The sequence below is a fragment of the Podarcis erhardii genome (assembly GCF_964252035.2).
Source record: "Podarcis erhardii genome assembly, chromosome: 5".
Taxonomy (NCBI): Eukaryota; Metazoa; Chordata; class Lepidosauria; order Squamata; family Lacertidae; genus Podarcis; species Podarcis erhardii.
The window spans coordinates 59,188,349-59,475,518 of record NC_138509.1 but is presented as its reverse complement, the minus strand read 5'-3'; the positions used below and the strand labels follow the sequence as shown (position 1 = coordinate 59,475,518).

The 287,170-nt window shown below is 45.5% G+C and overlaps 6 protein-coding genes and 1 long non-coding RNA gene across 14 annotated transcripts; 5 read left to right on the top strand and 2 right to left on the bottom strand.

Annotated features, from left to right (window-relative positions):
* Window positions 1–24,187: 24,187 nt before the first annotated feature.
* On the top strand, window positions 24,188–37,357 carry GOT1 (glutamic-oxaloacetic transaminase 1). Its single transcript, XM_081863825.1, has 9 exons — window positions 24,188–24,430; window positions 27,923–28,104; window positions 28,439–28,562; window positions 29,394–29,506; window positions 30,437–30,541; window positions 31,237–31,387; window positions 31,676–31,841; window positions 32,349–32,491; window positions 36,373–37,357. The coding sequence occupies exons 1-9, from the start codon at window positions 24,307–24,309 to the stop codon at window positions 36,510–36,512; spliced, it is 1,248 nt and encodes a 415-aa protein (XP_081719951.1). The 5' UTR covers window positions 24,188–24,306; the 3' UTR covers window positions 36,513–37,357.
* A 1,923-nt stretch (window positions 37,358–39,280) lies between these two features.
* On the bottom strand, window positions 39,281–58,027 carry CNNM1 (cyclin and CBS domain divalent metal cation transport mediator 1). Of its 2 annotated transcripts, XM_081863479.1 has the most exons (13): window positions 55,809–58,027; window positions 52,396–52,539; window positions 51,408–51,548; window positions 50,828–50,997; window positions 49,557–49,656; window positions 48,017–48,064; window positions 46,702–46,764; window positions 43,758–43,924; window positions 42,560–42,728; window positions 42,130–42,246; window positions 41,918–42,034; window positions 41,540–41,648; window positions 39,281–39,933 (listed from the first exon to the last, which is right to left on the bottom strand). In XM_081863479.1, exons 1-12 carry the CDS (start codon window positions 57,784–57,786, stop codon window positions 41,569–41,571), a joined length of 3,294 nt encoding a protein of 1,097 aa, XP_081719605.1. In that variant the 5' UTR covers window positions 57,787–58,027; the 3' UTR covers window positions 39,281–39,933; window positions 41,540–41,568. The 2 variants fall into 2 exon arrangements, with proteins under 2 accessions (XP_081719605.1, XP_081719606.1); XM_081863480.1 differs by lacking the exon at window positions 46,702–46,764 and having other exon boundaries at window positions 55,809–58,026.
* Window positions 58,028–68,983: 10,956 nt separating this feature from the next.
* Window positions 68,984–84,698, bottom strand: LOC309342698. Its single transcript, XR_014156990.1, has 4 exons — window positions 84,604–84,698; window positions 76,192–76,343; window positions 70,664–70,733; window positions 68,984–69,838 (listed from the first exon to the last, which is right to left on the bottom strand). It is a non-coding gene; the product is annotated as an uncharacterized lncRNA (long non-coding RNA).
* A 68-nt stretch (window positions 84,699–84,766) lies between these two features.
* HPSE2 (heparanase 2 (inactive)) lies at window positions 84,767–206,687 on the top strand. The gene is made up of 12 exons (XM_081863488.1): window positions 84,767–85,470; window positions 86,375–86,532; window positions 102,944–103,105; window positions 166,878–167,051; window positions 167,868–168,039; window positions 183,100–183,147; window positions 189,293–189,386; window positions 191,559–191,665; window positions 195,708–195,822; window positions 201,858–202,003; window positions 204,371–204,517; window positions 205,559–206,687. Exons 1-12 carry the CDS (start codon window positions 84,866–84,868, stop codon window positions 205,722–205,724), a joined length of 2,094 nt encoding a protein of 697 aa, XP_081719614.1. The 5' UTR covers window positions 84,767–84,865; the 3' UTR covers window positions 205,725–206,687.
* Window positions 206,688–212,333: 5,646 nt separating this feature from the next.
* HPS1 (HPS1 biogenesis of lysosomal organelles complex 3 subunit 1) lies at window positions 212,334–231,821 on the top strand. 4 transcript variants are annotated; one of them, XM_081863483.1, is made up of 19 exons: window positions 212,334–212,655; window positions 213,866–213,982; window positions 214,435–214,572; window positions 215,342–215,484; window positions 216,925–217,033; window positions 219,302–219,462; window positions 219,706–219,820; window positions 221,242–221,334; window positions 221,636–221,705; window positions 222,109–222,176; window positions 223,656–223,823; window positions 223,901–224,080; window positions 224,336–224,403; window positions 226,233–226,358; window positions 226,952–227,022; window positions 227,705–227,844; window positions 228,047–228,160; window positions 228,520–228,602; window positions 229,967–231,821. In XM_081863483.1, exons 2-19 carry the CDS (start codon window positions 213,866–213,868, stop codon window positions 230,127–230,129), a joined length of 2,127 nt encoding a protein of 708 aa, XP_081719609.1. In that variant the 5' UTR covers window positions 212,334–212,655; the 3' UTR covers window positions 230,130–231,821. The 4 variants fall into 4 exon arrangements, with proteins under 4 accessions (XP_081719609.1, XP_081719611.1, XP_081719610.1 ...); XM_081863484.1 differs by having other exon boundaries at window positions 212,336–212,655; window positions 219,706–219,808; XM_081863485.1 differs by lacking the exons at window positions 221,636–221,705; window positions 222,109–222,176 and having other exon boundaries at window positions 212,335–212,655.
* Window positions 231,822–233,572: 1,751 nt separating this feature from the next.
* Window positions 233,573–253,628, top strand: PYROXD2 (pyridine nucleotide-disulphide oxidoreductase domain 2). 3 transcript variants are annotated; one of them, XM_081863489.1, is made up of 16 exons: window positions 233,780–233,964; window positions 236,642–236,661; window positions 236,883–236,976; window positions 237,071–237,144; window positions 239,355–239,510; window positions 240,220–240,373; window positions 241,360–241,421; window positions 241,553–241,650; window positions 242,862–243,003; window positions 243,767–243,901; window positions 245,581–245,653; window positions 247,677–247,833; window positions 249,408–249,562; window positions 250,047–250,153; window positions 250,410–250,530; window positions 251,666–253,628. In XM_081863489.1, exons 1-16 carry the CDS (start codon window positions 233,823–233,825, stop codon window positions 251,734–251,736), a joined length of 1,761 nt encoding a protein of 586 aa, XP_081719615.1. In that variant the 5' UTR covers window positions 233,780–233,822; the 3' UTR covers window positions 251,737–253,628. The 3 variants fall into 3 exon arrangements, with proteins under 3 accessions (XP_081719616.1, XP_081719615.1, XP_081719617.1); XM_081863491.1 differs by lacking the exon at window positions 239,355–239,510; XM_081863490.1 differs by lacking the exons at window positions 239,355–239,510; window positions 240,220–240,373 and having other exon boundaries at window positions 233,573–233,964.
* A 446-nt stretch (window positions 253,629–254,074) lies between these two features.
* LOXL4 (lysyl oxidase like 4) lies at window positions 254,075–279,987 on the top strand. 2 transcript variants are annotated; one of them, XM_081863482.1, is made up of 15 exons: window positions 254,075–255,793; window positions 266,748–267,032; window positions 268,653–268,813; window positions 269,164–269,369; window positions 272,205–272,243; window positions 272,637–272,853; window positions 273,397–273,580; window positions 274,078–274,232; window positions 274,564–274,731; window positions 274,970–275,132; window positions 275,935–276,178; window positions 276,703–276,818; window positions 277,658–277,794; window positions 277,913–278,024; window positions 279,016–279,987. In XM_081863482.1, the coding sequence occupies exons 2-15, from the start codon at window positions 266,774–266,776 to the stop codon at window positions 279,084–279,086; spliced, it is 2,232 nt and encodes a 743-aa protein (XP_081719608.1). In that variant the 5' UTR covers window positions 254,075–255,793; window positions 266,748–266,773; the 3' UTR covers window positions 279,087–279,987. The 2 variants fall into 2 exon arrangements, with proteins under 2 accessions (XP_081719608.1, XP_081719607.1); XM_081863481.1 differs by lacking the exon at window positions 254,075–255,793 and adding an exon at window positions 264,150–265,515.
* Window positions 279,988–287,170: the final 7,183 nt, after the last annotated feature.

The following is a 287,170-nucleotide window of genomic DNA, read 5'->3' as shown; positions in this document are numbered from 1 at the left end:
ACCTCCTAAATCCGGCCCGCAGACGGTCCAGGAATCAGTGTGTTTTTACATGAGTAGAATGTGTGCTTTTATTTAAAATGCATCTCTGGGTTATTTGTGGGGCATAGGAATTCATTCTTTTTTTCCAGTATAGAGTCTGGCCCCCCCACAAGGTATGAGGGACAGTGGACCAGCCCCCTGCTGAAAAAGTTTGCTGACCCCTGGCCTAAACTGTAAAATAAGCTGCTGAGAACAGGGCTGTGGAACCTTAGGTCTGATGTCTGGCCCTCAGGACTCTCTCAAAGCCACACTCTCTCCCCAGGCTGCACTCCTGCTCTGCAGCCTCCTTGAGTGCCTTTGCCTGGCTGGAATGTCCTTGGACAGTGACAATGGTTTCCTGAACAATGGATGGAGAAGTGTGTGTGTGTATGTGTGTGTGTGTGTGTGTTTGTATGAGATGTTCAGATGCTCTCTCCCTCCTTGTTGGCACCATCTTTTGGAGAAGGATGTGCTGAAGGCCACATTTGTCTCAGTTTTTATAAGGATAGTAAACTGTTCCTTCAGATATTTTAGGATTAGTGAAAATATATCATTTACACTGGGCTTTAAGGAATGACCACTTATTCATGCCATCAGCAGCAGTCACAGTCTTAACAATGTGCGAAGTCAGGCCTTACTCTGGCTGGGTACATACCATACTTTTAAAGCACATTTAAGACATTCCTCAAAAAACTCTGGTAACTGTAGTTATTTAAAGAGCTGCTGGGAATTGTAACTCTATGAGAGGTAAACTGTAGCGCTCAGAATCCTTTGGGGGAAAGAATGTGTTTTGAATGTACTTTAAAGGTATATTGTGTAGGCAGCCTTTAACATTCCCATCTGGCTGGTTTTAAACAAATTCAGTCATGTTGTTTTTAACAAAAACAACTTGTTTCAAATACTTTGACTTTGGAAAATATGAAACTCACATCAGAGAGTGTTTTTCTTCTTCTTTTGCTAATGAATTGTAGAACTTTTCACCAGGTATACTGCTTTGCTGTATGATACAATGAAGAGTAAACAAGCAAAGCAAACAAACGCCAGCCCTGATAGTGTATTCAGTTCAAATTCTCATTGTATTTGGGATTTTCTGCTTCTTGGCATCTTTCTGTTACTCTAGCCACTGGAGAGACATACATTTAATGTACCAAATGACTAGGGCTATAGAAAGCCCCTTGGCACCGTATTACTTCCTCATTGTGTACTGCTAATGTGCCCTTCACAGCCATTAGTTGGAGGTCTTCTTCATAATTACATTGACACTTGTTTCTTTATCTTGTTCTCCTCTGGAATTTCATGCTTGTACATCTAAGAGGCAATTTCATTGCCTATCTCTCTGTGTTGTTAATGGAGATTATATTGCCACGCTTGCCTGAATATTTATAGCTACAAGGTGGTCAATTTGTTACACAGAATGTGGGTAATGACCAACGTTGTGTTAGAGTCTGCAGAAGATCCTTATTTATCCTGAATACTTGATTTAGTTAATAAAAAACATCAAATCACAGACTGAGAAGAGAACAGAGGGCATCTAAACTAGTGTAGTAATCAGAATGTCAAATAAATGATTGGAAAGGCCCAGGTTTAATTCCCTACTCACCGATTAAGCTCTCATTGGTGACTTTGCTGCTTCAAACTCCTTAGATGAAGGGCAGGATAGACACAGAACTAATCCACTTGGGCTAGATCAGTCCCTTCCTAAGGCAGGGTTCTTTATTCCTCATTGCCCAGTGCAGAAAGAGGGATGTGGACCAAAGAGTTCCAGAGGACTTGTGCATCATCCATGTTTTAGGAAAAGATGACTCCCTGGTCCTACCTACAGTTCTCTGAAAGATTCACATTCAGAAAAAAGGTAAGAATATTTTGCTTTTCTGATGCTTCTCCTTCAGAGAACTGAGGATGTGTTTTGAAGCAAGCTTCTCAATTTTCTGGCTACTTACTTAGGATACCCCTTTCTTTCTTAATGCATTGTCATCACCCAGGAAGACATACAACAATAAAAAGAAAAGAAAATTTAATAAAATTTTAAAAGCATAAAAATGAAAGGTGTGCGGTTGACTTAGCTTGAAGCTGGACATCTTCTACACATGTAGGGTTTCTCACATGAGAATGTGAACCCTAACTGGTCAGGGTTTCTGTCTCAATGGAGAAAACCCTACACATATTGAAGTGGCCTTGTTCTGATCAAGCCTATGTTGCATTGACTGTGGAGCATTGCTGGCATGTGCGTCATCTTCTTCATCATCATCACCATCATCAAAGAGGTGGGGCTAACTCCAAACGTTCCCACTGACTCCTTTACATGTTTAGAAAAGGACATCTGGAGAGGGCTAGTTTCAAAGTAGTTCTTCCAAACAGTTGTGACAAATGGTGGCAATCCAAGAATTAACAGAAATATGCTGTGCTTTACATGCAATGAGATAGCCCCTTCTGCTCTCAGCAAGTCTATTATTATGGAGAATAACAATAGATCTTAAAACATGTTTTGAATTATCTCCAAGTGCTAAGGTCGTTATGTTCCCATATTCTTCTCCCTACAAAATTTGCACATGGATTGCAGCTCTAACAGCTCAGCATGGTGGAACTATCATGTTTCCTCCTTGCAATCTCATAAAAACAGCCTGTGTAGGGTACAGTGATACCTCGGGTTACAAACACTTTGGGTTACAGACTCCGCTAACCCAGAGGTAGTACCTCGGGTTAAGAACTTTACCTCAGGATGAGAACAGGTTAAGAATGGACCTCCGGAATGACTTAAGTTTGTAACCAGAGGTACCACTGTATAATGGTTGGTCGGGGGAGAGCTTCAGAAGCACCTATGCATGGTCCCTGAAGGGAAGGTGTTCTTGGAAGCAGCGGCTCAGTTTCTAGCTAATGAGTCAAGCATCTTCCAGAATGTGTTCTTCAGAATCCATGTGTGATGCAGAGCAGTCAGGGGTGTATGTGTGCACTGGGCTGCCTCCCAGACAGCTGGTGGGTCCCCTTCCCTCAATAATCTTGACATTATCTCCCAAACAGTTGTTGCTTGTTTTCTTTGGCCTGGTCTGTTATTTACAGTCCCCATCCTGCTTATGGTTCATGGTTTCATTTTTCTTCTGGTGTTTACTGAGATCTTTCCCGAGTATTTGTGACGTGATTTTATTAGGGGACATGGGAGAGATGTCAGACACTCACCATCTGGCTCATCCTCTCCCACTAGGATCTCAGGCAAAGCTTGTGAAGGATTCACAGTCCTACACCCATCAGTTAGGCTCATGGCTACCATGCCTATTGTTACATGTGCCCCACTTTCCCATCTGGTGAGAAGTTCTAGGGGCAGGGCTACTGGGGTAATTTCCCATTGGATGGAAGACAGCATTGGAGAATTAAGATGTGCTTGTAATCAGTGCTAATCTTCTAAAAGAAGAGGTGCCAGAGCTCGCAATGAACTTTTTTGTTCTCTTAGAATGACAATGGCATCCACCTGAGAGATGCCAGAGCTGAGCTATGGCTGAAAAAAGCCCTGCTTGTAACAATTGCTTTGTTTAGAAACCAACAAGCATAAGTGAAGGCAAAGAGGGGCTCCTTCAAGGCAGAAGCTTCTACTCTCCATAAGTTCCCCAGAGAGACCTTCAGCTGACTCTCATCTTCCAAATTGTCAACCTCTTTTTGTTTCACACAAACGCAGTAGGCTATGTGTCCTACTTTATAGAGGGCTGTCCTCTATTTGAAGGCATCTTCTATTTGAAAGTCTGTCTAGGTCCAAATTTGGGGTGAAGATAAAGAACCCTAAGAAGGGAGGACAGGGTTTTTGGAGTTGCCCAGAAATACTTAGCACTTGGGCAGCAGACTGAGCAGGAACATAGCTTAAAAAATAAATAATTTAAAGCTTACGGTAATTGTGACATGCACCTTCCCATTCTCCAATGCTGTGATATTGTAAAACCATGATTCTAGGGTGTTTCAGAAGACAATTTCTCCGAAACATGAATTGGCCTAAACAAATCCTTAACTTGCAAAAGTTCCTTCCTTTTCCAATTTGACTATCATAATTATAGCTTTGTTAATCATTTAGTTCTACATCTTTGAGGATAACCTAGTCAAAGATAAGCACTTTCTAATCCCATGTATTTAAATGCGAGGGATTTTAGCCTGTGCTTTTTATTCACTCATCCAAACCAATGGGAGTCAGAAAAGTGCTTAACTACCACATTTTAAAATCCTGTGAATATGGCTGAAGGACTGGAAGGCAAGCTACAGTCTGCAATGTGTAAAACACTCTGCCAAATATTGTGCTTATAGGTTTTATACATTTCTATTGATGGTGTCAATAATTTTCGGTCTTTAAAGTATTTTGTGCATTCTCCCCTCTGCTGAGAAACCTCATCGCACACACCTGGTCCACTCAAACAATCAGGTTTCTTTTTATTAAGGAAAGGAACTCTTCACATGTTCTGAGGCTCTCAGCTCGTGCTGGGAATTAAAAAATAATAATCCAGACATAGCAAACCTCCTGACTAGAGATGAATGTCAAGGATCAGTGGGGCATCTAGGCAGTGCATGGCAGGTGTTTGTGGAGATAACTAGTCCTTGGCTTTTGGGAACATGGACTGCACTTTCCTGCCAGCAAAGCATTGCTGTGTTTGTGGGAATGTGGCAGCCTCGGAGGGAGGGACATGTCAGTGCTTTTGTATTCCAGCAGGAGTTTATCTCATGGGATCTCACCAGGTTTCCTGGGTCATGCTACACCTCTTTGTTTTCTGAAAACACAGGAACAGGCTTCTCCAGAGCCAAGCGGCACTCAGACTTGTCAACCTCCATGCAGTGGCAACAGCACACAATGCAGTCCCACCCCCCACCCATAAGGGAATATGAGACTGGGCTGGGGGGAGAGGGGAGGGAGGCTGAAATTCATCTGTTTCCTTCATGCATTTCCAGTTCCACACCAGCACTGTCTCAATTGCAGGGTTCCTTCACTTTTCAGCAGGCAGTATTTCTTCATATTGGGTAGTCAGAGTGCCCCCCCCACCAGCACTGCCCAGGAGAATAATTTTAGGCAGGGCCTGCATCAAGGAGTGGAATTGCTGGACACATCAGAAAGTGCTCATTTGGGGGGGGGGCACTGCCAGTCCCCAGAGCCTCTTGGCTCTGCTGTGCCCATATCCTTGCTTCTATTGCTGGTTCACTTGCCTTTCCTAGTGAGCAGTAAGAGGAGTGAGGAGGGAGAACAGGAACCTCCCATTGGTGGTGCCAGTTGGGCCAGAGAGAGAGAGAGGGAAGGAAGGGAATGTGCTGTGACAGCAGTGGCAAGGAAGAGCAGGTGAGGGGTGCCTACTGAGAGCATCTTGCCAAAGGACCTCCTGGAACTGGCAGTAGCTATAGGATGAGGAATCTTCACTTGCAGATGGCTTCCCATTGCTCCTAAGATCACTAAGTGTGTTCTCTTTGTGGCAAAGTAGGCTGCAGAATATCTCCAGATGAAATAGAGCTCAGCAGGAATCCATTGATCTGGAGCTATGATGCGTTTCCCCGATCCTTTAATGCAAAGCTAGGGGTCATCCAAACTAGCGTGGTGCCAGCTTTGTGCCAGGACCAGAATAAGCAAAATACATTTTATTTCATTCTAAATTAATTTTTGTTTATAAATGTATTTATAAACCACCAACACATAAAAAACATCGTTGTGATGTGCAATGGAATCATTCTAGCATCAAATGCTTTCCACCATTCCAGTTCCTATTAAGGGAATGAAGCCACAGGTTGCCTCTAGACCTCAATATATACCTTGTGTCCAGGCCAAGAAATGGGAATATTCAAAGTCTGTGGAGGGCCCCATCCCTTAGTCTCAGAGTGATTGCTGTTTCCCCAGATGCCTCTGCATGTCAAAACCCTTTGTATGTCCTGCTCCAACATTTCTGGTAAATAATTGGTGACGCCATGTCATGAGGCCTGTGAATGACCCCAGCGTGGCTTGTGAGCCTAGGATGGACATGGCCACCCACGGCCCGACCCCCTAGAAGGGCAAGGCTACTTTTGTTTGAATTCCTGGATGACTAAATGCTTGGGCTGATTCTGCCCAAACAAGGGGATGTGGGTATTTTATTTTTAATACTATATAAACCATGTGCAGTCTTAGTTTCAGTAAGGTCTCGACATCTCTTTTCCCAGCACCAGCTCTGGAATCCTCAGCTGAGCTTCTGAAAGAACCCCCAGTTTTCTCCTGGACCCTTCAGAGATTCCCCCCCCCCCCGTCCATATATTGGTCTCTCTAATGTTTGCAGGTTTCATGCCAGAGAACCGCACTGAAGCTTTGAAACTACCAAGGATGTCGAACAAGAGGCAGCTGCAGCTTCTTCCGCCAGTTCCTTCCCTGGTCGTTTTTTCTGCTCCCTCTCTTGCCTGCTCTATCTATAAGGATTTGGGTGTGCTATTCAGGGATCATCCACAGACGATGTCAGACCTCACATGGGAGACTGGGCAGCAAGGTTGTGACAAAGGAGGAACTGGCTATTGGATAAAGTGGGGGGTAATTTTCAGCAACTGCTATTGTCTGTGCATCCAAGGCAGTGCTTGGTTATAATGCTCACCTTAGGATCAGATTAATATTTTTAGGAATGCATAGGGTGCCTCCAGTCTGTCAGTATTTTGCGGCAGAGATTCCAGCATATACAAGGAAATTTAGAAATGCACAATTAAAGTGGATTAAAGCACCTGTAGCTTTAGTGCATCAAAACTCTACCTCACCCACACTAGAGATGTGAGGAAATGGAAACACTGGGGGAAACCAATTTGGTTCCAATTTTTCCTTATTTGTCTCAAAAAGATGAGGAAAACACCCCCAGAAAAATTGAGAAAACATGTAACCCCCACCCTGTCTTCTGACCCTTGATTCCAGGTGCATGGGAAAGAAAATTGTTTGCAATAGATCCTGACCTTTCTCTTTGCCCTTAAGTCAACATTGCTTGTTCTTTTCCATCAGGAGATTCCAGGAAGACGTCAGCTTCATAGAAGCATAAGAAAAGCCCTGCTTCGTCAGACTAAAGGCCCATCTAGTCCAGCAACCAGTTCTCACTGTGGCCAATCAGATGCCATGGGGAAACTTGCATGCAGGACATGAGTGTAACAGCACTTTCCTCACTTCTGATTCACAGCCATTTTATTTACCAGTATCTATCACATCAGATCAAGTTTAACTCTGCAGTGCTGGAAAAAATACCATTAACATTGGGTGATCTTCTGAGTACTCCATTCAAGTGGATTCAGCTTTCAGTATGGAAAAGCCAAAGAGCCAGTTGGTTAGGTTCCTGCAGTGGCTGAAACAGAGATAGAGAAAAAACACACAAGATTGCTTATTGTTTCAGCTCTAGTCACTGCCTCCAAGTCTTGCAGCTTCTGTAAACCCTTTGAGCTATCATCACCCTCAAGCGATGACAGACAAATCCTGGGATCCATTGCAGCCTTGGCCTGGAAACTCCTGATTCTTCCTTATCCGCCAGTTTTCTTCATTGGCTTGTTATATGCTCATATTTCCAGTCACTGTCTATCCCCCTGCTGATACACTCAGCTATCTAATCATCTCAATTCTCTGCTTGTCTGTTTTTCCTCCTCCTGTTTCTTATGTGTTAACTGTAGACACAGTCCAGTCACTAGCAGAAGACAAAAAAGTTTGAATAAAGCTTCTCACTTATGAATCAAGTTTGAACATTCTTTTGAACCTTTCAAATACAGCATTCAAATAGAAACCAATGAAATCATGGGCAAAGCAGAAGGGTTTTAAAATAATTTTTAAAACTTGGAATTTTTTTGTCTGGCAATTTATAACTTAAGGTTTGTTTGTTTTTAACTAGAGGATGTAGTTTTTAATGTAACTTTGGGGTTTTTTTTAAACCCCTGCTAATTTTATTTACAAATTTTATGGTCAACTTGTTTTTAATGCTTGGTTTTCTCAGTATATTTTAATGAATGTCTTATGTTGTTTTATGTAAATTAATTGGCAGTTTCTGTGGAATAAGCATTATATAACTCTAGTTAGTTAGATAGAGGAAGAAGTAAATGATAAAATGAAGGGAGGCTCTGAACTGCAAATTTGAATATCACACATACTTACTTATTTTATTATTGATAAATTTACATACTGCCCTTCCTCCTGAAGGAGCCCAGGTTTGCAAATCCAAAGCAATGCATTCGAAAAAGTGTTAAAACATTATTTTTAAAAAATATTCTAGTAGTTTTTACATGTAACATATTTGTGAATTAACAACAACAACTTAAGAAATGATGGCCTATATCTGTCATCTGACACAGGCGTTTCACTTAGTTTAAGAGTGGGGCTGGCCATGGGTTCATATTGGGGGAATAATTTCCACCGATATAAGTGGTGTATGCAGCCACTACTGAAATCTTTTGCCATTGCACGCAAAACCACAAGGCTGCTGCATTCCCAGATCAGGGGGTTCTTTTATCCTGAATGATCATTTTCCACAGAAGTGGCTTCCATCTCTCCCCACCCTTCCCTTTTCACAGAGAAAGTACTTGCAGGCAGAGGAATGTAAACACATTGGAGCTTTGCTCTCTTTGAGTCTCTGGTTCTTGTCCTGGAGCAGGCATATACAAATGAGGAATCCTGGACAATGGAGCTCTCGCTCCTCCATTTCTATCCCAAGCATGGCCTGCCTTGGCCTGCCTTTGGACTGCTAGTTCTGAGGAAAGACAGCTGTGGAGATTGGCCTAGTCTGCTAAGGGCATCCTTCTGCAAATGCTTGCTGCCACCTTGTTAGAGGTGCTCGTGCTCACCTTGTTAGAAACCTACCTAGCCATTTCCTACTTCAAACACAATAACCCTTGAGGATGGGGAAGGTCTCTTCCCCAATAAACTCATCAGGAGTGAGGGACCCGTAGCCTTCTTCTATGTCTTGAGTTTCCAAGAAGGAGAGCTAAAATAGCTTATGGCACAGGCCTCCATTGGCATAAGAACTTAAGAGCTCCAATCTGAGTGGGCATCTGTTTGGTTCAAAGTTTGGTCTTCATTGAGCATTGGAGTCCTACTGCAGCCACAGTATAAAGAGAATGCCACCATGGCATCAAAGTTATGGAAAAGGAACCAGGAATAACTTTGAGAGATGCATTCTTGCAGAACAAATCAGTTGAGGTAAGTTTGAAGGAGTTGGGTATGTTTAACGTGGAGAAGAGTCAGTTATGAGTCAATATGATGGCCATCTTCAAATATCTGAAAGGATGAAGATGGTGAAGCAAATTTGTTTTCTGCTGCTCAGGTGTGAGTAGGGCCTGAACCAATGGGTTCAAATTAGAAGAGAGGGGATTTTGACTAAACGATAAGAATAATGTCCTGATGATACAACACGTGTGGTAGTCCAACAGATTGTTTCAGAAGGCAGTGGACTATCATTTACTAGGCTGCATACACACTATACCTTTAAAGCACATTTAAAGCACATTTCCCACCTCAAAGAATTATGAGTACTGTAGTTTATTCCTCACAGCAACCCTTAACAAACCACAGGGCCCAGAATTATTTGCGCGGGGTGGGTTGGGGGATGACAGCTGGGAGTCAGAAACATCTACTGCAAATCATGCAGCCATCTACCAGTAGATCCCAGTGTATCTTCTGCCCACCACTGAATTAATGGTATTAACATCAGAACAGTTTTTATCATACTCATTATGATAAAACAGGAAACAATTATGATGTAAGTAACTATTTACACAGCAGACATAACTCTCCATGCATCTGAGTTATTTGCTTATTTATATAGAGCTCATGACAAATGAGAATGTCACGTATGCTCAAAAATTGAGGCAGCTCTGTGCTTTGTAACATATTTATGGCCAACTTGGATGGCAGGACATGCATCTTGTTTGCTGTGCTCGTCTGACACGGCGCGCACAGTTTGATCCATCTTTTAGATTTAGGGGAGCTAGTCTCAAACGTTTGTTGGGGGAGACCTAGGTTTTTTTGGGGGGGAGTTATTTGTCCTGTCTTCACGCTTTTTATGATGGAGGACCGCTGTAGTCACTCCCATCGACACGTTCTCAAGATGGAGGGTGAGGGAACAGCTGCAGTCGCCTGCGGTTCCTGCACAATGTTTGCCATCTTGCCAAAGGTTGCAGGCAGCTTTACCTGCAGCAATTGCATGTTGATTGCCCTCTTAGAAGACAAAGTCCAGCAACTGGAGGAACGTGTAGCTACACTCCAAAGAATTAGAAAGCTGGAGCTCTTCTTGGAAGCAACAGAGCACACCGTCTCCACCAAGAAGGAGACAGGGGACTCCCCTGAAAAGGAGGCTAGTTCACCAACACGGGAGCCAGATATATGGAGAAACGTGACTCAAAGAAGTAGGAGGCCCAGGGTTCGCTCTGATTGTTTAGAAATACACAATCGCTTTGAGGTCCTCTCCCCTAGCATGGAAGACGAAGAGCAGACTCCATTTGAGGATCTCTCCCTCATTACAGTCGATCAGGTATATGAAGATGAGCAGCAAAGTCAGTCCTCAGGGAATGTGCAGGCGACCTTGGAATGGACAGCTCATGGAAGAACCCTGACCAGACCTAAGAGGAGGCGTGTAGTGGTGATAGGGGATTCCCTACTGAGGGGAACAGAAGCAGCGATCTGTGGGCCTGACAAGATGTCTCGGGAAGTGTGCTGTCTCCCCGAGGCTAAGATCCAAGATGTAACTGAACGACTGCAAGGAATCATAAAACCCACTGACAAATACCCCTTCCTCTTGGTTGATGTGGGAACCAATGACACTGCAAGCAATAGCCTCCAGAAGATCAAAAGAGACTTTGAGGCTCTGGGCAGGAAATTGAAGCAATTAAATGCACAAATTGTCATCTCATCTGTCCTCCCAGCTGAACGATGTGGCCCAGGGAGAGAGGGAAAAATAGTGGAAGTGAACAGCTGGCTTCGCAAATGGTGTAAACAGGAACGGTTTGGATTCTTAGATCACGGACTGCAGTTTCTTGAAGATGGACTTCTGGCAAGCAATGGGCTGCACCTCACAACGGTTGGGAGGAATGTTTTTGCCAAAAATCTCAGAAACCTCATCAGGAGGGCTTTAAACTGACTAACATGGGGGAGTTACAGATAGGTAGCCGTGTTGGTCTGCCATAGTTAAAACAAAATAAAAAAATTCCTTCCAGTAGCACCTTAAAGACCAACTAAGTTAGTTCTTGGTATGAGCTTTCGTGTGCATGCACACTTCTTCAGATACCTGAAGAAGAAGTGTATCTGAAGAAGTGTGCATGCACACGAAAGCTCATACCAAGAACTAACTTAGTTGGTCTTTAAGGTGCTACTGGAAGGAATTTTTTTATTTTGTTTTAACATGGGGGAGGGAGACAGTGCTCCTGAAGGTAGGAGTCTATCAATAGATGAAGATGATCATCCAAATGTCATAGACCAAATGGAGCAAACAGCACACAAACCTAGTGGTGGGAGGAAAAAAATCCTTAAATAAGAGACACGGGGGAATGATTAATGGACTTCAATGTCTGTACACTAATGCGCAAAGCATGGGTAATAAACAAGATGAGCTTGAGCTCTTGGTACAGCAAACTAAATATGACATCATAGGCATCACTGAAACCTGGTGGGATAAGTCCCACGATTGGAATGTAATAATGGAGGGATACAATCTATTTCAGAGAAACAGACCAGACAAGAAAGGAGGAGGAGTGGCGTTATATGTCAGGGATGTGTATACCTGTGAAGAGATCCAAGATTTAGAACCTCAAAGCCAAAGTGAGAGCATTTGGGTCAAAATTAAGGGAGAGAAGAATAACAGTGACCTCATTGTGGGAGTTTACTATAGATCCCCAAGCTAAACGGAGGACATAGATGATGCCTTCCTGGAACAGATGGCCAAGCATGCAAAAGGAAGGGAGATAGTAGTAATGGGGGACTTCAATTACCCGGATATTTGTTGGATGTCAAACTCAGCCAAGAGCATAAGGTCAAACAGATTCCTCACTGGCCTTGCAGACAACTTCATTGTCCAGAAAGTGGGAGAAGCAACAAGAGGAACAGCCATTTTAGATCTGGTCCTAACCAATGTTGATGACCTGGTTAGTGGGGTAGAAGTGGAAGGATCATTAGGCGCGAGTGATCATGCTCTTCTGAAGTTTACTATACAGTGGAAAGAAGCAGCCAAGCATACTAGGGCTCAATTTCTTGACTTTAAGAAAGCCGACTTCATAAAACTTAGGGAAGTGCTGGGTGAGATCCCATGGACAGTAATACTAAAAGGAAAGGGAGTTCATGATGGCTGGGAGTTTGTTAAGAGGGAGATAGTAAAAGTACAACTTCAGGCAATACCAATGAGACGGAAACATGGAAGGTGCCTAAAGAAGCCAGGGTGGCTATCTAAAGAACTTTTAACTGAGTTAAGATTAAAAAATTGATGTGTACAAAAAATGGAAAAGGGGGGAAATCACCAAAGAGGAATTCAAACAAATAGCCAGCACGTGTAGACACAAAGTCAGAAAAGCTAAAGCACAGAATGAACTCAGGCTTGCTAGAGAGGTTAACAGCAACAACAAAAAAAAGGCTTTTATGGGTATGTTCGTAGCAAAAGGAAGAACAAAGAAACAGTGGGGTCACTCAGAGGAGAAGATGGTGAAATGCAAACAGGGGACACAGAAAGGGCTGAACTCCTCAATGCCTTCTTTGCCTCAGTCTTCTTCGATAAAGAAAAAAATGCCCGACCTGAAGAATTTGGAGCAAATGATTCAGCAGAGGAAACACAGCCCAGAATAACTAAGGAGATAGTACAAGAATACTTGGCTAGTTTAGATGTATTCAAGTCTCTAGGGCCAGATGAACTGCATCCAAGAGTATTAAAAGAACTGGCAGATGTGATCTCAGAACCACTGGCAGTCATCTTTGAGAATTCCTGGAGAACAGGCGAAGTCCCGGCAGACTGGAGGAGGGCAAATGTTGTCCCTATTTTCAAAAAGGGGAAAAGAGAGGACCCAAATAATTACCGCCCAGTCAGTCTGACATCAATACCAGGGAAGATTCTGGAGCAGATCATTAAGCAAACAGTCTGTGAGCACCTAGAAAGGAATGCTGTGATCACCACTAGTCAGCATGGATTTCTGAAAAATAAGTCATGTCAGACTAACCTGATCTCGTTTTTTGACAGAATTACAACCCTAGTAGATGAAGGGAACACAGTGGATGTAGCCTACCTTGATTTCAGCAAGGCATTTGACAAGGTGCCCCATGATATTCTTGTAAAGAAGCTGGTAAAATGCGGTCTTGACTATGCTACCACTCAGTGGATTTGTAACTGGCTGACTGACCAAACCCAAAGGGTGCTCATCAATGGTTCCTCTTCATCCTGGAGAAGAGTGACTAGTGGGGTGCCACAGGGTTCTGTCTTGGGCCCGGTCTTATTCAACATCTTTATCAACGACTTGGATGATGGACTCAAGGGCATCCTGATCAAATTTGCAGATGACACCAAACTGGGAGGGGTGGCTAACACCCCAGAGGACAGGATCACACTTCAAAACGACCTTGACAGATTAGAGAACTGAGCCAAAACAAACAAGATTAATTTTACCAGGGAGAAATGTAAAGTATTGCACTTGGGCAAAAAAAATGAGAGGCACAAATACAAGATGGGTGACACCTGGCTTGAGAGCAGTACATGTGAAAAGGATCTAGGAGTCTTGGTTGACCACAAACTTGACATGAGCCAACAGTGTGACGCGGCAGCTAAAAAAGCCAATGCAATTCTGGGCTGCATCAATAGGAGTATAGCATCTAGATCAAGGGAAGTAATAGTGCCACTGTATTCTGCTCTGGTCAGACCTCACCTGGAGTACTGTGTCCAGTTCTGGGCACCACAGTTCAAGAAGGATACTGACAAACTGGAACGTGTCCAGAGGAGGGCAACCAAAATGGTCAAAGGCCTGGAAACGATGCCTTATGAGGAACGGCTAAGGGAGCTGGGCATGTTTAGCCTGGAGAAGAGGAGGTTAAGGGGTGATATGATAGCCATGTTCAAATATATAAAAGGATGTCACATAGAGGAGGGAGAAAGGTTGTTTTCAGCTGCTCCAGAGAAGCGGACATGGAGCAATGGATCCAAACTACAAGAAAGAAGATTCCACCTAAACATTAGGAAGAACTTCCTGACAGTAAGAGCTGTTCGACAGTGGAATTTGCTGCCAAGGAGTGTGGTGGAGTCTCCTTCTTTGGAGGTCTTTAAGCAGAGGCTTGACAACCATATGTCAGGAGTGCTCTGATGGCGTTTCCTGCTTGGCAGGGGGTTGGACTCGATGGCCCTTGTGGTCTCTTCCAACTCTATGATTCTATGATTCTATGAAAGCTGCCAAGTAAGTGACTTGTCTGAGACCATAAAATGAGTTCTTGCTGGAGAATTCTTAAAGTGTGCCACTATTCAGCTGCTTGAGAGCGGCACTTTTGCTCCTCATTTTAACTCTCCCCTCTTTGATCTAATATATAATCCCTCCTTAAGCACACACAAAAATCATGGTTATCCTTGTGCACAAGTAATTTTGTTGCTAAAAGTCTGGGTTAACAAGTGTGGGGTGAAATACATCAAGGTTAGCTAGCATGCTAGTTGTCAGCTGGCTTGCAGCAAGTGACCCGCAGGGGTGACACAGCTGAGAACTTCCCACATGCAGCTGATATTTTGCTCACGTGGTGGCAATGTTCAAAAGCACAGCCATCTCAGTGCAGTGGTGTAGTGTGGGTTGCCAGTACCCCAGGCCATGCAAAGGGGGTGGGAGGGAGGGAAATGGAAAGAGTATGCACGCTCATTCAACTGCCTATTGGCGTCTGCATCACCCAGCAGATCACAGCAGCACAGGTAAGAAGAGTTGTTCCCTTGATTGGAGAGATCATTTCCTGGTTGAAGTGCAGAAGCTGTTTTCAATGGAGCCCCACAATGGAAGCATGCAACTGTATTGAGACAGCACTAGGAGTTGATTAACAACTTTCGATGATCACTGGGAAAAAGCTCGGCAACTGTGTCTGGATTTATACTTCTTGAAATATGACAACCCTAGATTTGAACCTGGGACCTTCTACATGCCAGGCAGGTGCTCTACCACTGAGCTCTGACCGTAACCCAGATACCAGATACAAATTCTTCATGATGTGGCCTTCTACCCAAACAGGTGTCAAAGCCTCACCGTTCATGGACTCATTTGGGTGGCATTGCAGAGTCAGTTCCCCCAGCTGCAAAAACATGTAAGTTTCCTACTCTGCAGGTTGGAAGAAACAGGCCACAATGCACCTGGAAACCTAAAAGGTTCCATACGAATGCTTTGCCAGGGCCCAAGGCAGAGGCCTTTTGCTTGCTCTCTTACGTAGACATACCAGGGATTGAACCCGAGATCTCCTTGGTATTCCCCCTCCCTGTTAACCATTGTGATCAGTGGTGTAGTGGTAATAAAATGGCGTGCAGGAGCTCATCATGGTAGCCCCCATAGCCCCACCCCCAAAATGCAGGGACATACACACATAGGTATGTATATGTGTGTGCCCACATGACGTTATTTTCTGACTTTATACTGATATGGCACAAACAATAGTAAAACTCAAAAGCCTCATTGTCACCCCATTCACTTGCCAGTGCAAGGGCAGTCCATCAATTACTCTGGCACTCCAGCAAAGGACATCATGACTCCTACACAGAAGAAGTTCCAGAACTGTCCTCCCCTGTTTCCCTCCTCCAATACAGCACATTATGTGGTGCTCGGTCATGGGGACACATCGAAGAAGAGTTACATCTTTTGGTATCCCAATTATGCCATAATTATTGTAAAAAATGGTACATGGAGGAGGTGCACAAGAATGCCCCCCGTTCTATGTTATCTAGGAACTCATTGTGTTTCCAAAGGCCTTCTTTACCATCCCTTCACAGTACTTTTCCTTTCAGTATAGCATCTCTGATCCCCGTCTCATGCAAAAGTTGAGGCTTTCAAGACAATCTTGGGTTAGCGGGTGTGCGTGTGGCAACCAAGGGTTAATGCTGCAGATCTGGACATGTTGTTAGGGATCAGCTAATCTGGGGAATCACAGCAGAAAAAGCTTCCTGACCTGACCTTGGGGTCTGAGAATGAAGACAGCCCACTCTTCTTAGTCTGGACCCATCTGCCAGAAAACAGCTGTGGTCAGAGGAATGCTAATGTCACCCAGATTCTGAAGAAACGCAGCTACCTCAGAGCTGTCAAGGGAGGATAATGACTACAAGTAATGTAACCCCAGGACAGGAAACAACTGAAAAAGGTTGGGGCAGAGAGGACAGGGCAACACTACCCTGGCAAAATTATAGAGCTCCAGGGCCGGCTCTACCATTTGGCAGAGTTAAGCAACCACCACCTCAGGCTGCAGGTGCTCAGTTGACAGCCACAAGGCTTCTCCCAGGCCTCCTAATCTGGCCTGCTTTGCTGTAGGGTGCAGCGGAGGATGCTATCCTGTCACTAGTGTTAAGAGTCAACTGATGGTCCAGTTGGTTTCTCTGTGTGGTTGGGAGGTGCTGCCATTTTGTCATTTTCTGGCCCTTCAGGCAACAAAATATATTGGGCTGCCCCTGCTTCCTTTAAAGTTCCTCGGGAAGGACCAGGAGATTGACTCACTGGGTCCAAAGAAAGCACAGTTGCCAATTCCTGATCTGGAAGCACCACCTATTGCGGAGACTGTGAGCTGCTATTCAGAAAAAGTGGCCCTTGCCCTGATGTGACACTGGTTCAATCTCCCATCTTTGTTTGTGGCTTGTGTAGCAGGCTGGACTTTAGTCTATTCCCCACCTGTTGTGAACAAGGACTATTTGGAGCATCAGTATGGGAATCCTAATTCTGAACATTTCACTGCTAAGGTGCTGCTGAAGCTGTCTCCCAGTTACAAAAAGTGTCTGCAGCTTTTGATTTAAGAGCTAACTTTAAGCGCCTTTAAAGGACATAACATCTGCCAAGAACCTGGGGATCTGTAGTTTCCCCTTCACAGATCTATAATTTTCAGCATCCTTAACTGACTACAGTTCCCAGTATTTTTTTGGGGGGGGGAAGGAGCCATGTATTTTAAATGTGCATTGGATATGCTTTAAATCTGTGGTGTGGATCTGCCTGTGGTCTGCTTGGAAGCGACAACTTGGGAGATTGGCTCGATGGATGCTACCTGGAATCATTTGCAGTGGCAACAAGAATCTGCATGGATGGCTTTTCTATAAAACTTCAGGTCAGGCTAATGGTACAGGTAAATAATAATGCTGTCATTGCAATTTAACCTGAAGATGGAAATGGTGTGCTTTGTGGGAGGTGGAGTTAGCCATGATACCTATGCTCTGCTTCCACAATTGTTTCTGAATGACAGTCACTGGAAACCCCAGGAGGAAATAGCACTTTTGTGCTCAGGTCCTCTTTGCAGGTTTCCCACAGGCATCTGCCTGGCCACTGTGAGAGCAGGATACTGGACTTAGATGGGCCATTGGCCTGATCCAGCAGGCCCTTCATATATCCTTGCAGGTTTGACCAACTGCGACAAACCAGAAACTGCTTTGCATCTACACCCAGTTCTCCTCTCCTGGGCCCCCTCTCCACTCTGTGGGGAGTCTCTCTCCACAGCCTCCATGGTGGATGTGAAAACATAAACATGGATTCCCTGCCAGGGCATTGCTGCAGGGTGGGGCTCTGTAAGTGTGTGGGGTGGGGGGAGGGTCTCCCTCTCTCTCGGCTCAGGTATATGAATGCTCACGTTGACTGGCAGGTCATTTCTCTGTGTCAATCATAGTCAAGAGATTATGGGGCAGAGGTGCCTCCGGGCCTCTTTCTATGTTTTCTCTTTTTACAAACTTTTCCATGGCAGCCTTTGTGTACCTGTGCAAGATTAAAGTACAGTGGGTGGGGAGCTTGAGGGGTAGGGAATGATAGTTCTTGGAGCAAACTGCCACATGCATCATTACCGGAGGGCCTAAATGCCTCTAGTTTGGGGGGGACCTGCGTATGCGTTTCCTCCAGTACAGTGGTACCTCAGGTTACATACGCTTCAGGTTACAGACTCCGTTAACACAGAAATAGTACCTCAGGTTAAGAACTTTGCTTCAAGATGAGAACAGAAATTGTGCTCCGGCGGTGCGGCAGCAGCAGGAGGCCCCATTAGCTAAAGTGGTGCTTCAGGTTAAGAACAGTTTCAGGTTAAGTACGGACCTCCGGAACGAATTAAATACTTAACCCAAGGTACCACTGTATTAATATCCTAGCAACTACACTTGGTTCTAAAGTGAGGAACTGCTAAAATGGTTGTTGTTGTTGTTGGTAATTAATTTACATGGTGAGATGGGCTCAAAACCTGAGAGGAAATATTCCATTTGAGATTTGGATAAATTTATGGATGAAAGCATATACATTTTATTTGAATATGCCAGTTAAGAGAGAATTGTTATAAGCTACGGAGTAGGTGGTATATTATAAAATACATGATATCAATCAGAATCACCTGTATAAGTGTTGGAAATGTCAGAAAAAGGAACGAGGTTCCCCCTCCCCCAACGTGTGGTGGAATTGTGAGGAGGCTTTTTTTTTCAAGGCGGGGAGGAGAAAAAGTAATACTGAAGAAGGATTGCTAGAGCCATTGTTATTTTTACTGAATGAAGCAAGAACATGAGGAACTGGCTTCTCATATGCTGGCAGCAGCCAGCATCTTATATGCAAAGAAATGGAGATTAATAACAATACCATCTATTAGTGAGTGGATTGAGTAAGTGTGGGAGTTTGCTATAATAGCTAAACTAACATATTACATCACTGAAAGAACAAAAACAAAGACAGGATATTTCATGGCTCATAAGATTAAGCTTATTGAATATTGCAAGCAATATTGGTTACCACCCAAAGTTCATTATGGGTTTACAATATTCAGTTAGCTCAAGGAAGCATATTTATAAGGTACTGAAATAAATTGGGTGCCTATTGTTATAAGAAGGTAATATAATTCGTTTCTGCAACAGTCTTGGCAAAGGCTAGCAATTTAAAGACTTATATCAGTCTACACAAAATATGGATCTAGGGATCTCCCTTGCAAATGATCTGTAGAGCTTGGTGATTCTCTCCTGGTATGCAGAAAAGAGAACAATAGATTGACTGCGGGGCAGAATCCCAACATTTTTCTTTCCTGTATCTTGAGGGTATCACTAAGAGTAGTGGGGACCCCCAAGTTTTAAACAACCACAACCAGAGGAGGTATCTTCCTCACCTTATTTATTATTACATTCAGGGCTTTTCCCCAATATAATTCCAGGTCCTAGTCCAACACTAATCACGACACCATGCTGGCCTTCCTGACAAAGGAACTTCCCAAATTTTACATAATTTCATTGTGAGGTTCCATGATGTGTTGATTAAGCAGCAGAGGATATGAATAGAAGGGTAAAGAAACTTCCTAAGCTACATTTTCATTTAGCATGATTTGGTGTGTTAGGATTTTCCTTCAACTTGCAAAAGAAGTAGCAAGGAGACTAAGTTATGGTTTCCAGTCTGTCAAAAAAATATTTGGAGACAAAAATATGGGCAAAGAGGATGGATGTTATAAAAGAGCTTGGTCTTACAAAGCTGTAATCTCTTGTTGAGAGGTTTTTTTTCTTTTCTTTTTAAAGAACCAACGGCCAGTCCATAATTGGGATTATCTCTCTGGGAATGGGAGATTGAATTTTAATCACAGAAGCTTGTGTTACGTTCTGTGTATCGAGTCTCTGAGAAAACTCCCAGGAACAGAAGATATAATCTTAATTTGGAGTCATCTGAAACTATTTTTAGATGCATATTTGTTTTATAGAAACATGCACAACTTTGTGGAAAGAAGAGTTTTGTAAGAATCCAAGTTTGATTCTCTTTCTACTAAGCCATGGTTATAGGGGTGGAGGTAAAACCAGTCAATGGAAATACTTCTATCCGTTAAAAAATTAGTAGACGTCATTATTATTTCCATGAAAAACCACTTCCACAAGTAATAGATAATTAGGCACTTACAATTTGGAGTCTTAAATATTTACACAATTTTAAATATTCTGTTAACACTTTAAACCTTTAAACTTTAAACCACAGGCTCAAACTTTTTTTTTTACAACATCCTTTCCCTCTTCTTCAAACCTAGTTTTAGACTGATGTGTCAAGGTACCAGCTTCTTAAATTCTTCATGTAATTCTTAGGGTTCCTTAAAGATGCCGCAAACTTAATAATTTATATTTGGTCCATTCCCTTCCCTGTTTATTGCAGGATCTGTGCTCCTCATGTGTGCAAACTTTTTGTAGCAGGATTTTTTTAAAAAATTAAACTTTTATTAAGAATAATGTGCCAACATATTAGATTTTAGGTCACAAAGAACCACAATACTAATGTAAAATCTAATGTGTTGGCAGACCCTGGAATTGGTGGCTCAGTCTTTCAGAAGCAGCAATGAGCATGACTTTACTAACTCAATTAGCAGGATACTACTTTTAACATAGAAAAGGTATACTACTGGATTACTTCATTCCTTTTTTTTCATTTAACAAAATTTATGTACTGCTTGATTGTCACAAAACTTCTCAGCAGTTTACAATAAATATTAAACTTCTCAATAAACACACTTAAAAGCAAATAACTGGGAGATGGGTATGTTTAGCTTACATAAGAGGAAACTAAGAGGAGATAGAATGGCCATCTTCAAATATCTAAAGAGCTGTCACATGGAAGATGGAGCAAGCTTCTTTTCTCCAGCTCCAGAGGGTAGGACCCAGACCAGTGACTTAAAATTACAAGGAAGGAGATTCTGACTAAACACCAGAAAGAACTTTGACAGTAGAGCGGAGTCTCTCGGAAGGCGGTGGACTCTCCTTCCTTGGATATTTTTAATAAGAGTTTGGATGCTGTCCATGGATGCTTTAGCTGAGATTCCTGCACAGCAGTGGGTAGGGCTAGATGAGCTCAGGGTACCTTACAACTCTACCATTCTATGGTCATCTAATTAAAACAGTTAAAACTAGCAGTAAACTAAATCAGATTAAAACATATCAACATCTACTTATCTGGATAGGCTTGCCTAAACAAAAATGTTTTAATCTGGCACTGAAAAGAACACACTGAAGGGGCCTGTATGATGCCAATAGGCAGGGGGTTAACAAAGGGGAGGTGTTCCATTTTAAACTGAAATATTTCATGTATCACTCTCAAAATGATCTTCCCCAAAAGTTAGTAGATATAACTGAATTTCAGGGCTGTATGGATAATGTGGCAAGTGCTTAGTATAGACCTGAGCAAACAAAAAGGGCATCAAATTCACAGTAACTGACACCATCCCCACTAAACAAAAACAAAATACCATTGTGCATAGACATGGTTTAATGATTGTGTCCTGGAATACTGATAGTTGGAATTCACTTTGCTTTGGAAAGGAATTTTTTTTTCTACTTTTAAAGGAGTAGGGGATAATCTGCTTCCAGGAAATGCGGATTAGTGTTCCAGATCTAGTTAAGATATGCATGTTGTTGATTAGATCAAGCCTGGGGATAACAAGCAACAAAAGTAGCAGATAGAGGCCAACTTGCTGAAAGTTTTACTTCCAACTCCAAAAGGAAGCTAGAATCTGAATTAGTAAAGCTTTCTAACTGCCTCTTTCTTCTGATAGACTGAGTATGGCATGAAAAATCTAATTGTTTAATTTTGGTTAGTATTTATAATGCACATGAGCATTATCTGGCTCTCATTTAGCAAGAATTGAGAACTGCTATAGAAATAAAATCACTATTTAATAACAACATAGAAATAAATTGAAATAAAAAGGGGTTATTATACAGCATTTGCTTTGAATGTTGTAGCAGTCCTGATGCAGTAAAGATGGTACAGCAGCTCCCCCCAGTGACCTTAAAGAGATAACTAACTCTATATGAACAGAACCCTGGTTCTGCATCATGTTGTTTATAGGTGAGTTCTATAGTTAGAAAAAGTGGACATTTGCTTATTTACCCAGTAGTCCTAGATGTAACCTGAAAAGCACCTAGTATAGTATAATCCATTTTGCAGTGCAATCCTATACGTGTCTATTCAGAAGTCTAGGTTAAGAGGCTGTAATATTGCACCCTAAATTTACTATCACTTGCTACACTTTAAGGCTTATAAATGCAGACTTTGTGGCTTCAATACCTTTTCCTTCCCCATCCTGCTTTGCCTAACATCCAGCTGAATGAAGAGTCCACCCAAATATTTATTACGGTTGTATTGTATCTACTAGACTACGGTTATATTGTATCTACAAGACTAAGATTGAGAGGAGGGATGCCACATCTTTTGATGATATCAGGTGCTTAATAATTGTTAAATAATAAATAAGCAAACAAACAAGCAATATATGTATTTATTTTTATCCCATAAATATTGCTTTCTGAGAAACAAATATTTTACTTATTGACATAATTTGTATCCTGCTCTTCAGACAAAAAGGGCTCCCAGGGAAGCTTACGATTCACTACTGACAAAACAATCCCTGCCCTCAGGTTTATAATCGAAAAAGCTGCAACAGAAAAGGAAAATGGATTGGGAAGGAGGGAATGTGCACACTCAGGTACATGATCATAGTTAAAATAATTGTGTTGTACATTCAAATGGTGAGAGAAACATATTGGAATATGGTGTGTGAGAGTGCTGCACAATTGTCAGTCACAGGTGCACACAGAATAGCCCCCAAAGGCCTTAAGATACAACTGCTAAAGAAGTTTTAAAAGATAAATGTGGTAGATTGAGTTTCCTTTCCTTGCAGGTAGCAGTTGTTGACACTAGACATGTACTCTTCATGGTGTTCTTTTTGGTGCCTGCTGAAAACAGTTCAGCTTCACCATCAGCGTGATGAAGACCAACATCCCGGGTTAGGACATCTCCAGCACTCCACACATCAACATTGGTGACCACATGCTTGAGGTGGTAGATTGTTTTGTCTACCTGGGCTCCATCATAACCAGCAACCTTTCCACCAACGCTGTTAGACTAGCATATTGGTAAGGCAGCTATGGCTCTTCTCTCCAAGAGTATGGAGCAATGTGATGCTAATGGCTGATACCAAGATGAACGTCTACCAAGCTTGTGTGTTGAGCACACTGCTTTATGGAAGTGAGTCATGGGCAACTTACACCCGCTAGGAGAGACACCCCAATGCTTTCCATATGTGCTGCGTCAGGAAGATTTTGGGCATCACATGGCAGGGCAGAGTCTCAAAGAAAGATGTGCTCTCTCAAGTCCACCTTCCCAACATGTTTGTGCTTCTTCTAGCTCAGCGACGTCTGTGCTGGATTGGTAATGTCGATAGAATGGAAGATGGCAGGATCCCCAAGGATGTGCTGTATGGGCCTGTTGGCAGACCAACTCTGTTAGAAAGATTTCTGCAAAAGTGACTGGGAGGCTGGCAACATTAACCCCACTGTGTGGGAATCCCTTGCAGACAACTGGAGTGTCTGGAAATGGCCATGTCGTGTATTCACACAGCAGTGACCAGAGGAGAAATGACCGCTCCTCTGGGAGGAGCACAGAGAGAAGAAACACCATGGTACACCTGCATCAGCACAAGCTGCAACAAAACATGTCTCTCCTCTATTGGTCTCTACAGCCACAGCAGGTGCTGTAACTTTCCAATGGGTTCAACTCCTCTCGGGAAGGTGAGGTTTGTAACTGCTTTTAATTGATAACCCGCTTAGGGCTTTTATTACAATAATACTAGTTTGTTTAATTAATAAAACAAGCGCCTCCTCCTCGGCCCACATAATCTCCTCTCCCAAGAGTAAACACAGTTGACCCTCCACTATTTTGGAAGGTTTCCAGGTGTTTTTTGCAAATTCCAGAATCTCCCTGCCCCGCTCCGCTCCAAACCAAACCCCGCGCTCCCGCCTTTCCTAGCTGCAGAGCATCTGCCCGCAGCTGGGCCTTATAAGAACCCGACCTATCCCGTTTCTACAACAGGCTTTGTGACTCCTTCTCCTACCGCGGAGGGATTGGTTATTCGTAGCTTTGTCCCGCCTCTGGAAGGCAGTGGTTGGCTACCCTTCAGGGGCTTCCCTCGTATGCGGTATTCCATTAGCCGGCAATCTCAAAATTCGTGCGATTGGCTGTCCCGCCTCGCCCCCCTCGAAAGCGGCTCTCCAATTGGCGGGAGGGCGCGCCTCCCTGCTATTGGGGAGCGGGGATTCGCTCTCCCCATCTCTCGGTCTCTCTGCCTCCGTCTGCGGTGAAGGTGACACTCTCCGTCTCCTCCAGGCAGCGGCGTTCGGGGGGTTCCAGCTTTGATAGTGTCCCGCAATGTCTCCCGGAGGGAAATCCGTGTTCACCAGCGTCCCGCAGGCCCCGCCCGTGGCTGTGTTCCAGCTCACGGCGGATTTCCGCGCCGATGGGGACCCGCGCAAGGTCAACCTGGGAGTGGGAGGTAAGAGAGCAGGGCGGGAGGAGGGAAGCACGCGTGGATGCGGCTACTGGGAGGAAACGGGTGGTTGAACTTGGAGGGTGGGGGGGTCAAGGACCTAAATCTGATCCCAGGGAGCCCTGGGGAGACGGGAGCTGTCATTCTCTGAGGCAGGGTGCCCATCACCGACCTGTCCTTTTTAAGAGGGGTCCTCCTGAGCCTTTGAGCAGCTGTGAGACAGACAGAAATCCATCAGGTGATGGCCTCTTTAGAATGGCAGCTCCGTGCCAGGGAACCTTTGCACTTGTTGAATTTCTGCCTACCACCCATCTGTCATAGAAGCACAGAAGAGCTCTGTCTGAAAATAAATCGATGGGAATCTGACAAGGATGCAAGAATCTGACAATGGGGGGCAGCGATGAAAACAATTTGTTATTTGTATGAATGTTTCACAATCAACTGATTCAGGCATATTTTCTATACTTTCAAAATCCTGCATAAAGTCTAGACTCCAGAGAATCTAGCTTCTGTTGATCTGTTGTTGTTTGATTCATTTTGTTCCTTGCCTAATACCAATGGTCTCTATGTGACTCTCTACAATTTAAAAACATGCAAAATTGTAAAGCAGTATAACATTGCAACAATATTATCAGCAGCACAAAACTGCAATGATTAAGTGCATAGCAACCATAAAACAGCATTGGCCATCAAATGGTAAGAGCACTAGTGGAAGGGACCATTACTGAAAAAGCCCTTATGCTTTCAGTTGAACATGCATTGGTGTATGTTTACAATTTTAATTACATTGATGATCTGAACTACTTGGGACCATCTGTGCAACCTCTGGAAAAATTCCTTACTTCTCTTGATGGCTTTCAGGCTTAGCAGGGAAAAATACGCGTCAGAATACCGTACTTTCCAATTCTGTAGATAAAAAATGGCTAACACTCAATGATCCCTGATCTGCCTTGAACACAGTTGAAATCTAAGGTGCTTCTAGACTATCACTATTTTCAAGAAATATTTGATCAGATATTGGCAAATTGAGATTGCACATTTATAGATTGATTGGGAGGTTTTGTGCCACAAACTTGCTCCCCCAAAATATTAGACTGTTTGCGATAAGGAGTGTGCTGGGGGAAAGCACTGGAAAGTGCAGAATAACACTGGCTTTTGATGCAGCGTCAACTAATCTTGTCTTCTAATCTCTCTGCAACCAAATCCGGATAAATCAGGTTGTCTGGAAGCACCCCTAAAGATAATCACCCTGGTAGGTTGTGGGGCTGAGAGCCTCTAGGTAAAGGTAAAGGTACCCCTGCCCGTTCGGGCCAGTCTTGACAGACTCTAGGGTTGTGCGCTCATCTCACTCTAGAGGCCGGGAGCCAGCACTGTCCGCAGACACTTCCAGGTCATGTGGCCAGCGTGACAAGCTGCATCTGGCGAGCCAGCGCAGCAACACGGAACGCTGTTTACCTTCCCGCTTGGTAAGCGGTCCTTATTTATCTACTTGCACCCGGAGGTGCTTTCGAACTGCTAGGTTGGCAGGCGCTGGGACCGAACGACGGGAGTGCACCCCACCGCGGGGATTTGAACCGCCGACCATGCAATCGGCAGGTCCTAGGTGCTGAGGTTTTACCCACAGCGCCACCCGCGTCCCTATATGAGAGCCTCTAGTCTCTTGCAATTTGCACCCTTTCTTATTCTCATGCCTTTGCCATTGGATTCATGAAGGAACATCTGAGAAAGTTCAGCAGGAAACTACATGTAATGATTGGGTTGCGGTTATAGGGTTCTGCACATATAATCTGCTTTGCCTGAATGGAAGATTTGTACGCTTTTATCTGCAGGCAGACAGAATAATGCTCTGTATCCTTAAATACTGCTTATACTTTATGGCATGTAATTTCTCACAGCCAAGTTCAGTTTACAGAAATTGTATTTGTACTTCATCTCACCTGCAGATCTTTGGCTGTACCATTTATAAATATTAACATGGGGTTCTATGGTTGATCACAGCAGATCTGCAGAATACAGAAGGATGGTGCCAAAATTGATGCTTTTGATAGGTGTTAAAGACTCATATGGATATGGGCACTGTTTTGCTGTTGATATTTTGATCTGAGAGAGCCATTCAGAAAGAGGTAGAGCTACTAGCAAAGGGGCTGTGTATTACAAGGATCAGTGCCTAAATGGGGGACTTCTACCAGTACTGGAAATGTTGAAGCAATATTGCTAATGAAGCTATGTACCCTGGTTTATAGTCAAAAGTCCAATAATGACAGATGGAAACAAATTGAAGCCGTGAAGAGAAAAACAAGGAAATGGGTCAGGCTGATTGTGGAGAGAAAAGGAATTGTTGTCTCTTTCTTAATCTAATGTTATCAGATCCAGGACTTTTTTGGATCTTTACCCCTTTTTTTTACCTGCACTGTCCCTCCTGCATTCATTTCCCCCTTTCTTCTTTCATCTCTATTCTGCGTCCTGTGACAATCTCGGTGTATCCTTTATTTTGGGCTTCTTTCCTCAGTACTTTCTACAGTTGCTACTGATTGGCTTCCCTCAGGTAGGGGGCTGTGATGCTGCCTAGACTTTTGGCACCTGATGTTCTTATGACTGGGCTACAGCTGCCAGGAGATCTGGGCCGGTGCCCATGTTCTGCTTGGGTGAACCACACGACCTTGAGCAAGTTAATGCCGAGGCCTTGCAGGAACTGGAAAAGGGACTCTGCCCTTAAGCAGCAGAGACCAGGCTGAGTGTAGTGTTTAGTTAGCTGCCAGTCCTGCAGTTTCTAAAGCATTACACTTTGCTCCCAAGTTGTAAAATCTATGGTTGCCTGGTTCCCCTTTGCCCCAAAGTCCCTGCACCTCCTGCAGGTGAATAGCTCAAAGCTTGACCCTCAGCAAACTAATTAGAAGCCAGCTTGCCAGTTCCCTCTTTGCCGGTATCCTCTGGAATACTTGTCGGTTGTTGTTTGTGGTCTCTCTTACCTGTGCTCTGCAGCTCATGCTCAGGATTTGAAGTCTACTCTCTTTAATGGGCCATGCTAGCCCTTTTGCTGCCTTCAGGCATACTCTTCGTGTTCTTGGCCTGAAGATCCCATTAAGCTCTCGACGTACCTAAGCCTCCAATCTTGCTAGGTGCAGTGACCAAACTGTCATATTTGATAGTCTTTTCAATTGGAATAAAGTGCTTGGATTTGAATATGTAAGCAAAGGGGTTGTGGGAATGGCGCTTGCATTGGAGACCTCCTGTGTGAGATAGGCATCCCTTTGCAAAAGGATAAAGTGAAAATTGGCAAGCAAGACTGGAAGGAGTAAGAGAGAGAACAAGCTGTCTGCAGTAAGCCTTTTTGGTCCATCCTTTTATTTTGTACCATACCTCTCCTCTGAGAGACTCAAGGCACGGCACATGTCTCTCCCAGACCCCTTCCATCTTCTCAACAACCCTGAGAGGTAGGGTTAGGCTAAGAGATGTGTGTCTGTATTTAGAACAATTCCCTTCCTTTCCACCTTGCAGCCTATCGCACAGACGAGGGGCAGCCATGGGTCCTGCCAGTGGTTCGGAAAGTGGAGCAGATGATTAACAAGGACCTCAGCTTGAACCACGAGTACCTGCCCATCCTGGGCCTGCCAGAATTTCGTTCCAATTCCTCACGAATTGCCCTAGGAGACGACAGCCCAGCCATCAAGGAGAACAGGGTGAGCCTGAAGAGGAAACTCCTATTATGAACTTCATCCGTCCAAGTTAAGCCTTATTGAACACAGAAGAGCTTGATGGCATGGAAGAGGTAGGGTGGGAATAGGTTGGCACTGGGGCATATAATCTCTTTCTCTCACTCACTCGCTCACTCGCTCACACACACATATGTAGAAACTGGGATTTGATTGGAACAGAGGAATTTGGGGACAGGTAAGGATCTCGGTATAGTTCAATGAAGCTATTATAGGAAACTGGATTCTTGCTTATAGGATGTCCAGGCATCTTGCTGAAAAGAGCACCTGCCTTCTAATTATTGCTTTCTCTTTGTTCCAGGTCGGGGGTGTCCAGTCCTTGGGGGGCACAGGGGCTCTCCGTATTGGAGCAGAGTTCTTGAGACGCTGGTACAATGGAACCAACAACACCGCAACCCCTGTCTACATCTCTTCTCCTTCCTGGGGTGAGTGCCAAGGCCTGGCTGGCACTTTTGGCATGGTTTGGGGTAGAGAGAGAGGGGAAGCTGGGCTCCCCATTGTTTGCAAGCCCTCCTCAGTAGACATGTGTTACACATTCATGTTCTAGGAGTCTTGTGAAGTTTTAGACAGTTGCAATAGCACATCTTAGTAGATTTACCCAGGAACTCACATAGGCCTTAAAATGAGGGTGTTTATTGATACACACACATAGAATCAAAATATTCAGCACTTCTCTTATGGTAGTAGGGAAAGCCCAACACTCACTCTCTCTCCACACACACTCACACACTCCTTTGGTTTGGAAGAATTGGCTAAATAATTGTAACCATGACTAAACTAATACACACAATACAGAAGGAGAAGAAAGCACACAGGGCACCAGAGAAGGAGGGGGAGGAACGGGGAAGGGGGAGGCATCAAGCAGTTTTGACAGAAATACAGTGCTGCTTGAAGCCTGCTAGTCTGTTTTCCGCCCCCTCGGCTCACACTGCAGACTAGGCCTGAGTCATGTGCAAGTGGATTAGGGAGGACCTGAGGGTGGCTTCTAAAACACAGCGCCCCTGCCCCTTGCATGAAGGTAAGAAGCCAAACACAGATCTAGAAACACAGTATTTCCCTCTCTCAAGGTAGGAAGGGGGAGCAGATGTGGAGGCTACAATTTATAGGGTGAAGGACAGGATAGGTGAGATACTTTTCCTAGCCCTGGTGGGCAATTCTGAAGAAACAGATCTGGGGCATTTTAAAAATAATCCCTTCTAATCCTGAACAGCTTGAGCTTTGGCTGAATGATGAATGCTTCTCTTCTTTCCCCCCAGAGAACCACAACTCTGTTTTCACGGATGCTGGGTTCAAGGACATCCGAACCTATCGCTACTGGGATGCTGCAAACAGGGGCCTGGACATCCAGGGATTCCTGGAGGACTTGGAGGTGAGTCAGATGTCCTTATGGATTGGGTGTAACATAACTTAGAAGGAAATCTGATTAGGGACTGTGTAGATGTTCTACGGGAGCAACATTTGTAGCCTATTGTAATATTGGATTTAACATCTGGCTAGCCAAACGTTTGCTAGGATGGTCTGTGTCTCTTGACTGCAAGACAGCACCGTGCAGGAATCCCATCTTCTCACTCAGTGGGATTCAGAGAGGTGTGGGTGGATCTCCCTGTGTGGATCTGATGCTTTCTCTACCACATCTGTTCATGCCTTCTGAACAGTCATTCCAAATAGGGGGCAGCTGGAAGGGGAAATCTGGAGAGCTTGGAAACCTTGATGTGTGTGGAGTGCTTTGAATCACAGTCCATGCTAGTCTTGTAAAAGTGTATGTGTGTCATTGTAAGTGGCTTTATTCTATGTGAGGGTGCCTTGTCTTGTTAGTATCTATTTTATGTACATAGAATATCAGAACTTTATACACATATAATATCTTCAACATTTCTTCACTATCTGATTGAAACCTGTAAAGCTCCTAAGTCTAATCCATAATGCATATATATAGAATAGGTCAGTCGGTAGAGCATGAGATTCTTAATCTCAGGGTCATGGGTTTCAGCCCCACGTTGGGCTAAAGAGTCCTGCCTTGAAGGGGGTTGGACTAGATGACCCTTGTGGTTCCTTCCAATTCTACAATTCTGTGTTCATCTGGAAAGCAGCATCTTCTATCTGGCTCTTTATTGTACAGTCCCATCAGTGAGTCTCAAACATAAATGGCTAGTGCCACTTGATGTTTAGGGTAATTTTTAATGTTTGATGTTTTATCGTGTTTTTGCTATTCTGCTGGGGCAACCCAGTCAGATGGGCAGCATACAAACAAATAATAATAATGATAAAAGACTGGGTTTTATTCTCTCTCTCTCCTCAGAAAGCTCCGGAGTTCTCCATCTTCGTCATCCATGCTTGTGCTCATAACCCAACTGGCACAGACCCCACACAGGAGCAATGGAAACAAATTGCTGCTGTTATGAAGGTATTAGCAATTCTGCAACAAGGTACTCCCAGAGTCTGTGCCCAAAGCCATATTTCTGGACGTTTTTGAATTAATTTATTAGTACTGTTACATTTTTATCCTGCTCTCCTACCAGGAAGCTCAGCTAAATGGTATATAGTCCCCCCCCAAACCAGTTTTAATTTTACAACCACCTAATGAGATTGGGGATACCGAGAGACAGTGATTGATTCAAGGCCACCCAGTGAGTTTTGCAGCTGAGAGGGGATTTGTATCTATAGCTCTCCAGACCTTATTGACACCCTAACCAGTAGACACCACCAGAAAACAACTTTTTAATTTTTAAAATAAATTTAAGTAAGTTTCTTTATAGCCACAAATACACTAGGTTCCATATTGCTGAGTGAAGGAGTGTGTGGAACCAGTGGTTTTGGTTTCTTCTGTTAAGTGTTTTAATACCTCACTTTAATCCTATTCCCAGGGCAGGTTAGAAAAAGAAGAAAACAATTAAAATGTAAATGCAAAAATGAAAAGCTTGGGAAGCACCAAAAGGGCAATAAAGTAGGTGCTGGGGAAACCTCTCTGGGGAGAGAGAGTTCCATCACTAAGAAGGCTCAGTCTTTGGCAGCCATGTGCTTTCAGGGAGGGCAGTTGAGGACGCCCTGAAGTAAGTGCCAAAGACCAATCTTCTCCCCTTAATTATTCATTCCTTGCAGCGCCGGTTCCTGTTCCCCTTCTTTGACTCTGCCTACCAAGGCTTTGCCTCGGGTTCTCTGGACAAAGATGCCTGGGCTGTCCGCTACTTCGTTTCTGAAGGCTTCGAACTCTTCTGTGCTCAATCCTTCTCCAAAAACTTTGGCCTGTACAGTGCGTATAATTCTTTTAACTTCCCTGCTTCTGAGATTTTGCTCTGCTCTAATGTTAAGCTGCTTTTTTATTTTGGCCTGTAAAAGAACAATTATTGCATTGTATGGTTTTGCAGTTTCATGCCACTATGGGAACCTGTTTTGGGGTTTGTTTGTTTTTTGAGAACTACAGGGTGGGATATAACTAAGTAGAGATTCAAATAAAGGGTAGTAAGAATTTCCTTTCGCCCTGTAGGCTGTTGCACTGGGCCTAAGGCTTATGGCTTGACTTTCCTTTCTTTTCCCTCAGATGAGCGTGTGGGGAACCTGACTGTTGTTGCGAAGGATGCTGATAACGTGCAGCGCACCTTGTCTCAGATGGAGAAGATTGTCCGCACCACCTGGTCAAACCCCCCCTCACAGGGCGCACGTATTGTGGCTACGACACTCACGACTCCAGAGCTTTTTGATGAGTGGTAAGGAACAGCAGGGGATGGCGGATGGCGCTGTGGGTTAAACCACAGAGCCTAGGATGTGCCGATCAGAAGGTCGGCGGTTCGAATCCCTGTGACGGGGTGAGCTCCCATTGCTCGGTCTCTGCTCCTGCCAACCTAGCAGTTCGAAAGCACGTCAAAGTGCAAGTAGATAAATAGGTACCGCTCCAGCGGGAAGGTAAATGGCGTTTCCATGCGCTGCTCTGGTTCGCTGGAAGCGGCTTAGTCATGCTGGCCACATGACCCGGAAGCTGTACGCCGGCTCCCACGGCCAGTAAAGTGAGATGAGCGCTGCACCCCAGTTGGCCACGGCTGGACCTAATGGTCAGGGGTCCCCTTTACCCCAGGAACAGCAAAAAGTGGAGGGGTTAAGTTGATCCCTGCCATGAGGGGATCATGGGCCCTGTTTGCTGCCCAACACTTCCCCATTCCTGCCATTTAAAAAAACAACTGGTGCTGGATTGAACTAATGCTTTTCCCTTGTGACAGGAAAGGGAATGTGAAGACCATGGCAGATCGAGTCTTGCTGATGCGGGCAGAGCTCAGATCTCGTCTCGAGAAGCTGAAGACACCGGGCACCTGGAATCACATCACGGAGCAGATCGGCATGTTTAGCTTCACTGGCCTCAATCGTGAGTACAGCTTTGGGCAGTGGACATCGGAAGAGCCTGAGCAGGAAGGAGGGGGTGTGGTACAGGGAATGAAGCAGCTTTCCTGACTTTGTTTGTGGTGATCTAGCAACAATGGTTCTGGCTTCAATAGTACCTCTTTGCCCTCCACTGCAAGTCCAAGCAACCATCTTTACACAGCTCTCCCTATGAATAATAATAATAATAATAATAATAATAATAATAATTTATTATTTGTACCCCGCCCATCTGGCAGGGTTTCCCCAGCCACTCCGGGCGGCTTCCACAGAAACCAAAAAACACTAAAATATCACACATTAAAAACTTCCCTGAACAGGGCTGCCTTAAGATGTCTTCTGAATGTCAGGTAGTTATTTATCGCTTTGACATCTGATGGGAGGGCGTTCCACAGGGTGGGCGCCACTACCGAGAAGGCCCTCTGCCTGCTTCCCTGTAGCTTTGCTTCTCGCAATGAGGGAACTGCCAGAAGGCCCTCGGCGCTGGACCTCAGCGTCCGGGCAGAACGATGGGGGTGGAGACACTCCTTTAGGTATACTGGGCCAAGGCTGTTTAGGGCTTTAAAGGTCAACACCAGCACTTTGAATTGTGCTCAGAAACGTACTGGGAGCCAATGTAGGTCTTTCAAGACCAGTGTTATGTGGTCTCGGCGGCCGCCCCCAGTCACCAGTCTAGCTGCCGCATTCTGGATTAGTTGTAGTTTCTGAGTCACCTTCAAAGGTAGCCCCACATAGAGCGCATTGCAGTAGTCCAAGCGGGAGATAACCAGAGCATGCACCACTCTGGTGAGACAGTCAGCGGGCAGGTAGTGTCTCAGCCTGTGTACCAGGTGGAGTTGGTAGACAGCTGCCCTGGATACAGAATTGACCTGCGCCTCCAAGGACAGCTGTGAGTCCAAAATGACTCCCAGGCTGCGCACCTGGTCCTTCAGGGGCACAGTTACCCCATTCAGGACCAGGGAGTCCTCCACACCAGCCCGCCCCCTGTCCCCCCAAAACAGTACTTCTGTCTTGTCAGGATTCAACTTCAATCCATTAGCCACCATCCATCCTCCAACCGCCTCCAGGCACTCACACAGGACCTTCACCGCCTGCAATGGTTCTGATTTGAAAGAGAGGTAGAGCTGGGTATCATCTGCATATTTGGACACCCAGTCCAAACCCCCTGATGATCTCTCCCAGCAGCTTCATATAGATGTTAAAAAGCATGGGGGAAAGGACGGAACCCTGAGGCACCCCACAAGTGAGGGCCCAGGGGTCTGAACACTCATCCCCCCACCACTTTCTAAACACGGCCCAGGAGGAAGGAGCGAAACCACTGTATAACAGTGCCCCCAGCTCCCAGCCCCTCTAGACGGTCCAGAAGGATGTTATGGTCGATTGTATCAAAGGCTGCTGAGAGATCCAGCAGAACTAGGAAACAACTCTCACCTTTGTCCCTAGCTCGCCAGAGATCATCAACCAGTGCGACCAAGGCAGTTTCAGTCCCATGATGAGGCCTGAATCCCGATTGGAAGGGATGCAAATGGTCCGCATCCTCCAGGCGTGCCTGGAGTTGTTCAGCAACCACGCGCTCAATCACCTTGCCCAAGAATGGAAGATTTGAGACTGGGCGATAGTTGGCCCTACTGGCCAGGTCTAAAGATGGTTTTTTAAGAAGCGGTTTAATAACCGCCTCTTTCAGCGGATCTGGGAATGTTCACTCACAGAGGGAAGCATTCACCACCCCGCAGAGCCCATCGCCCAGTCCTTCCCGGCTTGCTTTTATTAGCCAAGATGGGCAAGGATCAAGGAGACAGGTGGTTGGTTTCACGCGTCCAAGCAGCCTGTCCACATCCTCGGGGGTAACAGATTGAAATTGATTCCATGCAACTTGACCAGACAGGGCTCCAGCACTCTCCCGCCCTAGCCCTGCTCCCACGGTGGTGTCTAGCTCCTTCCGAATATGAGTGATTTTATCTGCAAAAAACTTTGCAAAATCGTTGCAGGAGATCTTGGGGTGTTTACAAGGCCCCGGTGGTAAAGGTGGTTTCGTTAAATTGCGGACCACCTGAAAGAGCCTCCTGCTACTATTTTCTGCAGATGCAATAGAGGCGGTGAAGAAAGTCTTCTTTGCCGTCGCTATCGCCACTTGGTAGGCTCAGCGTTGAGCTCTAACCTGTGTCCGGTCAGATTCGGAGTGAGTTTTCTGCCACCGACGCTCTAGCCGTCTCAGCGATTGTTTCATTGCCCTCAGCTCTGAAGAAAACCACGGGGCTGTCCAGGCTCCATGCAATCGGAGAGGGCGCTTCGGAGCCAGACGGTCGATAGCCCTGATTAACTCCACATTCCAGTGGGCCACCAGGGAATCAGCTGAAAGGTCATCAACATGTGATAATAAAGCATCCCCTACCACTCTCTGGAAACCATTTGGATCCATTAAGTGGCAGGGGTGGACCATCTGAATTGGTCCCACCTCCCTGCAGAGGGGAAGGGTCGCGGAGAAGTCCAGTTGCACCAGGAAGTGATCTGACCATGGCACTTCTTTTGTTTCACTTTTACTTAGTGTCACGTCACTAGAGGTGAATACCAGGTTTAAGGCATGTCCATGACTATGAGTTCGGCCCAACTTATTCAGGGACAGCCCCATGGAGGCCATGCTTTCCATGAAGTCCCGAGCGGCCCCTTGTAAGGTTGTGTCGGCATGGATGTTAAAACCCCCTAGGACAACCAAACTAGGTGTCTCCAGGAGAACATCCGCCACGACCTGAAGCAGCTCGGACAGGGAATCCTTGGTGCAGTGGGGAGGTCGGTACACCAAAAGGAATCCTGTACTGCCCCTATTGCCCAACTTCCAGAAAACTAGGTCTTCCCAATAGGACGCCTGATGCAAGCTAATGATTTCCTAAAAATCACTGCAACCCCCCCCTCCCCGCCCACATGACCTGGGTTGCTGTGCGTAAGAGAAACCTGGTGGGCAAGCAGCGGCAAGGACAGGCCCATCTGCTTCCTCCAACCAGGTCTCTGTCACACATGCCAGGTCAAATCCTCCATCCACAATCAGGTCGTGGATGGCAGTGGTTTTATTCATCATTGACCTGGCATTATACAGCAACACCTTCAGGTCATGTGGGTTTCCCCTGTTGATTCCAATATCCATCCGGTCAAGGCCAGACCCGGAAGGCAGGGATAGTCTTCAAACAATGACTAAACCTGCCTCCTCGGTAATGACATAGTCTGGTCTTAGCGTAACTCCTCCTCCTGCCCATGATCACTGAGCTCGGATGTCCCAGTGCTTCCCCTCCTGTGGAACTTGTCCCGTGTTGGCTGGGGCCCCACTCCCAGGCAGCCCTGATCCCGCCCCTTAAAAACAAAACACAAACTATACAGAACCAATAAAACAACAAAAAACAAAACAAAACAATTATACTAAAATTAATCCCCAACCAAATATCCATAACCAACAAAGGAAAAAAAGGAAAAAAATAAAAATTTAAATTGCCACCGACTGCTTGAGGGCATTTTAAAACACATTAACCACTTGGAACAGGGAAGCAATGGCAGAACAACTTCCCACACTTCCCCAAAGATTTGTTCCAAATAAGGGCCTGGGCCACGCCCCCTGGGCCAGTTGGAAAAGGCCCTGGAAGGGAGCAGGCCCTGCAGTCCTCCCCACAGCCGATGGTCCGAGGCCTATGAAGAGATCTACCTGTGCATTTCCTTTATCAATCACTTCACAGGATCTCTTCACATTGCATCCACTTTCTGATTGCTTACCAGCGTTGTTTCCTGCTGTGACTTTGGCTACAGCCAGCAAACCTTAGTAAAGGCTGCTCTGGGTACCTGATGAGATGCCTGACACAATTTTCCCTCTTGCTTTTTCTCCAGCTAAGCAAGTACAATTCATGATCAAGGAGAAACACATCTACCTGATGGCCAGCGGCCGCATAAACATGTGTGGCCTGACCACGAAGAACCTGGATTACGTTGCCAGCTCCATCCACGAGGCCGTCACCACAATCCAGTAAATCGGTTGCGTGTAACTTTCCCCCTACGTTTTGGGTTGTTTTAAAACCAACAGCAGCCTTTGGAAAGTGGGAGTTTTAGGCAAAGAAATAGAACACCTCTTGCCTCTTGCCACTTTTCTGGTTAAAATTCTACCACTCTCTGAAGCTGCTACCAGCCCCCTCCCCACTGCCTCAGTGTGGGAGAACAGAGTGCCCATTTCTTCCTTTGGCTAGAGAGAATGGAGTAGAAAAGTGGCTGTGGAGTGAGAAAGGGTTAAGCTGCTCCCCCCCCCAAGCATCCCTAAGTTTTTGAAAAACCCAAAACAGTGGAAGAAAGAAACACACAACTGCATGTAACATCTAGTTTGGCCCTATGAAACAAGAAAAACTGAATCCCTCCATACTGTAACACGTAGTTTGTCTGCTCCACCAACGGAGCTAATCTCCCATACCTCTTTGCTCAATATGGATTGAGAACAGCACTTTTGTCTGCATAGCTTCTTCCTGTCTTTTAAATGGCCCTCGGTTTGTGTATGTGAGCAGGTGGCAGTGGGAATTTTCCTTCTTGGGGTCCACTTGGTATTAACAGCACCTAACTCTGGAATCCAAGCACATGGCCTTGTCTGCATCTCCGTTTGCACTTTATGTAACCAATCCTCTCTGGCCCATGCCTGCTCCAGTAGAAGGGTTGGGCATTGTGGGATATGTACCAAAAACGACTGGTCTCCTCGTATGAGCTGCGCAGGTTACTTCAGGGAGCGAGGCTGGTGCTGCTTCCCTGGTTTCCAGCCTTGCACAAGCAAAGATTGTAATCTTAAGAACCACCTTTTCTGTCTGTACAACCAATAAAACATCTCTTCATGCCATACCTGTCTTTTGGCCAACTTGGGGCTGCTGTGGAGAAAGGAACAGAGCTGTTTGTTGTGTAGAAAACTATATTTGATCCTCGACCTCCATTGGAGCAACCCATTACTGTATCCAGGCACCTATTCTTACCCTCCACTTGACCTGAAATGACCTTTCCCTGCCTCAGTCTCTCCAGTCGTCAGATTAAGAGGTGAGTCTCTTGTGGTAGCTCCGAAACTAGATACTCTGCCTGGAAACCTTGATGAATGGACTATCAGGAGTGTAGTTTGCTAGAAGGGAAGGGTGATGTTACTGCTGACGTAGTGGGTGAGGGTGATGCTCAGAGTCCACAAACTCCTGATCCTTGTCTACAGCACCTGAAGCTTCTTTCTGCCATACAAACTGAGGCATGGGATGATCTGCAAAGAGAGCTGGTGCCACTGCTGCCTTTGCTTCTGCAAAACTGAGTGAAGAGGCAGGCTTTGAACCTTGAGACATGGAATGTTTGTGTGTGTGCAGCTCTCTGCTGCTCTAGAGGAGCACACTATCTTTGCCCATTGTTCCAAAAGTTCCTAAATTTGATCCTTCTACTTTGAAAAATCTTTCAACGGCTCTTTTTCAGTGGGAAGAACATAATGATCATATTTGCTTTTCCATCTTTGTATGGCTGCAACCATCCCTCTGTTCCTACCAAAGCCACACTTTTTTCCTGGTCCGCCAAGTTAGCCCCACTCTATACCAGAACTGGGTTTGAGTCCCACCTTGGACAGAAGGTTCCTGTATTGCAGGGGGTTGGACTAGATGGCCCCTATGGTCCCTTCCAACTCTATAATTCTACAGTCCTACAAAATAATAGCTACAATAAAGGATATATTCCAGCTTGAGAAAATGAGAGGAGAGCAGAACATCTTGGTACCTTGACTGCAAAAGTTGGCATTAACCAAATTGAGTATGAAATGATGTAGGATGAGAATTTACCTGCACTCTAGGGGTGAAAAGCCTTTTCCTGCCTGAGAGCAGCATTCCCTTCTGGGCAATAGTGGGGATGGGTGGCACATGTCAGTGGTGGGCAGAGTCGGAGGTAAAAGCAAGCAGAGTAGCTAAGGTGAATCCTGCAGCAAGCAGGCTGCTCCCTTTTACCTGCTGCAATAGGCTACTTACACACACACACACCCTCTAAGCAAGCAATAGGCATTATCAGAGTTGAGGAACACATTTCAGCTAGGCAAAAGGCACTGAAGGAGGGTACAAAGCAGGGCTGGTAAGAGATATGGCTGAGGACAGGACAGGGTGTGACCTGGGGAGAATCCCAAGGACTAGAGCCCACAACTGGCCCCTGGGATTGAGGTTCACAAAGTGCTGCTTTGCAAAGAGTTAATGGAACTGAGCATTTTAATGTATTGACCTAGAGATAAAGCAAAGGAAACTCTGGTATTCTTCAGAGCAGAAATTTAACAGATAGTGTACAAGCTTTAGAGGAAGACAAAGGGTGTCCCTTGGGATTATGATAAGCAAGGAGAAGTAGGGCAGTTATTTAAGAGAATGAAGCAATGCTTTCCTGGCTACAGCAAAGGCAGTGCAGGCCTGTTTTCCATGCTTTTGCCCGAGACCTGGAGTTAGCATGAAAAGCCATTTCTCACTTGGAAACAAAAGGCTATGAGGAGGAGCTAGGGAATTGTCACCCCAGATGCCTGGACACAGGGAAAAAAAGGCAAATCGTTCCAAACCTGTGTGGTGCCAGCCACGCTTCTTCGCCAGTTAAATACTGCACTTACAAAACCTGCTTGAAAATGGCTCCTGCTAGACTCAGGTCTCTAGCTTGACCACTAAACATCAGGAATGTTAAGACCAGGGCTTTTGGTGCCCCCTCACACCAGAACCTTTAATGTACGTTTGCCCCTTTCTCAAAGACATACTCAAAAGCTACACATGAAAGGGGTTGATTTAATGTAAAACAAGAACATTTTATTTCTCCCTGACAGATGCTTGATGTCAAAACTTTTTTTTTTGTCTGAGCCTGGAGGACAAGATTGCTCAGTGTGCACAGGTGACAGGTGAGCAGTGCGCTGACCTGCCCTTCAGACTGCCAGCCCAAAGCCAGCTGGTGCTGGTTACAAACAGCAACGGGTCTGGAACAACAGATCTGGGATAATGACCAGACAGACATGAATACAAGAGGGAGCAGATGGTACGATGCTGTTGGCTGCACAAACATGCACTGGGGCCCCCTGTGCTGGACCATGCATAAGGAAGGGTAGGCACTTCCAGCAGGAAGGGGGATTGACCGTGTGGCACCCCCTCCCTCTGGGCATTACCCCATGAAAGTAAGATTTGAGATGGTGAGGACGTTGCCCTGCTAGGACGACCCACAGGGAGCCACACGCACCACCACTTCGCGGTCACCTTCTCGTTTCCACCTCTTTTGCTGGGCCTTCCTTGCTCAGCTTTCTCCGCGTTTTGGCGCCACCTCTCAAGCTTAAAGGGCTGCCATCTGAACCGCAAGCCCTGGAGGTAGGGGATAGTTGATGTGAGACAGAGAAGCAGGTGCCATCACGCACACATGGATCTTGTCACAGTCGGCTGTCATGCTGCAGACCTGAGAGAGGAGGAAATACAACAACAGCTTTTCAGCACAGTAAACTAGAGGCAGGGAACCTCTTTGCCCCGCCACAGTGTTTCATGCAGCCCCTTGTATTTATGTGATAATTCAGGGCCAGGCCCCCTACACACAGCACTTGGAAAAAAGCACAGGGCCATTGCGCACAGAGCCAAGTGTGCCCTAAGCACATTCCTCTCAAGTGCCTGTTGGTTTTGAAGTAAAATGTGGCCACTCCAAAAACAACATGGCGGCTTACAGGTTCTTGAGAATGATATAAAGGTCTGTAGAACTATAAAAGCTGGTGAATGGGAAGTACATTAAAAACCATCACCACCACCCAAGAATGACTTGGCAGGAACCCACGAGCTTGCAGAATGCTGATGGTAGCTGAGCCTAAAAAGGAGAGATTGGAGAAAGGAAATTTCTAAAGCGCTAAAGAAGGGTGAAGGCTAATCATGAATCACCTTTTAATGAGAGCACCTCAAGACGTGGAATGTTCATGTGTGAATTGGGGATGGGGCAGAAAAGAAATGGAGGAAAGGGGGAAATTATTCACTTGCTCAAACACCTGACAGCTCATATGGAAGGGAAGGGGGAGGAAATGCCTTCACCACCTCCAGAATTGAGTGCCTCCCATAAAACAAAAACAGGTTCCCAAACTTATTTATCCCACAGACTGCTACAAAATTGCTAAAGGTCTTGAAAAACCTGGTTTTTCTACTTGTTGCAATAAGTGTAATATGATATGTTAGATGATGTACAATTTAAAACTGCATTTTCACTGCTGCTTTTTTACGGTTTCAGAATGTACAAAATAAAATACAATATAAACAGTAAAAGCAGCAATGAAAAATCAATCAAAAGCAATAGGAATATTTAACGTGATAGATATGCCGTCTCCCATCTTCAACCACAATCTACAGATGTTGTGGACTACCTTATTGAAACTTGTAGACCACACTTTGGAATCTCCGGCTTTAAAGGACTCAATTCTGGAGCTGGCAGCTGCTAGAGCAATATAGGACAGCAGGGAGAAGGCTGACCAGTGATTATGGGTGCTCATATAAAATATAATCATTAAAATATAATAACTCCTCTTTCAGATATCTGGAGCCATGAACAAGACAATTCCCCTTTAGGGGTTGGGGAAACACATTTTGTGGTTGGTCCACTTATTCTTAATGTGATACTATCATAAAGCCAATTTCTCCCTCTCAAGAATACATGGAACCGAATGAACACTAACACTGGTTTTGCACAGCACAGCACAGCACAGAATTGCACAATTAACATACTTCTTTAAAACACCACCAAAGTACACATTCATGAAATGAGACATGCTATTTAAAAAAACCAAACCAAAACAAAAAAACACCACCGCACAATAGAGCTTCAGTACTGGGATTGCACAGCAAAGGGGTGAAGGACCACTGCAGAAATAGAAAAATCCCATATACCAATAAGTTAACAGAATGGTATTTGTGTGTGTGTGTGCGCGCACACACACACACGTGCAGAGACTTGTGTGCCTAGCTCACAGCTGATGTACATAGCTTCATGAGAGACCAGCAGTGCCAAGAACACAGCAACACATGCCACTCACCTGTGGGCGGGGCAAGGCCATGTTGCCACTCATGTGATGAGAGGTGTGAAGTTGGAATTATCATCTGCACTCTTTTCACTATCTGCTGACGGTTTTCTCCTCCTCCCACCTGCAATGTCAAGGAGCACACTGTTGCAGACCAGCGCCCAGCTTTAAATGGCAATGTTAATGGGAGGGTACAAGACTATTCAGGCCTAACACATCGCGCGCAACCTCACAGGCTCAGGGAATTTCAAGCAGATTGGTGGCTGGTGAATCTACACTCTCTCAGTAGCTTCCTCCCTAGGAGCTGCATCCAACCATTCCTCCCCAGTGGTGAGCCAGTCTACACTCAAGTGGTCCCCATTTACCCCCTCCAGGGTCTTTGATGTGACTTACTTAGGGTCCGGAGTAACTTCTTTCCCAGGGGCTCCTCTGGGCCACTTGGGGATATGCTCATCTCCATTTCTCTGTTTGAAGTTTCAGGTTCCAGCCTGAAAAGGCAGCCCTCGTTTTCTGTAAGGCAACAATATCCAAGATAAGGTATAACAACACTCTTCTCTCCCTGTTCCTGACCCACCTAAATGCCACCGTGCTCCCAACATACTTACTCTGCTGCGTGCCGGTCTCTAGGCAGCCTGCCACCTCCTCCTGGATGTGAGGGATTCCCTCCATGTGCAGGAACACGGAGTCTGTCGGGCTCTTAAGATGCAGGTCTGAGTGGCTAACTGCAGGGTTCAGAAGGAGAAACCACCACAGCAAGTGTGTCAGGACATGTGTACATTTTAAGTGTGGGATACTTGGTGGCAACAATTCAGTGAAGGATGACCAGGGATAAAGTCAAAGGTGGGCTGTTATCAGTTAATGTAGCTTTCTCCCATTTGACCTGGTTTTAATTCACATTGAGCCTTTGCTCTAGGATGGGCGCACAAGCAATTTACACATGCAAAATTTGTCAAAATCGGCAGTGAATGTGATCCACCACGGTGTTCATTACTGTACACCATCGCAAGGTCAGAACATGCCTCAAGCTGTACCTACTTCTCTCGTGCAGGAGGATGGCAGGGTCGTCCTTGGGGGTCTGTGGAGTGCCTCTGACGGTGGGTGCCTTTGTGGAATCGGCATCATTGAAAACCTCCATGTCAGGGGTCTGGGGTGAGCTATCCATGTGGCTGGCAGCCAGCGCATTCTGGTACTGCTGCCGTGTGATCTGGGCATGGGAGAGAGCGACCCATATTCAGATGACTCGTTTTTGTTCATCATCTCCAAAATCCACCTTACATCTTCTGCTACAACCCACGTCCACATCCCTTTGCAACTCAACTACTGGAAGTTCTTCCATTTCACTGCAACATCTCCTCCACCTTCGCTATCTTTAAAACTGTGCCACCTTCATGCCCTGCTAGTGGCTTTCCCATTGGCACCTGGTAGGAAACGGGGTGTTGGGACTAGGCAGATCTTTGGTCTGGTCCAGCAGCATCCATCCTCAGGGAAAGACAGCTGTGTCTCAGCAACCAAAGGATTACAAGGATGCCCAAACCTGCCTCAAAACAAATGGGTCTACAGAAGCCCAGAGCCTTGGAGGTTCTGTGTGATGTGCTATTCGTCAATCCTCTCCCTTCCATCTTTGTTTCTTTATCAAACCTTTATCAGCCTTGTTTAAAGGTAAGGGGACCCCTGACCATTAGGTCCAGTCGTCGGCAAACCAGAGCAGCGCACAGAAATGCCGTTTACCTCCTCACTGGAGCGATACCTATTTATCTACTTGCACTTTGACATGCTTTCAAACTGCTAGGTTGGCAGGAGCAGGGTCCGAGCAACGGGAGCTCACCCCGTTGTGGGGATTCGAACTGCCGACCTTCTGATTGGCAAGTCCTAGGCTCTGTGGTTTAACACAATGCCACCTGCATCCCTTATCAGCCTTGTTTAGGGAACCTTTTAATATTTGATGAATTATTGTATTTTAATATTTTGCTGGAAGCTGCCCAGATGGGTGGAATAAATTATTGTTGTTGTTGTTGTTGTTGTTGTTGTTATTGCTCTGCCTTTTCATTTCCGTCCACCTAATTCAAGACTGAAATCTCACCAGGCATCAGCTCTCTGTTCTGCACGCTGTCGATGCTGCTTGACTGTTCAATTGATGAACAGCTTTCACATACAGGATAGCCTTGTACCACAAAATGCCCAAAGAAGCGGCAAGGAGTCTGCACTTGCTCCAGTCGCCCAGCCCAGCAGATACCTTGACAAACTGCACATCACAGAGGATGTGCACCGAGTAATCTGGCGTGTAGATGTTGTTGCTGCTGCTGTAGAGCTGGGTACTGCTGCCTCCATAGTCATTGCGCTCTCGGATAGGGGACTCGCCTGAGCGGTTTAATCCACTGCAGCGGGATGGTGACTGGTTCACTAGAGACAAAGAGGAAGCAGTGAGCAAAACTATTATCCCTCACAGCGAAGAGGCAATGGCTAATGTGCAGGCTCTCGGGGAAGCATTTCTCAAGTCCCTCCTCAAGTCTGGCATGTAAATTTGGCCACAATCACCTCCAGCCATGAAATCCAGAGTAGTCTCAGTCCAAAAGATTTTGCTGGTGGAGGACACAATGTACCCTCTCTGTTTCCATACAGCTGTCAACTAGGCTGACAGCTGAATCTTCAAACCGTGGTGATGTGATCAGGGTCCTCTCTTTGCCCTGAAGCAGCAGGCTTCATGAAGTACATGCAGACGGGAATGGCTGGGCAACTTAGGAGGAACAGCTCTCCACTCCATTCTGCTACCCGAAGTAACTGCCTCACTTTGCCTAACGATAGGGCTGGCCTGACCAGGGTAGCTTCTGGGGTTAATGTCACAGACTTGCTCAAGGAGAAAGAATGCTGAGCTGGGATGGGACATGGCAGATAATAAATACAACAGGCAGCAGGGTTGGAGAGAGCAGCTTGCTTACTGAAGGATTTTGCCCCCACCCACCTCTGCTTTAAACCAACATCTGCTCTTTCAAAAAAGCCCACAGCACGCAAGCCCACACCATGCTTCTCAAGCTGATTTGCTGCAAGACTATGCAGAGAGGATATTAGCAAGAGGAAAATTTGAGGGATTATTCACATGATGTGGATTCAGGTCACCACTGTAGCTCTGCCTGCTTCAAAAATAAGCAGGCTTGATGGGGAATACAGCAAGAAGAGATTGAAGTAAAAACTGGAGAAACTGCTGGCTCTCTCTTGCTTGACAAGGAACAGAAATGGCTCAGGTTTTCCAAATGAGCCTGAGAGCATGTAACAGTGTTGCTTCCTACCGAGTCACTGAATGGATGGCTTTTATAGATAACATAAACACAACACTTTGCAGATTTGAGTGGCACCTTTGTCTGCAGCAGTTTGGGCAGCATTGAGCAGTTCTGAGAACAAGAAGTGGGTTGTTGATCTGCTTAATTTCTTCTCCTGGTAGAAATTCGGGCACCTCAGTGGAAGTTCTGCCTGTTTTAGCAGGCACCCATCAACATGTTGAGGTGTGTGATCCCCACATGCTAAGAGAAGTGACTTTAACCAGGGCTCGTCAGCCTGGAACAGGAACCTGCTAGTACTGTTCATGGGAGACCTTTTCCTACTCCATGCAGAAACCTTCCCTCCATACTGCTTTATGGTGCTCAAGGGGCTGGTTTAGGCATTGGTGATCAGCTGCCAAACTGAACAACTTATTACAATGTATTAAGGGGGGAGGTTTCTGAAAGCTGAAAAGTCAGCATCCTCTCTCCTCTTCCACTCACTCCTCAGACTTCCCTGTGCAGTACAGGGAGGAGAGCTCACCATGAATTTCTCCCTGTTTATGAATGGCAATGGAACCCACCTGAGAGGTGCCAGAGCTCCGGCTGAAAAAAAGCAATGCCTACACCCTATTTAAGATTGTGTTTCTCCTGCCTATGAAGAGCACCAGCTTAAAACCTATTAACACAGCACCTATAGAATTGGATTTTACTTCAATATCCTTTGTTACTATTATTTTCCTCTTCAACACTGTCAACACCACACTTTCCTGTTTTATTACTGACAAAGCTAGTTAACACTATATTCTTTCATTTTCTCCACTAGCTAAGATTCATATTTTTAGCTTCGTGTTTTCTGGAGCGTTACCTCCTCCCTGTCTTTTGACCATTCTGTCTTGCAACATTTCATGTCAAGTTCTCCACTTTACTAATTCCCTTGATCCCAATCTTTCTTGTCTCTTTGACTTCCTTTCCCTTCCCTTCCCTTCCCTTCCTTGCAAGCCATAGCACATCAAACACCTTGTAGGATACCTACTGCAGTAAGAAGAGATTTGTGGCCCTTAATGAGTATTTATGGCAAGAGCTTTCAGAGACTAGAGTCTACATCATCAGATGCAGAAATGTCTCTAACAGTGACTTAAAAAAAGACACCTTTCTGCTTCCACAAAATTTCCCTATAACAGCTCCCTGCAATCCCAATTTCCTAATATTTTAACTGCTGTTTGTGTAAGATTTACACAGGAAATGCATGTTTACCATTTTCACATGCAATCCATGCTTTTCCCCTCTTCTTTGACTGGCACTTTCTTAGCTCATTTCCCCCATATAAGAAGGTCTCTCTTAATTCGGGCACCATGCACATTACTTGAAATTCTATTGTCGAAAAGTGAAAGCATGCACAGCTCAGCTGCAATAGTGAGAACACAATCCATCTAGTAAGGAGGTATGTCCCTAGACCCTAATTTTAGAACTGGCCAATTGAGCTTGGAATCTGTAGAAACATATACAGCACATTTCTGCATATGCACACATTTGTATATGGATTTGTATGCACATATTCTGTATATGCACACATGCATACTTATATGCAATGTTTATTGTTTGCAGCTCCTCTATGTGTATGATAAATTATGGGAAAGTGGCTATCCCTGGTGTTTTGATGTAGATCTCCGCTCAGCACAGGCAAATAGGTAAGAGTTGTGGAGAAGCACAGCACATGCAAAAATATGAAGTGTTCATTTCTGCATGCATGCAGAGTATATGCCGATATGTGGAATTAGAGGAAGGGCTCGCATTTAAGCACAGAATCATGAGGTTGCAGGATAGTGTAGTGTGTATTCTTCCATACTCCAATGTGCAGGGCTGGAAAAAGGATCAGCAGGCAGCAGCATGGGAACTCTTGCTGGGTGCTATGTATACAGTTACCTGGGGAGCCAGCCAGAGATTCCCCTCTGCTGAAGGCGAAGGTACGAGACACAGACACAGGCACTAGATGGGGGGCCAGAATCAGGAGACAAAAACCAGGGGGCAGGGGAAGGAGCAAGGGAAAGGGTTTAGAAGGAACAGAAAAGAACTAGGCTGGATAGACAACAGTATTACAGCTCGGAAAGTTGCAAACTGCTTACAGATACAGAGTGGAGCTGTCTTTCCTGCAGCTATTTATAAAGTGAACAGGTAGAAAGGTCTGGCGGGCAAACTGCCAGATCTAGATCAGGGCCTAAGTATCTGTAGTATTGTAGGGTTATATTATGGAGAACCCTCTCCGGACTGGGGGGGGGGGGATATCCAGAACAAGGAACCTGAAGAGATTTCACTCCATATGCTACCAACATTATTTCACAGACACAATGCCTCATCCAACATCATAATTAGGGCCCAGCCACACTTTTGTTTGCTCTGCGATTTCAAATCATAGGTGCCAGAGGGGTTTTGTTTGTTTGCTGAATCTGCAGATTGACATTTGTTCCAATTCTGGGTAAAGCTGGTGGGACCAGAAAAAGAAGAAGCAACAACCCTCTTGGACCCATGATTTGAAATCATGGGACAAATAGAAAAAGAGGTTTTAATAAATACGTCATGAGCATTTCTTATAGAACCATGATGCAACTCTGCCAATCACCACTGGGCGGCACCAAATTATACATTATGGTATGGATTGTTTCTGGGCATTCAAAAGAGATTATGGACCCAAGGTTAGGGGCCATAACTATTATTCCTACAGATTTTTCTTATTTGCATGGAGCATTACTGTCTTGAGAGAGAAGGTGGGTGTTCTGCATGCGAGCAGGGATATTTGTTATGCACACACAATGCATGCATACTTGATCAAGTTACCACACATATTAAGTATGTGCAGGATCAGCTCCAGCTTTTTCTGAATCCAGAACAGGAGAGATGTGGGCAGGAGAGGCTTAGGGCTCCTCCGCTCCGTTGCCTCTTGATTGGCTGTAGAGGCAGAGGAAGAGAATGAAGCGATAGGAAGGTGGGGTGAAGAGCTGGATTTAGGACCCTAGTAAATAATGACCAGCAGAGTCTCTGGGTGCAGCTTGGGAAAACGAGGACTGCCTGTTCTGGGCTGGGAAGGGGGATGGTGACAAGGGGCAGGGGATGTGAGAGGGAGGTGTGGTAGAAAGTCCAGTCTTCTATCCAGACTGGGTGTTTCAGGGGATGTCTTGCCTGAGCAGTCCCGCTCCACATTATCCACATCAGCATAAGAGTAGGTCAGGGAGAAAATACGTACACAAGAAAGACGACCCGGCCAGGCTGCTCATTTTGCGCACGTCGTTATCTGAAAATACAGGAGGCAGATGGAAGGTGAGTCTCAAGTCAGAGCTTTGTAGTACCAGCCCTACACAGTACAGGGAAGAGACCCTTTCTCTGAAGGGTATGGATGTTAGGATATCGATGTTCCGTTTCACCTAAGAGGAACAGATATGTGGATTGTTGTATGTCACATGTCTGTTTACATTCCAGCACAGCCTGCTGGGAACTTTTGTGTATAGCTTTTGCTTAGTGCCTCCTGCTCTTAGATATGAAGGAGAGCAGACATGTTTTCTTTGTCTTGATCTATGCTGAATAAACTGCTTGTAAATATGCTTTACATATGCCTCTGTCCGCCTTTCTGTTGCGAAGAGTTAATTACTCTGCTGATTAGAGCGTGCTCCAGCTTCTGAAGAGTTCTGAAGCTGCGGGTTGCTGATTTATGCTGTGCCAAGGACTGGAGATCGCCCGGCTACCGGCTGGTGGGCTGGAGCCAGCTGGGGGCCTGCAAATTGCCCCCGTTTCCTTGGACGCATCCCAACAATGGAAAGCCATACCAGCTGCAGCCTGCCTGGACTGGCCAGAGATTGGCAGTCCCTGCTACAGCGATGCTTTTAATGTATCTCACAAAGTCTGCCAGCTTAGAAGGATAAGAAAGCACCCCTCTCACAGACACTGCTCCTTCTGACTTTCCATTAATGTTTCCTATACTGCAGTTCCAAAAATGTTATGAGGGGATGGGCTTGTTCTTCCACATCTACATGAGAAGCCATATAGATTGCTGCCAACCATGTGAACAGGAAGCTGAGTGGTCCAGAAGCTCAGTGACTTCCACTTCACCACTGACCATTTCCCTCTGGCAAGGCTGTTCAAATTGTACATGCTCAGGTGGCTGCAGCACAGAATTAAAGGGCAACACAGAATTAGAGTTCATGAGTACCTGAAGTCAAAACACTGTACTTGGAAAGAGCGTTTAGGCCTTATGGAGAAGAGCATTCAACCGTGTGGGCTTAGCGGCTCCAAAAAGCTCAGGGCAAGGGCCAGAAATGAAAGGCTGCCAAGTTTGGCAGGGGTGGGGGAACTGCCTTTCAGCAGTGGGCAGAGCAACGAACCTAAATTTCACCCTTGTGCAGTAGGCTAGTTTCTGCACACATTCCTCCACCTCTCTCTCTCCTCCATCTGGGGAAGCAAGAGGCATTATCAGAGTTCAAGGAAGTACTGCAGCCAAGAAGGGACCCTCAAGGAGGGTGCTATCTGGGGAAGAATCCTAACAGGCCAGATAGACAGGCTGGGATGACTCTGGCTGGCCCCCAGGCTTGTTTAGCACAGTTACCAAGACTTCTCCATTACTTCTGCTCTACTTTCAGACCTTTGCATTCCCCCTCTTCCTTTGTTCGCTTTCTGCCCTACTACAATTTGCTAATTCTGCATTTCTGTGAAAAGCCAAATGCTGCCATCAGCAAAAGCCCCTTCGTTGGAGCTTCCCTCAACTCATTCTGTGGCTGGCTCTGGATTTTTACCTGAGCAGACAACAGCCATGATAGCTGGGACTCCGTAGTACGTGAAGGCTCCATTTTCAAAACGCAGGCCTTCCTTCCCCACTTCCACCTCCACCTTCCCCTGAAGAAGCATAAAACAATGGAAAGGCACTTCAACCCTTGTCCTCACAATCTTTGGTCATTCATTTAAAAAAAGAGAGGAAGAAAAACAAAGCCAGTGCATCTTAGAAAACTGCTTTGAACCAAAACAAAGGCTGTTTTGGATACATGTGGGTGTACCTTCATAAAAGTAGATAGCAGAAGGTGTGAGCCAAGGCTGTTGGGGCATCAATAGGAAAAAACACAGGATAATGAGAGACACATAAAAGCTGGGAGTGAGGGCCCCTGGACAAACTAGGAGAGTCCATACCTGATAGGTTTGGAGTGATTGTCTGATAGGAGTCTGAAGCATCAACAGAAGGGACACAGGAAGAATGATTCCAGGGTTGGGGGTTAAGGATAAAAGCCAGCCTTGGGCAGGGAGAAAAGTATACTGGAGTATCTAGTGGTTGGCTGCCATAAGCCTAGCTCAAGCTAACAGGATGTTTGTCGTCCCCCCCCCAAATATTGATTTGTAAACAACATTATTAAAACAGAGAGAAGAGGTAAGTATTACCTGTTGGCGAGGCTCTGGCATGCTGGTTTTCTACCCACCTTACAAACATCACTAAACTTGCCACCATAAACTTGCCATAGATGAGGCTGAATATGCAGATGAAAGTGTGGGGAAGGGTTGTGGCTCAGTGGTAGAGCCATTTGCTTTGGACACAGAAGGTCTCTGGTTCAATCTTGGCATATCCAGGTAGGGCTGGGACAGACTCCTGCTTTAAACCCTGGAGAGTCACTGCCAGCCAGTGTAATACTGATCTAGATGACTCAGTGTAACTGTAAGACCATGGGCGTAGCAAGGGGTGCTGGGGAGCTGCCCCCAATCAAGTAAATAAATAAAAATACTTAACTGACCAATTGCATTGCAGATAACTCAGCTCTGCCCCCCCCCAATAAATCCTGCTACACCCATGTGTAAGAGGACTTCCTATGGGTGGTTCGCCGGTAGCAAATTTAGAGCATCGTCAACTTTAGTGCAAAAGAACTGGAATCCAACACCTTATTCCTTGATCTAGGCTGCAGCACTTTTAAAATCCAGCTGGGGAAGTAAGGCCTTGTAGATCCAAGGGTGGGTGTAGCTGTGCTATACTTAGCAGTCACTTCACCCTCCGGGACTACGGATTCTCAAGGAATGTTTGACCAACCTGTAGGATGAGCACAAAGTAGTCAACTGGCCGATTGCGCTGGAAGAGGTAATGTTCTGGGGCTCGCCTGTTCTTGTGGTCAAACTTCATCTCTTGAATGACGTTTGGGTGTTTGAGCAGCCGCAGGAGGATCTTCTCTGAGAGATAGGGGGGCTTGAAGGGCTCGACCTCTGCAAGGGAAAAATGGGAAAGGAAAGCATTTTGAGGTTAGTGAGATAGGGCTTTACGCCTTCTATGATCTGCCAATGACAACCCAAAATGGTGACCAAGGGTGCCATGGAAACTCAAGAAGAGAGAGGGAATTCTCCAGTTCAGGTGGTGCAAGTTTGGCTTAGTTTTATCAGGGAGGCTGCTAGCCATGGCAAAATTTGTGCCCTGCACCCATCAACTTCTCTGTCCAGATTAAAAAAAAGGGAGCTCAAATAATTTCCACTGTACCATAAAGCAGGTTGAATCTTGAACTGGGAAAGCTGAAGAGTATAGCTCCTTGAGGTATGCAGGCATCATGGTTGCTGACAGCACTGGCTCAAGGCAAGGACTGGACCCTCATCATTAAAGGTGCTTTGGAAGGGCTGGGTACCTGTGGCCATGAAGCGGTGGGTGGCCAGGAGCAGCTGCGGAGAGATCTTCACCTTCATCTCACTATCCGAAAGTCGGAAAATGGAGAAGTCATGAGGTTTCCGACCCCGGTGGGGGGCCCGTTCCTTCTTCCGATTGTCAGCTGAAAGTCAGGATAGCAAAAACAGAGTTATGGCACTGCTAATCTACAAATGGTGCCCTGTCTCCATCTCTTCTTCCCCTGAACCTGGAAGCAAAACAAAATGATTTATGGGACTCTAGATAGACAGCTAGAAGATTTCAAGTGTATGCAACTCCTCTTCCCTTTCCTCAACTCTTTTATTCGTTGAGTACATGATGGGGTGGTTAGAAGTTCTGAAACTGGAACCTCCTGTCTGCAAACTCAAAGAGTTCCAAAGACTGGTGACGTTTGTGGATTTCTTGAGCCATCTTTATTATTTTTATATGGCAATGACCAGTAAAATGCAGGCACCCATTTGCCCTGCTCTGCACACTGAGGAGTTCCCACTACATAAGATGTTCCGTTCCAACGTTTCTTATCTCAAGTGCAACACAGAGCGGTTATTTTATAATATGTGACAAGATGCACATCATGAAAGCACAGAAGTGCAGAAACTAGTTGTGGTGAGATGAAGACATTTTGTACAACCTCAGGAGCTATCTGTTAATTTCTCTGTGCCTCAGAGCTGAATCATGACATTGAAACAAAGTCTGAAGACATGGCTTCTTTGACTACCTACAGCTCTTTCCCAGTGTTTCATTACTTAAGCCATTAGTAGACCACCCTTTAAGCCAAACAGTTCTGATGCAGGAACATTGCCTCAGACCTTTGGGGGAAGCAGCAGTTCCACTTTCTGTCAAGCAGCGAGATCAGTAATTCATAAAATCACAATGAGAAAATTAAAACTGGTTCTGACTGAAGTTGCTTCTTTCTAGATGCTTGTTTGAGGGTTAGGGGAGTAGTCACCTCTGTGCTTCCAAATACTCACTGTAGAGGTCTGTCTCATCCAGAATCTCAGATTTGATGATCTCTTCAATAACATCTTCAAGCGTGACGATTCCCATCACTTCATAGAAGGGGTCTCCTTCCCCTTCATTATTCACCCGCTGCACAATTGCCAGGTGTGATTTACCTGCAATGAGAGAATGAACACAAGCAGGCTGAGCAGTAGTTCAAGTGAACTGCCCCACTGCACCCAACAAAAAGGAGTTAGAATATTTGAGGGCCCGTTGACTCAAGTGCTCAGTTGGGTAGCAATCCTCTCCTGAAATGAGTATGCAAAGCAAAAGCACTCCATTTTATCCCATCCGTGCCAAGGACAGGTAAGCAATGTATGTCTAGGGAATACATCTTATTTGCTGTGAAATGAAAGGGCTGTGACCTGAATGGGAAGGTGTCATGATAGTTGGTACAGGTGAGAGGTCCATAATGGTGTGAAGGAAAAGAGTAATGTCAAGGAAACACTGATTCTGTGACAATACAAAACATACAATCAGGTGCCCTTCAGCAATGAGCCAACCCGATGCCCCATCCTATTTTTACACTGAAATCAAGATTAAAGTATTACAGAAAAGGCCATTAATTCAAGAACTCTTCAATAAACAACCAAGGGACTATTATGGGTGCCCAGGAAGATGCTTTGGGAGCTGACTAGGGTTCCTACTTCGGAAGGCGTGTGAAACAGTTAATCATATGATTTTTATTTTACTGTGATTAAAAACAAACCCTGACGTTCCATTTTTAACAGGGCCTGAGCACTGAAACAAAGAACATAGGCTTAAGAGTTCAATGATCATGGAAGAAACACGACAGGTTCCAGACTTACCTCTCATTTTCTACATGACTCTCTTCCCCCAGAGCATTGCACCTAACTCTGAGAAAATGCTGGCAGCTGCTCTTTTCCATGCATGCTGCTTTACGAACATTTCAAAACATCTAAATGGGGAATAATTTGCTAGGAAGTAGCACTACTGAGAGGAAAGCAAGCTGAACATGACTCAGCAAGATTGTGCTCAGCTTCATCAAAAGGAACAATGAAGACAGGCCATGAGATGTCATATTTAGCATTGGCTGCATCTCAGCTTCCATACTGTGGGTAGTTCTGAAAGCTGCTTTCAAATATTTCTCAGCAAAGTGGAGGTGAATGAGAGCCAAGATGCATAGATCTAATAAATGCTTAGCCTTGGTCTCTTTGCTGTTAAGCAGTGCAGACCCATTATCTGTTAAGACTGGGTCCTACCCACCCTGATGCTTTCTGATCACCAACATGACAGCATTCAAAGGTGCAGCTTCCACTGTGTGCCTATTCGTTTTAATACTAACTTAAGTGTGAGGATTCCTTTGAGTTCATCCCATCTGCTCACACAACTGGGTACATTTCAATGTATGTATGTACTAACCACCTCATCAGTTTTTGAGAGAAGCAGTTATTGCTGTTTGCTCCAAGCCTTCTGAACTTCTTCAACTGTACTGCAGAGGCAACATCTAAAAAAATGCTATTTAAAAAACAAAACAAAAAAACCATACAGGGCAAAATTCCCACAATTTCAGCTGCTGCAGCTTTGGCACCAGATATCACAAGGTTCACAATAAAATTGTGAATGTTGGTGACCCTGAACAACATCAATGGGTATTAATGATTTCCATATGGCCAGAGCAAAGCTGAACAGCATCAGGGGAGCCTGTACTGCACACCTGGAGATTAAATAAGCCAAATTCAAGACCAAACATAAAATTCCCTGCTTTTCAAAAGGGCAGCTGCTTTAGATTGACTGTGTCTGGCACAACCACTGGACAAATCTTAAACACCACTGGACAAATCTTAAACAAGGTATTACTCTGGTTCAGTGTGCTCACATATCCCTAACAATTAAGGTGCACAATGCTAACTGATGAGAGGTATTGAACACAAAATAAGTTGTCTGATACGATGTTTATATAGCAAAACTATACCCTTTGTTCTCTCTTCCTAACAGCAGCACTGCACACCCATGGCACAATCAACCATGTTAAGAAGCAAAAGCAAGGGAATATGGGCTCTATGTCTGGAAAAGTTATCAGGAAGATAAGTTATAGTTTTGGGCACTGACAGGCATCCGCAATCCCAGTTAAGTCCAGTGGTATTTGGCCCATTTTTTTCATTTAGCTGGACAATCTATACTTGGGATGGGAAATCTGTGGTCCTCCAGATGTTGTTGGACTACAGTTCCCATGATCCTTGACCACTGGCTGCCCTTGCTGGGGCTGATGGGAACTGGAGTCCAACAGCATTTGGAGCGCCACATTGGATTACTGGCTGTATTGTTCCCTACTGTTTCTTGCACCTTTTTCTGTTCTGTTTTCCCTCTAACCTGGTATCTAGCAAGCTGCAGATTCCTACTGTAGCTTTCCCCTCAGAGATACAATTTTCAGAACCATCCCTTAGCCAAATATAGTTCCCAGGATTCTTTGACGGAAGTCATGTCCTTGAAATGTGCACCAAATATTCCTTAAACACCTGGTGTGGCTCTGCATATGATATGAGAGGTGCTGTTCTCTGTGATATTTTAAATTGGTGTTAAGAGAAGCCAGGGCTGGGTTATTTGCTTTGCAGCTATCTTGCAACTGCAGGCATGCGCACAGATGACATGGGAGGGGCTATTTTCAGTAGACTCTCTGTTGAGAACAGGCCCATAATTCAGTAGTAGAGCACATTCTTTTCAAAGCAGAAGGTCTCAGGGTTAAGTTTATATTTCTAGATAGGATTAGTAAAGAACCCTATCCAAGATCCTGGGGAACCGCTACCAGTACCAACCTAGATGGACCCAAAGTCTGACTTGGTAGCTTCATATGCCCACAGCAAGTATATCTTGCTGTATTCCTAACACTCAGCTGGAATAGGTAGATTATAGCACAGTCATCTTCCTTACAAGAGTTGCTGAAGGCAAAGAACTGGCAGACCAGGTTCAGGCTGCTGTGAAAGGAGGGCTAAATGGCAAATGCATGAATCACTCAGCTAAGAGCAGAATATTCAGTACATGAGTTTATGCACACTGGGTGCAGGGGTTTGGGGGGGGGGCTTAGGCCTACACAGCAATGCATTCCCTCTCAAGCAGCTCCAGGAGAGCATTGCTTACTCAGTTAAGGTCTAGGGAATATTAGGATTGCATGAGCCATGCAAGACAAGAACACAGAAACAGACACACACACACACACACACACACACACACACACACCCTTGCACCTCTCCCAGGAGTCCAGCCACATTACCTAGGCAGGACAAGACTAAGCTAAGACAAGAGGGCAGGCCAGTGCAGGAGGGGGCAATGTGGATCCCAGGGTACCTCGCAAGCAGGGCACGCAGGGAGCAGAGAGGCATGTGATGCTGGCGGGAGGCGAGCGGCTGGGGCCCCGGGCCCTCACCCGTCTTGAACTCCTTGAGCAGCGCATCTAGGCGGGTGTCATGGAAGACACAGTGCAGCGGGCGGCGGTAGAAGCGGGTGACCGTCTGCAGCGGGGTGCAGTCATCGGGATCCACGAAGGCCAAGTCCTTGACGAACAGCAAGTCGACAATGTTGTCGCGCCGCTCGCCTTCGTAGACCGGGATGCGCGTGTAGCCTGAGCGCAGGATCTCGGAAATGGTGGCAAAGTCCAGAATGGCATCCGAGTGCAACATAAAGCAGTCACTGAGGGGCGTCAGGATGTCCTCCACCACCTTGGTGCGCAGCTCCAGGGCCCCTTGCACCATGGCCAGCTCCTCGCTCACCAGGTCATGGGGCTCCGCGGCGCGCAGGGTCTCCAGCAGGCGCTCCCGAGTGGAGAAGATGCTCAGCTCCTGGCGCAAGGCCCAGTCCAGAAGGCGGCTGAGCGGGTAGCAGATCGGGAAGGTGGCGGCCATGAGCAGGCGGGTGAGGAAGAGCGTGTGCGCCGCGATGGCGAGCCCGTGGCGGGAACACACCGAGTAGGGCAACACCTCCCCGCCCAGGAAAACGACCCCGGTGCAGATGAGCACCGGCAGCCAGGGTACGCCTTGGCTCGCCTCGGGCAAGGGGCTGTGCACGGCCTGCAGCGAGGCGCACAACCAGCCCGCCAGCGCGGCGTTGGCGCCGGCCTGGCCGAGCAGCAGCGTGCACAGGAGGTAAGTGCCGCTCCCGCCGCGGCCGCGCGCCGCCTCCACCTTGCGCGCCTGCTCGCGCTCGGCCGCCGAGCCGCTGTTGCGCAGCACGCGCAGCTCCATCGGGTCGAGCGACAGCACCGCCAAGCGGAGGCCGCTGAAGAGCGCCGAGAGAGCCAGCAGCACCAGCGCGCCCAGCACCCGCAGCCACCCCTCGGCGGGCAGCGGCACCAAGCCCGCCGACAAGCCCGCGGCCGGCGCCTGCACTTGCAGCGCGAAGCCGCCTCGCGCGCCGTGCAGCTGCCACGCGCGCCCGTCCCAGGCGCACAGCGAGAAGCGGCGCCCCTCCGGCCCGGCGCCGGACTCGCCCTTGCGCGGCTCCCGGACCCTCACCTCGGCCAAAGCCGAGCCGGCCGAGCCTCCGGGGAGCAAAGGGCCCAGCACCTCCACATCCGAGGCCCAGGCGCTGCGCTCCGGGCAGCGCTCCGCCTTGGTCGGCTGCTCCACGAAGACCAGCCGTCGCTCGCTCTCCTGCCGCCGGCCGCCGTCGCTGGCGTTGCCTTCGGCCGCCGGCTGGAAATAGACGCGCAGCAAGAAGCGGGAGCCCTCCACGGCCCGCAGCGCTCCCCCTTCGAGCCACACGCGCCCCGGCGCCGTGCTCTCCGGCCGCAGCCCCAGCAGCCACGCCGCTCCGCCAGGGGGCCGCGGCGACAGCGAGAAGAAGAGCAGCAGCACCGCGCCTCGGCTCCGGCCCCAGCAGCAGGCGCTGCGGCGCTCCAGCCCGGGCCCCAAGCGGCTCCAAGCCTGGCCCACCATCCTCAGCATCCCGGGCGCGCGGCTCCGAGCAGGGCTCCGAAGGGCAGCCACCGGCCGCACGTGATACTGCAGCGGCGGCGCGGGGGGGGGGGGGAGCGGCTGGCGGGCCACGTGGGCGTGGGGCGGGCCGGCCAGCCCCTCGGGGTGTCTCATTGGCCGAGCGGCGCCCGGCTGGCCCGCCCACGGCCCCCCGCGCTGTCCGGGGCCGAGAGCGTGCGCGGGCGAGGCGGGAGGCGTGCAGATTGCTCGGCGCCCTCCGGATTCAGGCGGATGCAAATAGTTGACCTCGAGTCGGAGTTCGAAATTCCGTCCATCATCCGTTGGCCTGGTCCCTTGTGACATCGCGGGGCAGGGGAGGGCGTTGTCCAAGGAGTTCATTCGACCGTCTAAGAAGGCGTCTTGGTGTACAGCAAAAGTACGGGTGCCGTGGCTCTCTGCTGCTTCCATTGCTGCTACTCTTCGTGACCCCATGGACCAGAGCACGCCAGGCACTCCTGTCTTCCACTGCCTCCCGCAGTTTGGTCAAACTCATGTTTGTAGCTTCGAGAACACTATCCAACCATCTCGTCCTCTGTCGTCCCCTTCTCCTTGTGCCCTCCATCTTTCCCAGCATCAGGGTCTTTTCCAGGGAGTCTTCTCTTCTCATGAGGTGGCCAAAGTATTGGAGCCTCGGCTTCACGATCTGTCCTTCCAGTGAGCACTCAGGGCTGATTTCCTTAAGAATGGAGAGGTTTGATCTTCCTGCAGGCCATGGGACTCTCAAGAGTCTCCTCCAGCACCATAATTCAAAAGCATCAATTCTTCGGCGATCAGCCTTCTTTATGGTCCAGCTCTCACTTCCATACATAACTACTGGGAAAACCATAGCTTTAACTGTACCAAACTAGGTAGACCAATGGTGTGACTTGCTCTATTCCTGTGCTTTTCTGTTAATAAGGCAAATACTACAAAGAGGCTATAAACGCTCAGACATGATGAAGCACATCCAAAGTCCTACTTCACAATCTGCTTGTGCCATTTGGATGCCAGGACATTACAGGCACCTTCAGCCACTCTCTCTCTCTAATTGTCCCTTTCTTTTTGGAAACTGCGAGCTCATTTTCTCTAGTGAACTCATTTTTGCCATCTTGGGATGGAAGAAAGGGTGGGATACAGATGTAAGGAAATAGATAAATAGTGCTAAAGTGACACCTTATATAATTACATGTTTTTACTTGTAGAAGGTGTGCCATTTCCCCTAGCAGCTAAGGAAAAGGGGACATTGCTTGAAATGATACTGCCAGTAAAGTGCCAAGAGAAAATTGTATTACTAGCTCACCCTTAGGAAAGATATATATTTGGCAAAGCCCTTTGTGAAGTTATTCTGTCTTGCTAACAAAAATTCACATTTGTGAAAAACATGTTAGTTTAGATGATTCACTATAGCCTCAATCCTTTGCTGGTATTATGAAATCAGCTTAATCTCTAATCTGGTTAGACTAAATCTGTCCCCGTCTTTCTAAATCTCCAGGATTTAATATAAGTGTTTAGAAGTAAGTTTCACTGAAATTAATAGGAATACTTCCAAGTTAAGATGCTTAAGATCAGGGTAAAATTAATTATTTTTCCTAGGAAGAAAACCCTTTATTTTTCATAATATACTACATAATTGTAAATACAAAAACAAAGAAATACCTCAACGTATTGCAATACCATCTTGTTAGACCATTTTATTATTATTAGTGGAGGGGAATGGCATTCTGTCCTGTTTAGGGCTGCATCTTTATGTAGCCACTACTTAGGGCAGAGCAGGGAAACATGACAAGCTATGTCTAAACAAAATAAAAAAGTTCCTTCCAGTAGCACCTTAAGGTAAAGATAAAGGGACCCCTGACCATTAGGTCCAGTCGTGGCCAACTCTGGGGTTGTGGCGCTCATCTCGCTTTACTGGCCGAGGGAGCCGGCGTACAGCTTCCGGGTCATGTGGCCAGCATGACCAAGCCGCTTCTGGCGAACCAGAGCAGCGCACGGAAATGTCATTTACCTTCCCGCCGGAGCAGTACCTATTTATCTACTTGCACTTTGATGTGCTTTCGAACTGCTAGGTGGGCAGGAGCAGGGACCAAACAACAGGAGCTCACAAGTTTGTTACTGGTATGAGCTTTTGTGTGCATGCACACTTCATTTTTTATTTTTTTTTGACTACGGCAGACTAATACGGCTACCTATCTGTAACTAAAGCTATGTCTACTTAACAAGCTAATTAGACAGTGCACCTGACACAGTGGGGAGTGAAAAGTTCAGACAAGACCAGAGCCAATGCATACATCCACATACTGCAGTTGTTTACCTGGGCCGGGGCACAATCTTTGGTGTTCCCAATGCAGTTACACAAATCAGTGAATTTGTATTGCTGATTACTTTAGTTTTTACAGAATCCATGGAACAAGGAGAGACATTAGGGGTTGTATTCAGTGTAGTGTCAAGCAGATCACTGGTCAGTGCAAGGATTTCTCCTTGAGCAATGGAATTATCTTCCCCTCTCCTTCCCCTGTACCTCCCTCAGTCTGTTCTGGGATTTCCCCCCAACCCTCCAGAGCAGATTATGGAATGGTGCGGGATGTGCACGAGGGAGGGGGTGGAATTCTCCTTGCACTATTCCTAATTCTTGTGCTAGCTCAAAAAAAATATGTAATTGAATGCCACCCTAAGTTATCTAATTGGACCTCTTTCCTTAAGATAAGATAATGCTATTTATTTTTAGGATACCTGATGAATTACAAGGCACCACTGCAGTTTGCCAGAATCTTTGGAAATGAGTGACACGCGACTTGCCTTCAGGTCGGCTCAGTGGTATAGTGGAGCAGGGATGAGCAGAGTGAAGCACCACTGCTAATTTCACTGCTGTGACAATAATACCATCTCCTGGAGTGCCATTTGCTACTTCTGCACATAGGGACACAGGTGGCGCTCTGGTCTAAACCACTGAGCCTCTTGGGCTTGCCGATCGGAAGGTTGGCAGTTCAAATCCGTGCAATGGTGGTGAGCTCCCATTGCTCTGCCCCAGCTTCTGCCAACCTAGCAGTACAAAAGCACACTAGCGCAAGTAGATAGATAGGTACCACTGTGGTGGGATGGTAAACGGCGTTTTTGTGCTCTCTGGCTTCTGCCCCAGAAGCGGTTTAGTCATGCTGGTCACATGACCTGGAAAGCTGTCTGTGGACAGACGCTGGCTCTCTCAGCCTGCAGCAAGATGAGTGCTGCACCCCATAATTGCTCTTGACTGGACTTAACCAACCAGGGGTCATTTACCTTTGCCTTTACCTGACCTATGTAGCTGATAAGTTTTTATTGGAGGGAAACCCATCAGGTAAGCTAAGCAGAGGTTGCATGCATGACAATGGATTAAATCGTTTCTGTTTTGTCCCTTTGTTAGGACCAACCAAAATGTCACAAATTAGGGAGCAAGCTTTTTGAATCTGCCAGAACTCGTCATGAGGATGTATGTTAGGCAAAGTATTTTGGGGGTGGGAGGTGGAGAAAAAAAACTTTTTTGGTCCAAAAATAATTTTTGCTGCATAGTTTACAGCAACACCACTGGTTTTGTTATTGGAATGTATTGCTGAATGTACAAGATGCAGCTTTACATCCAATATAATGGCAGCTGTCCTAGAGTTTATTGATGTTGCATTCCTTTTTTAAAAAAATTGGGCTGTGCTTTAACATTTGCCCCTTCCCTTCTTTGAGCCTTTATTCTGGCCTCCCTTTCCCACTCTGTATATAGAAAATAGCTGGAATAACCATAAGGTGGCTCCCTTTCTCCATAACACAGACTCTGCAGGTCTGGTGGTTTTCAAAGGGTGGGCTGTGAAGTTCTTTAGGGAGGCTGACTAGCAACTGTTGTGATGCCTGTGTTACCATGTCGAAGAGAATAATTTTCCATTGTGGCTGAGTCTTTACAGGAAAAATCAATAAAAATAAGAGTGTCTGCGGAACCCAAAAGCTGTGGTTGATCCTTGCCTGCATTCATCTCTCTCTCTGTATAAGGAAAGTAATGTTTTTCATAGCAGCAATATATATAAATAATGAAGATTCAGGGGGTTTTAATGGCAGATTTTCCAACTGCACAAATTCCCCATCAGACAACCCACACTTGGGGAAAAGAAGAAGCTGAACCAACACAGAGTGTGCAGTAGCTGTGGTTTTCCCAAAGGAATCAGTACTTATCTACTGAAAAGTGACAATTCGTTTTATGAAACTGCCCACAAAAGGAGCACTTTAAAGGTATTTACAAGGAGGCAATGAAGTATGAGGGCAGAGAAGAGGAGATTCTGGCAAAAAAAGAAAATAGTGTTTTAATATGGGACTCAGGAAAGTCTATGGAGCATGCCCACTAAGTTATATCCCTTCTTCTCAGGGACTTGAGATGGAGAAAATGATCTTGATTAGAGCTTGTCACTCACAGCCTTAGTTTGTCCTGACAACCAGCACAGCTTAAGTTTTCATTGTCTTAATACCCTTCATAGCTGAAGAGACTTTGTAATTAACCATTCTCTTTGCAGAATGCAATGCAGTGCAAGTACTAATGAAATATCAACTGCTCACAATTGCATGTCAGTCCACAGCGTCAATGTGATCAAGGTTCTTGTTGAGGTATCAAAATACTGCCAGCTCTGTGACAGCAGTATTTCCAGCCTTGTATAACAAAATAAGATGGGAAATAGTCCTTCCACTAGATGAGATCTCTCCTCTACATGGGATAAACAACTGACGCCCTCTCTTTCTTTGGCATGTGTTTGCTTTTTCTTTTAAAAACTGTAGATGACTCAGAGGAGTGCAAGAAGCACTCACAGAAGAGTGCATAGAAGGGTGAGCAGTTTGCAAGATCTACTTTATCTTTTGCTAGAACCCCAAGTTCCATCAAAGCCAGGTGGAAAAGTGTAGGTGAGGGGAACACAAGCTTAGGATAGATAATGGGATGCCTCAGAGCACAAGCTCAGCAGGATAAACTGAGCTCCTGCTCGTTTTAAAAAGTCTACTGCTATTTTCTTCCCAAACTCTTAGTTTTGCCAACCTAATTTAGGAGAAAACAACCCTAACCCTTTTTAAAATTAAAACAATAAGCAATTGGGGGTCACAAACCCTTACTGCAAATTACCCAGCGTTTTAGCAGATCTCAATCTAACTTCTGCTTGCCCCTAGTGTAAGGATTATTTTAGGGACTGGGAGCAGTTATGGACCACAGGTATAAGGATATATACCAAAATAATAAGGATTATTTTGCTGACTGGGAGCAGTTATGGACCACAGGTATTAAATTTACGGCATGCAGTGCCCTGAAAGAGAACATAATGAAAATGATCTATAGGTGGTACATGACCCCAGTCAAGCTTGCAAAGATATATCATTTGCCCAATAACAATTGTTGGAAGTGTAATGAATGTGAAGGAACTTTTTATCACCTTTGGTGGACCTGCCCAAAGATTAAGGCCTACTGGGAAATGATCTATAACGAAATTAAGAAAATCCTTAAGTGGACATTTGTAAAGAAACCGGAGGCTTTTCTCCTGGGCATGGTCGGCCAATTGGTACCAAAGAAAGATAGGATCTTTTTTATGTATGCAACAACAGCAGCAAGAATCCTTTTGGCGAAGTATTGGAAGACTAAAGAATTACCTACTCTGGAAGAATGGCAGACCAAGGTGACTGAATTTATGGGACTGGCAGAGATGACCGGCAGAATCCGTGACCAGAGGAAAGAGACAGTGGAGGAGGACTGGAAAAAATTTAAAATCTATCTTAAAAATTGTTGTAAAATTTCGGAATGTTAAGATGTCAAGGGATTGGATACAAAGAATTACAGCTATAAATTGAAGTTTATAAAATAGAATTTTTTTTTTTAAAGAGAATTAAATATAAAAATGGGATGAAGAATTGCTAAAAATTTTAAAATATGGATGCAGTGAAGGGGAGGTTCGGGGAAGTCGTGTTATGTTTATTTGTTTTTTGTTTATGTTGTAAAATCAATAAAAATTATTTAAAAAAAAAAAAAAAAAAAAACAGAAATCCCCAGAAAGGGAAGCTTCCTGCATGCACATTCCAAATTTTTGTTGTTGTTGTTGTTTGGACTGAGCTGCAGTGCAGTTTATCTGGAAGTCCTCTGGGCAGTGCCTTACAAGTTGTGGGGCAGATCTGGGACAGTGGCCAAGGGCAGTCTGTTCTCATAGGGAAGTTAAGGAGAGGAAATTGTGGGGTTTCATTTAGTTCTACAATTTAAATATATAATCAGTGACAGATGGTAATGCTAACTGCAGAAGGGGCTATTGTACAATTTAACATTTTGCACATACCAAAAAGTAAATAGCCTGAACAACAAGTTAAACAGATCACCTTTCCACTGTGCCCACAGCCCAGGATACAAACTTTTCCAGACATGTTGCCCTTGCCTCGGGATATCAACAGCCAAGAAAGATGACCAATAGAGAGCAGCATCTAATGTGTACAGTTAATTAGATTTCCATCTATATTCTTTTGTGCTGGAAGGGATTGTGGTGGTGAAACCTTTACATCTGGGGCAGAGGTACAGAGTATGGGCCATGTTGCACGTACAGCACTTTGCAGTAACAGCTATGTTCCATGTGTATTGTGCACTATCTCAGCTTCTCTCCCATCAAGCAGCTTTAGACAGCTCCATTTGTACAGCTCTCCATGCTCTATTTTTCATTTTTATTTATTAAATTTACATACTGCCCTTCATCCAAAGATCACAGGGTTGTTTACAGTACAAAACACAAAAATAAATAACATAATAACTAACAAAACTATAACTAACACATCCAGTTTAAAAGGTCATAGATGGTTTAATTAGCCAAAGGCCTGCACTCCCACCCTCCTGTGGACAGACACAGGAGCTCTCAAGACCTAGGAAGGCAGGTGTGGTGATGCATCTCCTTTCAAGGAGAGACATGCACAGAAAATAGTTATTGGCAACTGCTGCTACCTGCCTTGACAATCTGTGGATCCATGGCAGTGACTGTGATTGGTCACAACAGTGACTTTAGGTTCTAATTCAGATTAATATTGTTAGGAATGCATAGGGTGCCTCCAGGCTGTCAGAATTTTCCAGGAGCGATTCACACACATACCAGAAATTTAGGTATGTGCACTTAAAGTACATTAAATGCTCTGTTGCCCTAGCACAACAAATCCACTTAAAAATAAAAGGAAAAACTTAACTAACTTCTGGCAGATAGTAGTGATGAGGAGATGCCCTGAAAAGTGTGGGATGATTTCCTTGCTTAATAAAATCCTTAATAAAAAGACATATAATCACCCTGCAAGCAAACCAGGATGAATGCTCATTGTCACATAACCTCCCACTAAACCAATTCAAAATAATCTAACCTTTGCATCGGCTTTGTGCAAGGAAATCAGGATGAATGCTCAATAAACAGGTTGCCTGGAAGAGTCATAGTAATAACACTGGAGCCATTTGAAGTGATGTGTTGGGGTTTCTGTGTGTGGTTTGTAAGAACTCAAATATAAGGACAGCCACCAAACTACTAAAGAGCTAACTTAAACTCACTGGGTGATACGTAAGCAAGTCACATTCAGAAAAGATACACTGAAATCAATGGAATTAAGTTTTACTTTCTGTCCTCAGAGGATGATTGAAAACAGTGCTCTGGCTTTAATTCAGCAATACATTGCAGTATGGTACTGCCTCTGCAGGCTTAAACCAATTAAATTAGTAATAGAGTGATGTTACGTTGCTCACAGAAGTCTTCCCTAACTGGAAAACTAAAGAAACTATGGAAGAGTATCAATAAATGTCTAGAACTAAACACGCTACATGAAAGTGTGTCCTGCTGAAAACAATGGAACTTATATCCAAATAACATATTTAAGATCCCAGTGCTGAAAACATTCAATCTGTCTTACTTTTCCTTTGACTTTTGCCATCTGAATTTCTTTACTATTCTCAGCTAAAAAGCTTTTTCCTTGCTTTGCAGGAATGGTTGCATCATTTTTCATACATCCTCTGGGATTACTACTCTGCTGTACTGGAGAAGAACACATATCAGATAGATTGTGCAAAAAGCAAAACAAAACCCCATACACTATGCATTAATAAATGCACAGCAAACATATGTGAAGAAGTGTGAATTCCTGTAATGCAATGACTTCATAATATTTTTCTGCTGAACAAAGTTGTATATTATATAGTGTGTGTCAGACTTATGATCTATAAAAACTTATTTATGGCACAATCCTACGCTACCTTACCTTGAAGTAAGTCCTACTGATCTTGGTGGGACTTACTTCTGAGTAAATGTGAATGTCGGTTTGCTGATTAAAAATGTAAATAAATCTACTCCTATAATCTATGGTGCCTTAGAGCTTGCCCTAGAGCTACAGAATGGGCAAATTAAGTTCTTGTCCCCCGAAAGGGGCTTAATCTTTCCCATACAAGAATTCAAGTAAATTGCCCACTGCAGACTTGACTGTTACTTATACAACATATTCCTATGCATGTTTACTCGTCAGTTCCACTATGTTCAGTACTGCTAACTCCCAGCTAAGCATGCATAGGATTGCAAAAGGGGTCTCTGTGACAATATTTGTAAGTTTCCATAGGTCATTTTGCACTTTGGCATCACTGCTTCAGTCCAGGCACATGAAATCACTGATCAACAACTGCTATTCATGATGGAGGAGAGGAGAGGATAGCTTCTACCTTCAATAATCTCATTAGTGAACAGCAGTGACGGATATGTGAACTCATGTGATCACAATCCTGAATGCTTACTAGTGTTAACACACCATATCAGGTCAATTCCTGGAGGTAAACTACACCCTGTGGTTTTAATGAGGTTTATGATCCGACAGAGAATCTTTCCCATGGTGCATAATTTTGTCATTATGCGTATGTGTTCATGTTCACTTCCACAATCTTTTTGCATGGACAGGGGACTTCTGGTGATGGATCAAGAATCTCCATCTTATGCTTGGGTCAGTTGTAAGCAATGCTCATCTCTTGCTCCAAGAGAACAAGAGCACAATCCCACCCAAATTGCCTGGGATTTTGGGGAGGGAGAGAGTGGTGCCGGTGCCTCCCCCTTCCCCCCCTTTTAACTGTTCGTTTGGGATTTCTGGCTTACTGTAGATGCCAGTTTCTTCATGAGATCTGTGCCCAAACCCATTTGGCTTACTAGCTTGGCTCTGCCATGCCTTCGCCTTTCTGCTTTCTCTCCTTCCACATCTAACACTCTAAGTATCTGGCATTCATCTGTCACTGGGGACTTGTTTTTGCCACATTGTGTAAACACACACACACACACACACACACACACACAGCCCTGCCAATGTTGCTAAACAGACTTACCTCTTCTCCTGGTGCTATTGCCATGGTATTCCTCCATATGGAACGATTCCATTTGCTTGCCAAACTCACTGGGCTGGGGGCTTGAAGTTTCTCAAGCTCTGATACCTTCCAGATCTTTTGGAAACAACATGCTATCTTTGCTGTGCTGCATTCAAGAAACCCGCCACCATATTTGTTTCCTTTTAAGGCACTGAGAGCAAAGAATATAAGGAAAGTGCTGATTGCTGAATATGATATTCAAATTAGAGAAAGTAACAAATATAAGCTTGAAGGGCCAGTTAGATCCTGTGGCTTAGAATGAGAGATTCTCCCTACGCAACAATGCACAAGTAACATTGCAAATAACAGTCACATCCTTGCTATATATGTGCCCCAAACAATTTATCCACTGGACGAATCCTTCCTGCAAAACTAAAGGATCACCATGGAAAAGCAGAGTCAGGAATTCTTACAGTAACCACTGCCATGTCTTTGTGTCTTGGTTGTCACTACGGTTGCATTTTTTATTTTTGCCACCAGCTTCTGTCCTGTACTTTGACCACAGCTTAATGTGCAGACATTGGCAGGTGATCATGCATATCTTGGTGCTCTAAGATGCTTCTTCTTCCTTTTCTTGCATATCAAGTTGCTGTCAAAGTCTGCACAGGAGCAGGCCAGGCTGCTTTTTCTGGCTAGTTGGTATTGCTAGTATCCACTTTTAATTGTTATTTCCTTTTGTTTCATTGTGTGTGCTCTAGCTAGCTTTCCCAACTTAGCTGTACTGGACAGACTTTCCCCAGCAAATAAATTGCAGACACAGCCTAACTTGCTAAATCCTTCACTCTCTCCATATCCCAAGCCATCTGGATGTGATCTACAGCGGTGATTTCAGCACCTGGCTATTACAGCGATGGGGCTGTAGAAATAGTTTAGATAACTCCACTGTTGCAATCTCTGAAGTATTAGAGACGGTGAGGGCATTCTGCTTTCTGCACAATTATCTGCAGTGATAACAGCAACAAACCTCTCCTGAAAGTAGAGATATTCTCTGGGCACTGGCAAAAGCTCTGCAATGGTTCTATCCATATTCCTGTTAAACAAAAAGTCCCGCTGATTTTAATGTGGCTGGATAATGCCTTTTGCTTTTAATGCTGTAACAAAGAAGGTGTTCGTCCTCCCTTTTGGAAGATAATCCCATAAGTGGATAAGTAATGCTGCCATTTGTGCCTTATTTGTACCTTAAATTGGCAGGAAGCAGTGATAGCAGCATAATATGAAACCCAGAGGAATGTAACATCGGCAAACAATACCCAGATGTTCACAAGCTAACACTGCATAACCCAAGTACATTTATGGAATGTGCACCAGCAAAATAACGCTTACACTATCCTATGCATTTTGATTATGAGGCAAATTCAGCTGTGTCCAATTGATTTTAAGCCCTTGCATGGTTACAAACCCTTGCACACCTCCTGAGAAGTTCTATTGAACTCAGTAGGACTGCTTGCCTCTGTTGTGAGTGAGAACCTAGTCAGACCTATATATCAAAGAGGCCCAATGTGCTGTGAATGTGCTTTGAGCACACTTTGAAATGTGTGTGTGATTGCAGCACAGCAGGCAGTTGGACTTGCATGTGGATAGAGTGGCCAAGTGTCATACTAAAACATGGATAGTCCTCTATTTTTAAGTCTGATTTAAAGAGAAAAGAACGATTAAGAAAGGAGAGCAGGGCCTTTGGGAGTCAACAGGCTGCAGACTGAGCAAGCACAAAGAGATCACCACTGGTGGCGAGTTGCCTTTCTACTTAATTTATAATATCTGTTACTAAACTGGCAGGTAGGCTTAATATCAATTAGCATATGCAAATTCCAGGGCCCTCCTTTGGGGGAGAGGGGCGATGCCTAAATGGTCACTGTATGTATGTGAGAGAAGATCTGGCTGGTCACTACAATTCTGTGATTCTATGACTGGGCAGAGGAGAAAGGTTGGTGAGAACTACATCTTCTCTGATCCTGAGGATGATGTGGGGCTGAGGGGGATGCGGCCCTCTCGCAGACACCGCCCTCGCTTGACTGGGACTTGATGGGACCCAAGTTCTCTTACCCTTCTGGTGAAATAAGCACCCGCTTATTTCCTTATTGCGCAGATCTGAAGGAAGAGTGGGAGAGCTGCGTCGCTTCCTCGCTTGCCGGGAGCTCCATGCAAAGGAAATGGGTTTAAAGTACAAAAAGTGGTTTTTAATTAAATATGAGGGAGAGCTTCTTGATAGTATGAGCTGTTCAGCTGTGGAACAGACTGCCTCAGAAAGTGGTGGACTCTCCTTTGTCAAAAGGTTTTAAGCAGAGGCTGGATAGCTACCTATCAGGGATGCTGTAGCAACATATCTCCTATGTCAGCAGGGGATTGAGCTTGTTGATCTTTGAGGTTCCTTCCAGCTATATGGCTCGTAAGATAACCCCATGCAATATCACATGCAGTCTTACATCCAGTTTATGTGGGACCTGATTGCATTGGAGTGGTATGAAAAATTAAAAACAACAACAGCACACAAGTGAAATGGGTATTCCTTGAACTGTGCCATCAAGCAGCTACCTGAATGTTCAGATTAGCCCTGTTACCTAGTATGTTTGCGTGGGATTGTAACCTTATTAGCTAACCCTGCTCTGGATAAAGCTATGTTTGCATCCAGCCCTTTGCATTCCCCTCTATCATTCCGTTACTCTCAAAGGATGCTTTTATGATTAAAAACAGCAAGCTTAGGAGAAGGGAGGGGGTGTTATTTACAAGCCTAACAAAAATCAGTGAGCTAAATATTTACAGGAGAAAATAGTTTAAAAGGAGCCAGGCTTTCAGAAGTAATTATGATAATGTTCCAAAGAAACAACCCATTCACACCAAGTGGGTGCCTGAGTCACAGCTGGTGCAAGCTGATAAAGCTCTTGGCTGGGGCCTGTAAATTGTGAATGCCCCCCCCCCCAAATAAGTCCTTCAAGAGATCTTCTCCTCACAGATTCTGGTTGAGAAGAAGGTTCTCTCTAGTTCCTTTGAAATTCCAACATAAAATGTTGCCTCAAAGGAAAAAAAGCCTCTTACTTTTTGAGCAGGTGGGTACAGAAAACAGTCCTTGAATTTCTTTATTTATTACTTATTCCAAGGCAGCCAACAGCTGTAAAGTGCAAACTACAAAATATTAAGAACATAAAAACAAAGCAGTTGAATATACAATAAAAACAATAAAACTGATAAAAAACAGCAGCCAGTTGAACAAATTGCAACCTATTTGCAGTAGTCACAAGGAGTCAGAATATCATCAGGCCAAAGGCCCTTCTCAATAAAAAGGATTTTTGCTTAACCAGCAGAATTCTCATTTTATCTTACTCTTGTTCTTAAAGGGGATTCTTCAGGAGTTTAATCTTATTCATTCCAAAGAATAATTTCCTCAGATCTGTTTGTTTAGTCCGCAGTGGACCATCTACAGTTCTCAGTTCTTCATCTTCGCAATCCAACATGAAGTCATTTAAGAAACCAAAAGCAGCCCCTTGACTTGTTGCTGGTGATTGCCAAAGGGTCATTTTGTGGCAGTTGGAAGTACCGTAATTCTGTGGAAATTGACTTGACTGGAACAGCCAAAGTGGTGTAGTGGTTGGAGCATTGAGCTAGGTGTGGAAAGACCCTGATTCAAGTCTCCACACAACCATCAACTACCATATTGGCCTAAATATAAGCCTCACTTTTTTCCAAATTCCAACTGTGAAAAGTTAAAGTGTGGCTTAAATTCGTGACCTTACAAAAATAGGCTTTTATGATATCGCTGCTGAAACAGACATACGGTAAAACGGAATGGGTGTGAGTGCCTGTGGAATTTTAAGGGAGCAGCTTATATTCAGGTATTGTCTTTTTTTCTCCCCCCGCCTTGAATTTTAAAGGTACATCTTATATTCAGGTGTGACTTATATTTGGGCCAATACTGTGCTTTGAACCAGTCTGCTTTTCAGTCTAACTCACCTTGCAGGGTTGTTTTGAAGATAAAGTAAGAGCGTGTTGGTGGGAGAACCATGTGTGCAGCCTTGAGTTCCTAGGAGAAAAAGTGGAGTAAATAATAATAATAATAAATTAATTAATTAATAGTAAGTGTCCTGTTCTTAGAAATTAATACTGTGTGTTCTAGAATGAGAACAGCTGTCTCTAAAATATGGGAGTTTGCGGGGGGGGGGGATCCATCTGAGGGCCTCATTCCATTGTGGAAAAACGTTTCGGGGCCACGCCAGTGATGGGTGAGGCCAGAGAGGAAGAAAAACTTTTCTCTTTCAATGTCATGCATACAAATTTTATAAGTTTTTATAATTTCATCTCTTTCTCTCCCTTTTTTTCTAAACTCCCAAATGCTGCATCTTTTCCTCATGGGAGAGTCCTTGATCTTTTTTGTTGCCCTTCTCTGGCACTGTTCCAACTTTACGATACGTACACAATACTCTAAATGAGATTGCACCATAGATTTTTATAACTACATTATATCAGCAATTTTATTTTCAGTTCCTTTCTTAATGATCCCTAGCTTGGAATTGCTTGTTCCACAGCTGCTGCACAACTGGGTTGATGTCTTCATCAAGCTATCTGCTATGAACCCAGGGTCTTGTTCCTGGTCATTTAGCACCAGACCCCATGAACATATATGTGAAATTAAGATTTGTTTGCTCTGACATGCATCACTTTACAGTTGTTTACACTGAATTGCAGTTGCCATTCCACTTAGTTTGGTAAGGTCCTTTTAGAGCACTTTACAATCTCTTTTTCTTTTAATGCAGGGGTGAAACTAGGCTTTATTTCACCAGGGTCAAAGACACAGGCTGGGAACCTCTATAACCCCCTCCCCCAAGGACAGGACTAGTCCTTCCAGAAGCCATGCAGGCTTTGCTGCAGCAAGGCTTGTTCTTCTATATGCTTGGCTATTTTATCTTTTTTGGGGGGACATACATTAAGCTAGGGACGCAGGTGGGACTGTGGTCTAAACCACTGAGCCTAGCACTTGCTGATTGGAAGGTCAGCAGTTCGAATCCCTGAGATGGGGCGAGCTCCCGTTGTTTGGTCTCAGCTCCTGCCCACCTGGCAGTTCAAAAGCACATCAAGTGCAAGTAGATAAATAGGCACCGCTCTGGGGGGAAGGTATATGGCGTTTCCATGCGCTGCTCTGGTTCGCCAGAAGCGGCTTAGTCATGCTGGCCACATGACCAGGAAGCTGTCTGCGGACAAACGCCGGCTCCCTCAGCCTATAGAGTAAGATGAGCACCGCAACCTCAAAGTTGTCTGCGACTGGACCTAATGGTCAGGGGTACCTTTACCTTTTTACATTAAACTAATTAGTCTGCGACTTCCACAATGCCAGTGATTGGTTCATTTTTATTTTGTCTAGAACTTTGTCTCTCTTCACCACTGTCTGCTTCGGTTTCTCAGACTCCCTTCCTCCAAAAGTAAATTCAAAAGTTAGTACTCTGCTCTACATTGTCCATTGTGAATATAGGTGCTCCCTTTCAATTCTATGATTCTATGAAATAATTAATTCAGCTTCCCCCCTCCCCAATCTCCTTATCCTTCTTTAGCACATTTTTGACTCCCTTGTCATCCAAGGGTTCAGCCACCTCCCTAGGTAGTCTGCTGCTATTAATGGATGTAAAGACCTACTTGTTGGTCTAATATGTGTGTGTGTGTTTGCAACATGCTTCTCCAATTCTTTTTTAGCATATATTATTCTCTGCTTACACTAATATATTTTTTGCCAAATTTTGTGTTCCTTCTTGTTCTCTTTGTATGGACAAGACTTTGATTTTATTTATTTTTTTTAAAAAAAGAAAGTCTTTTTGCCTCTGAGAGCTTCTTAACTTTGCTAATTAACCACTTTGTCATCCTCCTGGCCATTGTGAGACCTTTATTCATCTGCAATGTACAGATTAGGGCCCGGTTAACCTGTTTGACATTCTAGCACCAGTCAAACTAACCTTAATCATTATTGTCAGAAAAAAGAAATCAGTTGTACACCCAGGTACAAACAAGAACAGCTGACATGTTAGAACAGTTCCCTCCCAAGAGCTGTGCTGCTGCCACTTACCCAGATGGTGCAGGGAGCAGCAAGGGCATACTAATGGAAGTACCAGATTGCCTCCAATGGTGCACCTAGGCTGCCCTAAGCTCACCACCATCTGGCCCCAACTCCACACCATGGCACTGCCCTGTCACATGACTGCTACTGAGTTCAGATGTTCTCATCTGTTCTGCAACCTGTTAAGGGACCATCTGAATGGAGCTCATGGACCACTAGTAGTCAAAGGGCTACAGCTTGAGTATCACAGCAGGTAGGTAGGTAGGTAGGCAGGTAGGAGCTTGGGAGGTAGGCAAGCTAGGTAGGACAGCTTGCCTTAGAACTCTTGGGCAGCTATACAGCTATACTTTCTCCCCTGGAGGACAGCAAGAAAGAGCTGCATCTGTATCAGAGCCCATCTATTACCTTCCATCATCAGTTCAAAACAAGAAAGCAAGCACAACTCAGGAAGAAGTGGAAAAATGCCTTGATCATCAGTGATTCCTGAGTCACACGCATTTCAACTTAAATTCTTGGTAGGGGTTCCTTTTCTGCCTGGAAGATGAATACTTCTCTTTGTCAGTGCATTCTGCCAACATAGGCAGAATCTGCTCCAAATTATGTACCTCTTCTTCACTGCGAACCACTTACATCCTTATTCAGCAAGCTCTCTGTTGGTTGCTGCTGAAGACCCAGGCTGCCATGTTTTCCCCAATATCCTCACCTTCCTAGCTTTCTGTCCTCATAGAAGTATCCCTCTTTTGACAAAACATTGGCATAATTTGAAATAGTACATTTGAAATAGCTGAGTCCCTGCCAAGAGTAAGCCAAATAAGCTGTTACTACTACAGTATAGCTATAACCCTCACCTTACTCTGGATGTGCCCACTTGACTGCTTCAATCTGCAGAAGTGGCACTTTTACAAGGGTTGCAAAATATCTGTTCCACTCTTGTGAGAAATTGATTTGTTTTTACTGTGACATCGCCTGATCTATAGATATTAGGTAGGCATCTTCGCTGTTCTGTTTTTGACTACTGCTAAAAACTTTTCTGTTTTGGCAAACCTTCCCAGACATGTAATTTGATTAGGTGCATTTATTTTTCAGTTTCAATTAGATGCATTTGCCCCCAATGGATTTATCTCTATTTTGATCATTATGTTTACTGTTTCAAAGTCTGATTTTATTACAGTGTTAATGAATACTATATGTAAGCCACTTACGGATTATTATTATTTGATTAAGTGGTATATAAATCTTGTTAAAGAAATAAAATAAATACCACCTGATCATTACACATAATAGTCCCTTTCATTCCACTGTGCATCAGTGTCAGCAGAGCTGATGGCCACAAAAAAGAGATACCTCTTTTTCTATGGTATCTTTTGCTCTGTGATGCCGAGCCATGAGCTTCTTTGTGTTACCTATCTCCTAGTTTGTTGCATCCTGAGTAAGGCTGTTGTCAGGCAAAGCAGCGTCAGAGCTTTGCCAGGAAGGTCTGCTAGCGCTGAGGGTTCCTCTTCTTCCGTTGGAGCCTTGGGAACCAGGTTCCATGCAAAGGTTTTCTCTAACTCCAGTACAAACACACACAAATACACACCAACTGCTGCAGTTAATTTAAATTTCCTTCCCAGAAGAGGCCAGTGCAAGGCTGGGTTCTCTGAGATTCTGCACGATCTGACACCACATCTCAGCCTGGCCCTGCCCTCCTCCCCCTTCACCCGGCCTGGCTTTCATACAACGAGGAAAAGAAATAGGGGAAGACACTTTCCCCCCAACATTCTCTATTTATCTTAAATGAGGCAAAAAGGGCTTCATCAGTCTGTTTGAAACAATATCTGAAGCAGAGCTGGGCTGTGAGGGAGCGTCACTTCATCAAAGGCTGGGCTGGATACTCCACTGGGGAAGAAGCCCACAGGCCTGGTGGTTACTTTAAGTTTATAATGTGCAGGATTTACTTACATCATCTGCTTTCTGTAAATCTGCCCCCCCCCAAAGCAACACTTTGCTCCAGCCTCACCCAGTCATGTCTGAGCACCCAATTCCAGAGTCTCTGAATTAACTTGTACTTCACAGTAAGGCTAGACTGGGGTGAAGGGGGAAATCTATGGTGGGAAATTATAATCAGACAAACTTGCAATTTCAGGGACAAATCGTGTAATCATATTGGGCACGATTCCAGCAAAGCTATGGACTTTGAAGGTTCATTTATTTCAACATGAGAGATCTAATAATGCAATTCCATACATACTTACCTAGGAGGAAGTCCAACTGAATTCAGTGAGCCTAACTTCTGAGTAGACATGTCTAGGGTTCCACTGTGGCTGTTCTAAATGTTGACTAGATCTAGATAGTGTCTTTCATTTTGTATATCAGTTTGCTTAGAACTTGGGTTTCTTGAAGTCAGGCCCATACCTCACAAGGTAAGAGAGTATGATGGGATAGAGTAATTGTACTTACTTTCCTTAGTTCATCATATTACATGCTTCATCTCAGTCAATAATCTTAGTGAAAAGCCTGTTTAAAAACAAACCCCCATGTGCTGCGTTTAGGCAATATTTTAACATAAGTAGTGCAGTAAAAATCAGAAATACGTGATTTCCATACTTGCTTAAAAAAAGAGAAAAGACTGCAATCATTAGCAAATTTGAGGAAATAAGCCCCATTCAGTTGAAACTTGCTCAATAGGCATGTTTATAGGATTGAGCTGCAAAAGTGTGTGATCCATGGAGCCCAACTAGGAAGTAAATAGGACTCCTATTAAATATAAGTAAACTTATTTCGAAGTAAGCAGGCATATAATTGGGGTATGTATATTTTTCCTGAAAATTCAAAGGGCTCTGAAATCAGTGGTGTATACTTCCAAGTAGATAGCTACCTTTAGGATCAGACTATAATACACCAGCCTCATTTATTTTAGTGGGACTTCTTTAGGTGAATGTGTTTAGAGGTGTGTATAGGAAGCAAAAGGAGAGACATTCAGAATCTACCTTATGCCTCTTGGGGGAAGGGAGAAAGGAGGACTGTACAAATGTTAACCTGCATCCAAGAATTGCCATAAACCCATCAAATAATTGTAAATCTTGGGCACAATCCATTGAAAATAAAGCATTGTTTTGAGTCCCTTGGGAGAAAATTGCATACCCCCATATAAATAAATGGGACACAAAAGTGTTTTGCTTTGACTGAATCATGCCCCAAGGTTTCAACAGATTAATCAGTCCACTGTTTTGTTTTTGTTTAAACCCAGCAACTCAGCAGAGAGAGAACATATTGGGGGCATTTTAATTAATATAATCGTTCAGGGCATGTAAAATTACACCGAAATAACTGGTAGAAAATAACAATTGACAGTTTCAGTCAGGAGCTAATGACAGGTTTACTATGCATTATTCACAACGATGATGACGTGCACATTAATGATGATGAGGGTGATAATCATAAATAAAACATTTTGTACCCTTAAATCCTGTGCCATCCCTTTCTGGATTGATTCCTATAGGCCACGGGTGGAGGGTGAGGAGATAGTGGGGTCTCCCAACGTGATGCGGGAAGCAGAAAGAGTGGTAAGATAGAAAGCCCCGCCGCGCTCTTCTTGCCAAGCTGCTTTTCCTTTAGTTAAAACAAGAAAGGGGAGGGGGGGGTAAAAAGAGAAGACGTGGGCCTCCGGCGCTTAGTGGTGCGCATCCTTTCCACAAGAGAAAGAACTGCGGAGAACTGCTCATTCCTTAACCTATTTAAGCCATTTCTATCCGGCCTTTCCCTCGCAAGCCTTTCAAATCGTCTTACAATCCAGAAAGAAGGGCAAAATCCAAAACGGGGGCAAATCCAAAACAAGGGCGAAGAAATTAAACGAATCAGTCAATCTTTTTAGCTTTCAGATTTACGTTTTACAAGACTTTCGATGGGGTGCGGGGAGGAGAATCCCAAGATCTTTACCTGGAGGATTTAGGTTGCAGTAAGAACCCCGCTGCCCTATGGGATTCAGTGGGACTTAATTCTGCGTGGACATGGTTAGGATGGCGCTGCTAGTGGGTTTCCGAATTCTACAGCGGGACCCTGGGAAGAGACTAGAAGGCCAGATCAAAATAGATAAGGTGGAAAAGGTAATCTGCATAACAAATAAGGGATTCCCCACCCCACCCCCAAGCAAAAACTCCCTCCGTTACGCAGCTAAATCCCAGCCACGCTGGATTTCCAAAATCCTTGCAACATAACCGATGATTTGCAATAACATTGCTTTTGAATGAATGAAGGGAGTACAAACGAAATCCCACTTTCTTTGGAAACGAGCCCGGCAGTGGGAATTCCCGGGGAAGTTGTAGGACTCCTTTGACGCCACTGCACTGGGTGGAGGAAGCGCCTTGCCATCCCTCGTTCCCCTTTGAGTCTCTGGGCCGCTTGTCAGCGGGTAACGTAGTCGATGCCATCGGGGATCGGGCGCTGTTTTGCGGATAGAGGAGCCAAGGAGACCCGAGAGGTGCATTTGTTTGGGGGCGTGCCTCCCTCACCCAGTTTGCTCGGCCATCGGAGTGGGGAGAAGCCCACAAGTTCCCGTCGGGGTTCCAAGGGCGACTCCGCCGCCGCGAACCGGTCTTCAGGTCTTCCTGCACACCTTGATCCTTCCACGTCTCTACAACCCCCTTCCCCAGTTTCAAGGCGGATTGTGTGGCTGAATGTGTGATGCCCTGGCTCAGCCGAAGTGATGCCTCCACCCCACTCCACCCCACACAGCACCCGGCTTAATTCTACCGAATTCAAGCAGGGAAAGACGTTGCTTCTCGGGGAAGATACGCATATGTTCTGGCCGGCTGGATTCCGGCAGCGGACCAGCCACTTCTTCCCTTCCTTTCTGGAGCCATTGGCTAAAAATGCTCTTCGACGGAGCATCCAAAGTACGCGATAGGCGCTTTTGAAGGACACCAGCTCCTCCGGTTCGCTCTACCAGCGGCAAATGACCGGGAGGTTCCGTCTGAGTCCCAGGAGGTGTCTTCGGGTTCCCATCCCCGCCACTCTCAGGCTTGGCCCCCCCGATGGCTTACCGTGTCCCCCTTGCTCGGCTTCCCCAGGCCCGTTGTTCTCTGTCCTGCATGACTCTTTCCCGCAATATCCGCCGGCAAGTTTTTGCGCGCCCTCCTCCAATTCGAAGCGTGAAATCGGGCCGTCGGATTCGAGGCGCGCGTTAATTGTTTCTGCTGAACGGTACGCCTGATTCTCTCTGCAAAGTCAATCCCGTTGGAAATGGGATTTCATGCTGTTTTCCTGGCCCGGTAATTGATCTCCCGAGCGCTGCTAAGTGGAGAGATTTCAGACAAATCGAGCTGTCTAAAGTTGCTAAAGTCGATTCGATTTGAGTCCCACGAGGGTCTCTGCGGCGGAAGGGGGGTGGGCAGACGGGAGAAGGGGCAAGAGACCTATAGAGTTCGGGTCAAACGCCGGTATTTCGCCCCCCCCCAGTGATACCCAAACTCTTGTTCAGTTTCCCAAGATTCCCCCATAAAAACCCGACGGTATAGGCAACACGTCCAAGTTAACGGAGGGAGCAGTAGGTGAGGGTTAGAAAAGACATTTCTAAGTCTGGGCTTTTGCAGGCAGAAGGGAAAAAGCAGTCGTTTAGGGAGGACTCCAACTCCCATCTGCCCCAGCCAGCACGACCTGCGGAGCTTTGGTCCAGCAACGACCACAGGCTTTTAGATCATTCCCGTTGGGAAAGGCTTCCCCTTTGATCTTGACGGGCGTGAAAAGAGGCTATCCGGTATTTGTACCATTCTCAAACGCAGGACGGTGATCGTTTGGGAGGCAGTGTTATACAGTGGTTAGAGTGCTAGCTAGGACCTGGGAGACCTGGGTTCAAACCCCCATTTGGTCATGGGTCAGTCACTGCCTTTCTTCCTAACCTACCTCACAGGGTTGTTGTGGGGATTAAATGAGGAGGGGGAGAAGAACCATGTACGCCGCCTTGAGCTCCATGGAGAAGAAAAGGGGGTATAAATGCAATAAAATGAAGTTTTACTGAAGGAATGTGCCAAGGGGGGTTGTTACCCTGTCGCGCATTCGTTCACTCCCTTGCATAAAGGACAGCAGGCTACCTTCCAGGAATCCGGTGCCCTGTGGCTATACAACGGGGACGGATTTCCCCTGGTAGTTCCTGAGAATGTAAACGCAGCGGGATGGGGCTAGTTCACACACGGTAGTGCCTATTCCTCCTTTTCACATCGCACCAAACGCGGCGTTTTACCGCGGAGTCTTTAACGCGTCATCGCCTAGACGGGGCCAGCCTCAGGCAGCTGAAACTGGGTGTCATGGAAGGGCAGCAAATTTAACTGACTTAAGGATAATTGTATCTCTGCTGCCAGGGAAACGGAAAGGTACTATATTTCTGTCCAGGATGCCCCAATTACTTAGCTGGCCTGGCTGTACGTGTGTGCTATTTTGCTGTTTGGCGTAGGGCAGCGAGGTGTCTTCTTGTGCCGTCCTTGTGAACAGAGAAATCAAGAGATGGCGCTTCCTGGAACTGAGCAAGGAATCAGCTGGACTTACCCATGGAATCCAGGCACCTGCTCTTTGGGGATTTTCTTTTTCGACCGATCTAAATTGTGCCCCCACCTTTTAAAAATGTGACTGGCCAAGGCCAGAGTGTCTTCGTTAGAGCAGCATTGTCTGAGGGGTCTTCCCTTTCCTTCCTAGCCCTGCAGAAGGGGCGCTCCGAAGGATGCACCGGAATGCTAAGTATTCCAAGTTTATGCCCTAAATGGCAACGCATCAGGCTTTCAGCCGCCAGGAGGCGCTCGTTGAACATCATCAATGTCTTGGTTGCAGTCTGCTTGGTACTAAAAGACCTTCCGAAAGCCAGAGGCTCCGTGCAGTGCGCCCCCTGCCGGCTAGTTCTCTTGGCAATGTCTGCTTTCGGCGAGGATTCCATTAAGGATGGATGGGGCGAGGGCACCGCTGCGAGTGTGACAAAGGGGGGTATTTGGGAGAAAGAACTTCGCTCCTTGCTATCCTTTCCTTTCACCTCGAACAATGGCTGAGGAGATTCCGCTTAGATACATCAGCCTGCCCGCTGGCAACCCTTGCTGCCCAGTCCCACACCCAGTGGGGATTTTGCCTGACTATAAACTCGGTGGAAATGCCCTTATGCGGGATCTCATGATTCCAGCGAGGGGTTAGGCTGGGAATTCAGGATTCTGCTTTCCAGGGTTTTCCTGGAGACTCCAGCCTCATTTGCAAAGCAGCCAACGTCAGCACTTCGTCCCTCTGCTAAACATCTGTCCATGCGAAAATACGTTTTTAAAAAACAAAACAAAACCCAGGTTTCCAGACACCCACTCCACCCTCGATATTTATGTCTGCAACATCTCATTTGGAAATGCCATCGGCTCAGTTTGCAACATCCCATTATAGGGGGTTAAATCCCGACTTCCCAATTTGCAGTTTATTATTATTTTTATATATTCCTCTACTTAGAGGTTTTGGCCTTGGAGCATGTGTTACCAGTTAGAGAAATATCAAAATAATGAATGACAAATTCCGAATTCTGAGGCCATGAATCACAAACTGGAGAGTCCAGACTGAGTAAACGGGGGCCAGGGAGATTCCTCACGGATCACCCAAGCAAATACATTTCATTTAGGAATTATAAAACTTCAGTCCTATACCTGCCGTCCCATTGAGCTCAATGGGACTTCTGATTAGATACGTCTAGACTAGCATTGCACTGTAATTATTCCCCCTCCCATAACAGTGTCATAAAAATGGATAAGAGAGACTTTGTTCATCCTCAAGCTGTTCAAAAGCACCCAGTTAACTCCGTTCCTCATGAAAAGCAAAAGCAAAAAATGAATTTAAAAAAATCAAACAAACAAAACCTTAGGAAAGCACCTAAAAATCATTACACGAATGGAGCACGAATTTTTCTGGAATCCCCAGCTGGATAAAATATAGGAAGCCAAGACTGGTCAGGCATGAACGGTGAATTCACCAGGAGCTTTTTAAAAACAAAAATATGTATTCATTAATGGCCTGAAAAAGGAAGTAAGAATGTGACAAGATTTGCAGGTTATCAGGTCATTTAAAGCAGCTAAAGCAGCTAAATCTAAAGCAGACTGAGGCGGTGGTCTTATCTGGTACCTGGAAGTAAGTCCCGTTGACATCAGTGGTGCTTACTTCTGAGTAGACACGCGTGGGCTTGCACTGCAAAGACCAGTCGCCCTCGGTGCTAAGGAACGCAAGCAACGAAACAGCAGATGGGATTTAATACTACTTGGGAGGAGGAGAGATGGCCAAAGAACATAATAAAATCTAAAAATGAAGGCAAGGCGTCCTTGATTTCAGTAGGTTTTACACAAGGTCTTGAGGGTTCGGGAAGCAATAGCACTTATGCAGAGCCAGTTTCATACACCCTGTGAGTATTTCATCCAGCATTTCATCCCAGTCCTAAAAAAAACATATTGTTTTTCTTCCTGTGGAAAATGTGCTTAGGATCGCAGTCCCCTCCACTGTGTTGGGAGGTAAGTGGAACGCAGCGCCTAGCGCACCTTTGTTCCCCAACAAGTGTAATGGGAACCTGACTGAGGTGGCAGATGAGAGCCCCGCTGAAAACAGTGGCACTTCCTTCTGAATAAACACGCGGCCACAATCGCCCCTTGAAACCACAACAGCCAGGAGCCACCAATCTGGGGAGATTCGTCGAAATGTCGGTCCAAGAGACTGTAGCTCCGCAGCCAAAATAATAAACATCACGTTAGACTTCCGAGCGCGGGTAGTGCGTTAAGTCTACTGCAGCGGAAACAACAAAGAGCCCTGTCCTTTCCTTGAAGAGGACAAGACTTGAGAGTGGCATTTGCTTTCCTGCGCGTCACTTCGTCGGATGCACGACGGCCGGGTTATCTAATGTACAATGGGTCTTTCTTAGTGCAGAAGAGCAAAGGGGCCGTTGAAAAGAAGTTCACCTTCATACCATTACGCCTCGAGCCCTGAATAGTATATTTCTGCTCTCCCAGTTGTTTTTAAGGCGGTAAAGAGAAGCTCAATCAGAATTATTTGGTCACAAGCAAATGTTTAAATACTTCATCTTTGAAAAAAAAGAAGAGAACAAAGGAAGGATGTGTCTGAACCGCACAAAACCAGGAATACCTGAAAAGAAACTGCCCCATTTATATCCGAAGGCATCAAGCTTGAAACAGATCTGATCGTTGCTTCTCGCAAGGCCCAGTTTTAGACTATGGAAACTTGAGATATTAGGCACCCCTTACCTTAAACATTAGAGTCTCTCAAGGGAACGTTTGCTGATAATTCCTATGTTAAATGTATGTATTTATATTACAGGGCATCAGGCTTACAGGACGTAAAACAGTGGTTCAGGCTGCGTACAGGCCATATATTAAAAACCCATTCTGCAAGAGTCCTGGGGATCCTGTAGTTTATCCCCACCCCACCCACAGAGCTACAGTTCCCAGCACCCTTGGCAAACTACACTTCGCATGGTTCTTTAAAAGAGAGTTTCCCAGGTGAGCCGTGCCTTGAAAGGAACCACTTTTTAATTTTTCTTTGGGTCTGATGCCCTTTAATATGAATATATGCGTAGCATTTCTGATATTGCTTACATTTACAGAGGCCAGACGTGATGGGAATACCCCCCTCCTCTCACCGCCCCCTCCTTTGAAAGCGCTTCCTGGCGCATCTGGCTCTGGACACTGTCAAAGACAGGCTACTGGGCTCGATGACCCCCTCAGGCTACTGTTGTGAATTTGGAAAGTTCTTCAGTAGTGTCAACTTGAGCATAAATACTCGTGAACGAGGAGAGGAAATTGTCCATGTCCACCGTTATTTTCTTGCAAACCAAGGGCCCAGCCTAATCCCCCCCTCCACCGCCCCAAGATCTAATCTATTTCTCCGGTAGTCTTTTGTCAGCGCCAGGACTAAGTTCTTCCATCTTCGTGATTCCAAACAGCAATTTTACGCAGCACCTCTACCATCCTGAACATTTTAAAGCTCAAAGCCGTTTCCCCCAACCCCAAGTCCAACTGGGCATCTCCGAAGGCAGAGTTGCACCCACAGCTCTCACATCCCGAGAGCATGTTCGCACAAGCAGGACTTGGATCATTTGGAGACATTCTGATTTCATGAGAAGGTCGCTCTCCTGAGATCAAGGACAAGTTGTCCATCAGTGGATATTTCTGCGGTGGGATAAAGGCGGTACAAAAACCGCGCGCGGGTTTGCTCAAAAGCCTTATGGGGCCTCGATCTTACACACACTTGGGAGTGTAAGCCTCAAGCGGCTCACTTCTAAATTAGGAGGTGCAGAATCCGGCACGGCTGGGGTGAGATCCGAAACTCCAGGAGATTTCATTCACAACTATTGAATCTTAGGACTTAAATAAAAACCCTCTGCAGTGTAAAACAACTATTATTTCCAGCGTGCACACACAACGACAGTGCTCCTAGTGAAACTTGTTCTCGAACACCGGGAAAGTGCAAAGAGCCAGTTGGACACACCATCTGGGAGCTCTTCGCATACCAAGGAAACCCAGAGGAGGACTGAGGCTAACCCTCCCCTATAAATGTTTAAAACTAGGCTTGGAGATCGCTCGGTCTCCATAGCAGGGCTCCAATCTATCGAGGTCCGCAAGGCTGACTACAGAAGAAATGTGACGGACTTCACCGAGAAACAGCAACACCCGGGAGGCAATAATTCGAGCTGTTCTCCTTGCCAAACCGACCTGGCCTTTTGCACTCCCACTAAGACAACTGAAGAGTTGGAGGGCGGATGGGCTGTGTGTGTTTGTGTTCTGCATCCCTTTTGTTTTACCCGGGTTTTCCTTTCCAGGAAAGGAACGAGACTCAGACATAAAGAAGGATTGCATTGCTTAAATGGGTTACTCTGCTTAAAATATATATTCCCGCACTCTGGGACTAAGCAGTTCCAAGCCGGGACAAATCCTGTGGCGCGCGGTCCCGGGCGACCGGGATCAGCTCTTGGCCAAATGCTCGAGCAATATGCATTTCTATGGCAGTAAAGTCATAGAAATGCATATTGGACTCGGTTTCCACCGCAGCGTGAAGCACGAGATCGCAGTCCTGCAACCTCGGGCACGTTTACTCGCAAGTCACTTCCGCGGTGTTGAACTGGTGGCTTTCGCGCAGAAACAGGGCGCGAAAACAGCCCAAGTGAAGACGCCGCGCGTAGTTTGAGAGAGAGGGGGGAGAGAAAGACCCTTCAGTCAAATAGGGGTTTCAGCTGCATTATTAAATGGCCCTGTGACCCCCCCTCTTAGGCCCCCACCCCGCAAATGCAAAAAACTCCGATTCAAAGGGAAGTGCCTCCCGCCTGCCCTCTGGCTCATCCCTAAGCAAACGGATGGAGAACCTGCCTCTCTCCCTCCCACAGTCCATCGCCCATTAGCCCCGGCCAGCGTGTCTAGCGGTAAGGAGCGGCGGGAGTTGGAGACCTACAACATGTGGAGGGTCGCAGGATCCCCGGTCCGTTGCGGGGTGGGTGGGGGACATGCCCTTGGCTGGGGTAAGGCCCCTCCACCGAAAACGTAGCAGAAGGGAGCGAGATCTCCTCTCCCGTCGGGGAGATGCCGCGTTACCCATAGATAAAAACCAGCCTCCCGGGAACGACTCACCCGCGCTGCGTCCGGGCTCAGATTCTTTTCCCTTTTTCTCCTCCCGGGAGCGCCGGGACTTCCTCCTTTCGTCCACGCCAGTCTCAGCACCGAAGGCAGAGGCTGGCAGTGGGGTAGGGCGGGGTGGGGTGGAGCTGCAGGGCACCCCTGCTCCCCTCCAGCCCCCAGATTTTTGACTGTCCAGAGCCAAAGGCCGGCGGAAAAGATTGTGTGAACGGAGAAACAGACCCCTGCTTACCTACCCATCTCTCGGGCTACTCTTGCGCGAGGTTTCAGCGTCGGGGCTGGGGAGAGACGAGGCAACCACGGTCAGGGGGTTCCCGTTATTCGCCTCCGGCTGGAGCTGCTCTTGCCCAGCCACCTTTTGGTAGCGAAATTGTTAGCAACGTCGGCGGCGACGGCAGGCCTCCTACCCGGCAGTTGGAGAGAAGGAAACCCGGTGCGCGCGCGGAGGGGGGGGGGAGACCAATCCCCTCCCCATCTCCCCCTTCCCCCTCCCTCCGGATGCGCGCAGGCCCCCTCCGGGAGCCGGCCTGGCCCCTCGGGGAACCCGTGCCGAGAGGGTTAACCCCGGAGCGACTCCCCTTTACCTTTGCGAGAGCGAAAATGTCCGCAGGCGGCGGCTCTTCCAGGGGCGGCGCTGGCGAACAAGGCGTCTTGGCACCGGCCCCGGGGAAGGCTGGTCAGGGGCGTGAGCTCCCCTCTCCCACCAGCACCAAAACATTGGGGGGCAGGGGGAAAAAGGCAGCTTCGCCCCCACGCTTTGCACTCCGGACAATTAGCCGCCCGCGACTGGCTGTGCCCGGCGCGGGACTTAATTCGGGGAGCCCCCCTCGGCCTCGGCCCAGCATGCCCTGCCCCAGCGCTGGCCCTCCCGGCTTCCTGGCCCTCTTGGCCCCTGGACTAGCGCTGCTGGCTCACCTCTCGCTCCCCTCGCAGGCCGGGGTGAGGCGCCTTCCCGCCGGGACTGGCCCGCAGGGCGCCCCGGGCCGGACGCTCATCCTCCTGGACGTGAGCGCCAGGAGCCCCCTCCGCGTCACCAGCGAGAACTTCCTCTCGCTGCAGCTGGATCCCTCCATCCTCCACGACGGCTGGCTGGACTTCCTCAGGTAAGGAGGGGCGGCAGCGGCTCCCCGGCCTTCCCCACCCCACGGGCTCGCTCCCCTCCTGCCAGCCCGCCTCGGCGCCCCCCTTCGCCCTGCCGCGCACTACCCCAGCGCGCCCTTTGCGCTCCGCGCGTCCCTCCTCCACGGCCTCGCCGAGCCGCGGCTGGGACGCGAGGAGGAGGCCGGGCCATGGTTCCTATTAAGATGCACATGTTTGCAATGGAGAAAGCATCTCGGAAAGGCTGGCTGGAGGGGGGGGGGGAGAGAGAAATGCTGCCGCTTGCCTTAGCCCCACCGCCGGCGCCCGGTTCTGGAGCGGGTTTCAGCCCCGAAAGGGCGAATCTGAAGCTGATAACCGTCGATGTCCCAGGGGGCGGTCACTCCTGGGCTTCTTGGGTCAGGAGAACCGCTCCCCTACGCGATCAACGGGGCCCTGATGGGAAAGAGTCCAAAGGAATCCCTCCAGAGCCCGCGCCGATGCCCAAGACGGGGCGGGCTTCCCCTCCAGCCGGTCCGCAGGAAAGGGAGAGGGGCGTCCCAGGGTCGCGTCGCTGCCAGTCGGGGGAGCGCAAGCTCCAGGTATCCTTTCTCAGCCGCATCTCTCCCGGCTGCCTCCGGAGGGCTGGAGAAGATGCCCCGTCGTCCCTCTGGGCGGTCTTCCGTGGGGCGAAGGGTGGCTTTCCGGCCCCTTGGCGACGGAAGCCGGTGCGGGAGCGCAGCCCTTCTTTGCTTCTCCGGGCAGCCTCCTCTTTCCCTTCGGGCCTTTGACGGCCTGACGGGCTAGCGGCGCCCTCGGTGTGCACCGGGGGAGGCGCGATGGCGGCGCTCCGAGCGCGGCTTGCCTCTCCGGTCGGGCCCTGGGCTGCGCAGGATCCGTCCTCTCTCACGCAGCTCCTTGTCCGCGCAGCTCCCGGCGTCTGGTGACCCTGGCCCGTGGCCTGGCGCCCGCCTTCCTCCGCTTCGCCGGCAAGAGGACGGACTTCTTGCAGTTCCAGAACGTGAAGAACCCGGCCAAGAGCCGAGGCGGACCCGGACCCGACTACTACCTCAAGAACTACGAGGACGGTGAGGCTGCGGAAGCACAGGCAGGGGCCGCGGCGGGGAGAGAGGGGCGAGGCGGCGATCCCGCTATTCCCTGGACGGGACGGACATGGGGGGATGCGATCCCAGAGACGGAGGAAGGATGCTCATTCTGCAGACCCCGGCAAACCCTTCCATTATCAGTGATTGGGCCATGGGGAGGAGAGGCAGGCTCTTCTTATGGGGGAAAGGAGGCTTATCACGGCGAGCTAGTGATAACGATAAGGAGATGGCCCCTAGTGAACTGGGGCCAAAGTAAGCTCTCTGCTTAATAGGGTCTTTTTGCTGCCAGCAGTGGCTGAGCCCATGCAGGTGACTTTAAAACAACTCACACATTTACACCTGACTTGTGATTAAAAGCCCTCCTGTGCTGCTTGGCAGGATGGTAAAGATGCCTAAGGCTCCCAATCAGGGCGGCAGCGAGGGTCAGATAATTTGGTCCCTGGTATCTTATGCAAGGAACAGTTCAGGTGGTGATGGGCTGCTACCCCAGACCCAAACAATACCTTCCTTGCAGTTGTGCACCTGCTTCTGTGCCAGCATGTTTGGATTGTGGCTCCAGAGAGTGTTGAGGACATCAAGGCATATATGCTGGGATGGTTGCATGACACAGCCTGGCGTTTCTGATGGTGCATTGGGAGGGCTTATGCCAGGCAGACATCATTAACCCTTTTGCTCTGTTTGTATTTTGCAAGAGAGCTAAAAGTGGTTGCTAAACTGTGTCCACGGGTTGTATTTGGATTTGGATTTGGATTTGATATCCTGCCTTTCACTCCCTTTAAGGAGTCTCAAAGCGGCTAACATTCTCCTTTCCCTTCCTCCCCCACAACAAACACTCTGTGAGGTGAGTGGGGCTGAGAGACTTCAAAGAAGTGTGACTGGCCCAAGGTCACCCAGCAGCTGCATGTGGAGGAGCGGAGACGCGAACCCGGTTCCCCAGATTAGGAGACTACCGCTCTTAACCACTACACCACACCGGCTCTAAGCTTTACTCATAATAGACTCCTTGAAACTGATGGACATCAATTAACACATGACTAACGTAGGTGTGTTAATTTTAATGGGTCTACTCTTTGTAAAGGTTAGTTTAATGTCACCCTATAGGTCTATGTGTGAGAAAAGCAATTTGGTCTTCAACTGGTGGTTCAGGACCCACATTAGGTTGCATCCTGATTTATGGTAAATATGTGATTTTTTGGGTGTGTGTTTTTTAAGGGTAACCAAATTCATGTTTGGGTAAAAGATGGGCTGAGGGTCTGAAAAAGTTGAAGACTAGGGGGAAAGGCAGAGGAGAAGATTCCACCTGTAAGAATGCAGGAGTAGCTTTGCTGAATCAGACCAGACAGCCAGCTAATCCCCACACTCTCCACAGCAGTAGTTGCAAGGCAACTAGGAGAAAACCACCCCCTCTTGTTTACCTGGTATTTGGAGATACATTGCCTATAAAGAGGAATGTTTGGTTTTTAAGCTAGCATGGCCAATGAAATCATCTTTACCCATGAACTGGCTTAATTCACTTTTAACAGTGGACTCCTACCTATATTTACCCAGAAGTCCCACTTGGTTCCGTGGTGCTTACTCTCAGATAAGCGGGTCTAGGACTGCAGCCTAAAGTGGTTGCTATCAATTATGCTATCAATTATGCCGTTTGCCTGTCCTCTGCTTATTGCCAGTTGTTACACCAGGCACAACTGGTGGGCAAAACTAAAAGCAAAATACATGGAAGTACAAATTACGCTTTGTGAGTGTGTGATTTAGGCAGAAATCCAGAATATGCAAATATCAAGATAAAAAATGGACAGTAATAATCTAAACAAAAACCTCATGGTTACCGTGCAACAAAGGTTGGTCATACAAAGTGAAGACATGGTGTCTCAAAATCTACCAGAATCCACAACCCTCCAAAATCTACCCCTCGGACGGGGTGGGGCAAACTCTCCACAGGGATTTCTTTATATTTAGACCATTTCATAATTAATTGTATATTTAACTTTTCTTCTACTGTGGGATTGTGGCTGGATCAATCTTTGACAAAACACTTTGAGTTTAAGAGATTTAACATACAAAGAAGTAAACAGTGCATCTTTCCCCAGGAACACAAGCAATTTCAATGGATTAGTCAGCTTGTTGAGAGAGACATAGAATAGTGTAGGACACAGTAAGCCAAGGAAACAAGGGTAGATGGAGATGCTTCCTTGCCTGATCCTTCCCTGCCATCCATAGGATAGTTGGTGCTGTGATTTGTGCACTGACTTCTCCCACCTTTATCCACTGGCTAAGATTACGATATTCCCTCATCCTTCATTTTTATCTTGGAGATTCCAGGGTACTTTACCTTGGTGGCACCCGCGCAAAGGAGTAGAGAGCAAAAAAATATTGGGGAGAGTGTGGAAGGGGCAAAGTGCATTTTGGGATGGGGAGAGCTTTGTCCCACATTCTATATTTCTTAAAGAAAAAATATGGTATATTTCATATACATTCAGGTTGCCATCAACGTCTTTTCTCTGATGTGAGCCTGTTGATTTTGATGGAGTTTAGTTTTCCTGTAAGCATGCTTGGGGACTGCAGCCTTATTTTAATTTCTAGTGTATGATTCAGTTACAATTTGTATGTAAAAAGTGCATTTTCTTCAAGCAGCTGTTGGGCTCTACCAATGAGGTGGTGTGAGGCTAAGCTGCTTGTTTCTCCTCCCTACTTCTGGTGATACTCATAGTACTTAAAGGCAGAAAATCTGAACTGCGCACATATCCTACTTTTAAAGGACATTATTTCACCCAAAGTGTCCTGGGAACTTTAGTTTACCCTACACAGAGCAATGGTTCCCAGCATCCTTAACAAAGTTCCCAGGATTCTTTGTGGGAGATAATGCGCTTTAAATGTATGATGAATATGCATCCTTGGTTTTTAACGCCTGGTGGTTTTCAAGAACCTACAACAGTTCTATCACACCAGTCTGGGCAAATGGAATGCATGCCAGCATTTCTGGTGAAGCTGAGTATTTCCGGTGAAGCTGAGCAACACAGTAAGGGGCAGGTTTGGGCCTGTCTGATGCTAGAAAGGCCTGGCTCCATGTTACAGGGTCCATGTCTTTCTCTTAGCAGGAGCCTGCCCATGGCTTCCTTCCCCACCCATTCCTTTGCCACTTCTTGAACTCAATAATTCAAGCTGTGTGTGTGTGTGAGTGTGTGTGTGTGAGAGAGAGAGAGAGAGAGAGAGAGATCATCTGCCACCACTGCCAACTTAGAAGTGGTATATGAATACTAAGGGCTATGCATTAGATCAGTAATTCTTACAGAAACCATATACAGCAGACACACAACTACAGCAGCTCCTGCTCCTTTTGTTAGCTGAACTGAATTTATAACTGGATCAGAAATGAAGGAGAACATTCATACAACACCTCTAGACACCTCCTTTTACAGCACACATTTTCTCTCCTTCACTTACTCAGCTCAGGGTGCTTCTGCTCCACTTCCTGACAATTTGGGAAAAATATCAGTCTGTACTTCTTTCTCCCTGTTTCAGGGGTGATCCTTGGGAGTGAGGAAAGACACAGGGCATTTTCTTAACAGTAATAAACTTCTTGCTCAATACTTTAGCATCTGCTTAGAGTCAAGACTTCATGTCTGTAGCTGAAATAAATGCTGGTAAACACATAGGGTTGAAAAGGTTTTCCATGAATGCCCAGTTTTCTCAGTTAACCTTTGGCTTGTTAGAAGCAGCTTTTCTAGCAAAGTATATTTGCTTATTATCATATAACCATGGATCTTGCACTCAAATTTTCCACCCCATTTGTAAACTGAGCTGAAATCCCATAATGTTTGTAAAGTTTGACTTGCTGCCACAAAAAAAGACTACACTGGAGTAGTGCCTCAATGGTAATATAAGGTCCGCCCTCACACATTTTTCTAGTGCTGCAATCCTGTAAAGACTTATGGTAATTTAGGAACAAGCCCCAAGAAGAACACAGTTGTACAGGATTGGACTGCAAAGTCCAAGTGGTTGAGTTTATTATTTCACAAGCCTAAATAGTTATATGAACGTTATGTCCCTTTTCTAAATACTGATTTCAAATTAACTTCTTCCTTCTAAGCAATATATGTAGAATGGCCATTTTTCTTGGGATTTATTATTTTCAGCAGGCCTGAAAGCTGCAATGACTAATTGCTAATTAAGCAATTAAATCAGAACCACTCCCCATCAAAGGGAATTCCTGGCAGCTGAAGACTTTGATGTAAACCATCCATGTGCCCTTCTTGACTTAGGAATGTCGTAATGATCACCCTAACAGTAAATTAATAGTATGTAATATTTGGATAGGAGTATTATCTTGAAATACATTCAAAAGTCCATGTGCCTGTAATATTTATTTACATACATTGCTCTGGGAATTAACTTTCTTGCTTATTTTTGAAAAACAGTAATTAGTTTTAATATTTCTATTCATCAAAGGTTTTAAGCCTCTCTTCTTGCCTAGACAGATGACCTGGTTGAAGATTCTGCAACTTCCCAGATGTTTTGGCCTCTGTTTTCCTCACTGCTAGCCAGCAGATCCAGTGATAAGGGATTATGCTAGCTGCAATTCAGAATATCTGAAAGGCACCAGGCTGAGGAAGGCTGGTCTAGACTTCTGTTGCATAAGTACTGAGATTTGGTGTGTGGACATTTTTGCTCACACTCTTCATTGCTGTGATACACTGGCTTTCACTGTACAAGACGACATGCTAAGCACTCTGGATTAATTAGTGAAGGGAAATGCAATCTCTGGGTGTGAACTCACAGTTTATTAAAAATTGGAGGTATCAAGGGGACATATTGACATATTCAGGTTATAACTACTCAGTTTAAAGCCACAATCCTATGCAAACTTAGGAAATGTAAGAAGCTACCTTAGTTTACGTCAGACCATTAGTTCACCTAGCTGATAATTTCTGGTCCCCAACCTTTTTTGAGCTCTGGGGCACATTTGCAAAATCTAAGCAACTATTGCAGACACTGCAAAATGACTGTTTCACAGAAGAACTGCAGATGCTTAGAACACACCCAACCCTGACCAAAAACCCGGCATAACACCTACAAGCTCCAAAACAAAGAAGACAGACAAAAAAAAGCAGCTAAGCCCCACAAACACTGACAAGAAAAAGGCAAAAAACCAACCAATCCAACTCTCAATTAAAAGAACTACACAAATTAGAACCTTGGAGAGGCAGGGAAACCTTGGTGCATGCCCAAGTGAGTGTCTGAGGATGCCACGGTGCCCACAAGAACCTCATAGGGGACCCCAGACCCACAACGATTAGCAGTGGCTCTGCATCATTTCAGGCAGGAATCTGTCCCAGCCCTATTTGGAGATGCTGGGGAATTTAACTGTTTTCCTTTCCCACTGAGCTATGGCCTCTTCCTTACATGGGAATAAGCTTAATTCAGTAATAGTGGTATTTACTTCCAAGTAAACATCTACAGAAGGGATGGGACCCCTGATTGGCCCCACATTGGGCAAAAAGATTCCTGCATTTCAGGAAGTTAGACAAGGTGACCCTTGTGGTCCCTTCCAGCTCTATGATTCTACTTTATAATGTGATCATGAGACATCCAGAAAGTATAAAACAATGCAGCTACATAAGAACATGAATCATTCCCCAAATATAATATGGATTGTCCTTGAATCTTCCTGCCACATTTGCCATCCTCCCCTGCAACTCCACTGTGGCCTGTCACACCCTTTGAGAACCACTGCCTTAAAGGAACAACATAATCCACACTTGCCGATTCTCAGTATAAACCAAAAAATGCATCACTAGAATCTAAATTTAGAGATGCAAATGTATATCATTTTAAGTTCATAGACTTTTAGGATGAGTGTCCTTTTAACAGAGACTATGCAAGAGTTGGTTTGTGAACTGCACCTTTCGTATTAAGATGATAACCTCTGGTCTGGAGAAAAACAAATGAGGAATCAGACTTTAAATTCCAAAGGAAAGTAACAAGATCCACGTGCGTGCACACACACCCCTTTCAGCCTTTCTTTGGCTGCATGACCCAGGAGGCTGTTAGCTGAAGATTTTCCATTACTGAGGAAGCCAATTAATCCCAGACAGACCTCAGCGGGTAGGTCGGCAACAGAGAGGATGTCTCATAGAGATCTTGTCTGCCTGGACAAGAGGCTTCCAGCCCCAGTTCCTTTCTTTCCTCCTATGGCTTCTTTTTGATGCAGATACCTCAGTCAGAAGGGGTGATACTAACCTGAGATTCTCTTTCCAGGCATGGATAAAGTGCCCCCACCCCCCCGCATCCTGCTTCACATATACGTACTTCTGCCGGCTCCCTCTCTCCTTCCCACCCAAACTTGCTTTGCTGAGGCCACTACGGTTTAAAAGCTAAAGGAGAAACTTCTCATCGGTAGCATAAAACTTCTCTGACCAAGAGCTGTGGTTGGTTCACACTAAACATTTGCAGAAATAAGTGTTCACTCAGCCCAAAGGTCAATATTTCAACAAGTTGTGGTAGGGAACTTACACTTATTAAATGTCTTCGCCCAGGTTTCTTTGCTGTTGAGTGACTGCGGCCTTTTGTTTCTTCCATTTTTCCCTCCTGGCAATAAAGTTGAAATGTAGCAGCCCTTCAAAATGAAGTTTCTCATAGAAGTTGTAACCACAGGTCTTAACTTTTCATCACTTAAATGTGGAACAGAACCATTGCAAATGGGGGAAGGAGGGAGGGGACACATGTGGTGTGTATCAGAGATCAGTGTAAATCAGAAAGGTGTGGTGAGGGGGATTTCCTGCCCACAGGCCCAGTGTTCTTACTGGCTCCCCTGCACAGGCTCTTGGAATTGCAGACAGGACCTTCTTCCCACAGAGTGTTACAGAGAACCATTCTTTTTTGTGGGCGAGGGGAGGCAAAGATCCTTGCAACACCCTCAAGACAAATTGGCTGGCCATGGCATGGATGCATGTGATGAGGCGATCCATATTTGCAACAACATCTAACCTAATGTACAGACTATGTTCTGCAAACGTGGGTCTGTTGCTGGCTGCTCTGGAAACGCCTTCTGCTTCCCTTCAGATAATAGTGAAAATGTATGAAGGGGAAATGCACACCTTCCCTTCTGTACAATGCTTTGCATTGTCCTGACCACTATTGCAAATCCTGCTGCACCTTCAGATCAATCATTGTTAAACTATGTCAAGTACCATATTTTTCTTGAGTAGGAATAGTTTTGTTGGCTTGCTTTCTTGGAGCACTGCCTGCCATTATGGAATTAACTTTTGTTTCCCAATTTTCAGGCAACAGGTGTAAAAATAACAAAAAGCCTTGTGGCTCAATGTAGATGAACAAATGTCACGTTTAAGGTGCCAGAAGGCTCTTTGGGCTCTTTTAGATGAACTGTTTATTGAGCATTCATTCCAATCTGCTTGTGTGGAGGTTATATGATGCTGTGCCAAGGGATTGCACACGACATGTGATGCTAATTATTTCCCCCCAAGAGTTAAATGATAACTAATCAGAGGCAGCTACAGGAGAGCTATGAGATTCAGGTGAGGGTCAGATGCCTTGTCAATCCCAGCAGGTATATAAGAGGAGACTGCCCAAGCCACAGAATGCATGTGCAGAGTGCTGGAGATCCAGAATGCATGTGCAGACTGCTGGAGATCCAGACACAGGAAAAGGAATGTCCAGCTTTTGTGGCCATTTATAATCTTGTCTTTCCCCCCCAAACAACCATCTCTTGCCCATTCTGCCAGTTCCTGAGGCTTGTTTGGTGGCAACATGGGGGAGAGACTTCTCAGTGGTGGTGCCCTGGTTTGGAACATCCTCCCTACAGAGATATGACTGCCACTGATGCTGATCTTTTGGCACCAGCTAAAGACTTGGCTGTTTGCCCAGGCCTTCATTGGAGTTAAATGTCAGACTGATGGTTGTGATTATTCTGATTATGATTTATTGGCCTGGGCAGGCCGTGTCGGCCTTTAATATATCTGCTGGGATTGACAAGGCATCTGACCCTCAGCTGAATCTCATAGCTCTCCTGTAGCTGCCTCTGATTAGTTATCATTTAACTCTTGGGGGCAAATAATTAGCATCACACGTCAAGTGCATGGAAGTTGCCGAACCTGTTAACCAACTAGAAGGATTACTGTTAATAGCACCAGTTTTTCTATAACTTGATATCGCTAGATAGTTTTGATGAACTGCAAAAGCATTTTTAGTTTGCTTTCTGTTGCCTAATAACTTCTGCTACCTAATAACTTTTCTTTATTAGTGCCACTTGGTTTTGTACGATTCCATGCAAATGAAGGAAAACAACTTTTCTGCTTGTATATGTTGATAATATAATTTTGGTTACTGAGGACAAACAAGAATGTTCAAAAACAAGATTGGGTGCAGGCCTGGCCAGGACATAGGTGTCCTGACTGTGACAAAGGTGACCTGTGTGCTTGCTTGCTTGCTTGCTTGCTTGATTAACAGCTGTTGGGAACTTCAAGGTCCCTTCTCTCCCTTCTTATGGTCTTTGTACTGGACCTGGAGACTCCAATAGAGAGCATTCCATGTCAATAAGGAGGGCAAGTGGGCACTCTACCAAATGACAGGACAGGAGTTATACGGAGCAGGGTCTTTTCACTGGTGGTGCCCATTGTATGCCTCGCTTTTCCCAGACCTGCTCTCTTTTGGCCTGTATTTTGGAGCTTTATAATTTAGGAAGCCTTTGGAAGAAATGGTTGACAAGTCTTATCAGTTGCTGACGTATGAGCGGATTTTATTTGCTGCTATTCTGTGCTTCTGGTGCACCAGGGTTTACAACAGCGTAATAGAGTTAGCCAGGATGCCAGAAGGGATACAATTTATGAGCTTTCTCCATTATCTGCACAGCAGGGGGTGTTCAGTCAATAGTGCAAAGGCTGAGCTGAAGCATTCCCTGTTGGATACCTGCTTTCAGCAGTAGGGGTCGCTGTTTGGTAGTACCCAACTGGTTAGCTGTCAGATTCTAGAGCTCCCTATTGGTGGCTCTTAGGTAATTCACAAAATACAGAGTCCATTCATAAAACACAGTGTTCATTCATAAAGCAGTAACTTAAATCGCCATTGCTACATATTGGGTGTATATTTCAGCAGTTGAACATACAAGTTTATGACCATGCTGTAGTGTAGTGCTTATATGACTGTGAATAAAAGGTGGCTGGGGTCATTGTCTTGGGGTTTGGGGGGGAAGAGGTTACAAAACTGAATTTCAATAAGTGCCCCCCTTTATTTCCATTACAAGTCCTTAAGTCTGTACTCTGAATGGTGACACCAGGGACCTAGAAGGTGCCGGGCTTGTCAGTCCAACCCATGCACAGTCTCATCAGTGCTGACCCTAAGGCAATTGGAGCAATTGAGCCAAATTGGGCCCCACGGGCTGCTCCTAAGGGGAGGGGGCCCCTGCACCAGGGCAATCTAGATGGATTTTATTTATATCTATAAGATTTTGCAGACTTTGGCTGTGAACTGGGGCCCTACAAAAAAAAGATTCAAGTTGTGCCCCACTGCTTAAAATTGGGCCCCACTGGCTAGCCCTGAGTCTAATAGTTGCTGGGCCTGTGTTGCCCTGTCCTTGCATGAAGTTCTTGGGTTTACAATTTTAGGAGAGGGGAGACTGCGGCACTGGGGAGCGGGCAGGCTGGTGAAGCCCCCTAGACTTAGAAGCCTGAGTTGCACTGCCCTTGCATCTCGCATGAAGTCTTGGGTTTACAATTTTGGGAGAGGGGAGACTGCACTGGGGAGCGGGAGGGCTGGCGAGGCCCCCTAGATTTAGAGACCCTAGGCTTCAGCCTACTTAGCCTTTACATAAATCCGGCACTGATAGGTACCTAGTTTGTTGAGCTTTTGCTGGACAGTTCTTACATTAGTGAACTTGTGCTACCTTCAGAAATTGAATAGTGCAACTAACTAGGCAAAAAAGAACGGAGGAAAGACACAATAAATTGTAGTGTAAAAAGAAGGTCAAGTGCTGCCTTTCACATCAACTGCTTGTGATAATTCTTGGTTTTGCAATAAGCAAACTGTGCCTACTTTGGTTTCTTATATGTTGGTTATTTTTAGTTTAGCTTAAGTTGCCCTATTAGCATGTCAGAAGAAATGGCTGAACTAAGAAATCCTTAAATAATGAAGAAGCCCAACATTGTATGTGCTTTAAAGGCAATTTAGTGGTGAGTATAGTAGAGAGATTATAGTTTTAGGACCAAGATAAATTTGACTTAGTCTGGTCCATAAAACCTTCTTGTCATTGCATGATTAATTCAACTTTCTGAGCCTTTGAGCCTGCTCAGGAACAGACACATTTACCAGAACAAATACGGATCCCTGCCCCCATGGCTCCACCCAATTAACAGCTTTTCATTATGGTAGTTAGCATAAATCCCCTTGGGGTAAAATACTCACCTTATCTGATTTTATGCCAAGGCCCAGACACCCTAGTCACCAATACTTCTAAAAACTTGGCCAGAGAGCTGAGAGAAATCACAGAAGCCATTTTAATGACCATGACCTTTTTAACTAGCTATTTTCAAAGCTTTATAGCTTTCCATTTACTGGCTCTCTTGTCTGATGACCAAGAGACAGTGGGTTTGATCCCTACAGGATGTCTCACTTTCCAGTGTCGCCCTGCCTCACTTATTTCCATACGTGTTGGGGTTTGTTTGTTTTTTGTCGAACAGAAGGTACAATTAAAGTTTCTTTTAAAATTCATTTGGGATTAGTCTGAAAAGTTTAAACAAAGCCCCCCTCAATGTAATTTTTGGGCAATTGCTTTGTGGTGGGCATTCTAGCTCTTGGGAAATATTCACTCAGGTCTTTAGGCATCCCAAAGGAATGCAGGGCTCCACCCACAGAGGAAAGCCTTTTTTGTGGACTCACATGCTCCCTCTGTCTCATACTGGCTGGATGTTTGTCTGCCCCTTGATACCAGTTTAGAGAAGGCTGATGGATGGGGTGTGAGATGTACTAATCTCTGCTGGAATTTCTCCTCCCACTGCAGAGGGGGTCTCCCTCTGGGAAATTATTTGGGATGCTTTGAACCCAGAGTGCAGAGCACACTCTTCTGCCATGCCTGAAATGGGCCAGAACTTCCAAACTCCCCTGGTCTGTGTCTTATTGTGAAGGCAGGAGCTTTCTAACCCACCCTGGGCTGATATGCCGAGATAACATAGGGTAGCTGGAGCATGCTGCCTACAGAAGGCCTCATTGTGCCTCTGCACTACGGTGTGAGGAGTCCTTTACTTTGCTTTTCCAGTCCCCCAAACTCTGGATTTTGTGTCCTGCAGTCAGCCGCAGCTCACCCACCTGCCACTTGGGTGTGCTCCCTTCATACTGCATCCATCTGTGAGTCTGCTGTATCAAGGACTGCACACAGGATGGTTGCACATAGTCATGATTCAACGTTCACAGCAAGGACCTGGTGATCCATAGCTGTATTGCAACCAAGTCCAAGAGTTCTAGGCAGAGCTCAACCCACCAACCCAACCCCCATCTTTCATATGAGATCTTGGGCTACTTCTTTGTCAGTATTTGTACACTTAGGTGGGAGTAAGTCCCACTGACAACAGTGAGACTTATTCCCAAGTAAACATGCACACATTTGGGCTAAAGGGCAAACCAGCTAAGAGTCTGGTTTCCTGGAAGAACAGTTAGGTAGTTTTAACTCGTTAAAATGATGGGATGAGAGCAGACAAAGTGGGTGAGATTTTTGTGTCCTTTTCCTTATCCAGCTTCATATTCTGTTCCCCCCTATATTTCTTGTTCCTAGTTCCTTCCTTCTACCATCTCAGCTGGCTTTTACCTTCCTTGGGAGGAATTGTGAGCTATAAATCCAATAAATAAAAATAATAACTTTTCCCCTCTTTTGGCAGTCATAATTATAATTGCTCAGAATGGGGGGTGGGGTAAGGGTGGTGAAGAAGCCCCAACAATAATGAATTGGGATATCAAATGTTGGGAAATCAGGAAAGTTAACTTATTGGATTAAAGACAGGAAAAAACCTAGGAGGTGTTGGCAGGATGGATTATTTTGATAAGAAAAAAACTATTATAGGAACAATACAGTTTTACAGCATATTGGTGTTTATTTATGGATATGGAAAATTTCAGTAACATAAGCAGATTGTTGTATTCAGACTAATGATTAACTATTAAGTTAAATAATTTAGAAATTTATATTATTTGGAATTTATGAACATTGTATTTATATGATTGAAAATTGAATTGTAAGTAAGTAAGTAAGTACGTAAGTGAAATTGCTCCTGAAGGGATGTGGTGACAGCATCAGCATTGCTTGATTTGCTTGGTGCCACCACCAGTCCAGTATATTGAGTAGTGGCACCTACAGAGCTCCCTGCAGGCTGGTTCCAGCCCATGGGCCACTGGTTCCTATCCCTGGCTTAAACAAATCACAGATCCTTGAATTCAAACATCATGGAAGATTGGGGTCAGTTTAAAACCAGAAGTGGATGTTTCCTGTCTCCTTCTCTGATGCCTGAAAAGGTAAGGGGCACCAGCCTGAGACTTGTTGCAGCTCGTTCACATAATAGGAAACTGTGGCTTCCCATAGTGTCTGAGCCAGCATGATGTAGTGGTTAAGAGCGGTAGTCTCGTAATCTGGGGACCCGGGTTCGCGTCTCCGCTCCTCCACATGCAGCTGCTGGGTGACCTTGGGCTACTCATACTTTTCTGAAGTCTCTCAGCCTCACTCACCTCACAGAGTGTTTGTTGTGGGGGAGGAAGGGAAAGAAGAAGAGTTTGGATTTGATATCCCGATTTATCACTACCCGAAGGAGTCTCAAAGTGTTCTAGCATTCTCCAAAGGAGATAGTTAGCCACTTTGAGATTCCTTAAGGGGAGATATCAAGTCCAAACTCTTCTTCTGAACTTGGCTACCAAATGAGCTGAGTTGAGATTTGAACCAAGGATTTCCTGGCTCCCTGGTTATATGCTTAGTTACTGCAGCATTCCAATTGTCTTCCCTGAAATGGGTCCACCATTAGAATTGAATATAACTTTTATTTTAAAAGAAAGTATAGACTGGACTCAATTAAGTTAGGCACACCTTTCTCAACCTTGGGTCCCCAGATATTGTTGGACCACAACACCCATCATTCTTAGCTAGCAGGGCAAGTGGTGAGGGACAGTGGAATTAGTAGTTCAACAACATCTGGGGACCCAAGGTTGAGAAAGACTGGGTTAGACAGTGCTCATGAGTCCTAATTTTGTGAAACGGGAATGATAATCAGCCTATTTTACAGGTTTTCTACTGGGCATGCTGAAGGTAAACAAGGAGCAGGAACAGCCTCTTGAAATGGAGCAACAAATGGTGCCCTCTATAAGTCAATGAGCAGAGTACCAAAAGCTAGACAAGTTATTTTGGCACCCGAGGCAGAAATTCTCACAGGTGTCTCTTCCCATCCCTGGTAGTAATGTGTTATCTATCTATCTATCTATCTATCTATCTATCTATCTATCTATCTATCTGTCTATCTGTCTATCTGTCTATCTGTCTATCTGTCTATCTGTCTATCTGTCTATCTATCTATCAATCATCATCTATCTATCATTCATCTATCTATCTATCTATCTATCTATCTATCTATCTATCTATCTATCATCTATCATCTATCTATCTATCTATCATCTATCTATCATTCATCTATCTATCTATCTATCTATCTATCTATCTATCTATCATCTATCTATCTATCATCTATCTATCTATCTATCTATCTATCTATCTATCTATCATCTATCATCTATCATCTATCATCTATCTATCATCTATCTATCATCTATCTATCTGTCTGTCTATATCTGTCTATCTATCTATCTGTCTATATCTATCTATCTATCTGTCTATCTATCTATCTGTCTATCTATCTATCTATCTATCTATCATCTATCATCTATCTATCTATCTATCTATCTATCTATCTATCTATCCATCTATCATCTATCTGTATCTATATCTATATCTATATCTATATCTATATCTATATCTATATCTATATCTATATCTATATCTATATCTATATCTATATCATCTATATCTATCTATATCTAATCACTCTCTCTCATCTATCTCAATTCGGTGGCCTTTCATGACACCCATAATCAGATACTTGAAGTGGACACTTCAGTCTGGCTCAGCTACACACTTATCTTGCATGATTTATAGATACAGTGGTACTTAATTCATTCTGGAGGTCCTTTTGTAACCTGAAACCGTTCTTAATATGAGGTGTGCTTTCGCTAATGGCGTCTTCCACTGCCACTGTGCCGCTGGTGTGTGACTTCCACTCATATCCCTGGGCAAAGTTTGCAACCACAGGAGCATCTACTTCCGGGTTAGTAGAGCTCGTAACCCGAAGCATTTGTAAGGAGGATGGTACGTAACATGAGGTTCCGCTGTACACTAGAATATGTGTGCTGTTCTATATGCCCTGGTCATATCTGTTTATTTACATGAAACTTAAAGGATTAAATGATACTGGGTGAGGCAAGGAGGAAGGGAGAGAAATATCTCAGCTAGTTGCCTAGCAGCTAGACCACATGATTTTTGTTCCCTCTCTTCTCTTAACTTCATGACCAGATGAATAAGGAGTGTGTGTGTAAAAGTGTTGTCCTTCATGCATAATGGGAAGTGTGCTGGTTTTGGGTTCATGCATGCAGAATGAGGGCTGGCATAAAACATAATTTTAATCTGCAGAGTCAGTCAAGTTTGTACAGCTGTTTCAGGGCCACCTCTATTTCAGCAGCTTGATGTCACCTTATGAAGGCATGCCCAGAAATTATCAATTTTTAAGAAAGGGCTGACCATGGTGCACCAAATAAGGGAATGTTTTTAAATCGCCATCTATCACTGCAGGGAGGAGGTCCTCTCACTCACTTACTGGTGGTGGGTAGCCCCCTGCCTGCCATTAAATTCTCTTCCTGAGCAGGCTAGCTGGTAGCATTGAGAGGTTCATCAGCGACTGTTAATTATTCCAGGAAGAATGTAAAAATATGGCTGTTGACAAAACTTTAGCTGCACATAGAAACCTTGCCTTCAGATAGCCTCCAGTCTGTTACTATTGTTCTGAGCATGGAACTGAGACAGCACTGATTGGCATTTGGTCATAAATTCTTGCAGCTTGACAGGCACTCTTTTATTCCATTAATTTGTGGTCTTTTACAAGTATTGATCATGAAGTGTTTGTGACATGATGACTATATAACCTAATGGGAAGTTGTGAGACCACTCTTGAGTGATTCCACTTAGTCCTGCAAGGTCTCTGGAATGCTGATGAGAAGCTGCTCATCTACTCACTGATACCTTTCCTGTGATGTCCTGCAGGGGTCATCCTGTTCTATTTCCCACTTATCAAGACAGGTAGCCATATTAGTCTGCTGCAGCAGAACCAACAGAATCCTGTGGCACTCTGCAGCCTAAGAAATTATCATGGCCTAAGCTTTCAGGTACTAAGGCCCACTTCCTCACTTGGTAGATACACACACAGAGACACACACAGACCTGAATAGAGGGGGAAATATTTTAATACTAGAACCAAAATGCAAAAGGTATCAATAGGTCTTTTACATTTCTAGGCAGAGTCAAATGTATACACGCTAACAACAAAGTGACCCATTTATAACAGTACATCTCATGTTAACATGCTTTTCATTATTATGCTGATGGAACACCTAAATGCCCCATCTCATCTGAGCCCAAATTCGCTAATAAACTCTCAGTAGTTTTATGCTGCAGGCAGTTGTATCTGAAGTGCCTTGGCAAATCTCTCTCTCTCTTCACACACACACACACACACACACACACACACACACACACACACACAGCCCTTTTAAAATGTCAGATTTCTAGCCATTTATACTCTTACATAACTCTTACATTACTCTGGTTTTTGTTTAGCAGCAGCAGCAGCAGCAGCAGCAGCAGCAGCAGCAGCAGCAAGACTCTGTTGGTTGGCTATAGCATGAATCCCACTGGGAGATGTATACATGACTAAGCCCCTGTTGGTATGACTGATGTTGTGAGGTTCTGCCATGGTGCAAAAACATGAGGTTGTCAATGGCCATGTGCTGCTGTGTTTGGCTTGGTGACTCAGAACTTGTGCAAGCTTGGTCCAAGCAAAACTTCTCATTAGAAAGAAGGCATGAATGGTGAATGAAAATGCTGGCCGTCAGGGGTCTGAAGCTGACAGAGTCATGAGATGCTGAGGAAGATTGACTGGAAGGAAGCACAGACCTGCAAGGGGCAGGTGGGAATGCATTGCCCTTCAGGCGAGTTTGTCTGGTTTCAACTTAAAGAGTAGAGACTTTTGCTAAGGACTGAAAGCTGGGAGTTTTTTGTTGAGCCTTTTGTTCTTTTATTCCACAGACATCATTCGCAGTGATATTGCCTTGGATAAACAGAAAGGCTGCAAGATTGCCCAGCACCCAGACATCATGTTGGAGCTACAGAGGGAAAAGGCAGCTCAGATGCACCTCGTTCTCCTCAAGGAGCAGTTTTCCAACACTTACACCAATCTCACGCTAACAGGTAAGGTTGCAAGGCCATCATGAGCCAAGGAACTGCCCTCATTGCTGAGACTCTGGTAGGACAAATTGCTGCTTGTTTCATGGTGAGAAGAGAAAGCAGGTGGCTCCTGAGCCATGGCAGCTCACAGTCGGCAGGAAATGTTACACAAATTAAAATGTAATCTAGAGTGTGTCTCCTCACTTTGCTGGCAACTTGGATGCTGCCAGTTTCAGAATGCAAGAGAAAGCGACAATCTGACCGTGTTACACATAAACCAAAATCTGTGCCCAATAAGATAGAACTCACAGAAGGGGAATAAATACTAGGAAAACCCACAGTGTGTTCATTCTTCTGTTTGATGGTCTCATGTAACAGCAATAATGGGTTGGGTTGCTTAACAGCTTCTTGGGACACAGACAGACTCCTGGATTTGATTTAAGCAGCAAGAGGTGATCTGTGGCTTTGAGCAGCGTTTTGATGCAGCCAGAACAACAACAAAAATGATTAGCACATGCCCTTTAAAATGAAATGAAAAATAGCTGTTCCATGAGTATTTATTTATTTAAAAATATGTGTATATAGCCTACCCTTTATCAGAACTGATACCAGGGCAGCAGGGTATGACATCAAACAACTGAATTTATACATAAACAATAGACAAGCCCATAAAAAATACATACACATGGGGCAACTATGAAAGGGCAGTATAGGCTAAAACAACCATTCCCTTACAAACATTTAAAATTCCTGAGTGAACAGGTAAGTTTTAATATGGTGCAGAAATGATATCAATGTCTGTGCCAGTTGGGTATGTAATGGGAGGACACTCCACAAATGGGGAACCACCAAGGAGAGGCTTGCCTTCAGGTATTTGGGTCCCAAACCATTTAGGGTTTTAAAGGTGAATTGGACTTGGTAGTGAGTAGGAAGATATATCATTGTTAATCTGGCAGCACCTCTCTCTATGTCATATTCCTGACTCATCTTAGGTTTCTGCTGGGACTGGAGTGCCTCAATTTAAATATCTCTTATTACACATCCTAGGCATAAACCAGGGACAGTCATCTTCTCTGGAAGGGCCACTCTATTCTTCAGATAGTGATCTGGGGACCAGAAAGGTATTTGACTTGGATTTGACCTTTCTACATTCAAAGCCAAAGAGAGACATATCATTCAGAGAACAAACTAACACATTCTCTGTATGAACAAAAAACTAAAGGCAAGCTTTTTACCGCACACACATTGATTAAAATATGATCAAGTTACTAGTAGGGATGGGAGAGAAATCTTAATGAGAAGTTACCTAATTTGTACTTCCCTAAATAATACTTGAACTTATGAACCAACTGTCCACTGGAATTTTCGCTTTGCCAAATTTTGCAATGAAGTTCTCCATTCGTATGGTGTGTATTAAAATATGCACATTAGGGGGAGGTATGTCTAGAAATGGATGTCAGTGAAAATGTGAGCTTCTCATATGCACAGTTTTGTGTGTACTTTTGTGTAACAGACATAGTTTTGCAACCAATTTTCTCTAATATGCTGCATTTTTATGTGTTAGAGAAAACTGGTTGCAAAACTATGTCTGTTATGCAAAATTACACACAAAACTGTGCATAGGAAAAGTTCACATTAACATGTTGATCCTTTTTTTGTGAGAACATTTTTTTTTAAACTGTAAGCTGATATGTAAATGCCAAGAGGTGAACGTGAGACTGGAAAAACAAGAGACCAAAATTGACAGTTTTGCCCATCTCTAGGTGCCAGTAGCTGGGTGCAACCAGCCTTCAGACGAGCATTTGGCCACCTGTGAAGTAAGCTCCCCTTTATTTGAAAAAAATAATAATCTGATGGGGGGCTGCAGTTTTTATGAGAGATGTAGCCCTGGGATGCTGTTCTTCAAGAGGCAACAGCTACTCCTGCCTTCCTCTAAGATGCACTTGGTTGAGAGGAGCGTTAGCAGGCCTAGCAGAAATTGTCTGACGACTTTCACCCCGGGCCTCTGCCCTAACAAGCAACACAAGTCTTTTTGTAGCTCTTTAGCACTCCTCAAAATAGCCGTGCAAGGATTTCAAGCTTCTTCCCCTCTCCCTGCCCTCACTTGCTTTAGTAGAAGGGATGCAGCAATTACTAAATTTGGTGTCCTTGAAACCAAAGCAGCACATGCACTTTGTGTGAACCCAGTAAATATTAAAGAGCAAATATAAAAGAGATAATGGTCCAGATGGAGCCGAGTGGCTGTTTCTATTACGGGTGTTGTTTGAATTATCCATGAAATGGGTCCTGGAATGACTGACAGGCTGTGAGGTAGTGGGGAGAGCTGCGGGGCACTCGTAAATGTCCTGCCTGGCTAGTGGGAGGACAGGAGAGAAGGATCTAGTTCTCCCACCTCTGGCCAGTGGGTGGCAGCGGAAAGCCCCACCAAGAAGTGCCCAGGTTTTCACCAGAAACGAGGCCCAGGTTTAAAAAGAATCCCTAGTTCCCAAGGTTTTTGGATGGGTGCTGAGTTTGTGTGACATGAACATCTATGTCAGCCTTTTGAACATGACAGCTCCCCACGCTTTGTGGGGAGAAAACAGGAGGCATCCAGGGCTGGAGGCTTTCCCAGTCTCTTGAGAAGACACCTAGCTGTGACAGATCCCCAGACTTGTGCCTGCATGATGTTTGGGCAGGATCCCTTCAAGCCATTTATCATTTTGTGTAACATAATCCCCTCAGCTGTTTATTCCCACTTGAGCTCTTGGAATCTCCCCTGACAACTTGCTTACTCTCCAGTAAACAAACTTCCCCCAGAAGGGAGGGTCTTCCCCTCCTGTGCTAGTCTGCACGGCAGTTTCAAAGAGGCCTAGGGCATTGCTTGCATTTTTGCCTGGGACCTAGCGCCCGAGGGGGCAGCCGGTTATTGCAGTCTCTTGGCCTTTTAAAGTGTGTTTATGTTGGGAGGATAGAAGATTTCGGCTCCAGGTGCCTCTGTGAGGCAAAACGTCTTTCAAGTGGCAGGGCTGCACGCAGCCTCCTTGGGTGAAATCGATGTAGCCTGATAATTGTTAGGAGGTTTAATCTCTCATTTCATAAATGTAACTTAGCTCTGTGTTCTCAGTGGGTAGAACATAATATTTACATATAGCTAGACAGAGCCATGTAAATATTTCTCTTTCCTATGATGGATTCTATCATTTTGGTTGTGTGTATGGGATGGGATGAGATGACTGGCTGAGGGGGCAATTGCACCTGCTCCTTCAGGATCAGAGGACAAATACTTGCAGGAGAAAAATGCACCAGGCAGGGGTTTTCTGGGGTGGAGTGAGGTGTAGGGAGTAAACTGTCCAAGTGTCAAGGGGCCCCTCCAGCATGGTGTGTTCTTCTTCACACAAAAATATTGCCTTATTGGTGGGTTTATTCTGCTTTAGTATGTTCTGTGAATTCCCATAAGTGCTACCACATTATTGCTGCCCAGAGCGACTATAGTGCAACAAAAGTGGGACAAAAATAAACCAGAACACTTGTGGTATAAAAAGTTACAGGGTTTTGGCAGGAAATTACAGGATGGCCACTGACCAGGAGCGAAGCGGTATCACCTCTCCAAAACATTCGCAGGTGCAAACAGTATTGAAAGTGGGGCCACGTGTGGCCACCCCAATAGCATCATGATCACAAATAATCATGAATGCACAATAAAAAGGATGCCTGGAGGAGCCCCAGACCATTCACGGGATCACCACTTTCTTTATCAAGCCTTGTTTTGCCACCAGATGAACGTAGACTACACAGCTGCCTCTGAGAATGAAGCTCAACCTCTTGCACAAATGGCATCTTCCTGCTATTCCAGGGAAAATAACAAGCTACGGTAGTTAAAATGTGTTTTGTTATCCTTTCCCACTACCCTGCCTTGCCATATGGCTAAACAGAAGAGCAAAGATAAGATGTAGATATCTGTGAAATGGCTGTGTTCGTACCTATGCTAAAGGCTTTGGATCAGTTTCTGACAGAAAATCAGCCTTCAGTGTGCAGCCTTTATGTGACTGTTCTAGCCCTATGGCTTGATCACCTTTCAGCATATGACAGACTGCTTTTCCCACACTCCATTTTCCTTATCATACACCAACAGCAAGAATGATATGGCCACGAAATAGAGTAATTTAGATTCTCATCTTGCTGTGTGGCCCAGTGTAATGTGTTTTGAACCTGCCACAGGCCTAGGAATGATTGTGGGCCATGTGAATTGGCCCTCACTTCTCTCCCAAGTTAGGTGTCCCAGTGCTGGTCCTCTGCCAATTTCTGAAACCTGGCTGTTTGGACAGTGTCCTATTTGGAATGCAGCAGAGCCAGTTTTGCTTGTGAGTGGGTGTCTGAGAAAGCCATTCTGGGATGAAAACATCACCTCAGCTGGGATCTGGCAGAGGCCATTGGTCTCTTTGATTGGTGGAAGCTGTGGTTTTTTTTTTTCCTTTTTCTTCCCCCCGTTCACACTTATATTTATTTTCAGTGCTTATATCCCCCACTTCAAACAAATTTTCAAGTGCACTAGTAACATATTTCAAGTTTATCAAATACTGTAAATTGAGTATGAAACTTGCCGCCACCAATGGCAGAACCATGTGTGCTTACCCTACAGTTGTGACCAAGGGTGAGGAAGAGCAGGTGGAACAATGAAATATGACTCAACGTAGCACCACAGGGCAGGGAAATTTCCTTCTACTTCAAGGGTGTGGAAGCTTTTTCAGCCTGAGGGCCGCATTCCTTTCATAGAGAAACTTCTGGGGGCCACCTGCCCTTGGTGTGTGAGGCAAAGGAGGCATGCAACAGTCAGAGGTTGTGCTAAAATGTACATCCTTTCTGTGGCTGGCTGTGGAAAGATTAGCATTGACCCTGCTTTTGCTTTCCATAGGGGGTGTTGCAATCACTTCCAGAATTTTATTAATTGGGACTGCAAAGTTTCATCTGTAGATTAGTTACTGATTAATTGTGAATTAATTGGTGGTGGGGAATCTTGTGCCAGTTTTGGTTAAGTTTTGTTCATTTTTTAGGCTATTTTATTTCTGGTATGTTACCATAATAGGGAATGTACAAGAAAATATTAAAGGTGCCTGTTCTAACAAAGGATGGCAACATTTGCTTTTTATACTATGAGTTATGTCAACATACATCACTATGTCAAAGAAGTGACATGCCTATTATTTAGATTTAATCAATTAATGGATTAGTCAGCAAAAGCATCTGAATAAGCAGCTCAGAATTGTTTTGTGGCCCCAGCATTTATCATGCTTGAAGGGACAAATTACTTCTTGGGGCCTAGACTGTGGATATGAAACACTCCCCCAGCACATGACTCTTGGCCCCATGTGTGCAGACATCCGGCTCTGTGCCTGGATTGGAAGCCTCATGCTGATTTAACTAATCACTTCCTTGAGAAGGGCAAAATGAGCATTTCTCTGCTCGTCTTGAAGGCAAGAGCCTAGGAGACCCTGCAGGGCTTCTGTTGGGGCTGCCCCGAGGAGGAATTTACTGCCAGAAAGGACATGACCTGACTGCAGGCTCATTAATGGCAGCCAGATGTGGTGCTGCTGCTGCTGCTGCTACCACCCCAACATCCTGCAACTAGGAGTGCCTGCTGTGGTGAGTGAAAACACGGCTGACCTGTCAGGCCTCAGGCTGGCCATGTACTCTGCAAAGCCCTTGCCTAACACTAAGCATGGGAGAAGAATTCAGTGTGCATTTAAAGCCAGATTTATCAAAACATAGCCATCCTTGAAAATGTGTGCTTGACTGAATGCTGTGATGCAGTTCTCCAACTAACCAACTAAGTATTGCTTACAGAAATGCATACAGTATATTAGGCAAAAATGTCAATGAAAATGAATATATAAGTGAAAATAATATACCAAAATGCATTGTATTGTGAGAAGTTGCTTGCATAAATTAGTCAAAATTGTGTGCAAAAATGTGTTCGCTAGGAGAAATTTGCACAAAAGTGCGGAAGAATTCTCATGTGGGTTTTTTAAGAGAAATTTTTCAAATTGCTGCAGAAATGTGGAGAACTGAATTTAAGACTGAAAAAATGAGAAACTGAAGGAACCAACCGAGATCTTTCTATTACTACGTAACACTTGCTGTCACTGCAAATATCTCATAGTCTTACGGCTTTCCCTGTGAGAAAAAGCTTTTATATGGAATTATCCTCCATGCATGCAGTGTGGCCCGGCTCTTAAGTGCTGCTTTTCCATGGTTCATACTGGGAAGAGGATAGATGGGGAGCCAACACAAAGGACGTTATTCCTGTTCTACAGTGGAACCTCAGGTTGCAGATGTAATCCGTGACGGAGGCACGTCTGAAACCCAAAGCGTTCGCATCCTGAAGCGCTGGTGTGATTTGGCGCTTCTGCGCATGTGTGAGCCGCGAAACCTGGAAGTAACCCGTTCCGGTACTTCTGGGTTTCCCACAGTCCGCAACCTGAAAACATGTAACCTGAAGCAGCTGTAACATGAGGTATGACTGTATCTTCATTTACTGCAGCAGACTCTAGTGCCACTGTCTGTAAACATAGTCACGTTGACTAACAGACAGAGAGCTTGCCCCTGCTTATGTAAGTATACTTTCACCAAATGTCTTGCAAACATCAGCATAGTTGCACATGCCAACCATGCCTAGCTCTGCTGAAGGGGAAAATAATATTGAAATGTCAAATGGAAATAAATCCAGTTTTGCCAAAGCTTCCATTCACAAGAGACCAGATTTTAATTAGTGCCTTCCAACTTCCTTTAGAAAGTTATTTGACTTCAATTAGCTGAACTGGCACATTGTTAGGGAGCAGGACAGACTGGATAGCTGAGCTTTGTGACAGGCATAGCACTGGCCTAAATTTTTCCAGTGTTCAGTAAAGCACTGTGCAATCTCTGTAGAAGCACTTCACTTATTTTAAAAAGGCACCTTCAGCCATCTAACTATAAAATGGGCTAAGATGAATAGAAATAATAGCCAGTGAGATATTCACATTCCTAATTTCTTATGTATCAGGGAACATCCCCTGGGTTAGAGGGTATACGGAGATTCTGTCCTGACATCAGATTGACTTATATGTATACAGTGGTACCTCGGGTTACATACGCTTCAGGTTACATATGCTTCAGGTTACAGACTCCGCTAACCCAGAAATAGTGCTTCAGGTTAAGAACTTTGCTTCAGGATGAGAACTGAAATCGTACTCCAGCAGCGCGGCAGCAGCAGGAGGCCCCATTAGCTAAAGTGGTGCTTCAGGTTAAGAACAGTTTCAGGTTAAGAACAGACCTCCGGAACGAATTAAGTACTTAACCCGAGGTACCACTGTACTTTGGTTTGACAATCATTTTTATTGCATTTTGTTATTTATTTGAACTTATTACATATTTAAACATATACAAGACTAAAGAAAAAAGTATACATTTTAACATTTACTGATAATCAATTTACTGATATACAGTGGTACCTCGGGTTAAGTACTTAATTCATTCTGGAGGTCTGTTCTTAACCTGAAACTGTTCTTAACCTGAAGCACCACTTTAGCTAATGGGGCCTCCCGCTGCTGCCACACCGCCAGAGCACAATTTCTGTTCTCATCCTGAAGCAAAGTTCTTAACCTGAGGTACTATTTCTGGGTTAGCGGAGTCTGTAACCTGAAGCGTATGTAACCTGAGGTACCACTGTACTTGGAATGTATTTTTCTTGAAGTTTTTTTCCTTTTCATGTAGGCTACTTATATTTGCATTTTAAAGTGTTTGTTTTAGGCAGAAAATGATTTAACCACCACTACCCTCATGTTCCTTGAGCTGAAAAACAAAGGGTATGATCACATGTTTTAATTATTGTCTGTAAGCAGCCCTGACTCATGTTAGTAAAGTGGGTTGTACTCGTAAATAAACAAACAAATAAAACAAAACTCTGCCTTCTCTGCTGGACGTGGGAGTCTGGATCTAGGCATATGCCAGCTCTAATTTCTTCATGGTATTTGCAATGGCTGAAGGCATCTTTGCATACCCCATCCTGATTCTGCTCAACAACACCCCCATATTAGTGATTATGAAATGGTTTTATTTTGCATTATGAAAATGCTCAAGATTTGCAGAACCTCCAGGAAATACAAGATGTGTCAGATCTGTTGGGCAGGTACTCAGAATACTTCCCTTTTTGCTTAGCCCTAGTAGGAATGCTCACTCAGAATAAACCCCATTGAGATCAGTAGACCATATTTCCTAGACAGCATGTCTGAAAAACCTTGTAGTTAAAACTTTACCCTCAAAGGGCTATCACCCACAGAGCTCTCTTAGCCAATTTTAAGGTAGGATTTTGTTCAAGGGGTGAGATAGTTAACTGCTATACAACAGCTCTGTGCAATGGTATATGTAAGCTGCTGGAGTTCCTGTGAGGAAGGAGAGTGGGAAGGAATGCTGTGGTCATGGTGCTGATGGGGTCATTGCTCATTCTTTCATCCGGGTCTTGAGGGACATGTTTCTGATGACAGATCAATTCTTCATTGTCGGGATTCCTGCACAGTTTAGAAGGAAAAGCAAAGGAAGAAGGAACAGTGGGTGAGTTTGCATCTGGATTATCATTCAAGTGGCCACAGGGGTTACTATAACTGGTGGGGGCGCTACCTGCTGCTAGGAATACAGTCTGACTCCAGTGCTTTGCTTGACTCCAAACCACTTCCCCATCTGTCTAGCCATTCCTTGTCTACAGCTCCTCTTGCTCTCCTGTTTTGGCCAGTTCCAAATGAGATCCTGACTTAGTGGCTGCTAAGGGCTACAGCCCATTTTATTTTATTTATGTTCCCCCACCCCTTTCTTCTCTGATGAACTCAAGATGGCATAGGATTTGCAGGGGGTTGTGATCCAGAAGCTCTGGTTGCACAGTGAATTTCAAAAAAATAGACAACCATATGTAATTATAGCCTTGACATTTTTTAGAAATTCATCTTTTAGCCAGGACAAGACTCATAGTCCTGATGGTCTAACTTCCTATTGCATGTGCACCTATTTGTGTGCATTATTGTTTCAATAATGTGCTGAGGAGCACAGGGGCTTTGCAATTATGGAAGCTTAAGTAGGTCACACTAATTGGGACAGATCAATATGACTTTTTATAGACTAGAGCTGTGGTTGGTATTTGGCATACTCAACTTCTGATTGGTCTCTATGGTAGGGACAAATTAATAATAATATATATGTGGTTGTGATCTTGTAAGTAACATTTGCATGAATTCTGGATGCTACCACCACTGCTTTCATGATATTTTAGTGCTGCATGAAATGCTTTTTCCTACCAATGAACTACAGGCTGTGACTGGCAATTCACACTGGACAGAAGAGTAGTTGAGTAACATTTAGGGAGAAATGGGCTTAAGAGGTAGGTCACCTTTGCTCCTTCCAGCACAGCTGGGTCATCACACCAGGAACTGCAGCTATTGAATTACCCAGAAGAAATAGAACGGGTGGGGAGACTCCTTTTCGGAGTGAAATGCAAACCCATTGGCAAGGAAGCAAGAGGAGCAGCTTTGAAGGGAGAAGTTAAAGCAGATTCCAACAATCCTCCATTAAGTAATTAAGGAGCACGGGGGAAGGATCCGTCTGAGATGCTCAGTTACCCCTTTTCTTCCTTCTGCTGGGCACTCCCTAAACCGGATCACCTGGGGAAGCTCCTTTAAGGAGCTCCAGATGGGCTGTGTGTGTGTGTAAAACGCTGCCTCCAGCTGTGGCCAATCACTCCTAGCCAGCCAATCTGCCTTTCTGCTGGAGCCCGCGGCAGCCACACTGCCCATTCGTCACGCTTCTCCGATTGCAGCGCTCTGGATAGCTTCTCCGGGCCTTGTCTGGCTCTTCCTCTCTTGTTTTATCATCCACCCCCTCCATGAGCTAATGTAGTAACATCTCTTCATTGGCTATAAATTCAGGGAAGAGCCATAGATAAAATATGGCTCTGCACAGGAAGATGGGGAAACATCTGGTTTTTAGCCCTTAGATTCAGTCTTCACTTGTCTCCTATGACAATGTCACTGTTTGTGCATGTGTGAAAAAGAGAGCTGATACATCTGAGCCAGCCCAACTGGATAATTTGGAAGAAACAAATGGCGGGTGGGGGAGCAGAGTTAAATGTTTTCATTAGGATATGCAAAGAATCACGTTGAGTCCAAAACTTTTCCTAACAAGGGAACTGTACAAGCAGCCTCCATGGCTAGTTTGAGAGGCTGGGTGGTCCAGGCCTCTTCCTTCTCCTTGAAGGGCTGCTGGATCTCTGAACATTCAGTGAGGAAACAGCTGATTAGATGCCTCAAAAGCAGCAATGATGCGAGAGCCCTGGGAGAATTCTAGAAGAACATCAATAGTTTATTTAATGTTGGACTCTTCAGGCAGTGTTCCACTGTGTTTCAGTGTGACAATGAGGCACTGGGTTTAAAAAGAATGAGGGTGTATGTGAGAGAGAGCGATTAGCTTAATGAGCAGAGAGTGGCCGAGTAGGTATCCAGAAAACTATTGAGCTTCCACAGTTTTTCCGATCAGAAGGATGTGAATCCTTGTGGAAATTCTATGTTTTTTCACATTCACCTCTTTCTGATTTGAGCCCTAATACCATGAATCCAAATTTGGCTGCATTTTGTGCTATATCTGCTTGCCTGATAATTTGGGGAGTGGAAGGAGGAAAAGAGTTTTTCCGCTGGGTGAACTGTTCTTATTGTGTCTAAAGGGCTAAGTAGTACAGATGCTCAGTCTGCATATTCTTTGTTATTCAAAACAAGTGTCAAAGTTCTTTGGCCTTAAATAGCAAAGGCAGAAGCAAGAGACCTTTCTAAGTCTGTTTTAAAACAAAATTCACATGTGGGTTGGAACAAGAACTCACCCTTTCCAGATGTTTGGTAGTTGGTGGTTTGTTTTTTTTTTTTTACTGACAAGGAAATCAACAAATTGCCTTCAGTCATTCTTTAGACTCCACCCAGGTCTAGATTCTGTCCAGGACATATTTTAGCACCTCCTAGAAAGAATACTGCCTCCTCCCTCCATAAGCTATAGGTAATGAAAGAACCCTATCCGCGCTTTCCTGCAGGATCATAACCAGTTGCCAAGGGAAGGCAGCTTCCAATACCAGGCCTTACTCTGCTTTATGTATATGGAGATAAGTGGAAAATGAAAAGTTGGAGAGAAGTAAAAGCAATTGGGGCGATCAATGAAGCACAAAAAGACCCATATCTGACCCACCTTTTATGGCAGTAATATGCCAGACCAGACTGAGTTTCTGCAACTCGCCTTGGAATGTATTGTTGGAATATACTACAAGGAAGTGTCTTCCCAAAAAAGGCAGCAAGTTGAAGTTCACCAACCTGTCACCCTTGATTTGGCACCCCTGCAGCCTTGTGCTGCCTTCCCAAAGGCAGGTGGGGAGGTGGACAGCTTTGGGAAGGAGGCATGAGGGCTCTGGCAGAGTCCTGGAGCCCTCCCACTTCCTTCTCAGATCTGGGAAAGCGCTAACTAGGTTTTGGAGAAGATGAAGGACCCTTGCTTATCGGGCTTGGAGACAGTACCCCTTTGGCTAAGGGCCCAGTGCATGTGCACTGCTCACACAGCCCTAAATCCACCCTTGCAGATGCCCAGGACTGGAACAAATCTATCTGCTTTCCTCTTGACAGTCATAGAAACTGTAGAGACTTGAGTACACTTGCTCTTGAATCCTAGTAAACAGAATATCAATGTGGCTTCTATTTTATAGCTGTCTACCTGTTCCTATCAGAAATTATCAGTTGATGAGAGTTATCTGAATTATCCAAGGAGGCTCAAGTCCTCATAGCAAAGCTCTTCTGGATTAAGAAATCTCTTCCTTTGCCAACTGAAGCATGATCTGCCTTTATCTGTTGTCTCCAGATACTCTAAGATATTCCAAATATTTAAATAACCCAAGAGCATCTGCTGAGTACAGCGGCTCATAAGGCTGTAGCATACGTCAAAATGCTCTTAAGAGCCACTGTGCTAATAGGAAGGCTGGGTAATCTTGATCCCTAAGTATACATGCATGGCTGCTTGCCTCACTTTTTACCTCTGTTGGTGAACTTGCTTGCTCTGCTGGGGGGCAGGGTGGCAGAAAGAAAGGAAAGATTTGGCTGTGTAGGGGTTAGATTAAATATTGTGGCCTTCAGTGTTCTGACACCTTACCTAACAAAGATCGAGTTGTGGGATGAACCCCCCCCTCCAACTAACTGCAACCTGGCTTGCATTCAAGGATTGCTGAGGAAAGGCTGCAGCTGACATCATGAGCACATTTTACTTCCTTTTAAGAGCTTCTTTCTCCAATTGTCAGCCATTGTAGATGGAATTGCTCGATGATTTAATTGCATGATCACATCTAGGAGTGTTTGGTCTTGGTGTCCAACAGTTCATTTATGTTTGTCCCAACTCTGAATTCCCAGCCCTAGAAGTATTGCAGAGAAAAGAGTCTCCATTTGATGGAATGCCATGGACACAAACTTTAGAAAACGAGCCTCCTGAGCCATCTTGAAGGTGTCTGGCACCAGGACAAGTCATTAGTCAATCCTGAAATAATCATCAAGCAGAGGAACAGCTTATTTTATATACTGTTTCTTAGAGTTAAACACTTCCCCATATTCCAGCACTGATTGGAGCCTTGAATTCTTTCCAAGTGTTCAACCTGTAAAGATATTTGAGAACCCCGGGACCTAGTAGTAGCTTTCCAAAAAATGATAGATTTCACTTGAATTTTCACAAATGGAAAACCACAACTCCCCCATAGCTGCAAAGAAGCAGCTGTCACACCAGGTACACTGTATGAGAAAACACTTTTTGAAAGCTTCAGGGATTTCCTATTATCTGGAAGTCTGTAGTGCTCTTAAAATTTGTGAAGAAAATGTTCTCCCCCCTCCTTTTACAGGCACATTTGCCTGGGATAATCAGCTGCACCTGTTTGGAAGCTGCTCTTCATGTTTTCCCCCTCATTTACAAGTTGCACGTGTTTTTGTTAATTTTTCCCAGTAACTCGTAAGTGTCAACAAGCTTACGTTGCAATTCTGGAGCAAGCTGGACATTGTTTTGCTCATGCCATTGTGTTGTGAAACATTGTGAAAGTGTTGGATAAGGCTGAAGTCGTCTGCAGAGAATACAGATTTCTGGGAGGTTTATCTCCCAGCACTACCCGAGTCCAGGGTCCAGGAGGCAATGGGGTTAAATTCTATTGCAGTGGAGTTAACTGCTCTGTATTTAAAATGATGGTAATAGGATAATCTTCATCTGCTTTTATTGGCCAATTCACTGCCAAAAAAAATGTGAGAGTTTCTCTCTACTGGAAAATGGTTCCTATTTATAGGAGAAGAAGCTTGTGATGTCCTAGGCTCAGTATGTTCCATTCTCCCAGATCCTGTTTCTGATCTGGGTTTAATAGTGTGTGACATGGCCAGATAGGAACCGTATGGTGCAAGGCCCTGGCTTGGCCTGGGGCCTGTGTGTTTAATTCACCCCTACTGCCTAGTGTGGGAGCAAGGGGAGTTTGGCTGTGCATCTTCTCAAATGTTTCTGTCATATCACCTCTCCTTTTCCAAGGCAGGCTTGACAGTGGGCCTTTTGCACATGTTGGGAGATTTCTACCCCCTTCCTGTTGGTATAGGCCCCCACAGTCCTGGAAACACAGCTTCTAGGGAGTTTCTCTGATCCCATCTGTGGTTGGACTAAAAGATAATCTGTAAACTCAAACCTGTAACAAAGGTTCTCCAAGTTGACCTTGTATCCGGAACTGTTGCCATCCATGTAAGGAGTTTGCCTATTCTGCTGTGTCTTTGGCCTCAGGCAGTTCCCCAGCCTACATTCTTTTCCCTTCTCCTTGGCCTCTCAGATTTTTTTTTCTTTTAATTTTATGGCTGTTGCCTATCTGGGGACCACACAGCCCGCATTGTCCAGCTTTGGTACACAGCCAAATAGTTGACTGGCAGCAAGTTCGCTACACTACATCTGGTGGTTTCCCAGCAATGGAATCTTCTCCCAGGGCTGCTTCATATATTACTTTTATCAACACAGATGCTAATCCCAGTCTAGGGCAGGTTTCATGCAGCATGAATGCTCTGCCCACTAGCTGGCCCTTCCTAGTCTCAGAAAGGAAATGTACATTTCATTTCCCTTCTCAGTTCGCCCAAGCACACACTGTTCTTAGAAAAGGAGCAGGGCCTCTTACAGGCCCCTGGATGCAAGGCTGCAGAAAAGACAGTCCTTTGGGTAAACCGGGCCAGCCCTACCTTTAAGCAGAGTGAGGCAACTGCCTTGGGTGGCAGATGCTCAGGGGCAGCAGTAGCAGCTCCTGGTTGTTCCAAGCCCCAGCCATTCCCCTCTGTGGTTACATGGCCTCTCCTGCCTCCCCAAATCTGTTCTAGTGCCTCAGGTGTGGTGGAGCATGCTATCCCATCACCAGGGTTGAAGTAAGATTCAACTGCCAGTCTAGTCATACTCTGTACATGAAATTGGGAGGGGGTCCAATCTTGTAATTTACCTCAGGCCACATAATATCTTGGGCCAATCCTGACTGTGGGCTCACTGTGACTCTAAAATCCTCAGCACAGTGTCACCATTTATTTGAGGGCAGGCACTTACAAGAAAGCCAGTGATGATAACCACACAGTGGCTTTGTCCAGAAATGTGAGATCCATCAGTAGCGAGGGCTGTGGGGTTTGTAATTTCTCTATCTGTTAGGACTCTTCTCCACCCCTGCTTCATTTCCAAAGCCTAGCAGTTGGAGTTGGAGTTGGAGTTAAATGCACAAGAGAATTGGGAAGGTGTATGTTATGCCACTAAGTCCAAGTCCTGACCTAAGTCAAGGGGCCCTCAAACCAAAGCACCCCAAATACAGTCTGTGCTTTCCCCCAAAACAAATGTGTAGGGCCAGCAATTCTACAACTTGTTCATCTGACAAATTGTTCTCATGAATTGTAAGTTTTTCGGAGGCTTATTCTCTATCTTTTATTGTTCAGACCTACAAAGCTCAGTCATTTTTTATGAGGTCATAGAAAAGTTTGGAGTAAACAGAGAGATTTTGAGTTGTCCCTAGTCTCCCTTTGATGAAATCTCAGTGTAGGAAACGCGCCCCCCCTTAAGTATGGAGAGCAGTATATTTCCCTATACTATGAATACATGAATTGAACTGCCTCTATAAACATGAGCATCAACATACTCTCAGCACGAAAACCCCAGCACTTCATACATTACAACATATATACATGGTTTGCTACATGGAGATGAATCTCTGTGTAGGAAATTGTAACATATGAAGCAGCCTTCAGCATATGGCAAAAATGGCCCAACTCCAAAGATATCCATTTCTGCTTCCATATTCCTTCCTCCAGAATAACCCTCTCCCCGTGTAGACTTAACCATTTACTTTCCATGTAAATTATGGAAACAGTTTGAGGAGATTGGTGTTGATGCAAGGATGTTGAGCAGGAGAAATTTTGCCTGTTCAAGTGTTTCTTTCTTTTCCCTGCATCTTTCCTGCTAAGGCAAAGTTGCCTTCCCTGCTTAGCTGAACTCTACCCCACTGAAGAATATTGCCCCATTGCTAGAGTCAGCTCTACTCTGCAGGAAGTCCAGGGCACTCTTCTTGCCCCTGCTATTTGCTCAGATATGCAACTCTAATGCCCTTATCACCTATCTGAAAAGGATTAACTTCTTTCCTTGCACATTGAAAGCACATTTATCTCTGTTCTTAGTGCAGGTCTCTATGAAACTCTCGCGAAATTCAAGGTCAAAGAAAAGCACCTGCACTTTGCACTGCAACCTCTGCTCTCTTTGTTTAATTATTCTATGTGTGTCCCAGGATTGATTCCACTGCCCTGGGCAGATCATGAATGCCTTTATCTTTCCATGTTGTTCATCTAGCTCTCCTTACTGCATTAATGTTTTATAAATTCTTCTGCATTCCAAATGTCTCACATGCTCATGCCTCCCTATTCTTTTCTGATCTCTCTCTCTCTCACTCTCTCAATATAGACAACAGCAGCACTAAGACCGTAGAATTTGAAGAAAGCATGATCTAGGATCTTAGACATTTTCCAAACATTACACTTCATGGAAATATTTTCTTCTGTGAGAAGCAGAAATGAAACAGCTGTCTCCTGCTCCTGCTAGGCTTGTTCCTGTGCAGGCTCCCTCTGAATTTATGCTGCAATCCTGTTGGGCAAGGGACCAGTGGCCACTTTCATGGTTGTAAGACTATGTGCCAAGCCCTGGTGTTTACATGCTTAAGTGAGATCTGGGTGGGCTTGATCAATACAGCCATTGAGCTAAAGAGGTAGCCACCACATTCAGACCCTTCATTCCAAAGCTCACAACTGACAGATCTCAGACTAAAATGCATTCTCGGTGTAATTTGTAAAACCAACAAATCTCAAACCCAGAAGTCTTAAGTCTGATTGTGGGGTGAAGTATCTTCTTTTGACTGGAAAATGCCTCCAAGTTAACACCAGCTCTAACTTTCTTGCTTCTGCTTTATTGTACGCCAAAGGCCTTGACCCTTTCTGCATTGCTTCTCTGTAAGCCTTATAGGCTGGTGCGTACAAGATGAGATACTTAGGCAACAGCTAAAATTAATGAACAGGTCTATTTATATGAGTGTCCATCAGAACCCTCTGTTTCCATTCTCTTCCAAGTTCATTTCTAAACTTGCCCAGTAAATGTCATCCTGTAACTGTCCTCCTGCAACTGTTAACCTTTCAGGAGTATTTTGTTTTCACATAGGTGTGATATTTTATCACCCCAGGTACAGAAAATTGTGATTCCTTTTTTCTCCAGTGCAGTGTCTCAGGGCCCCTAGTGTTGGTACTCCTGCTTCTATGATATTTTTTGCATCATTTGGCCATTATTCTCAATGCCATAGTTCTTCATTAACCACCCAACATAAAGCTGGGACCAAATTAATCTGTAACTTTTTTATGAGGCATCCAAAAACTATCTTTCTGAAGAAAGAAGACTGAACACAATCTTACCAGCACATCTGGAAGCTTTGATCCTAGCTACTGCGTAAAGCTGGTTGCATCACAGATCTGAAAGCTTTGCTGCCTGTGCAGATACTTTCTGTAGTGACACAGTGTGATGATAACCTTAGTATATCTATGACATGACATACTATGTCATCAGAAACTGAGGAGCCAAAGAAACCCACCAGATTCTAATAAGTTTCTTTCTGGAACTGTGGCATTTGGAATTTCAAATGGATTCAGGAAGGATGGGTGAGAGAGCATGGAGGGCAAAATTTCAGAAGATACCTGGATAGAAAACCAGTGACTCCCATAATGTTTCCAGAGAAAACTGGGGGGATTCTATCGACTTCAAGACTGTCTCTTTTGGCATTGCCCCCAAATATACAAACCTGTCTTTACATCAATAGGGACTAGAAAATTTCATTTAAAAAGCAATCAAAATAAAGTGATTTCCAACACCAAATTCTGCATTCCTGCGGCACTGTAATTTGTTAATGAGTTCATGCTGAGCTAGTTGTGTGACCGCCAACCGCTGTTTCCTGTTCACATTTTGACCTGAGCAAACATGCCTACATGCTAAATTGAGCCAAATGGAATTTTGGTGCTTTGTCACAACCATAATTTTGCAGGTGGGTTTCACTGCAAAAAAAGAGGGGGGGGGGGCAATCTGACTTGAAGTCAGCTTAGCACATGTTGGGTAGCCACATTCATCTGGCAGATATGTGCACTTATAGCATTCCCACTTCATTCCCCCAAATCTTATGGAAAATAGGTTTATCTGTATACACATATTAGAACTTGTACCATGGGGAATAGCAAAGTAGGACATAAGACTAGATGATGTCCAGGGTCAAATGAAATCTACAACTATGCTAACTTTAGCTCCCATAGTTAGTAACTACAGCCCACTTTACAGAGGTGCCTTGTGAATCATTTGCATTCATTTAAGGCAGATGTGGCTGGTAAGTTGCATGTTAAATTTAACACCAGCTTAGCAGTAATCAACAGGGCAGTTTACAATTAATGTAGCAGCCTTGCAGTTCCCAGCAGGGCTTTTTTTCAGGTGGGCACCCTTGCCATTCTAAGAGAACAAGGGAGAAGTTCATGGTGAGCTCCAGCACCACTTTTTCTAGAAAAATAGCGCTAGTTCCCAGTATCTTCCTTCTCAACAGACAGTTGTATAATGTTGTGTAGAAAACATTAGGCTACCATAATAGCAAAAAAAACCCAAAAACGTTATGCATAAATATCTGTCTGTTTGAAATCTTACTCTTGGTTAAAAAAACTATTTCAGACATCCAATTAATATCAAGAGCATGAATTTTGTTTTGGCTGTTTTTGCATAAAGAAAGAGGCATGTGCAAAATTGGACTGGGAGCAAAATTGCAGTATCTGTCCTTCCTGAAGGGTCTTGTTTGTCTTGGAGTCTACACAAAGTTGGAGTATGCTCTGTCATGGTGCCAAACAATTTGGCAAAGACTATGAACAGAGTTTCATTCAGTATGGATTCTTCCAATGTCCGGTGTTGTATGTCCTATCCCTGCATGCTCTCACAGACACGCACACACACATGTTGCATTCCTGATATATGCACCACTTATCTCTTGGACTTATGATAGTTTTGTGGCTTGTATAATTATATAGGGCCATGTGTATGTGGTTGGCTCACCTACTCCAAAGGCCCCGTGGTAACAATTAATAACGGAAGGGCGAACACGGTAAAACATAAATCTTCTCTTAACTACTAAGAACATTTAACCTTTTATTGAAAAAGAAGAAAAAACCCCAGAAAGCCAAACCTTGGCCTGTCATTTCCATAAGTGTGTGGCTAGGGAAGGATAATAATTCCCAATTCAATAGTTAGCAGTGATTTATTTAGGCCTAAAAAGAATACAAGAGCTGCTACACTGTGTTTAGGCTATATTTCCACACATCTCAATGGAGGGGGGGTAGAGAAAGAAAAGAAAAGAAAAGAAGAGGAGCTTGTACGTTAAAAGCCAGAACTAGCTGGGACTCCATATATTTACAGATCTTGTATCTCTGCGCAGACCAACTTACTGAATTTCATTTTCCTCCTTTCCTTCCTCCTTGTCTTTCTGGAAAAAAGATTGTGGCTCTGAGCACTGTAGTGTGCAGTGTTTCTTCTTCCTGTAAGGAAATTCTGCAGGATGTACCACACATTGTCTGCAATGTAAGAAGGGGAAGCCATGGGCCAAACAGTGCAGGAGATCCATGGTCAAATGTCTGATCTTCTTTTCCCCTTAAAAGCAACATCATAGATCTGAATCTGACTACTACCCCACTCCAGTGTAATAAGAAGTACTGGAGAAAAATGCAGCAATTAGCAGATGTGTGTATATGATGTGAGGTTTATGTCAGATAAGAAATAGCACAGGTACTGGGACTCCAAATTTGGCAGCCTGGAATCTTACTCTTTTTTGGATAAAGAAGGGCAGCTAGATCATCAGATCAATGGCACCAAATGCAGAGGTGCTGGAACTGACCTAGACCAGGCCCGAGACAGAGCCCAAGTCTGTTGGATTGGGGCATTTGAGCCAGGAAATCCCTGACTTGGGCTCTTTGGATTCTGTCCTCTTAAAGCTTGTACCCTCTGACAAATTAACACATACACCAAGGACTCACAATGCCGGGTTATCCCCTCAGCATAGACTAAAAGCCTGGAAGGAATTGTCAGAGAGGAGGAGGAGGGCTAGGCTCCAAGCCAGATGTTTTAAAACATTCCAATCCTCAAGCAAGGCGCTGAGCCTGGGAAGGGTGATCTGGCTGTGGAGTCACAAAAAGCTTCAGTACAGTCCTTCCGCCCAAAGAATCCTGGGAACTGTAGCTTTCCTCTCACAGAGCTACCATTTTCAGCATCCTTAACAAATGACAGTCCTCAGGATTCTTTGCTTTAAAGTTTTTGCTTTAGAGTCATGTGCTTTAAATTTGTGCCGAATATGCTTTAAATGTAGAGTATAGATCTTGGTCACTTGGAGCTTTCCATGGTGCTGCAGCCACTGACCCACCTTGCTGCCTTGTCCCATTGTGTCCTGTAGGCCTCTTGTCCAGCTCTGGACAGCACAGTAGGGGGTTAGGGCCACAATCACTGCTCTGATCTAATTTGGATCCTCTGCCAGAGCCAGCTTTCAAGTCGAAACCAGTATGTCATGAGATCCACTTATGGATCTTCAATTTAACATACAGATTGGCTTTTCTTGAGCAGGAAACTCTTTCTTTCTCTAGCTTTCCCCATCTCTTCCCCTATAACTGGCCAGCCGTTCTCCAGGAGCAGGAAAAAGCTTTCATGCCAATGGCCATAGGTATATACACCACACCTTGTTTTCCTCCAGCAGTTGCTGTAAGTTGTCAGTCTTGTCTAGACTGCCACTGCCTTAGGCTATTTGTCAGGAAATTCCCACTTGTGTTGTGTGTTTGTATGTATGAATGAGGAGGAGTAATGCATTTAGCACATAGGGCCACCACAGAGGCCAGACTTCTGATGGTCACGTAAGTAAGGTTCGTTGCAGGACATAGGAATTCTGTATCAGGAATGAGGAACCTGTGGCCTTCCAGATGTTACTAGACTGCAACTCCCATCACCCCACACTACTGATTGAGCTGGCTGGGGCCGATGGGAATTGGATTACAACAACATCTCAGAGGGCCACAGGTTCCGTACCACTTTTTCTACATGTGTGATGTGGAGCAATGTATTAATTTGCCTTTCCTGCTTCCTTAAGAAAAGACAAAGTAGGAAAGGGAGAGCTGGCTGTGCATTATGCTCACAATGTAAAAAGTTACATAGGATACATAGGAGCAAGCATCTTCACCACAGGGTTTCAGGCAGGGGGTCTCGCCCAGCTGTACTTGGAGATGGCAGGGATTGAACCTGGGACCTTCTGAATGGAAGGCAGATGCTCTAACACAAAGCCATCCCTCACATTGCCACATCAAGTATGTCGCCTGTTGACAATTCTGCAGGTGGAGATAGGCAGAGGAAGCAAGATGTAATCATGCACAAACACACAAGGAACAAGGGATGGCTCTTCTTCCATTGTTCCTCTCGTAGCATCTAAATTTCTCTAGGAGTTGGGGGTAGGGAAATTAACAGCTGTGCGAAGATATAAAAGGGGAGAAAAAGGGCGGGAGGGAGAATGGCTGCCAGTGGCTCTTGTGTTAACCTACAATCTGCTCCCCACTCCCTCTGGGGAGCTTTCAGAACTCTCAACATACTCTTTGTGGTGAGTGTAATGTGTAGCCAGTCTCTGAACTCAGTTCTGTGTATTGGACTGAAGGCTTTTCTTCCAGCCGTTCTAGAATTCTAAAACTCCCAATAGGTGAAACAGTCTCCTTTCTGTGAATTACTTGAATGGCCCCTACTGCTGGTGGAGACACATCTTGAAGTAATATGCATCTCTTGATGACACCTCCTCAGCACTTAGTAAATCTGACCTCCCCTTTCATCTGTCATTACACCGGAGCACATGGCTCAGCAAGCGGTTAACACATTGCCTCCAAACTTTACATTTCTGAGAGAGGAACATGTGCTCCTTGAAAGTGACTGGTGGTATTAAGTGTTTAAACCCATTTCCTGTTACCTTAAGGTCAGGAGGTCAGACAACAGGAAGTCTTCTTCTACTTCCATCCTGCCAGGCTGCCATTCCACTGCCTTGCAGAAGTCTCTGTGCTACTGGCACTATCTTGTTTGGAAGTAAGCCTTCATTCATCTTTGCATATTACAATCACTGCATTAGAATGTGTTTTGGAAAGAAGTTCTCAGATTTCCTTCTACTTAATAGAACAGACATTTCCATTATGCATTTAAGTATCCAAATGTTTTAATACATATTAGCCAAAAGAATAGATTTTCTGCATGTTTAGAGACTCAGTTTTATTAATTTCTGGATTCAGAGAACAGCTTTCAGAGGACATGCTGAAGCTGGAAATTTAACAATGAAACAAATTTCCTACTATAGATTTTACTTAGAATCCTAGTGGAATTATTTGTCGACCATTTTCCCTGACCATTTTTAGCTTCTCCAGGTCCTCATTTAAACCAGACTAATAATTTGGTCCTTAATTTGGCACCTGTAGCTCATTGAAAGTTGTGGGCTGCATTTGGAAGCTTTATTGCTGGGTAACACAATATGCTTTTAGGATCTAAATAGCACCATTAACAGAAAATTGGCTTCTGCTCAGAGTAAAAGTATTTATTAGATTTATTTGCTTAATGTTTATTGGAAAAACGGTTGCCCAACAGCCACAGGGAATGCATTTCCTCTGAGGTCCCAAGACAGGGTTTGGAAATTCTTCCTTACTATTTCCAGGAAGAGTTGAAGGGGTTGGTTAAGAGTAGCTCTCTTTAGGTTATGAGTGGGCATAGCCCAAGGAGATAGCTGTGGGGAGAATGAGTATATTTTGTGGAGGATTCTGCCTCTCTGGACCTCATGAGACATTTGTGGTGTATATGTGTACCTGCTGCTGCCAAGATCATCCCATCTTTTTGCCTCCTCAATAATGCTTAGTAAAAGAGAGCTGACAACCAGTGTTCCAGCTGAGATGGTTTCTTCTTCGCCTAAGTGCCACCACAAAGCTACTCAGGAACTGTCTTGCTCTGTAGTTTTCCAAAAGATTCCCCCGCCCCCTCATAGCTTGTCTTGACTGTTTTCTTATATTGCTTTCATGCTTATTGTTTTAATATTTCCATCTAATCTTTTTAAATATTTGTCTAGCAAGTGGTATGTAATTAACATGCGTACATTAAAAAATAAATAAAAATTGTACCAGTCCTTGCTACAATTTATTGGCTAAGCTCTAGCTTGCAGGGGTTAGGAAGGCACTGAATGGGATGACATTCCAGCAACCCAGTTTATTGGGTTTTGGTCTGAGCAATCCCAGTTTTACTCTGAGCAGTAGCCAATTTGCTGCTAATGGTGGTATTCAGATCCTAAAAGCATATTGTGTTACAGAGCAATAAAGACAGCCTACTACTGTCAGAGAGCTAGAGGTGCCAGAACTGACACAGCCACACCTTCACATTTATGAAGACTATAGCACGGGTCTTCACCCCTACATATGTCCATTGTCCCCTGTCATATTGTGCAATCACCTTATGTAGCCAAAATAGCACCATCAGTGCAGAAGAGGCAGGCATCAGCAGGTTTGCGGAAAAATGTGTGTGTGTGTGTGTGTGTGTGTGTGTGTGTGTGTGCGCGTGTGCACACCCACCCACCCACACCCACACCCTTCTGAAAGAACTCTTAAGGGGAAGGACCCCAAAACAGTCCAATGAGAACTGAGCATACTAAGTAGGTACAGAAAGACTCTCCTCCCTGGAAGAGAGGGGAGTGGTTGTGGGCGGGAGACCGAGCTCCGCCCCTGGTAGGGGGCCTTAGTCCCCTCCCCTCCTTACCTGGCTGGCACCCACGCCCACCGGAGGCAGCCAACCAGGTGTCTCCGGGGGGCGTGTGTAGCAGCTTAATGCTGTGGCGCCAGCTCCGCCTCCTCCTCAATCGTCGTCGTCCCTCAGCGAGTCACCCACCCTCCACTCCCATTTAGCTCAGGGTCTAGGTTTTTGGCCTTGCTATGGACCTTAGGTTGGTCGCCCCGGTTGTCTGGGGGGCCTGGTACGAATTTTTCCATTTGGCATTAGGCTTTTTGGTTTTTTCGCCTACCTCGTAGCAATCGTCACAACTTTTGTGGTATTGGTGGGTAGGTTAGGCATTGGATTCATGTGTTGTGCTGTGTCAAGGGCTAGGTGTGGCCATCGCCTATGCTATCTACCGTGGGTTATTCCGTTAAAGGAATCTGGCGGTTGTGTATTCCGTCCGATGCCTGCTTGGCGGGAGGCCATGGCACGACCCTCGGTGACATCAGGGGGTGAGCCTATAGTTGGATTAGCATCAACAGGCTCCACCTACTGTTGAATAAACCCACCTCCTATAGTCATCCAATACCTAAGCCTAGTTGTGGCCTTTCCTTGCCCATTAACCTTATATCACGTGTCCTTGTGTATTTATCTCACATAGCGGGGGTCGGGCCCTCAATCCACAATATTGTTGTTCAGGGGAGGAATGGAATCGAATGGAGTGGCTGGAACTTTGAGTAGTCCACACTTCAAGAGCTTCTTGCAGGTTCCAATATTTTGTCTTGGCAAAGTGCGAGTGCTTTCCAGTTAATTATTTGAGTGATTTTTTTGTGATAAGCAGTTGCATTAGAGTGTCACATGCCTCTACAGGATTTTGTTTGTACTGTGATTACATGAAGCAACACAAAGCTCCCAGCCTCCATGCCTATCTTTTTGCAAATCTTGGATAGTAAAAGAAATATTTGGAGTGAATACACATGAGAGTGTAGAGCAGCTGCAAAGCTGTTCCTTTGTTCTTCCCTAATATTAGCTTATCACTTTATGAACCTTCCTTCCTAATTTTATTTAATTTCTTCTAAAAATATATATTTAGGGGCTGTGATCTGAATCTTTCCTGCACTGAATGGAGGCAGGTTTATTTTTTAAAAAGGAGATAAAATGCAGGATGTCTATTTGTTACATTTATATACAGTGTGTCTGCCAAGACACCCAGAGTGGTTTACAATTTAAAATATATTTAGATCCAAGAAGTTCAATACATAGTGGAAAGTGAAGGGGACCTCAGTTCCAGATATATCTCTTCCACCGCACACTTACGACTGGTTTGATACTTAATAAGCAGTGAATTCAGGAGGACCACCCTTGATTTGACCAAAACTTTTTAGCAAATTTCTCGAGTCCAAAATACAGCAAAAGTTGCCTTTGTCACCAGTATGATTCTGCATGACTTTACTGCAGTTCCTTCTATGCTAGATGACTGTACATTAATAGAATTGTGCATGGAACCTCAAGAGAGATTGCTATATTTAGCCATTTATGGGAGTGCTGTATACATGACACACACACAATTCTGGGGGAGATGGGCTTTCTGCCCAAGTGGCCAAATGTGATTGGGAAAGGCTCAAGTTCCCTACAAATGACAGTGGGTTGGAAAGAAGACAAAGAAAGACGCTCTATCTTTTATTGAGCTGGCAAAGTACTAGGGATGCTTTATCAAAGACTTAAGTGCTGCGATATCCCCTATCACTAATGCATGAAAAAAGCATTCGCATGACAGGTTCTTTGGGGCTGAAAAGTGCCAGATGGGATTTGGAGCCATTAAGCAAATACTGTCCCAAGTTCAAGTGCTTGCAAACTCTGATTTGGATAAACCTCTTGTGGCGAGGACATATAATTCAGATGCAAGCTTCGAACCTATTCTTCTGCCTCAAGTGGTAGTTGGCTACAGACATCCTTATCTAACCAATAACCAGCTGTCTCGAGAGTGTAGCCTTGCCTTGCAGTTATACAAGAATGTACGTTTGGGCTGTTAAAGACCATGGAACTTTACTTGCCCAGTAAGAATCTGAGAGTTTGTTTGAGCTGTTTCTCTGTTTGTTGTGACTAATCTTTCCGAAAAATGTGTGAATTTGCCCACCAGTAGAGATGGGATAAAAATTCGCTTTTAAAGGTGAACCTACCTAGCAGATTTGCACTTTCTGAAAAAAAAATACAGGAACCAAAACAGCCATCCTTTGCCATGTGCACTTCTCCAAATTTTGCAGTGCAGTCAAATAATGTGTACAGAAATGCATAAACTGGAGGGAAAGTGTGCATAAAGATAGATATATTTGTGAAAATAACATACAACAGTGTATTACATGGGAGTAGGCAGGATTTTTGTTGGGGGTTAGGCCTTTTGTTGGGGGGGGGTGGAGAACCTCCGTTAGCTATGTATTTATATTGATTTTTGTTAATTTAGGAGAACAGCTGCCCCCCCCCATGGCTGTGCCCATGGTGTATTATATTAGGGAAACTGCTCTGCAAAAATGTGTATATTAGGGAAACTGCATGCAAATATATGTATATTAGGAGAAAATCATACTGAAATGCTGATGAATTTTCATGAGAACTTTAAATAAACACAAAAAACCCAAGCAAAGTGATGTGGAACTGTGCAGCCTAAATTTAAGATTGGAAAAATGAGAAAGTGCAGTAAGGGAGGATTCAATTCCCCTCACTTGAAATACACACACACACACACACACACACACACACACACACACAGAATCTCTCATCCACATCCCCTGGTTTATAACTGAACAGGTGTCCTGGCCCGCCACAGCCAAGGAAGGCACACTTCTGATAGTTAACTCTTTATTGACAGGAGGAACACTTGCAGCAGCTTCCAGAGTGCTCCAGATACACATGCACACATTTTTCTGAGCCTCTAGGCAGCTGTCCACAGGTCTAGGCTGTGTGGAGCAGTTGCAGCAACAGGGAGACCCTGAACCCCTGCTGGCTTATATACCTTCCCATGGTGGGGTGTGCGCCTGTAATCTGAGTCTTCTCCTGCATGTTGTTCAATTATTGTTTGGAAATTTTATGGTAGTCAGCACCATACATGATTGGGGATGTGTTTAATAATGTTATTATTCATTTTTATTTGCTGCCCTTTATATTCCTGAATCTCAGGTCTGGTAGCAGTTTTCTAGCAAGGCCTAAATATAAAATAGTAACACTTTCAGTTGTAATGATTTGAAGACACCAGGATGGTGCAGGTGGTCACTAATAGGCCTCTACTGTGCTCATAAATAATTGTCACCATCTTTCCATCATGTATAGAAGTGGAAGATTCAAGTATTAGAACAAGAATCATGCATCTTGTCTTGACACTTTTTCAGACATGCACACTATGACTTTAAAAGTCATTGAAAAGAGCCAAGAAATATAGGACAGCAATCTGATAAGGGAATGGTGAGCAGGATCTACCTTCTTTTAGAGAGGATGGTGGTAGCTCTGGCCTATAAATAAGCTTGTCCTCTGTTTTGCACCAGATTGTTTAGGTGAAATGGAAGCAGATTTTAATGCATTTTTTGTCACCATACATATGTGGGTCACAGATTTGACAGGCTTCTCTAGAACTGAGTGTATGCAAGAGAGAGGGCATCACCATGTTTCCTGAGATGAGAAAGAAGCTCAGGAATCTCTGTTAAAATATATTTAGCCATGTTAAGTCTTGTAAGAGACACCCCTTTCACCCATCACATCTTCTTGCTACTAGTATGCAGTCCATTTGTCCTGAACATGCTGCATGCTTGTTTAGCTCATTGACCTGTTGGTAGGCTTTCTGGCTCTGGTGACTGCATGCTGGGCACTGTGCCAAGAGGTAGGCAGCCTCATTTTGCAAGTGAAGTTACCTGCCTTACATAAGGTCATTTGTGCTAGAGCAATTGTGACTAACCAGTCCATTTGGCCATGTGGCACCGGGAAACAAAGGGACCAAAACAATGTGCCTGTCTGTGCTGCCTGCAACCATTAGATTTTTTTTCTGCAGACCCTTTAATTCCTGGCCCTAAGCTGTCTGAACTTAATGAACTTAGTTCTCAAAAATGCAGCTTTCCCACACTGTTCCTTATAGCAGAAAGGAAGAATTGCATTACCAGAAGGAGGAATGTAACTGATAGACCTTTGCAAGAGAGCTATCCCTTTACCATCTGAGTGGATTCAACAAGGCAACTCTCAAATCCAAATATGATGCCAAGGCCTAGGAGAAGAATCTCATGTTCCTCACACTCACAGGCTGTTTTGGCACTTCTAGTCTGTGCAGTATTACTTCTCTTGCTGTGTTCTTTTAAGTGCAGCATAAAAACACACCAATTTTTCTCATATGCACATGGGATGGAGAAGAGAAGAGGGTCTCCTCTTGGGCTTTTCTCAGATCTTTTCCCTCTGTAACTGTTTACAGGTCCATGCACAAGATTGTCTGTTTTAATGTTTTAACATTCTAGTTTTAAGGGCTCTCTGTGTCCAATTATACAGTAGCATATCTCTGGAATATTAACACATTAAAAGCAATATACTTCCAGCAAGGAAATCTGATCTTAATTGGCCCCGGAATATTGTATTTTCCAAAGTGAACTGTGAACCGTTCAGTGTGGAGTTCCCCCCCCCCTCAAGACTAAGGAAAACATTAGATTCTCTGTGAATAAACTGCTCAGAGGAACAAGGATTTGACTCTTGGCATTTACCTGTCAATCTTCCATTTTCCAGCCTTTTACCCAGAAATGAGCACAGGAACTAATTGACTCCTGTCCCTTTCTGTCTCCTTTTCCCCTCCTATTTAACATGGTGACTCAAGTTAAAGCAAAGATAAAATTCCTGGGGAAGCTGGCATTAATCAAAGCTTGGGTTAAATTAAATTAAAGGCTTTTTATTGAACTCAGCAGTATTAGTTATTAAAACCAGAAGGCCCTTCCCAGCCAATGTAAAAAAAGCAAACAATGACTCACACTGTGGCACAGAGTTTATTGGGGAATTAAAAGGCTCGTTTTCTCTTATTCTGCTGAACGAGACTTCAGACAGTTCCATGTAAACAACAGCAGAGATGGAAAACCTGGCAGCCAATTTCCCTCCGGCGCCCTTTCACCATTCCTGGGCAGTGGGATTGGCACTGGTGGAGCGGGCAAGGTGGCGGAGATAAGCTAGTTTTAGTTTTGGTAGTCTTCTTTCTCTGCCTGAAGTTATTATTGCTATGGTAGTTCAGGAAACTATTTTGTTGAACAAGCAAAGTTTGAGGAGGGATTGTTTTTCTCTTGTGGTTTCAAAACCATTAGGACTGCTCTCTCCCTCATGTTTTCCCAGGCCGCCTCTGCAGGCAGGTGAATGAAAAGCATTCGTTTTGTTTCCAGTGAAAGACAGGGTTCTCACCATTTATCATGAACCTTATACATTAGACCAGAGTAAACCCGAGAGAATTAAAGTGTATTGGATAGCCCTGCTGGTGGTCCCAGAAGTTTGGGTAGCTTGACCCCAGGCTACAAACTCAGGGTGTAACTATAGCTAGCAAAAAAAGAAAGAAAATAACCAACTCATTTCTGATTACAGGCAGAATTTAGAGCTGATCTAACAGGAAAAGGTGGAAACCTGGTTGTACTTGAGTAAAACAATTAATTGTGCTGCCAAAGAACCCTGCAGAACACCAAGCATATGTCTACTTATGAATTGGGGGTACAGTTTTGAGGATCAAATCAGCCACTCACCTGTTACTTCATAGCACTAATTTCCTGCGCCGGCAGGTGTATCGTATTTTATTCCCAGGGCAGAACTTGTATGTCAAGAGGCAACCCAGGATTATCAACTCTGAGTTTGTCTGAGAACACTTTAATTCTGGGTTTGGTGATGGGCATAAGCAGGAGAGAACATCAGCAGGTGAGAAATGCCTGTGAATTCTACCCTGTGGCTCACCCAAGACTTTTTAAAACTGACTTTTCCTCAACTGGACTCCGACTGGAAGTTTCCAAGCACAATTCAAAGTGCTGTTTTGAACTAAACGGCTTGGTAGCTGGGGATCTGGAGGCCTCTCTTCTCCCATATGAATCTGCTTCAACATTAAGATCCTCCTCAGAGGCCTTCTGTAGGTCCCCCTGTCACTGGAATTAGGGCAGATGATGACTGGAGAAATAAGGCCTTTTCAGTTGTGGTGCCCCATCGTAGAACTTCCTACTGAGAGAGATTTGACTGGTGCTATCTGATATCTTTTCAACTGAGACATTTTTTGTTTGTCTAGACTTTTTGATTTCTCTGTTTTGTCATGATCTCCTATCCCCTCCCTTCATGTGCTGTTTTAGATCATTTTTGTTTTGTTTTAATGAAGCTTAAGTTGAGGACACTTTGAGGGTTAGCATTTCCCCCTGCTTTGACTGGTCCCTGAGGTGCACTCCTTGCCTGGTCTCCTTTTGTATTCTTAATCCTTTTCCTTTCTCCCTCTTCCCTGCTGCTCCCACTCCACTTGGCCTGCTAGTCTTCTCCTGTACTTGAGCCTGGAAAAGGAAGAGCCATTGAAATAATGAGATATAGCACATTATTTACCTCTCTTTGCAATTCTTTCCAGACCATGTGCTGGATTTGCAAGCACTGATAGCCATTAATTGTTTTCTTGGGTTTTGCCAGATGGTGAAGGGGCGCAGAATGAACTTATACCATTTTCACAAATCCTATGTGATGGGCTTGTCAAGTTGGGAGAGCAGTATGTCTGTTAGGACGGTGGATTGTCTGTACAGGAGAGTACAGCAGCTGTAGGAGTTGCTCCTCTGGCTACTGTTAGCACTTTCTATTCTGCATGCGGTCTTTGGGCTCCCCTCAGGCTTGCAGCCTGTGCTGCTGGTTTTGTGATCAAACACTTTTGCCACACTGTATAGCCTTCCCTTTGATTTGCCTGTCAAACAACTGGAGTGCACTTTTGAACTAGCAATGGGGACCCATGCCTTTCTTGCAACAACAAGCAATCAATTTCCTGTGAGTTTTCAACCCTTGTGGCAGTTCCATTTCTCTCTTTCCCACCTGTTGACTTGTAAACACACCCATCACTCAGTCCTGAGTCGTTCTGGAGTTTCCAGGAAAGCAAACATTTAATGAAATGGCAAAGGCATGGAATATATCCAATGCTCTGTTGCACCAAAGGCATTGAAGGCCTGGAACACAGTTGCAGTTTGAAGAGAAAGGCCGTCATAGTTCAGTTCTACACTGAACCTTGCAGAGAATTGCCACAATTGCCTACAACTTGCCAATCAACCAATAAAATAAAAATAAAATTTAAAAATGGAATGCTATTCTTAGCAGTAACATAACACTGCCCTGGATCCAAAGGTAAGTCTAACCTTTTAAAAATATTTGAGAGGATATTCAAGTAGATGTGGTATACAAGAAGTTTCAAAAAGCTTTTCATAAATGTCCTTGCTAAAAACTCCCAAGTTATCCATAGGATAAAAGGGAGACATCCTTTTATGGATTACTCTTATGGTAAATGGCTAAAGAACAGTGAAAAGAGAGTAGGAAGAAATGAACAGTACTCACAATGGGCAGATATAAACAGTGGGTTCTCCCAAGGATTGGCACTGAGACCAGTGCTTTTAAACTTAAGTTTAAGTTTTGGAGTGGTCACACTGCTTGATTTCTCAATGCTTATGTAACTTCCTTATGAAATCCTGTAACTTTTCATAACACAAATGTTCTGAGGGGTTCTGTTTTTGTTGCATTATAGCCCATACAGACAGTAGCAGCAGTGGGCAAGCATTGCAGAACAACTCATAAAGCAGAATAAATATACAACTGATGTGTTGTATTGTGTCAAGAACATTGTGCAGAACACACCCACAATAAAACACCAGGCTGGAGGGGCTCATATGTGTTGAAGGAGTTTGACCTAGTGGTGACTGACCAAGAAAGAGTTATTGTAGTCATGGTGGACAGCTCAAAGAAAATGTCAACCCAGTGTGAGGCAGCTGTGAAAAAGGCAATATCTGTGTTGGGGATCATTGGGAAGGCAATAGAAAGTAAAAATTTCAATATTGAAATGTCTTTATAGTTCCATATAGTTTTGGTGAATGCATCTGAAAAAGGATGCTGTAGAACCTGAAAAGTTTCAGAAAAGGGCAACCAAAATTATCAGGGGGCATGTGTAACTCTCCTATAAGAAAAAGCACATTTAGGGCATTTTAGTTCAGGAAAAGTAAGCAGGGGCATGAAAAAGTTGGCGTGGAGAAAGTGGATAGAGAGAAGTTTTTTTCCTGTTCTCTCATAATGCTAGAACCCAGCATCATCCAATGAAGCTGAGTGGTGGAAGAATAAGGACATACAATAGGAAAGACATCTTCATAGAGTGCATAGTTTAACAATGGCAACCATTACCATAAAATGCAGCGATGGCCACCAACTTAGGCAAACTGGTGCAATTCACATCCCATGGTAGTCAATGACAAAGGTCCTATTCATTTTAGTGGACCTGGAATCTACTTATAAACCTGGTAAAAAACTGTATCATGCACTGCAAGAAGCATCTGTAGAAAAAGAAGTAACTGTAGTCAAGCATGCACTGTTTTATCTGACACAGTGGAAAAAAAGAAAAATCTGTAGGGTCACTAGTCACTCTGACTGAGGGGATGGTAATCTATCCCTGAACCATGAAGATAAAATGTTGTTTATTTATTTAAAATAAAATATTTGTATACAATCTCTCATTTAAATGATACCAAGGTGGTATACAGTAAGTAAGAAAACCACCACAATAAAAACAACAAAGTTATAAAATCCAGTAAAAGCAACATATAGAAATTGCAGTAGCCAGCAGAATAAGAAATCAGGAAGATAAAATATACAAAGAAGATTGGAAAATATTTATAGATTATATAAGAAACCAGTATACATAGATGAAAAGTTTAGCAGGTTTTGTGTAAAGTTCATCTGCTTAAGCTAAAACAAGAGGTTAAGAGAGGTAACAAGATGGGTTTGGAAATCTCAGAAGATCCAGATAGGAAGGCTAACAAAAAGAACCCTGAAAAGAGAGGAAAGGAAGTCCATTCACATTTTCTTCTTTGGTTTTTACACACACACACAACCAAAGTTTTCGTAAATGTTAAAATGTATACTTTTTTCTTTAGTCTTGTATATGTTTAAATATGTAATAAATTCAAATAAATAACAGAATGCAATAAAAATGATTGTCAAACCAAAGTACAGTGGTACCTCGGGTTAAGTACTTAATTCGTTCCGGAGGTCTGTTCTTAACCTGAAACTGTTCTTAATCTGAAGCACCACTTTAGCTAATGGGGCCTCCTGCTGCCGCCACACCGCCAGAGCATGATTTCTGTTCTCATTCTGAAGCAAAGTTCTTAACCTGAGGTAATATTTCTGGATTAGCGGAGTCTGTAACCTGAAGCGTATGTAACCTGAGGTACCACTGTAATAACAATAACAATAATATGCAGTAGCCAGGAATTGTTAAATTGGTGTGTGAGGGCCCAGGAATTGACTCTCTCTATATAGTGGAACCTCGGTTGTCGAATGCTTTGGAAGTCAAATGTTTCAACTTTTGAACGCCAACAACCCGGAGTGAATGCTTCCGTTTTCGACTTCCGAGGCACATTTCTCCATTTTTTCAATGGATTTTGCCAACCAGCAATTGCACCTCCGTTGTTGAAAGTTTTGGAAGTCAAACAGTTTTCCGGAATGGATTCCGTTCGACAACCGAGGTTCCACTGTATCAGTTTTTAACCCTCTTTTCCACCATGGCCATCCTATCTGATGTCACAGTTCCATGTGAAACTATTTCTAATGCTTCAGAGTTATACTTTTATAGCACTCTTGCCACCTTGCACTTAAACATTTCAATTTGCATTTTACAAGACCATTTTCACATGACACTACAGAACATTTCAATTCGGATTTCACAAGACCATTTTCACAAGACACTCTCTTCTACGGCTGTTGGTGCCATTAGTGAATGTACGTACTAAATGTAACAGTGGATAAGAACTACAATCAGGCTTGACCCCCAAAGTGAGCAAGGTAGCAATAAAACTAGATATATGTGGATCTGATCCTTTAATATTGGAGTAGAAAACAGAATGTAGTGAGTCAACAGATAGAATGTGGTGCCTATATAATTTATTCTTACAGAATGAGGAGATAGTCATAATGTGTCAGAAGGATCAGAGCATTTTTTTATATATAAATACAGCACCAGACATGAGTTGGTTAACCATCTGGGAAGCATTAAAAATGATACGGGTTTTTGTCAGATGTTTTTTTGGTTGCACAGAGGTTCAAAACTAGGATGTCAACTTTCTCCATTTTTCCATTTTATCAACAGGAGCCTTTTAACCATTGCTATTGGAGACAACATTAATACTGAACAGACAAAAGTGGGCAGGGGTGACTTTAAAAAACTAAATCTGCTGATGATATTACTTTATTTGAGAAATAGAAATTCTTTCTTTCTTGATGTTCCTTATGCCTGGATTCCTTCCTTCACTGAACACGTACATGAAGGATGACGGGAGCTGTAATAATCTGAGGGACCATAATATGAGCAGAAGTAGTAAGGATGACATTTCAAAAATCTGCTTTATCTCCGGGAGAGAGGCAATAGTTAGATATTAGAATTAACCAAGAACTAGATAAACATATTCAGAAAAAGCACAATACTGAAAATATGGAAGATTAAAGTAGATTTGTTCAGGTGACCTATGAATTGAACTGAATTTTGCATTGTCAAAATGAGCAAAATACCTAGGATAGTAATTTTGCTGTTGAACACTCAGATTTTGACATCATGGCAAAAAAGTGGAATTAAATTATAGCACAACTCTATGAACATCTACAGTGGTATCTCAGGTTAAGTACTTAATTCGTTCCGGAGGTCCGTTCTTAACCTGAAACTGTTCTTAACCTGAAGCACCACTTTAGCTAATGGGGCCTCCTGCTGCTGCTGCGCCGCCAGAGCACAATTTCTGTTCTCATCCTGAAGCAAAGTTCTTAACCCAAGGTACTATTTCTTGGTTAGCGGAGTCTGTAACCTGAAGCGTATGTAACCTGAGGTACCACTGTACTCAGAACTGAATTTCAACTGAATTCAGTGCACACCTTACTCCTAGGTTTGTGTATATAGGGACTGCAGGTGATTTACCCGACAGTAAGCTCCACTGAACTCAATGGAACTTAATTCTGAGTAGACATGTATAGCATTGTGCTGTTTTGTTTGGGCAAGAAAACATTCCAGGATAATAGTTAGCACTCTTTAAAATAAAAATGAATGTGCATGCCATTAAAATATACAATATGGGTGTGGGTGTGTGTATTCAGATCTGATTCATGGATTTAGGTTACATAGTGTAAGTTTATGATTTGTCCTTAATGGCAATATGCTTTTGTTTTAGGAAATATTCAGATATGGGCAAAATATTATATCCCATTAGACCTGCTAGTACAGGTCAGTAGTATTAAACTGTACACTAAATTGAACAGCTTTTTAGGTTAGTATTTAACTAGTTAATGGAAACCACAGGAGGGGAGAGTGCTTTGGTACTCAGGGTCTGCTTTCCTGCAGGCATCTTGTTTTGCCGCTGGCCTTTAGCCTGATCCAATAGGCTCTTATTATATTTTAGTCGTAATCGGAATATACTCATGGAAATTCATGGACTAACCTCTGTCCATTGATTTCAATGGTTCTAATCTATCATGAAGTTTGATAAAACTTACTTATGTTTCTGTATATTATTAAGAAACATTCATTTCTAGTAGTAACTCAAAAGGTATGCAATGTATAATTACTACAGATGACTCTAGGATCTGATTATCGCAACATATACCTTGATTAGTATTGTGTATGAACATGGGGGGAAGGTTTTGAATTTAAAATCTAGTACTGATAACACTTTACTCTGTTCAGATTATGCAGATTATATACACTAAGGGTACCACATTTTATGGAGATGGAGATGGCTGTGAGCTAATCTTGCTCATATTTTATGGAACTATCAAAATATTTTTTTCCATATTGGAAACCAATCTTAGAACATGTTATTTATTTTAAGCAATTCTTATCATATGCTTCAATCCAAGAATCCCCAGAGCATTTTGCAGTAAAAACCTGAAAACTATAACCAAAAAAGTTAACACGGCTTAGGAAAATTTAGAGGGTTTCACCAGGTGTGTCCAAAAGGTAGCAGAATAGATGTCAGGTGAATTTCCATAAGGAGGGAATTCCAAAGCTGGGGTAGACCCTATCTCCCCACTCAGTAGTTATCAGAAGACCATTGAAACTAATCTTAATACATGGGTAGACTTGTGGGAGAGAACACAATCTTCATGTTACCTGGTTTCTGCTTATTCAAGGTTACTAGAGTAATAATCAGATATTACATACTAATAAACTTGATTCCAGTGTTATTTGGATATGTAAAACACATATTGTTTTGGATGATTGGAGAAAACTGTACAGTTTTTGACATTAGGCAGAATGTTAGTCATTTAGATATGAGGTGTAAGGGGACAATATAGTTCTACCATCTACAGTAGAGCGTGGATGAGAGATCCATGAGCAGTAGAAATATTCCTAATTTTTTAAACTGGCAACATATGAAATAATATGCAGCCATAACTCTAGTCATCTGATGATTAGGGAGTTAAATAGTTTATTATGGGGTTGAACAAGACTCCATCCTTAAAATTTTCTATGTGGTTCCTTTCCAATTCTGTTCTATGCTGTTCCAGCAATAAACAACCTGTTTTGTTAGACTGTAAATAAAGTGAGTGGAAGTTTTATTTTTATACAGAAAAGGTGTTCCTATATAAAAGTAGTAGTAAGAAATTCCAGCAATCTTATTGGAAAGTTGAAGAATTTGATCCAGAGAATGAGAATTTGGCAGCAATACGTTGAAAGATTAGGCCACTGTTTTAATGATCAGGACAAACAGAAGCCAGTCTTCTTCTGTAAAACATGCTCCCTCTTGAGAAGTTTGTTGCAATCTCAGAAGCCAGAAGACAAAGTCTGGCAGATCTGCAGAAGATTGTAAGAGAACATTATACCCCACAGTCTAACATTACTGTAGAATGTTTTAAATTCCATTATAGGATAAGAAGGGAAGGGAAGTATGTATCTGAATATGTGGCGAATATGTGGCTGAACTCAAAAAGTTAGTTGCACGCTGCTCACTTGGCAATGTCCTGGAGGATATGTTGAGAGAGGGGTTTGTTTGTGGAGTGAACAACGATAAAATTCAAAGGCAGTTTGCTGGCAAAAGGAAACCTCACTTGGTCCAAATTGGCAACAGCGGTGAGGAACTTAAAGGATTTACACCTACACTCTAAAAAAACCCAGATGGAATACATGAACAGCGTACAAACCTCACAATAGCTGTAACCCCTTCTAGACAAAACAGCTTTGTCATGCTTATCCATGGTCTGGTAACCTCAAAATTAGACTACTGTAATGAGGTGTGCATGGGGCTGCCTTTGAAGATTATCCAAAATAGTGAAGTTCATTCAGAATATAACTGCAAGATTGCTAATGGGGATTGGACACTGGGAATGTATCCCTTCAGTTTACTTTGATCATTGCCAGAAGCTCTGCTCAGGTTGCCCCACTGAATGAAGTTGTAGTGGATGGTGATCAGGTGACTGGGATGAGGGCCTTCTTGGTGGCAGGACCCCATCTATGGAATGGTCTCTTCAGAGAGGCTTGCCTGAAATCAAGATGTGTACAATGTCCATAGCATTCCCCTGATCCACCAAGCTTTGTAACTCTATAAAAAAAGAAAGAAACCAGAAATGAGATTGTCTGGCGTGACTTGTTTTTGAGAAATCACATCACCCTTTTCTTTTTTTTTTTTTAATTTTTATTAAGTTTTGCATAAGTATATTTCACAAACATACAAAAGACAAAAGTAAATAAAACAAACATAAAAAAGAAAAAAGACATACAATACATACTACCCAAACAACACAACTTAACATTAATTTTACAACAACATTGATCGACTTCCCTTTATCTCGATTTCGGATAATGTTATCTTAGTTGTCTATCTGCTGTATCTATTCCAAAATGACATTTGTAACGTAGTAAGCGTTATTTCATGCCTACTGTGATTTTTTTTTTTTTGATACATATATATTTCTGATTAACATTTTGATGTACCCCTTATCTCTATTTCCATATATGTTCTAAATTTATCCCATTCATTACTAAATTTTGTACGTTTTTGATTTCTTATTTTTTGTGTCAATTTTGCCAGTTCTAAATAATCCAATAATTTAAATTGCCACTCCTTTAATGTTGGGATTTTTGGTGTTTTCCAGCACTGTGCTATGAGGGTTCTAGCGGCAGCTGTTGCGTATTGGAAAAAGGTCCTATCTTCTTCTTTGATATCCTTGCCAATTATCCCCAGCAGGAAGGCTTCAGGCTTTTTGACAAACGTATATTTGAGAATTTTTTTTAATTCATTATAAATAGATTCCCAAAATTTTTTGAGAATCTCGCACGTCCACCACATGTGGAAGAATTCGCCCTCCTTGTTCTTGCATTTCCAACACAATTTATCACCTGTTCTATAAATTTTATGTAATTTTATCGGCGTTATGTACCATCTGTACATCATCTTGTACATGTTTTCTTTGAGTGTCGTGCATGCTGAATAATTCATATCTTTGCGCCATAAAGCTTCCCATTTATCAAATTCTATGTTATACCCTAGATCTACCGCCCACTTCACCATCACCTCCTTTACTTCCTCGTCCTTGGTGTCCCACTCAAGCAACTGGTTGTACATTTTTGATAGTAATTTTGTTTTACTTTCTATTATTTCAATCTGGAATCTGGATTTTTTCTCACTTATTCCAATCTTTTTGTCTTCCGTCCATATTGAATTTATTTGATGATATTGAATCCAACCAGTCAACTTATTTTTTATTTCTTCATATGGTCTAATCCTCCACCCGGATTCTGTTTTGGTTAGTAGGTCCTCATATGTCCACCGTTCCCCCTCAAGATTTGATTTTTTAATTGTTAAAATATCAATTGGAGATAGCCACCAGGGTGTTTTCTGCTCCAGCAATTTTTTATTCCTTTCCCAGACTTCCAGTAGTGGCCCTCTGAAGATATGGTTAGAAAAACCTTTATGGACCCTTCCCTTGTCTCGCCATAAATAGGCATGCCATCCAAATCTTAAATTGAACCCCTCTAGGTCTAACAACTCTTTATTTTTGATAACGATCCAATCTTTTACCCAACAAAGGCATGCGGCCTCATAATATAACCTCAGATTTGGAACCGCAAACCCCCCCCTATCTCTTAGATCTGTAAGCAATTTGAATTTAATTCTGGGTCTTTTCCCCCGCCAAATAAATTTGGATAGTAATCTGTGCCATTCTTTAAATATTGCAATTCCCCTAATTATTGGAATGTTCTGGAATAGGAAGAGTAATTTAGGTAGTAAACTCATTTTAATCGCCGCCATTCTGCCCATCCACGAAAGATGTAGTCTGTTCCATGTATCTAAGTCCTTCGTTATTTCTTTCCATGTTTTCTTATAATTGTTTTCCATCAAATTTATATTTTTCATAGTTATCCAAATTCCAAGGTATTTAACTTTTTTGACTATTTTAATTCCAGTTTGTATCTCAAGCTCATTTTTGGTGTCTTCTTTCATATTTTTTGTCATTATTTTTGTTTTTTCCTTGTTCAGTTTAAATCCCGATAGTTTTCCAAATTCTTCCAGTAATTTTATAGCTTTACCGATGCTCTCCTTTGGTTCTTCCAATGACAACATGAGATCGTCTGCATATGTTTTCAATTTGTATTCTTGCACGCCAATTTTTATGCCACGGATCTCTGGGGTATTCCTTATCTTATTTGTTATTGTCTCTAAAACCATAATAAACAACAGCGGTGATAGAGGGCACCCCTGTCGGGTACCTTTTGTTATTTCAAACTGTTCTGTCAGGTTATTATTTATTATTAATCTAGCTCTTTGTTGTGTATATATTGCTTTAACTCCTTCTAGGAATGTGCCCTCTATCCCTGTTTTTTCCAAGCATTTTATTAGGAAACCCCAAGAGACATTGTCGAAAGCCTTCTCGGCATCAACGAACAGTAAGGCAGCAGGAATTTCATTATGAACTTCTAGGTATTCAATAATATCTATTGTGTGTCTGATGTTGTCTTTTATTTGTCTATTAGGAAGAAAGCCGGCCTGATCACAATGAATAAGGTTAATTAAACATTTTTTAAGTCTGTGGGCCATTATGTCTGCAAAAATTTTGTAATCGTTATTCAATAGAGAAATCGGTCTGTAATTCTTAATGTTAAGTTTATCTGAATCTGGTTTCGGGATCAGCGTAATGTAGGCTTCTTTCCAGGATGTTGGCATTTTTCCTCCTCTTAATATCTCATTCATAACGTCACATAGCACTGGTGTTATGTATTCCTCTAAGACTTTGTAATATTTAGCTGATAACCCATCTGGACCTGGGGCTTTTCCAATTTTCATTCTTTTAATCGCTTCTCGAATTTCCTCTATTTTTATGGGTCTGTTTAAAGCGGTTCTTTCTTCTTCTGTTATTTTTTTAGGGCTATTTTCTTCTAGATATTTTATAATGTTCGTTAAATCTTCTTCTTCTCTTTTGTATAAGTTCTCATAAAATTTAAAAAAGTTCTTTTTTATTACAATAGGATCTTCCAGAACTTGCTCTTCTACTTTTATTTTGTTTATGATACTACTTTTTCTTCTTTTTCTCAGTTGCCACGCCAAAAGTTTTCCAATTTTATTTGCCGATTCGAAAAACTTTTGTTTCATTAACTTTATTCCCCATTCAACCTCTTGGCTTATTAATGTTGAATATTGTGTTTGAAGCATTTTGTATTGTTGCTTATGGCTGTCATCTTTTGGATTTTTTATCATATTTTTCTCACATTCTTTCAGTTGAAGGATTAACTCTTCTTTCTTCCTTTCCTTAGCCTTCTTTCTTTGAGAATTTTGTTGTATCAGGAGACCTCTTAACACTGCCTTACTAGCGTCCCATACTGTATCTATTCCAATCTCTTTAGTAATATTTAAGGCAAAATAATCTTTTATAGTGGTTTTTGCTTTTTCGATCACTTCTTCTTTTTCAAATAAGTAATCGTTCATTCTCCATCTGTATAAACCTTGGGTCTTCCATTTTAATTGTAGTGTTATTGGGCTGTGATCCGATAAGGTTCTGGGTAAAATTTCACATCTCTCCGTTCTTGTTATTAATTCTCTCGAGATCCATATTTGATCCAGTCTGCTCCAGCTCTGGTGTGGTTCAGAGAAATGCGTAAATTGTTTCGTTGTGGGGTTTCTATATCTCCACATATCTATTAAGTCCAGATTTTCTTCCAGATCACTGAAAGATTTTGGTAATTTCCCTTGGTTTAAATTTTTTTTCCTTGTATTTCTATCTAGTTCTGGTGTCGGTACCGCATTTAAATCTCCAAGTAGAACTAATTTGTTGTTATCTAGATCTAATAGAAGTTGTTCCAATTTTTCAAAAAACTCCATTCTATTTGAGTTTGGGGCGTAAACTGTTACCACATTTATTTTCTCTCCCTGGTAATTAATTTGGATCCCTAGGATTCTTCCTTCCTCATCCTTACATATTTGTTTGGGTTCTAATTTCTCTTTCGCATAGATTACTACTCCTCTCTTTTTCTTAGAGTCTGAATTGATAAATTCTATTCCCAACCTTTTATTTATTAAAATATGCTTGTGTTTTTTGGCAACATGGGTTTCTTGGCAACAAATGACATCAATGTTTTTTTTCTTTATAATCCTTTCAAATTTATTTCTCTTGGACTTGTCGTTAAAGCCGTTCACATTCCATGAAAAAAATTTAAGAGACATTTCGGGTTATTACTGAGTTCACTTTATCCTTATTTCTGCTTTATAATCTGGTATTATTCTTTCTTTTAGATTCTCTGCTTTCTCCTTCTTCTTCTTCCTCCGACCCTGAGTCCTTCGTCTCCCTCCCCGCCCCCCCGTCCCCAGCCCCGTGTCCCCCCGCCCCCCCCGCAACCAAATCACCTGCTCGCTGTCCTACCTCCTCTCTACCTAAATCTTTTTCGTATCTTCTCAGGAACTTTTCTGCTTCAAGTGTATCTGTCAACTTGAATTTTTTGTTCTTGTAATAAAACGAAACCCCTTCTGGAAATTCCCATTTGTATTGGATTGCGTTTCTTTTCAACACTCTTGTCAACTGCGTGTATCCTTCCCTTTTACGGAGAATCCTAACTGGAATTTCTTTGAAAATAATGATTGGGCGGTCTCCAATCACTAACTTTCTTTTAAAGCTCGTTCTTAGTATTGTATTCTTCATTTCCATAGTATTGAAAATTACTAAGCAATCTCCAGGGGTTTTTTTTTATTTGTTTTGTTGTAATTTCCCTCTTATTCTGAACGCATTCTCTATAGTATATGCTACTTGTTCTTCTCCCATCTGTAACCATTTTGCAAGTTCTTTGACTATTCTTTCCCTTATGTTCTCGTTTGCTTCTTCTACTATCCCTCTGAATTTTAAATTAAGATTTTTTTGACGTAGTTCTGTCATAGCTAAATTGTCCCACAGTTGATCTTGTGTTTTATTTAGATTTTTTATTTCATCCTTTAACCTTTCAGTTTCTTTCTTTTGGTCCCTCAAGTCTTTCTGTGTTCTTTTATTTGATTCTTCAAATATTTTTGATTTGACTGTCAAGTCTTGTATCTTTTTGGTAAGTTCCCCTACAGCGCTTTCTATTTTGTTATCTATTTGCTCCTGTAGTTCTCCTAATTTGCTTTCCATATGTATTTCCCTTTGCTTAAATTCTTCTTTAATTTTTAACCATAGAATATCTAGATCTTTGACCTCCTCCTGCTTGGATACCTTCCTTTCCCCCGGGGTCCCTCCGGTTTTTTTTGCATCTTTCCCCGACATCCTATGGGTTATTTTTCTCTCCCCAAAGGGGCTCACAATCTTATTTATCTTGTTGTTTGTTTGTTTATTTTTGTTTGTTTGTTTTTTGTCTTTGAACCTCTTTCGGTTCTCCCCTTTCAGTACCTTTCGTTTTCTTAATTCAATCTACCTATTTCCCCTATTCCCTTCGATTACGTTTTCAAGAACCTTTTGTTATTAGATACTCAAAATTAAATTAGTATGTTAGTATAATTGTTTTAAAGACAAAGAGGGTTAACCAAATTAGAAGGATGCAGGCAAAAGTCAAATATAGTGTCCTTCTTTTATAATCCAGGGGGATTGAGTAGTTTTCCTGTACTCCAGAAATTTCAGCCACTTGACTGGCTTAATCCACTTTTCAGAGGCTGTTTGAGTTTTAAACTCTGGTGACTTTGGGTCCAGATCCCAGTGACTTTCTATCCACAGTTTCTTATCCTCTAACGTGACGGGATTTATCTGACCACTAACCAAACATCCGATTCAAATGTTTTTCAGGTGGTTCAAAAAGTTCAGAGTCTTTCCGTGGCCAAAAATGTAAGAAATGAGGTTGAGAATGGGTTAAATAAATTTTTAGTTGGGTTAAATTATTGCGTTAGAGAGGGGAGAGAAGGAAAGAAAATAAGAAGGATAAGTGTTCAGGAGAAAGAGCGGGAGGGGGGGAAAGGGGAGGGCAGCGGGAGGAGGGAGTAAGGGGGGTGCAACTGGGGAACACAATGGGGGAGGGAAGAAGAACACTAGATAATATGTATAAAGCGAGTAATTATGTTTTTGTTTCGTAAAGTTTTATCTTAGCAATAAAAGTCTTAAAGGCGCTTCTCTCCCGTGTCTTGCAAATCTTTTCCCCGGATACTTTTACTTTTCTTCCCCGGGAACCTTTACAGGCAGCTCGTGGAGACAGTCAAACCCGCAAAGATCCTAACTTGGGGGGGTTTGAGGAGGACCATTGAGAAAGCAGTTCAAAGCAGTTCAAAGCAGTTCAAAGCACTTCAAAGTCTGCAGTCCAAAGTCTATATAGACGCTATCAATCCGTAGTTCGTGGTAGCGGAATGTTTCTTTTTTTGTTTTGTTTTTTTAACTTTTTTTAAGTTAGTACTTTAAAAGTCCATAATCTTTACTTTGTAACTTCAAAAGTCCAAGCTAATTTACTTTGTAACTCACACAGTCAAGCGATAAAGAAACTTCCTGTTCTCTCCTTGCTACTTTGTAGCCAGCGCCATTTTAAGCCTCAATCGAGATAAACCCTTTAAGTTAAATCTTCCAACATCCGACATTCTCTTAGTGTAAATTCAAATCCTTTGGTATAATAAGCATCTACTCACACTAAGGGTCCCGCACTTATAAGTTTGGAGGTCCGTCGCCTTCTTCAGTGGGAGCCAGAGGCATCGTAACACAGGATCGTTGATTCCCCTTTGGTGCTAGCGGTCCGCCACTTCAGGCTTTTAAAAAAAAATCCCGAAAAACGGCGAGCCGCGTCCACACGGCTGGGGCTCTCTCCCTCAAGGGATTCCCCCCCTGAGATTTCTGGAGGGGTGCAGTGCCTTTGCAGCCCCCCCTGATCGCTGTATTACTCGGAAAAACTCTCCGGAGTTTTTCCGCGCTCCCTTTCTGTTCGCGACGGAAACCGGAAGTCTGCCACATCACCCTTTTCTAAGTGCTCGCAGACCAACTGTGGAATTATCTTTTCTAAGACCTTTCCTAGTATCAATGTCCAGGACACCAGTCAGTAGTTACCTGAGTCTTCTTTTTACTCCTTTTTGAGGATGGAGACAACATTTGCCCGCCTCCAGTCCACAGGGACTTCACCCATTCTCCCATAATTCTCAGAGATTATAGACAGAGGCTCTGAGATTAAATCTGTAAGATTCTTTAGTACCCTTGGGTGCAGCTCACCAGGCCCTGGAGATTCGAATTCATTTAAAGTAGCTAGGTGTTTCCTTGCCACCTATTTTCCTATCTTGGGCTTCAGCTCCCTTCTTGTATCATTTTTTCTGTTGTCACCAGTTGGGCATTGTTTCCTTTTGGAGGAAAAACAGAGGCAAAATAGGTGTTGAGTAGTTCCACTTTCTCTCTGCCACCCAATAGCATTTGTCCATCTTCCCCATGCATATGACTTATTACTTGCTTGTTTCTCCTCTTGCTTCAAACATAGCTGAAGAAACCTTTATTATTATAGTGCAAAACAAAAAATTCCTTCCAGTAGCACCTTAAAGACCAACTAAGTTAGTTCTAGGTATGAGCTTTTCTAAGAAGGGTCTGGTGACTTCTGTTTCAGTGTATCTGAAGAAGTGTGCATGCACACGAAAGCTCATACCTAGAACTAACTTAGTTGGTCTTTAAGGTGCTACTGGAAGGAATTTTTTGTTTTGACTATGGCAGACCAACATGGCTACCTATCTGTATTATAGTGCAGTAACACTAAAACATTGGCTGTCCCTGTTTTGGAAATGATAACAAGAAGAGGCACTGGGACAAGTGAAAATAAGAAGCATTTCAAATATCAAAGTTGTTAACTCAGATCCTCAGAGCTCTTGGTGCATTTTAATCCCATAAAGAAGCAATCATTTCCTATATATTTTATCATGAAGTAGGATCAGTGTTGCTCATTGAACAATAAGGTGGAATGTCCCTTTAGATATGACCCATTAAGTATAAATAAAAAGTGCCGTGATCTGTAGCTTGAAGAAGAGAGCCTCACATTAAAGAATTCCATCAATTTATGTACTGGAAACTTTTCACTATTGTAACAAACTGTGGAGTGTGCTGGGCTATGGTAAGCACAAACTATATTAATAGATGTGAATTGGGAGAGCAGAGCCAGTTATTTCTGATAATCATCACCTGATCCTGATCTTTGTGGTGGATGGGTAGAGGAAAGGGATGGGTCACTAGATGGGTGATGCTAAAAAGGCCAAACATATATAAATTTTCTTTCTTCACTTACGAAATATTGGTGTGTATGTAAGTGTGTTTGGGATTATATTATGTTCAGACTTTCCAAAGCTGGAGCAGGACTTAAAGCCAATAGCACAACTGAAGCAGATGCTTTTCTTTCTGAGAATGGGAGGAAAATCCAGTCCATGGAAAAGTAGCATATTCCAGGAAAATAACCTCTTGCAGGGGATGGCACTGCAGGGAGCCTGGCTTCTCCCTTTCAAAGAAAATGCAAATAAAAAAAAGGAATCAGAAGTGGTCAGGCAGCTGGGGAAGGTGGCAACTGGCCAATGAGGTTTCAATATTTACTTCTTTCCTTACTGTTTTCCTTTCTGTTGTTCTGTTTTTAGCACCCCATCATGAATTCAAATGTTAGCTCGGGTGCCTGTATCAGCCTCAGACTCTTTGCCACCTTTATTAGGCCAACTCCATCCACTCCAGTCCAGAAATAAACTGAGACTCCCTGATTATTTAGTCTGTAGACTGTTCACTGTTTTTACTACACCTCTGCAAAAGTCTTGATGAACCATTGCAGATTGATATAATTGACTTACATTTCCATTCCAAGCCATTGCCCCCAGATTTGAGGTTTGTGCTGTTTTCATGAGGGGGGCAACAGCAACAGGGTGGTGCTTATTTGCAGAATATTTCTGGATCCCAGATTGTTCCTCTTTAGAGTGCAGACTGTCAGTTGCCATAACAGCTGTATAACAACATGAAATAATACATGTAGCCTTCTAGCCTACAAGGACAACAGCTTGTGGAGAAGAGGGCTGTTGATTTAGCAGCTGGGCTGCCCACCCAGTACCTATTCAAAATGAAATATGTTGTGCTCCTTTCTAGGCTTTCCTGCTAAAAACAATTTTTTTAGACTTGTCTGGGTTCAGCAAAAACATGTTGTTGTTTTTCTCTTCCTGAGATGTTACCATTGCCAATTCAAGCTGCTCCACACTGGCTCTCCATTAGATAATAGCACTATTTAGCTTTGCCTTTGGATGTGCATATAAATGATGCCACAGACATTTGAAATTTTTCTCCAGTGAAGGAGCTGAAGGCTCCCCCCCTCATTTTCTTAGTGATTATTGTTTTAGAAATTATGTTCTTAGTGATTATGCTTTGAGAATGACCAAGGCCTGTGTGGAGAGCCAGAAGTTGAAACGGTGTTAGAAAAGGATAAAAGCAAATTCCCCAACTTCCTGTTTCATATGATCCCATCCACAAGGCCAGAATGATCAAAAATAAAAGTTGCCTAGAGAGCTTTTCTCCATTTGCACCAGGTGTGCTGGATCACTTCCTTTTGTACCCAGGAAGCCCAAGGGCAAAATGTGTACATTATCTCAGCAAGCACATGCTTTTAACCCCATGTCAACTAAGATAATGGTAATACTGTAGTTGGATCAATGGACAGATAGGTGTTCTTAATTCACCCTGTCCTGTGCCTACTGATTATCCACTACATATCCCCCTAAACAATTTTACCCTAGTTGGCTTTCATCCTGTTTTGAAGCCTGGCTGTGGGAAAATGATTAAAATTTCCTGGAATGTCTTCTTTGCAGGAGGATAAGCACCCTATTTACTTCAAGTTTTGCCTGTAAATGCTCATGTTAGCACACTAGCCTTCTTAGAGCATACTTACTTTGGTTCCTTGCCCTGGTTCCTTACTGGCCTGTTAGCTGCTACTCTGTTGCTTTGCTTCATGAAGTACCCTTTTTGCAAACCATTAGCCTAAATTAGCCACCATGTTCTCTAACACAGTGTGGACACCTGCAGCCCACTGTATCTCTCTAACTTTATCCTCTCACATTGTATTCTTCCTAACTTTGCTTGTATCCTTTGCCTTGGTATTTTGAAACATCTGTCCTGGCCCATATATGTGTCTGGACCCTGTTTGAAATTGTTAGCCACAGGCTGGGAATCATCCTTTCAGTAATGGCATCATGAGATGAAGAAGTATTTAAGCATTTCTATTAATTATGAGGCACAAATTGCTATGCCAATGTTTGCTGAACATTCCCTGATTATACAGGCAGTTGGTTAATTGATATTAATAGTCACATGCTTGTGTTAATTACTGTAGTAATATTTAATGTCCATATTATCCAAACATTTCAAATCTCCAGACATTATAAGAGCACTTTTTTCTTGAATTGTGTGTGCTGGATTTGGCAGAAGATTAGCAACAAAGTAGGCCCATTGGCATGTGCTTCATCCTTGTGGTCTAGGAGAACTGATCGTACTCACATAAAATTCTCTCTCTCTCAACTGCTGTCTGTAACAATGCTGAGGCCTCCATCTTGAGTATTCATGGGACTGAAACCCAATACGCATCAGTGTTCTTTGTGCAAAAGCTTTTAAAAATGCTTTCCTAAATTAAACAAAAGCAGAAGGGAGAAGAGGCATACAAAGAACAGCAGAGAGCTCTTTCTGCTAAGATTGGCAGTGAAATGGTGTCCATGAAGCACAAAATCTTAATGGATGAAATTCTTGTTGCTTTGATAAGTTGAGGCGAGTGGAGGGACCAAGGTTTTCATGCCAGCATAATTATATAAAGCGAACATAAGAGCCTGTGGTGAGTAAGATGGACTTTATGATGTCAGCTCTCCACTAATGAGTTCCCTCCATTTTGTGGGACAGAGTGTCTTTTTTGAAAACATTTGCTCTCTAACCAGCACAAAGATAATCCTGTGAAAATATGTTCTGAAGATCCCATTAAAAGGGAATGTGTGACCTGGCTTCCACAGTCAACTGCCCAGACTTATCCTGTGTTATTGTTTCCAAATGGGGACACTTGGTATTCTTATTTTTCTGAACAAGCCAGGCTAAAAGTGAATAATAGCCCCATGCAAGTAAAGGAAAACAACTTTAGTTGTTCAACAACATGGGTTCATCAAGGAGTATAAAATCTTTTCACAGCCTTGGCAAATAACAAAAAACCCCTGTGAGCTATTTTGCCAGCCTCATGCCAAACACCCAGAACATCTTGAGCCATTACAGATAGGCTTTCTGGAGGCCTTCTCTTGGTCTTAGCTTTTTCTATAAGCAGGGGGAGGGGAATGAGCTGATCCCTCTGGCACCCGCAGAACAGCATTTCTACTGGGTCTCACCCTGTGTGAGGATATTGCATGCTGTGCTATGAGGGTCATAGAGTATTATTTTACACACACGCACTCCACCCTTTTAAGATGCCTCCAGAACCAGAGTAAGACAACAGTTCATGGCACTGTTGATTTGGGTATTTCATGTCCAAATACTGGTCAAAGGCTTTCCAGACTATGATATTGCTGCTAATTTCACCATCTGCCAAATATTACTGCTTGAGGGTTTGGCACTTTCAAGAGTAGTGTTCTTTCTGATGATAAAACTAGCTTGGACAGCTCTGGTTGCTTTGTATAATATTTGTATAACACTGAGTCCTGACCTGCTGGCACAAACGTTCTCCTTCTGGCCCATTGTGTCAGTCACAAGCTGGATAATTTAGTCGTCATAGAGCATATGTACCAATTTATTAAAATCTGTATATTTTGCCTTTTGGCTGCATTGTGTATATGCTTGCAGCCCTATAAGCAGCACCTCTTCCAGCAGGAGGTAACAGAGCACTGACTGCAGAGGAGCAGCTGGAATACTAGCTATGGGCTGTGGGTAATCAGAAGAAAAGCTGCAACTATCTTCCAGAATGTAAACACCCTTATAGCTTAATGGACCTATTTACATTGAAGGAGACCAGGAAACAAAATTTGTTATGTTGTTCCAAATAAGCCTGTGCAGATGGTAAGCAGAACCAGACGAGCCAGTGATCTTGAGTGCAATGGATTTTCCTTTGGAAAGTGCTTGATTTTATCAGGTTGTTTACTAAACTGTCACAACAAGGCATGAAACCAAGGAACCCTTGTACATGCCGATACTGGCAATGTGTTCCTGAGAGTGGGCAGTGATGGAAACATGCCTTAGTTGGCTTCCCACTCTGAATTAAATGAGTTAAAGTGAGTCAGGTTTTTCTCATACCTCTTGAGAATGTCCTGGCACATTTGGGTAGGTGTGTGCATGGTGGGAATCAGTCCTGACCAAAACAAATAGCTCCACTGGATACCTGCTGCATGTCTTCTACAGGCAAGTCAGGTGGGATTTTCCTATTTGTCTCTAGGAAAAATAGTCCCTTATTTAATTTTATTTTGCCCAGGGCGTATTGTAAGGGAGCAACGTCTGTCCCAGGTTGGGAGGGGAGCTCTTACTCAGGAAACTGGGAAGTTTACTACAGCAGAATTGAAAGCAGTTAAGTTGCACTCTTGTCTCCCAACTGGGAGCTAAGAACCATTGCAAAATATTCCATCCACCCCCAATCCCGTAGGCTCTGCGTGTAGATTTACAATTAAATTGGTTCTGGTTAGCAAACGAGAACAGGACAGTTAAATTGAATTTTCAGAAGAATGTTGTGAATCCTATGTGAAAAAAATAACCTCCCTCCTTGCTTTTCCTGCTCATCTTATTTCTGCAGTTCACTCTTATCCATCTCTCTCACTAAGAATCCTTTCTGCTGGTGAAGGCACTGAATGAACCTTTCCTCTTCTGTCTTACTCGTCCCTCTTGCTCATTAAAACACTAGAAGAACAGTGCTGAATAAACCCTAGGACCCATCTAGTCTCACAGAGGCCAATGAGATAGATTCTCATAGGAAGCCCATAAGCAAAGCATAGCACTCTCCCTCTTATGATTCTCAGCAACTGGTATTTATAGGCATACTCATATCCATGAGAATGATTACCAACCTTGCAATCCTAAGGTTCCCAGATGTTGCACTTTTGAGATCTTGCTCTGGAGACGAGTGTGGTCTGAATGTTAGATGCCTTGAGGATACATCCTCTTTGAAGCATTCCAGGAAACCTCCTAGTTCTGTTTTGTGTTGGAGGCTGGTTTAAAGCTTTTGGTGGCAGCAGGAGAAGAGAACTAGGACTTCTTGTTTGATGGCCTTTGGAATGGGTATCACTTAGTTGTTTATGGCTCTTGCTATGCAGTGAAATGCTGCAAGTTACAGGAACTGACCCCCAACCCTCCCATTACTTAGCACATGGGGAATGATCTGATGCAATATAAATTTTAAGCATGTCAACTACTAATCCCTTCTTCTCCAAAGTGTCAGGTTATAGAGCTGCAAGCATATACATAATGCAGCCAAAAGGGGGTTCTGGATCATGGGCTCTACTGGTCAAAACGGGAGCCTCAGTGATAGCCCTCTCCTTCCAGAAACAAAGCAGGACTGTTAGAAGAAAACACATGTGGCAAAAAGGAGAGTTAGGCCCTGGTGAGCTGCCCCCTTATCCGCTTGTGTTTAGCCAAGCAGATAGTCAGTCAATCAAGATTTTTTTAAAATTTAAAAATGATATTTTTTACTTCACTTCTCACTTCCCTCTGTGGCCCCCTTGGAATATTTTATTTATGTTATTTTCACCTTTGGCCCCCTTGGAATATTTTGCTGCCGCCCCCGAACCATACGGCCCCCAGTTGGGAAACACGTATATAAAGTCTTTAAAAGGCTGTCAGCACTTGACTTCCAGTGGCTCTCCCTCTCCCGCAGGAGAGCTGTTGGCAACATTTAAAGGGCCTGTAGCCTATTCTGCAGTCAAATGCTCCAGTATGGTGCTGTAGCAAAAGCAGCTGCAGCTGCTTTCTCAGAAAACACTTACTGATTGGATGGGTCCAATATATAGCATCAAATCTATGTAATTTATTTTCTTTAGAATTGCTGAGTGCCGTGCATATATGCTCACTGACCAGTGTTGATCGGTTGATGCTTTATTCATTTTATTTTTTATTTTATTAAATTTAAATCCCACTCTACCTCCCAGAGGACTCCCAAATTTGGTGATGCAGTTCTTCAACCAACCAACCAACCAACCAACCAACCAACCAACCAACCAACGCCTTACAAAATGCATATAATTTAGGGCAGGCTTCCTCAACCTCGGCCCTCCAGATGTTTTTGGCCTACAACTCCCATGATCCCTAGCTAGCAGATGTGGTCAGGGATGATGGGAATTGTAGTCTCAAAACATCTGGAGGACTGAGTTTGAGGAAGCCTGATTTAGGGGAAATGCATTACATGAATATTTTAGAGAGAGAGAGAGTACACACACATGCATATGCACTAGTTTGGAAGACAGAGCAACATAATTTCTACCAGTGATCCTCCTTCTAACCTGAGATTTTCAGTGCAAATTAGATATTTTTTTAAAAAAAGAATTTTTATTAAATATTTTCTTGGTTTACAAAAGTATGTGCATTGCCTCCTTTTTCAGGTTGTAGAGTCTTTTCTACAGATCAATTAAATTTGATGTGAGACATTAGTGTGTAGTAAAGAAAGGGGAAGAGGGGTGGGATAGTAAAATTTATATTCATTTACTTAGTTTATGTGGAGGTTTTGTGTCTACGTCACTTGGGTAGGTTCTCTTTCTATTCATTTATTATTTTTCCTTGGCAGTGAGATAAATTAGATATCTCAACATTAATGATAAGAGCCGATTTCCTACAGAATCACACCTACAACAGGATTACAATTCTATTGGGAAATTCATGGTAGCAGGTTTTGTTACACATCAAAGCAAGTTCTGTATCTTGTGGGCAATTAATTAAGCAAATAGGACTCTTCTGGTCAAGTACAGAGCTATCAGAAAAAAGCTTGGAAACTGATAGCTCTGCCATTAAAGTGGGAAGATTCAAGGACAATAACTATACAGGCTTCTTTTGATATACAGGGGAGTCGAACCAGACACCTTAATGCTACTGTACACACCACAAGCTCTCACCTTTTTTCATGCCTGCTTCTTCAAACGCTGCCCATGTGCTCTGCATTTAAGGAGCCTAGAAGTCCCTGCCCCCCTGCCTCTATTACATGCCATGTGTGGATTAGATGGATGGTTTGGGGAGTTATTTAGTTAGAAACTGCTGTTCAGTTTTGGAATATTTGTTTGACTAAGGCGATGTTCATATTTGTATTACTTGATTTTAAAATGTGGCTTTAAGGAATACTGTAGTAGATAAAGCTCAAGATGTGTTCAGTTAAACCTGAAAATGCTTTACTCCGGGATGTTGGCCTTTTGCTCCCCTCTCCGCCAAGGGCTGTCTCTCCTTGCAAGTTGCTCTGGCAGGCATCAAATTCCTTTGGGGGCTTTAGTAGCAGCTCGTTCTTTCATCTAATCAGGTTTAAACTCTGACAAGATATTTGTACAATCCCTGTCTCAAAGGGCAGGCCAATGACACCATTAACCTAATCCTCCCCTCTTGTTTTCCACTTTAATGATACTCATAAGCTCGAAACAGGGAAAATATTTGGGCAGTAATATTTGTACAAAAGACAACAGTAATAAGAATGGCGTGTTGATAGAATCTGTGCTGCGTTTCTGTTGGAGTTGGGGGAAGCCATCTCATTCCTCTTCCTGTCTATTGAGAATTGCTTTGAATGTGTTTACCACCTCTCTGGAGGAAAGGCACCATGGCCCATCACTTATCATTCACTGTCTAACATAGAGGCTAAACTTTAGAAAGTGTTGCTGGGTTGTCCTGTTTAAAAATAGGCCAGGAAGGGGAAAAGACAAATGGAGAGGTATCCGAGGATAAGGTATATTGTAGGAACTGGGTTAGGCAAGGATGCCCACTATTGCATCGGCCATTGCTATAGCTTTTAGTATATTGGGTACCTCTTGACCATCTGTGGGGGGTTGCAGATCTGAGGTTATCCATTTCTGTTGGACAAGTGTCTTTCTTTAGAAGGGTTAACACAAGTGAGCTGATGCCAACAATGTAGTACTTGAGAAATAAGGGTTTTCTCGGCACACTGTACGCACACAAAACACACGGATTAGATTGGGATGCTGAACCAACTCATCACTGTAATATTGTGGCTAGGGAACTGAATTGCAAAATCTGGAGAAGTGCAAATTTCAAAGGACGTCTGTGTTTCAGTCCATGCACTGTATAGGATAATGTGGATTAGGTAAATTCTCATTTAAATGTGAACTGAATACAAATCACCGCCACCTCCAGTGCCTTGTTCTAGACTTCAGATACAGCCGATATCTTACTCTACTGCAGTTATACTAAATCATAGGGCTGTTGGATAATGTCAACAGAGTTGCATTGAGCTGTAATATTATAGAATAGAGTCCAAAAATGTTTTGTTGATATTTGGTAATAACAGTCCAAAACAGTACAAAAATGGGAGGACGCATCTGATCCAGCCTCTGGGATTTGCTTTTATGACCATTTAAGTTCAATCAGATTTGAGAAGAATTATACAATCACTGGGTTGAATCATTAGGGGGGTAGATAGTATGGATATGTGTCATTTCCCAAATTATAAGACCTTTGGTGCTGGTGATCAGGTACATAACACAAGTCTTCAGGGGCTGCTTTCATGTAGCCAGAGGCCATGACTTCAGCTCTAGGTGGGCATTTTCCTGCCATGACTGGGTTTATTCAAATGCTGCCTTGGATGTATGTGCAAAGCAACATTTCTTCTTTAACTTCCTTCTTTAAAGGCTAAGTCAGCATTTGGAGCATGGTTTTAATTAGGGATTTCAGATCGAAACATTTCCGGTTTCGTGTGTGTGTGTGTTTTCCTTAGGACAGTTTTCAGTTAAAATGTTTTAGAGTTTTGAAAAATACCAGATGCCCAACTCTCAGTGTGCAAAAGAAATGTAAAAAATCCACCAGTCCCTCTTGGTTCTTGGGCAGATCCACGTGTGTGATGTTGGCAGAACCACAAGAGTTGGGGGTGACAGAAAGGAGGACAACAGTTGGGATCAGGCAAGCCACAAGAAGGTTTGTTTGTAATGGCATTCAGCTGCAGAGCAAGGCTAAAGAGAAAAGAAAAGCACCCCAAACTATGCAGGTAACAAGCTAGAATGTATTCTCATGTTGTTTTCTCAATATCAAGAATTTAAGGTGCAATTACTACTAGACCACAGCCATCAGGATCTCAAGCAAAGCTTCTTTGTGCAGCTCTACAGGGCTTCTCAAAGCTGGAAGGATGCATATTATCCAGAACACATAGATGGTACCTCAATTCAAATGTAATAAAATGTCCTGAAAACAGAGGTGGTTAAAAACTAAAAAAAACCTCAGTTTGCAAATCACTTTCATACATTGTTGCAGCATGCAATAGTAAAGGACTGCAGACTTAACCTGCAGTGATCCTCTTTGCCAGTGTCACCATTACCATCTACCAAGCCTCCTCTAGCAGGAAGGGGAGAACACTTTCAGTGTCAAGCTGGATGGAGTTAGGGCTGCTACCCAGCACCAACCTGGGCTCCCATCCAGTACTACTGCATGCTGCTGCCCCCATGCAGTAGCACCAGTCACCCATACAGGTGGCAATGGGGCCTCCGCCAGCACTTTTGAATGAAACTGATTTGCCAAATTGGTTTATATAGAACCCAGATTGGGTCTAGAGTAGGATCCCAAAGATGGAACCCAGCCATTGTGGGTAGGTATGAAAGCAGAGGCCAGCACAAAACCTGTGCACTCACCTGGTAACTGATCCCAAAACCTAGACCAGTGCCTTTTTATTTATTGATTGATCATTTGGCAACTCTGCCTGCAGCTTAGAATAATCATTCTGAAAGTGATGAGTGGCTAAAATGATGGTGGGTGTGTTGCTGTGACTGGTCTGTGTGGAGGGAAAGGTTTTCTCAACAGTCTACATGTTCATGTGCGTGGACCAAGTGGAGGCTGAGTCCTGTGGAAATAATACATCCATTAGATTCTTGTGGTGTCTGGAAATGCAGCTGAAAGACTAGCAGCCTCTTGCCCCCACTTGAAAAAGTGCACTGCTATGCGAGGACCAAGGAGCAGCCTTTGTTCCAGGGATAATTTTGTGGGCTCTGCCCCTTTTGTGCCTGTGTGGGCTTTTCCTGAGAGCTCTGTCGGGCCTTTCAGTAGTGATCTGCTCATTCAGTAATTGTTTTCCCAGTGGGCTGCAGGACTGAAGGGGAAATGGCTGATTGGATGTGCTAATTTATTGTGGCTGGTAAGCATTTTATTATGATTAAGCAAACACGCTGAAAATGTGCTCAGCATTTGTATGATTGGTATCATTCCGAAGGCATTTCGTATTTTCGCCACAGGCTGCGAGTTACAGGTCCTTCTTCAGCTGTGCCATTGAAGCAGCTGTCTTCCGCAGTGAATGAGCTAGGATGGGGGATCTGCAGCATTTCCACTCAATTCAGATTTCAGGGTTTGCATATGGGGGTGCAAATTCCTCTCAGTGGGTAGAATCATCATGTAAACCAGAGAGATCAAATGTTTCTGAGACAGGGAAACAGCTTTGCTCACCTTATCTAAATGGTATATTTGGACTGGTGATCCTTGTGCCTTCGGGTCATAAGGGAAAATTTAATGCAAATAACTTTTGCTGCTACTGCACATCCCATTGTCAACATGCAGTTTTCTCAGTGATAGTGATTCTTTGGATTGTATGCTACATTAGTGCTAATCAGAGTAGAAATTAATGGGGGGTTTTTTTCAGTCGGTCTACTTTGTATGAGTAGCATGCAACCCTTAAAATTTAGACACAGGAATCTTCTTTATATAGTTTGACATTTAGCTCATTGAAGAAGGTATTTATCACCCACTGTTTCCAGACTTTACCATTATCCCACATTTCCCAGGACATTTCCCTATCACCTTCATTACCACAAAAGACAATGTTTTCTTTTAGGAGTGGAAGTTGGTCTATTGCCCAAGAGCACCAAATCCATTTTCATCACACAGCCTAGATTTGTCATTATGTGATTGAATCATACCCACAAAATAGTCACATTTTGTAAGCTGCTCAGGACCTAGCATACTTGACAGTGCTGCCATGCTGTTTCCTTTTCTCCACAAGTGAGCTGCAACTACCTGCCAGATCTGATTTGAGAATGCTATGTGTGAGGAGTCTTCCTTATATTCTGGAGCCCAGCACAGCAGGACCATAATATTGAGTGCCTCTAGGAATGCCAAAATACATGTAAGCTAAATATAGTAGACTACTTACATTAGTGACATGCATTCTGCTTCTCCGCTTGCCCTTTCTTGCCTTTATTTGGCAGAGCACTGCTCACATGACACATGCAATATTGGTAACCCTGTCAGGATTTATTAATATTCTTGCTACAGCCAAGCAGAATTCTTCGTATTGTGTCTCAGTGACTTCCTTTGTGATGCTAGTTACCATCCAACAACTCAATAACTGTTCAGAGATAAGTCCCCATTTTTGTTCCTGGAATATCTAATAGCTTTTCTTGGAGGCTTGGAGTGGAGTGATCTAGCTTTAGCCTTTTAGTTTGGCACAGGGATTTAGGCTGAATGGTTGAAGTGTGGCAAAGCACAGCTATTCATTTGTATTCTCAGCACTGCATTTTGCTTCTCTGCCCCCGATCATATTTACTGTAGCAATAGTCTTCTGATGAGCATGAAACTAACAGTTTGACGACAGACCCTGAATAGATGTGGGCAATGGGGGGTCATAGGCAAGAAAATTGCAAGAGTGAATCATTTTGATAAAAATTGCTATTCTATGTATCCACAGGAACTTATCCACTTCTCCCATTGATGAACTGATATCAATGAAGCCTTGTAAAAATAATTCACATAATGCCTGCCTGGAAGCAGGTATGCTTTTCCCACCCAGAACTTCTCATGACCACAGGAATCCAGCAAACATCATGCTTGTTGAGTACCTCATACCAATTTGGCTGTGTACGTCACTAAAATTGTCCAGAGCAGAGTCCTGCTTTCTCTATGGTATAATGAACAACTATGGATGAATGGTGCACAGGATGGGAAGAAGGCTGCATAGACCCTGATCTCTCACTATTTGCAAACTCTATTCTGACTATCAGTCTCACTGGTTCCAGTGTACCTTCGGGGTTCGCTTTTGTCTATGAGGACTTCTCCTTTCAGGTGTCTCCTCTGCTTCTCTATATCTGCATGCCTCCACTGATTATAAATCTGGAGCCTTTTCAGAAAGCAGCCACTTCTTGCCTACTTGGGAATGCTTTTAAACCATTCCAGAAACCATGTTTGTTGATAGATCAGGGTGCTCAGAGAAGAGCGGCTGATCTAAGCTGTATGAGAGCCGGCATAAACTCCAGCACGGCAGTACCAGCTGTCACTGCTTAGAAACACATAATAGATTCTGCTGCTTTTCAGACAGCAGATCTTACAGCCACATAAACCAGTCATTCTGTCATCAAAAGCCCTGGCAGCAGAGAAGTGTTCTCTCTGCAACTGCATTCCTGGGGCAGTTACCAGTGCGGAGCCAGAGGGAGGCAAGCTTTGCAATGCATTATTTCCTGAACTGGCCTCAATAGCAGGAGAGAAAGAAATGGGTAATTACAAGAGCTGTGGACTGCATCCCTCTGTCTGTTGTCTCATGGCCTGTCATGGCTGGCAATCAGTTAAGATATTGGATGCCCAAAGCAGAATCAGAAACTAAGTTGTCAAAGTTCAAATAGAGTTCTGGTTCATGGCAAGATCAGCATTGGGGTGCTGGCACAAAGTGAGTGCCATGGTGTTATGGCAGATAGTCCATTTTTTCAGTAGGCCTTTCCTATTAAACTCATATATAGGAGTAGTTAATAACACTGAGAGATGAGATCAAGCAACTGGAATTGCAGGTGGTAGGATGTGAGCAGTTAGTATATTGCCTTGGAGCACTTCCAGCCACTATTTTCTGCTGGTTTGGAGCTCTTGTGCAACAAACCTGCTTCCTCCAAAGTCATCTTTATTGGACTTCCAAGCCACCTCCTGTTCCTGTAGCCCACTTCAGAGCTGATGTCACCCTCTTGGCTCCTTCCTGGTGATTCAGAGAATTGCCATTGTGAATGTTAAATTCTGTGGCAACGGCATAATTCTTAAATCCAAGGAAAATAAATGGAAAAAGGGAGATTATTGTATTTAGTGTCTCAGTCAATAGCGTCAACAATGTGCTTCAGAACTGCTTTTTAAACATTTAATTTAATAACACCCCTGGAAATTGTTCTCCTTCCAGAAGTTCCCAGATGCAAGTTAACCCTGGCATAGTCGCAAGGCAGGCAGGAGTGTGTCACTGCCCTCTGTGTGGAGCATGCTGACTGCATCTTCAGGGCATATAGCTTTTGGGATGAAGCCCAACAGTATTTAGCTGGATTGGCATGGATAGCAATAGGTAGCTCACCACACTAAGAGTCAGAGAGTCTTAAAATTATGGCAATAGATTATTGTCCATCTTTGAAGAAAAGCAGAGAGGGGACTTTATAAATGCATCAAGAGGTTGTAGTCTCATGCACACAGACAGGCAGCTAGGACTATGCCACAACCCCATGCTTCCACTTGGCAGCAGTTCTCCAGGGTCTCAGACAGAGGACTTTTTCCAGCTTTGCTGCAAGAAATAACGGAGCTGAACATGGACCTTCTGCATGCACAGTCACAGATATTTGGCCTTTCGACCAAGTTACTTGTTGTAACCCTGATTTAAAGCAATGTTTCTAGCCCTTGCGGTTTCAGAGAAAAACATGATCACATCATGTACTCAAACAACATTTGCCAAGGGTCAAGAATGAATGAATAGATGCAACATCTTGAGTAGCGGGTGGCGACTACTGGAGATGAAGCACATTTTGAAGAAAATGTCTAAGTATGACACAGATTCTGTTTGTGTTCTCTATTGAGAAAAGCTACATATTTATTTATTTTGCAGTCCATTTATAGTGTAACACCATGTTTCCTAGCAGCAACCCCTTCAAATAGTAGTGGGATGGTTGAGGAGGAAACAAAATGCCTGCTCCCCAACATAATGCACATTGCCTCCATCCCACCAGCCCACCACATTTCCTAACAGAAGGTGTGGAGAAAACCATTGGGCTGCTTAAAAGAACAAAGCAAATATGTATGTAACAGGGAGGAGAAAAGAGGGCCGGGAGAGCAAACACAACAATCCCAAGTGGGCATACAATTCAAGGTAAATCTCTAAGTCACAACATAGGAGGGGATGGAGGCCTGTGGCTTGAGTGATCCACAGGTCAGCGACAGGTTTCTTAGACCTCTGTCTAGCATCAGGTTGTTGGTTGGTTCAGTAACACTGGGTTGTATTCAACATAGTGCTAAGCAAATTGTTCCATAAGTGCAAGGATTTCTACTTAAACAGTGGAATGCTCCTCCCATCTTTCCCGCATGCCTGCCCCAAATCTGTTCTGGGTTTCCCCACAATCCTCTGGTATGGGTGTGGAAAAGGGTGTGGGGAGTCCCATTGTACTAGCACTTATGCAGGTAGAATTATTTCGTTGAATACTGCTCATTATGTCTAACTCTTCTGGATTTGCCCCTGAGGTTTCCAAGCCCCTCATGGCTTGACAAGCAAAGCTCTTCTGGAGCTGTTTTCTTACCAGGAACAGGGGACTGTACAGTTCCAGTGTCTTCAACAGCTGCATAACAGGCAGAAATACAGGAGGGGCAGCTTTCCCCAGCATGCTAAAGCTTTAGCTGTTATTAAACATTAAAGGTACAAGAGGCTTTCAGGAAAAATCTCTTAAGTGAACACCATTATCTCTTTGCACTGGAGAGAAATATGTTTTTTGTCTCTGTTTTCAGCGCCTGGCGTTTCTGTTATGGCTTTCATTAGATTGTTCTTGGGTTTTATTTTTGTTTTCATTCACTTTTATAGATCTGATGGCATACTGGCATGTGAACGCAATGTGTGGGCAGCTGGCTGGCTGGCTACATAAATTAAATTACAGTGTATTAAGTCTTGTTGTTCTTTTGCAATGTGAATTATCTCCTGCACTCAAACCAAATGAATTGTTTCTGGCTTGGAAGAATAAATAGTACTTTTTCAGGGTTGGCAATCTTCTTCTTTTTAACTGTCCCTTTCCCTGTGCACTTCAAAACAACCTGACAAGCAGGAATTATCACTATATTTTCATTCCACAAATGCTTCATTTTGCATTTTCTTTTGTATGGCAAGCTGCTCTTAACAACATGCTAGAGTAGGACTAGCGTGGCCAGATACAAAATGGAAAAGGGCTTCTGCACATTTAATAGTTGTGTAGAAGGGGGAATTTGAGCAGATGCACCTAGCATTTGAAGATTTCCTCAGGAATTCCATTTTCTTCACAACTCTTAAAGGTACAGGAGCCCTGGGCAGTTTTGAATCAGGCTGTTCTATGCATGAGCTGTAAAAAGGTCGGTGGCTTTATGAGGATGCATGGAAAACCCTAGAAATGGGCAGGTAACTTCATCCAGGTCTTCCCATTCTATAAGTGTGTGAAATCTCATGACGCATCACTCATGTCTTTAACAAGTGGCAACAAGTGGCTTTTCTCTTAAATTTCCATGGACAACATGTTTCTTCAGTTGAAAGACTAGGAAAAAACAGTGTCTTGAACTTTTGCAAAATAGCCCCATCCTGAGCGAGATGGAAAAAAACAATTTAGCAGTTTAATTTAAGCCCTGGTAATTGAGAACATAGTGTTTCCTCTATTTCTGCTGGTACTTTGCCCGCATTTCTGCATTCATTATGGTATATCAAAAATAGTAGTCATGAGTAAAATCCATATCCTGGAGCAAGATGCAAGCTCTAAGCAACCAACAACGGCCATTAGGGTTGCTGGGCTCAAGTCCTGGCATCCTGTTTCCTATCACTGTGTGGCATGGACAGGAGAAGCCCTCTGGCAGGTGTAATATTTTTTCTCTTTTATGCGGTGCTGCTTTTAATACTACTGGGCTGCAAGCTGTGCCTGAAACCTAGCCAAACAGAAACCGGGGTTTGATATTAACAGGGTTGCCAACTGTTGAACCAGCTTTTAAGAGCAGCTTGCTATGCAGGAACTGGCAGGAGATAAACATTATCAGTTGCTCATTTCTGCAGGTCAAGTTGGTGTAAAGAGTGCCCAAACAAGCAATAATGTTTTCTTTTGATCAGTTGACAGCTCAAGGTATAAAGTTGCTGAGTATTCCCTGAAGACCGTAGCTGTACCTTCTAAATGTTTTGAAGCCTTAAGACAAGGTGCAGCTACTGAAGACCTGGCAAACATCCAGGCCCAAACCCCAGAGACAGAAGAAAAAAGAGGGGCAGTTCTGTCAAACCCTCTAGCGAGCAACTGTTTTCTAGCAAGCGCTGGTCCCTGCCTTCAGGAAAGAAATTCATTACATTCAAGGGCAAAGAATGGCCCTGCAGCTTGCACTGAGCCAGATAAATTTGTTGTATTACATCAGCAGCAGCACAGGAAAGGAGGAGCGGGAGGAGGCGAGCAGCTCTCTGTGCTGGAAACTCATGGCTTCTCTCTGCATCTCCCTCCTGCTTTCCTTCACTACTTCTTACTTAAGAAACACAATAGTGATCGCCATGGCAACACGTGCTCCCCTGGCACCTGCGCACTCACAGGTGGGATCCTCTGAGCCCTGAACGTGGTTCCCGGCCTCAAGCAGGTGGGGCTTGGCCCATCAGAGATGTAGTTGCTGCTAGGATGTTAAGCACTCTGGGTGACATCTGGGTCCCACCTTTTTTTGTCTCAAAAACATTGCCTCATCCTTACGCCTGCTGCTGCCAGTGGGTGCCAGCTTCCCAGAAGGCGGCTGGTCTATCTGACGTAGCTATGGACCTCCGTTCCAAGGACAAAGGGCAGGATGCAGGATTCCGAGAGGAAGGAGGCTGTTCTGTGTGGGAAGTGCTGGGCTCATCTGCCAGTACCTGTTACTCCAAGGACTCTGACATTTACCAGACTTCCCTGCAGGGAAACAACACCTGATTCCACTTAAAGCTTGCAGCATCTCTCCTCCCTACTCCCACACCTCACCACAGAAAACATGGAGCTCTCCGAGAACAATAATGTAATTGGCTGGGAAAAATCTCCTCAGGATTTTCCATCAAAACCTGGAGCTGGCTCAGACAGCGCTAACACACAAACACATGCACGCTGCAGGCCCCAAGATACTCGTGAAAGCACGGGTTCCCCTAGAAAATGCGTGACCCGGACAGAATGGAGCCCAGTGTAACAAGGAGTGACTGAGACCTGAGAGACAGCAGATTCCCCCAGGGGGGTGACCCAGCCTTTGGCCCCATAAAGAACAAACCGCCAGCCGTATGGGCCTATTTAGCATCCCCGACCTTTCACCTCAGAGATTCCCACCTCCTTGCCTGCTGTGCGCAGGCCTCATTTACAGCATGCAAGGACATCTTGGAGCTGTTTCTAATGCTAATTCCCTCCTCCCCTCCCTCCAGAGGTGCACATTTAAGTTCTGTTCATCAGCTATCTGCAAATGTCACCCAAGAATGGTTTATATGCACATCTATTTCCTTGCTCAAATAAATAGTTTGGAGGGGGAAGGAGAAGTACTGGTGTAGATTGGCTGAATGAAGGCCTCTTCCATATTCATATATGTTCCAGTGGCTCTAGCACTGAATTTACGTCTAGTAGGCCCTTGTCTGCCATCACGAGGCCATAGGCGAGTCACCCTCTTTTAGCCTGAGCTCTTCACCAGTAACATGGGAATAATAGTGACATCCCCTAGAATTGTTATGAGAAGAAACAAGTAAATGATTGTTAACATGCTTTGGAAGTTGAACCATAGAGCAAAGCTCCCAAGAGGCCGCAACAGTGCCTTGCTTCCTGTAGGCCTGCCTGCAGCTTGGAGCCCATTCCTGATAGTAAAAGCCATCCAATTCCAAGCCCGAAAGCTATTTCTTTCCCCCAATTGCTTTTTAGTTTAATACGAAACTATTCCTTTTTAACTGTTCTCCTTCTTCAAGAAGATAGTCCAGGCTGTAAAAATGAATAATAAGGTATAACTGCTCTTTGGAGACCTGTCTGTAAAAAAAACGATTCTCAGAAGCGGCTGCAGATGTATAACCTCATTAAACTGGGTCAGAGCTTCCAAGGAAAGCAGACTGCACAGAAAGGAGCCACTTGGAGATGTCTGGTGTCATTCTGTAAACCACAAGCCACCTTGGAGACAGCCTCCAGGAAGCCACAGAAAGCGATAAAGGGCTTTTTCACATAGTCAAATCCCCACACACGTCTAATATCTAGTATGATACTCCTTGTAACTAGACAAGTTTGGGCATGTTAATGAGATGGGGGTAATCTGAATGCTGGGGAGGGGAGTGATATCCTCACAATAGGAGAACTAACCTGGGAAAGGATGGAGTGGATCCTCTTTTGCTACTGGATAATAAAATAAAATTTTAAAATAAATATAAATAAATAGCAGCAGCTGGCCATTTATAGCACACTGTAGCCTTCCCCAACCTGGGGTCTTCCAGATGTTTTAGATGAGAGGTCTCATCATCCCTGACCATTGGCCAGATAGGCTGGGACTGAAGGGAATTGGGTGTCCAAAACATCTGGAGGGAATCAGGTTGGGGAAGACTGGCATAATGAACCCATCATCTGGACCATGTTGTTACCACCCTTTTCTGAGTTCCCTCGGACAAAGAACTTCAGCAACTATGGGGGTTACTCTCTGGGCCTTGGAGTTCTTTGCACTTGAGTTTCAGGCTGGTTTTGTTTCTTCCCAGCCAGGTCTCTAGACAAACTCTATAATTTTGCTGACTGTTCTGGCCTCCACCTCATCTTTGCATTGAATGCACTGCGCCGGAACCCCAACAATTCCTGGAACAGCTCCAATGCCCTCAGCTTGCTCAAGTACAGTGCCAGCAAGAAGTACAACATCTCCTGGGAGTTGGGCAATGGTGAGTGAGGTTTGGAGATGGGGATTGGAGAAGGGGGTGGACGGGGAGGATTGGAGAGAAAATAAGCACTGGGGTCACCTTCTAGGTTAGGAGGAATTCTTAAGAACAGCCCAATGGATCAGCCCAGTGGCCCATGTAGTCTAGCATCCTGCTCTCACAGTGGCCAACCAGATGCCTGTGGGAGGCCTGCAAGCTGGAAACGAAGGCAACAGCAGCGTGCCCACTTGCTATTCCCAGCAACAGGTATTCAGCACCGTAATGTCTCCAACAGTGGAGATAGAACATAGCCATCATAGCTAGTAGTTGTTGAATGACAGAAGTGGAACACTGTTACTGGGGGTACTCACTACAATTGATAGCCAGGCAAAAAAGAGATTGATATCTTGATGGTACAGGGAAGGAAGGAGCTTGTGTGAGAAAGAAGATTTGAAAGTTTTCAGTAAAAACAGGGGACAAATAGTGCAATCCTAAAATGTCTCTCCAGGAGTCCAACTATGTTGAATATCATTTATTCTGAGGTAAGTGTGCATATGTTTGCACTGTAATGAGCTATATAGAGTCATCTTCACCAGTCCTTTCCTCATAGGGTCTCCATGCAGGGAGAGCGGAGAGGCGGCAGGGAGGTCAACACCATGTAGGTGCATCAGTGAGATCACTGGGTTATCTCTGCCAATGTACCCACACAGTGCCAACCTCCCCTCCCTCTTTCCTGGTAAGGGGCCGTGACTCCACCTTCTCACTCATGGCTTTTACGGTGCACCATCTTCAGATCAGTCGGGTCAGAGTTGGTGAATGCTTGTTTCTGTTTGCTTCCAGAACCAAATAACTACCGCACCCTGACAGGGCGAGCAGTAAATGGTACTCAGTTGGGCAAAGACTACATGCAGCTGAAGAGCCTGTTGCAGCTGATCCGCACCTATTCCAGAGCCAGCCTGTATGGGCCCAACATTGGGAGGCCTAGGAAGAACGTTGTGGCCCTTCTGGATGGGTGAGTGATTTGATTCATGGCCAACAATGCAGGGACATATGAAATCTTTCTCATACCAGAGACATCAAACCCATCTCTCAGGTTTAATCACTGCATAGCAATGAAAAGCTCTTCAGATGTGGCTTCTTTGCTCATGATGGTGCAGTAATAGAAATATCCATGCTTACCCCAGACATACATCCATGGAAGGCACAGTAGCTGCTCTTTGTGTCATATGAAGCAGTATACTAGCTAAACTGACAGTATGTGCCCTTGATTTCTAGCTGTCCAGAGTGCCAGGGTGCTAGGCAGACCAGGTTCTGGCATTTGAAGGTCCCTGGAGTATTCCATGATGTTTTAGACTCAAGTTGGTAAAATTGTCAGGACAATCAAAGCAAAGTGTCCATGCTTCATTGTTGACCCTCCTATAAGATCTCCTTTGCCACTTCCCTTCCCTATGTTCCAGTACTATTTCACCACTTTCCTGCCAAATTCTTAAGGCATTGGCAGAAGTGTTCATTGGCTGTCCCTTTCAAACACCCAAACCTTTCCTTATTAACAGTTGCTATATAGACTCTTATTCCATCTAAAGAGGAAGAAGCATTGAGCAACCATGACTTGTAAGAGAAAGAGGACATTGCACAGATTGGCCATTGCTTCTGCACCAGCCTTTGATACAAAACTGGGACAACTGGCAAACACCCCAGAAACAATCTTAATAAACCTCAGAGCTTAGCACACAGCAACATGGTGAAAACTGACCAAGTAAAATGCAAACAAAGAAGACTCAAGTGTGCAAATATCATATCCCTGTCACTGGAGCCCCAGGTAACCTCAGTGGCTAGAAGCACTTTTTACCAGCTGTGACTGGTGACACAGCTACAATCATTTCTGGACCAGCAGAGCTTGATCACATTAGTTCAGCCATTGATGGCTTCAATATTGGATTACTGCAATGCACTCTTTGTGGGGCTTCCCTTTCTACAGAAGCTATAGTTAGTGCAGAATGCTGCAGCACTGTTGCTGAGAGGAGTGATACCTGTCAATATATAACACCTCTGCTCAGATATCGGCACAGGTTGCCCATTTGCTATTGGTCCAAGTTCAAGGTGTTACCTTTAGTAGTATATCATTAGTATATTGTTAATATATAAAACCATTAGCAGCTTGGGACCAGTTTACTTAAGGGTCTGCCTTACCCCATATATGCCCTTTGGACCAGTTTGATCTGCAGAACTAGCACTATTGCAGATGCCACATAAGACTCATTCCACACAAGTCACCATACGGTTTGGAATTCCCTGTCTATTGACACCATGCAGACATCTTTGCTGTACTATTTTCTGCTTTTGTTTTAAACATTTTTGTTTAGGTGGGTCTAAAGTTACACATGCTTGATTTCATTTTAGCTACTGTTGATTTAAATCATTTTAAAAATATTATTAAATACCTGGCGTAAATTGTTTTTATTGATAATATATATAATGCTATATTTTCTGTTTTTCTAAACTGCTAAGAGTTTTTTTTTTTTAAAAAACACAACAACAACAATCAAGCAGTATATAAATTTTGTTAAATACATAAAAATAGAAAGGGGGCATATGTGGAGTTGCAGCAAAATAATGTAATATTGTCAGCAGCATTAGCTGTAATGCTGAGGAAGAAAGCATGCTGCCACATCTTCTAGGTAGCAAAGCTGATGAACAAATTGGAAACATTTCTGGGCAACCTACAAAGATGGCAAATAGGCTAGAAGGCAAATCCCACGAGGAAAGGCCAAAGGAACTGGGTTTATTTAGCTTTAAAGACATGTATGTGGAGAGAGTATGGTGAAATTTTTCATAGAATTATAGAATCATAGAGTTGGAAGAGACCACAAGGGCCATCGAGTCCAACCCCCTGCCAAGCAGGAAACACCATCAGAGCACTCCTGACATATGGTTGTCAAGCCTCTGCTTAAAGACCTCCAAAGAAGGAGACTCCACCACACTCCTTGGCAGCAAATGCCACTGTCAAACAGCTCTTACTGTCAGGAAGTTCTTCCTAATGTTTAGGTGGAATCTTCTTTCTTGTAGTTTAGATCCATTGCTCCGTGTCCGCTTCTCTGGAGCAGCAGAAAACAACCTTTCTCCCTCCTCTATGTGACATCCTTTTATATATTTGAACATGGCTATCATATCACCCCTTAACCTCCTCTTCTCCAGGCTAAACATGCCCAGCTCCCTTAGCCATTCCTCATAAGGCATCGTTTCCAGGCCTTTGACCATTTTGGTTGCCCTCCTCTGGACACGTTCCAGTTTGTCAGTGTCCTTCTTGAACTGTGGTGCCCAGAACTGGACACAGTACTCCAGGTGAGGTCTGACCAGAGCAGAATACAGTGGCACTATTACTTCCCTTGATCTAGATGCTATACTCCTATTGATGCAGCCCAGAATTGCATTGGCTTTTTTAGCTGCCGCGTCACACTGTTGGCTCATGTCAAGTTTGTGGTCAACCAAGACTCCTAGATCCTTTTCACATGTACTGCTCTCAAGCCAGGTGTCACCCATCTTGTATTTGTGCCTCTCATTTTTTTTGCCCAAGTGCAATACTTTACATTTCTCCCTGTTAAAATTCATCTTGTTTGTTTTGGCCCAGTTCTCTAATCTGTCAAGGTCGTTTTGAAGTGTGATCCTGTCCTCTGGGGTGTTAGCCACCCCTCCCAGTTTGGTGTCATCTGCAAATTTGATCAGGATGCCCTTGAGTCCATCATCCAAGTCATTGATAAAGATGTTGAATAAGACCGGGCCCAAGACAGAACCCTGTGGCACCCCACTAGTCACTCTTCTCCAGGATGAAGAGGAACCATTGATGAGCACCCTTTGGGTTTGGTCAGTCAGCCAGTTACAAATCCACTGAGTGGTAGCATAGTCAAGACCGCATTTTACCAGCTTCTTTACAAGAATATCATGGGGCAGTGCTCCTGAAGGTAGGAGTCTATCAATTGATGAAGATGATCATCCAAATGTCATAGACCAAGTGGAGCAAACAGCACGCAGACCTAGTGGTAGGAGGAAAAAATCCTTAAATAAGAGTCACGGGGGAATGATTAATGGACTTCAATGTCTGTACACTAATGCACAAAGCATGGGAAGTAAACAAGATGAGCTTGAGCTCTTGGTACATCAAACTAAATATGACATAATAGGCATCACTGAAACCTGGTGGTCCCACGATTGGAATGTAATAATGGAGGGATACAATCTATTTCAGAGAAACAGACCAGACAAGAAAGGAGGAGGAGTGGCGTTATATGTCAGGGATGTGTATACCTGTGAAGAGATCCAAGATTTAGAACCTCAAAGCCAAAGTGAGAGCATTTGGGTCAAAATTAAGGGAGAGAAGAATAACAGTGACCTCATTGTGGGAGTTTACTATAGATCCCCAAGCCAAACGGAGGACATAGATGATGCCTTCCTGAAACAGATGGCCAAGCATGCAAAAGGAAGGGAGATAGTAGTAATGGGGGACTTCAATTACCCGGATATTTGTTGGATGTCAAACTCAGCCAAGAGCATAAGGTCAAACAGATTCCTCACTGGCCTTGCAGACAACTTCATTGTCCAGAAAGTGGGAGAAGCAACAAGAGGAACAGCCATTTTAGATCTGGTCCTAACCAATGTTGATGACCTGGTTAGTGGGGTAGAAGTGGAAGGATCATTAGGCGCGAGTGATCATGCTCTTCTGAAGTTTACTATACAGCGGAAAGGAGCAGCCAAGCATACTAGGACTCAATTTCTTGACTTTAAGAAAGCCGACTTCATAAAACTTAGGGAAGTGCTGGGTGAGATCCCATGGACAGTAATACTAAAAGGAAAGGGAGTTCATGATGGCTGGGAGTTTGTTAAGAAGGAGATAGTAAAAGCACAACTTCAGGCAATACCAATGAGACGGAAACATGGAAGGTGCCTAAAGAAGCCAGGGTGGCTATCTAAAGAACTTTTAACTGAGTTAAGATTTAAAAAGGATGTGTACAAAAAATGGAAAAGGGGGGAAACCACCAAAGAGGAATTCAAACAAATAGCCAGCACGTGTAGACACAAAGTCAGAAAACCTAAAGCACAGAATGAACTCAGGCTTGCTAGAGAGGTTAAAAGCAACAAAAAAGACTTTTATGGGTATGTTCGTAGCAAAAGGAAGAACAAAGAAACAGTGGGGTCACTCAGAGGAGAAGATGGTGAAATGCAAACAGGGGACACAGAAAGGGCTGAACTCCTCAATGCCTTCTTTGCCTCAGTCTTCTCCGATAAAGAAAACAATGCCCGACCTAAAGAATTTGGAGCAAATGATTCAGCAGAGGAAACACAGCCCAGAATAACTAAGGAGATAGTACAAGAATACTTGGCTAGTTTAGATGTATTCAAGTCTCCAGGGCCAGATGAACTGCATCCAAGAGTATTAAAAGAACTGGCAGATGTGATCTCAGAACCACTGGCAGTCATCTTTGAGAATTCCTGGAGAACAGGCGAAGTCCCGGCAGACTGGAGGAGGGCAAATGTTGTCCCTAGTTTCAAAAAGGGGAAAAGAGAGGACCCAAATAATTACCGCCCAGTCAGTCTGACATCAATACCAGGGAAGATTCTGGAGCAGATCATTAAGCAAACAGTCTGTGAGCACCTAGAAAGGAATGCTGTGATCACCAATAGTCAGCATGGATTTCTGAAAAATAAGTCAAGTCAGACTAACCTGATCTCGTTTTTTGACAGAATTACAAGCCTGGTAGATGAAGGGAACGCAGTGGATGTAGCCTACCTTGATTTCAGCAAGGCATTTGACAATGTCTAAAATTGGTTTTAAAATTGGTTAACGTGTGATCCTATCCATGCTTCCTCTGAGGCAGGGGTAAAGGAGAAATTTGTTGCAGTTTTCATTTAAAAGTGAATTTGTCAAATTTGCACCTTCTGAAACAACATGCAAACGGAAACATAACACTCATCTGAATTTTTTGATGCAACTTCTCCAACTAAATAATGCATATATTAGGGTAAAGTGTGCATAAACATGAAATTATTAGCAAAAACAATGTACAGAAATGCATTACGGTGGGGAAGATTGCAAAATGTGTGCATTAGTCAAAACTGAATATCAAAATGTATTTATTAGGAGAAATTTGTACTAAGATGCAGATGAATTTTCATGAGAAGTTTTTTAAAAAAATAAATTGTAATTTCCTGCAAAATGTGGAGAACTGAATTTAAGGTTGAAAAAATGAAAATTGATTATATGGATACTCTCCACATAAGGCACATGTTCTGCCACTGAGCTATGGCCATTCTACACAGTGGCCGTTTTCTCTGGATCTGACATAATTTATGCATTCACTCATTTATTACAGAAAATACGGGTGATGCCACTGCTGAATTGTGGCACTCTAGTGTTTTCCCTGTTGCCCTTTCATCACTTTTAAGACTTGGTGTTGATTTCTCTAACTTTGTGTGGAATTGTGCCACTGTCCTCTCTACTGTGGAGCAGGAAAGTACTATTTAGTCATATGGCTTGCCCTTTCCCTCAGAGTGTTATCACATCCAATTGCTCTTCTCAGGAAACTGTTGTTGTTGTTGTTTAGTCGTTTAGTCGTGTCCGACTCTTCGTGACCCCATGGACCAGAGCACGCCAGGCACTTCTGTCTTCCACTGCCTCCCGCAGTTTGGTCAGACTCATGTTTGTAGCTTCGAGAACACTGTCCAACCATCTCGTCCTCTGTCGTCCCCTTCTTCTTGTGCCCTCAATCTTTCCCAACATCAGGGTCTTTTCCAGGGAGTCTTCTCTTCTCATGAGGTGGCCAAAGTACTGGAGCCTCAGCTTCACGATCTGACCTTTCAGTGAGCACTCAGGGCTGATTTCCTTCAGAATGGATACGTTTGATCTTCTTGCAGTCCATGGGACTCTCAAGAGTCTCCTCCAGCACCATAGTTCAAAAGCATCAATTCTTCGGCGATCAGCCTTCTTTATGGTCCAGCTCTCACTTCCATACATCACTACTGAGAAAACCATAGCTTTAACAATACGGACCTTTGTTGGCAAGGTGATGTCTCTGCTTTTTAAGATGGTGTCTAGGTTTGCCATCGCCTTTCTCCCAAGGAGCAGGCGTCTTTTAATTTCGTGACTGCTGTCGCCATCTGCAGTGATTCTCAGGAAACTATGGGCAATTATAGCTCTGTGAGAGGATTAGTGGTCTCCTAATGGTTCTCAGCACCCTAAACCAACTACAGCTCCCAGAATTCTCTGGTGGAAGCCATGTCTGTTTCAAGTGATATCATAGTGCTTTAAATGTCCAGTGTGAATGTGGTCTTGGACTGTCGACCCTTGGGTTTTTCTTTTTCTTTAAAAGACCGACTATCTACATGTTAAAAGCAAACTGATTCCCTGTGTCTGCCCAGCCAGAATTGTGAATCAGGTTTCCCTGAAATGAATACTAACACAATATTGTACCTGAAATCTTGCTGCGTTTGGGGAAGGAGAGATGCTTTGGGAACTTGGTGTATTTCGTTCCTTTAGTATTACTGAGCTAGTTGGCTGCCTGCAGGGCAGAGAGAAGAATCAGAGACGGACATGTGGTCAGGTGCAAGGGAATTTCCACAGATGGGACAGCCAGCCCCACTTGATGAAGTGTTAATTAGGCTATTCAGGGAACCAGAGCTGCTCAGAACAGTCTGTATCTGTTCCCTACTTTGTGGGGTGGAGGGTCAGGAGTTGTAGCATTTCTCAGAGTTCCCAAAGAATCAGCGGAGTTGTTAGCAGGGAGACTGAGATGACCTCAGCCTAGATTCAGCCCCTGTGTGGAACTTGGTTCCTAAACGATGGATGATATTTGGTGAGTAGAATGTGATGTTATATTTTCCTCTCCAGAAATATCAGATAAAAAATTATTTCCCTTCTCAGAAGTGCAATGGTTGCCTTCTGGCATCCTTGTGTATAGGAAACTGGTGTCACTCTTTCACTGTGTGCAGCCTTCCTAGGTGTGAATCCAAGATAGAGGATACTAGTTTTCTCTGAAACTATTGCTTTTAAGCTAAAACCTCATAATTATATTTCCCTCTCTTACACTGAAGGCCATGTGGCCCTTTCTCTCCAGCTTTCTGGTCTCCAAATTATACTACTACTATTAGTAGTAGTAGTTGCAGTGTTTACATTTATATCCCACCTTTTGAGATGGCAGAGGGAAAGAGAGGGGAAACTGTGGAAGCAGAGCTTAAGGATGTCTTAATAAAGTACATGCTTTCCTCACTCAAAGTGAGCCTGGATTCTAGCCTGCATTTGCAGTGCTTTTGACAGAAGGCTTTATCAGTGAATCAAATATGGACTGAATCCAATATGGACTGAGTCATCTGTCATGCCCTTTCCCCCAACTTCTGGCAATGACCAGTGTGTGTGTGTGGGGGGGGAGTTTGCATGTTTAAACCATCAAAAGTTCATGTATGCCACCCCCCATTTTTTTGGGGGGGTGAAGGGGTGGGAAATCTGCTAAAGTGCTCCAAAGAGGAAGAGTGGGGGATTTGTGATGTCAGAAGATAGCAGCCAATCTGTGTTGTGAAAAGCTGGCAATTGCTGCAAACTAGCAAAACTGGTTTTCCTGGACCACAGCCCTGGAGAGGGTTAGGTACGTGTGACGAGAACTTGATGAGTGTGTTTCCAGAGTGCAGCAGTTCCTCTTTTTATGTAAATCCATACACATTCTTTAAAGGGGAGTTATGCCTCAGTTGTCTCACTGAGGCCAAGCGTTCATTGTATATGTATTTTGGCATTTTTGGTACTCTTTAGTACTCTCCATTTTGACTGGAATACTTAGCACCTGAAAAAAAATTTAAACCAGGCTTTGTGAATGAGATTCTTTAAAAATTCACAGACCCCATATCTTAAGGGAGGAGGCATAGAAAGACATTACACCATATCCCCCCCCCCTTTTGTAAAATAAGATGTGTTCCAGATTTTTCTGCTTTCTTTGTGTGAGAGGGTTGTGTTTTTTCTGGTAAGGCGAACATAATTTTTTTTCTCCAATGGTTAAAAAAATACATGGAAGAATTATGTAAATGATTATTTTGCTTTTATTTAAGTATTCAATAATTCCTCTGCCTATGCTTAGCAAAATATATAAATTTATGAGGCAAAATATTGAGTTTGTTGTCGCATAATCTGCTGTCTTCCTAGCTGTGAGTCTGACCATATGACCCAAAAACCCTTTGAAGTACCTGGACCAAACACTGGGCCTCCCCAGCAACGGAAACCAGAGTAGTAAAAACACTTTCAAAGTGTGAAACTGTGTGGAAATGTATTACGAGCCTCTCTTATGCCATAGACATTTGGTCATGTAGTACAGATGTACATGTAGAAAAACTGGATTTAATATGGGGAAAAATATTGGGTAGTCTTCAACTAACTGTTACTCAGAGTAGACCCATTGAAATTAATGAACCTAACTTAGTCACATTCATTAATTTCAATTAATTTCTACTGAGCAAAAGTTAACAGAATACTACCCACTATGTAGCTCTGAAATAAATGAGTCATCTATGTATGCTTTCACCATATTACAGTGAATGCCATTGGTACACAGGGTATAACATATGAAGCAGCCCTTAGATTCCCATCCAGTGACTGACTGTCACTCTAGATACACAAGTAGGGAAATGGTCTAGGACTTGAGGACCATTCCTTCCCAACTTGCTTGTTCATAACGCACTTACCTGATGCTTAAACTGCACACTCTGTAAACTGGTGTGCTCTTCAAAGTAGATATATGACACACAGGGAGAGAAAACAGATGTGGGTCAGGGGAGAAAGTCACACATCAAAGAACAACCATCACGTGCCAAAGAAATCTCATGAGGATGTACCAATTATCTCGAGTCTTCATGGAAGAAAGAAGATGTCTCAGAAGAATGGAGAAGGACAGATATATAATGGCTATATTTAAGAAGCAAGAAAGGAGAAATTGAGGAGTTATAGGCCCATTAGTCTGACTTTTATACCCTGGAAGTTATTAGAATGGGTTATAAATCAATCTGTTTTAAGCACCTATGGGAAAACAGGATAATTGCTAGTAGCTGGCATAGATTTATGAAGACGACAACAGGGAAAGCCAACCTAGCAGACTTTTGGCAGGGATCTGCTCTATTAGATCAGGCTAGAACAGTAGGCATTGTATTTTAGCAAGGCTTTTGATGTCATTTCACATATGCAAAATGGAAATACAAGTAGACGGAAATATCATCATGTGGGAATACAAGTTGTTAAACAGTTGAACATTCAGAGGAGATTAATTATTTCAACTAGGGATAGGACAGGTGTTCCAAGGGAATGTTGTGTATATCCAACAATCCCATTTTTTACAGATACTCAGCTGTTAGAGTTGTTGCCATGTGGATACCAGAGAGGGAGGTATGGAAAATGTAGATATGCTTTTTGGATCAGCGGATGACATCTTGCCTATGAACTTGTGTTATCAAGATCTGGTTGGATGAATCATCTGGTCCAGTGTTTGACCAATTGGTTCCAGCTGGATACTTGATATGGCACCAGCTTCACTTTCTGAACATTGTTCCTGCCACTTCTATTTTTCAAAGACTCTTCTAATCTTTGTAAATGAATTATCACCTAGGAGGCTCCCTGTGGGGGTAAGAAATATCACCAGGTGGGGTAGAGATGAAGGGATCAGGGAGGGGTTGCACATAACGTGATCCCGTCAACATAGGGAAATCATAAATTGAGAAGTGGTCCTCTAAATATTTCAAAAGCTTGTCTGCTCATGCTGACAAAGACTCATCCACTAAGAAGTAGATCGCCTTTCCTATTTTGCCACACCCCCTACTTCCATTTTGTGTCCATCAGCCTAAAGGAAACAATGCAGCCTGCCCTTTTCCTGTTGCTGTGGGCATGTTCGTGTAATTTTTATTTTTTAAAAAAGCTCTTTTGCACAGAACTGCTCAAAAGAGCTGTACTGAAAGTAAAACTAAAATTTACCCTTGTGGGTACAGGAAGTGTGAAAAGAAAAGAGGAAGAAAGGAAGTGGCAGCCTTTTATACCAGCAACTCCAAATCCTTGCCTCGCTTGGAGTGACACATTTTTTAAATTATTATTATTATTCTTGGCTGCTCCTTTGTGCAGATCTCATTTTCTGGTAAGCTTGATATTTCAAAAACGAAATAAAAAAGTGTGCCTGGACAGGTAAACAAGTGCCTGCGTGCATACCCAAAACGGACCTTAGGTCCACAGCATTCATATATCCAATCAAGCACTGGAAACATGGAGATAGATTTTAAAGTTGAAAGTGCTCTGGTTTGGATATGAGGGTGCATAAATGTGCACATAGAATGTCTTAGGGTGGACATGATGCTTACCAAATTTGTAAAGTACTCGGAAGCTTTGCAGGACAGAGATAGCATGCAAAGCAATCATGATAACTTGGACAGCTGGATGGGCAACAAATGAAATTCAGCAAAAGGGAATGGAAACTATTACCAATCAGAAAAGATGAAAGAAGTGCTGAATATGCACATATTGGGCAGAGTTACTGCTCTTTTAACAAGATTAGCAGTGCAATGGTACTCCAAATTAGGAGAAAGCCCGCCTTGGTTTCATTAGCACAGACAACCTATCTAAAACACTGGGAGTAACAGGACCATGGTACTTGACTCTGCTTTGGCCTCAGTAAAGAACACTGTATATTGTTTGGGGCATCAAATATAGAGGGACATAATATAATTCATAGGAGAGCTAAATATGATTGTCTGTATGGAAGAGATAAGAAACCCCCCACAATCCTGACTTCATTAACCTTAAGAAAAAGGACATTCCTATTGAACTATACACACATTGATGGAAATGAATGAAGTCAACCACAAGATGTGGATGATAAATACAGTAGCCTTACCTACCAGATTATAGATTTTTTTTATAATGTATCATGAAATTATTTGTAGCATATGTACACAATGGTGTGCACTCTGTTTAAAAGCACTGCAACTCCTCCCCTGGCTGTGAAAGAAAGAGGAAAGAACCACAGGGAGATGAGCTACATATAAATGTTATTAGTTGGGGCTGAACTTCTCCATGTCTTTAATTTAGTAGCACAAGCCTCAGCGCCTAGGGCTTGCCGAGCGAAAGGTCGGCGGTTCGAATCCCCGTGGCGGGGTGCGCTCCCGCTGCTCGGTCCCAGCGCCTGCCAACCTAGCAGTTCGAAAGCACCCTCGGGTGCAAGTAGATAAATAGAGACCGCTTACTGGCGGGAAGGTAAACGGCGTTTCCGTGTGCTGCGCTGGCTCGCCAGATGCAGCTTTGTCACGCTGGCCACGTGACCCGGAAGTGTCTCCGGACAGCGCTGGCCCCCGGCCTCTTGAGTGAGATGGGCGCACCAACCCCAGAGTCTGTCAAGACTGGCCCGTACGGGCAGGGGTACCTTTACCTTTACCTATCGTTTCACAGGACTGCAAATTAACATTTCATTCCATGTGGATGGGCATGGGGAGAACAGAATGTATAAATCACCACTGGAGCACATTGACTGCCCAACATATCATGTTCATTACTCTGCCCATCTTTGCTATTTATGTACACAGCGAGGAACTGAGAATTACATTAAATGTGCATATTTTTCTAGATAATGTTGAGACTGCTCAAACAAATAACTATTCTGGCTGCCTTCCTGACAGCAATAAAGGGGATGAGTCAAATATTAGTTCTATGGGGCTCTAGATCATGGTGAGCCAATGTGGTGCTTTCCAGATGTCATTCAGCTCTCATAACCCCAGCCAGCATGGTCAGTGCAGGGATGATGGGAGTTGGAGGGCACCATGTTGGTTATCCCTACTCTTGATGGTAGAAGAGATGGAGACGCCTGTATCCCAGTATCCCAGTTCTCCTATGCTAGTTGAAAAATTCATAGCATCCGAACTATCTGTGTTGTGAGCATCTTGCACACACCATGAACTTAAGTGGAGCCCTAGAACCTTAGAGAATTTTTTTTTCATATTCCCAATCAAACTGACACACATACTCACAAACAAACAAACAAACAAACAAACAAACAAACAGGCTGCTGTCTGTTGTGTGTGTGTGTATGTGCATAGCATGTTTCAAGTCACAGAGCCACAACATATGATATGAGACATGGTATTACCCCCACCCACCCAACGTGTTGCATCTTGCCCTTGTTCTTTTTACATGGCTGTCATGACTATGGAGAAGATTTGAAAATGTACACACAGAAAAACCAAAAGGAGCTTTTGGGGGAAGGGAACGTCCTATTGTCTTCCTTATCTTATTGCCCCTGCTCCAAACTTCTCCTGATTTTGGGGGCTTCTGTTGTGTTGCTCCTGTTTTTGCTAAACCAAAACACTGCAGTCAAAATAATCATGCAAATTTGAATAAGTCAGTCTCAGCAAAGTGTGGTGGTTTCTGCCATGCAAAACTGGCAAAGTTGGCAAAGGTCTACCAAATTCTGACTTTCCTTATTGTCATGTACAGCTCTCTGGTGTGCTGTTTGCTGCAAACCATACTGCATGCATCATAAAGCCTTGGAAATTTGCTATCTAAGATAGCGTAGCATGGTTTTTGATATGCATGCTGGGTGCGCAACACCAAACTACAAGGAAAGAAATGTTTTTTGGTTCTTGAAGATGCTGGGAGCACACTTTAAGCTTCCTTTCCTTTCAGAGCTTTTGGGTTGCAGGTACTCTAGCAGATTCATTCTTGGATCCTTCTGATTCTCCCTGTTCCCTAGGGAGTCAGTTCTTGGAGCAACTGACTAATGTGGGGGAGGGAGACAGTGCTCCTGAAGGTAGGAGTCTATCAAATGATGAAGATGATCATCCAAATTGTCATAGACCAAATGGAGTAAACAGCACGCAGAATTCTCTGTCTATTGACACCATGCAGACATCTTTGCTGTACTATTTTCTGCTTTTGTTTTAAACATTTTTGCTTAGGCGGGTCTAAAGTTACACATGCTTGATTTCATTTTAGCTACTGTTGATTTAAATCATTTTTTAAATATTATTAAATACCTGGCGTAAATTGTTTTTATTGATAATATATATAATGCTATATTTTCTGTTTTTCTAAACTGCTAAGAGGGTTTTTTAAAAAAACACAACAACAACAATCAAGCAGTATATAAATTTTGTTAAATACATAAAAATAGAAAGGGGGCATATGTGGAGTTGCAGCAAAATAATGTAATATTGGCAACAGCATTAGCTGTAATGCTGAGGAAGAAAGCATGCTGCCACATCTTCTAGGTAGCAAAGCTGATGAACAAATTGGAAACATTTCTGGGCAACCTACAAAGATGGCAAATAGGCTAGAAGGCAAATCCCACGAGGAAAGGCTGAAGGAACTGGGTTTATTTAGCTTTAAAGACATGTATGTGGAGAGAGTATGGTGAAAATTTTCATAGAATCATAGAATCATAGAGTTGGAAGAGACCACAAGGGCCATCGAGTCCAACCCCCTGCCAAGCAGGAAACACCATCAGAGCACTCCTGACATATGGTTGTCAAGCCTCTGCTTAAAGACCTCCAAAGAAGGAGACTCCACCCCACTCCTTGGCAGCAAATGCCACTGTCAAACAGCTCTTACTGTCAGAAAGTTCTTCCTAATGTTTAGGTGCAATCTTCTTTCTTGTAGTTTGGAACCATTGCTCCGTGTCCGCTTCTCTGGAGCAGCAGAAAACAACCTTTCTCCCTCCTCTATGTGACATCCTTTTATATATTTGAACATGGCTATCATATCACCCCTTAACCTCCTCTTCTCCAGGCTAAACATGCCCAGCTCCCTTAGCCATTCCTCATAAGGCATCGTTTCCAGGCCTTTGACCATTTTGGTTGCCCTCCTCTGGACACATTCCAGTTTGTCAGTGTCCTTCTTGAACTGTGGTGCCCAGAACTGGACACAGTACTCCAGGTGAGGTCTGACCAGAGCAGAATACAGTGGCACTATTACTTCCCTTGATCTAGATGCTATACTCCTATTGATGCAGCCCAGTGGATTTGTAACTGGCTGACTGACCGAACCCAAAGGGTGCTCATCAATGGTTCCTCTTCATCCTGGAGAAGGGTGACTAGTGGGGTACCACAGGGTTCTGTCTTGGGCCTGGTCTTATTCAACATCTTTATCAACGACTTGGATGATGGACTCAAGGGCATCCTGATCAAATTTGCAGATGACACCAAACTGGGAGGGGTGGCTAACACCCCAGAGGACAGGATCACACTTCAAAACGACCTTGACAGATTAGAGAACTGGGCCAAAACAAACAAGATGAATTTTAACAGGGAGAAATGTAAAGTATTGCACTTGGGCAAAAAAAAATGAGAGTCACAAATACAAGATGGGTGACACCTGGCTTGAGAGCAGTACATGTGAAAAGGTTCTAGGAGTCTTGGTTGACCACAAACTTGACATGAGCCAACAGTGTGACGCGGCAGCTAAAAAAGCCAATGCAATTCTGGGCTGCATCAATAAGAGTATAGCATCTAGATCAAGGGAAGTAATAGTGCCACTGTATTCTGCTCTGGTCAGACCTCACCTGGAGTACTGTGTCCAGTTCTGGGCACCACAGTTCAAGAAGGACACTGACAAACTGGAACGTGTCCAGAGGAGGGCAACCAAAATGGTCAAAGGCCTGGAAACGATGCCTTATGAGGAACGGCTAAGGGAGCTGGGCATGTTTAGCCTATTGCAGTAGTATCATAGCACCCTGAGAACCTTCACCAACCCCTTCGGAGAGTTTCATTAATGGGTCCAGTTTAGCTTAGGTTCTCCTTTCCAAAAATAATCTTCTTTCCAATCAGAACTGGAGTATATAAGAGTATGGGTTTTGCTATATCCAACTATTACTTTAAATTGACAAAAGCCTACTGATTCAATGTTGATGTGATATTGCATAGCAGAAGAACAGTATGTCATACTTGGACTTCTTGGGAATGTTAGTGGCCTGTACTGATGTCAGCTGTGAGTGCATGCATGTATGTATTTATTTATCTATGTATGTATGTGTGGACCACTCTCATTTCCAGAAGCTCACATATTTTCTGTATCTCACAGGTTCATGAAGGTGGCAGGGAACACAGTGGATGCTGTTACCTGGCAACAGTAGGTATTTCCCCCCTTTCCCTTTCCAATATTTCTAAACATGCATCAATTTGGGCAGAAGTCAAGAACTGAGCCAGACATGGATAGAACACTATCTTCAGACAAAGAACACAGAGAGAGACTTCTAAGACTACCTTTCCCATTCTATTTTCTTGAGTTCACTCTGTTGGCTAAGGAGAAACGTCTCTAGTTATATGGATGGTCTAAACTCTTGCAGACAGCAGAACTTACGCTGTGAGAAGAATACCAGCTATGTAGCAAGGAATTCTACCACTCATGTTGGTTTTGGTGTCAGAGGCTTCCCTAGTGTGAAGCTCAGGGTAGGCTAAGAATAAATCCTATAAGATAAGCCTTGCACATTTCAGTATCAATGCAAGAAGATATTCAGAGAAAAGATTGCCACACACCAGTGCCCTATGTGTGGCAGAGGGATGATGTCCTCACAGAAACCTACTGTGTGATGAATATTTCAAACGGCAGAACTTGTCTGCTAGCACTGTTCTTCCCTCACTAGTGTGAGAAACTGGAAGTCACAGGACAAGCTGACTGTGAATATACAGGGATGTTTTCAACTAACTTTTACTCATAGTAGACCCACTGAAATTAACAGACCTAGTCATAGTCATTAAATCCAACAAGTCTACTCTGAGTAAAATGTGGGTTGAGTCACAGAGAGGTACTTTTATTGACATTTCTGCCTTTTTTGCCATTTACCTTAGCAACCAGGTCTGTCTACTCTCTGGGGTCATGTGATAGCTTTAGAAAGACACATGTGCAGCATTTACCTAGCCTGAATGGGATATTGTCCTGGTTTAACCATGTTGCTGAAGGTGACCTGATCAGGAGCAAGGGCCACTTTTAGAAATGGTGGGCATAGAATTCTTGCTGCGGCAAAAAATGGGCTGTGATCCACAGGCAGTTCTCTTAATGAAGAGTTTGCTCAGGTTAGTGTGACTGGTGTTCCTGCTGCCTAACAACATAGCCTGAGAGCAAGCATGGATTGAATGCCAAGTAATGACAGTCCCTTGTCCTTAGAAAGTTGTTGATGCTCTGTTGTATTTGTTGGCATCTTCAGAATGATGCTGCGCCAAATTGGTATTAGCTTGTACAGACATTTTTGCCAAAATAAATTTCTGGCTTTCCAGGATTCCATGGGGTTGATCCACTAGTGGTGCTGAAACTATCCCTTGCTCCAGAGATTGACTGTCAGTGATCTCTAGGCTAGGGGGGTCTAACCTGTGGCTTTCTGGATATTGTTGGACTCCAGCTCCCATCAGTCTCAGTCAGCATGGTCAATAGGCCCCACATGAGGAAGAGAGCTCTCTCACTCAAACATTGTGATTTTGACTGAACAAAGGCAGGATGTGTGTTAGCCTTTCTCTAGTGATTGACAGAAAGTGAAGCTTTATAGAATCAGATAGAAAGAAGGGCCCTCAAAACTTGTCAAGATTTATACTTAGGCAAGATATTATATTATGCAAGACCCCTTTATGATGCTTTAATGCCTTCAGCTACACGGAAGCACCATCAGTTTTGCATTCTGAAGGAAGTTCTGTGGGGCACGCAAAAGTGTTTCCCAGGTTATAGCCACAGAATTGCACTTACAGAGAACTTGGTGTTATTTGGAATAACATGGGTTCATGATTCCAGACTATACCTACTTCATTTGTGTGTGAAACTCCATGATAATCGTGTTGGAAACAATTATGCATACCATATGGCACTTCACTGGACTCCAGACTCCAGTGAAGCTTCCTTTCTAAATTTACAGAGATTCAGGAGTGCTGCGCTGATCACTCTCCCAGGCACAGTGGCTACACAATGGCTATGTTACCTGTGCATGAGATCTGCTGCTATCACTCATTGAGTGCCGTGGGGTTGATGACAGAACTTTTGCAGTGTATTTGTTCATGAATCAGAGCCTTGGTTCATATACACTAGTAAGCACATATGGTATTGTAGCATACCAGTGGAACAAATGAAACATTTGTTGTAAGAATGCATTGAGTATTTTGCTGCAGAAGGATTCACTCTACAGGAGATGCCCTTAAGACTGAAATGGAGGAAAGGAATTCAAAGTGGAAAATGTGCAATATCCTGTGGTGTGTGTCTACTCATCTGGGTGGTTAGTGTCCATCTCTCTATCATGAAGGACAAAGCCCATCCATGTGGGTCACACATTCCCCCCCACCCAATCTAACATGAACTGTTTGAGAAAATCAGCACTTTTAGATAGCAGCAATGGCATGAGTTTAATTACAGAATGTTGTACTAATGCTGGGCCTGATTCTTTGATACTTGTTCCGTACCTTGATTCCATGAAATAGATAGCCGTTGCAGGGGGAAGTTCGGGGAAAACTTCACCCACACACCCTTTCCCCATTAAATAAGCTCCTGCTTTTTCTGGGGAAACTTCATCTGCCCTCCCCTTTCCCTGTAAAGAGCGCCTGCTGCCATCCTTGCTGTAGTTGCTTTGTAGGGGAAAGGTTAGTTGCTAAAAAAGTAGTGTGTGTGCCCCAGCACTGGAGCAAAACAGAAGGCACAATGAATTTTCACTGAAACTGGACAGCATCGGAAGTGAGGGATATGTTGTAGGGAATCATGTGAATTTGTTTTAGAAGTGATCAAAGCAGATTGGTAGACAGGCAATTCAAAGGGGTGGGGCTCACAAACACCACCATCCACATCACAGACCAATCGCCCCAGAGTCAGACTTCAAACACTTGCAGAGTACAGTTGAAACAGAATGTCCAGAAGTGACTAAAATCAAAACTGTAAGAGTCCGGGATCACACCTGAAAAAAGGAAATAGCTTATGAGGAACAAGCAGAGGGCTTTCTCGGTAGTGGCACCTGCCCTGTGGAATGCCCTCCCATCAGATGTCAAAGAAATAAACAACTATCTGACTTTTAGAAGACATCTGAAAGCATCCCTGTTTAGGGTAGTTTTTAATGATTGATGTTTATTGTGTTTTTAATATTCTGTTGGGAGCTGCAAAGAGTGGCTGGGAAAACCCAGGCAGATGGGCGGGTTATATACATAATAATATATCATTATCATCATCAGCTAGATTTTCAGGAATTGAGAGGGAGCAAATGGTGACAATACCAGAGATGGAGGAAGTATTTTGTGCAGGAAACCTGTGCCTTGCTGAATAGCTGCAGGGGGAAGGTGCCAGCTTCCCCTTCCCTAGCTAGTGAGAAAAAACTGGGAGGTGGGACGAAGAGAGGAGGTGGTGGGGCTCTAATTCCAAGCAGACCTTCCTGGAGCAGGAATGGATTTGGAAATTCCTGAGTGTTGGGAAATGGCTTTAATGCAATTAACTGAAATAAAAGGAGGGGGTCAGATAATGGGGCAAAGGTTCCTCTACCATAAAGAGGAGTAAAACAAAAACAGCTGTTCTGAAGCCCTCAAACTCTGCTCATTAAATCCCATCTGAGGCTAATGGTTTGGGCCGTTAATTGTGGGTGGTGTCTTAAAAAGATACTGATGCTTTCATAGTTTTGCTTAGTGTAAGAGGCAGCTGGCATCCCAACTCCCCAGAAATGGCTTGCATAGGCTTTTAAGCATGCAGGTAGGCGGCAAGCACAGTGCAGACAGTGATGTGGTGCTGAATTGCATGATTAGATATGTAATAGACATTTCTTGTCCATGATTCACCTTGGGCTTTTGCTGCTGAAGTTAACATGTTGATGGGGAGAGGCAAATAACCCTTCCAGTCTTCTTTAAGTTCCTGAACTGGAGAGCTGCCAGCAGAGCAAATATATTGTTACACACCACTCAAATCTCCATGAATGGTGTGAGATTCTAAGGGATGCAGATGCACTAACCAGGGTCTATGTTTCCTTTTGGGACAATGTGCCACAACAGAGACTGTGGTGTCTTTACGATATATGAAAATAATGTTTTTTCTGCTACCACTGAAGCTGATATTATTTTGCTCAGAAGCCTGATTGAGCTTCAGACTACTGCTCTTGGGAAGGAGTGCGGTCTGTTGGGCCTATGCCAAACTTTAAACAACTTCTTCATTAATTTCCTAACCCCAAACCTCACAGTAACTGTACCATTCAGTTGTAGGGCTCAACTCCTGCCATATTTGTCCAAACAGCATTCCCCACTATGCTTCCAGATGTGCTAGCAAACATTTTAAGTCAAACATGCTGTGCAGTCCCTTTGTTTTAATCCAAGGGATGTGCTGACATGTAACACTAAGGCAAGGTGTGCAACTTGTTTATCCATAATGTGCACTAGCATTCCTGTTTTGCTCTTCCCAGCTGGGGAAAGCAAACCACAACCCTTGACTTTAGCATTATGTCCAAACCAGTGTGCATTATTTGTTCCTCTCCAAACTAACCATGCTGCGAAGCCAAGGTTTATTATTCTTGTCTTGCCGACTGTGGTTTGTTTGGGAGCAATGTACTAGGAGGAGCACTTGCTAGGATGACATCATGCCAAGCCAGAACTTGTGGATTGTTGCTCCCAGCTGGATGAAGGGAGGAGCAAAGCAGGAATGCTTGAACTGTATGCATCAGCATACAACTTATGCATATTATGGTTCAAAAAACCAACACACATCTTGGCTTAGCATTACATGTGAACGTGCTCAGTGGTTCAAACTTTTCACAACAGACTTCCGCCCCTCGAAACACATGCAGAGGAGCCACACAGTTTCAGCATGACAACAGGTGCTAATCTTGTAGCCTTTAGGAGGGTCTAGGACCCACCCACCCCCTTTTCAGCAGGAAAGGTCTGCTTTGCCTGTCTCAAAAGCCCAAGGACGTTTTTATGCATCATGCAGAAAAGGGAATGCTCCAATAAAAGTAAATGGGAGTGTTGGAAACAACTGATTGCCATTGGGCAGCTATCTACCAGACCTAGTGGAGCAACCAAGAGAATCACCAGATGTGGGGTTAGTTTGCTCTGGTGTTCTCCCTATCCTTGCAAAGATGCTGGAGACACTTAAGCAATGCAATAGTAAAAACACTGGTAAAGGTCTGTGCCATCTTGCCTGCCTGGTGACCAGTCTCTCAACGTTTGGAAAGAAAACTCCCAGGGATGTCTTAGAACCAGCACATCCTTGCCTGTCATTTTCCGGCCCAAGTCTAAATCCATCCAGTACTTTTTCAGAAAATATCCTCTGCTGGCATTATCCTTCTGCTTACAATGTTGCCTCTGCAATAAATCTAGTCCCATTTACCCTCTCTTTTCATTCATGCACTGATTTGTTATACCTATATATTGCACTCTTTCATGGGGAAACTCAGCATGGCTAATGGAGGGTGGTAATGGCCCGGTCAGTGTATGGTTTCTGAAACATTGGTCCAGATATCTCTTTACAGGATCTGGTGTTGGTAAGAGCATAAAAGGAACTCCACTGGATCAAATCAACTATCCATCTAGTTGAGCACCCTTTTCCCCACAGTGACCAACCACATGCCTTTGGGACACCCACAAGTGCATGAACACATTAACCCTTCCCTGTTACTGCACCCCAGAAACTGGTGCTGAGGGACACATGGCCTCTCAAATCTGGTGAAGAATTGTGCATTTCCTGTTCTTTCACGTGTCAGAAAGAACAGGGTGGTGAGGTTAGTTGTAGCAGTGTATTCATACTTGGTCAATCAATTAATATGCACAATGTGAGCAGAAGGGCCTGACTGGATGGGCAAGCTCACAGTTGGGAACCTTAATAATATTTTTCTCTTTATTTTGCACCAGATGTGGTGCTAGGCACTGTGCGGAACATAGAAACGTGTTTCTGCCCAGAGGGCTTGCTGTCTTCATTAGATGGACAAGTTAGTAGGAAGTAGAGATCAGGGACTAATTGCACAATTACTTGTGCAAATGGAAGTGCAGGTGCAGGCAAAGACTTTGCTGAAGAGATGGATTATGGAAGGGCTTTTAGAAGAGAGGGAAATTGTGGGGAGGGTCCTCTGGGCACAGGGAGCATCCTGTGGCAGAAGGCACAGAGAAGAGAGTGGTAGAAGAAACAAAGGTCAGTAAGAGCAACTCATCTTATGTAGAACAGAGAACAACCTTTGGGGAACCCCAAATGTGGGCATCAGAGGCGCGGTCCTTAGCCAGGGTGAGGGAGAGCACATAACTGCAGCCCCTCTCTGACTGTTGCCTTCTCATTTTCATTCCAGTTACTACCTTGATGGCCGAGTGGCCAAGGTGACGGACTTCCTGAAAACGCGCCTGTTAGACACACTCTCTGACCAGATCAGGAAAATCCAGAAAGTGCGTGAGTGAGAGGGATGGCTGGGGCAAGAGGGCAGCATGTCTCCAAGGGTGGGGAGCTTTCTCCTGGGCTCACTCTGCCCAGTGCTAGACACACCTAGCAGGGGTTTCAGTTGGGACCAACCTTGCTACTTATGGGCCCCGCAGGACCCCAGCTTTCAGGTCAGGCTAAGCAAAGCTGGGAGAGTAGGTATGAAGATATCCAAGATATGCCCCATAGACAGGCTCTGTCCCCATGGGAGCATTGGGAATGGCTACTTTGGAGTCAGTCAAGCTGTAGTAGTATCAGAACTTCTGGTAGTTTATGGCAGTAAATGTACTATAGTCTCAACAAGATAGGAATTGAGGGTGAGGCAATAGACCTTTGGAAATTAAAATGAAATGTAAGAAGGAAATATGGCTCTTCTTTATGGAATGCACCTTGCTTAGCTATGAGGCTTCCTGGCAGGAATGTTTGATCCATTGTTGACTAGAATGGTTGACTCATCAAAACAAACATGATTTGTCAGAAAGGACTTTTTAAATCTTAATTTGGGGTCGGATTTTCATCTGGGCTATCAGGCTGATCCTAATAGGGGACCAATCATTCTGTTAGAGAACCCAACACAAAATATTAGGTGAAGTGCCACTAATTGAAGTTATGAGCCCCTTTCTATGCTCTTGCCTTGTTTTATTGCTACAAGATGCTGCCTTCAGGTAATGAAGCCAGGTCTGGCAAGTGGCCAGATCTCCTAGGCACTCTGACAGGTCTCCTGTGCAGAGGCAGAAGGAGCTGCAAGCTGGCATCCTCAGTCCTTGTTGTCACTGATGCGCTTTTGTTTGCTGGCGCCGTCTTGTCCTGGGCATGTCTGTGCTGCCAATGTTTGTCTTGTGTTACGATGGCATTTCCCAGGCCGGTATCTCTGATGCCATGTACATATCTCCATTTCACCACTTCAGATGCTCATCAAAGTACCACTGTCCAATTTGGTCTTAGAATCAAGGCCTTGTGAGAAAGTTTTGGCTGCTCCAAAACTAGCAGGTTTGTTGCCACCCTATGCCCAGGACTATTATTACTCTCATTATGCAATCTGGCGAGGTTGTGACGTGAGATTGCTTCGTAGTTGCTGCCACCATAGTTCCTATTCTCAGTTTCTCAGGAACAGTTTAGAGTCTGAAATCCTGTCCTGGCTTATGGAGAAGTTAGACCCTGTGCACCCATGTAGATTGACCATCTGAGCACTAACCAGATTTTCCCCCTTTCATTTGGCTGCTATTCCTTTATTTAGTTCTTTGGCAAATTTACACATTATACTTGTACATACAGTAAGGAGCTATGTCTGATCCCAGCTCCATGGTGCATTGTTTTTATATCATAAAAACAGTGAGAAATGTGTTAGCTGTGCACATATGTTTATGTATATACACATGACAAATACAGTGTGTGAAAGTGGCCCTTTTGTGCAGTGCTGGTTGAAGGGCAGCTTTCAATGAACATATATGCAAAGGAGTCGCCATATGAGGATCAGAGATGATCAACTTTTTAAAACTGAGAATGAGGGCAACCTTTGCTGCATAACTGCTATGAGAGGATGGATGGTGGTCCAGTCAGGAAGATGGTAGGGTTGCCCCATAGTTAGATGGCATGCCAGCCTAATGTGATGTAACTTGGAAGGGAAGTTTATCTATGAATATGGGATATTTCCTACACAAGTTAGTGTGTGTGTGTAATTTCTATTTCTGCAAGGAGATGGGACTTTGAAGAAATAACAACCCCATCTTGCAACAGTGGGGTGCTTTCTTCGCCAGCATGCTATGTGGTGCTTCAGATGGGACACATAAGCCTAGAGAAGGGAACCAGTGCTGGATCAGAGGCTCCTTGGGCACTTAAGAAATGGTCAAAGTGAAAGCCTGCAAAGACCTGTATGTTAAGGGGTTGGCGTAAGATCAGTGCAGGAAGTGGGGGAGAGGTAAGGAAGACTGATGCCAGGCAATGGGGTGGTGTTGGTAAGATATTTTCTTTAGCTCATGGTGTTTCCCACCTATTACTCACCTGTACTCTGTGACCTCATTAAGCCATGCAAAGCCAAGCAATCCTATTTGTGCTAACCTGTCCACATCCATAGCATTTTATGAGTACTAGCTGCCTCCTGAAGATTACTGACCATCCTTGCCCTTTTATTTTGGCAATAGGTTGTCAATGCACATGTGCCTGGAAAAAGGATTTGGCTCGAGGGCATCGGAGCCACCTCTGAAGGAGGCATCACCAACCTCTCAGATTCCTATGCTGCCAGCTTCCTGTGAGTCAACCTGAGTGTGTTTTTGTTGTTGTTGTTGGTGGTGGTGTGTGTGATGTGGAGACAAGGAATTAATCAATTAATCAATAGGTATGTCAGCTGGTTGTCCCCTGGCTGCTTGTCCTTGAGTACAAGGATCCCTCACCAGTTCCCCAGTCCAGCACCCCAAATCCAGTTTGGAACCCTAGCAAGGAGGTTGGGGAGAGGTTAACTCTTTGCATCTTGCTGCACTCCCAGTCTGGATTGGGGAGGGAAGCATACATTGAAAACAGCAAAAACAAAAAAAGGTTCCGACATGGGTTTTTGTTTTGTTTTGTTTGCAATGAAAATTGCAGGCCCAGGAAGCACAATCCAGATTGAGACAACAGCAGAAGGGCAAAGGATTAAAGCCCCACAAATTTAGGTCCTGATAAGGGTAATGTCCCCCATGGAAGCAGTGTGTGTGTGCACATGTGCACATGGACAGTACTCCACAGTTAAGGTCACATGCAGTGTCTCCCCCCCCCCCCAGTGAACCGATTCTCTGCCTCATTTCCAGAATAAAAGTTTCAGAACACTTTGCGCATTGATCTAGACCTACTTAACTGGGAGTACATCCCATTTAATTTAATGAGTAGTCCCATTCTACTTCTGAGTAGACATGTATAGAATTGCACTGAAAAGCAACAGCCCTATGCATACTGTCACGGGAATGAAATGCATTGAATACAGTTGGACTTTCTTCTGAGTAAACATATATAGGATTTCACTGTGAATGCATTATTGTAAATTCTTCGTCAGAAATTTCCCACCAAAAGCATCTGTTTACCAGAAAGAGACAGGAAAAACTTTATGACTGTAAGACCACTTGGACAATGGAACAAACTGCCCCAAAGTTCTGGAATTTCCTTCCATGGAGAAACCTTTTAAGGATAAACTGGATGGCTAGTTTTCAAGTTCTAAGGAAATCCTGCCAGTGAAAGAGGCTGTTTTCAATGAGGTCCCATTCCATCCCATTCACTTATCCAAAGGGTGTATCTTGCCTGTTCTTCAGGATGGTTTTTTACAGCCTGGCTTTGCCACTGACAAAGGTGATTCAAGGCTATGTGTGTTTTCTCCCTTCTGTACAAGTATAGAAAATTGATCTAGTGAAGCACAAAACTCAATTTCATGAGAATTTTAGCTTTCTTTACCACCCAAGTAAGAAGGCTTTGGACCCTTATGTGGTAGGTTTGGAACATTTTCTGGAGACATCTCTGATGTCAGAGAATTGAGTAATTTATTATTTTCTGTGGTCAGAGAGAAGGAAGGACATCAGTGCCTTGCAGAGCTCCTTGTCCCTTCCAGCTACTTACAGAAATGGAATACGGTTTTTTTAAAAAATAAGCACCAATTTGTTTTATCTGTATACTTTATATCAGCCTTCCCAACCAGGTGCCTTCCAGATGTTTTTGACTACAAATCCCATCATCCCCAGCCCATTCTGGCTGGGGCTGGTGGGAGTCACAGTACAAAACATCTGGAGAACAGCAGGTTGGAGAAGCCTGTTTTATATAGAGTCCAGCTTTTTGAGCCACAGAGTTTGGGATATCTCAGCGTGATGTATGTATGTATGTATGTATGTATGTATGTATGTATGTTTGTTAAGCACAGAGTACACATACCTCTGGCTTCCTTTCCCAGCAGCTTGGTCAGAGTGCTGATTGGCTGAAAGTTCCCATGCCCTTCTTCTCTTCCCTACCAGCACCCGCCCCGTTTGTCTTTGCTCATTAGAATGTCAGATGTACAGTGAAGATGGTGTAGCTGTACATCAACAGACAGGATTTACTTGAAAATTGCTGCCTGCTCTGTGCTATTTTACACGTGCAACCCAATTCTGTGCATGCCTCCTCCCAAGTCAGTCAGTCATCCTTACTCCCAAATTCACTGGGGTTTACTAAGCGTATAAGTAAGATTGCAGCCTCGCAGCTAAAATGAGTAAATAAAAATGACTTCTAAAATTGCATCTTTTCTTTCTATTTTATTTCTGTGCAATCGCTTTGCTTCTCCCTAACCTCAGGGACCATCACTGATAGTCATGGAATTGTTTTTTTGGCTATCACTGAATATCTCAGCTGGGATCTATATAACTGTGTACAGTAATTCCAGCACAGCCTTTAATGGAAACGGGGAAAATGTGTAGCATTAACCGTGTTCCCAAAAGTGGTTTTCACCAGATAACTTCACAACATTTTATCACATTAGCATCTATCTCTTGAAAAACGCTTGAATTTCTGTTGCCAAAAGAGCAGAGGACTTTTATCAGAGTGCAAGCTGGAGAAGAAAGTAGTGCTGTGTGCTGGATAGGGTGTGGTAGGGAAACTTGAAGAATTTGTTTTTTGCAAATTCCAGTTCAAACTGGTCTGATCTGGATTAATGTAATTATTCACAAACTTTCACACTTTTCTGAATGTTGCAACTCAATTTTCAGCAGTTTCAACAAGGGGTTGATTGGGTGTGTATTTTAATGTGAATCTGTGTGTTTTCATGCTGACTTAAAATCACATATAAACTGATGCAGAAATGAACTAAATTTTAAGATTGGCAAAATGAGAAACTGAAAGAAACTAAATTGTCATATTTGTTCATTCCTGGTTAATCGTGGCAAAATGCATTTAAAATGAATATTTTGAGAAAGAGTATATTAGAAAAAGTATTTTAAGAGAAAAAGCTTTTAAAATAAATATTTAAAAATTGGTTTTTATCTAACTAGCCCATCATTGCATACATGGAATGAGTTTTGTAAGTACAGTGGAGTTTTCCCTACACTCCAGTCTGCTCCCCCAACCCTCTGGGGCAGATTTGGGGGTGACATGGGGGAAGGAGAGAGGGAGGTATTCCATTGTACTTGCAGAAGTCATTCTGCACATTCACTATACTGTATAGCTGGATTCAATCCATATCTTTAAAATGTGAATTTTTGTGCAGGTTTTTAAAAAATATTTGTTGATCAATGCAAGAAAAAAAATGAATCCATGCAAAAGTGACACAGGTGAACACATGCAAAAGCAACATGGACTTCAATTGATTTGTCCATCGCTAGAGTATTGGACTTGAAAAAGAGACATTACACTTCAGAATTTCATCCACACTAGAACCCTTTTGAATTAAGGCATTGTTTTTCCACAGTTAGCAAGTTCCATATAGCGCTTATTATAGCACTATATTATCTGAAGATGCTGGTCCCTATGGCCAAGATTCTTCTATAATGTTTACTATGAAGTAGTAAGTCTCTTTCGGGGAAGGTTGCCTGTAACTTTATGAAGAAGCTTCCTCATTGTGTCTTCTGCCTCTAATTGCTTCCTATTCATGAAGGCAGCAGCAGTGTCGAAGATCTTCTTAATTAGTCTCTGTTATTGTGTGCGGGGTGCTTTCTTTTCATTTTTGAATTTTCTTTTCAATTGTAAAATAATGCTATTTCAGAAAATAAAAAACAAGAAGAAATCCATAGTTAAAACTCACCAGGGTACAAATAATTGACTAATTAAGGGGTAATGAAAAGACAGATTGTTGGTTGCACTGAACAATAAGAAAGCTTATAATTAAAGACACAGTAGCCGTAGTGCTTTGCTACTCCACATTGAATATTGCAATTGCATTTTATCTCTTAAAAACCAAACCAATCAGCTCTGCAAAAAGGCAACACAGACAACACAATCATTCCAACTGGTTGACTATGAGCTCATTTGAATTCTCCATAAAAATGACTGAATAAAGGATAGTAATTACACACTATAAACAGTCCAATCTCTGCTCAGCAGTGAACCTCAATGGGTGACTTCAGGTCGGTCACTATTACTCTGTTTAAACTACCTCACAGGGATGCTGTGAGGAAAAAATGGAGATGAAGACATTTGTAGTGTGCTTCCTTGATAGAAGGAACTAAATCTGTTGTTAACACTTCAATTGGTCTTAAGTATGGGAGCCAAGAATCTGTGGGGCTGAGGCAGAATGTAGAAGAATGTTTTGGGGATCCATCGCCTGCTACTCTCTGAAATACCAATTCAGTCCTCTGTTTTTTTGCCAGGTGGCTGAACTCTCTTGGGATGTTGTCCAGTCAAGGCATTGATGTAGTAATGCGACACTCGTTTTTTGACCATGGGCACAACCATCTTGTGGACCAGAACTTCAACCCTTTGCCGGTAGGTGTGCAACACCATGTTCCTTTCTGCATCTTTTGAATTTGTCTCATCACCAGTCTGTTCTTATTTGGTCTCTGCCACACCAGACTGCTTGGTTTCCTTATCTATTTGCTATAGGTATGCAGTGTGACCATGGCCTCTTGTTTTGCCCTATTCTCCACACCTCTTTTTACACACCCACCCACCCACCCACCCACCCACCCACACCATCCTTTTTGCAGTTGCTGTTCCAGAACAGCAGTTATTTTCTTAACCAATAAAGATATATGACATGTTGACCCCCACACACTACATTTTGTATTCACATATTTATTTATTACTACATTATTATATGCCATTTTTCCTCCAGAGAGCTCAAGGTAGCATAGGTAATTCTCCCTCTCCACATTTTATCCTCACAAAACCCCTGTGAGGTAAATTAGTCTGAGAGACAGACCCAAATGAGTTTCATGGCTGGGTGAGGTTTTGAACTCTGGTCTCCCAGGTCTGAGGCCGTATTCACACCACACATTTAAAGCACTATGATACAGTCAAGGCTTCCCTGCCAAGAATTCTAGGAGCTGTAGTTTGTTAAGGGTGCTGAGAGTTGGTACGAGGTCCCTATTCCCCTCACAGCAGTACAATTCTTTTGGTGGTTTTACAGGGAACTCTGGGAATTGTAGGTCTGTGAGGGAAACAGGAGCCTCCCAGCAACTCTCAGCTCCCAGAATTCTTTTTGGGGAAGACATACCTGTTTAAAGTGGTATCACAGTGCTTTGACTATATGGTGTGAATGTGGCCTTAGTCCAACTTTCTAACCACTAAACTACACTGCTTCTCCACTGTACTCCGATCATACTATACTATACTAGCTCTGTCCCCATCTACATTTCTGTGTCCCCATTTCAGGCCAGGGCTGGCTATCCCTTTCCCTGTTGTCAGATGTGCAACACAGCACCCACCCCTTTCTCTTATCTCTCTCCGCCTGTCCACTCGCAGTGTCTCTGCCATATCAGTCTCAGTTTTTCCTCTCTGCCTTTCCTGTTCCCAGTCAGTAAATCAGGGGATTTGTGCTTGACTTCTGTGCCCTTGACCTGTTCCTCAGACTCTTGGCTGCATCACAAAAAAGAAAGAAAGAAAGAAAAAGCTACGAGCAGCTGAAAATCCACTGCTCCTTGTGGCCTGTTTGAACTCGGCTTGAAAATACATTTTTCCAGATTGGTTTCTTTCAGTGCTAATAGGAGACATTAGTTAATGTCAAGCACAACATGTTGAAAGCAGATGGGGGCAGGATTACCTCTGGAGCTGGAACTTGGTCCACTGTGAAAGTCTCTGTGGGACCCTTGTGGGGTACACAAGAGCAAGAGAGTCAGGGGTTTCTTGGGGGGGTGCACAAGCAGGAGAAGGGAGGGGCAGGAGAGGAGTCTTAAGAGTCTTAAAAACATGCTGTAGTAACAACCAAAGTCAGGGCAGCCGGCTCCTTAGGGAAAGACTAAAGAGTCAGGAAAACGGAGCTGAACGCCGTTTAGATTTATAGGAACGAAGGTGAAAGGAGTTCACAACTTCACACAGCAGGGCAGTTCCCTCCAGTTTAATGCAAACCCGCTCATTTGTAGCTCTTCAAAAATGCTGAGGCCGTTGCTGTTCCAAGCGCTCCGGACTCTAATAAGGAAACCGTATGTAAAAGGTCTTTAAAAGTAGCAGGTTTTCTTTTCATCTTTTTTCAGTCTAATAAATTCTACACCTTGCAAGTGGAACTCTTGGCAGCGCCGAGAAGCTCTGGATCTCCTCGGCCAGGAATTTACAAGCCTGGTCCAGGGTACCAATCTGAGAGACACTGCCAGCAGGCCCCTGGAATGCAGCGGTGGGGATCTGGGAAGCAGAAGGGCTGCCACAAATGCGGAGTCCTGCCTGTAATGAGCTGTAGATTTTGCATTCTTCTGCAGCTGAGTCTTTGGGAGACTCTGGACTTCTTACAGTTGTCTCTCAGATAATCAGCTGTTGGTTCTGGCTCCTTCAGCCTCACATCTTCGGGCATCAGGAAAATGGATTAGAGAAGTCAAACCCCCCCCCCATTAAAAAAAAATAGGATTGTTGAGTTGGAGGTGACTGTGAGGGTCATCTAATACAACACCCTGTAATGCAGGAATCTTTTGCCCAATGTGGGGCTCAAATCCACAGCCCTTTGATTAAGAGTCCCATGCTCTACCAACTGAGTTATCCCAGGTTCTTTGGGTGGATCCACGGTACAAAAGGACATCATGTTTTTTCCAGTGAACAAGGTATGTTGGAAAAAGCAGGTTATCCTTAACCCCCAATTCATATTCTTCCCTTAAAAAGACTGAGAGGGGGAGCATTTCTTGGGGGCTTCTTTCTTCATCATGCCTTGGTCCAGAAGGGCAAAAAAAGGGGGGGCAAATTGGATCTGATATTTTAATGCTTTAATGAATTTGTCTTGTTCCTCCCCTAGAGGACTAGGTCAACAGGTGACTAATATATGAAATAAATAAATCTGTCTAATAACGAGGTGGAGGGGAAGAGGAAAGGAAATATAGCTTACAGATAACAATCAGCCTTCCATGAGACACATGCAGAAGAACAAGTGTTACATGGTCCCAAACCAAAATTACATATGCCATCAACTGAGCATGCAAATATAATATTTATTTGTGCTTTTATTTTGTATCTTTATCTTGTGAGCCATCCTGAGATCTTTGGATGAAGGACAGTATATACATTTAATAAATAAAATAACAATATAAGTCATTTTCTCTTAAGTCACTGCTATACCCGGTGACTGAGAGTATGGGGCCCCCAGAAGGGTCCAAGTCTTGCAGGGAGGTGTATGTGTGTGAGAGAGATGTAGGAGAGTTTCCTGGAGGATTTGCAAGTGCTTCAAGGTAGTCCTAATGTGGAACAGGACTCCCTCTTCTGTGCTATTTATCTTCAGGGCACTGCACTTTGAATGGCTGTCCTTCCATTTCTTTTTTGAAAAGCATCTCTCATTATACTTTTAGCCAATATCTTTCCTTTTTGCCCTCAGCAGGTGAGTTGCTAGAGGGTTTTTGTTTTTTTAAAAAAACCAGCAACAATAACAGCAAGGCCAGACTGAACCTGGGGTGAGGTGTGGCGGCCGCTCTTTTCCCGTGGGAGCTATCACTGAGATGAAAGCAGCCGTTTGGGCCTGTGTAGGGCTGCTGGGATGTGAAACCAAATCCTCCCTCTCGCTCGGTGACAAAGACTTTTCCACATGCTGCCTTTCCTTTGTGCAGACCCTTAGCTGCTGAGAGAAGCCGCGGCATCAATCACTGCCTTAGCCTGGCTGCCCATCAGCTGGCAACGAACTCAGGCTGGGCGCCCATTGCAAGAGCTCCGTTCCTTGGCTTTCCATGCCAAGGCCCATCCAGCTCAGTCAGAATGAAAGCTCCAGCTACAGAGATGCTCTGCCGAAGCAGATGCTCTGATAGCTGAGCTCATGTGGCTGAGTTCAGAGATCCAGGGATAATTCAACCTGCCAACATGAGTGTCTTTCAACTCTGCTGCTGCTCTGAAGATCAAAGATAAAAGACAGTGTCTTCAAATACCACCCATATTCTACGAGCAGAAAATATATAGTGCAGTGGGACAAAGTTTTCTGGTCCTGCTAGATAGAAAACTCACAAATCTGCACTTGCTACTTATGAGGAGTAAAAAGCTTGAACCAGGGGCCTTTGGATTGCCAGGAAGCTGGCCACTTGGCTATCCTAGAAACAGAAGGGGCCATGGTAGTATATCTTGCAGTGGGTACTGACTCAGTTACACCTGCATCTTGGGTCACAAAGGCTTTCTACACACACACATCCAGCTCTGTGGATGTAGAGAATGAAGTGGAAAGTGCCTTGCACAAAACAGCCATGGAGCCTTGATTGCCAGTGGCACTGAACTCAGTTCCCATCCACCCCCATGCTCTGGACTCTGTCAGGAAGAGGTGATGACAAGGTACAGCTCAGCTATTCCTCCAGCTGCTGCAAGAGCCTGGGAGACTCTCCGCTCCTACCCATCAGCCATCAGGGCAGGATCCAATTCCCGTCATGTCACAGTAATGCTTAAGACTCCATCCAAGGCAGTTCTGGGCTGATCAGCACAGCTTCAGGTTCTGTGGCACATCACACGGCCACTCATCCCACTGAACAGATTTCAGCATCTACCCAGACCCAGGAGAACTTGAAGGGTCAAAGTTGCTCTCTTATCTTCCTTCTCCTGTCATGTCATGGTTTGAGGGAAGGACTGTGGCCCAGTTGCAGGCAAAAGGGACTAGGTTCCACCTGTGCAACCTCAGGTAAGGCTGGGAGAAACCCTTGCCTGAAATCCTGGAGAGCCACCGCTGGTCACTATAGACAGTACTGAGCTAGATAGACCAATGGTTTGACTTAGGATAAGGCAAGTTCCAATGTTCTCATAAGGAACGGGTTCATCAATTAGCTGAGCAGCAGTACTAGACTGGATACTAATGTTCTATGCCAGAGGTTTTCAACCTCTTGGCCATTTTCAGCTCCCTTGACCAACTACCTTCTTTCTGCAGCACTCCTGTGGGGCTCAGGAACCTAGTTATGTCACCCCTTGCCTGCCAAGCTGGTAGCATCTCACCCTTTTTCAAACAACCTCCCTTGTGGAGTGTTCCCTCCTCCTCTCCTCTCCCTTCTCCCTGGGAGTCCTCCAGGCAACCGCTGTAGCCACCCCTGATCTCTGAGCTGCCTCAGTTCCTGGAAACTAGCAGCTCCTGGCCAGACCCTAAGGCACCATTGACCTGGGAAGCTTGTTGCCAGGGCTGCTGCAACTAACAGCTGTGCAAGCCTTTGGGAGGCAGAGATGTGAGAGGGCATCAGAGGAGTGAGGGAAAGAAAGATGGACAGAGGCCAGTGTTGCCCGTGGCACCCCTGACCATCATTCAAGGCATCCCAGGGTGCCACGGCACACTAGTCGAAAACCACCGGTCTATGCAACACCCTGTCCTGTGTCTAAGGGAAATGAAGGCCAACAGGTGCTTGAAAAGGAAAGTGTTAAGTGAGTTTCCAGGAAGAACATGGCAATGGCAGCCCTTGGGAGATACTCCCAGACTACTCTCAGCTTACTCCCAAAGGCTGCCTTTGGTCAGGGTCAGGCGTACTTCAAAGTTCCCCTAAAGTTGTCCTTGATCTGAAATTCTGTCTTCTCACACCCCTTGGGTGATATTGTTCACCACAAATACTTTCGGCCTTTTCTTTTAACACTCTCACAGCTCAGAATTGTGCTGCAGCTTCTGAAAATGAGTTCTAGGCAACTATTCTTTATAAAGAACAGAGTAACACACCCAGTAGGCACTTTGGCTGGGAGAAAACACCACACTGTTTGCCTCACACTTGCGTGCTAAGTGTGTGTTGTTCTCATACTTGTGGCTGATGGCACCCCTGTTGCTGCGCCTCATCTCATCTGCAGGCGTGAACATGCGTCTCTGGAAGGAACAGGACGTGAAGTGTGGAGAGCAGAACCACAAGTGACATTTAATGTTCTCCTCTGTTTGCCAATAATAGCTCTCAGAGGGCCGCGAGTGAAGGGACTATTATGCTGCTGCTACATGCCAGATTACAGCAACATTTATTCTCCATGTGGTTAGTGCACAATTTCACAGCCCGGCTGGCCTGGTTGTAAAGCTATACTGGGCCCCTGGGAATGTATCCTGTAATGGCTCTGCCAGGAGACAGGCAGGTCTGCTGAATAGGACTGCATGGCAGGTCATCTTATTGACACCATTCCCAACACCTTCTGCCTCGGGACATGTACCTGTGCAAGGAATCCCCAGGGAATCCCCACTGCAAAACTCCCTGCAGTGGTATAAACGAGACTAACGGTCACTCATTCTACAGCAGCGTAATCCAATATAGGGCAGAGCTTGTAGGTTTTTGGTAGTTATAGTGAAAGGGAGAATTTGAGCAGAAGATGCAACATGGGAGAACAATATTAAAAGTAGATCTCTGGCCTGTATTGAATGTGGTGTAATGACTCACCTGCTTTTATGTTTTTCTTTTTCTGTGGGGCAGGATTACTGGCTCTCCCTTCTCTACAAGCGACTTGTCGGGCCCAGGGTGCTCTCTGTGCACGTGGCCGGGCTGCAGAGGAAACCTCGCCTTGGCAGGGTGATCCGTGATAAACTGCGCATCTACGCTCATTGCACCAGCTACCACAAGTGAGTTGCCACATGCCGCAAGCACGGCTTCTTGGAACAGAGGTAGGGGCTGGGGCACTGGTGACTGGAAGACCCAAGAGGGTTAACTCAGCATGGGCTACACCCTCGGACGAAAATGTCGCGTGGCATGGAAGAGGAGGAGGATGATTTGCTACTGTCATCCCTTTTGCCTGAGGTTGCAGGGCAGGTTACAACAATAAAAACACAACATTAAAAACAATTCAAAACAACATCTCGGAAACAAAAGTGGGTCCCAAAACGTATACATCTCTAGTGTCAAAACCCAGAGGTGTTTTAACACTAGAGAGGTGCGTTCGCAGCCAAAAGCTATTTAATGATAGCGATACCTTCCTGCTCCATCCTTCTGAGCAGCTATGGCCCTGTCCCTGCCAAAGAGCAAGTCTCTTACTGACACTTGGTGTCCCAGGGACAATTAATACAGCAAGGGAGTAGCTCTTGTCTATAACTCACCTTTTGTCTACCCGCCCCCCAAAGGTTTAAGTTCTCCTCCTGCTGCAAGGAGGTTATAACAATTGTTTGGGGACCAGGATTTAAGGACCTGCTTCTCTTCCCCCTGCTGCCCCCGCAATCCCTGTGCACATATCTGCATCCTTACTTGCTCTGGTTGTGGCCGGGGTGGGTGGGGATTGGCTCTGGTGATGATAGGGAAGAGCAGCTATCTCTGGGACTAGGGTGAGTGCCTTTGCAGCCCAACTTTTATCAGGATGAGATCAAGAGAGTGCATTTTCCTCTAAAGGCCCCGGGGGTCTGGTTTCAGTTCCTCCCCCCCCCTCACTTGGGGCACCCAGCCTAGCTAGGGTTTCTGTGATAAGCCTTTTCAAAGCATCCTCCTCCGAGCGCAGGGCCTGGGAGTCCCCTGTGTGCACACAGGTCCCCATTGTTGCTTCCTCATTTCGGGCAGATGCTTTCAACAAGCTTCCCCCTCCAGGAGGGAGTCTTGGCCAGTGACTGACAGGTAACTGGCAACTGGGATAGGGACAGGTGGGAAAGGAAAGGCAGCAGGAGCGGGCACAGGTGGGCAGGTCATCCCATGCCCTGGGCATTTGGAAGAGAGACTGCTATTCACTCTCTCTGTCTTCTGTTTGGGGCATTTCTGGCTAAGCTCGCTGCAGAAGCATGAGTACTATAAAGAGCTTTAGACTCTAGAAATATGGTCTGAGAAAATAATATTTATAAAGCTCTGAGTGCCTCAGGTTATCTTTACAAAGATCCTGCAACAGAATTGTATTATTGTCCCCATATTACAGATGGGGTCCAAGGCTGAGAAGATAAGTGATTTGCCTAAGGCCACATAGTAAATTCATGCAGTTGAGGGGAGGTTTCAGCTGGGGATTCCCATCTCATGCTCTTAACCTTTCCACCATTTTTCAAACATTCCAAAAGGTGGGAGCTTCCTTCAGCAATGTAGCTTCCTTCTGCCCTGTAAATTGACCTGCTTTGACAGTCTTGATGCTGGTGGCGCTTCTCAGGGCCAGCTGCAAATTGTGGCTGATTCAGAGGGATTTGCTTAAAACTGCAAGTGCCTGTTGTCATGCATGTTGGCTGCAAAACACACATTAATGACTCTAGAGCCCACTTGACCATCTCATTGGTTAGAAATGCAAGAGCAGCCAGTTTGTTACACACCCACCCTTGAAGTGTTGAAGTGGCTGCCCCCATGGCTATATCAAAGAGCAGTGGACTTGAAAGGCTGTCTAGTCCAGCTCCCTGCTGCAAAGCAGACCCCTCCTTCCATCACCCAATCAGCCTATGCACTCTGGACCAGAAAATGCCACGTACATAGCACTGTCCTCGATCCTTTATCTTACTGGATTGGAACCACACTGAAGAATCCATCCCTAGGTAACATCACCCTGCGGTTACTTCAAATAATGGGATGCAACAGTTCCATTTTGTGCCCTGTCTTCACCCAGGCTAGATCGCTTGGCCAAGACATTTTAATAGCTCCACCTTACTGGAGAAATAGGGCTCTGTGTGTGCTGAGGAGTTCAGAGGAGCTGTGCATTGCACCCACATCATCACACTGGCCAGCTATTGCAGGATATGTCGGGGCCATTCTCTTGTCAAACTTTTCTTTGCAAAGGAGAGAGAAAAGGAAAGTGACGTGACAGGGCAACTTCCTGAATTGGAAGGGCAGGAAACATTTCATACTGTCATGAAAAAGGTCAAAAAGGTCAGCAGCTTCTACATAATATGGCCCCATCCTCCAGTTCCTTTGACTGGAGCGATTTTATCTTGGGATCTGTGGAGCAATAAGGGAAGTCCTCAACCTTGATACTAACAGGAGGTATCTAGGGAAGTGTGCGCACGACTGACCCTTAGCCACCTTGTCTCTGTCTCACACAGCCACAACTACGTCCGCGGCTCTATCACACTTTACATCATCAACCTGCACCGGTCCCGGAAGAAAATCAAGCTGGTGGGAACCCTTCGGGACAAGCTTGTCCATCAGTATGTGCTGCAGCCCTATGGGCAGGAAGGGCTACACTCTAGGTGAGCACTATCATCCTGGTAGGCATTGAAAAGTGGTATTAGAATCCAGCCTCTCCCGATTGACAAGAAAGACCACTGCTGCTAGAGTTCAGTGCCGGGGGCGGGGGGGAGCTACTGATGCAGGTATCAGGCTTGTGATGCTCCCCATCAATTCCCCATTCAGTACACGCACTACCTTTACAAGATGCTGAGCCTGCCTAAATTTGATGTAAATTGTACTCCCATCTTTTAGCTGACCAACAGTTGATCCCACAATAAATCTGTTAGCCTGTAAGGTAACGAAGGGATCCCCCTTTCATGGTCTTTTCCTGCAACAGGCTAATTTAGCTTCTCTAATGTCATTCAACTTTATATTACCATTGTAGTGCCAAGCAGTTCCTTTCCACCAACAATCCTCCCGTGATTGACCAGACCTTATGCCCTGTAACAGGACTAATTTGTAAATTGCTACACACACTCCATTTGTTTACTGTATTTGCCTTATAATCAATCAGGTCAGTGAAGCAACAGGCACCTAAAATGAAACGACATATACAGTAGGGTGTACTGGTACACATATCTTTAAGTGTCTGCCTGTATTAATTGGGGGAGGTGTGGGCAGGGTACACTGCAAAGCAGCAAAGAGAACACAATGTAATTGTCACCCCCAGGAAGATTCTCAGCTCTGATGGTCTAGAGCTTCATTTGACTTGCCCACTAGCATATTTGCTACTGTTATAGCTGCATAGTTTGTGCACTGGTGTCCGGTGGGAAAGTGTTGCCTGCTAGTATGGAATGAGTCTTACCACTCCCATGTGCCCCAGCCAGCCCTGGACCTTCACATGACATTGTCCTCAGAGTCCAGGCTCCTTCAACCCCTAGAGGTGCGAAGCTGGTGTGGCCACCCTCTTGAATATCAGTTTTCCTGCATCTTTCCCCCTAGCCACAAAAGACACCTGTGGCCATCTCAAAGCTGGGCCACGATCCCTTTGTGTCTAGGACCAGCCTTTCCCTTGTACTCCCCTAAGGTGGTTTTCTCATGCATTTGCTCTGTGTGTGCAGGTCAGTGCAGCTTAATGGGCAGCCGCTCACCATGGTGGACGACGGGACTCTGCCCACGCTGAAGCCTCGCCCCCTCCGCCCTGGCCGGACCCTGGTCATCCCACCGCTCACGATGAGCTTCTATGTGGTGAAGAACGTTAATGCCCTGGCCTGCCGATACCGGTAGCTCCACCCACCCCACTGCCAAGGACAGACCTGCTGGGCCTCGGGGTGGGGGCATCTGCTGCCAAGGGCTTCCTTCTCGGGTAGACTAGGCAGGTAGCACAGGGAAAGGAGACTGAAGAATCGCTATGGGTGCCCGCAAGCACTGGGCATCCTTGGATGGCGTGTGGTTATGATGTCAACAACACCATATGCAGTGGCTCCTCCATGATGAATTGGGAGAGAAAGAGGGGGGTTTCAAAGTCCCCACCTACCCTCTTACGGAAAAAGCATTAAGCCAGAGTCAAGAGGAATTGCCCAGCAAGCTGTCCCACTGAAGGATGGAGCACTGAGTTGCTGCTTCAGAAACTTGGAAGAGCACAGAAACTTGAACCTTCTGCAAAATGACAGATCCGGGGAAGCTGCCCAGAACATCCTGCCCTTGACAGCCTGGGAAACGTCTTAAACCCTGTGCAGAGATGATGATCATATAGTGGAGACATTGTGCCACCTTGTGGGCAGGCGGAAAGGCTTTATTTGCTGAACATATGCAAGGGCAAGGATGCAGAACTGATCAACAGGAAAAGCCTCAGAATCATCCTGGGCCCCTTCAGCTTTATTCCTTTGGGAGCTGCTCCCTCTGCTGGCAACTGGCAGTAGAACAAGCTATGCAGCTGTCAGGCGTGGGATGGAGCACACTGGCTATGCAAACAGAGGCAGTTGCACATGGCGCTACGAGGCATGTGTGCATGCAGGAGCCAGAAGAGCCTCTTACAGAAATAAGCAGCCAATTGAGCTGCAGGGGAAAGATGTGCAGCATATGTCCATCCGGATAAGACGAGCCACTGGGCTGTCTGCAGCTGTTTTGAGTCCTGTGGCATTGTGGGGTGGGGGAAGAAGAGGTTTGGTCTTGGCTACTGTCAAATTATGCTGCCTTCTGGGAGCATTTGCTGTAAATGTTAATTATTAAATTATATTTTCTGAAGAACTCTAAAAGATCCTTGGAACAGAGCTGGGGACAAGGGTCTCTGTTGGACCTTCTGGGGGATTTTCAGATATTTGAATACTGGGGTGCAAGGTTGGGGGAAATCACCATTCATAAACACAGCCACTTGAAAGTTGGTATAATATCCGTATCTGAGCATGCTTGAGCCTGGATTAGGGTCCTTCTACTCTCTGCGGTTTGCATGCAGCCTTTGCATGCAGCCAGGTGTCACACTTAGGACCAGATGGCAACCAGATTCTCTTATCAGCACCCCTGCCTCTGTTTTCTTGAGACCAGCACCATCCACACCCCTGGATCCAGCCTAGAGATCAAACCTGTTACACTCACAGAACCTTTGCCACCCTGGTGCCCTTCAGTTGTTCTGGACTACAACTCCCATCAGCCCCAGCCAGCCAGCCATGCTGACTGGTAGGAGTTGCAGGGAATGAACACACTGTATGATAATGTGCATTCAGTGTTGGATGCAGGCACCGTTTTGGGAGTGCTGTACACACAGCAGCATCCTCATGCTGCCCCAGAGTCACACGATTTGTCCATCTAAAGCGAGTTCTGATGGAATGGTTATAATCCATTTGGTGCCAAGAACGCACTTCTCAAGTGATTGCTGCACATATGTGGATACAGAGAGCGCTTTATCTGATCACATCCTAGTGAGGTAGACCTACTGACATTGCAGGGCTGTGCCGCTCCCCCTCACCATGTTTAACTTGTCTGTGGATGAATTAGGCAAAATAGGAAGTAGTACAATAACTTAGCTGCCTTGGTATATCAATATATATTCTCTGTATAACAACACAGTTTGCAGCACCCCCTCCCTCATATGACTATGATTTGTTTTTTCTTAAAAAAAAAAACTTCTGCAGAAGCACTACTTGAGGAAAGGGAAACAGAGAACATTGTTGCACACTAGTTTGAAAATGTGCCCACTTGTGTGTACAGACAGCATAGGTAGTCTTGCCACTTCAGATGACATTAGCAACTGTGTTTAGCATAGCAACTCAGAGTATTTAAAGGTGGAGGCTCTGCCTCCTAGATCATAGAATTGTAAAGTTGGAAAGAACCACAAGGTCATATCTTGGCAACCCAAGAAGGCAGCATTTTGAGATTTGGGCAGAATGTCCACATTTGCTCACAGGTGTCAGTCTTCACATTATATTCTGTTCCATTTTATGCTGTGAGTCACTAAGAATGAGCTTCAGCTTGTCCTCTCATGAGCAAGCATGCCAATCTCTGTCTGTACAATAAGAATTAGGGAAATGCTCATGCCTAGAGACACTCCATGTCCAGTTAAACAACCCCGCAACACTTGTTCATTGAGCTGAAGGTACCCAACTGATTTAAATCAAGTGGGATGGGGTAGAAATGGAACCCTTGCACTGCAAAATGAAACAGTCCCCTGTTCTGGCTTGTACAGTCGTACTGTGGTTTTCGAACAGCTTAGTTCTTGAACGTTTTGGCTCCCAAACGCCGCATACCTGGAAGTGACTGTTCCAGTGTGCGAACTATTTTTGGAAGCCAAACGTTCCTGCAGCCAATCAGAAGCCGCAGTTGGGTTTCCAAACATTTTGGAAGTTGAATGGACTTCTGGAATGGATTCCATTTAACTTCCAAGGTACAACTGTATTTGATTCCTAGAATGCAGGCATAGTAATCTGAGCAAGCTGTAGGATTTTTCCTGTGATTCACATCATGGTGTCCAGTAAGCAGCCTTTGGGCACATTACCTTGGTATCCACCCATCTCAGCCCTTTATTTAGAGAGGCTCATGCAGCTCTCTGTCGTGACTTGCTCCAACCCTCAAAATGGACTCTTCCTCAGGTCTTTACTTGCTTGGCTTCTACTGCAGAATTTGAGAAATGGCAGCAATGTCTGCCCTTGATCCAGAGCCCTTTGAAACCATAAACAGGGTTACTGCCTCCCTGCAGCTCTGTGCCCACTTGATAGCCATACAACACTTTGTGTTCAATTATTGTAAAAACAGCAACTGAGAAATTTATTACTAGTCGGAACAGCCCTTTTGGAAAATCCATTATCAGCCCCCTTCTGCAATTCTGCTGTTGCTTGTGCAAGACCCGTATCTTAGCACAGTGTGTGGACCCTTATGGGAATCACTTGGTTTATCTCAATATAGAACTGAATAAGCAAGAGAGCAATGCCAGGAAAAAATAGCCTTTATGTCTTTGTTTAGACAAGTATTGGATGTCATAGCAATGCCCTTGAATAGTCCACAGTTGGAACCCAAGGGAAATCTCTAATTTGTTTCCCCAAAGACACAGAGTGCCCATCTCAGGCCACCTTCGATCGCTCCCCTTGCAAAACACATTCTTTCCACTTGCGCTCAACTTTTGTCAAATGAAAATATTCCAATCGATTGATTCAAATTATATTTAAAACAATAGGAGGTCATCACAATCTAGCATAAAACAAAGGGAAATAAATACAACAAATGTCATAAGCCATCACAGTGTAAAACAATAACCTGAGAGAGGGGATGTCAATATAATACAACCAATGTGATAAACAATTTTAAAAAATCATAATTAGTACAAAGCAACTCAATTAAAACTTGGTGGTAAGAGTGCCATTTTAAGTGCTGGCTTAACTCCACCCCAGCCGATTAGTTGCCTAGATTTAAGTTTCTATCACATTAGTTTCAAATTTTGATTTGTAGTTAACTATCCGCCGTAATGAAACATATAAAAATAAAATAGAACTAATGATGACAACCAAGCTGTTTCAAATATAGCTGGTAAAAGATAGCTTGTGTTTGGGCTAATGCTTCTAAAAGAGATGGCTACTCTTCTCAGAATTGTAATAGTCTTGTAATGGTAAAAAGGTAAAGGACCCCTGAGAGTTAAGTCCAGTCGCGAACGACTCTGGGGTTGCAGCGCTCATCTCGCTTTACTGGCCAAGGGAGCTGACGTTTTTCTGCAGACAGTTTTTCTGGGTCATGTGGCCAGCATGACTAAACTGCTACCAGCGCACAGAAACACTGTTTACCTTCCTACTTGCACTTTGACATGCTTTCGAACTGCTAGGTGGACAGAAGCTGGGACCGAGCAATGGGAGCTCACCCCGTCACGGGGATTCGAACCTCCGACCTTCGGATCGGCAAGCCCTAGGCTCAGTGGTTTAGACCACAGCGCCACCCACCTCCCAGTCTTGTAATAAGTACCCAGCTATTTCTGTCTGATTGCTTATATCTGATGGTGCAGAGAGTAAATGGGAACCATATTGTTGTAGGCCACCCCAATCTCTGAGCAGTGTGAGATTCCAGGGCTTTCAGGCGCCTACCCAGGGTTAGTGTTTCCTTTTGGAATGAGGCACAGCAGAGACTATAGTGTCTTTAGGATATGTGGTTTATTAATGCATATATACAACCTCAGCCTGTGATAGAGGGGTTAACAGCATTAATACCCCAAAGTGTATTGTTTCTCCCATAGTCACAGCCCTGGATTCAAACAGATGTCAAACATTGCTCTCTGACCCTCTCTCCAGCTTGCTGCTTTACTTCTAGGTCACATTAATCCTACCTCTGCTCCAAACTCTGGCTTTTTTCTGTTGAGACTCATTTGCCATCTCACACCGAGCCCCTTAATGGTTTATCACCCAGGCTATCACTTCACCAGGAAGCTAGCTTGGCTATTCCACCAATCAGAAGCCTTGATTAAATTCTAACACTTGCTGGATCCAGGGATCAGAGGGGTCTGGCACACATCTTAACACCCCAAACTCATAACAATATGCATTCACTGTTATTGCAATGTGTATATTTTTGCTTCGTTTCATTGGTGGAAGAGAACTTTGCTGTTATGCCGAAGTCTTCACAATAAATATACATTTTGAGATACGACTTTATGGAAGACCTGAAAGAAGTCCACCATATGGCAGTCAGAGAAGGAGAGGTGCCAGACATGACAGGCACCAAGGGAGAAAAAGAAGCCATTTAAGGAAGCAGGAGAGGGCTGATATTATTACCAATTACAATAAAACGGATAGTTGAAAATAAGCCAGCTACCATGAAACACAGTTTAAAACACAACCAAGCCTAGAAAACTTTGATAAAATCTGGCAATGGTACATATAATAAAGCATTTCAGTTAAAAGTGAGAGAAAACACAAACTACTTTGAAGTTCTCTTTAAAATCAGAAGTAATGGGAGTCAGCTGTATTACCCCTCTTGGGAGGAGATTCCATAGGATTCCACCACCAACATGACTTGCCTGGAAGGGAGACAGAGGAATCAAAGATAAAGGCAAGGCAGTCTGTCCCTGATCAAGAGGATGGATGGTGGTGTCAGTGGAGATGGAGTATGTACTAGGAGAGGAAGGCTTGTGGGGGGGAAGATAAGAAGTCTAGCCTTGACTATGCTGAGACTGAGACAGCAATAAAACATCAAACTATCAGACAAGCAGCTGTAGATATAGGACTGGATGGAGACACAACGTTCTGAGGTGAAGCTGGATATCATTATTGTATAGATGGTACTGAAATCCCATAAAATTTGATGTGCTATTTTTACATTTATACCTCCTCCTTTCCTCTGAGGAACTCAAGATGGTGGGCCTGGTTCTCCTATTTTGTCCTCATAACAACCCTGTGAGGCAGGTTACACTGAGGTTGCTTCCAGACCATTGCTATTTCCAGGTGGGATTCAACCACATGCCAGCAAATCAAGGCTGCCCAATTAACATTGATTTGGAGCCCTTGCACAACAAAGCCACTTCCCAAAAGATCTGACTTCTCGCGATAAGGAAAGTGTGGGTCAACACTTGCATGAAGCAGCATCTCCTTACCTCAAGATCACCTAGTGAGTTCTGTGGGTGTTTGAATTTGGTCCTAGCCTGAACCTCTAGCCACCAGGCCACACTGCTTCTTGATGAGGTCACCCAGAGAGTGTAAGGCAGTAATGGGGGTGGGGTGTGCTGTTGTCCTCCACATCTTGCTGGAGCCCCTCTTCCATCAGTCGCAGCCAGCATGCCCAGTGGTCAGGGATGATGGGAGTTTTAGTCCAACAACATCTGGAAAGTCACAGGTTCCCTATTTGGTGGGGGGGGCAGGCTGAGGAGTTTCCTGAGAGCCCTAAGCAGCGCTGAGAAGGGTATACAGCGCAGGATCCGCAACGGGAAGTAGCGCCTTGTAGCTGCTTGCCACCAGTGAAGCCACAGCACCAGTGCTATCGTTAGGCCAACTAGGCAGCCGTCTGGGGCGCAGACCTCAGTTTTTGTTATATCTTATAAATTTTTGATAATTTTTTACTTTTATTTTATATTTTGAAGAAACTTACCATTCCTACAAGACACCTGTTTTTTGAAAATTTGAACTTAGCAAATTTTGGAGGGCGGTGTGATTAGCTAGGGCCTTGCCTGGGGTGCAAAATAGCCTGGCACTGCACGAACCTAGGGAGATGCTCCCCAAAAGAAATCAGCGAAGCTAGAGCACGGTTCCAGGGGCGGAGCGCGCCCAGGTGCACAACCTGCCTCCCTCTCCCTCTGCGCCCAATCGCTGCAGGGCAATCCTGCCTTCGCCCCGCCCCCGCCCCGCCCCCATTTCAAAGGACGTGGTTGGCTGAGCGGGCGCAGCCGCCGCCCAAGATCTTCGCAGAAGTTTAGTTCCGGCTGAGTTTGCGCCTCTCCGCCCCCTGCGCCAGGTGAGGCGACAGCAAGTTCCAAGGCAGCCGCGCCAGGCGCCTCGACTCAGTCCCGGAGGAGGAGGAGGAAGAGGAGGAGGAGCTCCTGGCCCCGCCCCGCCCCGGGCGGAGTCGCCGCGGCTGCTGACATGTTTCCCCGGGACGGAGTCACGCGCGCTTTTCCTCGGGGCTGCTTTCGTGGAGCCCCTTCGGGACAGGATCGCCCAGCAGCCTGCGCGGTTCCCGCCGGCTGCGTCTGATTCCGGGGAACCGCCTTGCTCGCCGGCGACTTGCCTGCAAGGGGGTCTCTGGAGCGGGGAAGGTAGGACTGTCGGCGCGGGCCCGGAGGCGCCCCCTCGCCTTCCGTGGGGGCGGGGAGGGCGATCTCCGTGGGATCTTGGCACTTCGCAGCCAACGGGGCTTCCTCCCCCTCGCTTGCTCCCGCTTCCATTTCCTGCAGCGAACAGTGGACCTGCCTGAATTTCCTCTTTCTACCCCAAGTTTGGGCGGAAAATGGTTTCGTTTCGTTGCACCTGGCCCTTGGGAAGGGAGCCTTGGATCAGGCCCGGGTAGCCCACGACGGTTACTTAAGAGAGCTTCCTTTCTTTTACGCTGCCCCGCTACTAAAGTTCCGTCCAAAGTAAGAGCAGCCCTTGTTTTACACGCTGCATTTTACTCAGCTTGCAGTCCACCCCATCTGCAACAAAACATGTCTCTACTGTATGGGATTTTACAGCCACAACAGGCGCTGTAACTCTCCAATGGTTTGACTCTGCCCCCAAAGGCACACTCCTCCATTGTCTCTGGAGACAAATGGATGCCAAAAAAAGTTGGTTCAGTGCTTTTGGATGGTCATCTTGTCCCTTTTATATTTATCTTTAATTTATGCAATACAAAATAGGGAAGAAAATTTTACCATTTCATACTTGCAGACAATTAAATACAAACACAGTTGTTCCAATTGCCCAATAGCACAAGGATGCCTGTGGGTTTGTGAGCAGTAGGGGAGATGCAGCTATTGGAAATTAAGCCTCCAAGCTCATCTATTGTCAGGGGGAGACAAGGAGTGTTTGTCAAAGGCAAAGAAACCAGGACATGTATTTCTCTGGTGTGGGGAATGGTTCCAGTGTCTCCTGTGCAGTGATAACCCTCAGCTTTTACAAAGGAGCTTGCAAGCCTATGTTGTGTTCCTCATCTGCCTCCTTCCCCCACTCTCCAAAAAGGACACCTCCAGACTGTCAGAATTTTGCAGGACGGATTCACATGCATACTGAAAATGCATCATAGGACTGAGCTGAGCAAAATGGACTCTCCTCCCTCTGTTAACTCTAAATTTGTTCTGGTGTTACTTCTAGTCCTCTAGAGCAGGTCTGGGGACAGGGTGGGGAATCCCATTGTGCTAGTGTTAATCTTTGTGCCAGTGCAACTATTTAGTTGAATACCAGCTTGGGTTGACATTTGGACCAGGAAGCTAAGGAGGGGCCTTGTACCAAGGGCCTAGGTGATGCATTAATACATATATTTATTTGCAGATGAAGTGTGTGCTGATTACTAGTGAGGTGGCAGAGGTCCTGTTCTACTGGGCTGACCCAGAATTCATGGCGATTCTGCACCAGCGCTTTGGGGGCCATGATCAAGGTGGTGGTGAGGTGAGATTTAAAGGGATGGAGGGAAACAGACCATAGTAAATGGATGCAGGGCCAAAATGACATTGCTGGCATTGCGTTCAGCGCTTAAGAAAGATGTTCTGCAAAGTTCCTGGAGTGATGGGGGAAAGTGTACTGGAGGTGGAAGTGTGTATGCTTATAAAAGCTTTGGGGCTTGTCTGAACAGGATCAGGTTATTTTTTCCTGTTCTGGTTTTGCTTTCGTATTTGCTTTTTTTATTTTAAAAATGAATGCTATGTTTTAATTGTTTTCAACAGTACACTGCCCAGAAAACCCAAGTTCTTAGATACCTAATGGATATGATATATAGATATGTAGCTGGGAGGCAACTGGGTTATGGCCTGTCCATGGGTGTCCATGCATATGCGCATGGGATGTGGCGGGACTTGGCAGGGCACAGTGACAGCTGCTTTCCCCTCTTTTTCTTTCCACAGGCCCCCGCTCTGGAAGACAGCATCAACACATTGTTTGCCCCCATGATCATCTCCTGCACAACACTGCTAGAGAAACTAGGGGACACATACACTTGCTTCTCCTCTGAAAATGACGAACACCTCTATGTGTTACATATGGTAACCGAATGGGCCACGTGCTCAGAAATGTATAGACGTTGATGGGAATTTAGTGGACAGACTAAGTCACCTTGAGACATTCATTAGCAGTGGAGGGTGGAGGCTAGCCAATGCAGCTACATGAGGCCTCCCATATTATTTAAATTGGGGTGGGTGGGTGTCATCCAAGCACCTTTTCTTTGTTCCTGCAGTCACAGGGAGGTCGTCTTCTTTGGCGATCACTCATAGCTGAGTAAGATTGTCTTCCATGAACACTGTCTTTAACAGTGAGTCCGTAAGTGACTGGAGGCCAGTTCTGGATCCACACATCCTTCCACAGTGGGGACATAGGTTTCTGGATGGGAGCTGATACGGTGAGAGTTTGCCAAACGTGCCTTCCTCTTAGTGAATTTCTCCCTTTTTTTCCTGAGTTTGAGTGTCTTCAAAGTCCATGACACCTTTGGTAAAAGCTGTTCTCCATTTGGAGTGCTCGCAGGCCAGTGTTTCCCAGTTGTGCTGTTTATACTACATTTTTTAAAGATTTGTCTTGGGTCGTTAAACCTCTTTTGTTGACAACCAGCATTGCGCTTTCCATTTTTCAGCTCGGAATAGAGTAGTTGTTTTGGAAGACAATAATCAGGCATCGCACCCGAACAATATGACATTGCGCAGATCCGTTTTTATTTAAATAAACACCAAAGGGGACTTCAGATATTTCCATGATCATTTTACATCTGTGTTCATCTTCCTTGTAATGACTGAGATAGCAATCCTCTTGCTGCTTCTACAGTTTGGTGAGTGCCTGTACATTGCTATGAATGGCGATGGCTCCGAGAGTGAGGATGACTTGCGCCGTAAGCTGTATGTGCTCAGGAGACTGGCTGAAGCTCACTTTGGACTGGTCACGCTCGACAGCCACCTCTTCCGCAGAGAGTGAGTTACCGTGCCAAAGCGGGGATTTCCTTGCTTCCTTTATTGTGATGAGCTTGTTTTCCTCCATCCCTGGATGGGATGTTTTGTTCACAGCATATGGGACCTGCTTTCCATGTGGTCTTCTCAGGCCCCTGTAACACTAAAGTCCCAGTGTGCTGAGCCACAGGAAAGCAGCTTCTCCTTGGTGCTGTTCCACACAGCTGGCAGACTAGTTTGTATGGAACTGTCATACTTCCTGGGCACATAACCTCCTGGTGCATGAAGGAAAGGGAAGCCTTAACGCGACAACCTTGCCCATGTGAGAGCAGTATTCTTGGAACACTGAGCAGTAGCTGCATGGGATGTCACCATAGTGCAAATTGTGGTTTATATGCACATGAAAAGAGCCTGAGGCAGCACAGCCTGCCTTCCCTATAATTTGCAGAAAAGTAACAGCAAAGTAGGATCTGTTTGGGGGTTTGAGTGCAACAATGCCTATGTCTGGGGATGGTTACACAGGTGAGATAAGACCAAGGAGAGATGAATTGTATGGCCTCTCTGCTCCACAGGCAGGTAGCTGACTTTGCCCTGGGTGCAATCTGAAGATTATGAATGTAGCCCGAAGAAGTTATCTTTGATTTGACTATGTAGAAATAAATTTTCCGCATAAGTTTTAAAGCCTTATTTGCAGAAACCTTCTTTAAACTTTACAAAAGCAATAAAAGATACATTGTCTCAGTTATACATTTCTAGTATTACATACACTGGTCGCAGTACAGTGGTGCCTCGCAAGACAAAAAGAATCCGTTCCGCGATTCTCTTCGTCTAGCGGTTTTTTCGTCTTGCGAAGCAAGCCCATTGACGGCTTAGCGGCTTAGCGCTATTAGCGGCTTTTAGTGGCTTATCGGTTTAGCGGATCAGCTGATAAGCGGCTTAGCGGCTTAGAAAAGGGGGGGGGGACCCGCAGGAACTCGCAAGACATTTTCGTCTTGCGAAGCAAGCCCATAGGAAATTTGTTTTGCGAAGCGCCTCCAAAACGGAAAACCCTTTCGTCTAGCGGGTTTTCCGTCTTGCGAGGCGTTCGTCTTGCGGGGCACCACTGTATAAGGCTCAATCTTTGCCAAAAAAAGGAATCCTCTCTCTTTTGATTAATGTTCAGGGAGATCTGTGTGTGCTTGAAAAACTACTCGTGCGTGGTGTGGGCTACTTCATAAGTAAACACTTTGAAACTTTGTCCCCCAAAAACATAAAACTGAACTCACCCCATTTTTGCAGTGGAAAAATACAAACCTTCAGCTGTGTGTTCATTCTTCACAGTAACTTGAATACAATAGGACAATTATGCACCATTTTATGTAACATTAAATAATTTTAACACAATCTGTAAGTTTGAGGATTTCTGTCTCTGCCCTGGAGGTAAACCGTTGGCCTCCACTGATTTTGTGGGTTCTTGCTTTGTAGGCTGCGCCCAGGAGATTCTGAGCAGCGGGCTCACATTTGGGGACTGTTCCAGAGCCTCCTTCAGACCCATCACCAACTCCGCCAGGATGACCAAAGCTTTGCTGTGGAGGTAAAGTGGGCTGGGGCAGTCGAAAAGTGGTGGTTGGAACGAAGCCAGGGATGCAGTTGTTCTCCTGGGTAGCCTAGGATGGATGGAGCAAGCCAGGAAACGTGTGTGTTGCTCCCTAGAACAGGGATGAGGCATCTTTTCCAACACACACACGTTGAGCCAGAAGCAAAAGAACATCGAGCAATGGCTGTGTCTCTTACCATTGTCTACTAGGCTACATTCCAGGCATGCAAAAACCAGAGGCTACAACATATACCCTCAACACCTCTGCATCCAGGGAAGCAAGATGCATTATCAGTATTAAATTGAATTTTTGATCTATATCCCAGTGTTTCCCAACCTTTTTTGGGCAAAGGCACACTTGTTTCATGAAAAAAATCTCGAGGCACACCACCATTAGAAAATGTTTAAAAAATTAACTCTGTGCCTATATTGACTATATATAAAGTAACTCTCTTTAATAGGAATCAAATAAACACAAAGAAAGTATTTTATAATTACTTTATTATGAAATAGTAAGTACCATATTTTTCGTCCCATAGGACGCTCCGTCCCATAGGACGCACCTACTTTTTTGAGGGGGGAAATAAAGGAAAAAATTTTTTCCTTTATTTCCCCCCAAAAAAACCAGGTCGGGGAACAGTGGGATGGCGGTGCTGCGCCTCCCCGCTGTCCCCCGAGCTTGTGGGGCTGGCCCATGTCTGCCTGGCGCGAGGGGCGCTCTGCTTCAGGGCGCCCCGCGCGTCCGGCGGCAGGCTACAGTCCGCAGCATGGGGAACCCTCTGTTTCAGGGCGCCCCATGCGCCCCCCGGGTGCGCAAGGCTTGCCAACACGAGCGCGGAGCACGGGGCGTCCTCCGAAGGGCGCCCCGTGCTCCGCGCTGCCAGCTGCCGCCCGCAAGCCTTGCGCTCCTGGGGGGAGATCCCCCGGGTGCGCAAGGCTGGCCAACACCAGCGCGGAGCACGGGGCGTCCTCCGAAGGGTGCCCCGTGCTCCGCGCTGCCAGCTGCCGCCCGCAAGCCTTGCGCTCCCGGGGGGAGATCCCCCGGGTGCGCAAGGCTGGCCAACACCAGCGCGGAGCACGGGGCGTCCTCTGGAGGGCGCCCCGTGCTCCGCGCTGCAGGCTGCTGCCCGCAAGCCTTGCGCTCCCGGGGGGAGATCCCCCGGTGCGCAAGACTTGCCAACACCAGCGCGGAGCACGGGGTGGCCTCCGAAGGGCGCCCCGTGCTCCGTGCTGCCAGCTGACGCCCGCAAGCCTTGCGCTCCCGGGGGGAGATCCCCCGGGTGCGCAAGGCTTGCGGACACCTGCGTGGAGCACGGGGCGTCCTCCGAAGGGCGCCCCGTGCTCCGCGCTGTCAGCTGACGCCCGCAAGCCTTGCGCTCCCGGGGAGAGATCCCCCGGGTGCGGGGGGAGAGATCCCCCGGGTGCGCAAGGCTGGCCGACACCAGCGCGGAGCACGGGGCGTCCTCTGGAGGGCGCCCCGTGCTCCGCACTGCAGGCTGCTGCCCGCAAGCCTTGCGGTCCCGGGGGGAGATCCCCCGGGTGCGCAAGGCTTGCGGACACCTGCGTGGAGCACGGGGCGTCCTCCGGAGGGCGCCCCGTGCTCCGCGCTGCAGGCTGCTGCCCGCAAGCCTTGCGCTCCCGGGGGGAGATCCCCCGGGTGCGCAAGGCTTGCGGACACCAGCGCGGAGCACGGGGCGTCCTCCGGAGGGCGCCCCGTGCTCCGCGCTGCAGGCTGCTGCCCGCAAGCCTTGCGCTCCCGGGGGGAGATCCCCCGGGTGCGCAAGGCTTGCGGACACCAGCGCGGAGCACGGGGCGATGGGATGTGGGAGGGAGCTCGCTCCCCGCCCCGCGTGTGCTCGCCGCCGCCGCCCCGCCTCTCGCCGCCCGACTCGCCCGCCTCCCTCCCACGGCACACCAGCCGACGTCCCGCGGCACACTAGTGTGCCGCGGAACACCGGTTGGGAAACACTGCTATATCCCACCCTTCCTCCCTAAGAAGCGCAGGATGAGGAGGGGTGTGTTTTTGGAAGAGTCCTGGAGGCCAGATGAAGGGCCACCCAGGCCTGGGTTCCCTACCCCTGAAGTGGGTAGCAGGTAATGCATGTCCGTAATCTGCGTGGACTGATGGAGCTGGGGAAGTGGGCTTTTCATGTTGTGTGCCTCACGATAATTGCTGCCTGGGCTCTGCGTAAGGGACCATACATCCCAGGGCTGGGAGGGAAGACCTTGTGCTGCAAACCTGTTCCTCTGCGCCACCCTCTTTAGGCCGTGGAGCGACTGATCCACCCTCAGCTGTGTGAGCAGTGCATTGAATTCCTGGAGCGCCAGGTTGTGCAGCACATCAATGGCAGCCCAGAGCGTGCTGGACACGAAGTCGTGCATGCCTTCCTGCTCGTGCACACCAAGCTCCTTGCTTTTTACTCCAGGTAAACCCCCAGTTCCTCTCCGCAGTCTCCTCATCCTCCCCTGAGGCACGTCTTGCTCATGCCCGCCCAGCATCTTCCACTGTGCCCGTTGCCTCCTTTGGCACCCCGCACCTCAGCTTCAGTGCCAGCCAGACCACCCTGGGCCTCTGGTTGTCTCTAGAAGGATACCTCCCCCCCTTCCGATATGTGGCTCCCCTAACAGATGGCCGTGTCTTCACCTCTTCTCTTTTACCTGCCTCCTAGCCGGAATGCCAGCTCTCTGCGGCCTGCTGACTTGCTCACGCTCCTCCTGATTGTGCAAGATCTGTATCCCAGCAGCGCTTCTGAGGAGCTGCCAGCCGCCCAGGTACCTGCCCAGGTGGGGAAGGAGACACATTCATACAAGGGGCTCTCTGTTTGTGGAGATTCCTCTTTGGGATCTTCTCAGACAATGACCTTGAGCTAGACTGAGCTGTGTGGAGTTGGGCGTAAGTGAGATTCTGGGAGCTTGGGGGTATTTTACTGTCCCAGAGCTGTCTTCCAAGTGAATTGCACTTGCCTCTGCAATATAGGCCTTCATGCAGACTTTTTAGGATCTGGCTACAGGCTTTGGTAAAAGGTTTAAATTGTGTTTTATGCATTTTGAGGGGTGTATTGACCTATGCTTTATCAGGCTACTGTAACTAGATTTCGCATTTGGATGGTTTTTTAAAAAAATGTACATTATATTTGGCAATCTTCACAGAACTCCACCTGACTCCCAATGGTTGCCATCAATTTGATTTGAATTAATTTAGAATTAAATGATTTTAGAATGTTGTATTATTTTATTGTTGTTAGCCGCCCTGAGCCCGGCTTCGGCTGGGGAGGGCGGGATATAAATAAAAAATTATTATTATTATTATTATTATTATTATTATTATTATTTGGTGCGTAAGCCACCTTGGGAGGGCTATGACCTAAGTGGCAAGCTTAAAATATTTAAATAAAAATTAATAAAATCTAAACAGGAGCTGGGATGGGTACCCTGGATTAATAAATAATAATAATGATAATAATAATATTTGTATTTATACCCTTCCCATCTGTCTGGGTTGCCCCAGCTACTCTGGGCGGCTTCCAACACAAAAGCATAATAAAACATCAAATATTAATTAATCTGTTCCAATATAAAAGTCACAATAACTTTAAAATAAATAAATCATATCAAAGAAAGCAACATTGATTAAGAGCTGTTGCGCTGTGTGAAGTCTGTCTAGATGCCTGAATAGCTAAATGTCACAGAGAACCATTGTGGATTAATCATTAGAGACCACAGAGACCCAGGTCCAAATTCCCACTGAATGAATTTGGTTCAGTTTCTTATATGCCTCAATAGGCCTCTTAACCACCACTTTAATTTCCCATAATGTCCTGCCTGGGCTGACACTGAGTCCAGAGCACTGTGGGAAATTAAAGCAATGGATCGGCACAGGTTCCTTGTTCATTTGTAGGAGGTCCTCAAACACTTCTTTAAAGAAACAATTCAGATCTGGAAAATTTCATGGAGCTCAGTGTTTGCAAATTGTTTGCTGCCATTTTGTTTTAATGTTAGTATTTTTCATGATAACATTTTGTGCTGCTTTATTAGAAACGTGCTATTTCATAGTATAAGGAATGAGTCTGTAAGCTGCCTTGTGAGGACAGAGACACTATCAAAGGCAAGATTTTTATTAATAAATGGGCAGGAAGGAGCATGGCCTACATTGGTGGGTGAGTCCTGGCAGCTGTCCAAAGATGGCTGAGCCCTGTCTCTTTTAGTTCTCAGAGGACGAGTCAAGTCTCCAGAGGCTCAATAGCAGTGAAAACATCCCAATGAACAGCCCTTGTTCCCAAGCATCTTCCCAAGAACAGGTGAGTATCAGCTGGGCTTTGGGCCTCCCATCCCAAAGGCCCAACCCTGGGTCCTTGGAATTTGTGGTTGATCAGGATTTGGGTTGTAGGCTTAGCTTTAAAACCTGAGGGAAGCAGGGGAGACTAGGATGTTGCTGGAGCAAATGATATGTGATTCATTATTTGCTAGGAATGGTGAAACCCCCATCACTGTCCTACTGGGATCCCATGGTGGAACCTATTTTGGCATATGGGGAGGGAGCCAGCCTGGGCTCGTGCTGAGTCTGTTCCCTCCCACACCCTCCCTTACGCCCTCCCTCAGGTAGCAGATGATCTCTCTATGCCCGAGGAGTTCTACACCCCCAAGGCTTCCCCTAGCCAACAGAGCACAGGTGAGTTTGGGGTCAGTGCGGAGGAGTCTGAGAAGCGACTGTGGTCTCCTGTAGATGTGGGGTGAGCTGTCAGAATGCAAAGAAACAAAGGGTGAATTGCACGTCAGCTGGCTTGACTGAGTGGTGAATGCGTGGAAATTTGATTTCCCCCTCCCTGTTTTGGAAAGGGGCATTGCCCCGCTGCTTGACTGGCACTCAGAACGTGTGCAAGTGTGGCTCTAAAAGCAATTTCCTATAGCGCCTGCCAAGGGATGGGGTTAAGCGTAGGTGCTGCCCCAGCTAGGAGGTACCTGGATCAAAATGATGCTCTGAGTCTTTTGTTAGTTGCTGTTGGCAGCCACCTTAAATGTTCCCACCTGTGGTGCTGGGGGTATCTGGTGTCTCTTCTCTCTGTTGCCTGAAGGAAGCACGGCCTGGGCTGATGGTGTGGACTTTCAGGGTGAGGGGGAGACGAATTCTGCTGACATCCAGGTATGTGCTTGGGCTTGGGATCGCAGCTCTGGATTTTTCTGCTGGGCCTCCCTTTCTGCTCTCTCCATTTCCACTTTGCATTCTCTTCTGGGTCTGTCTGTTTTTTTGTTTTGTTTTTGGCCACCTGTACTTCTCTTGTAGCCAGATCATATGGAACATGATCAGTTTTTTTCACCACCCTCATAGCTTTTTGTGAGCATCAGCCTTGCAGCTTGTGGTTATGTCCCCCACAAATGGGGAAATGAACGGAAGCAGCTTTCTCAGAATTGTGCAAAGCACCACATGTGATGAGAAACGGCAAGAAAGAAACTCTGATAATGAAAGCTGGACAAAGAGGATCCATTCCACAAGGATTTTAGGGCAGCAGGCATTAGGGATCCCTTATGTGATCACATTTCCCAGTTTGCTTGATAGAGGTGTTGCTTGCTTTCTATACGCATAAATGTTTCTATACTTTACTTCCCAGTACTGTGAAATCTGGGACAACCTTCCCCACCACCTGAACCATTAACATACCACAAATGCAACCTTTGTAGTGTCATTGAAATTGCATATAAAGCTAACTGAAACACATTGTAGTAAAGTTAACATTCCCTATGCTGGCAGATCAGGGTGTCTGTGCATGGATGACCTTGGGGCTTAAATGAGGGGAGAAGAATGGGCAAGAGAGCCTTTAGAGATCTCCTGGCCTTGCAGGGAAAGGGTTGGAACAAGATCCCCTCAGTTGCCCTCTTTCCCGCCCCCAAAAAATGCAAATGGGAAAAACTGGCAGGGGAGCAGGTCTATGCATTCGTACTGCCCCACAATTACCAGCAGCATGCGGATGGGAGCAGTTAGCCAGCTGGGATTGGGAGCTAGGCATGTCCTGTTTTTCATGCCTCTAATCCCTAATCCCACTCCCTACCTCAGCCAGGATCCCATCAGCAGTGAAGGGGACTTTCCCCTTCCAGCTGAAGGGATCCTGGTGGTGGGTGGGGGCAAGGAGGAATGGAATTGGGCTCTGAGGCTGCATGTTCTTTGAGCCCAGGACCGTAAGCCTGTGACCCTCCAGGTGTTGGGATACAGACAAATGGCTGTGCTGACTGGGGCTGATGGGGAGTGGAAGTCCAAGGACATCTGGAAGGCCACAGGCTTCCTCGCCCCTGCTTTAAACTAGGTGGGGCACTGTCCCGCCTTGGCTTAAAGGATGATGGGGGGGGTGAGGTGGGGGGTGGACTAACTTGACTCTGGAGGCCTCCTTTCCTCTGAGCTCAGTTTCCCTCCCCACTTCCTTCGCCTGTGGAATTGAGTCGCTCTGCTTGTTTCCTAGAACTGGCAGTAGATGGAGCTATTGCTTCACTTTCCTGTTAAAGGAGCAGCCCTTTAGTTCCTAAAATTGTGGAGAAACAGGAGTCCTTGAGACACTTTACCCAAGAATGCTCTATGTCCGGTCAGACAGATCCCAGTTCTGTGACAACGGCATGCTAATCTTTTCTCCAGATGGCTGAGGATTCTCTGCAGTTTCTGGCACCTCCAGCGCCAGAGGCTACTGATCCGCGGAGAATTTTCCTGGACGCCAACTTGAAGGAAGGCTACTGTCCCATGATGCCCCACATGATGTACTGCCTGCCTCTCTGGCCAGGAATCTCGCTGGTGCTCCTCACTAAGGTGAGCCAGCTCTCCTGAGAGGTGTTTATGATGCCCAGCCTGCCTGGATCTCACTGAATGTCCCCTCTGCCTTACAGAGCCCCAGTTCCCACGTGGCACATTCCATCTACCAGCTGCTGGATGGATTTCTGGTGCTGGAGAAGAAGCTGAAAGACGGGCAGGAGATCAGGCCTCACCTGCGCTCTCAGCCGGTCCTCGTGGAACTCCGGCATCGGATGGACAACTTTGTCAGGAGGTTGGGTGGGCAAGAGCCACAGGTGAGATTTGGCCAATTTACACAGGAACTGCCCAGGCACAAGGGTACTGGAGTGGGCTGGGTGATGTATTGTCTAGTGGGGCAGAGCTGGGCAGGCATTAACAGGCCTGAGCTATGGGTGAGTTCCCATTTACAGGAGTAGGAAGGGCAATAGAACTGCTGGGTAAGAGCAGACCCTGCAAAGAGATGAAATGATGCTGCACCTAGGAGCACATCTAGGAGCACATCTCTCTCTCTCTCTCTTTCTCTCTCTCAGTTGCAGAATACCTGGCTGGAATTCAAGAACAGAGCTTTCTCTCGGAACGAGACTGGGAGTTCCTGCGAGTGAGTTACTGGTCGGGCTGGGCTGAAGTGAGGGAGATTAGAATACAGGGTTGGGATAGGAATTTGGGGGTAGCATCCTGGGGGCCAGTTAGTATACCTTGGCCTCATCTGAGGATAAAATGGAAAGGTGGCAATGGTGCAGCCATGCGTGGTCCCTTCACGGATGCAAATGTAGTGATGAAAAGGATAATGGAGGTCTATGAAGCTTAAGGGCTCTTTGGACTGTGACTGTTGTAGTCCTGGGCAGTGGCGTAGCATGGGTTGTCAGCACCCGGGGCAAGGCAAGTAATTTGCGCCCCCTAACCCGTGGATTTGCGCCCCCTAACCCGTGGATTTGCGCCCCCTAACCCGTGAATTTGTGCCCCCTAACCCTAACCCCCAGATGTTGCGGCCGGCCCCCCCTGCACCCCCCATGCTACACCACTGGTCCTGGGACAAGGAAGCAGCTGGCTGGACATGCTGTGAGGAAAGGAGAACGTTCCTGGTCATGCTGGATCTGAGCAATGAACAGACTCCTTTGCTGTCAGATTTTTATTTGTGTGAGGGGGTGCGCATGCGTGCATGCATGCCACAGCAATTCTCTTTCAACAGCTGTGAGACACGGTTGCAGACAAATCTGGAAGAGCAAAAAATACGAGGTAAAAATGGGAACCAATTTACAGAACTAGCAGGTAGTATAGCTCTCCTGGGACTGTACCACTTATGAATGCGTGTTTGAAGCTCCCCTGTGTGTGCACAATCAAGCAAAGCTTCCTCTGCACATAGTGAAGAGCACATGAGGGAGAAGGCTTGGGTTCAAACCCTCCTCCTCCTTCCAGACATGCAATAGGCTACCGTGTGCCGAGTTCAAACTTCGGCAGGGGCCAAAGGAGGCCTGGCTGGTAGCTGAAGGGGGAAGATTTGGCGTGCATTTGGAAAAGGGACTGGAGGGACAGGGGAAGAGAAAAAGATTCCCATTGAATAGAGTGGGGGAGAAATGGCCGAAAGGACCAGTCTGGCCTTTTCACCTATTGATTTGTGCTTGGGACACTAATGGAGTTACCAGCTGAATGGATTTAACAGTTCTTGCAGCTTGGGGAAAATGTTAACAATACCAAGTTAACCTCTATAGGTTAACGAATATGATGTGTTGATGGAGACCACGTACAAATGAAACACAGTTTGAACTCTGGGGCCATTCCTACTGCTTTCTGCTTAAAAGAAGCCATTTTCTCTGCATGACTGTTGCAGATACTCCCTTTAGACAGGTGTTCTGTGGGGGGGGGGTGTGTGTCCTGCAACATGTTCTTGACAGCAGTCCTAGTGCACTAGTGGTGAGTTTGTTCTGCAATGCTTCCCTAATGCTTCCTCATTATTGTTGTCCAGAGCAGCTGTAGCACAACAAAAGGGGGGTAACCAAACTCCAGAACATCTGTGGTATGAAATGTTGCAGGATTTCAGCAGGAATCTGTGGAATCTGTGCTGATTGTAAATGAAGCCATGTGACACACACACACACACACACACACACACACACACCCCAATAGCATAATGTTCACAAATAATCATGAACACACATAAAAAGGGACATTGGGGAGGGATCCTGAAAGCCCTTCATAGGTCACAAAATTCAGATAATGCTTCTGGCTTGCCTGGATGGGGAGGACAGAGGTGGGTGTGAAAACTGGCATTTCTGTACAGAGGTAAATTTTGCATTTGTTGCTCTGGTCTCTTTTGCCTCTGGCCCCACCACCGCTCCTCCATGTGGCCCCTGGGAAGGGAATGTGGCCCTCAATCTGAAACAAGTCCCCCCGCTGCTTCAGAGGCACACTGATGTCTCTTTGCCGTAGGCTTCTGCAGGCCTTCTGCCGCATCCGGAGGCAGCTGTGCACCGTGTATCGGCAGCTCTTTCTCGGATCCTCTGGGACGCAGGGCCTGCCGCAGAACTTGCTGGACCAGGTGCAGCAGCTGACGCGGTGAGTGGGATGGAGCACAATGGCAAAACCACATGGGAAAGGGTGGCAGTGGCATATCTGAACTTGTACGCATTTGAGAGTTTGCACCTCATGCTGGATATCCCGTAAGGCAGTATTGGTCAGTTGTTGTTGGACTACAGTTCCCATAATCCTTGGCCAGCTTAGCCATGGATGATGGGAGTTGTAGTCCAACAACATTTGGAGACCCTACATTGAGGAACGTTGCTGGAAGGTCACCCTGAAGTTCCCTTGAGCACAGCTCTCTTCCACTCTTATATCCATTCAGTGCTGTCCGGGAGAAGCTGGTACACCCCAGTCATGCTCCTCTCCTTATAGCGGCTGCTTAGAGGCTTCTTGGACCCTCCACCTGAATGCCCACCTCTTTTGGTTCTAGTGCCTGCTTCTCCCTATGATAGTGGCCAACTAAGGAAGGAATATTGGGGAATTGAAAGGCTTGCTGTCTTTTCCCCCCAAGGTGGGGTTGGAAACTCCGGATCCGAAACCAAGCACCACTTGCTGCGCCGGCAGGAAGGCAACATGTGCCCCGAGCTCTTGGCCCTTGTAGCTTATTCCCGGTTCCTTTTTGTTGGCAGGGACAAGCTGCAAGACTGGAGAGATTTCCTGCTGGTGAAGAGCAAGCGCAATGTTACCATAGTGTCATATCCTTCCATGCTTTTCTCTGGTCCCATTCACTTCTTTTCTCCCAGAGAACTTTTGAGCATCCCCAAGCAACACCAGGAGGAGGAGAGCTTCCTAGAGAAGTGATTGTGAAGTACTCCCCCTCCCTGGCTGAAGATACCTTGGTCTTGTGGAAGAGTACTCCCTGCCCCCGCCCCACTTTGCATAGCAACCTTTGGGACAAGAAACTCAGCTCCCACCCCCACCTGGGCCATTTCCTGTAGCCCAGCTGGTAGAGCCTGAGACTCTTAATCTCAGGGTCATAGGTGGGAGCCACACCAAGGGCAAAAGATTCTCGCATTGCAGGGGGTTGGACTAGTTGACCCTCACGGTCCTTTCCAATTCTATGGTTCTGTGTCTTGGGCACAGAGCTGGAGCAGGTGAATGTTGAGGTTAGTTCTTTCCTGGGCTCCACCGGTGTTGGGAACAGGCTGGCGAAAGTTCTCAGGTTGTACCAGAAAAGTACACTGTCCTTGGACAAACGTGAAGGTCTGGAGGGGGGGGTGAGACATTGAAGGATTTCCATTGCTCACTTGGGTCAAGAACCCCATCCCTGTTCCTTGAGAGGTTTTTGTGGGGAGGATCCTAGTGGGGCAGGCACCCAAGTCGAGAGGGGCAGCTGCCTTCTCCCCAGCCACAGGCCCTTAACTGGCTGCCATCCACATATCTGGAGGAATTCCCAGGGCTGGTGCACTTCATCTACGTGGACCGCACCGCGGGGCAGATGGTGGCTCCGTCCCTTGGAGCTGCAGAGGACTCTGCTTCAGAGCTAGGCAAGGGGCCTTTGCCTGCCTTCATCAAGCAGAAGGTAAATCTCCCCAGCCTATGCAAGAGCCCCAGCTCCTGCTCCCTTCTGGCCTGCAAAGTTTTCGCTGCAGCTCCCAGTAACGTGAGCATGTGATGGGAGTTGGAGGAGAGACCAAGAATTTTAAAGTGGTGATTTGGGGCTCAGAAAGGGAGGTCTTGGGGTGCTGGGTTTCTCTTTGTCTTCCCTGTCTCTTCCTCCCCAGGTGTGGTCCTTGCTGGCACTAGCGAGAAGCTACTTGCAGAAGGGCTATACCACAGTGACAGTCCGGGACGGAGACTACTATTGCACCTACTTTCTTTGGTTTGAGAACGAGATGGTAGGTGCCAGAGCTTTGAGGGAGAGGGTGGGTGGGCTTGGGATGCAGAGATCTCCTGCAACTTTCTAAGACGTCGAGGTGATGCTGAGCGCTTACTCTGGATGTAAGAATGCCAGCACCAAATGATCATTCAGCTGCAGTCAGCCATCCTAACTTGTTCAGAGCTGATTTGAGGCTACAAATGATGCATTCAGGAGGAAGGATAGGATATTGACATGGTGCATAAACAGTGTCCTCCGCTATGGTGTGGATAGTATGGGCTGAAGACATTTGTCTCTGCATAGCCTAAGAATGCCTGCAATGGTCCCTAAGCTCCTGTCCTGTCCCTGACCTCTCCTTTCTGCTGCCACGCCCTGCAGGGCTACAGGCTGGAGGTTACGGAAGTGCCGGTGCTTTCAGATGATTCAGCCCCCATTGGGACATTGGCCGGCGACTATTACAGGTGAGCAAGGATTCCAGTGCCCCAGATACTATTGGATACATGAAGGGCTTGGAGGGAGACTTCAGCCAGAAGATCCAGGGTGGAAAAGGGCAATCCTTTTACAGCTTGGCCCATCACCCAGCCTCTTCCTCATCCTGGCACCTGCAATACGGTTATGCAGAGCGCTGCCTGCAACCTCATGGGAATTTCTATTGCATATAGTATAGTACCGCATTTTTCGCCCTATAGGGCGCACTTTTTCCCCTCCAAAAATGAAGGGGAAATCTGGGGGCGTCCTATGGGGCGAATGCAGGCTTTCGCTGAAGCTTGGAGAGCGAGAGGGGTCGGTGCGCACCGACCCCTCCCGCTCTCCAGGCTTCGGGAACACATCCGCAGCCTAGGCAGCCCTGCGGGAGTTCCTGCAGGGTTGTCTAGGCTGCGGATAGCAGCTTGTTTCCCGGAGCGCCGGGCGCCCTGAAAGCAAAGCGCCCGGCGCTTCGGGAACACATCCGCAGCCTAGGCAGCCCTGCGGGAGGTCCTGCAGGGCTGTCTACGCTGTGGATAGCAGCCTGCCGCCCCACGTGAGGGGCGCCCTGAAGCAGAGCGCCCTGCACGCCGGACAGACATCCGCAGCATGTTGGAGCCCTGCGGGAGTCCCCGCAGGGCTCCCCACGCTGCGGATAGCAGCCTGCCGACCCACATGAGAGGCGCCCTGAAGCAGAGCGCCCCGCCCGCCGGACAGACATCGGCGAGCCCCACAAGCTCGGGGGACAGCAAGGAGGCGCAGCGCCGCCATCCCGCTGTTCCTCGACCTGGTTCGGTTTCCCCGACCTGGTTTTGGGGGGGAAGTAAAGGAAATAATTTTTTCCTTTATTTCCCCCCCAAAAAACTAGGTGTGTCCTATGGGACGGAGCGTCCTATGGGACGAAAAATACGGTATATTTTTATGAACCGCCTTATTTCTGTGGCTGTAAGTTGTTTTTAATTGTTTTTAATGTTCTTACTTGCCCTGGGATGGGGTAGGGTGGGTGGTAATATTATTTATCCTCATCATCCCATGTTTTGGGATTTCCTAAGCTGGGGGTGGAAAACCTGTGACTCTTCAGATGATGTTGGCACTACAAATCCCATCCTCCCTTGACCATTGGTCCTGCTGGCTGGGGGGGGGGGAGTTGGAAGCTCCCTATAAGCCTAGGAGGAGCAACACAAGCCTTCAGCTTGCCTTGGATTACATGGATAGGCTTCAGCTGTCCCCGTCCCCCCCCCATCCTGTCTCTAGTTTAGCAGTGCACCCTCTTCTGGCTGGGCTAGGGAAGCTATTTGGAATCCTCCTTGTCCCAGCAGCCCTGCCTCTTCCCCATTTTCCAACCTTCTCTCCCCTGCAGGAAGCTGCTCCGTTACTGCAGCAGGACCCATGCGAATGAAGTGGTGAAGTGCTATGAACTCCTCACCATCCACCTGGGTGTTGTGCCAACTGAGTTTGTGATCCAGCAGGCATGTGACTTGGCCCGGCGACTTTGGGAGCCAACCCGCATCCCCTTGCTCTAGGGGTTTCATTTGCTGCCTCAGCGCCATGCTAGGGACTCCACTTTCTGGACTCTGCACCTCAGATCTCTAATGTCTCTGCTTCTTTTGGGTTCTGTTCTGCCTGCCTGCCATGCAGAACCCAATATCCTTGTCTCAAAGGAACAGTGGCTTTCCTCAGGACACTGAGACTAATGGGACCAAATTGCTTTCAAGGTAATGCTAGAGACACATGGCACACTGACACTGTGTGTGAAGTTTGACTTGAGCAGCTCCATCTCCTTGCACACACATCCCCATACAGTCTTCTCCATCTGTGAGAGAGAGGTTCGCAAGCCAGAAAGGTCAACCTGTAGCATGAGATGCCCACAACCAATTTCCCCCTGAAGCAGCTATGAATAGTCGGGAGCAAAGCTTTTCTTGACACCATCACTTGTGGAAGGGTTTTTGAGAATGGGTTCTCAAACCTGGTGCCTGGTACATCATCAAACTTGCTCCACTGTTGGAAATTAGTTTTTGTTGCCATTGGGGAATCTCATCTTCCCATAGTGGAGAAGGAAAAGTGTGAGGAGAGCCAACTGCATTTAACCCTCCCCATATTAAAAGTGACCGGTTTCAGCTGAACAATTCTGTAGGCTTGAGTGCCTTCAGAAATGTGTGATCTAACATAAAAGATTGAGAGTTATCAGCAAATTAAACCTGGCACTTGTACTTCTGAGATTGAAGTTTGGTTTGGAGGGTGTGGGATGCTTTCCCACAGCACAGATAAATGCAAAGTGTCCCTTTCAAGGAAGCAGCCCCTGGAAAGAGGGAGATAAATAAACACAAATAAACCTTTAACTGAAAGCATCTTGCGTACCAAAAAAACCCCATTGACTTTCTGCAGTGCAGGGTTGTAGGACAGAAATATCTCTTGCAATTGGTATGCAAGTTGGCTACAAACTCTGGTAGCATTTTTAATTGTATGTTTAGGAAACTGGAATAAGCTAAATGTTTTATAAATGAACTGTATTAGCTGTCTTAAAATAAATGTTATCCCTAGGTCACTCTTTCTCTCTTTTGCGATATTCATGTCCCACATACAATACAAATTCAGTGGCAAAAAGGAGAGCTTTTATGTCTGTGAGGAATTATGATTTCTTATAAAATGTTGCAAAGGAGAATAATGGGGTGGGGTATGAAAATACCCAATATAATCTACATTACAAAGCTTTACGAAAGACTGTGTCCTTATTGCAGTGCTTTCTGAATAGTGATTCAGACTCATGAATAACTTCAGAGCAAGCTCTGCTGTTAGGAAACAAAGAAACAGGAGGTTGGACTAGGTCAGGGAAGGGGAACCATGCTGCCTTGCAGACATTGTTGGGCTCCATCAGACTCTGCCAACTGTCAGAGATGGTGGGCAGTCGTAGCCACAGGTTCCCCTTCACTAGACTGGGGTTGTTGATCAGTTGCCATAAAGCTCTTGTTTGATACAGTATTTATACTGCTGAACTCCCAGCTGAGGTTGCCACCTTTTCCTCTAAGCAAGCCCTGTGTTCTTAACAGCTACACGATGGACAGATTTTCCAAATGGGATGGCAATAAAAGGAAGGGAGGGCTGTGCTTGCTGAATTTCTGCCTGCTGTGCAACTATTTATTCATTTTGTCTACTATTTATATCCTCCTCCTCTTCTGAGGATAGCTTTCAGCGGAATAAAGCATTTGTCAGGAAAAGGTTGGCTGCTGTTCTTCCAAGGATGATGGGCATAGAGCAAAGAGGACCTCAGCATCAGACTTTTATTAAAGGTTCTATATATACTAATAGTGGACTCCTAATCCAAGTGCGGGTGTTTGTTTAGCAAAAAAGATACCATCCATGTGCCAAGAGGCTCTGAGAAACTCCAAGCATTGAATGAAATACTAAAAAGTCTTCAGAAACAAAAACTGTTAAAATGGGCAGGCGAGACCAACAACAGCCAAATGAGGACCGAGCATACTTGGTGACCGTACAGTGCTGCTATTTTGTTACAAGGTGGGGGTTAAAAGTGTACAGTGGGAAAGAGGGAGGGTGGAATGGGGTACCATGGATTTGGGGCATGGCTGGCTACTTGGAACCGTGAATCGGGCACAATGTTTTGCTGCAGGTCCCACTTGTGAAATAATCAAAAGTATGCTTCCATTTCATCAAATATTGGTTTTCTAGGCTGAAAAGTGACAAACAGTATAAAGCTGTGCCTTTCCACATTGCCATTTCCTCCTTCAGATGGAAACCAATCTGTTTAAAAATCAAGTCACATGGTCACATTCTCATTAAAATGCTAAGCAGAAATATTCTTCAATCTCTGAGAGATCCCCTATTTGCAAAGGGATGGTTTGGTACCAAAAACATTGTATAAGATAGTGGATATATCAGCCTAGTGTAGTATATAATTATACCAATAGATATCAGAGGTTAATTATTTCCTTAAACGCTTGACTGGAAACCCTTCTCATCTCGGCTGCCTGCCTGCGTTGGCATTCAGCAAGGGGAAAATACTCTGCAGTGCTCTGAGCACAGTTCCTTGATTTGGTTTAAAGTCTTGTGTCACTTTTCCAATATCATACTTGAGCTCAAAGTGCACCATAACATTTTAAAAGTAAAATATGTCAATCTATATCCACATCGGCATAATACCCAAACACAATAGATGAAACCTGCAAAACCAGTAAACAATTCAATACACAATATAGTTCCATATGCTTAAGTTCCTCTGGGGGCTTTTATTTAGAAGGCGGGGTATAAATAAAATAATTCTAAACTTAATGTATCAGAAAAAATATATTTATATTATTTGTATTACATTTATATCTCACTTTTCCTACAAGGTGGACAGTGGTATGCAGGATTCTCCCCTCCATTTTATCCTCAAAACAACCCTGTGAGGTAGGTCAGGCTGAGAGATTGTGACTTATCCCAGCAAGCTTCATGGCTGAATAGGGATTTGTCTCCCAGGTCCTAGCCCAAGACACCAATAAGTAAGCCTGACCGATGACCCCTGAGTAAACATGCATAGAATTTCACTGTTGTGTCTGACTGACTGCTGCTCCCTGCCTGGAAATAAGAAATCTAACAACACAAAACACTGTGGCCAAGCCAAGGAAGCCTTGGTGTCTTTGTAGGTGGATTTCACGCCTATCTTTTTTTAACCGAGGGTCGTTTTGAGTCGCCTCTTGCAGCCCAGACACAGATTTAACGCCTCGGTGAGCGCCAGGTTAGCCTACCTCATGCTTCAAGCTGATCATTGACGTTGACAAGTTCTAAGGCTGACTCTTGATCAAGACAAATAGGCAGCTCGCCTGGAGCCGCATTAGCGAGGCTTTGCTTGTCTCGTCCCTGGCTGAGGAGCTGCTTCGCGCGCTCACGTCGCAGCTCGGGCCCTCTTGCACTTACAGTTTAGTACTCCCCACAACTCTTTCCATATGTCTCTTTGGCCAGATAAGGGCCCCTCTTCGTGCATCGGATGAAGGCAGCTGCAACTTGCAGCCCAGGAAAGCACATGTGTCCCCCAATAAATTTAACGCGCGCCTTCTCTCTTCTCCTTCCTCCTTTCCCTGCGGACCTTTGCATTTGGGGCGGTTCACTGCCCTCCCTCTTCCTCTCGGCCCCTCCTTCCTTGCAAGCTCCCCGCCCCACGCCCCTTCTCCCTGGGACTGGACTGGAAGCGCCAGGCGAATGGCAAAGTCCTTCCAGGCGTCATGATGGCCGCGAGGCCCCGTCGGTGGTTGCGCGCTGCTGCTGCTGCTGCTCTCCTGAGGATCCCGGGGGGCTGCAGAGGGTGCCACGTCGGGGTGGCTGCCTCCCTGAAGCGGGAGTACGACGCCGTCGTGATAGGGGCAGGTGGGTGGTTCTGGCAGAAAAGCAAGGGCCCGGTGTCCAGGCGGGAAACATAAAAGTGGGGGTCACTCCATGCCCCCCCCCGAACAAGATGCCCAGGGCGGTCTAGCAGGGGGGCACGTGCTAATGAATGCTTCCCACGAGGAAGAGGAAAGCCAACTTTCCTGCAGGAGAAGAATTGCGAGCAAGTGGGCAAAGAATGGTCTTAGGCTGGAAGGTTGGTTTTGAAAGACGATTGGCCAAATATAGAGAGGAAAAGACTTGTTCGAAGCATCTAGCTGTGATGGCTGTGCTCATCCTCCACAGTCGAGGCAGTCTGCTGGATGGGCCACTGACCTGATGCCTCAGGTTATCTATCTATCTATCTATCTATTACTGATAAACAACCCTGATAAACAACTATTACTGATAAACAACCACTTTTATTACAGACCTCCGACGTACAACGTGCTTTTCGGAGCATTAATATTAGGAAGGCAGCTGGACCGGATGGAATTATGGGACGAGTCATTAGGGACTGTGCTGCAGAATTAGCTGGTGTATTTACGGACATTTTTAATCTATCCCTGTTGCAGGGTTCTGTCCCTACCTGCCTGAAGACATCGATTATAGTGCCAGTCCCTAAACAGTCAGTGGTGGTATCTCTCAATGACTACAGACCAATAGCCCTAACATCTGTCGTTATGAAATGCTTTGAGAGATTGGTGCTAGATTATATTAAGGCTGGTCTTCCATCCACTCTAGACCCGTTCCAGTTTGCATACAGAAGAAATAGATCTACTGATGATGCTATTTCCATCGCTGTCCATACTGTACTGAGTCATCTAGAACGACAGGGAACCTACGCAAGGCTGTTGTTTGTGGACTACAGTTCTGCCTTTAATACAATTCTACCAGACAGGTTATTCCTTAAAATGACCAATTTGGGTATACATCAGAAGATCTGTTTGTGGGTAAGGAATTTCCTGACCGATAGGCCGCAGACAGTGAGAATGGGACCTTACTATTCTTCTACTCTAGTATTAAGCACAGGAGCCCCTCAGGGGTGTGTGTTAAGCCCCTTTCTCTATTCCCTGTACACATTTGACTGCACCCCACTGTATAAGTCCAACACAATCATCAAATTTGCGGATGATACAACAGTGGTGGGGCTCATTAGTGAGAATGATGAGGCTGCTTATAGGAAAGAAGTACAGGGGTTAATTCAATGGTGTAAAGAAAATAATCTTATGCTTAACACCAAAAAAACCAAAGAACTCATAATTGATTTTAGGAGAAAGAAAAGTGTATTTTTACCATTGCACATAAATGGCGAGGAGGTGGAGAGGGTTGGTAGTTTTAAATACCTGGGCACTTACATCTCTGAGGACCTCTCATGGACTGCAAATATTAATATGGTTGTGAGGAAGGTGCAGGGGAGGTTGTATTTCCTGAGAATGCTCAGAGGATTGAATCTATCTCAGCACCTACTTCTGTCCTATTATCATAGTACCATTGAGAGTGTCTTAACCTATAGTATATTATCGTGGTATGGGAGCAGCTCTGGAATGGATAAAAAAGCTTTACAGAGAATAATTAAAATTGCCCAGAATGTTATTGGGCTCCAACTACCAACCCTGGATGAGATCTTCACGTCTCGCAGCTTGAAGAAGTCACACAATATCCTGAGAGATCCCACCCATCCTGCTCACAACCTCTTTGAACTGTTGCCTTCGGGCAGAAGATACAGGACAATGAAAACACGAACCACACGCCTTCTGAATAGTTTCTATCCAAGAGCTCTGATTGCACTAAATAATGATCTCAGGGCCAGTTGTAAGAAATAGCAAGCAGTGAGTAGTAAGGAATGAGATAGGTTTTAGGTTATGCTCTGCTTCTAATAGGTTTGTGTTATATTCTGGATTATGTATGTTTTAATAGATTATGTCTGAATAGGATGAGAGTGTTGGAGATACGTGCAAATGTGTATGTGAATCCGGTCTTGGGTGTTTGATTTTCGTTGTTGTGTATACTGTGTATATACGGACAATGACAATAAATTTATCTAATCTATCTATCTATCTATCTATCTATCTATCATCTATCTATCTATCATCTATCATCTATCTATCTATCATCTATATCTATCTATCTATCTATCTATCTATCTATCTATCTATCTATCATCTATCTATCTGTCTGTCTATCTGTCTATCTATCTATCTATCTATCTATCTATCTATCTATATTGCCTTTATATCCCACCTTTTTCTCCAAGGAGCTCAAGGTGGCATACATGGTTCTCCCCATCCACAACAACCCTGTGAGGTAGGATAGGCCAAGAGGCAGTGACCGACCCAAGGAGAGCTTCATGGCCAAGTGGGGATTTCAACCTTGGTGCCTTAGGTCTGGCTCCAGCAGGACATACTGGCTTACTGGTTTGATGGTGCTATGCAAAGGGAGGACACTTTAAACTGGAGGAAGGGTGGCTGGGATTGCCCATTTATTTGAGAGAAAGCTCCAGTGAACTCAGCAGGGTTGACTTCTGAGTAAACATGCTTCACTTCAGACTGTGGGACACAGTTTTGGAAAAGAACAACTTTAAAGAAGCTTTTTTTAAAAAAGAAGTGCATTGTGGCCAAGTAAATTGTGGGAGGAGGAGGTGGCGCAAATCAAAGCTGCTCATCTTGTCTCTTTGCAGGACACAATGGACTGGTGGCTGTGAGTACTGAGAACTCCTGAGGGGACATGGCGTCGGGCCTTTTGGCCCTCTGGGAAGAGATTGAGAGATTGGCTCGGAGGGAGGGGGCTGCTGGTCCCTACCTGGCTTGTCATCTGGGGAAGACCATCTTCTTGCCTGGTGATTGTTAAGCTCAGCAAAAGGCATGGGGTAAGCAGCTGGGACTTATTCATGGGTAAGGGGATGCTCCTTGCATCTTCAGGCTGCCTACCTGCAGAAAGGTGGTTTGAAGACAGCTGTGCTGGAGAGAAGACACCTTGTGGGAGGTGCAGCAGTCACCGAGGAGATTATCCCAGGTAAGAGCTGTGCTTCCAGGTTGCTGCCCTCCTGCTTCTCCAGGCAGCATCCGATTGCTGCTCCTCAGTGCACCTGACATGTCCTGTTCTACAGGGTTTCGCTTCTCCAGAGCCTCCTACCTGCTCAGTCTGTTGAGACCCCAGATTTACTCAGAGCTGCAGTTAAAGGTATGGGCTGTTTGCTTGTGCTGGTGGGGCAGGGCGAGCAATGACAGTGGGAATTGCTGGGGTCCTGCATGGTTTTTGGCCATTTTTGCTTGTCATTTTTGGGGCACCCCTGAAGCTAAACCCCTGCCAAATTCTCTTCCCTTCCTTCCAAAAATAAAAAGTTCTGATTTGCTGAACAGACCTTGTAACTTCCCAATTATCCAAAGTTACCATGTAACAAAGACCAGGGCAGTCTCTTTTCACTCTGCTTTCCCCCACTTTTTAATCTTTAGCCAGCAATTTCAATCCAGGAAGTCAGTCATAGTTCTACCATAGGCCTAGGGGCATAGGAAAGGGAGGGGGGGCAGTCTGCCCCAGGTGCCATCATGGAGGGGGGTGACAAATTATCAAGGAACAATTACTGCCCTACTAGGGTGGTTCATAAAAAACTTTTTTTTAAAAAAATGCCTGCTCTGAAGGTCTTATCTTACTACACTAGGGATTAGTGTAGATTACTACATGCAGGAAATTAGTGAAATTTCATGCATATCAGTTAATATCTTGACCCTTCTCCATGAAAATAGCTGTTTACTTGGCCATTTTCCTATGTTGTGAAGGCTGAAATTTCAATTCACTGCAGCCATCCTACTGCCCTACCCTCCGCTGGGCTTCCCGGGTCCTGGAAAGTCGGCCTATGTGAAGAAAATGAGACTAGGCTGAGTATATTAGGCCTTGTCTTCGCCTCGCCCCCTTGCATGCAGCCAATTTTTCTTGATTTTACTGCTGTGGTGTTTTTTTGTTTTTTGTTTTGGTAAACCACTTTGCAGGTTTTTTAAAATAAATTTTATTAAATAAATAAACAATAAATATAAATAAAATAACACAAGCCAAAACACAATCCATCCTGTAGATTTAAGTATCTGTCCATAGTCGCCTACTTGTTATCAGAGGCCCAGAATCTACATTCCTTTGTAAGAAAACAAAACAAAACAACACAATGGGGGGGGGGGGGACAAGAAATTTTCTGCACCACCGGGTACCACCTGACCTTGCTACTCCTCTGCATAGGCCCAGCCCCGTAGAATCCTCTGCCAGAGGCCTCTAAACTCATACTGAAAATTACTCTATTCTACTAGGATTCTGTGGACAATTAAAAATACATCTTTCCATAATAATTAATTCAATGATCTCTGGTTTTAAATTTTGTATGTGTTATTATATATCAATACTGTGGCAAACCACTTTTATATTTTAATGATATTTTAATATTTTTTTTTAAATAATTTTTAAAATAATTTTTAAAAAGTATAAACAAACAACAACAAAAACAATTCCAAATCCAAATATTGAGCTTACTCTGAACCTCCTGACTTTCCCCCAACCCCTCCATGGGTCCTAATGATAATATTTACAGCTGCATATCAGTATTTATCCAAAAAATATTCCTTCTAAATTATCCATATTTTCTGTTACTTTACAAGTGTGATTAAAATCCTGCTAATGTTTTAACTTGCTTACAGTGGTCTTGTAAATAAATTATAAACTTTCCCCATTGTTTATTAAAGGTCTTTTCTTCTTAATTTCTGAGCTTCCCAGTTAATTTTGCCATTTCGGCATAGTCTGTCAACTTGGTTTGCCATTCTTCTTTGGTCGGCGTTGTCCCTTACATCTTTTAATAAATTAATATGCTTGGATGACTAAGCTACCAGGTTCATACACATTCTGACTGGAGGACCCCTGACACTCAAGTTGTACAGTCTGAAATAGTCATTCTTCATCCCTCAGTCTTGGTATCCCATTTGTCATTGAGGTAGATAAATACTTATAATCTAAAGGCTGTCAGTTACTAGGTTTAGGCTGAGAAGGTGAGGTTTTTATTCATTTAGGTTGAGAGATGACATGTGGTACAAGCCTATCCATGTTTGTTCAGAAGCGAGTCCCACTACATTCAGGGCTCGCTTCTTGTTCGGTAGGTGCATGTGGGACTGCAGCCTTAATTGGCTGATGACACAGTGCATAACATTCTGAATGATATGACCAATGGGCACAAATTCTAAGGCCAGTGTTCACAACTTGGTCTTGGTTGAGGCCCGTGGACCTGTGACAGTGAAGCCTCTCCTAAAATCCAAGGACCTAGCGGTTTATATCTGTATCTGCCTCACCTCATGTGTGTGATAATACAGTATGTTCTGTGTCCAGGCCTAGAGCCCATGCTGCCTTCTGTTTTCCAGAGACACGGTTTAAAAGTGCTTCCGCGTGACCCTTATTCCTACACACCGCTGCTGGAGGATGCTCGGGCCGGAAAAGCCCCCCGCTCACTGCTGCTGGGGAACAACATGGCTGACACACAGAGCCAGATTGCTCAGTTCTCTGTAAAGGATGCCCAGGTATTGTGGGGAAAACTTCCTCAGGTATGGAGGGTTGAGAAACAGGCCCAGCCCAAGACATTTTGTTGCTGGAGGGGGGAATGGTCAAACACAGCCTCCCGCCCAGCCAAGTAATTTTGGCCCCTGCAGGGAAATCGCCCAAAGCATCCCTCTGGCAGTAAAAAATACAATAGTAATAATCATAGAAGCAGCTTGCTGGGTGGGCCAAAATCAATGTGCTAGCTTCCCAGCAGGTGAGTTGCTGTCGCTTACCAAGATGGGGAGCGGGGAGGCAGCAGGGAACTCAGCACGTTGCAAACACACTGGCAGGAGTGTTGGATTGGCTTCGCCATTGTGTTTGCACCATCCTCCCTGCAACTTCTTGTAACCCACCTGCCGGGAGACTAGTCTAGCATCTCCACCCCACTTGGTGAGCTGCTTCTGAATATTAAATCATTTGCTTTCATGACAGCTAAAATCAGCTGCCTTAGGTAGCTTCCTCATTCTGCCTCATGGTAGCATCGGCCTGGGCAAAAGTGTTGAATGAGTCAGGGCCACAGGGCACAGGAAACTGGGCCCAAAGACCTGCAGGGACTGACTGGGCCCCAAACACTCACGACTGGCCTATGAGAAAACATTCCCTTGGCAAATGGAAGTTGTTGTCTTGGGAGAATCTCTGCTTGACATGGCTGATAGAACAGCACACAGCAGTTTTCTTTTTCCTTTGTAGGCCTTTCCCAAGTATGAGGCGTTCATGAACCGCTTGGTGTCAGCCATAGACCCTCTTCTTGATACCTGCCCTTTGGACGTGGCTGGTTTCAGCCAGGGCTCCCTTCTTCAGAAGCTCAGAGCCTTACGAGGCTTGCGGGCCCTGATCCGTGCAGGTAAAGGATGGAGGGGCTAGACCAACATTCTTGGGCTCAGGGTGGCCTTAAATCAAGAATGTGTGCCCACTGGATTTCCCCTCATGGGCCATTTTGTGTGTGTATGCGTGTGCAACTGAACCTCTGACCTAACTACTTAAAATGGGGTAGCTAACCTTGTTGGTGTCAGATGCACATTTGGAAATCTAGGGAACTGTTATGGGCACCACAAAATACCCATTTCACGAAAGAGAAATTGGCAATGCGCAGCCTTCCCCTTCAAACAAATGGAAAAATTGCACTCCCCAAACAACTAAAACAACTAAATACGAGCCAAAACAGAAGCCCCCCCCCCAAGGGTATCCGATGAAAGCAACACTCAGTTGTTAAAAAATAAAAATTGGGAGGAGCAGGGAGATTGGCAGGTATCAGGGGGTGTCTGTAGCTCCTGTGGTGCTTGTGAGTGCCACATTGGAGACCCCAGATGTTGACGGTGTGTCAGAACCTCTATATGTGTTACCCTATGCTGGTGATGGGGCAACCTGTGGGCCCATAATCCCTGACCATTGGTCATGGTGCCTGGGCCTGATGGGAATTAGAGTTCAACGGTGTCTGAAGTTTAGCAGGTTTCTCAACCCTACCCTTCATTTATCTCTCTACCAGCCCTTTGTTGCTCTAAACACAGGTTGTTTACAACCGGAACAACCCCCCAGGCAGTGTGCTTGGAGGGGCAATAGTGGCAGAGGGCTACTGTTACTGTGGGTGAGGGCTTCTCAGAGATATCTGGTTGTCCACTGTGACAAAGGTGATGCTGAATTTGATAGACCATTTGTTTGTTCCAGCAAGGCTCATTCTTTGACTTGGCTCAGCTGCTTGCCTGACCAGCGGGAGAAGCAATGCTCACCTGGTTAAACCTTTTGTTAGGGACTGACAGAGGTTCAGGGATGCTTTTTAACCTCTGGCTCTGTATTTGAACTACATCGGACCCCTGTTTTCCTTTTTGCCAGGCTTTACTCTGGGGAAACAGCTTCCGCAATATTATCAGGTTCTAACGGCCCCCATTTCCAAGGTAAAAACTACTTCATGACCCAGTCAGAATCCCTCCTTCTCATCAGAATGGTTTCTGCTCCTTCTATAATCAATCAGCAGGTTCCTTTAGACGTTGCATACTGAGCCTGTTCCTCTTTCACCTTATTGCAGATCTTGGATTTGTGGTTTGAGTCAGAGCCCCTGAAAGCAACACTGGCAACAGATGCAGTGATAGGTGCCATGGCTGGTCACCACACACCAGGCAGTGGGTAAGGTTCTCTTCAGGTGCACACAGCCTTTGGTATTTGCCCATCCTGCCTCTGTGCACACCCTTCCCACTCCCCGTTTCAGGTCTGGCCCCAAAATCTGTTGCTTATGTGAATACCCAGAGCAGAAGTGGGGAACCTGGGGCTCTCCAGATGTTGTTGGACTTCAGCTCCCATCAGTTCCAGCTGGTGTGGTCAGAGGTCGGGGATGAAGGGAGCTGTGGTCCAGCCACATCTGACGAACCTCAGGTTCCCCATCCCTTGTCCACCAGAGCCATCAGAGGTCTGCAGATGGGCAATGCTCAACACAAGCAGAGATGAGTTATTCCATACTTAAGAACTTCGTGGGCCAGGTTCAACTAACTAGTTGCAGTAGCAGAAGGCTGCACAATGAGTCCCGCCAGCACAATGGGACTCCCCACATTCTCAGTGCTGTTGTGCCCAGGTCCTGCTTGTAGGATTTCCAAAGGCATTGGGGATGCTGGACTAGATGGGCCAGTGGTCTGGTCTAGCCTAGCAGAGACCCGGTGTGGTGTAGTGGTTAAGAGCAGTAGACTCGTAATCTGGTGAACCGGGTTCGCGTCTCCGCTCCTCCACATGCAGCTGCTGGGTGACCTTGGGCCAGTCACACTTCTTTGAAGTCTCTCAGCCCCACTTACCTCACAGAGTGGGGAGAATGTTAGCCGCTTTGAGACTCCTTCGGGTAGTGATAAAGCAGGATATCAAATCCAAACTCTTCTTCTTCAGGTGCTTCTTGCACTCTTACCTTATGTTCCTTCCCTTCTCCCCCACCTTCCCATCAGCTCTGGCTGATCAGGAGAACCACCCCCTCTCTAGGAGGAGAGAGGAGATTGTTCCATCAGACAAGCAGAAATGCTTGCGCCGACAGAGCGATCTCCTTAGCGCTGCTTTGAATCCCGCCCCAGGCTTTTATTTTTTTTGTCGGTCCTTCGGGACTGAAAATGTAGGGCATTAAATATTGTAATAAATAAAGCCATTAATGATAACAACGTGCACGAAGGGGAAAGTGCTGTGCATTGTAACAGAGCCTAGCTTAGATGAATGCAAGCAGGAGGTAAAGAAAGCTGAGATGGCGCCAAGCCTGCCAAGCGCTCCTGGCCAGCTTCTGCTGGGGAGATGCTGCGTCTTGTGCCATGCTCTGGGAGCTCTGAGCCCTGCCCGTGGCAGCCCCTAACTCTTGGTCTTTCTCGTAGGTATGTGCTGCTGCACCATGTGATGGGTGAGCTGGAGGGGCGCCAGGGGGCCTGGGGCTATGTGGCTGGGGGCATGGGAGCGCTTTCCCAGGCCCTGGCCAATGCTGCAACTGCACTCGGGGCTGAGATCTTCACGGAGAAGGTGGGTGGATCCAGTGAAGGGCAAGCAGTGCAGTGCGAGGGATACTGACATAATGGGATGGCACAGGGGAAAGAAGTTATCCTGGCACAATTCCCAGAGGGGTAGCTGTGTTCATCTGTGTGGCAGCAAAAACAACCTAGAGTCTTGTGTCACCTTAAAGATGAACAAGTTTGGCAAAGGCTTTATCTGATGCACAAAGCCTAATCCTCAGTTGCTGCGACATACGTATTTACAAATGAAGGCAAGAGCCTTGAAAGCAGCGAGGCCAGAGGGAAATTAAAAGCAGAAAAATGCAGGCAGAAGCAATGCAATTATAGCCAGAATGCACACAGAGTCAGTGCAGTGCCCGTTTGCAACTGCAGTGAGAGGTGACAAAAATCGGCAAAGCTGAGTTAATTAACGTCTGTAGCGGGACAGGAAATCATTGTCTCTATTCAGACCCAAATGGATAGAGGCAAACCTCTCCATGAATTGTGCTTCAGCAGACTCTGGTCCACAAAACGCCCTGGTGATTTTCCTGGAGCAGTGAATGCAACCGCTTGGTGCCAATGGGATGCCACATTTGGCATGCACCAAAAGATGGAGGCAAAATGACACCCTCCAAAATGACAGTGATGTTGGCATTGGTGGGGAGGGTGAGAAGCTGAAGCCAGGGTCCTTCCTACCCCTGCTGGTATCTTGTTGATATGGGGCAGGTGGGAATTAGCTTTCTCCAGGGACGCATTTATACTCTCGTTTACTTCTCCCTCTTCTCAACCTGCAGGCTGTTGCCCAGATTCTTCTGAGCTCAGATGGGAAGGCGCAAGGTGTTTGCCTCCAGGACGGAACAGAAGTGAAGAGCCGCCTGGTCCTGTCAAATGCATCTCCGCAGCTCACCTTTCTGGAATTGACTCCTCAGGTGAGTCCTCCTCCTTGGCATAGCATGGGAAGCCTTGGGGGGATTCTCCAGACTTTTCCACTAGCCTTGCTTTTTCCTATCAAGCAGCAGGATGCCCAGAGCTTGCCAAGGATGTAAGGTAGGTCTATTTGCCCTCTGGTCCTTGAGGGACAATACCAGTTTATTACAGATACCCTAGAAGAGTGGGGAGCAGAGGCACCCCCTTTAAGGCTGAGCCCTCACCTAGGAATGATCAAGCAAAATATCCTGCTGTTCTGGTCCAGGCTAACTGAGAAAGCCCAGTTTCTACAACTCAGTAGACAGTTGCACTTTCTGGCTTTCTGTACCTGCAAGCCAGAGTGTTGCTGTGAAAGGAGGAACTGAGCTGACCAGAGACTGAATGCATGCAGAGAGAGGGAAGGAGAGTTGAGGATGAGAGTGAAGAAGCTGAGTCCCAAACAGTGTTCTTCTGGTTTCTCCTATTCTTCCATAATATCAATGAACTATGTGTTTTCAGTACAGCTGGGAAACGCTCTCAAATTTAATGTTTAATCTAATATTGGACCACTTTGAGCCACCCTACCTTAAAAACACTTCAGGGCTCTCTGGTCTGCTGTGTTCGGGGGGGGGGGTACTGTCTGGGAGTGCTGCCTTCATAGGTAGATTATTATTATTAGCTTTTAAAGTTTGATGTTTTGGTGTGTTCCTTTATACTTCATTGGAAGCTGCCCATAGTGACTGGGGCAACCCAGTCAGATGGGTGGGGTGCAAGAAATGCATTATTATTATTATTGGTGGACTTGTAAAAGGGTAAAAAAGCATTGGAAAATGATAAATAATGAATTGAAAAAAATGTTCAAAAGTACTTAAAAAAAAAAAACCCCAGTATCTTTTCTGTTGGGGATAATTCAGACTGAAATTCCCAGGTGTCAAAAAAGGTTATTTATGTATGCCACTACTGTGGTCCATGTTTTGTTAGCCCCAAAATGGAAAATGAGCAAGGTCCCAAGCAAAGAAGAAGGGAAACTTAAATTGACAGAATATGTGCAGCTTGCAGACTTAACATATGGAATAGGAGAACAAGAATAACATACGTTTAGAGAAGATTGGAAAGTGTTTATTTAATATATGGAAAATAACTGTGTACAGCTGAAAACGCTGGCAGCATTAAGATAAATTCAACAGTGTAGATAAGTTTTGATGGATGTATTAATGGAATACTGAATGGTACAGTTTTTGTAAAATATGCAGGGATTTATGATATGCAGAATGAACCATAGAAAGAGAAAAAGGGAAGTCATTGATATCTTAAGGATGTAAAAATCAGTACTTTAGTACTTTAAATTGTAAAACAGAAAATTTAATAAAAAAAATATATAATGTGTTTGTGTGTGAAATGTTGAAATATATTATTTATTGTTGTTGTTGTTGTTATTAGCATTAGCATTAGCATTAGCATTAGCATTAGCATTAGCATTGGAATCAGAGGCAATGAACTGGCTGCCCAGGATGCTAGGACAGCAACACCCCTTTGGGGGACTGATTACCAGCTGTTAAAGTGTGTGTGTGTGTGTGTGTGTGTGTGCGCGCGTGAGAGAGAGAGAGAGAGAGCGAGAGAGCGCAGTTTAACCTCCAGTTTTCTTCCAGATACCAAACTATATCCACAGGATTCTCATTCTGTGTCTGGCTCTTCTCTCTAGGAGCAGCTGCCCCCAGAATTTGTCCAGAGAATCTCCCAGTTTGACTCACGCTCTCCAGTCACCAAGATCAATGGTGAGTATTGCATGGAGGCAAAGTGGGCCAGATGCTTACATGCAAAGGTCCTGCACTTCCACGGTCCTGCAAACAGCAGGCAGGAGAAGAGTCACCCTGTGGATGAAGAATTTTACACGCGGAAGAGAGCGGAAGTCTTTCAATGTCCTGCCCAAGGGCAGTAGATGCAAACGTGGACCTTGTGATCAAGTGAGGCCAGCAGCACCATGTGTGGCCAGCAGAGGGAGCAGTAACACTACTAATGGGTGGTTTTTCAAGAAGGTTTCAAGGAGCAGGTTCATTCATTTGTATGCCTCTTCCCTCTGCCCGCCCAAAATCATGCTCAAAGCAGATAATACAAAGAAAACAGGAATGCATTTCAAGCAAACACTACAAAAACAATTTCATCACAACAGCAAAACAAGAGCAAATGTAATAACGTTTTTTAAAAAATGTGTTTTGATACAATAAATATAACAAGATTGCTTAAACAACATGCAACATTCAATAGCAAACATACCAAGGGGGCATCAGTTTCACCTTAGTCCTAGAAACACCCCTTTCCCTGACGTTGCTCAGGGTCCCCCCCCCCCTGCAGCACTCGCAAGGCTTCCAAGGGCAAGAAGGGTGGTGGTGACTGGAAACATAATGATGTGGTCTAAGTCTTCCCAATAAAATGCCCAGGCCAGCTGCTGCGAGAATAGAGGGAAGAATTAGGGAAGCAAGACTCCAGGGCTCCCATTTTCTCTTCCATAAGAGCCCTGGGTTCACCCTGCTCTCCCCTCCCCATGAATATTTATGCAACTTTCTCCTAAAACCTCTTAATAATCAAATAAGTGGTTGGTAGCCATTTTTTCCTTCCTGCCCTGCTGTTTCCTTGCTGATAGTGTGTTGGTGGCAGAGGGACATGTATCCAATCAGGACGGAGGGACTGGATGTTCCCCTTCTCACAGATGACTGGCCTGCCTGCTCTTTCCGGCTTTCCTGAAGACGCTGTTAATAAATCCAAATACCACTTGGCTATAAAATAACAATGAGTTCATGCAGCTGCACCTGGACGCACTCTAATAAATTAGGTGCAATGTGCTAAAAAGTGCACCTCCCTCTTGCACCAAAAGGCAAGCCACTCTGACACCACAGAGGGTGTTTGTGCTTTATTTGGAAATGGGGACATTGCTTTTAGAACTTGGAAGCAGGTCCACCACACAATTGCGCATGGAGGCAGAGCAGGGGTGGGGAATTGCAGGCCCTCAAGTGTCCTTGGGACTCTTCCCAGAATGCACCCTCGGCCTTACTTTACATCCTTCTTGTTTTTGCCCAGCTGGAATGAAGGTCATGAGTGGCTGGGGTCTCACTGGCACTGCACCTCGCAGAGTCCCAGGTGGCCTGAAAGCAAAGTAGTAGTAGTAGTAGTAATCATTTATTTAGACCCCGCCCATCTGGCTGGGTTTTCCCAGCCACTCTGGGCAGCTCCCAACAGAATATTAAAAACACAATAAAAGATCAAACATTTAAAATTTCCCTAAACAGGGCTGCTTTCAGATGTCTTCTAAAAGTCAGATAGTTGTTTATTTCCTTGACATCGGATGGGAGGGCGTTCCACAGGGCGGGGGCCACTACTGAGAATTCTTGCAGTGAGGGAAGCCCCAGAAGGCCCTCAGAGCTGGCCCTCAGTGTCCGGGCTGAACAGTGGGGTTGGAGACACTCCTTCAGGTATACTGGGCCAAGACCGTTTAGGGCTTTGTGCTCGGAAATGTCCTGGGAGCCATTGTAGGTCTTTCAAGTCCGGTGTTATGTGGTCTTGGCGGCCACTCTCAGTCACTAATCTAGCTGCCATATTCTGGATTAATTGTAGTTTCCAGGTCACCTTCAAAGGTAGCCCCACGCAGAGCACATTGCAGTAGTCCAAGTATTGAAAATGAGGGGGAAGAGGTGGGAGTTGTGGGGCTTAGCACAAAAGACTTGGGCCTTGGGCCCCCTTTGCTCCTCCCCTGACACCCCCCCCCCCCCGTCCAGCCTCACCCTCCGTTCCTTCTATCCACAGTGGCTGTGGATCGGTTGCCTGATTTCCGAGCGGCCCCCAATGCCAGGGATGGCTGCCCCTTGCCCCATCACCGGTGCTCCATCCACCTCAACTGTGAAGACATACAGCTCTTGCACCAGGCCTTTGAGGACGCCTGCCAGGGGAGGCCGTCGAGCAGGTATGGGTGGGAATGCTAATCCCCACAAGGACTGACTGGCACAGGTGGGCAGGATGGGGAATCCTTTAGCTAAAATTGGCCCCATCCTAGCCAAGGAACAAGAACAGCTAAGGGAAAGAGTGTGCTTAAAACTGAGTTACAAGGGGCTCTTGTCTCGTGTCAAACAGCTGTGAGTGGACCTTGGTTGCTGCTTTCTTGCATCTGTAAAGCCCTGCCGGGCAAGTCCCCTGCGTGACCCAGGGCCTCATGTCCTGTTTCCTAACACTGCGCTTGTTTGCGAATCAGAAGAGCCCAGATTTGTCTCCCTCGTTGTTGCCAAAGCCCAAGCGGAGATCAGCTGTAAGAAGGGAGAGAAAATGTAAAAATTGCAGAGGAGAGCTGACCGCTGCAGAAACCCACATTGCTCACAGCAGCCTCGTTTTGGCATAGTTCCTAGTCTCAAGACCTTACCATGATACGATCCTGGTCTAATGAGATAAAACTCCTCTTCTCGAAAAACAAATGGATATTGTCAAGTTCTTCTCCAGCATATTTATAATCCTGTGTGTGCTTTGGGAAGCACTGTTTCCTACACACACAATTAGCTGTTTTAGACGCTGGAGTGTCTGCCAGCCATCTGCCCCAGGGACGAGTGCAGGGCAGACACTTTCATTTAGATGCACCTCCTGCACCGCCGGCTTTTGGCAACCGTTCTGCTCTGCCTTCCATTGCAAACTCCCTGAAACAGCAAAAGGCTCTGCTAGGTGTCTGCACCACCACCCTGTGTCGCTCTGGTTATTATCATTTGTTCAGCCCTTTAAGAGCAGAATATAAATTACATTCCCTCTTGCAGTTCACCTTGGAGTTCAACCTCTTATAGTGTCCATTGTACAGAAAACAAATAAACATGCATGCATGCTCAGTTCCACTGAGCTTAATTTTACTTACTCCTAGACATATGTGCATAGAATTGCATCCTTGGGCTTTAAGCATCGTGTTCTTAACAACATGTTAGATTAAGCTGGAAAATGGAAAGCTGCATCTTTCAGATTCAACACTCTCAAGCCCTGGGCCACATCTGTCACAAATACAGTACATGATTCCCTCCTCAACGTTTACTGTATTAGTTTATGGGAATAACCATTGCTCAAAAACTTTTTTTATTTTTGCAAGATCAGCAGCAAGCAAGTAGGAAGTATGCAACATTGTCCTGCATTGTTATCACTCTACATACTATGGGTCTTTTCAATGAGTAATTTCCAGGCTTTTGGCCATCTTCTCTTCTAAATATGTGTCCCCCTTACATCCCCTTCTACTGCAACAGTGATGGTGGCCCTCCAGAAATTGCTGGACTCCAACTCCCATCATCTCCAGCCAGCATGGCTATTAGTCAGGGTTGGTGGGAGAGTCCAGCAACATCCACAACATCCAACCCTGCATTTTGCGATACCTGCAGGTCTACAGCCAGAGTAGAGTCACTGCTGGAAGCTTTGCTGGTGCTAGATGGAAAGTTCAGTAGGGCTGAAGCAGCTGCACTGAGGTTCTTCTGGACTTGACCCCAAGGGTTCCTGCTTGGCCTCTCTCTGCCGTTCCAGGCCCATGATTGAACTGTGCATCCCGTCTGCCCTGGACCCCACACTGGCTCCGCCGGGCTGCCACGTGGTCTCTCTCTTCACTCAGTACACCCCCTACACACTGGCCGGAGGGAAGCAATGGGACGACCGTGAGCGTGAGGACTATGCTGACCGAGGTACAGCCATTGTAGGGAGGACTGGCAGGAGCAATGGTGGTTTTGCGCTGTCTCTCAAGAAAGGGGAGAATTTTCCATTCTTGGGAAGGCTTACCACCACCCTAAACCTTACTCCTTTGGGCCATGTCTCCCATTTGCACACCCTTCTACCCTATCCTTCGCACCCCTTCTCTTTGGGGAGAGAACCCTCCTGCTTAAAACTGTGTAGCACAATCTTCTCTGGGTCTAGATGTTGCCCACTGGTCTTCCATGAGTCTCAGGGGTGGCTGGAGACCAATGCCCAGGGTCAGCTGAGAAGGGATTTCTCCATGGTGCCTAAGTGTGATTGTCTAGTCTTAGTGACTCTTGGGTGCTGAAATTCCAGTTGAATCCCTGTCAGAAAACCAGGTGTTTTTTTTGGGGGGGTGGATCCTGGGTGACTAATACTTAGCCTTCCTTGAGGCAACTCTCAGTCTTTCCCATGTGGCATCTCTTCCCCTTGTAGTCTTTGATTGTGTTGAAGCCTACGCCCCTGGGTTCAAGGCCTCTGTCATCGGCAGGGATGTCCTGACGCCTCCAGACCTTGAGCAGATCTTTGGCCTACCTGGTGGGGTATGTATTGGCTGAGAATCTCTGCCCATTGACTCTCCTGCCCAGTTTCGCCTTGCCATGCCCTTCCAGGCCAACCTCCCCAAACTGACTGATACGGCTTTGATGTTGCAGATGAGTTTTAACACCCACACAGACTTCTGCCCCAGCTGCCTCCCATCTCCCAGCCTCCACTTCTCGCCTCTCTTTGTACTGGGAAGCAGAGACAGGGCGCTGCTGCTTCCCAGCTACCTTGTCTGATGCTGCCTCTGGTTTTCAGAACATATTCCATGGAGCGATGTCTCTGGACCAGCTGTATTTTGCCCGGCCAGTGCCTTCCTATTCCAGCTACCGATCTCCAGTGGAAGGCCTCTACCTCTGTGGAAGTGGCGCCCATCCTGGTACGTATCTGGCAGGGGCAGCGCAAGGCCAGACAAGGCGTATCTGTGCTGCTGCAACAACGAGGGAGAGAGCCTGGTCTCAGTGGGAAGGGGATGGCTAGAGAGGACCAGGGAGGAGGGTGGGATGTCTGGTTGCGTTCCTGGTCCACATTTTCCTACAAGCCCACTGAATGCCGCATTGCTATGGGGTGAGTTTGCCATGCTCCTCTAAGGTGTCTCTAGAACTGGGTCTCAGGCTGTGCCTCTGGGGAGAGGAGCAGAAGGCCTTCTTTGCCCAAGGCCAAGAGAGAGAGGGCACTCCATGGGCGCCCCACCCTGGAGTGGGTGGAAATGCTGGGTTTTTTAACTCTTAAATATCCTGCCTATGTATGTAAGCCTGCTTGTATAATTTTTCAGTGTATTTCTTTACGTTTCAGTTTTGCCTTTTGCCCCGCCCACTTCAGCTTTTTGCCCCGCCCACTCTTGGAATGTGACCCTCCTCAGAAGGTTGGGCTCAAAGAGGTTTCCCACCCCTGCTGCAAAGGGCAGACATTTGTCTGTGCTGACCTTTCCCCCTGTGCTGCAAATCCCAATGAAACCCCTCCTCTCCTCTCTTTTACTTCACCTCAAGGAGAAGGGGTTTTTCACTGTGACAGGAGAAAGGGTCAACACCACTGACCCTCTCCCCCATAGCTTCTATGTAAAGCAAAACAAGCAAAATTCAACATGTACATCAAATGCAAGCACACATTTTATGCGCTGTGTCAGTGGCTTTGGCTTGGGTCTGCCTGGGATAGGTAGAGCTTTTGGTGTCTGGAAGGATAAATGGAGACATTCCCTGCCTTGTCTTCAGCCTCCTCCCTCCTGGCTTGGGACGGGATTGTGAATCTTCTCTGTGGGGCATTCTTAGGTTGGTTGAATGCTTTCTTACGATACAGCTAAGAAGGGGAATGAAAGGAGGTGCTCTCCCTTCTCTGGGTTCTTGCTGTGAGGAATTTTAGTCCCTTCCCATTCCTGCCCTGCTAGGAGGTGAATGAACTGGGTTCAAGGATTCCCAGTGGCAAATACCCACAAGAGTTCTACCATTTGGCTTGCTGGCTGTGGACCTGGTTAAGCTGCCCACCCTAGTCTTGCAACATCTCCCTTTTCTTCCCAGGAGGAGGTGTCATGGGAGCGTCAGGGCGCAATGCGGCTAGAATGGCTCTGGAGGATTTTAAGAAGCTGTGACCTCCCCAGTAGGACCCTTGAGCTGCCCTGGCTCAGGAAAAGGGACAGATGAGAAGCCACTCTGCTGCATTCTGTCTCTGCTAGAGAGAGATCTCCAGTCTTTTGCTCTGGGCTTGCACAGCCGTGGAGCAGGAGGTGGGCACGGCTCTTGCAGATAGATGGACACAAGTGTGCCACAAGCAAGTTTGCAAAATGCTCTTGCTACCATTACCGCTCCCAGCTTTATAAATCAGCTAATGTGCGCTCCTCCTGAATGCTCCTATTGTACCCGAGGCTGCAGTTTCTTGCAAAGGCTCTGGTTTCTGCTTCCTTCCTCCTTGGGCTGGTTGGGAGATGCATCCTGTGCTTCCTGCTACAGGAAAAAAGGGTAAAGTTTAGAGTCCTGGGTGAGGCTGGCTCCTGAGTAGAGACTGGGTATTTTAGTAGAATAGGGACCCACTGGGTTAAAACGCCCTGCAGCAGCAGCATTTCTTCTGAAAGCCCGTCTCTGCTGCCAAACCTAGGAAATAGGAGTCTGCCTTTCAGAGTCTGAACATTGGGTCCATCTAACTCAGGAGTGTCTGCACTGATTGGCTGTAGCTCTCCAGGGTTTCAGGCAGGGATGCTCTCCAAGCTCTACCTGGAGATGTCAGGGATTGAATCTGGGACCTTTTGCATGCAGGCAGATGCTCTGCCGCTGAGCTTACATCCCTTCCACCCCAACTTACAAGACAGCATCTTGGCTTCTGTTCCTTAATGTGCTAAAACACAGACATTCTGCAAATGTGGCTCCAAACACTGAACAAACTGTCCTGAGAAACAGCTTAAGATCTACACATCTCTGGAAGCTCAGCGTTTCATGCCACCCCAATCTCAGAGCGGTGCAGGATTCCAGAGTTTCCAGGGTTTGTGTTTCCTTTGGAAATGAGGCACAGCAGAGACTGTGGTGTCTTTATGATATATGGTTTATTTACACACCTGAGCCTGTGATAGAGGGGTTCACAGCATCAACACCCCAAGAAAGTCTTGTTTTTCCTCCTAGCCACAGCCTTGGCATCCAACAGAAATCAATCATTGCACTGCTTCTCTCCCTTTCCAGCTTGCAGCTTTTCTTCTAACTCACATCACTACAACTCTCTGCCCTCCACTCTACCTTTGTCCTTCTAAGTACCCACGAGTTGGGGGAGAGGCACCACCCACTTGCCTTCTTGCACAGAACCCCTTTCCTTTGTTCCCCATAATGGCCCATTGCCCATGCTATTGCCTCAACAGGAAGCTAGCCTGGCTTATGTTTTAACTCTTGCTGGGTCCAGGGGTTAGGAGTGTTCTAGCATACAGCCTGTTCCCCACCCCCAATTCATAACACAAGAAACAAGGCCAAGTTGTTACAGTGCTGCCTTAGCTAAGGGGCAAGGAGAGTCGGCTGCTGTTCGTGTCTGTTGACCTTGTGCTCCCTATCCAAAGCCGGACATGCCTGGCTGAGCCCCAGTCCAAAAGAGCCATATTTCTCACTAGCAAAGAGCAGCTGCTTGCAAACACCTCTCTGCATTCGGACTGCAAATCCAGCTTAGGAAGTGGCCGGTAGCCAGCTGTCCTCTCTGGCAAGAGCCACTGTTGGGTTTTGTGCCCAAGGCAGCCTGAGGATCCCACGGATCAGTTGCACTGGCTTTCATCCAGTTCCATCCCATTGAAATCAATGGGGATAAATCAGCTTAAATCTAAATACTCTGCTTTAATTGGCGGATGGAACCTAGCCAAAGTGTGTTGACACAATAAGGAAAAATCGATAGCTAACTTTCCTCCCTAGCTATGATGGATTGATTTCATGTGAAGAAATGATTGTAAAATCATTGCCAACGGTACACTTAGAAAATATATGTCCAAAGATTAAAGAGTTTTTAAAAGACTGAGAACCCAATCTTCCTTTGTAATAATCTTTCTCACTTTTTGGGGGGGTGGGGGAGGGGGGGAACTCTGCTACTGACCCCTGGGATGAGAAAGGCAGCCAAAATGCAACAGCTTTGCCGGTGAGGTTGCCAGCAGTTACAAGGTGCTGTTTTCCCAGGTATTCTTGCTGAGCACAATATCCATTCATTCCAATGCGACACAAAACTCAATTGAAATAAATGGGGGTTGTGTGCAGCAGTTGACGGACTTTCCCAAGGAGAAAAGTCTCGTGCTGACGGACGACTTTGTGTTATGTAATGCTCTGCAACTGATGCCGTTTAAGTTAAGCGTCTTACACAATGAGGATGTCAGAAAGTTGCTTTGAAGAAATGGAAAGCACGTTCTATACAATAAATAAATGCCAAGAGCTATGAGCAGAGCTCTCTCCTCCCCCTCCCCCCCGCCAGAGGGGCTCCCTAAACATTGTCAACTCCAGAATATGCTGGCTCAGTCAAAATGCAACCCACGAAGCTTCTCTTGCTGCACCATTGCCCTGCTGATTCATAATCCGGCATGTTTCCCCTTGCAACCTCTTGATTCCTTTCTTTTTAGTGTTTGCTTTTCCAGTGTATGACAGTGACTGGAGTTATAAGTGCAAGAGCAATTAATTTTGCCTAATGGCAAATTATAAGCTGATAAATTCTCTGTGCCCTGGGTCTCGACTATGTAATGCTGCCCTGGCGTTGCCATATTTTGAAGAGAGAAAAAAGAGGACACATTTGCCGACTTCTACATTTAACTATGGATCGCTATGACGACTCTGCCCATGAAAAAGAGGACATATGGCTACCCTAGATGGCCAGTGGATGCTTTCGCAGACTTTCCCCTCTCTGAAAGAGCCACAGTACAGCCTCATGAAAGTGACACAAAACCCACCTTAACTCCTTTGAACGTCCGCTCTGTGCCTGTTGGACCAATCGCTTCCGCTAGGTGGAAGCATTGCTCCTTTAGCATAATTTAGCAATGTTTAACAAGCGCAAAGCCAAATACAGCAGCGATAACTACCTTGCTAAGGCAGTTCCATACTTCTCATTGTTTTATGTCATGCCGGCCTTATGTACAGCTATTTTAGCATCGCCAGCAGTAGCTGGCAAGCACTGTGCCCGCTGCATCGAGGCTGACGGAAAGCCTTCCTGCTTGAGATATAGCGAAACGTGGCAGGGATGATGAACGCGGCATTGGAGCAGGGCCCTGGTAGGAGCTGAGAAGCAGGCAGGTCTCCCATGGCCTACGAGAGCCACAACTCCCCAAAGCAGGAGCTGCTGATCCTGGCTAGTGCCTCTGGACAGCTTGGGTTCCTTAAGTTGGTGGAGCAGGTCACCCGAGGTAATAAGAATACTAACCTCAGTGCTCCCAAGAAGTGGAAACCCTTCTTCACTCAAGGTGTCCCTGCTTTTCCGACACCAGAGGGCCATGCATGCGTCATGATTTCCTGCATGGAAACCAGTATGACTGATGGCCCTTTGTGGACGTTGTCTTCCCAGTCAGCTTACCTAGGAGGAGAAGGAGAGGGCTGAAATGTCATATGCTGCACTTCAGGGTTTCAGACACACCCAGAGCACTGAGGCTTCTTCTCTTGCTCAGCTGTCCATGCCTCCCTGCCCCTCTGCCTCCTCCCTGGCCTCTGCTCACCCATCCTTGGTTTGACTTTGGGTTAAGCATCCCTGCAGTCCCAGGGACTGCTCTTTTTGCTCTGCCATTGGCTCACTCCCCACACCCTGGCTGCCTCTGGGCCAATGGAATTGCTAGAAAGCACAGCTTCTGAAATGTTTTTAACTCACCCCCTAAAGGATGAAGTACCTTGCTCAGTTGTTCTATACATTTTATATTTGAATCGTTCGCTATGTGCAATTGTTTAAACTGTTTTTCTATATGTAGTAGTTTTATCACGTGAGGACAGTATTGTAAGTCATTCTCAGATGCCGGATACGGAGAGATTCATAAATGAGAATAATAATACTGGATACATAAATGAAATAATGATGTTCTTGAGGAGCATAGGAAGCTGTTATGATAGTTACACTGTTTTAAAAATACAGTTGAAACAATTTACAATCAGAAGAATGAGAAAGGTCCTAAGACATCACCTATAAGGAGATTCCGACTAAACATCAGGAAGAACTTTCTGACGGTAAGAGCTGTTTGACAGTGAAATGGTCTCCCTCAGGAGGTTGTGGACTCCTTCCTTGCTGGTTTGGGTTTTTTTTAGCAGAGGTTGGATGGCCCTCTGTCATGAATGCTGTAGTTGAGATTCCTGCATTGCAGGGGGTTGGACTAGATGATCCCCAGGGTCCCTTCCAACTCTACAATTCTATGTACTTATCTCAGCTGTAAAAAGCCAGGGTAAAGAAATGCTTCTTTAGCATATGCTGAAAGCTTTGCTAGGTGTACCTCTATGTGGAGTGAACAACGCAGCTTAGGTGCTGCCACAGAGAAGAATCCCTCCCAGACAGCCACCCTCCCACCCCCCAAAAAACCACATTTGGGGGTGGTGGAATTTCCACTAGCACCCCCCAAAAAGAAGCATTGTATGAAGAAGTTCATAGACCCGGCTTGGCACTGACTGCAGGCTTGGCACTCTGGGCAAGGTATGGCTCACAACACAGGCTCCCCTGAAATACTCGTTAATCCAAACCAGGCTACAGGGTGCTTTCTGAAAAGGAGATGGCAGCCTCCAGCTTCCTATTGCACAGCATCTTGCCCTGAGTCTCCCTCCTCCTTCCATCTTCTCCTTGCCTGCCTTTGTGGGAAGAGGAGAAGCAGGGAGTGTTTGTGTGGCCTAAGGGTGCCCTCCCCATCCCTGCCAGCTCTTGCAGGCTAGCCGTCAGCCTCCGTGGGGAGCTGAATGCTCTTCTATCCGTTGGCTCGGCCTCCGAAACCTCTTCCTACTGCTGACGCTTCTCCCAATTGAACTCTGCGCCCTGCCTCCCACCAGCCCCTAAATAAAACGTCCCTGGAACGAGGTGCTGCACCTGAGACAGCTATATAAATATTGACGGGATGAGAATAGCTCCAGGCGGAGCTGTTTTTAGTGCTGCCTGAGCTGCTCCCTGGCCTTAACCACAGAACATCCCGGGCCAAGGGCCTGACACGTGCTGAGGCAGCAGCCGGCAGGGAGGACCAGCTTGCCTCCTCCGCTCCGCCCTGTGCCACGTTGGACTGGCAAATGGGCGTGCCCAGCCCAGGCAGTCAATGACACAACAGCTTCCCAGCCTTGAGCTGCGATGGCAGCAGAGCTGAGTGCTCTGTGGGCAGGTCAGAGGAGGAAGAGGAAACAAAACAAGCAGGTGCAGGGGGAAAGGATGCTCTTATTGCCATGGGCAAAAGGCCTGCAAGGGATCTAGGGAAGGAAACTGCAGCTTAGTAGGAAATGGTGGGTTTTTATTTATTATGTATACAGTCCTGGGTTTAATTTCCCATTGAAGATTTCAAGTATTGGGGCTGGGAGGGTATTCCCCCCCCCCAAGAGACCCACAAAGAGATGCAGCCAGTCAGCCCTGGGCTTGATGGGTCTTTGGGAAAGCAATAAGTAAACACGTGTCCAGAGGAGGGCAACCAAAATGGTCAAAGGCCTGGAAACGATGCCTTATGAGGAACAGCTAAGGGAGCTGGGCATGTTTAGCCTGGAGAAGAGGAGGTTAAGGGGTGATATGATAGCCATGTTCAAATATATATAAGGATGTCACATAGAGGTGGGAGAAATGTTGTTTTCTGCTGCTCCAGAGAAGCGGACATGGAGCAATGGATCCAAACTACAAGAAAGAAGATTCCACCTAAACATTAGGAAGAACTTCCTGACAGTAAGAGCTGTTCAACAGCTGCCAAGGAGTGTGGTGGAGTCTCCTTCTTTGGAGGTCTTTAAGCAGAGGCTTGACAACCATATGTCAGGAGTGCTCTGATGGTGTTTCCTGCTTGGCAGGGGGTTGGACTCGATGGCCCTTGTGGTCTCTTCCAACTCTATGATTCTATGAAACACAAGAGGGATTAATTCCTGCCCGTCCAAGGTGGGCCATTTGACAAATATGGATGAGGGTAAAGCAGGTGGCATTCCTTTCTACTTTTGAGATTCCCCAATCATTCGTCCTGCTTTGTGTACCGCGTCTGAAGTGAGCTGCGCTAAATCAGTGGGGTGACAGGGTCCCATTAGAAGCCATGTGGGGCCCCGAGATATTTCCTTTGCACATGCATCTGCGCAGGCAGGTCTGGCTTTTGATGGATGAGTCTGAAGGAAGCGGCCCAGCTGGACTGGGGTGGAGAAAATGGATCTATGCTTCTCTGCAATCCTTTGGAGAGTCTTCTTGAGCAAAGCAGAGCCATTTTCAAACTGGCCAGCCTGCTATATTTGCAGGCTAAGCTGTGAATCGGCTTGTTCTCCTTTTCTTATGCAGGTTGTATAGGTTAAACATATATTTCCTGATGTATTAACCACTTTCCATTGAACAACAGGTTTCTTTCCTTGCTGTATGATTCACTGCCAGTGTCTTGTTTGCTTTGAATCATAACCAGCATCCATTCTGTTCTTGGCTAAACCACGCAGGTTCGTGGTGTCACCAGATTCTCTGTCTCAGGTCCAAAGCAGATGTGATGTGAGTCGCCCACATCACACCCAACACCCTTTTCTTGGGTTAAAAGCACCTGTGAGAGAAGGAGTCATTTGAAAGCAGGCCAAGATGACACTTGAGGAGGGGGCTAACATTTCCCCCCACACCACAGCCCCAGTAAAAACCCATCCCCGCAATTACAGTTGGCTGTGAACAGCAGGTGGGGGGCAGAAAAACTGATACCCATATATTTCCTGTCTCTCCTCCTCCCACCCCCATGGCTAACAGCAGGTGGGGGGGATTAAGATCAGAGGTGCTACATGGGGGAATATGGATAAGCCCCTTACCTTGCACCATGGCTCTCTTTCACCCTTTCATCTGTGTTTAATAAATGGGAGGCCTGATCAAGAATCTCCCAAATCATGTTTAAATTGGTCCTTGGTGCATGTAGGTTTGTGTAGTATTTTTGTTGTAATACTATTGGATGGCACTCGGCTAAGTTTTAGTCAGAGTAGACCTTTTGAAATTAATGGACATAACAGTCATGTTCATTAATATTCAGTTAATGATTGAATATGTCCATTAAGGATGACATACTGTAATTTTTTTAAAAAAATAATATCAGTGGGTCTATTCTGAGCAAAACACAGCAGAATACCACCCATTGTGAACTGTTTTTAAGTTGCATGCTTCCTAGTGCTCTTTTAAAAATATTAGGCTTGTGAGTTTATAAATGTTTTAAATAAATAAAACAACAGCAAATCTATTTTGCATTAAAAAAAAGTGCTACCTTTTGACCTCAGTGTGTACCTCTGAATTGCATTACTGTGGCAATGAGGCATGTGTGTAAAGCTGGAGCAAAAAAAGAGAAGTTAATGCCTATCTGCATTCATAAATTTATTATACCCTCTTGTAACTCAGAGCATGAGTATCAGCCCATATTATTCTGGCATGTTCTTTTGTCTCTGAAACTAATTTGATGCATAGCTAAGCTAGAATGTGTTTTTAATGCTTCCTTCATCTTATATACATGGTTTTATGTTCTCTTCTGTTGTTCCTAAATAACCGTTTTTGTTTTGTTTGTGTGATTTGCCTTGGTTATACGAAAGCTCCATCTTCCCGCGCAGCCCTGGATTTAGACCTGCGGCTGGGGCGACGTGGATTCAGATCCCCAGTTAGCTGCAAAACTTTTCTGAGTGACCTTGGGCCAGACACTGTCTCTCAGCTTAACCTACCTCACAGGGTCAGTGTGAGGATGAAAGGGGGACTAAACTCCTTTAGAGCAAAGGCAAGATAGAAGTGCTACAGAAACAACGGCATTAGGAGTAAGTATGAAAGTTGAGCTTGGAATCTCCAATGTTGCAAAGAAATAGATGCTGCTGTGATTGAGTTAACCAGATTTACCTGTGTTGAGTTAAAATGGATGGTAAAGTGGTGGCAGCTTGGTTGAGATGCCACTGAGGAATTGGTTCAGCTCACTCCTTTTTTTCTATGCTATGACAAGTCACTCAGGAGAGTGGATCTGATTGTAAGAAATGTGCAAAGCATCTGAGCTGGATCAAGACAAGCATCCCTGATATTTGCAGATACTTGGCCAATGACGCGTCCTGGCAAATCTTCCCAAAACTGGCAAGACGGGCAGGAAAACAAATTATCATCAGCCCACGTGGCAGGAAGAGTGTCCCTTTCTGGTTCAATGATGCTTAGGATGGGCAGAGCCTCCCTTTGATTCACCCCAGCCAGCAATCCAAAGGCCATCTATCTTGCCTATTCTCCTCATGTTTTGCACAGAGCAGCTGCCCTGCTGCTGACAGCTCTAGGTCAAAGGCAGTCATTTTTGGAAGGATCTGGTATTTTGGCAGTTGCTCGTGCCTTGACATCATATAGCCAGAAGCCAAGTGCTGGGCAGAGATGCAGAAACTGTGCCACTGCCAGCCTCTTGGTTGACCAAGCTGGGCACAAGTGGGTAGCCACAGGACTCTGCCAACAGACACGGGAGGATGCTCCCCTGTGCCCTTCTCATAAGAAATAGGGGCATGATTTTTTTCTTCCGTGGTCTCGGTCTTTCCCTGCAAAGGATTGCCAGAATGGTGAGCTCACAGGGGTATTTGGGGCCGTGCTTTTTCTGGCTCCTCATGCCAGGAACCTACTCCTTAAACTCTAAGCAAACAGCCTGTAGCCACTGGCACATTCCTGCCTGGGATGTGGACTACGGCATGGGCAACGCTACTTCCTGTTTATTTCCAGCCTTGTAACGGGGCTAGTTGCTGCTAGGCGGAGGCCACAGACCGTGATGGGCAGGGCCAGGATGAGTCCCAAGGAAGTGTTGCAGGGGGAAGGCAGCAGCCCAAGGAGACACCTCGCAGGAGTACAGCTGTGGACCGTGGTTAAGGTGCCTTGGCAGAGCTATCAGAAGAATCCCAGGAGCGAGAAGAGGAGAGCTAAATTAAAGCTGGCTGCAACTGATGAGTCGTGCATCTGCTGATGGTGTCCATCTGTCTTGGGAGACGATGGAGGAGTGTGCCTTTGGGGTGGGGTGAGATCAAGCTGTTGGACAGTTGCAGCTTCTGCTGTGGTTGTAGAGGCCAATGCAGGAGAGACATGGTTTGTTGCAGCTGGGGCAAACGAAGGCATCCAGTTGTCCTGCTGCACATGCACCATGGAGTTTCTTCTCTCTGTGCTCCACCCAGCAGTCATTTCTCCTCTGGCCACTGCTGTTGACACAAGACCTGACTGTCTGTTTCCAGGCACAGCAAGGGATTCCCACCGGGTGGGGTTGATGTTGCCAGTCACGTTTGCAGACATCTTTGCAACACAGAGTTGGTCTGCCAACTGGCCTGGGGCCAGAAGCCAGCTCCCTGCAGAGCACATCCTTGCTCTACATGGAGTTCAGAAGTGATCAAAAATCAGGGAAACGAGGTCTGTTTTCTGCTCCCATGTTTCTTTCTGTTTTGGAGTGGTGCCTGTGTCTGTGTGACCCTTAATAGAGCCTATTTTAATGCATTTGTGCACACATTATACACCCACGGTCATGACCTGCAAATATCCTCACATGTTGCACAAGTGCCCATAGGCTCACGTTTTTTTAAGCCCATAAAATTGACACACACATTGAAAACAAAGCATGCATCTTTTTTCACGCAGCGAGCCATTAATCTTCGCAGCTTGCAGCTAGAGGGCCAGCATTCCTAAACACGGTTAAAAGACATGACTAGGCAAAACGAGGAGGAAATGGGAATATCGGTGGCTATTATTAAGCAAGACAGATGGGAGAGAGTTGCCCCCATTGATGGTGTCCCCAGTCAATCAGCTTCTTGAAGGTGGAAATGATTGACAGAGAGCAGAGCTCTCTATTAGTTATCTTGAGCTGTTATCCTCTAAAAGCCTTTGCTGGAGAGAGCAAGAATACTCCGAAGGGACAAATGGTCACAACCTGTAAAGATGAAAGTTTACCCTGAAGCCATTTTGCAAGCAGAAGAGGAGGTCTTCTCCCCCCCCCCCCCAATATAATAGCACTTTAATAGTTGCTACTAGGGAGTTTACTGGGAATTTGGGGAGCAGATTTATACGGAGACAGATCATTGGCCCATCTAGTTCAGCATTGTTTACATCAGGGCTGGGGAACCTTTTCTCTATCGAGAGTTGAATTGCCACAGGCAGTGCCAGAGTATGAGCTGTCTGGGCCCACGTGTCAGAGGTGGGTGGGGCTGGAGCCAGTGTTAGGTGGGGCTGGAGTCAGAAGGTGGTGGATCACCCACTCTTGCCCTCCCTTTCTTGCCATCAGCATGGTATTAGGCCAAGGGCTGCACGTGGCCCTCAAGCTGACCCTTGGTCTACACAAGCCGCTATCAGCGGTTCTCAACCTGTGGGTCCCCAGATGTTGTTCAACTACAACTCCCATCACCCCTGAGCACTGGCCTTGCTAGCTAGGGGTGATGGGAGTTGTAGTCCAACAACATCTGGGGACCCACAGGTTGAGAATGGTTCTCCAGGGTTTTGGTCAGGAATGTCTCCCAGTCCTTCCTGGAGATGTCAGGAATTGAATATGTATAGGACCTTTCTACAGCCAAAGCCTGCACTTTGCCACTGACCCACAGCCCCTTCTCTGGCATTTCATTGGTGCATTCCTCTGTCAAGTGGAAGCATGTCTCTAAGAGCAGAGGGGGCTCTGCCCCCCAACCTCAGCCTGCCTTCTAACCAAGCAGGGGCATCTCTGCTTGTCACTGGTTCTGGCTCCGCCTACTGTTGGTCTCATGACGCCTGCCCCACCAATCCCAATGGGCACTGCACCAGCCACCGCAGCCTATTTGCACATAGTGGAAGAGGGCAGAACTAACCTTGTTGCTAAGGAATTACATGCTGCAGATGGGGTATCCTTAAAAAAAATCCACCAGAGAAGTAGAATTCTGAATCTCCAGTGGAACAATAACAGCAAGAAAAACTGGAAGAAAGTAGTTTATATTGGCACAGCATTCACAATGTCTTGGGGACCATTTTCTCTCTCTCCCCTACCCCAACGACAAGCTGTTTCAAAGATGGGAAAGGAACCTAGCTTGGGGAGAAGGCCTGGGGGAAAGGTTACAAGAGAAATACTGCCGGATGAATTTATTGATTCTCCTTGCAAATGCCTCCACATTATAATTAGACAACAAACACATTTGCTGAAGTAATGCACAGTTCCTCCCTGTGGTGGATAATGTGAAAAATAAGTATGTTTAAGATTAGTCACAAAGCAAACATTCCTCACAAGCAATGAAATTATCCCTTGAATGAGCATCATTGCAGGCTTTTTTGTTTGCATAAATGCCATTGGATCTCTCAGTTCTACAAGTGGGCTCATCTTCCATCAGGTCTTCCCGGATAAATGAAACAGAATCACCGCCTCAGTTCCTCTTTTTCCTCTATTCAGCCTGAATGCACCTGTGATTTTCTTGAATATCCTAAAAGGAGAGGCGTCTAGTCTGTGGACTGGTGAATTCCTTTGTATCACCAGTTCTGTTATTATAGAGGACGTTCGGGGGAGAAGTACATTTTGCAATCAAAGGGCATATCTAGACTGTTGCTATTTTCGGGTGGGATTCCATCACACACCTGCAAATTCAGGTTGTACAATTAAAGTTGACTGGGAGGTCTAGTGCGACAAACCCACTTCCTCAAATGGTCAGATTTTTTGTGATAAAGGGAAGTGCTGGGAAATACTCTGGAAAGTGTGGAATAACACTTGCTTTGATGCAACATCATCTAACTGCCCTGAAAACAAATAAGAGCGGATGCTCATTAAATAGCTGATACTGTCTAATATCCCCACAAGAAATCAGGATGGTAGTTTTTTCTTTTAAAAGGTTGTGTGAAAGTGCCCTTAGAAGATTCTCGGTCCTGCGGTCTTTTGAAGGGAAGGGTTGTGTGAATAACCAGCAGCAAGCTGTTTTGGAGATTTGCAATTTTGTTGAGCAGACCATTGTTGTAGGTACAACCTTAGGTGAGAATAATTATGCAGATGAGGACACTGTGTTGAGATGTAATTTGGTGCCGACCCTACCATTAGGCAGAGTCAGGCAGATGCTCAGGAGTGTGGAACAGACAGAGGTGTGCAGAAGACCACATGACCAGCCCTGCACCCCACCCTCAGGCTAGCCTGGTACCGTCAGATTCAGTTGAGGGCATTGCCATGTTGCCAGTGTGGAAGAGTCAACTGCCAATGTAGCTGGTTTCCATACATTGACTAGGAGAAGGCACCATCTTGTCTTTCCTCAGGCAGAAAAATGTCTTAGGCAGGCTTTGATGTAAGCTGACTCCACATCCAAGGCCTGAGCATTTGAACCCTGCATTTCATTCTTTTCACAGCCTTGGCTCTCTTGTGATTAGGCAGACTCTCACATGAAAGGGAGCAGAGAGGCAAAGATCCTCTTTCTTTGTTGGAGAGAGAGAAAGAGAGAGAGAGAGAGAATCAGAACTGCTACCTGTGAAACCTAATGTGAGATCCATCATCTGTAGCCTTTGAAACACAGGCTTCTTATTTCCTTTGGAGAACAATTTTGGGGAAACAACTGCCTACCAGGAATCTTGCTTGGTTTTGTCTGAAATCTAAAGATTTCAAAACTTGAGATGGCAGAGCCTTCAAGCTTCTGCTTAGTGAAGTTAAGGAAGATGGTGAGACTTGGCTGTGGCCACGTGGGCATTCTGGGACAGAGCTAAGGTTTCCCATCCCAGGGATGTTGATAGGATCAATGCAGGAAAAGTTTACTCAGATTCCAATCCTGCTCCAGGAGCGATGCCAACTATTAGGGTGTATCAGGAGCAAGTCTGTATTGCTGCTGCTTTAGCTTCCTCTACCCTTCTTCAAAAGAGAAACCTTCCACACACACCCATCAGGCCAGAGAGCCTCTTGGGTTTCCCCTTAAATGTGTGGCATAGCTTCTCTCTCCAGCCCTGGTCATCCAACAGGGTCACAGGATGCCCATGCACTTTGGGCCAACTCAATCCTGGACACGTAAGGTTTGGAGAGGCACAAACACAAGCATTCAACTGGCAGCATCCTGGCAGGGACTTCCCCATCCTCCCTGCAAATCACATTGCCCTTTTCTCTGCCCAGATGCCCTTTCAGGAGGATATCCAACAGGTGAAGTCTACCCCAGATGCACCAATGCTTCAGCTGTTGAATTCTTCTCTTGGCAGCTTTCAAGACTGGGCTGGCGAACCTGTGAATCATAGAATCGTAGAATTGGATGGGACCCCATGGGCCATCTATTCCAACCCCTGGGCAAGCAGGAATCTTCTTATTGGACTCTGGCTCCCAAAAGCCGGAGTCAGCAAGAGCGATGGTCAGGAATGATGGAAAAAGCCCTCCAACACTATCTGGAGGACCACCAGTTCCCCAGCCCTGATTTAAACGCAAAGGGACCTGCCCAAAGTGTTTTTCCCCCTGAGATGGAGAAAGCAGCGGCAGGCTGCGGCCACCCTATTCGTGGGCGCTTTCTGAAGGCCCCCCCCCCTCTTGAACATCCAGGCAGTCGAGGCTCCGTCCTGCCCTGCCCCTTCTCGGATCTGTCCGAGAGCCAGAGGGGGCGGCCGCCACGATAAAAAGGCTGGACGGGACGGGCTGCGGACGGAGCGGACGAGAGGCGGCAGCGCGGAGACAGGCTCGGCTCACCTCTCGCTCTCTGCTCCGCGTGGACATCCTGGTCGGGATCGACGCCGCCTGAGCGCCCGCAGCCCCTGCGCTTCTCTCCGGCTCCGTCGCTCGTGGCCGCCAGCATCGCTCACTTGTTGCCCCGTCTCTCCTTCTCCTGGACTGGCTGAGCCGCGCGTGCACGTGAGTATTCAGACGGAAAGTCTCGCTGGGGAGAGAGGTTTTGCGGGATTGGCTCTGGATTTCTGGGGAGATTTGTTATTTTGGGGGTGGGGAGATGGGGTGTCCCCTGCAACTCTTTCCCCCAAAAATTGGGCGCGTCAGTTATTTTGCAAGACAGAACCCCCCCCAAAAAAAACCACACACCAGGTGGTAGAAAGTAATGGAACATGGATCTCAACAGCAAGTGCATTCTGTTGATTTTGAGGGGGGGGGGCGTGTATTGGGAAAATAGCGATAAAAGAGGGGAGGGTCCAGCAATGTTTCCTTTTCTCTCCCATGAGGGGCTTGAACTAGATAACTCTGGAGTCTCTTCCGATTCTGTGAGCTCTGCGTTCTCAGGTGAAAACACTGACAACCGCTACCCCCGCCTCCCCCCCCCCCCCAAACCACCCAAGGCAGCGTCTAAATAAAGGAAAAGCAGACAAACAAACATCTCAGCTCTCTGAATTGGAGGTATTCAGCAGAAGATTATAAGTCACCATCCCGCGCGTGTGGGTGGCTGGAATGTTCTTGCCTCAAACTGTTCACATCTGTCTCTCTGTCCCTCCACATCTGTCTGTCGGCCACCCATTCATCCTGGAGGAACGGGCTGTGCGTTTTTTTGTTTTGTATAAACCCTGTACGGTATCAGTGTTAGGTGCTTCGCGTGGGATAACTATCATCATTTCCTGGTCCTGAATTTTTTGTTTTGGCTGTTTTCACACACACTCTCCCAAACGAGTGTTAGTTTTTAAAATACTGTGTTACAAGTCACCTTGAAAGTCTCCAGTGGAAAAGCAGGATAGAAATGTTTTAAAAAATCAGTCGCAGTAACTAACAATAGAAACCATTTAACTGCATAGTTTTATTCTGTCTTCATTTGTCCCTAGCATGACAATAGGATGGGAAAAACTAACGTGATGACTCTGGACTACAACTCCCATCATCCCTAGCCATTGGCTGTGCTGACTAGGGCTGATGGGAGATGGAGTCCAACAGCAACTGGAGGACCCTGCTGTAGTACAATATCCAGTCTTTTGGGAAGGATCAACCCTGTTAGATTTACCCAGCCTCTTTCCTTCTCACACTGTAACTTTGTGTGTCTGTAATGATACCTGATCAAACATGGTTTCATTGTAGCAGGGAGTTCCGCTGACCTTGTTCCTTACCCAGAAAACTATGTTTCCACTAATCAGGTTCCTCATATTTCCCAGGTCTTCCAGTCATCCTTGGACCCACGATGCTTTCTCATCTCACCTTCCTCCTGCTGGCATGCCTGGCTGGGCCCAGCTGGTCCCAGCGTCCACAGATTCAGCTGCGGCTGGTGGGGCCCAGGAGCCAAGTAGGTGAAGGGCGGCTGGAAGTGTTGTACAATGGGCAGTGGGGCACCGTGTGTGACGACGACTTCAACATCCATGTGGCGGGCGTGGCTTGCAGGGAGCTGGGCTACGAAGGTGCAGTGAACTGGGCGCACAGTGCCAAGTACGGCCCAGGAGATGGTAAGGAGGAACTGGAATGGGGGGACATGGGGTGCTGCTGCTGCTGGGCTCAGATTTAGATGGGTTTCATAATAGAATCATGGAATTGTAGAGCTGGAAGGGACCACGAGGGTCATCTAGTCCAACCCCCTGCAATGCAGGAATCTTTTTGCCCAATGTTGGGCTTGAACCTACGACCATGAGATTAAGAGTCTTGTGCTCTACTGACTGAGCTATCCTGCAGACTTCAGCCTTCTGACCTATTCCCAGTTTCCAAGTTGAGGACCTGCAAAGAGGACCTCTGAGCAGGTACAGAGAGCATTGTCTTCACTGTCAAGTAACCACAGTCCACATTAAGATCATGGGCCCTTGTTTTCAGGAACTGAAATGCTGCTTCCAGGCCAGTCTGAGCTGTACAGAACATTTCCTTTTTAGAAACGAGTGCTTTGGTCAGGCTCTAGCCTTCTTATCAGCTCCAGTGTCACCAAGGGCTCTCAGTGGGTGGAAGATTTGGTTTGGCACACCTCAGGAAAACTGCTCTTGGCAAGGGGCACCATAAAGAGCAGGGCAAGTGTGCCACCTGGAGTTTTTTAGAAGGAACTCCCTGCTAATGGTTCACTTCAACCCTGCTCAGTGTTCCAAAGTGCTGGCTGCCTTGCCAAGGGCACAGAGATGCCAACCTGGAGTGGCACCAAAGGTGCAGAAATTGCTTTTGAAAATGTGCTTGTCTGTTGGCACACACATCTGAAACGTACGCCACCATCTTGAACCTATGCATCCAGGTCTAGGGGGCTGTGAAATGCCAGACCCCCTCTATGATGCAGCGTATTTCGTTCAGGCTAATTTATATCCATGGTGCTTTTTTCTTTTCTTTTCGGTCAGGTAATTCTACTGAAAATATCTCAGGTCTGAAAATATCTCATGTCGCCGCAGATAGGCTGGCATCCGATTAGCACAGTCAATCTGCCTAGAGAAATCTGCATGATAAATTAAGTCCTTGTTCTAATGTCAAATGCTTTGGTGTTGTGCTAATGGGAAGATTTACCTTAGCAGGGATGGGCAGACTTCAGGTTTAGGGGATGTACTCTGGATCCCCCCTCCAAACTTGAACCCCAGCGTTCACCATCCAGAACCAGGTACAAAATAGTGGCTCCAAAGAGGCAGATATTTATTTATAACGACTGAGCACATAAGCAGCACAGAAATCTGGTTTTGGTACCCAAACTGAACTCAGGGGTCTTTTTGCTCCAAAATCATCTCCATCTTTCCACCCACCCTCAGCAGCCTCATTTAGAAAAAGATAGGTGCTTTTCTTTTACAGTACAATCCTATCCATGTTAACCCAGAAATAGCTCAATGGGACTTGCTCCCAGAGAAGTGGGTACAGGAATATGGCATTATCATTCCTGTTTCCAAGCAACTAAAATTGGGAGCCAAGAAACCCTTGATCACCTACTGAAGATCACCCAGGGGTCTCCTGCCAGTAGGTTTTTGTCTGCTTTCTGCCTACCCCTGCCTTACAATATAAATCAGAGAGTATGGGTTTTCCTAGGAAAGTGGCACCTACCTGGAGGAAATCAGGCTGTGGCAGCCATGCTTGGAAAAAGAATAGCTAGGAATCCTTGTTCTGTCTATCCATAGGCCCCATCTGGCTGGACAACATGCGCTGCTCTGGCACAGAAAGTTCCTTGGCTGAGTGTGAATCCAATGGCTGGGGTGTGACAGACTGCAACCACAACGAGGACACGGGCGTGATCTGCACAGGTCTACGCCGATCCAACCCAGCTACGGCACGCATCCAGGTGAGGAGCTCTGCAAGAGGGGCTTGGAACAAGTGTGGACAGCCTTTGACCCTCCAGATGTTGCTGAACGATAACTCCTATCAGTCATGGCCAGCTGGCCAATGGGTAGAGATGATGGGACTCAGAGTTCAGCAACATCTGGAGAGCTAAAGGTTCCCCACATTTGGCTTAGACCCACATCTCAGGCCTATTTGCTCAGATGTGAGCCGAACTGAGTTTCATAGTACATATTCCTCAGTAAGTGGCCATAAATCTGCAGCCTAATGGGAGACAAACCCAACCTTGGAACATGTCTCCCCTCATCTGTGGACGGGTGAAGTAACACGTACCATTTCTTTTCTTTTGCACAGGACTCCAGAGTGGAAGAGGTGCGTATCAAGCCAATCCTGGCCAGGGCCAAGTTGGCTTCCCCCATCACAGAAGGCGCCCTGGAAGTGAAAATCCACGGGCGTTGGCGCCAGGTGTGTGATGCCGGCTGGACGCGCAACAACACTCGAGTGGTGTGTGGGATGCTGGGCTTCCCCAAGGAAGGACGAGTTGCCACAGGCTTCTACAGGTCAGAGCTGGTGGGGGGAGGGGGGCTGCCCAGGTGGAAGGGCAAGTTGCCTTGTCAGGGCGCAGTGGTGCAGATGTGGCTGAGAAAGCGACAGAGGGCACCCATGATGGGAGACAGCTTGATGTGCATGCACAAAGGGTGCATATGCATCAGTGCAGGGTGTTTGGTGGGAAAGCATTTCGTGCATAGGAACACCGGAAGCTGTTTAAGTCAGATGATTAGGTCTGCCTTGCTTGCTATTGTTACAGAAGCCTGGCACCTGTCCCACACGGGATCTCAGGCGCCCACACAGATTCTGTGTCTCTTTTGAGAATAGAAGACACAGCGGAGGTTGTTATGCTTTAAGAAATAGCATTTATTTGCCTGTTTACACCTTCCATCTGCATGGAGGAGGTTCAGATCCTACAGCATGGTCCACAGCAGTGCAGGCAGTCTTTCCTTCACCCTCACCAATATTTTCCCTTCCTCCTCTTTCTTCTTCCCAGAAACCCCTTGCCCTCCCCTGAGCTGTTACCCTGGCAACCTTCCAAATCTCCAGTCCCTGGTCACACCTGGGACAAGGAGTTGTTGATGACCCTCAATGGCTCTCTAACTTTTATTATTTTTCTTTTTTTATAACACAAAATATAACAACTTTTCAAACACAAATCAAATACTTTTGCTCCACTGAGCACACGACTTCCCTCCTTCCCTTCAACTGGTTTCCCAATTTCTAATAAATTGCATGCGCATTTCAACTGCCAGTTTCTGTCCTTCAGTATACATTAAGTTATTTTTTGGTCCATGATCAGATACTATTTTTATGTTACGTTACAAGATTTATTTCAGTCCTGCTAGTGTCTTCACATTTTTGCAATAATCTTTCAAGTACTCAATAAATTTACTCCAATCTCTTTGGAATTTCTGGCCGCCTTGGTTCCAGATCCTAAAAGTCAGCTTGGCTAACTCCACATAGTCCATCATCTTCGTCTGCCACCCTTCAATCGTTGATAATTCTTGTGACTTCCACCTTTGGGCTAACAAAATTCTTGCTGCTGTTGTGGCATACATGAATAGTCTTTGATCTACTTTTGCAATTTTGCAATTTTGCAAAATGGTTCTCTGTTGTAATGCTCACAGCTCTGCTCTTCCCTCAGCCAGCCAGGAACCCCCTTGCAGCTTATATTCTCCCTTCATATCACAAAGAACCCCAAATCCTAGCATTTCTTAACTTCTAGGGTTGACTCCACATCTCTAACACTATTGTCTATGCTGACTGACAGTTTCGGGGAGGGAAACTTTCCCAGCCCTACCTTAGAGATGCTGGGGCTTGAACTGGGGAGCTTCTGCTGCAAAGCAGATGCTCTACCATTGAGCTATGGCTGTTCTCACATAGAATCATAGAACTGTAGAATTGGAAGGGACCACGAGGGTCATCTAGTCCAGCCGCCTGCAATGCAGGAATCTTTTGCCCAACCTGGGGCTTGAACCCACAACCCTGAGATTGAGAGTCTCCTGTTCTACCAACTGAGCTACCCCAGAGTCTTATGAAGTATGTGATTTGGGGTTTTTTAAAAACACCATTTTCACAATAGTCCTGCATACACAGGTGGCTGGTGCACATGAGTGGCTTTCTGGGACACAATGGCCTCTCTATGTCTTGCCTCAGTGTCCATTTTTGTCTCTCACGACTGTCCTGTCCCATTCCTGTGGCTTTGTGGGATCTGACCATGCCCCCCCCCTCACGTGCTGGTAGTCCCACGTGCCCCTGTTTTCTTCTGCTCATCTTCCATGCTCCACCCACCATTCTCTCTATAAATATAGCCCTGCAATGAGCAGGTGTGGGTGCCAGGACCATCTCTCCGGCGGGATGAGCCAAACCGCAGTGGGGTAATTACAGAGAAGGCTGGGGCTGGCCCAGGCAGCTTCTCACAGAGGAGAAGGACCTGCTGTTTCTGGCTCTGAGCCTGGGAGGCTTCCTCCCCAGACCAACATATTTCTTGCAGCCAAAGCGGGCTGTGGAGAGACTTGGGCCCATCTTCCCAGACCATGAGGGTGAGGATTCAGCTAAAGATGCCAAGGCCCTTGGTACAGCTGCACAATCTTGATTTAGATTATCCAGCCTTTTCTGCGGCTGCTGGCACTCTTGTACCATTTGCCACAGCTCTGGAATTTGTTTACAGGAGAAACCGTGCAGCTTTCCAGGAGTCTGGTGGTGGTGAGGGCATGACAACAGTAGCATCATCCAGTTGCTGTTTGAAATGTGGGTAGCTCCCCCAGAGGGAAAAAGTGGGAGAAAGGAAGGGCAGTTGGATAAATAAGGCTCTGGAACGGGTGTTTACTTTGTATTTTGTCTTTTAAATTTACTGCAGTTTTCTGTGTTGTTGGTCTCCCCCCCCCCTATTTTTATTACATGTCATACATTACTTTGAGATGTGTGAGAAAGGTGATAAATAAATAAATTGTTATGACTATTAGTAATAGTAGTAGTAGAATAAGTGTTTAGAATCTATGATGATGAACTTTTTGAAAAAGAACCCATCTAAACAAAAAGTCAGTGCTTTTTTTCTTAAAAAATGTTTAGGCGTACTCTCATTTTGACTCAAACCCCCACCACCACCATTTTATAGTTCAAATCAGGAAAAATAAATACAGTAAATGGACAAAAGTACAAAGATACACAAAATGTTTAGGGGTATGCGTACCACTGCATCCCCCCCAGAAAAACCCACTGCAAAACGTCTCAATAGAAAGCACATTTGGGTCTCTATAGAAGTGGCAACTCCAGTCACACACCATGCGTGTTCTCAATACCACTCTCCTGATGCACTGATATTCAATCTTCTCACCCTTCAGGAAACTCTGGAATCAGAAGCTGAAGGATCCACGGTCCAGGTGAGGATTTTTACCAGTCTTGTCCTTCTGTTCAGCAGTGCACAATCAAAATGTGATAAGAGGAGACTTGGAAATGCTAGGAAGGAGAAGCATCATCTCTAGAGGCCAGAATATGAGATCTCTGCACAAGGATGACCCCTTTCCTGTCCAAAAGTCCCCTTTGATGACCCCTACCTTGTCCAAAAGTCAGGATGGGCAATGTCTGCCTCAGGCTCAGAGCCAGAAGTGAGATGTGGGTCTCAGGGATTCGTTTGCCCCCCTCCCCTTTCCCTGCATGCTCCCAAGAGCTTTTAGCAGCAAATTTTTGAAGCACCAGCAAAGATTGTGAGAGGAAAGATCATTTGGGATGAGGTCCACCCACCTCCCTATCACCTCTGCCTTTTAATTTTACAGTTTAAAGAGCCTGACTGCAAACAACACGTTCTGGATCCACCGGATCAAGTGCCTGGGCACAGAGGCCCATCTGGGTGAATGCAAGCTGCATGTGCCTCCCCCAGCTAGGAACCAACCTTCCTGTCCCGGGGGCATGCATGCCCTGGTCAGCTGTATAGCAGGACCACAGTTCCAGCCTATCAGAGCCAAGCTGCCTGGCCAAGCCAAGCCCAAAGAGGTAAGCAGAAGGGGGCACATTTCCCAATGGGCAGAGTTGGTGTCAGACACACCTTGCAAGAAGGATTCCCTTATTTATTTCATAAAATTTAAACACCTTAAAGTGGTTTACAAAAGATAAGACTATAAAACCAAGAACTAGGCCAAAGTCTTCCTATCAAGCGTGGGAGAACTGATGGTGCAGTGGAACTGTAGGTTCCACCAATAACTGCACTGTCATGGCAAAAAAACCATTATTTCCCTCTTGGTCTTCCCTGCCATTGCTACTTTAGAAGTCACCCAGTCCTAGTAGCCAGCTCCTAGGGGGCAATGTCCCTTCGGCCCCCCAGTAAAATATTTGAGGGGACTGCTGCCCCAGATTTGGTGGGCATTGCCATTCAAACGGTGTGCGTGTGCCACATCCTGTGATCAGTTACGTGGGGTGGGGCTTACTTTCCCCAATTTTTTTATTATGCCAGTATTTTATTCAAGTTGGCAGCTTTGTCAAGACAGGCAGGTGCCCTCGTGCCTGCTTTGTCTCATATCCGCTTTTCCACTCCTGCAGGAGCAGCAGGTTCGTCTCCGTGCGGGTGCACAAATAGGTGAAGGACGTGTGGAAGTGCTGGTGGGTGGCCAGTGGGGCACTGTGTGTGATGAAGACTGGGACCTGCCTGCCGCCAGTGTGGTGTGCCGACAACTGGGATATGGCACGGCACGAGAAGCTCTTTCCAGGGCTCAGCTGGGCCAAGGTGAGTAGAGGATGAGGCTATGCAAGCATTACAGGGGAGCTTCCCTCGTCCTATGGGGGAAGGAGAGACAAGGAAAGGACCAGTTCTGGGCCAGGTGTCCCTCCCTCTAGAACACGCCACAGAGCCACACAGTTTGGAAGGGGAAAGGGAGACCCATGGAGGGTGGCAGAAGGAATCTTTGGTGACGGAGAGTGTGGGCTGGGGAGAGAGATCCAAGGGACTGTTGAGGCAGGGGAGGAAGAAGAAGAAGCAGGGAGAGGAAGAGCCAAGCAAAACATCGTGCTGGGATAGCTCAGTCAGTAGAGCGTGAGACTCTTAATCGTGGGTCGGGGGTTTGAGCCCCACATCGGGCAAAAGATTCTTGCACTGTAGGGGGTTGAACTAGGTGGTCCTCATGGTCCCTCCTGACTCTACAATTCCATGAAAACAGAGGTTGGGGAAGCAGTGAGGCCAGTCTGGTGACTGTCCATCCCTACTAAAAGCGGCTCCTGTTACAGGCCTGGGTCCCATCCACTTGACAAGAGTGCGGTGCAGGGGCTACGAGCGCTCGCTGGCAGAGTGCCGCTCCCAAGGGGCGATGCAGACAGGGTGCCGTCACGAAGCAGATGCAGCTGTTCGCTGTAATGTGCCCCGGACAGAAGCTCGGAGCCAGGTAAGACCCGATTCCTTGGGGGCACACAGGGAGTGAGACAAATAACACGAGGAAGGGGAATCAGGTGTTATTCTTTTGGACTCTGGTAGCTGAAATGACACTTGCTGGGCCCAAAGTTCAGGGCTGGGGGGCTGCAAAGCAGCTGAGGCCCATCTCAAGCCCATGTGAAGACAAACAGCTGCCACTTGGGTGAGGTGCTCTCAAGCCTGCATCCCTTAGTCACTGGGCCCTTTCCTTCTCTGAATTCTTAGCAGCGGTCATAGGTACACCTGTGACCCAGACCTTACTACCCTGGAATGATCTAGCCCATTAATCCATTTCCCTCTTTCAGGTACGCCTGGCCGGTGGGCGCACTCCAGAGGAGGGCGTGGTTGAGATCCTGGTTTCCAAGGGAGGTGCCTTGCGCTGGGGTGCCGTTTGTGGGGAACACTGGGGACTCCAGGAAGCCATGGTCGTGTGCCGGCAACTGGGGCTGGGCTTTGCCAGCCATGCTCTCCAGGTGAGTTCTTGCACCCAGAGCCAGGTTCTGATCCTGCCTTGAGCAGTCAGCTGCACGTGGCTCACTTCCTCAGTCGCATGGATGGAGGCTGAGGCTTCCTGTCCAAGCATCCAGAGCTGGGGAGGAGTTGAGCAGGGCGCCCTGGAGCTTGTGCGATGAAGAAGGGCTGCTTTGCACCCAACGCTCCCAGGGTCGTGTGGGGTTTTGCTCAACAGAATTGCCTTTGCTCTCTTTCCAGGAGACGTGGTACTGGCAGGGAAACTCTGACGCTGCCAAGGTGGTGCTGAGCGGCGTGCGCTGCAAAGGCACTGAACTCTCCATCCTGGAGTGCCAGCACCATGGGCCTGTGCACTGCCCGTCCGGAGGGGGGCGCTTTTCTGCCGGAGTCACCTGCACCAGCAGTGAGTGGAAAGGGAAACAGACCAGCATTGGTGACAGCGCATAACGTGATATGGCAGCTACATCTGCAGGGATGTAGCAGCCACGTAGAGAGTTAGCGTGGCATAATTGTTAGAGTCTTGGACCAGGACCTGGGGGAGCAGGGTTCGAATCCCTACTCGGCCATGAAGCTCTTTGAATAACCTTGGGCGAGTCGCCTTCTATCTCTTAGCCTAGCCTACCTCACAGGGTGGTTGTGATGATTAAATGGAGAAGAGGAGAACCATGAGATCCTTGGAAGATAAAATTGGCATATAAACATAAAAAAAAAGAGAGAAGCATAGTTCTGTCCTGGGGGAAGGCAGGTAGATTCATGTCTGGCCAGGCCCAGACAGAGGGGGGGGGGCCATATGGGCCACTTGGCCTGGGCCTCCGATTCCAAAAGGGGCCTTGGTCAGCATATTCACAATCACAAGGGGCCTTGAAATAAAATTATTTGTCAGCATAACTTTTGTGAAAACTATTTATATACTTATGTGTTTATAAGACTTCAGTTATCCCCAGGGTAAAAAAAAAGGGGAGGGCACATTATCTACCTGGTCCAGGCTTCTGCCTGGCTCTGCAAGGCCCTGTCTCTGGCCATATGCCAAAGCTGAGCCAAGGACTCTTGTCAGCGCTAAGTTAAAAGGATACAGCTATTAGGGAGGCGCTTGGGAGGAAGCAGTATGGCAGATCAGGGTTGTCTGTCCTCAGAGTTTAACCTCCCACTACACACACAGTCGGGACAGCGTGACACCCCGTGTAACTTTGGACTTCTCTTTGCAGCTGCCCCAGATCTGGTGATGAGTGCCCAAATGGTGCAGGAGACTGCCTATCTAGAGGACCGCCCACTGAGCATGCTGTCCTGTGCGCACGAGGAAGGCTGCCTTTCTGCCTCTGCCGATCGCATGGAGTGGCCCTACGGCCATCGGCGCCTGCTGCGCTTCTCCTCGCAGATCCACAACCTCGGCCGGGCTGACTTCCTTCCAAAAACCGGACGCCACGCCTGGATCTGGCACCAGTGCCACAGGTAGGGGGTTCCCTCTTGACGCAGCGCTGCCACTCCCACCATATTCACCGCTAGCAGAGGGATGCAGGTGCCCTATGGAGCACGTGCAGGATTTGGAGCTGGATGCCAGAAACTGATTGTCAGGTTCTCCCTGCTATGCATATGTGGTCCAGACTTCCTTTCCTCTCCCCAAACCCAGTGGCTTCCTCTCCTTGTGAGATGAGGCTCACGTGTCCAAAAAGCAGCATTTACCCCCGGCGAGATGTTTTGTGGTGCGAGCGGAGTTTGTTGCATCTGGGAAAATAGCAACGTTGACACCAGGCTTGTCATTATGGGTGAGCGGGGTTGCAGAGCTATAATAGTAGCTCAGCCGACAGCCCCGCCTAATCCTCCTGCACTGACGGGCTTCATGGATCAGCAGATTTCTGCTCCTCCCCACCCCAAAAAAGGGCTCCAGTGGCTGCTGCCCAGCCCAGCCCACTTTCTCCCCAACCCTCACCTTCCCCGATTGCACAGCAGGCTCCTGATGGCCCTTCCTCCCACAGGCACTACCACAGCATAGAGGTTTTCACCCACTATGACTTGCTGACTCTCAATGGCTCCAGGGTGGCTCAAGGACACAAGGCCAGCTTCTGCCTGGAGGACACCAACTGCCCAGATGGTAAGTGCCAAGAGGGTGCAGGGGCAAAGCCAGAATCTGGGGTTGCCTCTACAGCTGAAGTCCCCTAACTTTGTTCCAAGCCACTCCCGCCCCCCCTCCATTCCATAAAGTCCTCTTTAGTGCCCTCTAGGTAAAGGGTAAAGGGACCCCTGACCATTAGGTCCAGTCGTGACCGACTCTGGGGTTGCGGCGCTCATCTCGCTTTATTGGCCGAGGGAGCTGGCGTACAGCTTCCGGGTCATGTGGCCAGCATGACTAAGCTGCTTCTGACGAACCAGAGCAGCGCACGGAAACGGCGTTTACCTTCCCACCAGAGCTGTACTTATTTATCTACTTACACTTTGACATGCTTTCGAACTGCTAGGTTGGCAGAAGCAGGGACCGAACAACGGGAGCTCACCCCTTCACGGGGATTCGAACTGCCGACCTTCTGATCGGCAAGCCCTAGGCTCTGTGGTTTAACCCACAGTGCCACCCGCGTCCCTCCAGTGCCCTCTACCTTACCCTTAAAAAACATTATCCAGAACAGAGGTTTGCATGACCCACTAAGGAAGACAATAGCACAGCAAAATTCAAAGGCTTAAGTCAGCAGGATAGCTCAGTCGGTAGAGCATGAGGCTCTTCATCTTAAGGTTGTGGGTTCAAGCCCCATGTTGGGCAAAAGATTCCTGCATTGCAGGGGCTTGGACTAGATGAATCTCATTGTCCCTTCCAATTCTATGATTCTAAGTTATGCAGGCAAGCAGCCCCTGAAAGCAGAGGACCTCGGTAGTGATGCAGGGCAGGCCTTATTCTGTACCAGTGCATTGAGAACCCAGCCTATGGTCATTCCCATACAGGACAGCAGCGGCGCTTTGCCTGTGCCAACTTTGGAGAGCAGGGTGTCAGCGTGGGCTGCTGGGACACGTACAGACACGACATTGACTGCCAGTGGGTGGACATCACCGATGTGCCAAGTGGGAGTTACATTTTCCAGGTAAGTGGTGGCAAGTGACAGGGATGGGCAGGTGGACCGATCTGGACACAGAACATCCCCTTCCCACGATAGCTCTCTGAGCCACGCTTACAGCAGTCTCTACCCTCTGCCCTACCAGGTGGTTGTGAATCCGAAACACGAGGTAGCTGAGTCGGATTTCTCCAACAATGTCCTTCGCTGCCAGTGCCAGTATGACGGACACCGCATCTGGGTACACGGGTGCCACACGGGTAAGAAGAGAACAGCGAGGGAGCCTTGGCTATGGCCAAAGCTGGGTGGGGGAGATGTGCACTGCAACAGCACTGCAGAACATGCATAGTGTTATGATGTTATGTTGTATGACAGCAAAAGGTGTGGGCAGAATTTGGGTCCTCAATGGGAATGTAAATGCCCCAAAATACATTCAAATGAAGGAAAGCTACTGCATATCAACCCAAGCAAGTTGTGTTTCCTTTTTCTGGTTATTTGGCTATAACTTTTGATAGAATACAGATAATTTTACAATTTTGTTGCATTACATTCTTCATTTAATTATCTTTCCATTGATATATATTTTATGGTATTACAAAATATAAAAGTGATGTTATGAGCCATCAAACCTTGGAAATACACTTTTTCCAAAAGGTTTCCACAAATTTGGCCACTAGGGTATTATTATTATTATTATTATTATTATTATTATTATTATTATTATTTACCACCCATCTGATTGGGTTGCCCCAGCCACTCTGGGTGGCTTCCAGCAAACTATAAAAACACCATAAAACATCAAACATTAAAAACCTCCCTATGCAGGGCTGCCTTCAAATGTCCTCTAAAAGTCAGATAGTTGTTTATTTCATTGAGACTGGATGGGAAGGTGTTTCACAGGGTGGGCATCACTACCGAGAATGCCCTCTGCCTGGTTCCCTGTAGCTTCAATTCTTAAAGTGAGGGAACCGCCAGAAGGCCCTCAGAGGAGAATCTCAGTGTCTGGGCTGAATGACAGGGGTGGAGGTGCTCCTTCAGGTATACAGAGCCGAGGCCATTTAGGGCTTTAAAGTCAGCACCAACACTTCGAATTGTGCTTGGAAATGTCCTGGGAGCCTTTAGGATTGGTGTTATATGGTTCCAGCGGTTGCTCCCTGTCACCAGTCTGGCTGCCTTATTCTGGATTAGTTGTAGTTTCTGAGTCACCGTCAAAAGTAACCCAAAGCCACTGTTTCTTCCTCTCACTTGTAGGCGATGAATATGGAGCCAACATAGAATGGGATGAAGAGGCACAGCAGAGACTAGCCAGCAACTTGGTCTGAGGCAAATGTGGTGCAAGGAATTCAGGTTCTCAACTGTTCCTGGGCCCAGAACCTGCTCAAAACTCAGAGCAAACAGCAGATACCAGCTGGCACAAAAATGATAGCTGAAAGGATTGTCTCCCTGCCTCACCACCAGCCTTGGGGTGACATGCAACAGCAGCAGCAGCAACAACAACAACTATCCTTGCAGTGCCTGTTGCCCCTTGCCTGCTTATCACAGCCCAGCCTGCACGGTCTGCTTCCTATTTTTACAGAGGTTGGCAGCTACGGACAAAAATGGGGCTGAAATGAGCTGGGAGGCTATAGAGTCTTCTCTTTCCACCCCCACCCCTACCCCACCCAGGCCAAGAAAGTAGCACTGCTCAGAAGAGGCCCTTTCCTCTTGCCTCTCTGGCAGATGGGCATGGGAGCAGCCCAGCCCAGAGTGACTACCTCAACCAGCTCCACCCGCTGAAGAATTCTGCCTCAGGAGCCCACGTATTTGGGGGCGGCCCTGTTTGCTGGCTAGTCCCACAGGCATCCCCACCTCTACCACTGGCATGGAGGAGCCACCTTCCTGCCCATGGGCACAGAACCCTGTGACGTATCTCTGAGTCCGAGGGAAACCAGGCGTCTGGGCTGCTACACGCTCCAGCCGGGACGTTCCTGAGGCTTAAACTTTAAGGGATTGGGGAAGAGGGCCTGGTGCTATCTGTGGAGTTATTTAATGTGCAATGGACTGTGATGGCCGACAGCATGGAGGGCAAAGGCCCTGTGTAGGGGGGGGGTTACTTGGTCACCTCAGGGAAAAGTCCTCGACCCCACTCCACCAGCCCAAGTGCCAAGGGCTCTCCGTCTCCACATTTCATAGAGCTTGTTCCTGCCAATAAAGGTTGTTGTGTTTTGTTTTTTAAAAAAACTAGGCAATGGTGTTTGTGTGACTGAGTCATAGAGTGGAGTAAAAACACAGAGGTATGCAGTGCCTCTGTTGGGGGTTGCTGCTTCTTTGCTCTTCCTGCAGGAGGCAAGACCACAGGGGCAAGCAGAGAAATAGCAGAGGAAGGCAGAGGGGTGGGGGGCTCTGACGGCTATCTTTCAGGGGGTCACATGTCCAGAAGTGGGTGGGGCCAGAGGTAAAAGTGGGTGGGGCAACGAATGTAAACATCACCTATGGCATCTCTCTCCTCCATCCAGACAAGAGTTCCAGGACACATTCCAGCTACTGAAAAGCTCAAGGAGCAAAAGTCCAAAGGGCCAAACAGAGAGGGCTGGGGGTTGCAACTGACTGCTGGGCCTAACATTCCCCATGCCTGGAGAAGCACTACTTCAGGGTTTCCCAAATTCCAGCTGTTTTTGGACTACAATTCCCATCCTCCCTGACCACTGGCACTGCTAGCTAGGGATGATGGGAGCTGTAGTCCAAAAACAGCTAGAGATTCAAGCTTGGGAAACCCTGCCCTACTTCACGAGCCACAGCATTTATAGGACAATCCCTGAGAAGGCTCTTTCTCTCCGCGAGTGCAGCAGAGGGTGGGAACAGCTGGTGACTATGAAGCCAGATGGAGCACACACCTTGCAGGAGGAGTGAGGCTGCTGTCCTATGATCAAGGAGGACAATGTAGATAGCTAACGATGTGTGGTCACAAGTGGAGTCTTCATGCGATGTTTCAAGAAGTCAGGCTGAAAGTCCGGGTCATAGCAAAGTGGTATCTCTCCCCTCACTCAGCGCTGACTCCATTGCAGTGCTCCCCCTCCCCAGGCAATGAGCAAAGCCTGGAGAAATGGCAGATGGACAGCAGCTGCTTGCAATCCATCAGGTCTTGTGGGTTGGGGAGGGGGGTAGCCCTCAGGCCTGTGTCAAGGCATGAAGAGGAATGGGTGGGAGTGATTTATGCCTGCCTGCAGCAAAGGCAAGACCCTGCGGCCTTATTGATTCCCCAGCACCGCAGTGGAGCCATATACCAAGACCAACAGCTTCACTCTTACCTCTTGCCCTTCCTTGCCTCGCTACTGAACTCAAATAAAAGGGCCTGTCCCTGTTCCTAATCCTGGCCGGCAAGAGATCAATAAACACTCAAAGTTCTGCTAGCGTTCCAAAGCCCTTCTGGCAGCCAGCCCCACCTATTTCAGGGTGCATCTTGACCTAAGGGAGAGGAAGGGTGGAGGGCACAGAACCACTCCACAAATATATGCCTCTGTTCCACCTCCAAAGCAGAGCAGAAGGGGGAAAGCGAGCAGAGGTCAGCTTGACCAAGGCACTCCTGAAGCATTTGGCTAGACAGGAAATTACAGGAAAAGCAAAGGCATATAAAGGGCCAAGCCGAAGGGATGCACCCCCCAAATTAAGCAGCACCTGCTACATTCCTCTGTAGAGGATGTCTCACTACGCCTTCTAGCCAGCATCCAAAGTGTGAGCCAACATTTGGGGTTAAACTCCAGGGGAATTTAAAAATCTTCTGTGCCCCTTTTGTCCAACAGATGTTAGGATAATCTGGAAGGGCTCCATGCTTTGACAGATCTGGACGTCCTGCTCCGTGGCTGGATCAGAAGAGCCAACGGCAACCAGGGACACCTTGTGCAGCCTTGTTCATGTCTGGCTAAAGGCAGAGAGTATTAAATGGGTTCTGAAGAGAGCCTGTTCATAGTATGAAGCCCCAGGAGGGTGAGGCAGCAGAAGGTAATCACTCCTGGAGCCTGGGTGGGACAGAGAAAGCAAGGAGGAGTGTTCAAAACAGGAAGACTTTATGATGTAATAAAGCCCTTGTGTGGAATTTAGCATCATTTTCAGTTCCCAAGGTGTTTTTGTGAAGAGTGTTTTTTGCCCCTTCTTGCTCCCTTTTCAGATTTGGCCGCCTGCCTCTCCTCCATTTCTTCCACTTCCAAAGTTTGCACATTCTTATGAATTACACTTCCTTTGGCATCCTACACCCACTGGCACCCTGTCCCCTGCTCCCTCCTCGCTTGGGTGGGGTTCCTTGTTTTTAGTTGCTTCCTGAACTTTCGGTGCCACAACATTGCTTTGAAGATCTGCCCGGTTCCTCCGTTCCCAATAGCTCTCATGCTCTTGCTTTGACTACAACCTCCTCTCTGATCTTGCATTAAACCATTTCCACCTGTTTACCACCCTCTTTTTACGCTATATACTAAGATTAGCCAGCTCACCTTCCACACAGCACTTCAAGTGAGAGAGAAAAGGGAAGTGGGAAGCTTTCATTTCAAAATAGACCAGACTCAATTTAGCCTGTGGTCCAGTCACTTCAATGCTGGGATTAAAAGGATGTGGGACACCTTCATGTTCCTCCCTCCCCATCCTGAGCATTACTGCTGTCCAATATTCACTGGTTTCCTTTGGAGCCCAATACAAAGCGAGTGTTGTTGCCTTCCTTCCCTGGGCGCACTTGCGTCCTCCCAGTTTCATCTCCTGCTCTCCATGGCCTTGTGCCCCTGATCTCTCTGCTCTTGGGTCCCAGGACATCCCTACCTGAGTTTTCTGCTCCTCCAAGCTCAGTCATCTGTTCTCTCAAAAGAAGGGCAAGGGAACCTTCTTCATTCTCAGGGCTATATGTCCTCATAGGCCACTTTCTTGGCGACACGTGTCGATGGTGGACAGGGCTGGAGACAAAAGCAGGTGTAGCCAGACAGGACACACACTTTGTGGTGTAGGCTACATTCCAGCCACAAGCAAGCACATCTTTGCTGTCACCCAAGCAAGCAAAAGAGGCTCACGGTTGAGCGGCACATTCCAGCCTGGCAAAAGCACTCAGAGAGGGTGCAGAGCAGGGCTGGTGGGGTGTGTGGGCTGAAGAGAGTGCAAGGGCCAAGTAGAAAGGCCTAGAGGGCTGCATCTGCCAGGCCCTGGACCTGAGGCACCTCAGCGCCTTCATTTTTGTTTTATACACTAATTCACAACCTTGAAAAGCTGCTTCGAAGATCAGGAAAGGTGTACTTTGGGAGATCCAATCCAAATCAGACATTGAAGCTACTATAAGCTCAGGGGGGGGGGGGGCGATGACAGGTACTGAAGCTGTACTTGTCATCTTCTTTTCCTTTGTAATGTTGCAGAGATAGTAGCGAGTTTGGGAGGCTGGGGAAATTAGATTGGTAAAACAAGGGCAGAAAGAATTAGAGGCACTCACCCAGATTGCCACTTCCCCCCATCTCTGAAGCAACCATATGGGGTTGCTAATTAGTAATAATACTTTTTTTTATTTAAAGCATAGTTCTCCAGCATCCTATATAGCTTGGCAGTGTAAGGCAGCCAATTCAGAGGGCATGTGAAAGGTAAACATTAAACTAGCTTGATGGTTCAGTTCTGCTCTCTTAAAATTCTCTTTCAAGTTGAAACCCACTCAGTGCAGGCTCCGGGCAATTTCTGATGTTGGGAAGCCAGGAGATACACATTGGGACCTGGTCTCTGGCTTCTGGGGCTGCTACAGCTGCTTCCCTGGATATTAAATCGGTCTTCAAAGTCTTGGACTCAGTCCCAGTGGACCTGGGTTCAGAGTTCAGGCAAAACATTCCTTCCTGTAGAATACAGCCTCTACCATGAACTTGAATTCCCAGTGATACGCATCCATAGTCACAATATACGTCGATGTTTTCAGGCTCATTGCACAGGGAGCTGTTTTTTTAAACTCTTTAAGTGAAAACCATCTATACTGCCATAACCAGAGTTTGCCTGACCACGATCTTCCAAGCGCTTGTCATTACCAACAAGTCCTATCCTACAGTTGTTTGCTGCTACCAAGGCTGGTCTGGTAATGTGCTATGCTGTCCTCTTGCAGAGTGAACATTTTACAAGAGGAGGGTGGCCTTAAAACAAAAACAACCCACGTATTATCCTTCTGTACAATATGGGCCATTGTGTGCTAATGCACTTCTTTCCCCTCTCCCCGAGGTGTGATATAGACTCAAAACACGGTTGCCAACTATCAGCGCTGAAGAGGAATAAAGCAGCTGCTGCCACAGCTATAGGCCTGGGCTTCTGAGCTTCTCAAAGAGGGAAGGGCATTTCACAAGAATTAGATGCCAAAGCTGGGCTTTGGGAAAAGGTTGTTTAGCCAGACCCAAAGGACGCAAGGCAAGGGCAATTGTATTTTTAGGATGTGAACTGCCCTGTGATCTTCGAATGAAAGGCAATATACAATTTTAATACATAACAAAATAATAATAAATAAGGGTGGCTGACCGCCACATCTGTGATTCCACTGCCCCTCCTCTGCTGCCTTGCCTGCTTGCACATGTGTGTGTGTGGGGGGGGGGTGCCCACGTTTGCCATGCTTGTGGACCTGAGGCTGAGTAAGGTTAGCCACCCCAACAAAAAACTTTTCATGGAGGCTGGACTAACCATCTGGAGCAATGGACAGCAGAGAAGATAGTGAACTCTCCAGTGCTGTAGCCTTTGGGGGTCAAGTCCAGCAGACCAGGGAAACGCAAGGACAGCCTCTCTACATTTGACCGTACCCAAATCCTGATACCATTCTCCAAGGTCTTTCTTCGTGTGCCTCCTCCATGAGAGATCCAGAGGGTGGCAACATGAGAAAGGGCCTTTTCTGCAGTGGCTTCCCTTTTGTGGAATGGTCTCCCCAAGAAGATTTGGCTGGTGCCTTCATTATACACCTGTAGCTGCCAGGCAAATATGTTCCTCTTCAACCAGGCCTTTGGCTGATTGACATCCGATGTCCTTTCAAATCTGTTGGGTGGGGAGAATTATTGGTTTGTTGTTATTTTTACTATGTTGTGAACCACCCTGAGTTCTACAGGTGTAGGGCGGTATACTAACTAACTAAATGTATGCATGTATGTATGTATATATTGTTTTTTTTGGGGGGTGTACATACACACAGTGCTTTTTTCTGGGGTGACACAAGGGTATGCATACCCCTAAACATTTTGTGAATCTCTGTACTTATGTCCATTTACTGTATTTATTTCTCCCGATCTGAACTATAAAATGGTGATTTTCTTGAGTCAAAATGAGAGTACCCCTAAACATTCTTTTTTAGAAAAAAGCACGGTGTACACACACACACACACAGATGGTCCCTACACTTTATTCTGAAGGCCTTCAAAACAATGGTCAGCTGTGTGTGTGACACAAATTCTGTCAATCTAACACAAAGGCAACGAGAAGGAGTGAGGAGAAGAGAGACTGAACCAAGGTCCATCAGGATGGAGGTGCAGAAACAGCCACCCAACACAGGACTTGAGGCACAAATTCATGAGGAATGCTCTGCATGGTGGCATTAAGGCGGCCCTGACTAGAGAGTAAGTCCCACTGAACATTTACTTCTGAGCAACACGCCTAGGACTGCATAAAGTCTCCTGATCAAGGAACAAAAGAAACAAGCCAAGCATTTCTGAGGGAAAGAGTAGCCAGAGCAGACACATTTCCAGCCCTCGCACTGATGGAAACTCCCTCTCAAGTTGCTCGCAAGGCACAGATGGCTCATGGCTGCTGGCCTTTCATGTCGGCAGCCTCCGCAGGCTGCCAGAAGCTATAAACAGGGGTGGGACACAGTTTAGCTGCTGCGCTGTATCAGTATTTAGAGTATTTAATTGGCCCAAATAGACGGGGCTTGTTTTCGGGGAGCAGCTGGCAGGCCGGAGCAAGCCAGGCCTCACCAGGGGGTTAGAGACTACTGGAACTGCCAGGAAAAGCAGTGAGCACCCATCCGCCTCCCCTTCCAGAACGCTGCCCACATCAGAGTCCCGGGCTCCACCCTGCCCAAGAGGAGACACAAGAGAGAGCTGTTCCAGGCAGGGAGATGCCTGCGAGCTTGGCTGGCCAGTAAACACTCGGCCTGCCAGCACATTCCAGGCTTGAGAGCTGTCTTGGCCTACCTTGACCTGACCCCGGGCAAAGCTAAACAGGAATGGATGCTTCTGAGACAATATTTCCCATGCAGCGTCTCCCCAGGCTCTGACAAGGCGGCTCCAGTCTCCCTTTTCCCTCTCACCACAGACACCCTTTCAAACGGGCTGGGAACGTTTTGCAGCCTGGGGGCCACATGTCCTCTTTGGCAGCCTTCAGGGGGCCACTAACCAAAGGCAGGCGGGCGGGGCAAGAAGCAAAAGGGACTGGAGCAACAAGTGCTGATTTGCTCATCTCTCTGCATTTGCCATCCAGGCAGTGCAAGGATACAGGCTGGGCAGGCAAAAAACACGCAAGGAGGCTGCAATGCAGGGCCAGTGAGGGGCGTGGCCAGTGGAGGAGGGGTGTGGCCTGGGGAGAGTTCCAAGGGCCAAGCAGAGAGTTCTGGAGGGCCATAAAGTGGTACCTCGGGTTAAGAACTTAATTCGTTCTGGAGGTCCGTTTTTAACCTGAAACTGTTCTTAACCTGAGGTAACACTTTCGCTAATGGGGCCTCCTGCTGCCGTCGCACAATTTCTGTTCTCATCCTGAAGCAAAGTTCTTAACCCGAGGTACTATTTCTGGGTTAGCGGAGTCTGTAACCTGAAGCGTATGTTAGCTGAGGTACCACTGTATTTGCTCGCCCCCATCCCTGCCTTGAAGCATCAGCCAAGAGGACTCTGCCTCCCCACTCCCATTTAGTCCTCCCAAGCACCACTCCCATTCTTATGGCCTGTGAATCCCAAGTCTCTACCCGCTGCTGGGCCTGGGACACGTTGTCCTGCAGTCTTGCCTGCTCCCTCCGTGCTGCTGTCCTTGGGTCTCGAACTCTGGGGCAATCAGGCAGCGGCAGCCGCTACTCAGGGACCCAAGTTGCTCCCAGGGTGTTGACCCCAAACACAGCTGGGAGAGTCTGACCACAGGAATCTCCGGCACGGACTAGCAGGGGCGTGTTGTCGATATCAGTTTACAAGGAAGTGGCCAATCTGCCTGCAGCTCGGGCGTTTGTAATCAGGCTACCTGGAACAGAGAGGACTTTGTCTGCTGCCCCTGGGGAGGCATTCCTGAGGGGGTCGGTGCCCGTAAAGGAAAATCCAACCTTTCCTGCAAGCTGGCCAGAGCAAGCATGTTTGTGCTGTGACCTGGGTCCGGCAGCTATTACAAGCCCTATATTCACAAGGTGGGAATGACATGCTGCAGGGGCCTCTGCCAAAGCATTCCTGCTATGAGGAGGGGAATCCCAGCAGCAACA

Bases quoted from the DNA above. Each gene is read 5' to 3' on its own strand.
- GOT1 (XM_081863825.1), top strand. From the start codon at position 24,307: ATGTCTCCCGGAGGGAAATCCGTGTTCACCAGCGTCCCGCAGGCCCCG. The intron at 30,542-31,236 runs GTATTAGCAATT...CATTCCTTGCAG, and splicing joins AAATTGCTGCTGTTATGAAG to CGCCGGTTCCTGTTCCCCTT. The intron at 31,388-31,675 runs GTGCGTATAATT...CTTTTCCCTCAG, and splicing joins CAAAAACTTTGGCCTGTACA to ATGAGCGTGTGGGGAACCTG.
- CNNM1 (XM_081863479.1), bottom strand. From the start codon at position 57,786: ATGGGGTCACGAAGAGTAGCAGCAATGGAAGCAGCAGAGAGCCACGGC. The intron at 52,540-55,808 runs GTGAGGGCCCGG...CTCTCATTGCAG, and splicing joins GCTCAAGGAGTTCAAGACGG to GTAAATCACACCTGGCAATT. The intron at 43,925-46,701 runs GTAACTGTATAC...CTTTGTCTCTAG, and splicing joins ATCTCTGGCTGGCTCCCCAG to TGAACCAGTCACCATCCCGC.
- HPSE2 (XM_081863488.1), top strand. From the start codon at position 84,866: ATGCGCGCAGGCCCCCTCCGGGAGCCGGCCTGGCCCCTCGGGGAACCC. The intron at 167,052-167,867 runs GTGAGTGAGGTT...GTTTGCTTCCAG, and splicing joins CTCCTGGGAGTTGGGCAATG to AACCAAATAACTACCGCACC. The intron at 191,666-195,707 runs GTGAGTCAACCT...TTTTTTTGCCAG, and splicing joins TCCTATGCTGCCAGCTTCCT to GTGGCTGAACTCTCTTGGGA.
- HPS1 (XM_081863483.1), top strand. From the start codon at position 213,866: ATGAAGTGTGTGCTGATTACTAGTGAGGTGGCAGAGGTCCTGTTCTAC. The intron at 215,485-216,924 runs GTGAGTTACCGT...CTTGCTTTGTAG, and splicing joins AGCCACCTCTTCCGCAGAGA to GCTGCGCCCAGGAGATTCTG. The intron at 217,034-219,301 runs GTAAAGTGGGCT...CACCCTCTTTAG, and splicing joins ACCAAAGCTTTGCTGTGGAG to GCCGTGGAGCGACTGATCCA.
- PYROXD2 (XM_081863489.1), top strand. From the start codon at position 233,823: ATGATGGCCGCGAGGCCCCGTCGGTGGTTGCGCGCTGCTGCTGCTGCT. The intron at 237,145-239,354 runs GTATGGGCTGTT...TCTGTTTTCCAG, and splicing joins ACTCAGAGCTGCAGTTAAAG to AGACACGGTTTAAAAGTGCT. The intron at 239,511-240,219 runs GTATTGTGGGGA...TTTCCTTTGTAG, and splicing joins TCTCTGTAAAGGATGCCCAG to GCCTTTCCCAAGTATGAGGC.
- LOXL4 (XM_081863482.1), top strand. From the start codon at position 266,774: ATGCTTTCTCATCTCACCTTCCTCCTGCTGGCATGCCTGGCTGGGCCC. The intron at 268,814-269,163 runs GTGAGGAGCTCT...TCTTTTGCACAG, and splicing joins CAGCTACGGCACGCATCCAG to GACTCCAGAGTGGAAGAGGT. The intron at 277,795-277,912 runs GTAAGTGGTGGC...CTGCCCTACCAG, and splicing joins GTGGGAGTTACATTTTCCAG to GTGGTTGTGAATCCGAAACA.